This window comes from Moschus berezovskii, chromosome Y, assembly GCF_049115385.1.
Source record: "Moschus berezovskii isolate FMDL1 chromosome Y, NW_MosBer_1.0, whole genome shotgun sequence".
Taxonomy (NCBI): domain Eukaryota; kingdom Metazoa; phylum Chordata; class Mammalia; order Artiodactyla; family Moschidae; genus Moschus; species Moschus berezovskii.
The window spans coordinates 81246055-81534412 of record NC_142489.1 but is presented as its reverse complement, the minus strand read 5'-3'; the positions used below and the strand labels follow the sequence as shown (position 1 = coordinate 81534412).

The 288358-nt window shown below is 43.3% G+C and overlaps 2 protein-coding genes and 2 pseudogenes across 2 annotated transcripts; 1 reads left to right on the top strand and 3 right to left on the bottom strand.

The window, feature by feature from the left end:
- Nucleotides 1-17229: 17229 nt before the first annotated feature.
- Nucleotides 17230-42214, bottom strand: LOC148773181 (RNA-binding motif protein, X chromosome-like). Its single transcript, XM_088834457.1, has 8 exons — nucleotides 42109-42214; nucleotides 41534-41644; nucleotides 39402-39566; nucleotides 23316-23462; nucleotides 21343-21454; nucleotides 20049-20174; nucleotides 19883-19971; nucleotides 17230-19129 (listed from the first exon to the last, which is right to left on the bottom strand). Exons 1-8 carry the CDS (start codon nucleotides 42212-42214, stop codon nucleotides 18825-18827), a joined length of 1161 nt encoding a protein of 386 aa, XP_088690583.1. The 3' UTR covers nucleotides 17230-18824.
- A 16527-nt stretch (nucleotides 42215-58741) lies between these two features.
- On the bottom strand, nucleotides 58742-62026 carry LOC148773180 (testis-specific Y-encoded protein 3-like). Its single transcript, XM_088834537.1, has 6 exons — nucleotides 61523-62026; nucleotides 60809-60886; nucleotides 60550-60661; nucleotides 60305-60450; nucleotides 60099-60185; nucleotides 58742-58840 (listed from the first exon to the last, which is right to left on the bottom strand). Exons 1-6 carry the CDS (start codon nucleotides 62024-62026, stop codon nucleotides 58742-58744), a joined length of 1026 nt encoding a protein of 341 aa, XP_088690663.1.
- A 29399-nt stretch (nucleotides 62027-91425) lies between these two features.
- On the top strand, nucleotides 91426-145808 carry LOC148773179 (MYND-type zinc finger-containing chromatin reader ZMYND8-like; annotated as a pseudogene).
- A 52-nt stretch (nucleotides 145809-145860) lies between these two features.
- Nucleotides 145861-261435, bottom strand: LOC148773178 (MYND-type zinc finger-containing chromatin reader ZMYND8-like; annotated as a pseudogene).
- Between the last annotated feature and the right edge of the window lie 26923 nt (nucleotides 261436-288358).

Sequence of the window (288358 nt, the reverse complement as noted above, 5' to 3'; positions counted from 1 at the left end):
CACATGGTGGCTGGTGCCTGCTTCATCGCATACCTTGGGCTTGAATGGTTTTCAAATGTTCTGCCAGATAGTTAAGTAAGTACAAACCCATTCATAATAACCTGAGTGGAGACCGTTACCTGCTCTTTGTCACTTAAATTTGATAAAAAGCTTTCCAGGGCTGCAACTATTGTGTAAACTGGAGAAGTCTATATTTTGTTTTATTCAGAGCCAGTTTGTGGCAATCACATGATGGCCACAATACCTCCACGGCTTCGTGAATGGCCAAGGTTGCACACTTGTGTCATCTTGCATTTGCCAGGCAGAATCTCAGTGTTGGCACATTTGGGTGCAAAGCTGTGTGCTCAAACATTTACCTACTGGAGCACGTGCTATTGTGAGTATAAATACTTGTGTGTGCTCAGTCGTGTCGAACTCTTTGTGACCCTATAGACCCCAGGCCCCTCTGTCCGTGGGATTCTCCATGCAAGAATACCAGAGCAGGTTACCATGGCCTCCTTCAGGAGAGCTTCCTGACCCGGGGATCGAACCTGTGTCTCTTATGTCTCCTGCATTAGCAGGTGGATTCTTTACCACCACCGCCACCTGATGAACCCTTGTGTATAAATGACTTTGTCTTATTTCTTAAAAGAATTTTTTTTTAATGTGGACCATTTTTTTCTTACTTTTGTTATTTGTATTGTCTTACTCTTATTTTTGCAACATAGTTTTATTTGTTTAATAAGCATTTATTTTAATTGGAGGTAACTACTTTAAATATTGTAGTGGTTTGGCCATACATTGACATGAATCCACCACGGGTGTATATGTGTTCCCCATCCTGAACCCCCCTTCTCCCCTCCCCCATCCCTCCCTATACAAACCCTCTGGGTCACCCCAGTGCACCAGCCCCGAGCACTCTCTCTCATGCATCAAACCTGGAATGGCGATCTGTTTCACATATGCAATATACATGTTTCAACGCTATTCTCTCAAATCATCCCACCCTTGCCCCCTCCACTGAGTCCAAAAGACTGTTCAATACATCTGTGACTCTTCTGCTGTCTCACAGATAAGGTGGTCATTACTCTCTTTCTAAATCCCATATATATGCCTGAGGATAGTGTATTGATGTTTTTCTTTCTGACTTCACTCTGTGTAATTGGCTCCAGTTTCATCCACCTCATTAGAACTGACTCAGAGGGCTGAGTAATATTCCATTGTGCATATGTACCACAGCTTTCTTATCCATTCGTCTGCTGATGGACATCGAGGTTGCTTCCACTTTTGAGCTCTGTATTGCATTTGTTATCATATCGCTTCTGTTTTATGGTATGGTCTTAAGACCTGTGGGATCTTAGCTCCCCGTGGATAGAAGCTGCACCCCCTGCATTTGAAGGTGAAATCTTAACTACTGGACCACCAGGGAGTTCACTCCCTATCTCTGTGTGTTACTAGATGTTGATCTCCAGGACAGTGTTTTTTCTTTTTTCTTTTTCTTTCTGATTTTATGTTTTCCTGGGGCAGGACAGTTTTGTTTTAAGGAGGTTTTGTTATCCATTAGTATATCATTTCAGGAGAGTAAATGATCATTTCAAACCATAAGCTACCCCAGCCTAAGAAACCCCCTTTAACGTGGGAAGGCAAGTGAATAGCAGTGACAGCTCTATGGACTTCTCTGTCATTCTCCAGGTAAGAACGAGAGGGCATGAACGAGGGTCATGGGGTGCCCATGAACGGAGGCCTAAGCAGGTTCTCCATCTAACTTTGATAGAAGCAAAGTTGATTTTGATCGCTGGCACATGCTCGGGGCAGAGGTTCTTCTCAGTTAGATCTGTACTTGGAAAAGGGTCTCTAGACTCCCCCTCCCACCCCAACAGAGGGCTTCAGGTAGGCTCAGCAGAGACCAGCTCTTGACCTGGCACGCCAATTCTGGATTCATGTGATGATTCATGAGGCTCACAAAACTGTTTTGGTCCAATCATGGTGTATCACCCCTATCAGTCAGTTCACTGACTCAGTCGTGTCTGACTCTTTGTGACTCCATGGACTGTAGCATGCCAGGCTTCCCTGTCCATCACCAACTTCCGGAGCTTGCTCAAATGCATGTCCATTGAGTCAGTGATGCTATCCAGCCATCTCAACCTCTGTCGTCCCCCTTCTCCTGCCATCAATCTTTCGCAGCAGCAGAGTCTTTCTAATGTGTCACTTCTTCTCATCAGGCGGCCTGGTTATCGGGGCTTCAGCATCAGTTCTTCCAATGAGTTTCCAGGACTAATTTCCTTTAGATGGGACTAGTTGAATCTCCTTACTGTCCAAGGGACTCTCAAGTGTCTTCTCCAGTCCCACAGTTCAAAAGCACCAATTCTCTGGTGCTCAGCTTTTCCCATGGTCACCCTTATAGCTCTTATTAATATTGTCTCCTCTAAATTGAACGTGTGCCATGCCATGAGGCATGTGGGATCATAGGTCCCCAAGAGGGGTCAAACCTGTGCCCCTGCATTGTGGCCACTGAGCCACAAGTGTTAAGGACAACCAGGTAACAAAGTCCCCCTAAATCAATTCATTTTTAAAGTTACAGGAATCTGCTTTAAAAGGAAGTGCTTGGACTAAAAGTTGAAGTCCCTCCGAAGGCCCCAGGCACCTCCATGACCGCACCGCCCCCACCCTCCCTGCCCTTTGCTTTGTGCATCCCTGAGGGCACTCTGGCTCTTCACAGGAAGCTCTAGCCTTTGGACCTTTGAACTCTTTGCTTCCTCTCCTGAAATTCCCTCCCTCTGATGCTCCCTCGGCTTACTTCTTCTCCTCCCACCTTTGTTCTGCTATCACCTTTGAATCCAGGCAGGCCTTGATCACCACCGATACTCCCAGCCTGCCCAGCCCTAGAGCCTCCTCTGTTCTCCATTCTCCACTTTGCCTTTCTCCAAAGCTCTGGTGGTCAACTGACACGCTTGTTACGCTTAGGTGCTGCCTGCTTGTCCTCAGGCTGTGAGCTGAGTGAGGGGTGAGACGGCCTGTGTGTTCTGCTCCCTGGGCATGCACAGCGATTGTGCAAGAGAGGCCAGCACACAGTAGGTGCTCAGCTAATGGAGCTTACCCTCCGTGTGGAGGGTCGGTGATGAAGCCACGTGTCACAAAGGTAACTCTTTCTTGACAAGAGGGGATAACGCCTTAGAGGAGGAATATGGGGAGCTGGGGGAAGGAAGTGCAGGCAGGCCTGATGGAGCTGGAAGGTGGAAGTGTGAGCTGGAAGGGAATGCTTCCTCCGGAGTGAGGCTGAGGCTGGGAAAGGATGAGTCCAAAGAGCTGGGCAAGGGGCAGAGCCTTCCAGGCCGCCGGGATGAGGTATGCAAAGCTTTCTAAGCTTTTCCTTTCCTGAACCCCTCTCTCAGGACCCTCCTTCTTCTCGTGGGTTTTACCCCTAAACATTTCTGCATTTCCTTAGGATCTGTTTCTGAGGCAGGAAGGGGAAAACCAGGTCCCCTCAATTAAACTCTCTGACATTCCACTTGCCAGGCCTCTGGGTGGGGCGGAGGTGGGGGTGGGGGTCAGGCTCTCTGGGATGGTGTACACAGGTCCAGACCTAGGATTGTACCAGCTCCTTCTTTTCCAAGAACAGAGCTGTGGCCACCATAATCCCCCCTGCAATGAGAAGCCCTTGCATCACAACCCTAAGAGTTGGCCCCTGCTCTCTGCAACTAGAGGAAAAGTCCATGCAGCAACGAAGACCCAAAAGAAATCAACAGAGAAATTATTTATAATAAATTCTGGCATTACAGAGATGTTGCAAAGAGCAAAAGAAGCTATTACTATTAGACAGAAAGCCTTCTTAACAGAGCCTAGCATAGAGGAAACGCTCAATAAACGTTCACTGTTGTCAGAACTGCAACCACAGAAGAGACAGTAAATCTCTCCTGAAGAACTGATGGTCTATCCGCAGAAAGCAGACAACACAGAAGAATCTAAAAGACTTTCAAGCAAAACTGAAAGGAACTAGTGACGAATGCTACTGAGTGCCTACTGCACTCCGGGCACAGAATCTTGCCTTTTGTGTGCATTAACAACAAACCTTTCAGTCACCAAGGAAGCAGAATTACTGTTATCCCCATTTCACAGACTTAGAAACTTAGGCTTGGGGAGTAAGAAAGTGGCGGCGTTGGGACTCGAAGTGGGTTCCGTCCAGCTCAGTTCAGTCAGTCGCTCAGTCGTGTCCGACTCTCCGCGACCCCATGAATCACAGCACGCCAGGCCTCCCTGTCCACCACCAACTCTATTTTCCACCTAGTCAAATGCAGCAATCTTGGAGCCCAAGAAATAGTCAGCGACGGTTTCCAAAATTTCCCCACCTATTTGCCATGAAGTGATGGGACTGGATGCCATGATCTTAATTTTCTGCATGTTGAGCTTTAAGCAAACTTTTCACTCCCCTCTTTCCCTTTCATCAAGAGGCTCTTTAGTTCTTCGCTTTTTTCTATAAGGGTGGTGTCATCTGCATATCTTAGATGACTGATATTTCTTCCGGCAAACTTGATTCCAGCTTGTGCTTCATCCAGCCTGGCGTTTCTCATGATATACTCTGCATATAAATTAAATAAGCTGGGTGACAATGTACAGCCTTGATGTACTCCTTTCCCAATTTGCAACCAGTCTATTGTTCCCTGTGTGGTTCTAACTTTTGCCTCTTGATATGCATACAGCTTTCTCAATGGCAGGTCAGGTGGTCTGGTGTTGCCATATCTTTTAGAATTTTCCACAGTTTGTTGTGATCTACACAATCAAAGTCGTTGGCAGAATCAGTAAAGCAAAAGTAGATGGTTTTCTGGAACGCTCTTGCTTTATCCATGATCCACCAGATTTTGGCAATTTTATCTCTGGTTCCTCTGCCTTTTCTAAATCCAGCGTGAACATCTGGAAGTTCACAGGTCACATACTGCTGAAGCCTGGCTTGGAGAATTTTGAACATTACTTTGCTAGGGTGTGAGAGGAGTGCAATTGTGTGGTACTTTCAGCATTCTTTGCCTTTTCCTTTCTTTGGGGTTGGAATGAAAACTGACCTTTTCCAGTCCTATGGCCACTATGGAGTTTTCCAAATTTGCTGACAAAATGAGTGCAGCACTTTTTCAGCATCATCTTTTAGGATTCGAAATAACTCAACTGGAATTCCATCACCTCCTCCAGCTTTGTTCATATTGATGCTTTCTAAAATCCTTTTGACCTCACATTCCAGGATGTCTGGCTCTAGGAGAATGATCACATCATCTTGGTTACCTCGGTCGTCAAGATCTTTCAAAAAATTCTAATAAGAGGGACTGATATTTAAGAAAGATTATCTGACATCCACAGACTGCTCTTTGAACTAAGTAGTGTGCATATATATTTTGTGGTTACAACAGTGCAGTCCCTTCCATTTGTGAACTTTAAAGACCCAGTCACTGTGAGGCTATGACTCTGCTATGACTCTGAGATTAATGTGAGCATCACTGTGACACTAATTCTTTACTTCGATAGGCTCTCGAGTTTCAATCATTTCTTCTATAGCTACACACTTTCTTTCTGTGACGTATAGATTAAATTTATGTGTTGTGGCTAGACTATGAGCCAGGGCCTGAGTCAAAGCCTTTTGGAGGATTTTAAAAGTGTTTGTGGCCCTGGTGTCCAAAGCAACTGATCAGTACTTGCTTTTTGAGTCTGCCAGTGAAAGTCGCTCGGTCACGTTCAACTCTTTGTGACCCCCGGCCAAAATATTGGAGTGCGTAGCCATTCCCTTCTCCAGGGGATCTTCCCAGCCAGGGATCAAACCTCAGTCTCCTACACTGCTGGCAGATTCTTTGCCAGATGAGCCACAAGGGCAGTCCAAGAATACTGGAGTGGGTCAGTTCAGTTCAGTTCAGTTCAGTCGCTCAGTCGTGTCTAACTCTTTGCAACCCCATGAATCATAGCACCCCAGGCTTCCCTGTCCATCACCAGCTCCCAGAGTTCACTCAAAATCATGTCCATCGAGTCGGTGATGCCATCCAGCCATTTCATTCTCTGTCATCCCCGTCTCCTCCCGCCCCCAATCCCTCCCAGCATCAGTCTTTTCCAGTGAGTCAACTTGTCGCATGAGGTGGCCGTAATATTGGAGTTTCAGCTTTAGCATCAGTCCTTCCAATGAACACCTGGGACTGATCTCCTTTAGAATGGACAGGTTGCATCTCCTTGCAGTCCAAGGGACTCTCAAGAGTCTTCTCCAACACCACAGTTCAAAAGCATCAATACTTCGGCGATCAGCTTTCTTCACAGTCCAACTCTCACATCCATACATGACCACGGGAAAAACCATAGCCTTGACTAGACGGACCTTGGTTGGAAAAGTAAAACCTCTGCTTTTTAATAGGCTATCTAGTTCGGTCATAACTTTCCTTCCAAGGAGCAAGTGTCCTTTACTTTCATGGCTGCAATCAGCATCTGCAGTGATTTTGGAGACCAAAAAATCAAAGTCTGACACTGCTTCCACTGTTTCCCCATGTATTTCCCATGAAGTGATGGGACCAGATGCCATGATCTTTGTTTTCTGAATGTTGAGCTTTAAGCCAAATTTTTCACTCTTCTGTTTCAATTTCCTCAAGAGGCTTTTGAGTTCCTCTTCACTTACTGCCATAAGGGTGGTGTCATCTGCATATCTGAGGTTATTGATATTTCTCGCGGCAATCTTGATTCCAGCTTGTGCTTCTTCCAACTCAGCGTTCCTCATGATGTACTCTGCTCATAAGTTAAATAAGCAGGGTGACAATATACAAACTTGATGTACTCCTTTTCCTATTTGGAACCAGTCTGTTGTTCCATGTCCATTTCTAACTGTTGCTTCCTGACCTGCATACAGGTTTCTCAAGAGGCAGGTCAGATGGTCTGGTATTCCCATCTCTTTCAGAATTTTCCAGTTTATTGTGATCCACAAAGTCAACGGCTTTGGCATAGTCAATGAAGCAAAAATTTATGCTCTTCTGGAACTCTCTTGCTTTCTCCATGATCCAGCAGATGTTGGCAATTGGATCTCTGGTTCCTCTGCCTTTTCTAAAACCTGCTTGAACATCTGGAAGTTCACGGTTCACATATTGCTGAAGCCTGGCTTGGAGAATTTTGAGCATGACTTTACTAGCGTGTGAGATGAGTGCGATTGTGCGGTTGTTTGAGCATTTTTTGGCATTGCCTTTCTTTGGGATTGGAATGAAGACTGACCTTTTCCAGTCCTGTGGCCACTGCGGAATTTTCCAAATTTGCTGGCATATTGGGTGCAGCACTTTCACAGCATCATCTTTCAAGGTTTGAAATAGCTCAATTGGAATTCCATCACTTCCACTAGCTTTGTTCATAGGCCCACTTCACTTCACATTCCAAGATGTCTGGCTCCAGGTGAGTGATCACGCCATCGTGATTATCTTGGTCTTGAAGGTCTTTTTTGTACAGTTCTTCTGTATATTCCTGCCACCTCTTCTTAAAATCTTCTGCTTCTCTTAGGTCCATACCATTTCTCTCCTTTATCGAGCCCTTGTTTGCATAAAATGTTCCGTTGGGCTCTCTAATTTTCTTGAAGAGATGTCTTGTTTTTTCCTATTCTGTTGTTTCCCTCTATTTCTTTGCATTGATCGCTGAGGAACGCTTTCTTATCTCTCCTTGCTATTCTTTGGAACTCTGCATTCAGATGCTTATATCTTTCCTTTTCTCCTTTGCTTTTCGCTTCTCTTCTTTTCACGGCTCTTTGTAAGGCCTCCTCAGACAGCCATTTTGCTTTTATGCATTTCTTTTCCATGGGGATGGTCTTGATCCCTGTCTCCTGTACAATGTCACCAACCTTCATCCATAGTTCATCAGGCACTCTATCTATCAGATCTAGTCCCTTAAATCTATTTCTTACTTCCCCTGTATAATCATAATGGATTTGATTTAGGTCATATCTGAATGGTCTAGTGGTTTTCCCTACTTTCTTCAATTTAAGTCTGAATTTGGCAATAAGGAATGCATGATCTGAGCCACAGTCAGCTCCTGGTCTTGATTTTGCTAACTCTATAGGACTTCTCCATCTTTGGCTGCAAAGAATATAATCAATCTGATTTCAGTGTTGACCATCTAGTGATGTCCATGTGTAGAGTCTTCTCTTGTGTTGTTGCAAGAAGGTGTTTGCTATCACCAGTTTGTTCTCTTGGCAAAACTCCATTAGCCTTTGCCCTGCTTCATTCCGTGCTCCAAGGCCAGATTTGCCTGTTACTCCAGGTGTTTCTTGACTTCCTACTTTTGCATTCCAGTCCCTAGCCTATCTCTACTCCAGGGGATTTTTCCAACCCAGGAATTGAACTCCGGTCTCCTGAATTGCAGGTAAATTCTTCATCATCTTAGCTCTCAAGGAAGCCTAAGACTCATTAAGGAGATGATGTATAAAGCAATTATCCATATCCAGGAATGCAAATCCTACAGTAGCCCATGATTCCTAAAAATCTTATCTCAAAATATCCAGCTTAAGAATTGATCTGACTCTCATATCCCAAGGCTTTGGTGCCCTGGAAGATTATAAGACCCAGATATTGGACCAAAAGCCTGAGGTGTTTGTGCTTTAGTCTTTGACACCTTGTAATTACAGTCTTCTAGGAAATTTAATAGTTGCTCTGTGGCTGAGGAGCCTAATTCCTCAATGGCCATACATAACAAGATATCATTAAAAACTGTAGCCTGTTGATCTGCAAATCTTTTTAAGTCCCAAGACAAAGCCAGTTTGAACAAGTGAGAGCTGTCTCAAAACCCTTTGGGACAAATGCGGTCCTTGAAAACAAACAAAAACTGACTTACCTAGGCTGATGGAATGTTGATAAAGGCATATTTTAAATCTAGAATTGTAAACTATTTGGCATTTTCAGGTACAGTGGAAGGCAAAGTATAAAGATTGGGGACCACAGGGGTGTAAAGGCACAAGTGCCTCATTGACAATTCTCAAATCTTGAACCAGGTGTTACTGACCACTAGGCTTCCTAAGCACTAATATGGAGGAGATTATTAAAAGATACTAATAACCCTTCTAAGTTCTATGATTGGTAACAGTCTTTCCTTAGCCTTTGAACTTAGGAGATATTGCTTTGGATAAGGGAAAGAAGTAGGATCTTTAAGTCTGATAAACTTAGCTCTGCATACTTATTCCAATTTGTCCCCCTCAGCCCATACTTCTGGATCTGCCTGGGGAATGGAGGGGTTCATGTTCAGGTGCACAGAAACTTAAATTATTACCAATATATCTCATCCCAACAAGGTATAAGAGTTCTCAGGCATTATTAAAAAGGCATTTGAGTTTAAAAAGAACCAGAGTCTCAATTACAGCTATGAGGTTGACTAAAATATCACTTTTAAAAAAAAAATTTTATTGGAGGCTATATGCAGATGACACTACCCTTATGGCAGAAAATGAAGAGGAACTCAAAAGTTTCTTGAGGAAAGTGAAAAAGGAGAGTGAAAAGGTTGGCTTGAAGCTCAACATTCAGAAAACAAAGATCATGGCATCTAGTCCCATCACTTCATGGGAAATAGACGGAAAAACAGTGGAAACAGTGTCAGACTTTATATTTTTGGGCTCCAAAATCACTGAAGATGCTGATTGCAGCCATGAAATTAAAAGACGCTAACTCCTTGAAAGGAAACTTATGACCAACCTAGATAATATATTAAAAAGCAGAGACATTACTTTGCCAACAAAGGTCCGTCTAGTCAAGGCTATGGTTTTTCCCGTGGTCATGTATGGATGTGAGAGTTGGACTGTGAAGAAAGCTGATCGCCGAAGAATTGATGCTTTTGAACTGTGGTGCTGGAGAAGACTCTTGAGAGTCCCTTGTACCACAAGGAGATCCAAACAGTCCATTCTAGGAGAGATCGATCCTGGGTGTTCATTGGAAGGACTTATGCTAAAGCTGAAACTGCAATACTTTGGCCACCTCATGCGACGAGTTGACTCATTGGAAAAGACTCTGATGCTGAGAAAGGTTGGGGGCGGGAGGAGAAGGGGACGACCGAGAATGAGATGGCTGGATGGCATCACCGACTCTGTGGACATGAGTTTGAGTGAACTCTGGGAGTTGGTGATGGACAGGGTGGCCTGGCGTGCTGTGACTCATGGGGTCGCGGAGAATCGGACACGACTGAGCGACTGAAATGAACTGAACTGAACTGAATTAGTTTACAATATTATATTGGTTGGTTTTGCGATACAGTGACATGAATCCGCCCCAGGTGTTATTTGGCCAGTCCTCTTATGGCTGCAGATGCAGAGAGCAGACTGGGAGGTCTCAGTGAGAATGGAGAATGTATCCCCAGTACCTAAAAACAAATCAGTAATCCAGCCACCATCAGTTGTACCCTGGACTCCTCAGATGTTATTATAAAGGGGAACTGTGTGGGTATCCCAGGCCTCATCGGTCTTGGTTACTGGGAGGGTCCAATTACTGGGGCCTTTGTCTCTGAGGATTGTTCCTACTCCAGTGTGTTCCTTTACAGACCAGGCCCAGGGCCAGGGGCAGCATAGATGCCTGAAGACATTCTCACATGAAGTCTCTCCTTTCCACACAGGTAATATATTTGCCCCTTACCTGGGACTCCCTGGGCTTGAGGCACCCCTTGAGTCCCTGACTGCCTCATTACAGCCTGTACAGTCATGACTAGGGCCTCAGTTTTTCCTTAGTCCTTGGCTGTTTACATTTCTCTTCCTAGTGTACACCCAAAAGTGGAAATCAGTGCCATTAGACTGTCTCTCCATCTTTAGACACTAGTGCAAAGTAGTGTGCCAAACTTGGTTAAAAATTACAGGTTCTCATTATCCCCATTTTCAGATTTAGTAATTTACTGTAATGGCTTATATAACCCAGAAAAACATTTACTTTATTATAAAGGAAACAAATTGAACAGCGAGAACAGAAGACACAGGTCTGGAAAAATCTCAAGCTTTCCATTGAGTCTGAGTTGTACCTTTCCGGTACATGAATGCATTTTTCCCCACCAATCTGGAATTCAATTACAAACTAGTTTGTTTGGTCTTAAACAGTTCCAATACACATGCATAATTGATGAAGTTAGTCATTAATGATTAACTGAATTCCCAATTCCTCCGACTTCTCAGGAAATCAGGAGTTAAGGGAAACTTCTAAATCTCTAATCTCATGGTGAGTTTCACTGGTAGCTAGTCTCCATTCTAAAGCTATCAAGTGGCAACCCAAAGTCACCTCTTTAGTGTCAACTCACATATTTTTGAAAGAAGCGTATAAATAACAAAATGCAGTCCTGTTACCAAAACCACTCAGGCAATTCCACAGGTTTCAGCAATTCTGTGCCAGAAACTGGGAACAAAACCTAGTACATATCAAATACATAAATACATATTTCATATGTGATTCCTGGATAGCTCCACTGGTATCAGTCTGCAATGTAGGAGACCTTGGTTCAGTTCCTGGTTGGTGAAGTTTCCCTGGAGAAGGGATAGGCTACCCGTTCTAGTATTCCTGGGCTGCTCTGCTGCCTCAGAAGGTAAAGAATCCACTTGCAAGGCAGGCATCCTGGGTTCCATCCCTGGGTTGTAAAGATCCTGTGATGGAGGGCATGGCAACCCGCTCTAATATTCTTACCTGGAGACTCACTATGAACAGAGGAGCCTGGTGGACTATAGGCTATGGGGTCTCAGAGTTGGACACAACTAAGCACAGCACATCACATACATATTTTGTATGTGTGTGTGTGTAGACGTTTTATATATGCATATTATAGATATATAAATTCAATTATATACATACCTATATGTATGTGTGCACATACACAAACATATGTACAGAATGAACCACAAGTCCCTGTGTTGCAGGGAGGGGGACCCCATCCAGGTCCCAAGAGTGGACTCTTAACCTGACACTCAGAAATGAATTGTCTGAGAAAACACTTGTGCTAACAAATTACTTTATTGGGAAAGGGTACCCAAATGGACAGCAGTAGGATAACGGAAGCTAGGACTGCTCTGCCAGGTGGCTGGAAGCCTCAGGTTTTATGGTGATGGGATTAGTTTCCAAGTTGTATTTGGCCAGGCATTTTGATGTAAGATACTTCCTGGTGGTGCAGACATTGTTCAACCAGGAAGAGTGCCAGTGAATATAATTCTGGGAAGTGTTAGAACACATGGCATCTCCTTTTGATCTTGCTGAACTCTTCTGTTGGTGGTGGTTTATTATTTCCATGTTCCTTATCAGGACCTCCTGTCATAAAATAACTCACATAAATGGTTACTATGATGCCTGGATAGGGTGTGCAGTTTCAGTGAATTTCACAGAACATTTCTATAAACACCAGCTCATCAGTGTTTATAGATTAAGGCTGTATCATGGCATTTATAGGGATGCTTTCCACAGATACTTTCATAGGTTTTCCAGTGGTTGGATCATGGTACTTATAGGGACACTTTCCACAGACCAGACAGATAACAATTATATGCATTATATGAAACTGATCTTTAAGGAAATTGTACCTGTTTCCTTTCAGGGGTTTTATGGCTTATACCTAATAATGTAGGCCAACTCACAGCTTCCAAGTCAGTATATTGAAAGGACAAGTTCAGAATACAGTGAGAAATCAAGAAAATTTTATGTTAATAATTATTAATTTCTTAATCCTGACAAGAAATAAAATATATGAGTGGAGAGAAAAATATAAGATTAAATCTTGGGTGGTATCTTTAGAAAATCACATTATGTGTCAACTACAAATTGCCACTTGCCAAGAGCACTGCCAACAGCTGAACAAGAACATTTACTATCTGCCCTATGCTGCGGCGGCTGCCAACTATCAACACCCCTTGAGAGAGTCTAGTGTGCAGTGAGGCATTCTGTGCTCCAGGGAATCTAGACCGACAGGTTTTAGATAGTTGGTGATTTTCAGGAACTGATTTCATGATCCCAATTCCTGCATCTCCTCATGGTTAGAAAAGCACTAAATCCCATCAGCTCCTTGACTACCAGAAAATCTTTGTAAGCTGAATCCTTAATTGTATTGCACTCCCCTTCACCAGGGGCTCCCCTGGTGGCTCAGTTGGTAAAGAACATGCTTGCAATGCAAGAGACTTGGATTTGATCCCTGGGCCAGGAAGATCCCCTGGAGGAGGAAATGGTAAGCCACTCCAGAGAATGCCATGGACAGAGAAACTGCAGGTTACAGTCTATGGAGTCACAGAGTCTGACACACCTGAACAATTAACACTTTCACTTTCCCCGTCACCAAAATATTACATATTGACTTCTCCTGATGCACCTCTTTCGAGTAGTCTGTCAGAGCTATCTGAGGTGCTGCCCCCCACACTGCAGTCCTGATTTTGCCCCAAAGACAACTTGTAAATTTCAAGTTGGGCATCTTTCTTAGTTGACAGAAATTTTCATATTACTTACTCATGAACAAAATTATGTGGTTAAGTGGTATAGCTAAAATTTTGTTTTATGGCATAAATATATTTTTCAGTGACTGACATGTAACTAAATGACAGTAAAACTAAGGCAGTTTTAGTTGTTACAATAGGCAGATAGCTATGAGAAGAGAAATGGAGATAGTGGGCATGTGGCAGGAAATCATTCACCCTGTTAACAGCAGGGGTCCATAGGCAGACAAAAGCAGGAATGTCCAGACTGACAGGAAATCACACATTTTCTATAAGTGTCCCAAAGTCAGCAAAGAAATGTGTGGAATGGAAGGAATCTCCTGTGTTCGCATGTAAACTATTGCTTATTATGCTTTCATTACAAAACAATTAGCCTTGCAAGAAAGAAATACCAGATCATGCATCAACACCATGACACTTCTGATCTAAGGTAAATAAAGACAACAGTCCCTCCTCCCCTCAGGAGACTGGAGCTGGGGTGAAAATCAGGGAATGGACCTCCAAAATCCTTCCCCTGGGAATATTCTACCCCTTCATTTGTATGCCCCTCATAGCTGGCTTACCAAAGAAATGCAGAGTAGCACTTCCTCACCTATCTGCCTGTTCTCCCTCCAAGGACAGACCCTTGCTTAACTAAAACACTCATTTTACTTCTTATTCTTCCTTTCTTATCTTGAAATTCTCTCTGCAATGAGGCAAGAATCTTAAACTCACTGGGAACATGATGACTATTTACTCATGAAGAAGGAACAAATATAGCTTAACAACTAGTAGAAAACTTTTTTTTTTTCCTTTCTCGTTAATAGGAGAGACTGATTTACCTTAGAAGTCACCAAATTGGAGAGTATTTTTAGAGGTAAAAGCAGAAATTACAACAATTCAAAGTTCAATCTGTATGCAGGTTAAGAAAGGACTCGATTAGGAACAGACTGGTTCCAAACTGGGAAAGAAGTAGGTCAAGGCTCTATACTGTCATTCTGCTTATTTAACTCATATACTGAGTACATCATATGAAATGTCAGATAAGCTGGAATCAAAAGATTGCTGAGAGAAGTATCAATAATCTCAGATGACAGCACCCTCATGGCAGAAAGCAAAGAGGAATTCAAGAGCCTCTTAATGAACATGAAAGAGGAGAGTGAAAAAGCTGGCCTAACAGTCAACATTCAAAAAGCAAAGATCATGGCATCTGGTCCCACAGCTTCATGGCAAATAGATGAGGAAAATATGGAAACAGTGACAAGCTTTACTTTCTTGGGCTCCAAAAACAACTGCAGCTGGTGACTGTATCCGTGAAATTAAAAGACAGTTGCTCTTTAGAAGGAAAGATATGATAAACCCAGACAGCATACTAAAAAGAAGGGACATTACCTTGTTGACAAAGGTCCATCCAGTCAAAGTTACTTTTCCACTAGTCATGTATGGATGTGAGAGTAAGACCATAAAGAAGGCTGGGTGCCAAAGAATTCGTCTTTGGAGCTATGGTGTTGTAGAGGACTCTTGAGAGTCCCTTGGATTGCAAGGACATCCAACCAGTCCATCCTAAAACACATCAGTCCTGGGTGTTCATTGGAAGGACTGATTTTGAAGCTGAAACTCCAATACTTTGGCCACCTGATGCGAAGAGCTGACTCATTTGAAAAGACCCTGATGCTGGGAAAGATTTAGGGAAGGAAGGAGAAGGCGATGACAGAGGATAAGATGGTAGGCTGGCATCAGTGACTTGCTGGACGTGAGTCTGAACAAGCTGTGGGAGTGGGTGATAGACAGGGAAGCCTGGTGTGCTGCAGACCATAGGGTTGCAGAGTGGAACATCACTCAGCAACTGAGCTGAACTGAAAGCTTAATTCCTTGGAGTGGTGGAAGAAAACAGGGATACAGACCAAATAACAAAATTGTGTCCTTAAATGATGGCGAGCTTATGCAGGAAACTGAGCAATTAAGAAGTTATTTTTAATAAAATATCACTTGAATAAAACAACTTTTAACAAAAAGAGCATCTATTCGTTAATTACAACATAGATAAAATTTCATTCAAGACCTAAGCATTAAAAATTACTTTAAGAATGTAGCTAACAGGGCTTCTGGGTGGCTCACTCTTAAAGAATCTGCCATCAATGCAGGAGACATGGGTTTACTTCCTGGTACAGGAAGGTCCCACATGCCAAGAGTCAACTAAGCCTGTGAGCCACAACTACTGAACCAGTAATCCAGGAGCCTAAGAACCACTACTACCACATGCCCTAGAGCCTGTGCTGTACAACAAAAGAAGCCACTGCAATGAGAAGCTTGTGTACTGAAATTAGGGAGTAACCACCACCTGCAACAACTAAAGAAAACACCATGCAGCTCCAAAAATCCAGCATAACCAAAAACAAGTAAATAGGAGAATGTCATTAACAAATGAGGTGATAAGGGCCTTTACTGAGAATCTGTCAGGTTCTAAATAGAGTCTGAATATAAGGAAAGATGGGTGGGAAAAGTTTAAAACATTCAAGTCACTTTCACCCTAATTCATTGATAAATGTAAAGCAATGACAGTCAAAGCTTCAGTGTCCTATGGAACTATATAAAGCAAACAGCCAGAAAAATAAAAGATAAAATTGGACAATAACTGAGTTACTTCTGAAGTAATGTGGTACATGGCAATACATACCAGAAATTTTCATTAAGAGAAATGGAATACAGAGCTGAGTGAAGATGTATGTACAGTTTAACTTTTATGCTAGTTTTCACTGGAAAAAATGGTGTTTAACTAAGGAATGAAAATATTTATATCATATATCACAGTAAGAAAAAATAATAGACTAGGTGTAAAAAGTCAAACTAACACTTTTAGAGGAGAAGGCAATGGCAAGCCACTCCAGTACTCTTGCCTGAAAAATCCCATGGACGGAGGAGCCTGGTGGGCTTCAGTCCATGGGGTCGCTAAGAGTCAGACATGACTGAGCGACTTCACTTTCACTTTTCACTTTCACACATTGGAGAAGGAAATGGCAACCCACTCCAGTGTTCTTGCCTGGAGAATCCCAGGGACGGGGGAGCCTGGTGGGCTTCCGTCTATGGGGTCACACAGAGTCGGACACGACTGAAGTGACTTAGCAGCAGCAGCAGCAGCAGCAACACTTTTAGAAAGTTATGTAACTTTTTAATTTCAAGATAAAAATTCTTAGCACAAACTACTAAAAGTTTACAACACATACAGAATTAATGAAAAATCACAAGTGAAAAAAGTTTTCTCTAACAGAAAGAACATCAAATGAAAACAAGCAAGATACAAGAAGATAACCACTTTAAGTCAAGGACTTTTTTCCACTTTACTCTGGCTATATAAATGTAGACGATTTCATAGTTGCTAGACACTAAACAAATTGCACCTTTATATTCAGTATATACAGCAAAGCCTGGGATACAGAGTTCTAGGTAAATGTAGAGAAGAAGAAAACTTCATTGTGTAGGTTTTTTAACACAGTTTCTAAAGCAACTTGATATTCTTTATTACTACACACCAGTTTAATGGCTAGGGTCAACAGAAAGGTACAATATTTCTTACACGATAAGCTTTTTCAACAGGAAATTTTACATTCCTGGGTTAATTGACATTTTCAAATTAAGCCAACTACAGGAACCTGCAGGTCAAACGGATTTTAAAAACAGGAACTCCTTACAAATAAAATGTAGAGAAAACTTATAGTTGAAATTTACTTCTCATTCTCTGTACTACAGACAAATTCATTATATTCTCATGAACGTTTTAACAAGACAGGCTTTTAACTTTGGTTATAATTTTCAGCATTTACTCTTTCACAAGCTCAAAAACAGAATCCTTGTAGCAATGTTGGGGAGAAATTATATTCTAGGCTGCCATTCTCATTTTCTCACAAATGTTGTCACTATGATAACAAGACATCCTGTCAAGGATCTTTCTGTTGCTCAAAGCTTCCAGGGTAGGTAATACAGACACTATTTCCTGTGAATCCGTTATGGTAACTAGAAATTATGCTACAACATTTATACTCTTATTCAGTCCTCACAAACACTACAGCACAACTGAATGAAAATTATGCCTTCATAATGTCTAGTAAAAATGTTACCAAAATATCAAAGGAGCAGTTGCTGACTTTGGTTGGCATTTCAGCAGTTACCAATGCAACTACTCAAAACATATCCTGTTCTTTCTCAGCTTCGTACTAGGATCAGTAACTTACTGCTTATTTTGTACCTGCTTACCTGGACAGTACTGCCTGGTGAACTTCATGTAGAACATGAATGTCACTTTTATGCACTGTCCTTTGTCTTGAAAATGTATTTTAACTATGCCTTTGACGTCTAACATGTGGAACAATCCTAAGAAATTTCTTAATCTGTCTTCTGAGTTTGCCTCAAATGTTATTTTGATTTTATTGTTAATGGAACCTTTAACAAGTAAATTTCTGTTACTTTAAAAGGACACTGCAAATTTCTCCACTAATTTTGCAAATTCCAATTTGTTCTGCAGCGCTTATCCTTGCCTCTTAATAAAAAGTTGATGTATTATTACTGATACCTAGGATTGCCTACAAAACCCCTTAACTTTCCTTATAGATAAGCCTATACTTTGGGGTTATACCAAGTACTCCAAAATGAAGTGAAAATAAGTATTACTTAAAGCATTGCATTTCCAACAAATCTAGAACTGCTTCCTTTCATGAAGATACATACTCAGAATACTTAACTAGTTCAATCCCGACTTAGGTGCAGATTGTTTTCTTTTTAATCGTGGTTGGCACTTTTATCATTTGCCACTTGAATGACTAAGACAATTGATACTTAACTTCAGACTTCTTAAACATTTATTCACACATCTAAATTTTCTTCTGATTTATACTATTGTTTTAAAAAGTTAGACAAAAATTTTAGTAAAGATGCAAACATTTCCTTCAGGTTTTTAGAGCCTTGCCAAACCTTCTATACACTGCTTTCAAAAATAACATGTAATATTGTTAACCTAAATATAAAGCAGGTAAGGCTTGCAATGGAGAAATACCATACTGCTTAATTCTGAATGCATTCGTGTGCAAAGACTACAAATGGAAACTTTAAGCAAACAGCACAATTCACCTTCTAAACAAGAAACAAGTGTTTTTATGCTCGTTTAACCCACCAGTAAAATAAACAATAACACTTTACAAAACATACTCAGAAAATTTAGACATTAAATTTAAAAATTTTAACTTCTATCTTTCAACCAGCAGTAACAAGTATGAAATTACTTTGAATAACTCTATTTTTCAACTTATCTGAATAATTCTATTTTTCAATTTATCTGAAAATTCATGGAGGTGAAAGTTTACAGCTCTTCCCTCCAAAACCAACGGTTTTCTTCAGCAATACTCAAGTACCAGTTAAAACAGAAACTCACAAAAAATTTTCCCATGCCAAGAAAACATTTTTAGTACCTGTTTCTGCCTACTCTTTCAGATCGGCTCCCCCCATGACCTCCCCTGGAAGCCTCACAACCTGAGCTACTGTATGACTCACGAGGAGGAGGGTACACCCTATCCTTGGAGGATGGAAACCCTTGTTCTTGTCTTCCGCCACGGTCACGACCACTTAAGTAGGTATCACTTCGGCTGCTTGAGTAACTTTTCCGACTTCCTCCATATCTGTCTCTTGTACTGCTATAATCATCATAGCGACTGCTTCTGCCATAACTCAGAGGTGGACCTCTTCCTGACGGAGCACCACGGGAGCCCCCTGTGAAATCAGTAATTGATAAAATTATAAAACTTTTCCCGTTACTTCTATAACATGACTGTAAAGTACTAAATCTTTGAAAGGATAGCCTTTATCTGCCTCTGTGGTGAAGATATGAATTAGCAGCAGTGGTGAAGGGGCTTTCACAGTTATTTAAAAGAGCAGTACTTTTTAGTTCCAGTAGTTGAGAAGGCAATGGCAACCCACTCCAGTACTCTTGCTTGGAAAATCCCATGGGTGGCGGAGCCTGGTAGGCTGCAGTCCATGGGGTCACTAAGAGTCGGACACATCTGAGCGACTTCACTTTCATGCACTGGAGAAGGAAATGGCAACCCACTCCAGTGTTCTTGCCTGGAGAATCCGAGGGACCGGGAAGACTGGTGGGCTGCTGTCTATGGAGTTGCACAGAGTCGGACACGACTGAAGTGCCTTAGCAGGAGTTTAAATGTTAATTTTTTGGAAAAGACTAAAATTTTGAACTTCATAATGTTCCTGTGCTTCATACTCTCAACAGCACTTTTGCTTTTAAAAATGTTACAATAATTTTTGTGATTAAAAAATGTGAGCTGCCAAATTATCCTTCATATCATTTGAAATGACAGATCAAAAATAATTCAAAGACCTTCAAACCAATCAATTAGGTAGAAATTACATTTTATTTTCTGAGAAAATAGAAGTAAACTTGAGTAAATGATGTAGATCTAGCATGTCAATTCTAATTTTGTCATTTGTAAGCTGTAACTGTACTCTTACCATAACTCTTGTATGAATCCCTGTAGGAACCTCCACTTCGATGTTCAGAATAATCTCTATCACGGTTTCCACCATAGCCATCACGATCACTACATTTAAGAGAATTAATGTTATAATTAACCATTTCCATAAGTTATTTGATTAAAAACAGAATTGTTTATAGTACCTATGTCCTCTAGAGGAATAATCATCTCGAGAACTTGAATGGCCATAATCACAGTATGCATAGTCTCTAGACGGTGGAGCATAATCCTCGGTGTCTCGCGAACTTGAATAATCTCTGCCTGAGAAACTTAAAACAAACAAACAAAATTAAATGACAAGAATTCAGAAAGAAAGTTTTAAATGTGCAAAGGACTTCAATATACTTTTCCTCAAGGAAGATATATAATTATGAACAAGAATATAAAACACTGCTTAACATAATTGTATTTTAGGGAAATACAGTTTCTCAATCCGAATGAGATATCTACTCTGCACCTAGCAGACAGGCTATATATAGAGAGAGATATTTTTTAATCTAAAATATAAAACATCAAGTGTTTGTGAACATGCAGAGAAACTGAAATCCTGTGTGTGCATGGTAGAAATATAAAGCTGTGTCAGACTCTTAGAGACCTTGTGGACTGTAGCCCACCAGGCCCCTCTATTGATGGGACTTTCCAAGCAAGAATTTGCAGTAAGTTGCTGTTTTCTCATCCAGGCAATCTTCCCCACTTCGGGACTGAACCTGAGTCTCTTGCATTGGCAGCAGTGCAGTTATGGAGATGAACGGTTCCTTAAAATACTGAAGTTACTGTACGACCCAGGAATTCCAATTCAGAGTTTACACCAAGAATTGAAAACAGGCACTCCAATGTTTGTACACATTAACTACAAAGATGGATAAACAAACCATGTTAACTATACATACAATGGTGTTAACCCCCACTCAAAAACTGAAGTACTGACTCATGCTTCAGCAAGGATTATCTTTGAAAACACTCACACTAATGGAAAAGCCACATATTAAAGGTCACATATTGTTAGGGCTTCCCCGGTGGCTCAGTTGGTAAAGAATTCGAGTGCAATGTGGACGACCAGGGTTCAATCCCTCAGGAAGATCCTCTGCAGAAGGGAATGGCTACCCACTACAGTATTCTGGCCTGGAGAATTCCATGGATAGCGGAGCCTGGCAGGCTACAGTGAACGTATGATATATTCAGGATTAGGTAAATTTACAGACACATGATATAGGTGGGTGTTTACTAGGGATACAGGAGGATAAAAATGGGAGCAACTGCTTATGGATTTTGTTTTGGGGTGATTAACTATTTTGGAACTGAACAGAGAGAGTGGTTGTAGAATTCTGAGTATTTTAAATGCTACTGAATTGTTCACTTTTAAAATTTTGTTAGATAAATTTTACCTCAACAAAATGAACTATGACTTAAAAATGCATGTATTTTATTTTTCTTTACCTCTCTTTAGTAGCACAACCATTATCTCTTGATGACACACAGTTATCTCTCCGAGAAGACATTGGCTCTCTATGAGGACCTCCTCTGTAATTTTCTCTCCGCAATACTGGACCTTTAATTTTAAAATGCTTACATAAGTATCTCAGAATTGAGAGTAATAGTTCAAAGAAAAAAAAAAAATCAAAAGACTGGTATCTTTCCTCTCTCCAAAACAATTTAAAAAAACTACTTATAAAATCCCATTAATGCACATTTAGTTTGCTTTATACATGTAATTCCTGAACACTTTATTTTCTGACACCATCTGCTCCCTGTACATTTTGCATAATCCTTAAATTACAAGTAATAGAATCTCTCAAAACTTCAGTAAAATCTAATTAATTTTTGAAAACTATTATCACATATTCAATCACAAAGTAGCTGATTCTCTCCTAATGGTGATAAATTTAACATAAACCGCAACCTGAATTACTGACCTTTCTAAACAATAGTGCTTTTGAGTTCAACTACTTATTAGTAATAAAGGGCGCACTTGAAAAATGCTGCCTCTTCCAAAACAGGAAACTAATTCCCATAAATAATGTTCACTTCTTGTGCTAATTCTTATTAATTCCTGGTGGTCAGACTTCTCTTGTTTTGTTTGCTTACTGGGCTAATAGTCTAATGAAACTTTAGTTTTCTCAACTTCTTTACTATTTTGAAATCAATACCATATTACACTTGGCTTCAATAATAGTCTATACATAAAATGACAATTTGATAGTGATTCAAAATTTTTAACTGTACCAGGAGTCAAACAACAAAGTAAAAATATGTCAAGAATCCAAACTAAAGTTAATATGGCAAATTTCAGTTAATGTTTATAATTACATGAACCAGGTAGCCAATATAACAGAGCTAAACGATTCTACATTCCAAAATGCTGACTCATAGGATATTAGTTTTCATAAAAATACTTGACCTTGAAACTACATGAAAACTCCTACTAAGCAGCAAATGTTAGCAACTTAAAAAAAAAAAAAAATTCTGAGGAATTCTCTAGCAAGCTTCAGTTCAGTTCAGTCGCTCAGTCGTGTCCGACTCTCCGCGACCCCATGAATCACAGCACGCCAGGCCTCCCTGTCCATCTCCAACTCCTAGAGTTCACTCAAACTCATGTCCATCAAGTTGGTGATGCCATCCAGCCATCTCATTCTCTGTTGTCCCCATCTCCTCCCACTCCCAATCCCTCCCAGCATCAGATTCTTTTCCAGTGAGTCAACTCGTCGCATGAGGTGGCCAAAGTATTGCAGTTTCAGCTTTAGTATCAGTCCTTCCAATGAACACCCAGGATTGATCTCCTCCAGAATGGACTGCTTGGATCTCCTTGCAGTCCAAGGGACTCTCAAGAGTCTTCTCCAGCACCACACTTCAAAAGCATCAATTCCTCGGCAATCGGCTTTCTTCACAGTCCAACTCTCACATCCATACATGACCATGGGAAAAACCATAGCCCTGACTAGACAGACCCTGGTTGGCAAAGTAATGTCTCTGCTTTTTAATATGCTATCTAGGCTGGTCATAACTTTCCTTCCAAGGAGTAAGCGTCTTTTAATTTCCTGGCTGCAATCAGAATCTGCAGTGATTTTGGAGCCCCCCAAAATAAAGTCTGACACTGTTTCCACTGTTTCCCCGTCTATTTCCCATGAAGTGATGGGACCAGATGCCATGATCTTCGTTTTCTGAACGTTAAGCTTCAAGCCAACCTTTTCACTCCCCTCTTTCACTTTTAGATTTAAAGGAAATGTCTTCCCCACTTCTATGTTAATCACCTACTACACATCTAAAATTAGATGCTAAAGAATTATTTTCCAGCTGTGAATCAACAAATAAACTAGTGATCAGTAAACATGTGCATCTTAAAGTTAAGCATTCATTTTAAAATTGCTCACTTTTACTAAGAAACAACAGTCCCTATATAATATAGCGTTTACCTTGTCCTTTCATTCCACTACTGGTTCGCCCTTGAGCAGAAGGAGCAGATCTTTTAGGAGAAGGACCTTCACATCTTGAGGATGGTCCTCTTTTAGGTGGATAAGTTTCTCTTGAAGAGCTCATATTGCGACTATATCCATTATCACCTGTATTTCAGTGAAATCTTTTAAGTAGAATAAACATTAAGTTTCGCTTACTGTTTATAGATATTTACTAAAGAACTACCATTGCCTTCAGCATTCGTATTTGCCTAAACCAATAAAACTAATTCCTCAAATGATACATCAGTTAGTACAATTCAGTTTGAAAAATTTACGAAATGAGTCAAGAACCACTGCTGTGATAGTAGTCTGAAGAGAATAAAGGAGGTGGAGAAAAACCAGGATAAAATAAATTTTTAAACACACTTGGAGGAAAATGATAATAATTCATACTATTCTGGTATCAAAAAAGCTTTTTAAAAAAGTAACACAATAGGGCGGCGGTCCTAAGACAGCGAAGGAACAGAAGAGGGAGACCACTTCCTCCACAAATTCATCAAAAGAGCATTTGAACGCTGAGTAAATTCCACAAAACAACTTCTGAATGCCAGCAGAGGATATCAGGCACCCAGAAAATCAGCCCATTGTCTTCGAAAGGATATACAAAAGAGGTAAGGATGGAGATCTGTCCCAGAAAGGGAGTCTAAAAAAAGAAAGAAGGTTCCAAACACCAGGAAACATTCTCACTGGCGAGTCTGTGGCAAGCCTTGGAAACTCAGAGGGCAACATAACTGGGAGGAAAAATAAATAAATAATTTAAACCCACAGATTACATGCCCAATGGTAACTCCCAGTGAAGAAGCAGCACAGACGCCCATATCCGCCACTAGCAAGTGGGGGCTTGGCAGGGAGATGCGGGCTGCATTGCTTAGAGTAAGGACCGGACCTGAAGGCCCCGAGGGCAATCTGAGGGAGCTAACTTGAGATAGCAAAGCAGACTGTGGGATAGATATCCTGCAAAAAGGCAAAAAGCCCAAACCTAAGACACCGCCAGACCTGCTCACAGAACAAAGGACTGAGCAACTTAGCCAGCTGCGGATGGCCAATCCCCCACCAAGACAGGCAGGAGAGGGCAAGCAGAGCTGTTTAAGGGGGCAATCAAGGCCCCACAGAGGCATCATCTACCAAACTGCAAGCAGGCTTCGATGATAACCAAGTTTTCTTGGGATTCTGGACGGTTGACAACAGCCTGAGAGGGTACGCCAGTTGTATACCCAGAAAACCGAGAAGCAGGGCCCAGGGAGGTGATAAGTCACAGCGACTGCGCTAGCCAAACACCTGGCCACCTGAGCTGCTCAGACTGGGGAAGGGCCCAAAACGCAGGCCCAACCAAGTCTGCGCCTTTGAGGAGTACTACCTGAACCTAAGCGGCTTTGACCTGGGAAGTGCATGCTACCCAGGGCCTGCCTCAGACAGTTCCTGGCAGAGCAACCTAGAGCTTGAGCAGTATAGAGAGGGAAAGTACACACGCTGTGAGCGGGGGCAAACCCAGTGTGGCTGAGACACTGCGAGCACTCCCCACAAATGCCAGTGATATCTGTTTGCAGACTTCCTCCTTCCCCACAGCACAACTGAACGTGAGCCTAAAAAAGTGTCCACCACCGCCCCCTTGTGTCAGGGCAGAAGCTAGACACTGAAGAGACCAGCAAACAGAAGAAGCTAAAACAGAGGGAACGGCTTTGGAAGTGACAGATGGAGAAGTCTTGAGGCTACTGCAAGAATAAGACTGAAAACCAGAAGTAGGAGGCTTAAGTCCAAATCCTGAGAACAGCAGAGAACTCCTGACCCCATGGAACATTAAGCGATAGGAGCTCATCAAACACCTCTATACCTAAACTGAAACCAAGCACTACCCAAGGTTCAACAAGTTCCAGAGCAAGCACACAAAGTTCCAGAGCACAGCACACAAATTCTCCAGCCACACAGGAACATAGCCCTTAGCCTCAATATAGAGGCTGCCCAAAGTCACTCCAAACGCACTGACATCTCATAACTCATTACTGGACACTTCATTGCACTCCGGAGAGAAGATATTAAGCCCCACCCACCAGAACACCGGCACAAGCTTCCCTAACCAGAAAACCTTGACAAGCCACACCGTGCAATCCCACCCACAGAGAGGAAACTTCATAATAAAGAGAACTCCACAAACAGACAGAAGACGGAAAGGCCACCCCACCCACAGCAATATAAGCAAGATGAAGCGTCAGAGAAATACCCAGAAAGTAAAGGAACAGGATAAATGCCCACCAACCCAAACAAAAGAGAAAGAGACAGGAATCTACCTGATAAAGAATTCTAAATGATAGTGAAAGTGATCCAAAATCTTGAAAACAAAATGGAGTTACAGATATTTAGCCTGGAGACAAGGATCAAGAAGATGCAAGAAAGGTTTAACAAGGACCTAGAAGAAATAAATAAGAGTCAATATATCATGAATAACACAATAAATGAGACCAAAACACTCTGGAGGGTATCAACAGTAGAATAACGGAGGCAGAAGATAGGATAAGTGAGCTAGAAGACAGAATGGCAGAAATAAATGAAACAGAGAGGAAAAAAAGTAAAACGAATTAAAACAAACGAGGACAATCTCAGAGACCTCTGGGACAATGTCAAATGCACCAAGATTTGAATCACAGGAGTACCAGAAGAAGAAGACAAAAAGACAGACCTGAGAAAATACTTGAGATAATAGTTGAAAACTCCCCTAAAATGGGGAAGGAAATAATCACCCAAGTCCAAGAAACCCAAAGAGTCTCAAACAGGATAAACCCAAGGTGAAACACCCCAAGACCCATATTAATCAAATTAACAAAGATCAAACACAAAGAACAAATATTAAAAGCAGCAAGGGAAAAACAACAAATAACACACAAGGGGATTCCCATAAGGATAACAGCTGATCTCTCAAGAGAAACTCTTCAGGCCAGGACGGAATGGCAGGGCATACTGAATGCGTTGAAAGAAAATAACTTACAGCCCGGATTACCGTACCCAGCAGGGATCTCATTCAAATATGAAGGAGAAATCAAAAGCCTTACAGACAAGCAAAAGCTGAGAGAATTCATCACCATCAAACCAGCTCTCCAACAAATGCTAAAGGACCTTCTCTAGAAAGAACACAGAAAGAGTGTACAAACTCGAACCCAAAACAATAAAGTAAATGGCAACGGGATCATAGGTATCAATAATTCCCCTAAATGTCAATGGGTTGAATGCCCCAACCAAAAGACAAAGACTGGCTGAATGGATACAGAAACAAGACCCCTATAACCCCTATATATGTTGTCTACAAGAGACCCACCTCGAAACGAGGGACACATACAGACGGAAAGTGAAGGGCTGGAAAAAGATACTCCTCGCAGAGACCAAAACAAAGCAGGAGTAGCAATACTCATATCAGATAAAATACACTTTAAAACAAAGGCTGTGAAAAGAGGAAAAGAAGGACACTATATAATTATCAAAGGATCAATCCAAGAAGACATAACAATTATAAATATATATGCACCCAACATAGGAGCACCGCAATGTGTAAGATAATGCTAGCAATTGAGAGGGGAAACTAACAATAACACAATAAGAGTGGGAAACTTTAATACCCCACTCATACCTATGGATAGATCAACTAAACAGAAAATTAACAAGGGAACACAAACGTTAAATGATACATCAGACCAGTTAGACCTAATTGATACCTGTAGGATATTTAACCCCCAAACAATCAATTTCAACTTTTCCTCAAGTGCACACGGAACCTTCTCCAGGATAGATCATATCCTGGGTCATAAATCTAGCCTTGGTAAATTCAAAATAATTGAAATCATTCCAACCATCTTTTCTGACCACCATGCAGTAACATTAGCTCTCAGTTACAGGAGAAAATCTATTAAAAATTCCAACACATGGAGGCTGAAGAACATGCTGCTGAGTAACCAACAAATCGCAGAAGAAATCAAAATATGCACAGAAACGAATGAAAATGAAAACATGACAACCCAAAACCTCTCGGACACTGTAAAAGCAGTGCTAAAGGGAAGGTTCATAGCAATACTGGCATACCTTAAGAAACAAGAAAAAAGTCAGCTAAATAACGTAACTCTACACCTAGAGTAATGAGACAAGGAAGAAATTAACAACCTCCTCAGGGTGAGAGGAAGGAAAGAAATCTTAAAACTCAGGGCAGAAATAAATGCAAAAGAGACCAAAGCAAAAATCAACAAAGTCAAAAGCTGTTTTTTTTTTTTTTTTGAGAGGGTAAATAAAGTTGACAGACCATTAGCCAGACTCATCAAGAAACAAAGGGAGAAAATCCAAATCAATAAAGTTAGAAATGAAAATGGAGAGATCACAACAGAGAACCCAGGAATACAAAGGACCATACGAGACTACTATCAGCAATTACAGGCCAATAAATGGACAACTTGGAAGAAATGGACACATTCTTAGAAAAGTACAACTTTCCAAAACTGAACCAGGAAGAAATAGAAAATCTTTAACAGACCCATCACAAGCACAGAAATGGAAACTGTAATCAGAAATCTTCCAGCAAACAAAAGCCCAGGAATTCTACCAAAATTTTAGAGAAGAGCTAAGGAAGGTTATGACCAACCTGGATAGTGTATTAAAAAGCAGAGACATTACTTTGCCAATAAAGGTACACCTAGTCAAGGCTATGGTTTTTCCCGTGGTCATGTATGGATGTGAGAGTTGGACTGTGAAGAAAGCTGAGCACCAAAGAATTGATGCTTTTGAACTGTGGTGCTGGAGAAGACTCTTGAGAGTCCCTTGGACTGCAAGGAGAGCCAACCAGTCCATTCTAAAGGAGATCAATCCTGGGTGTTCATTGGAAGGACTGATGCTAAAGCTGAAACTCCAATACTCTGGCCACCTCATGCGAGACTTGACTCACTGGAAAAGAGTCTGATGCTGGGAGGGATTGGGGGTGGGAGGAGATGGGGACGACAGAGAATGAGATGGCTGGATGGCATCACCGACTCGGTGGACATGAGTTTGAGTGAACTCTGGGAGTTGGTGAAGGACAGGGAGGCCTGGCGTACTGTGATTCATGGGGTCGCAAAGAGTCGGACACGACTGAGTGACTGAACTGAACTGAACGCCTCTCCTGCTCAAATTCTTCCAGAAAACTGCAGACGAATGTAAACTTCCAAACTCCTTCTATGAGGCCACCATCACCCTAATACCAAAACCTGAAAAAGATACCTCAAAAAAAGAAAACTACAGGTCAATATCACTGATGAACATAGATATAAAAATCCTTAACAAAATTCTAACAATCAGAATCCAACAACACATTAAAAAGATCATACATCATGACCAAGTCGGCTTTATCCCAGGGATGCAAGTATTCTTCAGTATCCGCAAATCAATCAATGTAATACACCACATGAACAAACTGAAAAATAAAAACTGTATGATTATCTCAATAGATGCAGAGAAAACCTTTGACAAAATTCAACATCCATTTATCATACAAACCCTCCAGAAGGTGGGAATAGAAGGAACATTCCTCCACATAATAAAAGCTATATATGACAAACCCACAGCAAACATTATCCTCAATGGTGAACACTTGAAAGCATCTCCCCTAAAGTCAGGAACAAGACAAGGGTGGCCACTCTTACCATTACTGTTCAGCATAGTTTTGGAAGTTTTGGCCACAGCAATCAGAACAGAAAAAGACATCAAAGCATTCCAGATTGGAAAAGAATTAAAACTCTCACTATTTGCAGATGACATGATCCTCTACACAAAAAACCCTAAAGACTCTACCAGAAAACTACTAGAGCTAATCAATGAACATAGTAAAGTTTCAGGATATAAAATCAACACACGGAAATCCCTTGCATTCCTATACACTAATAATGAGAAAATAGAAAAAGAAATTAAGAGAACAATTCCATTCACCGTTCCAACGAAAAGCATAAAATCCTTAGGAATATACCTACCAAAAAAACCAAAAGGCCTTTATATACAAAACTATAAGACACTGGTGAAAGAAATCAAACAGGATACTAATAGATGGAGAAAATACCATGTTGGTGGATTGGAAGAATCAATACTGTGAAAATGACTATACTGCCCAAAGTTATCTACAGAGTCAGTGCAATCCCTATCAAGCTACCAATGTTATTTTTCACAGAGCTAGAACAAATAATTTTACAATTTGTATGGAAGTACAAAAACATCGTACAGCCAAAGCAATCTTGAGAAAGAAGAAAGGGGGGAATCAATCCACCGGACTTTAGGCTGTACTACAAAGCCACAGTCATCAAGACAGTATGGTACTGGCATAAAGACAGAAATATAGAGCCACGGAACAAAATAGAGAGCCCAGAGATAAATCCACACACCGATGGACACCTCATCTTTGACAAAGGAGGCAAAGATATTCAATGGAGAAAAGACAATCTCTGTAACAAGTGGTCCTGGGAAAACTGGTCATCCCCTTGTAAAAGAATGAAACTAGAACACTCCCTAACATCATATACAAAAATAAACTCAAAGTGGGTTAAAGACCTAAGGGGAAGACCAGAAACTATAAACTCCTAGAGGAGAACGTAGGCAAAACACTCTCTGACATAAATCACAGCAGGATCCTCCATGAACCACCTCACAGAATATTGGAAATAAAAGTAAAAATAAACTAAGAGGACCTAATTAAAATTAAAACCTTCTGCACAGCAAAGGAAACGATGAGCAAGGTGAAAATACAGCTTTCAGAATGCGAGAAAATAATAGCAAATGAAGCAACTGACAAATAATTAATCTCCAAAATATACAAGCAACACCTGTAGCTCAAATCCAGAAAAAATAAACGACCCAATCAAAAAATGGGCCAAAGAACTAAACAGACATTTCTCCAAAGAAGACAAACAGAAGGCTAACAAACATATGAAAAGATGCTCAATGTCACTTCTAATCAGAGAACTGCAAATCAAAACCACAATGAGGTGCCATTTCACCCCGGTCAGAATTTCTGGCTGCTATCCAAAATTCTACAAGCAAAAAAGCTGGAGAGGATGTGGAGAAAAGGGAACCCTCCTGCACTGTTGATGGGAATGCAAACTAGTGCAGCCACTATGGAGAAAAGTGGGGGAGATTCCTTAAAAATCTGGAAATAGACCTGCCATACGACCCACCAATCTGACTCCTGGGCATACACACCGAGGAAACAAGAATTGGAAGAAACAAATGTACTCCAATGTTCAATGCAGCACTGTTTTTAACAGCCAGGACATGGAGGCAACCTAGATGTCCATCTGCAGACAAATGGATAATAACGCTGTGGTACATATACACAATGCCGTATTACTCAGCAATTAAAAGAATACACTTTAACCAGTTCTAATAAGGTGGATTAAACTGGAGCCTATTATACAGAGTGAACTGAGCCAGAAATAAAAACACCAACACGGTATACTAACACAAATATATGGAATTGAGAAAGATGGAAACAATAACATGGTATGCGACACAAAAGAGACACAGGCGTATAGAACAGTCTTATGGACTCTGTGGGAGAGGGTGAGGGAGGGATGATTTGGGAGAATGGCAATGAAACATGTATATCATCATATGTGAAATGCATCGCCAGTCCAGCTTCGATCCATGATACAGGATGCTCGGGGCTGATGCACTGGGATGACTCTGAGGAATGATATGGGGAGGGAGGTGGGAGGGGAGTTCAAGATGGGAAACACATGTACAACCGGTGGATTCATGTCAGTGTATGGCAAAACCAATATAGTATTGGAAAGTAATTAGCCTCTTAATTAAAACTGTTTATAACAGATAAAAAAAGGATACATTTGAATCAATTCCAATGAGGTGGATGAAAATGGAGCTATTATACAGAGTGAAGTAAGCCAGAAAGAAAAAAACCAATGCAGTATACGAACACAAATATATAGAATTTAGAAACATGGTAACGATAACCCTGTATGTGAGACAGCAAAAGAAACACAGATATATAGAACAGTCTTTTGGACTCTGTGGGTGAGGGAGAGGGTGCGATGATTTGGGAGAATGGCATTAAAACATGTATATAACCATATGGGAAATGAGTCACCAGTCCAGGTTCAATGCATTATACAGGATGATCGGGGCTGCTGCTCTGAGATCACCCAGATGAATGATGTGGGGAGGGAGGTGGAAGCAGGGTTCATGATAGGGAACACATGTACACCCGGGGAAGATTCATGGCAATGTAAGGCAAAACTAATACAATATTGTAAAGCAATTCAGGTAAAGCAATTAGCGTGCAATTAAAATTAAATACATACATACATACATATATATAAAGAATATATTTGAATCAGTTCTAATGAGGTGGATGAAACTGGAGCCTATTATACAGAGTGAAGTAAGCCAGAAAGACTAACACCAATACAGTATACAACACATATATTGGAATTCAAAATGATGGTAATGAGAACCCTGTATTCGAGACAGCAAAAGAGAAACAGAGATGTAGAACAGTCTTATGAAGTCTGTGGGAGAAGCCAAGGGTTGCATGATTTGGAGAATGGCATTGAGACATGTATGTTATGATATGGGAAAAGAATCACCAGTCCAAGTTCGATCCATGACACAGGATGCTCGGGGCTGGTGCACTGGGATGACCCTGAGGAATGATATGAGGAGGGAGGCGTGAGGGGATTTCAAGATGGGGACACATGTACAACCGGGTGGATTCGTGGCAGTGTATGGAAAAACCAATATAGAGTATTGGAAACTAATTAGCCTCTAATTGAAATTTTTTATAAACGATAAAACATGAATACATTTGAATCAGTTTTAATAAGGTGGATGAAACCTAAGCCTACTATACAGAGTGAAGTAAGCTAGAAAGAAAAACCAACACAGTATACTAACACATTTATATGGAATTTAGAAAGATAGTAACAATATCGCTTTATGTGAGACAGCAATAGAGACATAGATATAGAGAACAGTCTTATGGACTCAGAGGGAGAGACAAGCAAGGGATGATTTAGGAGAATGGCACTGAAACAAGTATGCCGACATACGTGAAATGAATCATCAGTCAGGTTTGATGCATGATACAGGATGCTCGGGGCTCGTGCACTGGGATGACTCAGAGGGATGATATGGGGAGGGAGGTCGGAGGAGGGTTCAAGATGGGGAACACATGTACACCCAGGGCCGATTCATGTCAATGTATGGGAAAACGAATTCAATATTGTAAAGTATCAGCTTATAATTTAAATTTTAAAAAAGAATATATTTGAATCATTTCTAATGAGGCAGATGAAACTGGAGTCTATTATACAGATTAAAGTAAGCCTGAAATGAAAACACCAATACAATATACTAACACACACATATGGAAATTAGTAAGATGGGAACGATTACCCTGTATGTGAGACAGAAAAAGAGACACAGATATATACAACAGTCTATGGACTCTATGGGAGAGGGCGAGGGTGGGATACTTAAGAGAATGGCTCTGAAACATGTATATTATCACATGGGAAATGAATCGTCAGTAGAGGTTCGATGCATCACACAGGATGCTCGGGACTGGTGCACTGGGTTGACCCAGATGGATGATACGGGGAGGGAAGTTCGGCGGGGGGCGGGGGGTTCAAGATGTGGAACACCTGTGCACTCAGGGCAGAATCATGTCAATGTACAGCAACACCAATAAAATATTGTGAAGTAATTCGCCTCCAATAAAAATATTTTTTTAGAAAAAGTATACATTTGCATCAGTGGAGAAGGAAAGGGTAGCCCACTCCAGTATTCTTGCCTGGAGAATCCCATGGACGGAGAAGCCTGGTAGGCTACAGTCCACGGGTCGTAAAAGCGTTGGACACAACTGAGTGACTGAACGGAACGGACGGAATGAGGTGGTTGAAACTGGAGCTTATTATACAGTGAGAAGTAAGCCAGAAAGAAAAACACCAATACGGTATACTAACACATTTATACGGAATTTAGAAAGATGGTAATGATGACCCTGTACGCGAGTCAGCAAGAGTCACAGATATATAGAACAGTCTTATGGAATCTGTGGGAGAAGTCACGGGTGGGATGATTTGGGAGAATGGCACAGAAACATGCATATTATCATATGTGAAACGAATTGCCAGTCCAGGTTCAATGAATGATACAAGATGCTCGGGACTGGTGCACTGGGAAAACCCAGAGGAATGATACTGCGAAGAGGGAGGGGGTTCAAGATGGGGAACACATGTACACTGGGGCATATTCATGTCAATGTATGGCAAAACCACTACAATATTGTAAAATAAATAGCCTCCAGTTAAAATTTAGAAAATGACTACACTGAATCAGTTCTAATGAGGTGGTTGAAACTGGAGCCAATTATAGTGTGAAGTAACCCAGAAAGAAAAACACCAATATAGTTTACTAATCATATATATGGAATTGAGAAAGATGGTAACGATACCCTATATGTAAGACAACAAAAGAGACTCAGATATATACAACAGTCTTATGGACTCTGAGGAAGAGGGCAAGGGAGGGATGATTTGGGAGAATGGCATTGAAACATGTATATTATCACAGGCGAAATGAATCTCCTCCACTCAGGTTTGATGCATGATACAGAGTCCTCAGGGCTGGTGCACTGGGATGATTCAAAGGGATATTATCAGGAGGGAGATGGGTTCAAGATGGGAAATACAGGTACACCCAGGGCAGATACATGGCAAAGTATGGCAAAACCAATACAATATTGTAAAGTAATCAGCCTCCAATTAAAATTTTTTGAAAAGATTAAAAAAAAAAGAATACATTTAAATCACTTCTACTGAGGTGGATGAAACTTCAGCATATTTTACACAGTGAATTAAGCCAGAAAGAAATACACCAAAACAGTACACTAACACATATATATGGAATTTAGAAAGATGGTAACCATAACCCTGTACACGAGACAGTAAAAGAGACACAGATGTATAGAAGAGTCTTATGGACTCTGAAGGAAGGGCAAATTTGGGATGATTTGGGAGAATGGCATTGAAACATGTACATTATCATATGTAAAATAAATCCCCAGCCCAGGTTTGATGAATGAAACAGGATGCCCGGGGCTATCGCACTGCGATGACCCCAAGGGATGATATGGGGAGGGAGGTCGGAGGGGGGTTCAAGATGGGGAACACATGCACATCCGGAGCGGATTCATGTCAATGTAAGACAAATACAACACAATATTGTAGACTAATTAGCCTCCAATTAAAATTTTTCAGAAAGGATAAAAAAAAGTAACACATTTGAATCAGTTCTAATGAGGTGGACGAAACTGGAACCTATTATACATAGTGACGTAAGCCAGAAAGAAATACACCGATACAGTGTATTAAAGCATATATATGGAATTTAGAAAGATAGTAACAATAACCCTGTCTGCGTGACATCAAAAGAGATACAGATATCTGTTACTGTTACTATACAACAGTCTTATGGACTCTGTGGGAGAGGGAAATGGTGGGGTGATTTGGAAGAATGACATAGAAACATGTATATTATCATATGTGAAACGAACTGCCAGTCGAGGTTCGAAACATCTTATAGGAAACTCGGGGTTGGTGCTCTGGAATGACCCAGAGGAATGATATGGGGAGGGAGGCGGGAGGGGGATTCAAGATGGGGAATGCATGTTCAGCCAGGGCAGATTCATGTCAAAGTATGGCAAAACATATACAATATTTTAATTAGCTTCCAAGTAAAGTTTGTTTTTTCTTTTTAAGATTAAAAAAAAGAGAATACATTTGAATCAGTCTAAATGAGGTGGATGAAACTGGGGCCTATTATACAGAGGGAAGTAACCCAGAAAGAAAAACACCAATACAGTATACTAACGCATATCTATGGAATTTAGAAAGATGGTAAAAACAGCCCTGTATGTGTGACATCAAAAGAGACACAGAAATATACAACAATCTTATGGACTCGGTGGGTGAGGGAGAGGGTGGGATGATTTCACAGAATGGTATTGAAACATGTATATTATCATATGAGAAACGAATAGCTAGTCCAGGTTCGATGCATGATACAGGATGCTTGGGGCTGGTCCTCTGGGATGACCCAGAGGAATGACATGTGGATGGAAGTGGGAGAGGGGTTTAAGATGGGATACACAAGTACACCCAGGGAAGATTCATGGCAATGTAAGGCAAAACCAATACAATATTTTAAATAATTAGACTCCAATTAAAATTAAATATAAATATATACATATATATACATATACATATATATATATATATATATATATATAACATTGAATCAGTTCTAATGAGGTGGATGAAACTGGAGCCTATTATACAGAGTGAAGTAAGCCAGAAGGAAAAACACCAACACAGTTTACTAACACATTTATATGGAATTTAAAAAAGATAGTAACAATATCCCTTTATGCGAGATAGCAAAAGAAACACATATATAGAACAGTCTTATGGACTCTGTGGGAGAGGGCGAAGTTGGGATGATATGGATGGATGGCACTGAAACATGTATATTATCATATGTGAAATGAATTTCCAGTCCAGGTTCGATGCATGAAACAGGATTCTCTGGGCTGGGGCACAGGGATGACCCAGAGGGATGATATAAGGATGGAGGAGGGAGGGTGTGTTCAAGATCGGGAAGACATGTATGTCTGGAGCAGATTCATATCAATGAAAGGCAAAACCAATACAATATTGTAAATTAGCCTCCAATTAAATTGTTTTAAAAAATAAAAAAAAAGAAGCAATTTGTAACTGTTCTAAAGACGTTGATGAATATGGAGCATATTATACAGAGTGAAGTAAGCCAGAATGTAAAACACCAGTACAGTATACTAACACATATATATGAAATTTAGAAAGATTTTAATGAAACTCTTGTATGCGAGACAGCAGAAGAGACACAGATATATAGAACAATCTTATGGACTCTGTAGGAAACGGCAAGGGGGGATGATGTAGGAGAATGGCATTGAAACATGTATATTAATATATGTGAAAATGAATCGGCCATCCAGGTTCAATGCATGGTACAGGATGCTCGGGACAGGTGCTCTGGGATAACCCAGAGGGATGATATGGGGACAGAGGTGGAAGGGGTTTCAAGATGGGGAACTTATGTACACCCGGGACAGATGCATGTCAACATATGGCAAAACATATACAATATTCAAAAGTCATTAGCCTCCAGTTAAAACAATATATATATAAGAATACATTTGAATCAGTTCTAATGAGGTGGATGAAACTGGAGCCTATTCCACAGAGTGAAGTAAGCCAGAAAGAAAAACACCAATACAGTATACTAGTTCATATATATGGAATTTAGAAAGATAGTAACAATAATCCTGTATGTGAGACAGCAAAAGAGACACAGATATACAGAACAGTTTTATGGACTCTGAGGGAGAGGGAGAGGGTGGGATGACTTGGGAGAATGGCATTAAAACATGTGTATTATCATATGTGATATGAATCTCCAGTCCAGGTTCGATGCATGATACGGGATGCTCGGAGCTTATGCACTGGGATGACCCAGAGGAATGATATAGGTTGGAGATGGGAGAGGGGTTCAAGTTGGGAAAGACATGAACACCCAGGGCAGATGCATGTCAATGTATAGCAAAACCAATACAATATAGTAAAATAATTAGCCTCCAAATAAATTTTTTTAAAAATATTAAAAAAGGGCAAAAAATTACAATTGAATCAGTTCTATGAGGCGGATGAAACTGGAGCCTAATATACAGAGTGAAGTAAGCCAGAAAGAAAAACTCCAGTACAGTATACCAACACATATATATGCAATGTAGAAAGATGGTAACAATAACCCTGTATACGAGACAGCAAAAGAGACACAGATATATACACCAGTTACGGACCCCGTGGGTGACGGTGGGATACTTGGGAGAACGGCACTGAAACATGTATATCATCATAGGTGAAACTAATCGGCAGTCTAGGTTCCATGCATGATACAGGATATTCGGGGCTGGTGCACTGGGATGCTCCAGAGGAATGATATGCGTAGGGAAGTGGGATGGGGGTTCAAGATGGGGAACACATGTACACCCGGTTAGTTTCATGTCAATGTATGGCAAAACCAAAACAATAGTGTAATTGGCCTCCAATTAAAATTAACATAATAAAAAAAGAATGCATCTGAATCAGTTCTAATCGGTGGATGAAACTGGAGCCTATTATACAGAGTGAAGTAAGCCAGAAAGAAAAACACCAATACAGGATACTAACACATACATAGGGAATTTAGAAAGACAATAACGATAACCCTGTGTGTGAGACAGCAATAGAGACACAGGGCTGGTTGGGATGAATTGGGAGATTGGCACTGAAACATGTATATTATCATATGTAAAATGAATTGCCAGTCTAGGTTCGATGCAAGATACAGGAAGCTCGGGGTTTGTGCTCTGGGATGACCCAGAGGAATGATATGGGGAGGGATGTGGGAGGGGCATTCAAGATTGGGAACACATGTACTCCCAGGGTGGATTCATGCCAAGTATGGGACAACCAATACAATAATGTAAATTAAAAAAAAAAAAAACATGTCACAAAGCTATTTGTACCTCATAGAGAAAGAGAGAATATTTTACATGAAATATACATTGACTTGAATCTATCCAAATATTAAGTCCCAATGTTGCACAAGTGAAACTAATCCATTCTTTTAAATAAACTATACTTCAAATAAATAAAATGTAACAATAATTAAGTCAAAACAATAAAAATATGCACCTAAAAATACAAACAACACCTTTTATAGGAAAATATGCAACTTTTCAAACAACCATGGATACATATATAATTCGATAAAAAAAAAAAATCCTGCTTATAATTGAATTCACACAGATCAATTCTGTTTTGTTCAAGCATAACCTTTAGTGTTAATTTTGAGTAAAAGGCTATGTTCTGTTCAAGTTTAACAGACGTTAAAAATACATGGTATGCAATGAAAAATTATCTTTTTATCTAACTAGAAAAATGTTGACAGATATATTCCAATTACACTTGGCAGAGTATAAGCTAGTAAACTTTTCCCCTCATCTCTTGAGAAAACAACAGGACTGTGTGATCTTATAATGAACACACGCTGTAACTGAACTTAAGATTTTCTAAAAATGGCACATCTGGTTGTCAAAACCAGAAGTGAAATTTTTTAAAGATTTGCTACTGTTAGTAGAAGAGACAAAGTTCGTTAAATACATGGAAGTTTATGAATGGAAAGTGACTCCCTTCTTCTGTCTTACCAAGTAAAAACTTCTTTGAAAATCTCATATTACCATTTTCAATAACTCACTGTTCTCTAACACACACAAACATGTAAATATATATGTTTTGTATGTAAATATACATACAAAACAGATGCTTTTACATCTGCATCAAAGACAACTTTTCCAAAATGCAAATTATACTACAACAGAACCCAGGAACAAAAGCACCGTATCAAAATGACAGTGGATATTTGCATAGATTTGTCTGCACATTTATGCTCAAGACAAACACTATAAGGTCAGTCCAAAAATATGGAATTTTCACCCCTGAACTGTGGTTATCTGTTATGTAATCTTGAAAATTATCCAGTACTTTTTACAATACAGTAGGACTACTCTGAAAGTATATCAACGTAGTTTTAATTCTTTAAATAAAGTTATTTGCTGTAAGCTGGAAAATTCTAATGTATGATCAACAGAAATGAATTCTGTAGAAAAACTCTTAAAGAGGCATCAATAACAATGGTTAAAAAAAACTTAACAAAATTTAAGTGATTTCCCTGTAAGACGATAAACATTTTTTGCACATACGTAATTTTAAAACTACGACAATTCTTTACAACTTAGAAATAATTTTGATTATCAAGAATGGTAATTTCTCACCTAATATATTCTTATCGATTATTCTGCTCATTACCAATGCAATAAAAATTAAGGTTTACTAGATGTTCAAACTTAACAGGTTTTCAGTGCTATGGCATCCTTATATTTTAATACATTACCAAAGTGTCCTCCTTGAGACACACGCCCTCTTGCTCCTCCTCCTTTTTCACATCTCAGATTTTTCGGATGGCCCCTTTTTCTTGCAGGAGGTTGAGATCTCAGTTTGCCACCACTTTCAAATGATGGCTTATTGGCTTGTTCTACTTTGTTTTTCCATCCAAAAACTAAAAGATTAAGTACAGCATCACTAATGTTACATAAAATTTAACTTATTGTTGTAATGAGTTAAATCAGTATTTTTTCCCCAAAAGCAAACATTTTTTTCCTGAAATGACTGTGTCCTTCCACATGATGAACATGACTTAATTGGCAATTGCCTTTCGTAAGTCATCCACCACAAAGCATATGCATTTACTATCAGAATTTCCGGAAAGGTTCTCTGGTATTAAAAGATGTGTATCTCTCCATTACCATGAAAAAGCACACATTTTTATTTTCTGTAACGTGCTTCATTTTAGTAATTTTTCCATTTAAAATTTGTTTCCCAAGGGTATGTAAAAGCATGCATATTACTTACAGTATTTACTCAAAATTATTGTTCCTATCATAATTACATTTTTAGCATTTGTTCTATTAGACACAAACATAAAGAAAATTTCTCAATATAAGTGCTGCTCTGTATTTACTCTAGTTCTATTAATTTTCTTCCTTTTTCTTTTTTAAAACTAGGGTCCTTATTTGGTCTTTAACATTTCTTGCCTTACACAACTGTTTTATTTTGTGTTCCCAAATAGTTACCGTAATGCTACTTCATATTTTTCAGAAATGCTTAAACTTAATTGATCTTCCAATATCTGCCTTAATCTTTTACAGAGACCAAAGGGAGTTTTGAAAACCCAGCAGGAATCATACTATATAGACTCTTGTTATTTCATATTATTTTTGGAAAATAATTTTAAATCCTAAATTCCTACCAGGACTTCTGGCTGAAATGGGCTCTAGCTCAATATAATCAGCCTCAAAAGCCATGTTTTCCCATCTTAGGTCTTATTTTCTATTTTTTGGTTTAAAATATTTTCCACAAATTCATGCACTGCCTCCTTCCCAACGCAGGATTTAGCTTACATTCCTAGATATACCTAAAAATAGTATCCAAAACCCAATAAGCTCTACCAAAATTACTACTTCATTTTCCTTAACATTTCTGCATGTGAAATTAATGTTTCTTCTCGTACATCTTTTCCCTTCACCCTAGAATACCAGTGCTCAAGAAAATAAATACTTTGTCTCATCCATAACCATTAGTCAGCTACTAAATACAATCAATGCCTTACAATATAACACCTATTGAATAAAGAATAATTCAAGTGTTAATTTCAGATTACATGTTCCTGTGGCTAGACAACTAGAACAAATTAAAAAACAGCAATTAGTTACCATCAAGTAGTCTCAAGGAAACTTTATCTCTGTGACCCAAAGCTGGGTCAAACTTAACTTTTAGGTATTACCATATCTGAAAAATGAAAGTACAAGGGTCAGCTTGTGCCACATGCCTGAAATATACTAGAACCATAACTATAGATAATAGGGAATTAATGTAGTCACACTAAGGGAATGTAGAAGTTTTAGAGATAATTTAACAATTAACAGGATATCATGAGTACAAAAGCCCATGACCCACAATACAAAATGGGGGAAATAGACTTTTTTATTTAATATAACAATCCACAGAGGGGGAAATCCTGGAGCAAACACAGTGCTCTGTAACTAGCTAAAGAAATGGGATGCTTATGGCTGATTCATGCTGATAGACTGCAAGAAACCAACACAATATTGTAAAGCAATTCTCCAATGTTTAAAAACAGTTCTGCCTCTAACGGACAAATTTTTATTCGTAACACTGAAACAGTGAAGACTGACTTAAATAGAAAATGCCAAGACTTAAAATACAGAATGGAATACCGGTAGAGTGCTGAAGGTTAAAACCTATTTGTGTTTACACTTGAATGCTAATAGAAGACAGATTTAATCTATTTTGTTACTGCTGGGTATTAACTTCAATCTCTTCCCAACCAGAGGATCCAGTGTTTATGTGACAAAAAGGAGAGTGAAGCCTTACAGAGCATTATACTATTGTAACAATAAAGAAATCTATAAAGAGTACTAGATGAAGAACATTCATTATTAAGACTTACCTTTCCATTCATTCCTTTGGCAGCATCCTTTGCATCTGCCGGGCTCTCAAAAGTAATGAAAGCAAAGCCTCTCGACTTGTTTGTGTTCCGATCCCTTATCAAGAGAACTGTAATATACATAAATCTTTTTAATTTAAAATGTCACATAAAACTGAACTTTATTGTTTTCAAAATAATCACTCCTTTGACGCTTTCTCATAAGACCCCTTTAACATACTTGAATGTTATCAATAGAGTACAAACTTTTGAAAGTTACTTAAAAGCAACAAAAATCTATATATTATTTTATATATGATATAAAAACACCACACAATTTGATTTTTATGTATAACTTCTAGTATTTTAAAAACTAACAGTAAATAATCTCAATAATTCTACAATTACCATATCTTATTCTTTTTCATGTCCCAGGACCATTAGTACATTTTAAAAGCACTCTTTTCTTCCCTTTTCAGTAAGAGGAGACCCTTTCACTGACTGCCAAGTGCTTAATCAATTAAAAAAAAAATCTCAAACTACTCAAAGTATACATATGCTTTAACGACTTAATGTATATTGATTCTACAGTTACCTTCCATAATGTGACCGTATTTCCCAAAATCAGCTTCAAGAGACTTCTCCGTTGTTTCAGCACTGAGGCCTCCTATGAAGAGTTTTCCAGGCTTATCTGCTTCCATCGTTTTACTGTTAGGTGGCAAAAAATATGCCAAAAAACTAATCATGAGCCAAAATGTTCAAGTGTCATTAAAAAAAAACAAAAAAACTTAACTTTAAAAAATGTTTACTAAAAAGACAAGAAAACTTGTAACGCAAAAAGGAAAACAAGCGCTGAACTAACGAATGACGTTTTTTACAGATGACAAAAGCCTGGAAGTTTAAATTACATTAGACGGCTGCTGTAAATCTCTTTTGAGCTGCACTATTTAAAGGTTTCATTCATTAAAACCTAAATACTGTATCTAAGTTTTATAACATGTGCATAAAATATACTAAACAGATTTTCAAATTTCCTCCATTTTCTCACGTTTATATTCATTACCCTACAAATAATCTTTAAAATACACTTACATTCAAAAACTTCTGCAATACTAAGTCATAAAAGCCACAAAAGAATAAAATACTTTGTTGAGGGAAATTTAACCTGTGGGCTTTTGTGGTAGAGTAAGAATCATGGCGCCAAACTGAATAATGTTAACTTTTACGAACATTAAAATTTGACCGTTTTTGTTAAAATAATCAACAGTTCGACATTTGAAAACTTTAAAGTCATGTAAGTAAAATGGTTAGGTATATTGGTTAAGTTTTCCAACTACTGTCACTATCTCGGAGAAAAACTGTTTAAAGAAGTGCACGTGAAACCAAACGGAGCCTCGGCTGTTACATCGCGATGCACAATTTGCACACCCAAGGCAAGGGAGAAAACCTAAGTTATACACCAAAGCAATATCCCACGACTAACAGCCGGAAGCCGAGAGAGAAAAGCTGGATTACGCACCAAAGCAACAGGCCCCACAACTAGCAGCCCCAAGCCAAGGGAGAAAAGACGGTTTGCACACTGAAGCAACAGTCTAGCGCACTAGCCGCCCCAAGCCAACGTGGGTGGGGGGGGGTGCGGGGGCGGACCGAATTACACACCAGTGCAACATTCAGCCCGGAGAAGGAAATGGCAACCCACTCCATTGTTCTTGCCTGGAGAATCTCAGGGATGGCAGAGTCTGGTGGGCTGCCGTCTATGAGTCGTTCAGAGTCGGACACGACTGAAGCGACTTAGCAGCAGCAGCAGCAGCAGCCCCAAGCGGAGGGAGAAAAGTCGCGTTACCCACCAAAGCCGCATTCCACACAACGACCAGCCCCAAGCCAATGTAAAAAAGCCGAATTACACACCAGAGCAACCTTCTGCACGATTAGCAGACCCCAGCGAAGAGAAAAAACACGTATTACACACCAAAGAGGCAATTCGCCCAACAGGCCCAAGGCAACCGAAAAAAAGCCGCATTATTCACCAAAGCAACATTCTGCAAGACTAACGGCCCCAAGTGGAGAGAAAAAAAGCCGCACCAAGGCAATATTTCGCCAGCAACCAAAGCAAACTTCCACATGACTGCTGCTGCTGCTGCTAAGTCAGTTCAGTCGTGTCCAACTCTGTGTGACCCCACAGACGGAAGCCCACCAGGCTCCCCCGTCCCTGGGATTCTCCAGGCAAGAACACTGGAGGGGGTTGCCATTTCCTTCTCCAATGTGTGAAAGTGAAAAGTGAAAGTGAAGTCGCTCAGTCGTGTCCGACCCTTAGCGACCCCACGGACTGCAGCCTACCAGGCTCCTCCATCCATGGGATTTTCTAGGCAAGGGTACTGGAGTGGCTTGCCATTGCCTTCTAGCGAGTTCATTTCTACTTTTCACTTTCACACATTGGAGAAGGAAATGGCAACCCACTCCAGTGTTCTTCCCTGGAGAATCCCAGGGACGGGGGACTTCCCTGGTGGGCTTCCGTCTGTGGGGTCACACAGAGTCGGACACGACCGAAGTGACTTAGCAGCAGCAGCAGCAGTCCCAAACCAACGGAAAAAAGCCGCATCACACACCAAAGAAACACTATGCGAGTAAAAACAAGAGCCGCATTACACACCAAAGGAACACTACGCGAGAAAAAACAAGAACACACCAAAGTAACACTAGGCGAGAAACGAAAGTAATATTCCACGCGCTTAGCAGCCCGAAACCAACGGAAAAAAGCCGATCTGCAAACCAAAGCAACATTGCACGAGAAACCAAAGCAACATTCCACGTGACTAGCAGCCCCAAACCAACGGAAAAAAAACGAATTACACACCAAAAGCAGCCAAGATTCCGCACTAGTAGCCATAAGCGGATGGAGAAAAGCCCAGCGTTATATACCAAATTAAAGAAAGCAAAAGCAGCTTTCTCAGTCCCAGGGAAGGAGTATATGCCCAGTATATCTTCCCACGGCCAACATCCAGACGTTTCAAACCCCCTTCTTTGCCCACCCCCACCCTCCCGTCCATCCCCCAGCCCTCCATTCAGACAAAAGGACTCTCCACCTTCACTGGCTTTCCATGGCTACTTCAGGCACTGATTCTCCAAGGAATAAAAATTAAAGATACTTTTCAAGAATTAAACTGATAAGACTTTTCAGGAGAAGGTACACACACACACACACACACACACACTTCACTCAGTTATTAGTTCTTACAGGAAAAGGCCTGACAGGAAAAAATCAGTCTGAGTTACCATTTTTCTCCAGTAAACACGGACGCTATAACTATAAACATGTTCTCGTAGGGTCTAAATCTGTTTTCCAATCTTAAAATGTGCAACTCCGTACCTTTTTTCGCCTCGTTCTTGCGAACACGCAACAGCAACCTTCCTCAGCTGACCGCTAGCTAAACTACTGTTGAAGGCGGCCGTGCCTCTTCCGTCAAGAGCATAAGGAACCGGATGTATGGCGCCAGGAGACGAGCGTAAGAAACCCGGATGTATAGCGAGCTGAGCCTCAGGGAAAGTAGGACAGGAAGAGAATACAGAGGCGGGGGAGGGGTAAATGGAGACCTTTGAGGGAAAGTCTAAAAAATAATAATAAAAGAAGAAGAGCCAAGTGTTCTACGTTTCTTTTTTAATGAATAGATTTACCACTCGCCTTAACTTAATTACTATAAAATACAGAAGATAACTTTCACCATCACATGTTTTTCATAATTTATTGCCGTCTCAAATGTCGCCAATATGATCACGCTTGCCTGGCATATTCTTTAGTTGCATGTGATTTTCTTTTTTCTTCATACAAAACAAAAGTAATAATAAAATTAAGAAAACATAAGGAAAATACTCAAAACATTTAGGAGTCAAAATCTTAGTGTCTTTGAAGTAAACACATTTGGAATTTTCTCAGTAAGCAAATACAGGTAATGCTTTTCACTGAAAATTCAAAAATTAACAAAATGAAGAGATCCACTAAGGAAAATTTCTGCAATTTCTGTCACCTCAGCTTCTGTGTAATAAATACTCTTTCAGCTAATGCATGTCTATACCCGAAAAAACTGGAAAAATTGTAACCTTTTAAAATTGATAAATTATTTTATAAATTATAAAATTTATAAAATTATAAAGTTTATAAATTGTAAATTATTTTCCCTAATATAAAATTCTTCTCTCTAGGAATTAACATGCAAAATCATATGTAATAGAAGAAAATACACTTAATGCAAGACAGAACTAAAACTTATTTTCCAAGGCTTTCCCTAGAATTTATCCACATAGTTTATATACCCATATATAATATACATACATACACGCTCATAGATACATAAATATTGACATATGTATATATTCATACATATATAAATTGTAATATACTTGTATATTTATATTTGGAAGTATACTAGATTTTACTACTTTTAGAAAAGCAATACTGTAGCTCCATTTTCAGTGTTTATGTCTTATTTTAATACTGATGTCTACTAATCTTTATAATACTTCCCCATTTACAAAAATACTTAGAATTTCTTAGTAAGCTGTTATAAATAAGTAATATAGTGTTGACTGGTTCTCCCCTTTGAGGGCTCTAGCCATGTTCCATTCTCTCTGAGAAATGTGAGGAATCCAGATTTCTGTGTTAGGTGCATGTAAGGCAGAATCTTCCTGACACCAGCATGGACCTTAAACACTTGAGGGTCTGGAAGGACCACTGATTTTTCTCAACTCTTTTCTAGCATTTGCCAGCCCTGGGCAGGCACTGATCTGAATCCCCTTTCTCCCTGTGTCATTCCCCACTCCCTTGTCCCCTTCCTTCCTTCTACCACTCTTGGATGAATGGATATTTGTGATGCTAGCTGTTTCATTTTGTTATTGCTGTTTTCCTGTGAATCACACATATTGCAGCAAATTTTGAAAACTCAGCATTGGCCACAGGATTGAAAGAGGTCCGGTTTTCATTCCAATCCAAAGAAAGGTACACTAGTAAAGTAATGCTCAAAATTCTTCAAGCCAGGCTTCAACAGTACATGAACCATGCATTTCCAGATGTCCAAGCTGGATTTAGAAAAGGCAGTAGAACAGGAGGTCAAATTACGAAAATCATAGAAAAAACAAGAGAGTTCCAGAAAAACATCTAGTTCTGCTTTATTGACTATGCCAAAGCCTTCAACAGTATGGACCACAACAAACTCTGGAAAATTCTAAAAGGGATGGGAATGCCCTAAATTTTGACCTGTTCTCAACTTGTAGCAAGCAGTAACATACTAAGGTAGAACATACTTCCTAACAGCTTATACTGAGAATAAGTTGGCAGAAAGAGAAATTTTCTCTTAGAAAGATGATATTTTACTTCCTGCTCACCCATTTGCTTGTGCCCCCATAAGCTTCTGCCTAGTTTCTCCTAGGCTAGGAAAATCACTCCATAATCATTATGGAATGATTATGCTCATTCCATAGTCTTAAAAAAAAAAAAAAAAACTTACTTTAAGAATTCTTTTTTATTTTAAAATATTTGCAGATTCTGAGATGGAAATGTTCTTCTATTTAATTCTCTTTTTAAATAAACTTCTTACCAGTGTCTCAGTTTGTTTTTCCACTTTTGAGTGCTATGACACAAATGAGTTTTGACATCCTTTGTCCTCTTCCAGTGGACAATGGACAAGAAAGAGTAGGCCATCACATTACTAGAAAACAGACATACGAGTATATTAATAATAATTTCTAAATATCATTAAACATCAAGTGTGTTCAAATTTTCATTCATCAACAGCAAATACAAATCTTTATCCTCCTAGAAATGCTGAGAAAAGCTAAGGGTTCTAACCCAGGATTTGCATCTCTCAATTGAAAGTGTATACATACTACTCTTGAATACAACTCCTTCACCCTACTTGGGGAGTTAAACTGAGGAACTCTCTTCAGTGCCCAAGGGCAGACAGGACTATGAGATCGATAGTTCTTTATAGGCTGTTCCTATTTCCCAGGAACTTGGGCCTGAGCAGACGACATCAGGAGAGATGGTCAGCTTCTACCTAAGATATCAGAACAAGACCCCCAGTCTGAGAAATTCCTTGTCTTTCTGTCCTTGCCATTTATTTGGTCTTTCTTTGCTGAATTTTCATCTCTATCCACTCCACCATCACTTCTGCTGTCCTTAAAACTTTCACCATTACAACAGTAGCTCTCTACTGCAAGCCTTACGTTATATTAGCTGTTTAAAAACTTATTTTTATCGAAGTGTATTTGATAACAATGTTATGTTAACTTCAGGTGTACAGCAATGTGAATCACTTACACATATACACCTATCTGCTCTTCATTAGATCATTTTCCCATATAAGCCATGACAGAGTACTGAACAGAGTTCCTTGTAACAGATACTAGTAAGTCCTTATGAGTTTTATATATATATATATATATATGTATGTATGTGTGTGTGTGTGTATATATATATATATATATATATATATATAGAGAGAGAGAGAGAGAGAGAGTAGTGTTTATATGTCAGTCCCAGTCTCTAAATTTATCCCTCTTCCTTTCTTTCATTCCCTCTTGGTATGTTACCTCTTTGTCTTCCTCTACACATGAACCATTTCCCCTGTAAGAATTCCTCTGTCCCTCCAAGGACAGAGGAATTGTCCAAATGTACCTGACTCCTTCATTTGATTTTTCTATTCACTTTCCTTTGGAAAACTGCAGTTTCTTGAAATTCCTATACTGAATAAAGGGCATCATTTGTCTTGAAACTTAGTATGGGCTAGCTTTAAATTCCTCTCTGGATATCAAAAGGAACCTCCATGAACCTCAGTGATTTTCAGAATGAGTAATGTATACTTCCATTGTAACATAACCAAAAGGTTTTTCAGGCATCTTACTGTTTTCAGTTATACTCAGTTGAGTTCAGTTCAGTCGCTCAGTCGTGTCCGACTCTTTGTGACCCCATGAATCACAGCACGCCAGGCCTCCCAGTCCATCAACAACTCCCGGAGCTCACTCTGCCACAAAACCACATGTTCCTTGTCTTGTTGTGTGAATATAGTATACTGAGATGGTCCTAACTATAATGCAAACTTTACTTGGAACTTCTGATTGTCATGCAGTCAAAAACCTGGGAACTTTCATCTTCCAAAATGGATGGTATACTACTTCCATCACAACAGGTCATATGAACTCTAAAATATGAATCCTTTGGACAACCATTTTAATGAGCCCTAGGTAATTCCTAATGAGTCATATTTATGACAACCATGTATAAGTTTCACTTTAAGCTCAGTTGTTGGTTATATATTACTTTTTGACCTTAAGTAATTGTCATTTTAATTTCATTCCTAAGAAGACTTTTCATCAACAGTTATTAGTCCAAAACATGCTCAACCGATGATACAGCTACTATTTTGAGGACGATAATATGATGATGATTCACATTTTCCTAAAGTGAGTCTAGGAATCTCAGGTTGAATCTGGGTTCATTGCAGTGGGCTCATGGTTTCTTAAATAGGGTTGCCCTAGTAGCTCAGCCGGTAAAGAATTCACTTGCAATGCAGGAAGCCTTGGCTCAATTCCTGGGTTGGGAAAATCCCTTGGAGAAGAGATAGGATACCCACTCTGGCATTCTTTGGCTTTCCTGGAGGCTCAGATTGTAAAGAATCCACCTGCAATGTGGGAGACCGAGTTTGATTCCTGTGTTGTTAAGATCCCCTGGAAGAGGGCATGGCAACACACTGCAGTATTCTTGCCTGGAGAATCTCTATGGACAGAGAAGTCTGGTGGACTACAGTCCATGGGGTCGTGAAGAGTCAGACACAACTGAGCAACTAAGCATGTAGGGCTGAACTGAAGTGGGTTTCAACGAAAGTCAGTTCAGAGTTAAAGGGCTCCACCCACGGCTTCACAGGTAAAGACTTTGCTTGCAATAAAGGAGACATGGGATACAGGTTTGATTCTTGGGTTGGGAAGATCCCCTTGAAGCAGGAAGTGAAAACCCACCCAAATATTCTTCTCTGGGAAATTCCAAGGACAGAGAAGCCTGATGGGCTACAGTTCATGGTATCAAAAAGAGTCAAACACAACTGAGAAACAGAGCACAAAGCACAAGGTTCCTAAATCGGGATGATATCGCCAGAAGTTATATAGGATTCTAGAACTAGTAGACTGTCCAGTGTACCACGAGGTAACTTGGAGGTTACTGGAGAGGTGTTTGATTCCCCTGAAGTGGGTTTATGCTTCTCTGAAGTGGATCTGGAAAATCGTAAATTGCTTCTGGAATCTTCTCACCTGGCCACTGAGGGTCTGAGATCCCTGACGTGTTCCTTGAGATGTCTGGAAATAAACTGGTTCCCTAACACAAGTTCTGGTTCTTAACAGTAGCCCTGTAGACCGCGGATGTGGGCCTAGAATCCCCAGAAGCAGAACATGGGTGTCCTATATGAGGCTCAGTCTTCTACATTTAGTCACAGATCTTCTGAACCGAGTCTGGATCCCATAATGTTGTTTCGGAGTTTAGGGAGGTGGTCTTGAATGCTAAGAGGTGAACAGCGATTCCTAGGAGTGATTTGAGGCACCATGAAAAGAAATGGCTATTCCTTTACCAGCCAGTAGCTGTTAAGAGACATAGTGATAATCAGAAACATCCCCACGTGCCTCGTGGGGTAGAAGCAGCCTCACCTGAAAAGAGGCAAAGGCCTAGAGAATTCCAGAAATAGTGATCAAGGGCCTGGCCATTGGTGAATCAACCCAGCCGCCAGCACCTTCCAGGTTTCTTGCTCAGTGTGATAAACCAATGCTGTCCTGACAATGAAGCTGGTGGCTTTCATGATTTGGCTGCACAGTAGAATCACCCAGGGAACTCAGTAAGTCCCAATGCCAAGCAGCAGCTAAGCCACAAAGAGCAGATCCTCAGGGGACTCCAATACGAGCCAAGCTTGTGAACCAGTGTTTTCAGAAATCACCTGGGAATCTTGTTAAAGACACAGACCTGACTCCATTGCCTTGGCAAGGGCCTGGAGTCCCATTTCTAACAAGCTCCCAGGTGATGCTCATGTGGCTGTACCAGGGAACACAGTCGGAGTAGTCAGGGCTGAAGCCTGTGGTCCTCAAATGTTCAACAAGCATCAGAGTCACCTGGAGGGCCAGTTAAGATGCAGAGGGCCAGGCCCACCCCAGAGCTGTGGATCTGACAGGTCTGAGGTGGGGACCAGAGACTCTGCATTTCTAAAGAGCCTGCAGGTGACCCTGATGTTGGACCACATGTGGAACACCTCGGTGGGGTTGGAGGCATAAATCGTGGATGGGAAAGACAAGTCATCTGTCCCTCAGCTTCCCCAGAACCAAAGTGGAGATGATGAGAGCCTCTCCCAGAGGGTGTCAATGAGGGCGGCACTGAGTGAGCTAGGATTTGTAAGCCTCTTGGAACCTGGCACCGAGCCGCTGGGATATGAGTGACAGCATCCATTCTTGATGACTTTCCCTTGGTCCAGGGTGCGCCTGGAGTCCAGGCAGGCAGACCCTTCAACCACCATGGGTGGCCCTCTCCCCGGCCCACTCACTGCCAACATTGTTCTTGTAGGTGTTGTCATCCCATTCACCCAGTGGTAGCGGAGGGCCAGCTTGCTCATCCAGTCCACAGCCGCTGTGCACACCGAAATCATGGCACAGGCTGGCTCCTGGGGTGGAACTGTGGAAGCCATAGGGGAGAAGTTGTAGGTGCTGGGGAGGAGGAAGATGGCTGCGGGATGGAGAAGAGACTTTCTTACTGTGGGGAGGAGGGCACTTTTCACCAGGAGACCATGGGTGGGATTAGGGCTGTGTTTCACTATGTCTCTGAATGCGTGATGGTGCTGAATCTGCATTCTGGGGGTAGCAGGATCAGGGCTTTCATTCACTTCCTGATCAACGGTGGCTTCCTGTGCTCGTGCCCAGTCAGGCTCCATCCTCTTGCTTCTGGTATCAAAGAACATGTCTAGATTTTTGAGGGGCAGTCATCCTGTTCCCTGCATGCAGTGAGTGGCCAAGCCAAGGGAAGCCTCTCTGCTTCCCACTTTGGACTTTGAAGCTGGAAGGCAATTCCAAAAAGTGGTTGCCTTTGGTTCATCCCAAGAGAAGATTCTGGAAGAAAATACCGTGGGCTTTTGGTACTCTTGCTACTTGGCAAGTAGCCCCTGCTTGCCCCAACGAGAGAAAGTCTGTTCACAGTACTGAAGCAAAAGAATAAATACTACTACTACTAATCAGGCCGAGTCGATTGCATATGTACAGAGTACTTTGCATATATCACCCTCTATCAGCGTGAAGCATGCCCTGGGAACACGTCAGAGTGTCATGGGAAGTTAATGACATGAGCGGCAGCTGGGAACCTGAAGGGGGAATAGTGGGGAATTTGTCATTGATCGCAGCTGGAGCATAAGAATGAAAACCCCAGCTTTCCTGGAACACCATTTTCTCTCCCTCCACCAGAAGCCTGGTATCCGTTCCATTCCGTCGCTCAGTCGTGTCCGACTCTATGCAACCCCGTGGACTGTAGCCTACCAGGCTTCTCTGTCCGTGGGATTCTCCAGGCAAGAATACTGGAGTGGGTTACCATTTCCTTTGCCAGGGGATCTTCCCGACCCAGGGATTGAACCCGGGTCTACCGCAATGGAGGCAGACGCTTTAACCTCTGAGCCACTGGGGAAGCCCCGGGGAAGCCCCTGGTATAGCTCTGCAAAATCACTCGACATCACAAGGAAATGTGTAGACCCAAAACTTCAAAAGTGAAGGTCTTTTCAGAGAGGAAAAGCCTGGGTGGGGAGCAGCTCAGCATGGTACCAGGGCCTCTCAATGGGTGGGTTTGGCTGACATTTCTTCTTTTTCTATTATTTTGTTGTTTCTGGATTTTCTGCGATGAGTTTAAGGGTAGAGATATGATGCACTAGGAATGAAACAACACTTGGAACTGTACCTTCGGTATCCCCAGTTTAACACCAGGGCTGCGACAGAGAAGAGAGAATTTGGAAATGGGAAGCACTGGGTCATTCTCTCCTGTGCTTCAGGCTCCGCTTGAATATCAAACTGGGGACAACAAAATCCCTGCAGGATCCACAGAGATGCCTTGAGTGATGCCTCAAATCCGAAAGCAAATGTCACCACTGGGGCAGGCAGCCCAGAAGGAAACTGACTGGGGTGACTTAATCTGAAAGGGCTCAGCTGCAAATTCTGGCATTCCCTCCAGAGGAGGTTGGATGGACAATCACAGAGACACCAACCAGCTGACAGAAGCTCTTCATCAGATATCTTCAAGCTCTTGCCAATGTGCCCATAAACACACACAACCCCACACACCCACACCCACACCCACAGACACACACCTTCACATGGGTCATTTGTCAGAGACATTTGTGAGTGTGTACAAGATTGGAAGCAAATAAGTCGTAATATCAGCAAGTGGTGAGTTGGAGGTGGTGGGAATGGGGTGATCACAGTCTCTGCTCTGTTCTTTACCAAATGACTCAGATTTAAGAAGATGAGGAATTCCCTGTTAGTCCAGTGGTGGCTAGGAGTCCGTGCTTCCGCTGCTGAGGGTGTGGGTTCAGTCTCTTGGCTGGGAGATTAAGATCCCCTAAGGTGTGCAGCATGACCAAGAAAATGAATAAACACAATAAACATACAGATTGTGAGTAATTAACTTGTTCGCCCACTAGCTTGATATCATGGTATTTAACATCCTAACTTCTGAGATCTTGAGAAGGTTACTAAAAAAATGTTTTCTGGGTGCAGAATAAGATGTGGCTCTTCTAATAACCTGCTTGCATGACTCTGTTCCCAGAGCTGACCACCTGTGTCTCCCAGAGGCACTTAGGCTAACCTGCCCACTGCTGTTCTGTGTGCACAGACTCTCCTCCCCACCACCCCTGCACCACAAGGGAGCCTCCCAGGGGATCTGATGCAGTGGATGCTGGCCAGGAAGACCTGCATATGCTGGGACCATCTCGCCCTGAGTACTGGAAAGTGAAATTATGGAATCCTTCTTCTTTCCCATGAGAGATGCCAGCGGGTTTATTACTCAGAGATATTGCTGTCGCTTTTTCCTCAGCCCCTCCCTTGTGGTGGTGATCGGGGCTAAAGAGAAATAAAATACCCCCAACTAGTGAAAGGGAGCAGACAGCATCTAATCAAAAGGACAGAGAGCCATTTAGTAAGGATTACTCACTGTGCTGGTCACTGAGCATATTCTTAACCTGACCAGAATGGGGCAATGCAGCTTTATCTCATCAGGGCTCCTCTTTTCCAGAACCCATGTTTTTATTTTTTTTCCACCTGAGAATTTTGCTTTATTGGGTGTTTGGATAAATACAAGGTATTTCTTATTTGAGCGACCACCACTATGACTAATGTCAAACGGAAATGATTACATAGCTTGCTGTATGCAAGGCCTCTTACTCTGGGTTTTTTTTTTTTTTTTCTTCATATTTAACTCATTATTTTATCAAGTAACCAAAATTTTAGAGGAGTGGTTTTTTTTTTTTTTTTCAATCAACACAGTAAGGGAAGATATTTTGGATATTTCATGATGCTTTATAAAAAAATAATAGAACACTTTGTCCTGAAATTTAAGTTTTATATCTTGAAGTAGTATTTCAAACCACTGTTATGACTAGCCTATTTCTAGCCTCATTAGGCTAGAATTCTTTTGCATATGTTGCAAAAATTCATATTTCTAATGAAACTCAGTGGATTTTGACAGATTACAATACAATGACCATGTCCCTGGGAAGACAAATTATAAGAGGGAATGTTCATAAGTTTTGCAATGCAAATGTTTTTACTAAGGAGAATCGTATGCCCCAAGAACCGAAGCTGTTTGCCACATGCTCCTTCCTCTCTCCTGTCAAGGTTCTCATCTTGCTAGATGACGTTTTCACTTTAATTTCTATCAACCACTTTTCCGCTTACCTTTAAGTATCTGTGGAAGAGCAGCCTCAGACCACTTCCTATCCAGCGGTCTGAGCACTGAAGTCTCCGGGAGGGAGGCGCTGGGCAGGCACAGAGGGCATCTGTGTGCCTTTAGACCAGGCTGTGACCTTGGTTGAGTGGCAGTGAACTTGGGTGCTGGAGCATCGATTCACCATAACATTCCTCCTTTTCGAAAGTGACTTGTTCTTCATTTTCAAACTCGTCTGGATCTCTGGAGAAGGAGAGATCAGGCACGACCTCCCCACGCACCTGTAGGACTTCCTGATCTACCACATCGGACCCGCTGGGCAAGTTCCCTTGGTATTGCAGGGACGGCACAAAGGAGAGACTGTGCTACACAGAGCAGGGGTGGGCGGGTTTATCCCAGAGCCTCTGGGAGATGAAGGAATCAGCTCTGGGATCAGTAGCCACCTGTAGCCCCTCCCTGGGGAGTGCAGAAAGGCTCGACTATTTATTCTTGAAAAACACTGACTTGAAACTCAGAGGACTGAGTTTCTGGGGCGATGGCTGGATATTCTGCCAAGAGGTGGAGGGCATGCCAGGGCAGGGTGTCCATGAGTCCTGCTCCCACCCAAGAATTAACAACTTTTCTTCTAACAAATTTTCTTGGGTGCAGTATAGAGACTTTCACACCTCTAGCATGAAAATCACTTTATGTAGGAAATAGAAAATTCCATATTTCTTGTAGGAACATTGATGCCAAGTCTTTCAATTGTTAAATATACGGCATTCTGTACTTCGTGAAGGAAAGTCAGCACACAGATTTTCAAATGAGAAATATGAAAAATTCCATATTTCATGTTACCTTGTTTATTCCCAATTCAGTGTGCAATACAAGAATTTCATATTTCATGGGAAAAAGCTCTGTGCCTAGAGTTTCAAATGCCAAAGCGGAGAAATCCGTATTTCATGTAGGAAAATCATGGCTCAGAGTTTCCTAAATGAAATATAAAAAGTTCAGTATCTCATGGAGTAAGTCTCTGCCAAGATTTTCTTATGTGAAATACAGAGAAATCCGTCCTCAACAGAGGAAAATCAGTGCCCCGAATTGCATATATGAAATCATCAAAATTCCACATTTTGTGTATTAAAATCAGTGGCCTGATGTTCATAAGTGAAATAGACAAAACTCCAGATTTCATGTGGAAAACTCAGCACCCAGTTTTTCGTATGTGAAATACGCAGAATTCCAAATTTCACGTAGGAAAATAGTATGTGCGTATATTTTCATATAAAATGTAGAGAATTCCATTTTCATTTTGGAACGTTTGTGGTGAGATTTTCACAGGTGAAATGTAGAGAATTGCATATGTCATTCATGAAAACTTCATGCATGGATTCATATGTGAAATACCGAGTTCCGTGCTGCACGTAGAACACTTTTGCCCACATGTCAAAAAGTGACACAAACATGGAATTCTCTCTGTAGAGAGATTTAGAGATGAAGCATCTCTTAATACAGAGATGCTAAGGACATGACTCACCAGTGCCAGAGGAATTGAAGTCTGAACATTCATTGTACAGAGGTCCTTTCAAACTAGTTCTGTTCTCATCCAGCCTCCAGGTGAGAGAACACACGCCAGCTAACCCCATCAGCCCAGGCCTGTGGGACTGGGAGGGGGTGAGAGGATCATCCTAAGACACCCTTTTATGGAGTGATGTTTCAAACTGGCAAACTATGCACGTAGCAGCTGCTGATGCTACAGTGCCATCCGTCTTGCAAGCCTTACAGAAGAGGGCAAGCTGGGTTCACGTGGCTGGTCATGTCAGGGAAAGAATGCTCCTGCACTTGAGGACAGAAAACCCTCTGTAGCCGCGTGTCCTAGGGGCTGTGTGTAGCCCCTCGTCTGTGCCTGGGAATCTGGCCCATTCTCGTTCTCTGCCCCTTCACATCCTTCCTGACTGCCCCCGGGTGCTTTTTTCCTGTCTCTCCTTTCTGCTCAGGGATCCACGTTTACACTTACATCTTGCTCTGTCGGAGAGATCCCTGGGCTTTTTTCCATCACGTCAGTGCTTCTGATGCCCCAAGGTCTTTGTACCTTACACAAGCTCTTTCACGTTTCCAGTGTCCATTCTTCCATCCCCCAGCCAGGCCAGTTCAGAGAGCTCACACACCCATTTTTGCCAGCGCACATGCGTGTGCACGCACACATACACACACACTCCTAAGTCTGAAAAGAAACTTGCACACATGCGCGACTCTTGGCTTACTTGTGCAGTATAATGGACTTTGGTAAGCACCCCTCTTTTTTAGTCCCAGTTATCTGCTTCACTCTCTAGTTGATCAAGTCAGTGTCCTCGTCTACTTCCACGATATATCCTGGAAGGTGAATGGGATTTGCTCATGAGGGGGACTGACATGCAAAGAGGCTGGCAGGGTTGGAAGTCCTCACTGTGGACAGTCGAGTGACGTGTGCCTGCGTTCCCTAATCCTATCGCCTTGGACCGGCTCACAGTGCCAATCAGGTTGGCGTGATTCCATTCCCTGTGCTTTACTTCCAGAAACAACACAGAAATAGCAACGGGTTTTGAACTGGAAATTGATCATGCACCCCTTTTCCCTGGGTCACTGAGGACAACAATTCTTTAACAACTTTCTCTTTACAGAAAGGCAAGCCCCAATTCTTACCACCTGGGTGATAATTCACTTAAAGTCATGAAGAAATTCTGCATGGGTAATGTCAGTTTCATCATAACTGTAATGGTCAACGCAAGAATACATGGATGGGGGTAAAAGTCAACGTATTTCAATCCTGCATTAGTGTTTTTTAGAACACTTAACCAGTCAACCCTAAATCTTTCCTGACAGAAGCATTCCTGCAACATCTTTGCCCTCTGTGATCCTAACTAATACTCTCACTTCAGCGAGTGATATTCTTGCCCGTTGGGCATAACTCTAAGTGTGTAGGCATTCTTGTTTCCAAATGTGGGTCACTGTTAACTATTCCTGCGATAACGCATTTCTTGTTGAGCAGAGATATCACGGAACTCTTTAAAAAAGTCACAATTCAAGATGCTGGAAGCATTTGATCCAGGAGTGAAAGAAAGGGTCAAATTCACATGCAATCTAACAAGATACACAAATTAAAAAAATAAAAAAAAAGAGGGCATACGAGCAACACAATGCAGGAGTGTTGAACAGGGCAGTGTAAGAACTCAGAGAGCTATGGCAGCAGAGCTGTGCGTAACAGCACAAGCATGGGTGCATCATGAAAGAAGGAGGCAAAGGCAGACCCGCAGGAAGGAACATCAACTCACATTCATGGGCAGACACAATGGAGATGCCCGGTCTTCATTCTAAACAGAGGAAAACATGAACACATCCAGGGAACAGGAAGCAAATGCAGCTCAGGGTGACTGAGACAGAATGCTCATGAATTCATCAGAAACCCGCCAAGTCTCACACACATTGATATTCAGTGGAAGAAAACCTTACACAACACATCCTAGTGTGCAGTCAAATCTAAAAGCACCTAGACCCTAGGGCCTAAGTGAAAGCCCTGAAGAGACTGGGACACAAGTCATGGCAAGTTTCCAGAGACTGACCAGCAAGTCAACCATCCACAGTTCACTTTTACTCACCGACCTGTGACTATCTCTGCACTCTTCACTCCAGCACAAGTTAGAGCTAAAGCCACCCCTGGTACTGAAGCACTGGCAGGAAATATTAGGCACTGGGGGACCCTGTCCTAAACTTTTCTTGTCTGTAAGTTCTTTGCAATGCCTTCTTGCTTCATAGTGAGTTGAATGTTAAGGCTTTTTCCTTGTTCTGTACTCTTAAAATGTCTGATGCTGTGCAACAGAGAAGATACCTGGGGCACCACCTTCCAACAAAATTGCGTTCCAGCTTTTCACTCTCTGGCCCTTGTTCACCTGACCCTGTGCGTGGACATCCACATTTCCCTTGTAAAACTGCCAGACCCACAGTTAATGGGCCCCTCATCTTCTTTCTCCATCCTCCCCAAGCCCCACCCCACAGGAAGAACTGTGTCTCCTGACACAACCCCCACATACGACTTAACCACCTCTACAACTCTCCATGGACTGGTACTTCCCACACGGTAAACTGAGAATTCTATATGCAGCTGAAGTTTTTGTCCTGAGGCCCTCCCCAAACAATACGCAGACGCATACAGTTGACGCTTTTTATTTGTCCTTCGGCATTATTTCAGGTTTACTTGTGTCTCCCTCTCGATCCGTTTCACCACCAGACCACTCTTCACTACTTTCCCGTCCAAGAGAACTCTGATGGCCATTGATCTTCACATGAAGCAGCTTCTTAGGTTTTCTATTTTAGGGAAATGGGGACACTGCCTCATAAACGTCTCAAAGTCGAGCAGGGGCGCGAGCAGGGGCGGTTCCTTTCAAAAAAGACAGAGACACAGATATGAAAACCTACCCTCTCTGAGAACACTAAAGACAACTTTACTCTTTCAAGTCAGTTCCCAGGAGACAGAGTCTGTGAATTTTTACATGTCCTCTAAGCACATACTAAAAGACATGTACCCCATTCTTCCCCGTAGAACTATTACAATACCTAGGACATGGAAGCAACCTATATGTCCCATCGGCAGATGAAGGGATAGGGAAGTTGGGGTACCGATACACAATGGTGTTGTGACTCAGCTCTAAAAAGGAATGCATCAAAGTCAGTTCTAGTGAGATGCAATGCACGTGGAGCCTATTACAGGGAGTGAAGTGGGTCAGAAAGAGAAAAACAAACACTGTATGTTAACACAAATATCTGGAGTTGAGCACCATGTAGGTGATACTGAACATGCAACACGCAGGGCAGCAAATAAGACACAGACATATAAAGAACAGGCATGGGACTCAGTGGGAGAAGGGGACGGTGGGTTAATGTGAGAAAACAGCCCTGAGACATGTACATTACCTTTTGAACAATAGATGACCAGTGTGAGTTTGATGCGTGAAGCAAGGCAACTAAAGTCATGTTGTGGGACAACCCAGAAAGACAGGGAGGGGAGGGCGGTGAGTGGTGGGTTCACCATTCGGGGGACACGTGTATACCTCTGGGTAATTCATGTTGGCCAAGGTACGGCCAAACCGGTCACCACATTATAAAGTAATTATGCTCCAGTTAAAATAAATAAAAAACTATTCTCCATAATCCTTCACAGTGGTCAGTTTCTCATAGTGAGGGTGGCAGGTGAAAAAGATGCAACGGAAAAAAAAAAAAAAAGCGTGATGACCAAAATGGAATCAAGTGATGGGTCAGTGGGGGAACAGCCTTGTACAAAGGAGACTCACAGACCTGGTGGAAAGGGGACTTCACGAGGAATAGTAGGTGGACCCCAATTTAAGAGAAGCCTGAGGCTGGACTTGTTGGCCAAGGAATGACAGTTCAGAGATGTGTGCAGCTGACTCAGATATAAATTGGAGTGACTTTGGCCTGACCAGGCCACTTCATCTACCTCAGGCTTCTCTAGTTAGAACCTGTCTTTCACTACAGTTCTCCACACTTGCTGTCTCTTGCTGATTTCCCCGTGCACGGTGTCACGCTGGATTCCACAGAGTCTCACTTTCTCCACAAGTGAAATAAACGACCCAAGTTCCTGGACAACCCTTATGCCAGTGCTCAGCCCCTGGGCGCCTCACCTCTCGTCCTCCCGCTACCTCTCGCGGTGGAGCCTTCCTCCTCACATAGTACTGCAAAGGATTGGGCCACAGATCCTTTATGATGATCTGCCAGGGAAATGAGCAAGGTCGGCACAGGGCTGGCCAGACACTGAGCCTTCCCGTGCACCGCCAAGAACTCCAACATAAATCACCAATTTCGGCCCACTGGCCACGTGGGACCCAACCTCAGCAATCCGGCCAGATCCTGTGAAGTTGTGGTCAAAGAACCAATTGAAGAAGTTAACGCTGCTGTCGTGGTGCCTGAGGCTGTATGCCTTACGTTCAAACCCCTGGGACCACTGAATCGGAGTGGAATGAGACGCTCGGTATCCTGCAGGAAAAGGAGTATGGGAGAAAGACCTAGCTCACTTTCCCACTCAACCTACACTCTTCTGCCCCCACTCCCCAAATCCAGGGAGCTGCCTCTTACCAGGGACGTTAATGAGATACTCCTTAACAATCACTTCATTCTGGAAATACCTATTCCTCCGAAAGGACAATGTGATCTTGCAGTGATGAGTGGGATGCCTGAATTCCTCCACCTGCCAGGACAAAGTGTTGGGGGTAGGGGGAGTGGGTATGAAACCTCTTTACAGAAGAGCTGTCCTTTCCCGTATTCAGGGATAAACCATGCCCTCTCCCCTCCCCAGTCATCTCCCCTCCACAGTTAGCGGGGTCCCCTGCCTGACCTCCAAGTTGGTCATGTAGTGAAGCATCTCTTCATCCTGGTTGCTCATCATAACTGACATCTGGGGGTGGTTCATAAACTGCTTTAGGTCAAGGAGCCTCTAGATGCTAGAGGTAAATGTGCTGGAAGAACAAAGCTAGCCTAAAGAGTAGAATGGCATTGTCTGACTTCAACGTGCTACTAGTGAACTCGCCACATTTCCGTGGATGCAGACTGTATGAACGCGGAACAAGGCCCAAGGCTGTGCCTATGAGTGCACTACCAGAAGGAGCTTCTGTTCCTAACAGGAAGGCCCTAAGCTCCATCTCAGCCTCCTTCAAGGTAGCTTACTTCTGGAAAACAAGCATTCCTAGCTACAACCAGTATGAGCACTTACACATCCCAAACCCACTCCCAAATTCACTCAACTTTTTGGAGAAGACCTGGATTCCAGACAAGCTTTTTCTCTGAGGAGTCCCTAATGCTAATGACGATTCTGACTGGGACCTCTGCAAGTAAAGCCCAAGTATCAATTTGTGCTAGTCAGGACAGCAAGAACATCACATCTAATATCAGGAACAGATATGCAGGACGGTAACCAATACCCATCATCCAAAAAAAAAAAACAACTTTCTACCAGAACTGCCAGATCTGTAAAACTGCTCCTGCAATATCCCAGGTTTAAAGAAAACAACAAAAGAAAAAAAAAATTCACAACCACCACACCAAGGGATACAACTTCGACCCAGAAGCCACAGATTCCCTGGATGATGGCGCTTCTGTGTTCTAGATGCAGCTTTGGCCTCTGACAGTTCTTATGTTTCAGGCGAGCGTGCGCCCTTTGCGCTCTCTTATTCACCGGCTCCAGCTCCACCTGCAGGTCCGCCAGCGCCTCCAGTGCAGGCTGGTCGCTCGGGCCTCCAGGCCGTGGATGTTTCTGGCCCTGCTCCTCCGAGGACACCTGCTCCTGCTCCTCCATGACGTCTAACACCAGCAGCTGCAACTCCTGCCCGATTCCCGCCAGCTCTCCCTCCTCCAGGACCGCACCTTCCTCCGCTGCCTCCACCCAGAAGAGGGCGGCCTCCTCGCCTGGCGCACCACCTGGGGCCTGCAAGGCCTCTGCCGCCCGCACTGGGCTGACAGGCCCCAGGGCCCCTCCCTCCTGAAGACCCGGACTCACAACCAAGATCCAGGATCCGGGGGTGCTGCCGCCTTCCTCTGGCCCCGTCTCACTCGCCATGGTGTTCTGGCCGGAGCCCGGAGCTGTGAAGAAGGTGGCCACCAGAGCACAGCAGACTCCGGCACAGTGCGCCCACCGGGCAGCCGCACTCAATGCGGTACCACCAACAGGATACTCGTGCGCAGCCAGTGAGCAGGGAAAGGGAGACACGCATGCGCAGAACCGTGAGCCACCACGCACACGTAGTATGGCAGCGGGAAGGGGCTGAACTCTACACCCTGACCTCCAGACCTCACGACAGAACCAATCAAATGGAGTCTAAAGGCGTTGGCTCCAGGGCCACGCCCCTTGGAATTCTGGCCACTCTGGCCCCAGGTGACCCCTGGGCCAAAGTCGGGCCAGCACTCTGTGCACCAGTCCACGCAAGCCTTTTGCCTGCTCAACAGTGCAGATGTGCCTGACCAGAGACTGGGAGAGCCAGGCCAGTTGGAGGCGAAGGAAGGGACCCTGAACCTGACACCGCGACCATCCTCAAGCTTGAAATTGCCTCTGGAGCAGCGGGCGACTCCATATGCTCAGAGATCCACAGAAGTGAGACAGGGTTCCTGGGTACCTCAGGGACAGAGGTGCTCGCCTCGGATCCATACTGCAAGCCATGGCAGGGCGTGGGGTGGGGGCGAGGTGGGGGGCGGGGATGCGGTGGGCTTACACAGACCTCACCTGTGGTGCACCTGCTGCCGAGTCCATCCCTAAACTTGGGTCTTAGGCTTGAGCAGTGTTAGGAATGCAGCCGTCGTCTGAGGAAGAAGCAGAGCACTTTCCTCGGCTCGCTGTTTGGGCCCCACAACGCAGCCCCAGGCCAAACCACCGTGGAGACCCTGGCCTATGGTCTGTCAGCTCTTGCCCTTTCCGCCAGCCCCTGGCTTAAAGCAGGCACCCGGGTGGCTAAGGATGGGCGCCTGCGGATGCACTTCCCAGAGGAACAGAGCTGCTCACGCTCTGTCGCCTAGGATGTCTGCTCTTTCACAGTGAGCACCTACCTTAGGACGCACACACACACAATCAGGTGACCCAAGCACACACATGTACACACACATGTGCAATGCACAGGGACACTAATGCAAACAGGTGTTTCAGAGACTGAAGAACCAGTGGTTCATGTGAAATGCATAGATTTCCTTATTTCTCCCAGGAAAATGTTCATTCTGATCTTCAGATGTGAAATGTAGAGAGGTCCATCTTTCCTGAAACAGAATGAAAGCCTACTTTTTGATACAGGCATTACAGAGAACTCCATACTTCATGGTCGACAGTCATTGTTTTATCTATGAGAAATACAAAGAATTAAGTATTTCACAAAGAAACAGTGGTGCCCAGAATTTCATTCATGAAATAGGGATAATTCCAATTCCATATTGGCTCCCCAGATCTTAATTACATACTTCATGTCAGTAAAAGTTCCTTGAGATTTTCATATAGGAAATGTATACAATTTCACAATTCAAGCAGGGAAGTATATGCTCAACTTTTCATATCTGAAATATATAGAATTCCCCACTCATATAGAAAATGTGTGCACAGATATCTATGTGTGAAACAGACAAGGTTCCATGTATGATGAAGAAAACGATACAAGTAGATTTTCAAACATGAAATACAGATTTCCTATTTCACGTGAAACATCTGCACCCATGTTCTCACATGTGAAATAGAGATAAGTACATATTTCATGCAGAAAAATCATCTTTCGTGTTTTCATCTGCATGCAGCAGGGGATGCAAAGCAAGTACTCTGGAACAACCCAGAAGAATAGCATAGGAGGGCATGTGGGAGCGGCTCCAGGGTGGGTGGGACACCTGTATATTTATGGCTTATTAATGTTGATGCGTGGCAGAAACCATCACAAGATTGTACAGTAATTAACCCCCAGTTAACTTAATTAAAAAAATACTACTATGTTTTGAGAAAAGTAAAAGAACAAGGGGATCCGACTCTGCTCTCTGGTGACCTAAATGGGAAGGAAATCCAAAAATGATGGGATGTATGTACACCTAAAATTGATTCACTTTGACATACATATAGCAGAAGCTAGAGCAACGCTGTAATGCGACAATAGTCCAAAAATAGTTGCTGGAAATATATTACATGCTGGAACTATAACTCCAGCAGTGAATAAATAAATGGTAGCCCCCTTTGCAATATATGTCTTCGGGGTCATTATGCTAAGTTAATTACTTCAGTTAGAAGAAGACGAAAGCTTTTATATCACATGGCATTGTTAAGTTGAAATCCCTATGTTATAGAAACAGAGTAGAATGTGGTCATCGGGCTAGTGGAAATGGCCCATGATGGTCCAAGTTACCAACTTTTGGTCACAGGTTGAATAAGCTTATCAAGGAAGATACTGTAATAGAGGCAGGATGGAAAACGGAGCTGCAGGCCTCAGCCCAAGACCATTAGTGAAGTTAGAAAACCAAACACCACCAACAGAATGCCTCTCAGCATAATGTAGTGAAAGATACATTACAGCCTTCCCACAGGGCCCTCCAGGTCCTTGGGCCTTGGGCTGGGTAATGAACTGTGGAGCTTGGGGACAGGCTGTGTCTTATAGAGTCCCAGGGCCCTTGCTGGAGCCCCTCACTGACCTGGCCCAGGTTTCAAAGCAATGGCCAACGTGTCCCATCCCCACCTCGATGTCCGAATGGTTATGGCAATCTACGTGGGTCACAGTCTACAGGACCCTGCTCCCCATTTGGGTAGACTGAGGAGGCTGAGGGCCAGCTGCATGCTGGGTACCTGGCTCGCTCATTGAAGGTTGCTGGGCAGGGTATGGGGCCTTGGTAAGAGGAGGGCACAGAGAACTGAGAACTGCCTCTTCCAACTGGGACTGGGCACTGCTGGAAGTGCCAAGACTGGGTGCTAGATGAATGCTCCCAGACAGGATAACTGGCCTACACAGGGACCCGGTCCTTGCAATCAGGACCTGGGAAGGTGAAAGTCAAGCTTGGGACCTTTCCTTTCAGGGACTAGGGAATAGTCTTTCTTTCCCTCGATGATTACAAGAACACAGTTAGCTGACCACCACCTTAGCTCAAAAACACGAGATCTGACAGCAAGAAGTTTGCAAGAGCTAATCACACCCCTCCCTCATGTTTCCTATATGTGGCCTTTGCTGAAAGCTTTGAGGGAGTTTGCGATTTTTTTTTTTTCCATCGGCTTAGGCGTTTATTCTTTTTTAATAGAAGCATTTAAAATTATAAGCACTTCTAGACATGCATCTCATGAATTCTGATATGCTGTGTTTTTATTATCACTCAGGTAAAATATTGTCTAATCTTTTAATTTTGTACCTCCTTTTAAAAAATTTTGTTTAAATTGGAGGCTAATTACTTTACAGTATTGTGGTGATTTTTGCCATACATTCACATGAATCAGTCATGGGTGTACATGCGCTCCCCATCCTGACCCTCCCTCCTACCTGTGTCCCCATTCCATCCGACAGGGTCATCCCAGTGCCCCAGCCCTGAGCACCCTGTCTCATGCATGGAATCTGGCCTGGCGATCTGTTTCATATATCATAAGATACATGTATGTATCAAAGTATGGAACCCTTGCCTTCTCCCACAGAGTCCAAAAGTCTGTTCTTTACATCGGTGTCTCTTTTGCTGTCTCGCATACAGGGTCATTGTTACTATCTTTCTAAATTCCATATATATGCGTTAGTTTTTCTTTCTGACTTACTTTCTTTCTGACTTACTTTGCTCAGTATAATAGCCTCCAGTTTCAACCACCTCATTAGAACTGATACAAATGCATTCTTTTTAATAGCTGAGTAATATTCCATTGTGTATATGTACCACAAATTTCTTCTCCATTCATCTGCCGATGGACATCTAGGTTGCTTCCATGTCCTAGCTATTGTAAACAGTGCTGCGATGAACGTTGGGATACACGTGTCTTTTACTACGGGTTTTCTCGGTGTGTATGCCCAGCAGAGGGATTGCTGGGTCGTATGGCAGTCCTATTTCCAGGTTTGTAAGGAATCTTTACGTTGATCTCCATAGTGGCTGTACTAGTTTGCATTCACACTGACTGTGTGAGAGGGTTCCTTTTTCTCCACACCCTCTCCAGCATTTATTGTTTGTAGACTTTTGGATAGCGGCTGTTCTGACCGGCGAGGTGAGGTGGTACCTCGTTTTGGTTTTGATTTGCATTTCTCTGATAATAAGTGATGTTGAGCATCTTTTCATGTGTCTGTTAGCCATTTGTATGTCTTCTTTGGAGAAATGTCTGTTTAGTTCTTTGGCCCATATTATGATTGGTTTACTTGTTTTTCTGGAATTGAGCCGCAGGAGTTGCTTATATATTTTTTAGATAAAGTCTTTGTCAGTTGCTTCATTTGCTATTATGTTCTCCCATTCTGAATGCTGTCTTTTCACCTTGCTGATAGTTTCCTTCATTGTGCAAAAGCTTTTAAGTTTAATTAGGTCCCATTGTGTTTTATTTTTGCTTTTATTCCCATTATTTTGGGAGGTGGGCCATAGAAGATCCTGCTGTGATTTACATCAGAGAATGTTTTGCCTATGTTTTCCTCTAGAAGTGTTATCGTGTGTGGTCTTACGTTTGGAACTTCAATCCATTTTGAGTATTCTTTTGTGTGTGTATGGTGTTAGAAAGTGTTCTAGTGTCATTATTTTATGAGTGGCTTACCAGTTTTCCCAGCACCACTTGTTGAAGAGATTGTCTTTTCTCCATTGTACATTCTTGCCTCCTTTGTCAAAGAAAAGTTGTCCAGAGGTTCGTGGATTTATCTCTGGGCTTTCTGTTTTGTTCCACTGATCTATGTTTCTGTCTTTGTGCCAGGACCATACTGTCTTGATGACTGCTGCTTTGTAGTATAGCCTGACGTGAGGCAGGATGATTTCTCCAGTTCCGTGCTTCTTTCTCAAGATTGCTTTGGCTATTCAAGGTTTTTTCTTGTATTTGCATACTAATGGTGAAATCATTTGTTCTAGTTCTCTGAAAAATACCGTTGGTAGCTTAATAGGGATTGCATTGACTATAGATTACTTTGGGGAGTATACTCATTTTCACTATATTGATCCTTCCGGTCCATGAACACAGTATATTTCTCCATCTCTTTTTGTCATTCATCGGTGTTTGATAATTTTCTATATGTAGGTCTTTTGTTTCTGTAGGTAGATTGCGATTTTTAAAGGCATAAGCCACCCATCTCCTTGCATGGCTCTGCATTAAGCATATCTCTGCTTTAATCTCCAATGTTTCAGTATTGCTTGGCCTAAGGATGTTGTGTAAATGTCTATTTGGTTACAGTAGCACCTTATCTTGCAAGTCTATGGAGGGTAACAGACTCTGAGAGAATGCCTCATTTCAAAGTCACATACACTCAGAAAAGTATGAACAGTTTTTCTTTCTGTGTAAAGCAAATTAGCAACACTGATAGCTCCCCCAATTACCAGGTGGATTTAGGACAAAGTGCAACAAAGTTTGTCATCAGGTTTTACTTGAGGACTACTTAGTATTTTTATAATTTTGTAATGAACTGATTTGCTGGAATACATATATAGAGTATATCTTTTGTCTTGTCAATCTTTTTTAGTAGTTTGCTTATCATGTGCCGTCACATGGCTTACTACTTACTAAAAATTAGAAATGCTTTCCTTCCCTTATGTCTTTGAGGATAGGATTTCTACATAGGTTATAAATTCTGAATATTGTCTTCATCTCTATTACCCCTGGACAATCCATTTTTCTTAAACATTTGTTTTCTGTGTCGTGGTGACCTACTTCGGAGGGTGAATTCTGGCAGACAGATACAGCTGGACCAAGTGGAAAGAAGAAAATCGATATTATGGAATAAACCGTATTCTCTCAACATGTGGATGTTGACACTCTAACTCTCTGTACTTTATATGTAGTCAAACTGCATAAGTTATAATTTCTTTCTGACCCTTTTTGGAAATTGGGCCTCTCTATAGGTGGTACTCTTGCCTAGAAAATCCCATGGTTGGAGGAGCCTGGTAGGCTGCATTCCGTGGGGTCGCTAAGGGTCAGACACAACTGAGCGGCGTCACTTTCACTTTTCACTTTCACACATTGGAGAAGGAAATGGCAACCCATGCCAGTGTTCTTACCTGGAGAATCCCAGGGACGGGGGAGCCTGGTAGGCTTACATCTGTGGGGTCACACAGAGTCGGACACGACTGAAGTGACTTAGCAGCAGCAGCATAGGTAGTTGGGTTAATACGACTGGCACTTTACAGGAACAGGAGATCAGTCACAAACAACACAGACATTACTATGTGAAGATAATGGCAAACAATGGCCAGGCACAATCCAAAAGAGTCATCAGAAGAAGCCAGATCTGCTGACCCTTTGATTATTGACTTGATTCCCAGGAGTTTGAGGAAAAATTTATTGAAGCTACCTGGCATGGGGCACTTTGTAATGGCAACCCTTGCAAACCGGTACACGCCCTTTCTCTTGAAAAGAAGCTGTCAGTTCCAAAAGAGGCGTCCTTTTCTTACATATATTTTCAGGGAATGGAAAATGGCAAAGAGCTGTCTTTCCCATTAACTGATAATCCTCACAGATTGCTAATGCTCCCTAATAGCTTTCACTATCCCTATAGAGATTCAGCTGGGCTAGAACGTAATCCTATTTCACGGGTCAAGTTAACCTCGGAAATATTAGAATGAGCATAATACACAGGAAGTGGTAGAAGAAAAGAAGCACAGGAGGAAGGCAGTCTGACCTCGTGAAAAAGATACAGTCCTCTCCTTTTATCCTTCCCGTACATCGATTTCTAAATACTAGGAGGCAAATGGTAGTGACCAAGGCATTGCTGCCTATCACTTTAGTGAAATCCCAAAGTTGTGATGTCATAGTCCCCATGCCTCCCTAAACCTCTTCTCACCAAGACGCTAGGCTTCAGTAGCCATGAGGCAGCCTGGAGGATCACAAGGCCTCTCAAACCGTTGGGGCCACCTGGGCCTACCCCCCACACAGTTGTCCAGGTGGGCATGTTGGTGTCACCTTCTGCATGTCAAGAGTTTGTTGTCTGTGACCGCCACTCTTGTCTCCAGTCCTCTGGATTCCTGAGACCCCAAAGAGGCCACCGTTCTAGCTTCCTAACTACATATCTGAAAGAAAAAAAGCAAAACAAAACAGGAATACAATACAGTCCAGACTGAAGGGCCCCAACCCATGGAGAGGTACATGGTCCTCAACCCAAGCAAGGGCCAGCAAAACCACAGCTCCAGGGAAGCTCATCATTTACACCTTTAGCCATGCCAGGGACACATCCCCAGTATTGATAGGGAGTATAGACTTCAAGTCCTCTACCAGCTCAAGAAACTGTGCTAGCAAGACCTCTCCGCTGTCCATCTTAGCCATGCCTAGAAGACTCTACTGCGGCATGTCAGACCCAAGGCATGCTCAACTGAGAATGTTTGGAGGTAACAGCGCAGGTACAGTAGGCCTTGGAGAAGATGGGCACCCAAAGTGAAGCCATATAGAAGCCTTTAGTGCCAGTTTGGGAGAGAAAACACTCATCTCCCAGATGATCAGGTCAATAGGATTCAAATCACTAATAACACTTAGCTTAGCTAAAAGGACGTGCAGGTTCCCTCTATGGAACTTAATACATTTCAGTACAGGCCTGTCTTCAGCCTCTCATTTCCCTTCCTCAAGTGTTTCCAGTTAGTCAGCATGCAGCTCAAAGTATGGACAATGGATGGGCACTCATGGAATTCAGTGAAGACTGCAAGAACAGAGAATCTTTCCGGGGCCAGGGACAGAGAATGCTACAGGTTGGTGATATGATGAAGGGAGTCAGAAAGAAGATGAAGGGGAGGTTTCTGAGCTACGATCTGGCTTTCTGAGGTGGTGGGAGCTGCTTCAGACATGCCTGCGGGCCTTGGGGACATATTTCCAAATATAATAAGGAAACGTGGCCGCTGGCCTCCGAGCTTTTACAGTCCTTATGCCTCAGCATACTAGACTAGACCAAGTGCAGTGTCACCACTTCTAAATTCAGGAGATATTTGGGGGATTGTGTGGAACTTGAGGGAGACTTGCTGTGTCAGACTTGTTCTTCGAATATTTCATAGAGCTGGAGCCAGGACTCAGCTGTAGTGGACTGTTCAGTTCAGTTGAGTCCCTCAGTTGGGTCCGACTCTTTGTGACCCCATGGATTACAGCACACCAAGCTTCCCTAATTCATCACCAACTCCCCCTAGCTTGCTCAGACTTGGGTGCATTGAGTCAATGATGCCATCCAACCATCTCATCCTCTGTCATCCCCTTCTCCTCCTGCTTTCAGTCTTTCCCAGGCTTAGCGTCTTTTCCAGTGAGTCCGTTCTTCGCATCAGGTAGCCACACTGTTGGAGCTTCAACATGAGTCCTTCCAACGAATATTCAGGACTGATTTTCTTTAGGATTGACTGGCTGATCTTCTTGCAGTCCAGGGGACTCTCAAGAGTCTTCTCCAACGCCGCAGTTCAAAGGCATCAATTCTTTGGCATTCAGCTTTCTTTGTGGTCCACTTCTCACATCCATCCATGACTACAGGAAAAGCCATAGCTTTGACTGGACAGACCTTTGTCGGTAGATTAATGTCTCTGATTTTTAATATGCTGTCTAGGTTTGTCATAGCTTTTCTTCCAAGAAGCAAGCGTGTTTGAATTCCATGTCTGCATTCAGCATCTGGAGTGATTTTGGAGTTGAGGAAAATGTTTCCACCATTTGCCTTTCTATTCACCATGAAGTGATGGGACCGGATGTCATGATCTCATTTTTTTGAATGTTGAGTTCTAAGCCAGCTTTTTCACTGTCCACTTTCACTTTCATCAGTACAGACTCTTCAGTTCCGCCTTGCTTTCTGACAAAGGGTGGTGTCATCTGCCTATCTGAGGTTATCTGCTGTATCTGAGGTTGATATTTCTCCCGGCTATCTTGATTCCAGGTTGTGCTTCATCGAATCCAGCCTTTCGTATGATATATTCTGCATATAAGTTAATAAGCCAAGTGGCAATATACAGCCTTGACGTACTCCTTTCCCCCAACTTGGGGCCAGTCTGTTGTTCCACGTCTGATTCTAACTGTTGCTTCTTGACCTGCATACAGGATTCTCAGGCAGTAGGTAAGGTGTTCTGGTGTTGGCATTTCCTTAAGAATTTTCCAGTTTGTTGTGATCCACACAGTCCAAGGCTCTAGCATACTCAGTGAAGCAGAAATGCATGTTTTTCTTGAATCATCTTGGTTTTTTCTGTAATCCAGCAGATGTTGGCAATTTGCTCGTTGGTTCTTCTGCCTTTTCTAAATCCCACTTGGGCATCTAGAAGTTCTAGGTTCACTTACTTTTGAAGTCTTGGAGACTTTGAGCATTCCTTTGCCTAGTGTGTGAGATGAGTGCAATTGTTGGTAGTTTGAACATTCTTTGACATGCTGTTTATTTGGGATAGGAATGAAAACTGACCTTTTCCAGTACTGTGGCCACTGCTGAGTTTTCCAAGTTTGCTGGCATATTGAGTACAGCACTTTCACAGCCTCACCATTTAGGATCTGAAATAGTTTGGCCGGAATTCCATCACCTCCATTAGTTTTGTTCATAGTGGTGGTTCCTCAGGCCCAGTTGACTTCTCACTCCAGGAAGTCTGGCTCTAGGTGAGTGAACACACCATCGTGGTCATCTTGGTCTAATGCACAATAGTTCTTCTGTGTATTCTTACTCCCTCTTCTTAATGTCTTCTGCTTCCATTAGGTCCGTACCGTTTCTGTCCTTTATTGTGACCCTCTTTGCATGAAATGTTCCGTTGGTATGTCTAATTTTCTTGAAGAGATCTCTAGTCTTTCTCAGTCTATTGTTTCCCACTATTTCTTTGCATTGAATGCTTAGGAAGGCTATCATCTCTCTCCTTGCTATGCTTCGGAACTCTGCATTCAGGTGGATATATCTTTCCTTTTCTCCATTGCTTTTCACTTCTCTTCTTTACTCAGCTATTTGAAAGGTCTTCTCAGACAACCATTTGCCTTTATGTAGTTCTTCTTGGGGATGGTTTTCATCATGGCTTCCTGTACCATGTTATGAACCTCTGTCCGTAGTTCCAAGCATATTTGGCACCTACTGACCTGGGGAGTTCATCTTTCAGTGTCCTATCTTTTTGCCTTTTCATACTATTCAGGGGGTTCTCAAGGCAAGAATACTGAAGTGGTTTGCCATTCCCTTCTCCAGTGGACCACATTTTGTCAGAACTCTCCACGACGACCAGCCCCTCTTGAATGGTTCTACACGGCCTGGCTCATAGTTTCACTGAGTTAGAAGAGGCTATGTTCCAAGTGCTCAGTATGGTTAGTTTTCTGTAACTGTGGCTTCCATTCCATCTGTTTCCCAGTGGGTAAGGATGAGAGGTTTGTGGGAGCGTCCTTACAGTATTTCATTTACGAGATCATATAACCACATATCTGGAATTTCTCTGTCTTTATCTTTGAGTACATCTCTGCGTACACAAAAGAAAGATAGCACTAACTTGGAAGCCACATTTTTGTCTTAGGACATTTCTCTCACTTCTCCAGTTGTGCCGATTGTGCTGAATGACTTCCTGCCACTAAATATGGCCCATTTTATAGTAACTCCTCATACCATACCAGACGTGCGCAAGTGAATGTAAGGGAGATAAAATGCAGAAGCCCAGACATGCCAAGCTTCTGAGGACTGTTGGAAATAAAGAAAGGCCATGGGAAAGTGGGCTGTGAGTTGGCTGACTGACATAACAGTGTCGGGGAAGCTCTGAGGAGAAATCAGCAACCCTTGTGAGTAGTTCATTTGTCATAGATATCGATAAGTCCCTATTTCTCCCAGGTAGTTCTCATTAAGTCTTTCCCCTCACCACATACACTGCCTGCATATGACGGTCCTGCTTGCTCTTGAAGGTAAACCCCAGATTTCAACTTCTTGCATAGACTCATGACAGGATCACTTATGACCTTACTGGCCATTCCTTTCTGTTTTAGTGTAACAATCAATCAGTCTAACCCATTGCTTCTGACACCTTCAAATATGTCACTGTGGAGCCCATCCTTTTATCTTCCTAACATCATCTTCTGCTGAGCACCCAGCTACCTCCATCAGTACTTCGTATGTGTTTCTCATGGAGACAGTTGTGACCAACCTCATGACCTCTTATCAATCTTATTACAGTATGAAATTGGCAAATATGTGAAAAGCCTGTGAAAACTTCACTAATACCCGAGAACTTCTTCAGAAAATGGACTTTCACGCCTCTTGATACACTCTTGGACAGGGTCTGTTAGCTTGGAGAATTGAATATGTGGGAGATCACATTCTTGCTATGGAAATAATTGTGGAATACAATGGAATCGAAAACTTCTTTGACTTGTAACATAAAATTAGGCATGACAGCATGGCAGACACAGGAAGCAGAGTGACATACACTTGGGAGATGAGTTCTTGTGGCTCTCTAGAGCTTTGAGAAATCTGCTCAAGTTGTAAAGTAGCATGCAGCTCCTAGATAAGGAAGAGATGTATGGGGTTCTCAAGGTTATCATTGCGTCTCAGTCCCAGAGCCTTCCATTGCACTCCCTATTGTTCTAGACAAGGGAAACATTAAATTAGAGGTTATGATTCCCAGATTGGAAAAGAAATATACCAATGGACCAGACCCCCTAAAGCCAAGACAAGATGGAGATCCTTGTTTCAGGTAACAGGAGAGAAATTCCAAAGTATTGATGGAGGAAAGGAAGCAAAGCTCTCTCCACATAGGAGGAAGCTGGATTTTTGTTTTTTTTTTTTTTCTTTCTTGTTAAGGAAAAGAAACAGCCAGCAGTTCATAAAAAAGGCAGAGAGATAATTTAGAATGAAGGCTTCATCCTTCAGTGTGAACTGAATGTAACACTATCAAAAAAAGAGGGAGAACAAATGTGTATCTGAATGTAAGTTAGATGTGTATGTGTGTGTGTGCATGTGTGTGTGTTTGCTCAGTCATGTCTGACTCTGCAGCCCCATGGAATGTAGGCTGCTTGGCTCCTCTGTCCATGCGATTTTCCAGGCAAGAAAACATGAGTGGATTACTATTTCCTACTCCATTAAGTTAGATACTTAGAGCTGAAGAAAACAATTAACCATGTATTATCTTGCATTTCTTTCAAGACTAAGCAACCTGTACAAGCTCTTTGCTCCAGAGAGTCTTTCTGAAATTCCACACGTACACTTGTGAATGAGACAGGTTTGTGATATTGTGGACTGGGTGAGTCAAGGCATAGAGGAACAGATTGAAAAAAAAAAAAAAAAGCTTATACTCTGGAAATCTGGCCTAAATCACAATTCATTGAGTCCCATTTATCTAAACCACAAAAATAAAAATAAAATAAAATAAAAATAAATAAATAATAATAATAAAAAAAACCCAAAGATCCATTCTTTACTGCCATTCAATATCTGAAGCAGGAGAAATAGGCAGATAGATGGAGTAGAGTGCAGAGAAGAAGAATGTGAATCTCTGTGTCCAACATAATTCAACTTTTAGGTTTTCCCGTTTCTTTTTTCTAGACCTCGTCTCCCAGAACTTCCTCATAATGGTAATGATGCTTCAGATCTCGTGTTGCCTTGGGGATGGTTGTAATGGGCCCATGAGCGAGTGGCACTGATCTTCCCTTAGGGCTCCAGGAATAAGTCAATACGTTTAGTGTTTATGTTCTTTGTAAAAGATTCTAGAGCCCAGGTATTGGCAAGTCCCAAGTGGACACAGAACCTGTAGGCATGCAGAACCAATTGCAGATTAAGAAGTTCTTACAATTTATCCCTCCTGGAGATGGTCTGCAACAGTCAATAGGTATGAGGCACAGTGGTCGTCTTTGTACCTACAGTTAAAATAAGAAGTACAGCTTGGTGCTGTGTTGAAGAGATGCTGGTGTGTATCTAGAAGCCCCGGTGCCCATGAGGAAGTCTTACAGGGGCTGGTTGATGTCAAATTCCAGTAATGAAGAGCTGAGGAAAATAAACGGGGTTTTAATCATGCTGCTGGAACTATGCGGAATTATGGCTGCTGATGCTGAATTTCAAGATGGCTGCAACATGTTCCCTCACTAGGTCCTAACACCTATTCCATCTCGTATCCTATCCCTTCAAGAAATGTTCCGGGAGGAGAAAATACCACTAGTTTGCTGCCCTGAAGCTGGAGCTATGGTTATGTCCTGGAGTCGGGACTAGGCCAAACATCAGTCTCTTCCATTCGTACTGCTAAATTCAGGCAAGTTGAAGGTACAGCATTCTGAGACTAAAGGGCAGAAGGTCCTCAAAAGTCTGTTTATTATTATCGATACAGAAGAGACCTCAGAACCTATCACTCCTCCACTTAGGCATATCTGATGAGTTTCACTACCTACATATGATGATGTTTCTTAATCTTTTCTGTCATCTCTGCCCACGGCACATGTCCACACGTAACCTGTCCTTCAGGTGCCCTTAGACTCCATTGTTTATTCGTTCCCTATTGTGTGCCACAAGGAGAAGGCAATGGCAAGCCACTCCAGTACTCTTGCCTAGAAAATCCCATGGATAGAGGAGCCTGGTAGGCTGAGTCCATGGGGTCACTCAGTCGGACACGACTGAGAGACCTCACTTTCACTTTTCACTTTCACGCATTGGAGAAGGAAATGGCAACCCACTCCAGTGTTCTTGCCTGGAGAATCCCAGGGACGGGGGAACCTGGTGGGCTGCCGTCTATGGGGTCGCACAGAGTCGGACACGACTGAAGCGACTTAGCAGCAGCAGCAGCAGCATTGTGTGCCACATCATTGTTCTTCCTTGTGGCTGAATTTCCCTTCCCTTCTTTTCCGGTCTCGGCTACCAAGTCCTGATCATATTTACAGGTCTAAATCACATGTAATTTCATCTTCAGAAGCTTCCAGAAATATCTAGAAGCTTCAACAAAAGTATCAGGACCTGTAGTCTGGCTGGTGTCTGTGCATACATTAATATGTAGTACATATGCTCATTACAATCGGTTTTCACTATCACTTCTATTTAGACTAAGGTGTAAAATAGTGTGAACAGCACTTGAGCACATTTATTCATCAGTTCAGTTCAGTTCAGTCTCTCAGTCATATCCGACTCTTTACAACCCCATGAATCACAACACGCCAGGCCTCCCTGTTCATCACCAACTCCCGGAGTTCACTCAAACTCATGTCCATCGAGTTGGTGATGCCATCCAACCATCTCATTCTCTGTCGTCCCCTTCTCCGCTTGCCCCCAATCCCTCCCAGCATCAGAGTCGTTTCCAGTGTGTCAACCCGCCGCATGAGTTGGCCAAAGTATTGGAGCTTCAGGTTTAGCGTCTGTCTTTCCAATGAACACCCAGGACTGATCTCCTTTCGAATGGACTGTTTGGATCTCCTTGCAGTCCAAGGGACTCTCAAGAATCTTCTCCAACACCACAGTTCAAACGCATGATTCTTCGGTGATCAGCTTTCTTCAGAGTCCAACTCTCACATCCATACTTGGCCAATGGAAAAACCATAGCCTTGACTAGACAGACCTTGGTTGGCAAAGTCATAGCTCTGCTTTTTAATATACTATCAAGGTTGGTCATAACTTTCCTTCCAAGGAGCAAGCGTCTTTTAATTTCATGGCTGCAATCAGCATCTGCAGTGATTTTGGGGCCTCCAAAAATAAAGTCTGACACTGTTTCCACTGTTTTTCCATGTATTTCCCATGAAGTGATGGGACCAGATGCCATGATCTTTGTTTTCTGAATGTTGAGCTTCAAGCCAACATTTTCACTCTCCTCTTTCACTTTCATCAAGAGGCTTTCGAGTTCCTCTTCACTTTCTGCCGTAAGGGTAGTGTCATCTGCGTATCTGAGGTTATTGATATTTCTCCCAGCAATCTTGATTCCAGCTTGTGCTTCTTCCAGCCCAGCGTTCCTCATGAGGTACTCTGCATATAAGTTAAATAAGCAAGGTGACAATATACAACCTTGACATACACCTTTTCCTATTTGGAACCAGTCTGTTGTTCCATATCCAGTTCTAACTGTTACTTCCTGAGCTGCATACAGGTTTCTCAAGAGGCAGGTCAGGTGGTCTGGGATTCCCATCTCTTTCAGAATGTTACACAGTTTATTGTGATCGACACAGTCAAAGGCTTTGGCTTAGTCAATGAAGCAGAAATAGATGTTTTTCTGAAACTCTCTTGCTTTCTCCATGATCCAGCGGATGTTGGCAATTTGATCTCTGGTGCCTCTGCCTTTTCTAAAACCTGCTTGAACATCTGGGAGTTCACGGTTTACATACTGCTGAAGCCTGGCTTGGAGAATTTTGAGCATGACTTTACTAGCGTGTGAGATGAGTGCAATTGTGCGGTAGTTTGAGCATTCTTTGGCATTGCCTTTCTTTGGGATTGGAATGAAGACTGACCTCTTCCAGTCCTGTGGCCACTGCTGAGTTTTCCAAATCTGCTGGCATATTGAGTGCAGCACTTTCACAGCATCATCTTTTAAGAGTTGAAATAGCTCAACTGGAAATCCATCACCTCCACTAGCTTTGTTAGTAGTGATGCTAAGGACCACTTGACTTCACATTCCAAGATGTCTGGCTCGAGGTCAGTGATCACGTTATCGTGACTATCTTGGTCGTGAAGATCTTTTTTGTACAGTTCTTCTGTGTATTCCTGCCACCTCTTCTTACTATCTTCTGCTTCTGTTAGGTCCATACCACTTCTGTCCTTTATCGAGCCCATGTTTGCATGAAATATTCCCTTGGAATCTCTAATTTTCTTGAAGAGATCTCTTGTTTTTCTTAATCAGTTGTTTTCCTCTATTTCTTTGCATTGACACTGAGGAAGTCTTTCTTATCTCTCCTTGCTATTTTTTGGAACTCTGCATTCAGATGCTTATAACTTTCCTTTTCTCCTTTGCTTTTCGCCTCTCTTCTTTTCACAGCTATTTGTAAGGCCTCCTCAGACAGCCGTTTCACTCTTTTGCATTTCTTTTCCATGGGGATGGTCTTGGTCCCTGTCTCCTGTACAATGTCACGAACCTCCGTCCAGAGTTCATCAGGCACTCTATCTATCAGATCTAGTCCCTTAATTTCTCACTTCCACTGTATAATCATAAGGGATTTGATTGAGGTCATATCTGAGTGGTCTAGTGGTTTTCCCTACTTTCTTCAATTTAAGTCTGAATTTGGCAATAAGGAGTTCATGATCTGAGCCACAGTCAGCTCCTGGTCTTGTTTTCGCTAACTGTATACAGCTTCTCCATCTTTGGTTGCAAAGAATATAATCAATCTGATTTCGGTGTTGACCATCTAGTGATGTCCATGTGTAGAGTCTTCTCTTGTGTTGTTGGAAGAGGGTGTTTGCTATGACCAGTGCATTCTCTTGACAAAACTCTATTAGCCTTTGCCCTGCTTCATTCCGTGCTCCAAGGCCAAATTTGCCAGTTACTCCAGGTGTTTCTTGACTTCCTACTTTTGCATTCCAATCCCCTATAATGAAAAGGACATCTTTTTTGGGTGCTAGTTCTAAAAGGTCTTGTAGGTCTTCATAGAACCGTTTAACTTCGGCTTCTTCAGCATTACTGGTTGGGGCATAGGCCTGGATTACTGTAATATTGAATGGTTTGCCTTGGAAACAAACAGAAATCATTCTGTCATTTTTAAGATTGCATCCAAGTACTGCATTTCGGACTCTTTTGTTGACCATGATGGCTACTCCATTTCTTCTAAGGGATTCCTGCCCACAGTAGTAGATATAATGGTCATCGAGTTAAATTCACCCATTCCAGTCCATTTTAATTCACTGATTCCTAGAATGTCGACGTTCACACTTGCCATCTCCTGTTTGACTACTTCCAATTTGCCTTGATTCATGGACCTAACTTTCCAGGTTCCTATGCAATATTGCTCTTTACAGCACCGGACCTTTCTTCTATCACTGGTCACATCCACAACTGGGTATTGGTCTTGCTTTTGCTCCATCCCTTTATTCCTTCTATAGTTATTTCTCCACTGAGCTCCAGTAGCATACTGGGCACCTACCGACCTGGGGAATTCCTCATTCAGTATCCTATCATTTTGCCCTTTGTTACTGTTCATGGGGTTCTCAAGGCAAGTATACTGAAGTGGTTTGCCATTCCCTTCTCCAGTGGACCTCATTCGGCTGTGGTCCATGTGATCAGATCGGCTAGTTTCCCGTGATTATGATTTCAGTGTGTCTGCCCTCTGGTGCCCCCTAGCAATACTTACCATCTTATTTGGGTTTCTCTTACCTTGGTCGTGGAAAATCTCTTCACAGCCGCTCCAGCAAAGTGCAGCCGCTGTACCTTACCTTGGAGGAGGGGTATCTCCTCAAGGCCGCCCCTCCTGACCTTGAACGTGGAGTAGCTCCTCTCAGCCCTCCTGGCCCGCGCAGCCACCGCCTGTTGGACGTGGGGTAGCTCCGCTCGGCCGCCGGCCCTGGCCTCAGGTGTGGGGTAGCTCCTCACGGCCGCACCTCTTTGCGTGGTTTGTTGCGCCGGGGCCCGGCGTCTCTCGCGTCGCGTCTGCGCTGCCGGTGCCGGCGTCTCTATGCGTTAGTATACTGTATTGTTGTTTTTCTTTCTGGCTTACTTCACTCTGTATAATAGGCTCCAGTTTCATTAACCTCATTAGAACTGATTCAAATATATTCTTTTTAATGGCTGAATAATACTCCATTGTATATATCTACCAAAGCTTTCTTATCCATTCGTCGGCAGATGGACATCTAGGTTGCTTCCATTTCCTTGCTAATCTAAACAGTGCTGCAATGAACATTGGAGTACATGTGTCTCTTTCAATTCTGGTTTCCCCGGTGTGTATGCCCAGGAGTGCGATTGCTGGATCATATGGCTGTACTATCTCCAGTTTTTCAAGGAATCTCCACACTGTTCTCCATAGTGGCTGTACTAGTTTGCATTCCCACCAACAGTGTAAGAGGGTTCCCTTTCCTCCACACCCTCTCCAGCATTTATTGCGTGTAGACTGTTGGATAGCAGCCATTCTGACTGGTGTGAAATGGTATCTCATTGTGGTTTTGGTTTGCATTTCTCTGATTATGAGGGATGTTGAGCATTTTTTCCTGTGTTTGTTAGCCATCTGTAGGTCTTCTTTGGAGAAATGTCTGTTTATCTTTGGCCCATTTTTTGATTGCATCGTTTATTTTTGTGGAATTGAGCTGTAGGAGCTGCTTGTATATTTTGGAGTTTCTTTCTTTGTCAGTTTCTTCATTTGCTATTATTTTCTCCCATTCTGCAGGCTGTCTTTTCACCTTGCTTATAGTTTCCTTTGCTGTGCAGAAGCTTTTATTTTTAATTACGTCCCATTTTTTTTTTAAATTTCTGCTTTTATTTCCAGTATAATGCGAGGTGGGTCATGGAGGATCCTGATGTGATTTATGTCAGAGAGTGTTGTGCCTATGTTCTCCTGTAGGAGTTTTATAGTTTCTGGTCTTCCATTTAGCTCTCTAATCCATTTTGAGTTTATTTTTGTGTATGGTGTTAGGAAGTGATCTATTTTCATTCTTTTACAAGTGACTGACCAGTTTTCCCAGCACCACTTTTTAAAGAGACTGTCTTTTCTCCATTTTATATTTTTGCCTCCTTTGTCGAAGATAAGGTGTCCATAGGTGCGTGAATTTATCTCTGGGCTTTCTATTTTGCTCCATTGATCTATATTTCTGTCTTTATGCCAGTACCATACCGTCTTGATGACTGTGGCTTTGTAGTAGAGCCTGACGTCTGAAGGGTTGATTCCCCCAGTTCCATTCTTCTTCCTCAAGATGGCTTTGGCTATTCGAGGTTTTTTGTATTTCCATACAAATTGTGAGATTATTTGTTCTAGCTCTGTGAAAATGCCATTGGTAGCTTGATAGGGATTGCATTCAATGTATAAATTACTTTGGGTAGTATACTCATTTTCACAATATTTATCCTTCCAATCCACGAACATGGTATATTTCTCCATCTATCAGTGTCCTCTTTGACTACTTTCAGCAGTGTTTTATAGTTTTCTATGTACAGGTCTTTTGTTTCCTTAGGTAGATATATTCCTAAGTATTTAATTCTTTTCATTGCAACAGTGAATGGTATCATTTCCTTAATTTCTCTATTTTCTCATTATTAGTGTGTAGGAATGCAAGGGATTTCTGTGTGTTGATTTTATATCCTGCTACTTTACTCTGTTCATTGATTAGCTCTAGTAGTTTTCTGGTATAGTCTTTAGGGTTTTCTGTGTATAGGATCATGTCATCAGTGAACAGTGAAAGTTGTACTTCTTCTTCTCCAATATGGATTCTTTTATGTCTTTTTCTGCTCTGATTGCTGTGGCCAAAACTTCCAGAACTATGCTGAACAGTAGTGGTGAGAGTGGGCACCCTTGTCTTGTTCCTGACTTTAGGGGAAATGCTTTCAGTTTTTCACCATTGACGATAATGTTTGCTGTGGATTTGTCATATATAGCTTTTATTATGTTGAGGTTTGTCCCTTCTATTCCCATCTTCTGGAGGGTTTTATAATAAATGGATGTTGGATTTTGTTGAAGGCTTTCTCTTCATCTATTGAGATAATCATATAATTTTTATTTATCAGTTTGTTAATATGGTGTATTACATTGATTGATTTGCAGATATTGAAGAATCCTTGCATTCCTGGGCTAAAGCCCACTTGGTCATGATGTGTGATCTTCTTAATGTGTTGTTGGATTGTGATTGCTAGAGTTTTGTTAAGGATTTTTGTATCTATGTTCATCATTGATACTGGCCTGTAGTTTTCTTTTTTTTGTGGTATCTTCACCAGGTTTTGGGATTAGGGTGATGGTGGCCTCATAGAATGAGTTTGGAAGTTTCCCTTCCTCAGAAATTTTCTGGAAGAGTTTGAGTAGAGTAGGTGTTAGTTCTTCTCTAAATTTTTGGAAGAATTCAGCTGTGATGCCGTCTGGTCCTGGGCTTTTGTTTGCTGGAAGACTTCTGATTACAGTTTCAATTTCCATGCTTGTGATGGGTCTGTTAAAATTTTCTATTCTTCCAAGTTATCCATTTTATTGCCATATAATTGCTGATAGTATTCTCTAATAATCCTTTGTATTTCTGTGTTGTCGGTTGTGATCTCTCTATTATCATTTCTAATTTTATTGATTTGTTTTTTCTCCCTTTGTTTCTTGAAGAGTCTGACTAGTGTTTTGTCAGTCTTATTTACCTCCTCAAAGAACCAGCTTTTGGCTTTGTTGATTTTTGCTCTGGTCTCTTTTGTTTCTTTTGCATTTATTTCTGCCCTAATTTTTAAGATTTCTTTCCTTCTACTTACCGTGGGGTTCTTCATTTCTTCCTTTTCTATTTTTTTTTAGATGTAGAGTTAGGTTAATTAATTGACTTTTTTCTTGTTTGTTGAGGTGTGCCTGTATTGCCATGAACCTTCCCCTTAGCACTGCTTTTACAGTGTCCCAGAGGTTTTGGGTTGTTGTGTTTTCATTTTCATTCATTTCTATGCCTATTTTTATTTCTCTTTTGATTTCTTCTATGATTTGTTGGTTATTCAGCAGTGTGTTGTTCAGCCTCCATATGTTGACATTTTTAATAGTTTTTCTCCTGTAATTGAGATCTAATCTTACTGCATTGTGGTCAGAAAAGATGCTTGGAATGATTTCAATTTTTTTTTTGAATTTACCAAGGCTAGATTTATGGCCCAGGATGTGATCTATCCTGGAAAAGGTTCTGCGTGCGCTTGAGAAAACGATGAAATTCATTGTTTTTGGCTGAAATGTCCTATAGAGATCTATTAGGTCTAGCTGGTCTATTGTATCTATTAAAGTTTGTGTTTCCTTGTTAATTTTCTGTTTAGTTGATCTATTCATAGGTGTGAGTGGGGTATTGAAGTCTCCCACTAGTATTCTGTTGTTGTTAATTTCCCCTTTCATACTTGTTAGTAATTGTCTTACATATTGCGGTGCTCCTATGTTGGGTGCATGAATATTTAGAATTGTTATATCTTCTTCCTGCATTGAGCCTTTGATCATTGTGTAGTTTCCATCTTTGTCTCTTTCCACAGCCTTTGTTTTAAAATCTATTTTATCTGATATGAGTATTGCTACTCCTGCTTTCTTTTGGTCTCTATTTGCGTGGAATGCCTTTTTCCAGTCCTTCACTTTCAGCCTGTATGTGTCCCTCGTTTTGAGGTGGGTCTCCTGTAGACAACATATTTGGGGGTCTTGTTTTTTTATCCATTCAGCCAGCCTTTGTCTTTTGGTTGGGGCATTCAACACATTTACATTTAAGGTGATTATTGATAAGTATGATCCTGTAGCCATTTTCTTTATTGCTCTGTGTTCGAGTTTATACACCCTTTCTGTGTTTCCTGTCTAGAGACGATCCTTTAGTATTTGTTGGAGAACTGGTTTGTTGATGCTGAATTCTCTCAGCTTTTGCTTGGCTGTAAAGCTTTTGACTTCTCCTTCATATTTGAACGAGATCTTTGCTGGGTATAATAATCTGGGCTGTAGGTTACTTTCTCTCATCACTTTAAGTATGTCCTGCCATTCCCTCCTGGCCTGAAGGGTTTCTGTTGAAAGATCAGCTGTTATCCTTATGGGAATCCCCTTGTGTGTTATTTGTTGCTTTTCCCTTGCTGCTTTTAATATTTGTTGTTTGTGTTTGATCTTTGTTAATTTGATTACTATGTGCCTTGGAGTATTTCGCCTTGGGTTTATCCTGTTAGGGACTCTCTGTGTTTCTTGGACTTGGGTGAATATTTCCTTCCCCATTTTAGGGAAGTTTTCAACTATTATCTCCTCAAGTATTCTCTCATGGACCTTCTTTTTGTTTTCTTCTTCTGGGACTCCTATGATTCGAATGTTGGGGCGTTTAACATTGTCCCAGAGGTCTCTAATATTGTCCTCATGTCTTTTAATTCGTTTTTCTTTTTCCCCTCTCTGTTTTATTAATTTCTACAATTCTGTCTTCTAGCTCACTTATCGTGTCTTCTGCCTCCATTTTTCTACTGTTTGTTCCCTCCAGAGTGTTTCTGATCTCATCTATTGCATTATTCATTTTATACTGACTCTTTTTTATTTCCTCTAAATCCTTATTAAAACTTTCTCGCATCTTCTCAATCCTTTTCTCCAAGTTATTAATCTGTATCTCCGTTTTGCTTTCCAGATTTTGAATCATTTTCACTATTAAAATTCGAAATTCTTTATCAGGTAGGTTCCCTATATCTTCCTCTTTTGTTTGTGTTGGTGGGCATTTATCCTGTTCCTTTACTTGCTGGGTATTATTCTGCCACTTCATCTTACTTATCCTGCTGTGCTTGGGGTGGCCTTTCCGTCTTCTGACAGTTTGTGGAGTTTTCTTAATTATGTAGTCTCCTCTCTGTGTGTGGGGTTGGATTTCTTCTCTCTGTTCAGTCGTGCTGTGGGGAGTGAGGGACGCTGCTAGCAAATATCCCTGACGTCTGTGGGGAGTTCGTGCAGTGTCTCGGCTACACTGGGATTGCCCCCGCTGGTGACATGTGTGCTTTCCCTGTTTATGCTGCTCAGGCTCTAGGTTGCTCTGTCGGGCACTGTCTGTGGCTGGCGCTGGTGTATGCACCTCCCAGGTTTGAGCGGCTCAGGTTCAGGTCCTCAGGAACTCCACAAAGGCGCGACTTGGCTGGGCTTGCATTTTGTACCTTCCCCGGTCCGAGCAGCTCAGGTGACCAGGCGTTTGCCAAGCGCAGTCACTGCGACTTATTGCCTCCCTGCTCCCTGCCACTCGGTTTTCTGGGTGTCCAACGGGTGCACCTTCTCAGTCGGATATCAACCAGCCCGAAACCAAGAAGTCTCGGTCAGCGACGAAGCCTGCCTGCCACTTGGTATTGGAGGCCTCACTGGGGTCGCATTTGCCCCTTCTGGCGCTGGCTGCATTTCCTGCCTGTGTCGGCGGGGGATGGGGGATGGGTCAGCCACAGCTGGCTCACTCTGCTCAGTCCTTTGTTCTGTGAGCGGGGCTGGCAGAGTCTTAGGTTGGGACTTTTCGCCTTTTCACAGGCTTTTCACCTTTTCACAGGCTTTTCGCCTTTCTGCAGGGTCACTATCCCTCAGTCTGCTTAGCTATCTCCCCATTAATGCCCTCAGATTGCCCTCGGGGCGTTTAGGTTCGGTCCTCTCTCTAAGCGCTGCCTTCTGCCCAGCCCCCGCTTGCTAGTGGGAGTTGCGGGGCAGGTGCGCCGCTTCTCCGCTGAGAGTTTCCTCTGGGCATTTAGTCTGTGGGTTTTAATTTTTTATTTTTTTTTCTCCTGGTTATGTGGCCCTCTGAGGTTCCAAGGCTCGCCACAGACTCGCCCATGAGTGTTTCCAGGTGTTTGGAAACTTCTCTGCCTCTCTCTCTCTCTTTTTTTTTTTTTTTTTTAGCCTCCCTTCCTGGAATGGAGTTCCATCCCTCCCTCTTTTGACTCTCTTTATTTCTTTTATACTCTTTCCTACCTCCTTTAGAAGACAATGGGCTGCTTTTCTGGGTGCCTGATGTCTTCTGCGGACATTCAGAAGTTGTTTTGTGGGATTTACTCAGCGTTCGAATGTTCTTTCGCTGAATTTGTGGGGGAGAAAGTGGTCGCCCCCATCCTATTCCTCCGCCATCTTCTATCCTCCCAAAGGTGTTGGTTTTAACTTGTAAACAATATACTTCTTTTTTGGAGGGATAGGATCTCAATAATCTGTCTTTGAGTCCAGAGTTTATTAAGTTTATTAAGATTAGTAAGTTTAAAAAAACCATGTTTCTTATCGATTCCATTATTTAGGTTATATGTTTCAAAAACAGGCCTCTACTCCAGAAGAGAATCGAATAAAATCCCAAGCGAAATAGACTTGGGAGATGACCGTCTGTTCCAGTCAGCGAAGACTATCAAAGCACATCGAACAGGTCAATCTGAAGTAGTGATCTATTTAACAATCTGTAAAGTCAGAAACAGCTGCGTGAGGAATTTAAAATAAGGTCTCATAGGCATTAACAAAAAGGAAAAAGCAATGGATGCAGAAGGAATGGCATAGGCACAGACGGTGAGACCGAGGAGAACCGTGCACAGACTGAAAGTTCAGTGTGATTGAGGAATAGAGTTAAAGGAACAATGTGAAGATCGAGAATAAGTTAGAATCCAGAGTCCTCGTAGGCTCTTCTCAAGATCTTGCTTCCTGTCACATGGCTTAGCTGGTGAGTGACAATTTTCTCTGATTGTAGCAAGGTAGACAGTGTCCGATTGAAATATGTGCATGCTAGAGGATGGATAGGAGACTACTGAGTCATCTGAAGTTGAGAAATCCCACATTTGGTGCCAGGTGGGTGGCAAAAAAGACAGTGATATGTGGCTGAATCTAAAGCATGATAAGGAGTGAAATTAGCATAACTGAGATATGGATAGGGTGAAGTGCGTTAGGAAAGGAAGTAGTCAAGAGTGAATCACAGAAGGAGAGAATTTGTGTTGTTGTTCAGTCAGTAAGCCATACCCAACTCTTTGGAACCCCATGGACTCTAGCCTGCCAGACTTCCCTTCCCTGTCTCCCAGAATTTGTTCAGATTCATGTCCTTGGGTTTGGTGATGTTACTGAACCATCTCATCATCTGCTGACCACTTCTCCTTTTACCGTCAATCTTTCCCAGCATCAGGGCATTTCCTAATGAGTCAGCTCTTTGCATCAGGGGGCAAAAGGAAGAAAGAACACTGAAAGATAACTAAGTTTTCCAAGGAGAGCTCTTGAAACTATTTAGGATAAAAACGCAAACACTTCTGACAGAATCCAACACCCATTTATGATGGGTGTACGGGAAAACCTGTTCAGGCAGTGGGATCAGAGGGAATCTTCTTCATGCTAATAACGGCTACCACATATGGATAAATCCACTGCAAACATGATCCCCAATGGTAAAAGCATGTCCCCTAAGGTTTAGAATAAGACAAAGATGCCCACTCTCACCATTGTTATTCAGTATAGTCTTGCGACTCCAAGTGACAGCAATCAGAGGAAAAGAAGAAAACCATTTTCAAACAAACTGAAAAAGAGGTGAAACTGACACTGTTTGCCCATGATGTGATACCATGCCCAGAGAAACCAAAGATGCCACCAGGAAATGACTAGAACTAATTAAGGACTTTAGGGAAGTTGCTGGATACAAAATTAACACACGGAAAACTCTTGCTTTCCTATACAATAACAACAAAACATCAAAAATAGAAACTAAGGAAGCAATCCCATTCACCATGGCCACAAGAAGAGTAAAATTCCTGGGAATAAACCTGCCTAGGCTGGGAAGAGACTGGTGCACAGAAAATAATAAGGCATGGATGAAACAAAGGTGACACAAAGATATGGAGAGATATACCATTCTCGTGTACTGGAAGAATCAATATTATGAAAAGGGCTACACCGCAAAATGCAGTTTACAGATTCAGTGCCATTCCTATGAAATTACCAATGGCATTTTTCACAGATAATAGAAAAAAATTTTTTTCAAACTTGTATGGAAATAGAGAAGCCCTTAAAGAACCATGCTGTCTTGAGAGAGAAAAAGAAGAGCTGTAGGATTCAGACTCCGTGACTTCAGCCTTTACTACAAAAGGAGATCAATCCTGGGTGTTCATTGGAAGGACTGATGCTAAAGCTGAAACTGCAGTACTTTGGCCGCCTCATGTGACAGGTTGACTCACTGGAAAAGACTCAGGCTGGGAAAGGGTGGGAGCGGAAGGAAAAGCGGACGACAGAGAATGGGATAGCTGGATGGCATCACCGACTCTGTGGACGTGAGTTTGAGTGAACTCCGGGAGTTGGTGATGGACAGGGAGGCCTGGCCTGCTGTGATTCATGGAGTCGCGGAGAGTCGGACACGACTGAGCGACTGAACTGAACTGAACTGATAGTAATCAGTGCGGCATGGAACTGAGACAGAAACAGGAATATAGGCCAATGGAACACGATAGAAAACCCGGAGATAAACTCATGCCCAAATGGTCCCCTAATCTACAACAAAGGAGGCAGCAATATGCAAGGGAGAAAAGATCATTTCTTTTAAAAGTGATACTGGAAAATATTGACAGCTAAAAGTAAAAGAATGAAATTAGGACACACCCTTGTGGTGGCTCAGTGGCCAAGATGTGTCTGACACTTTGTGAAGCTGTGGATGGCAGCACGCCAGGTCTCCCTCTTTCACCATCTCCCGGAGTTTGTCCAGGTTCATATCCACTGCATCGGTGATGCCACCCAACCATCTCATCCTTGTCTCCGGCTTCACCTTCTGCCTTCAGTCTTTCCCAGCATCAGGGTCTTTTCCAGTGAGTTGGCTCTTCACATCGGGTGGCCAAAGTATTAGAGCTTCAGCTTCAGCAGCAGTCCTTCCGATGAGTATTTAGGGTTGATTTCCTTGAACATTGACTGGCTTGGTCTCCTTGCTGTCCAAGGGACTGTCAGGAGTTCTCCAGGCCCACAGTTCAGAAAGCATCAGTTCTTTGGTGTTCTGCCTCCTTTTTGGTCCATCTCTGAAAACCATATGTGACTACTAGGAAGACCATAGCCTCGACTCTTTGGACCTTTGTCAGAAAAGTGATAGCTTTGCCTTTTTACACACTGTCTAGGTTTGTCATAGCTTTCCTGCCAATACGTGTTTTCTAATTTGATGGCTTCCGTCACCATCTGCAGTGATTTTAGAGCTCAAGAAGAGGAAATCTGGCACAGCTTTCCCCTTTCTCCCTTCTATTTGCCATGAAGTGATGGAATCGGATACTGTGATCTGGGTTTTTATAATGAGTTTTATGCCTGCGTTTGAACTGTCCTCCTTCACCCCCATGAAGAGGTTCTTTAGTCCCTGTTCGTTTTCTGTCATTAGAGGGGTATTCATATGCATATCTTAGGTAGTTGACATTTCTCCCAGCAATCATGATTTGGGGTTGCAACTCATCCAGCCTGGCATTTCTCATGAAGTGCTATGCATGAACTTAAGTTCAATAAGCAAGGTGACAATCAACAGCCTTGTCATCCTTTCTCAATCCTGAACCAAGCAATTGTTCCATACCTGGTTCTAACTGTTGCTTCCTGACCTGCCTACAGGTCTCTCAGGATCCAGGTAAAGATGGTCCTGTATTGCCACCTCTTTAAGAGTTTTCCACAATCTGTTATGATCAACACAACCAAAGACTTTATAGAGTGGTCAGTGAAAAAGAGGTAGAGGTTTCTCTGGAGTTAACTTGCTATTTCTGTGATCCAGCCAATGGTGACAACTTGAGATCTGGTTCCTCTGATGTTCCTAAGCCCACCTTGAACATCTGGAATTTCTCAGTTCATGTAATGCTGAAGCCTAGCATGAAGGATTTTGAGCATAACTTTATTAGCGTGGGAGATGAGCACAATTGTGCCGTGGTTTGAACGTTCTTTCGTCCTACCCTTCTTGGAAATTGGGAAAAGGATTGACCTTTTCCAGGCCCGTGGCTGTTATTAGGTTTTCCAGATTTGCTGACGTCTTGAGTGCAGCACCTTGATACCATTGTCTTTTAGGATTTTAAGTAGCTCTGCTGGAATTCCATCATCTTACTTGATTTCACACTCCTGAATGTCTGGCTCTGGGAAGGTGAAGGGTGCTTATCTGGGTCGTTTAGGCCTTTTTTTTCTACACCTCTATATATTCTTTCCATCGCATCTTGATCTCTTCTGCTTCTTTTCGGCCTTTACGGTTTCTGTCCTTTTTTGTGCCTATCTTTGGATGAAATGTTCTTTGGATATTTCCAGTTTTCTTGAAGAGAGCTCTAGTCTTTCCCCTTCTGTTGTTTTCTTCTATTCCTTTGCATTGTTTATTGAAGAAGCCCTGCTTGTCTCTCCTTGCTGTTCTCTGGAACTCTGCACTTAGTTGGGGTACCTTTGCGTTTTCGTCAAGCTTTTTGCTTCTCTCCTTTCCACAGCTATGTGTAAACCCTCCTCAGACAATCACTTTGCCTTCGTGCTTTTATTTTTCTTTGGGATGGATTTGTTCGCTGTACAATATTTTGGGTCTCCTTCCACAGTACTTGAGGCACTCTGTTTACTAGATCTAAACCCTTGAAACGATTTGTCACCTCCACCGCATATTCAGAGGGGATTTGATTCAAGTTGTACCTGGCTGGCCTAGTGGTTCTGCCCTCTACCCACACCCCACTCTGCCCCGTTTAGTTTAAGCCTGCATTTTTTCCATGAGAAGCTGATGATCTGATGATGATCCACAGTCAACTCCGGGTCTTGTTTTTGCAGACCGTATACAGCTTCTCCCCCTTGATTGCTCCCAAGAATATTATCAATCTGACATCAGCATAGACCATTTGGTGACATCCTCCTGTAAAGTCGTCTCTCGTGCTGTTGTAAAAGGATATTTGGTATGACCAGTGCATTCTCTTGGCAGAATTTGATTAGTCTGGGCCCTGCTTCATTTTGTACTCCAAGGTCCAACTTGCCTGTCACTCCAGGTACCTCTTGACTTCCTGCTTTTGCATTCCAGTCCCCTGAGATGATAAGGACATCTTTCATTTGGTGTTAATTCTACAAGGTTGTGTAGGTCTTCATAGAACTGATTAATTTCAGCTTCTTCAGCATCAGCATTTGGGGCAGAGACTTCAGTAAAGTGAATGGTTTGCCTTGGAAATGAACTGAGCTCATTCTGTCATTTTGGAGGTTGCACCCAAGTACTGCATTTCGGACTCTTTAGTGGATTACGAGGGCTCCTCCATTTCTCCTATGGGATTCTTGCCCACTGTAGTAGATATAATGACCATCCCAGTTAAATTTGCTCATCCCACTCCATTTTAGTTCCCTGAATCCTAAGACACTGAGGTTTACTCTTGCTCTGTCCTGCTTGACCCCATCCAACTTACCTTGATTCACGGACATAACATTCCAGGTTCCTATGCAGTGACATTCTTTACAGCATCAGATCTTTACTTTCATCTCCAGACACATCCCTAGCTGAACTTCATTTCTGTTTTCGTCCAGCCACTTTATGATTGCTGGAGTCATTGTTGCAGCTTGGTTAGGAAGCTGTTGCTACAGCCTGCTCCTCTGGAGCAGGCCCTGCAGCAGAGATTTGCTGGGTCTTGCCTGGGTTGACAGGTTTGGATACAGCAGGAGAAACAAGAGCCACTGGGTTCAGGTCTCAATTTCGCAAGTTTGAGATGCCTGCTAGATTCCTAGGTGGAGAGAACATGAGGGTAGTTGGAGGCTTGAATCAGGCCAGGTCAGGGCAGAACGTGCAATTCTGAGAATAAAGATGTATTCATGGGTTTGGATTCAAAGCAGTAGGTCTCATAAGTTAGGCGAAGTGGGGAACGAGGGAAGCTGCTGGCAAGTGATTGCTGACCAGGGATGCTGCTAAATCTTCTGCAGTGCACAGAACAATCCCCACGACAGAGAATTATGCAGCCGCGATGGCAGTAGTGCGAACGTTCAGAGACCATGGCCAGGAGCATAAAGAAAGAGTGAGAGGCCTGATCCACTTGCCCGTGTTGTTGTTGCTTAGTCCTGTCTGACTCTTTGCAACCCCATGGACTGTAGCCCCCAGGCTCCTGTGTCCATGGGACTTTCCAGGCAAGAATACTGGAGTGGATTGCCATTTCCTTCTCCAGGTGACCTTCCCAACCCAGGGATCGAACCTGTGTCTCTTGCTTTGGCAGGCGGGTTCTTTGCCATCAGGGAAGCCCACTGTGCATGTAGGCATTAGGAAAAGTGAGCAGAGGAGTCTGAGAAAGGAGCAAGAGACAAGCAGAGAAGAAATACTTGGGGTGTGCTATCCGGAGCCCTTTGAATATACCAGGTTTTATGGAGGGACAGGAAGCCACTAGTGTGGAGTGATCTTCCAGCCTGAAGACACAGACTCTGGTGGTCAGTGCCCTCTGGGCTCATCTTGTCCTGTGATGCCATTTTCAGAGGGAGGAACTGAGAACTGGAGAGGGGGCCCCAGGGATGGGATTGTAGAGACAGAGGTGGTGGAGTTGGAGTGAGTCTCTGTCCCCACTGAGGCTGAGGCCTTGTTTATCACAGTCACCTGGTCTTGCAACCCAGAAGTGATGGGACAGTGGCTTGAGGGGCTCCAGCTCAGGTTGGCTGGTGGGAGCTCCTTATTTGAACATGCAAGGACCAGTCTGGGCCCCTCAGGTTCACTCCTAGTTCTCAGCAGTGTGGTTTGCTTTCTCACACTCTCCTCCCGCCTCCACACCCTCAAAAAGAAAGCTGTACAGAAGCATTCTCACGGTCACCCTTCCTCTTTGCCAGTCATGTGTGGCAGTTCTGCATTCTATTTGTTTTGTCCTGGTGTTTACTTGCATCTGCACAGGTGTTAAGATTCCTGGATTCTCCAAAAAGTGAACTTTACTCTCTGTATGGGAAAACTATTAAAAAAAAATATACAGTAACCTTCAAGGTAAGGTAATAGCCCCATTGCACAGAGAAATAAAGTTACCTACCCAGGATCACACATGGCTTGTGGTTGAGTTTTGCCTTCAGATTTGGGTCTGTCTGCCATGTAGCTTTTTAACCAAGACAAATGATCTGCAATGCTGCAGGACAGGGCATCTTTTCACTTTCACGAGCTCTCACCACTTGCTGCTGTAGGGTTCGTTGGCCCAGCTGTAGGAATCAAGGGTCAGATAAGGATTTGGATGGCAATGGAATGAAGCACAAAGTACTTTTTTTTTCAAGGAGGCAGCTCCCACCCATTGAATTTGTGCTGTCCAACCCTGAATTTTCAAGAAAAACAGAAATCCTCAGACCTGAAAACTTTCTTCTTGTTTATTCTTCCACTGTCAATGTCACCAGCCTCCTTGCTTTTCTCTGCAGAAAGCAAGACTTTGGAAGCCAGGCATTCTTTGAGGTCTTGGATGCAGGTCTGGGTACCCCAGTTTTCCAGTTGTTGTCTTGATTTTTCTTTTTTTTCTTAGAGTGAATGAGGTGAGAAAGATATCTGCTTTACTGACTGACAAGAGCATCTTCCAGGGTGTCTTGTCTAAAGATATTATTCGTTTGAAGGAGCCAGTAACTTGTGCCTCAGGCAAGACCATTCTTTATAGTCTGCCTGTGTCTTTTGAATAAAGGAGTTTTTTTTTTTTTTTTCTTTTAACTTATAAAGGAGTGTTTATATTTTTGTTTTAAAACTTTTTGGAGGTGGGATGTGACTCATGGCATCTTAGCTCCCTGACCAGAGATGGAACCCGTGCCCCCTGTAGTGAAAGCGTGGTCTTAATCAATGACCACATAGGAAGTGCCCTTAAAACATTTTGCTTTGATGGCTGTTTCTTTTATGGCTGGAGCCTTAGGTAGTGGGATTTTAGTCCATCATACATCAAAGCTGGCTTGGCTGTTCGTTAGTGTGTTCTGATTTTTGAGGAATCACACAATTGAAGAAAAAAATGTTTTTCTATGTAATGAATGCACAGGGAACAAGAAGTCAAGGTAGGATCCCATGGTCTGTAGCCTGCCAGGCTCTTCTGTCCAGGGAATTCTTAAGAGAAGAATACTGGCATAGATTGCCATCCCCTTCTCCAAGTCAAAGTACCGAAAGATGATTAATGAAAAGCCAGTCTATACCTGTAACCTCTGATCACCTGTTCCTCTTTATCACTCCCCACCTGTGAAAATAATAGTGTGACCAGTGTTGGCGCCTTTTATTTTTTTGGTCCATCCTCTTTCCTTGTTGGCTCTATTTAGTCTCCTTGGAAAGCTCTTTTCGACCTCAGTCTGGGTGATCTGGGCCCCACTTAACAATGTCTAGATTATGACCAACCTTGATAGTATATTAAAAAGCAGAGACATTACTTTGCCAACCAAGGTCTGTCTAGTCAAGGCAATGGTTTTTCCCGTGGTCATGTATGGAGGTGAGAGTTGGACTGTGAAGAAGTCTGATCGCCGAAGGATCGATGCTTTTGAACTGTGGTGTTGGAGAAGACTCTTGAGAGTCCTTTATACTGCAAGGAGATCCAACCAGTCCATTCTAAGGGAGATCAATCCTGGATGTTCATTGGAGGGACTGATGCTAAAGCTGAAACTGCAATACTTTGGCCACCTCATGCAACGACTTGACTCACTGGAGAAGACTCTGATGCTGGGAAAGGTTTGGGGCGGGAGGAGAAGGGGACGACCGAGAATGAGATGGCTGGATGGCATCACTGACTCTGTGGACATGGGTTTGAGTGTACTCCGGGAGTTGGTGATGGACAGGGAGGCCTGGCGTGCTGTGATTCATGGGGTCGCGGAGAGTCGGACACGACTGAGCGACTGAACTGAACTGAGACAGTTTTAACTCTGTGCGACCCCATTAGATGGCGGCCCACCAGGATCCCCCATCCCTGGGATTCTCCAGACACTTTTGAACAGGGAGTCCAGGGGAGGGCTGCACCGTGTGTCTCATGTGGGATCTTAATTCCCAGGGATCAAACCTGTGCTTCCTCAGTTGGAAGATGGAGTCTTAACCACTGAACCACCAGGGAATCCCCTGGACCCTTTATTGTCCCAGGGATGTGAGTGCTACTGCCATCTAGTGGGTGGAGGTCATGATTGCTGTCAAACATTTTGCAGTGCCAGAACTGCTCCTGGCCATTTACTCCCACCTGCAAGGCACTAATGTCCACACTGAGAAGCCCAAGAACACATATATTAGTATCTGCATTTCCTTTCCTCCTTTTCTCCCCTACACCAGCGCTAATGTCCTTTACTATTTTCCTTTTCATTAAACAGATGGGCTTTCCATTTCACTGCACACAGAGCTATCACGCTGTTATTTTAGTGGCTGTATTTTCTTCCCTTTAAAGGTGAATGGTAACTTATTCATCCAGGCACTTTACGTATTGAGTAGTTCTCTATTTTTGCTGTTGGAAACAGCTGCGATGAAGACCCTTCTGCCCAGGTGGGAGTGAATCCACAGGATATGGTCCTAGAAGTGGAGCCGTGGGCCACAGGCTCTGTGCTGCTGATATTTGGAGAGATATTGCCAGATTGCCCTCTGAAGGGTGGTTCTGATTTATGTTCCCATCGGCAAGGTAAGGTTGGTGCCTCATTTCTCCAAAGTGGGTGTGTTTCTTTCTTTCCTTCTTTCTTTTAGTCCCTGGTTTGCATTTATAGCCTAAGCTGTCTTCCTATCATCTGAGAAGTTTAAATGTTGACAGCCAGGTTGGATTCTGCAGATATTCCCGATATAGAAGGGCAGAAGGAGTCCTGATAATCTCAGTTCAGTTCAGTTCAGTTGCTCAGTCGTGTCTGACTCTTTGCGACCCCATGAATCACAGCACGCCAGGCTTCCCTGTCCAGCACCAACTCCCGGAGTTCACGCAAACTCATGTCCATAGAGTCGGTGATGCCATGCAGCCATCTCATTCTCTGTCATCCCTTTCTCCTCCCGCTCCCAATCCTTCCCACCATCAGAGTCTTTTCCAGTGAGTCAACTCGTCGCATGAGGTGGCCAAAGTATTGCTGTTTCAGCTTTAGCATCAGTCCCTCCAATGAACACCCAGGATTGATCTCCTCTAGAATGGACTGATTGGATCTCTTACAGTCCAAGGGACTCTCAAGAGTCTTCTCCAGCACCACAGTTTAAAAGCATCAATTCTTCGGCGATCAGCCTTCTTCATAGTCCAACTCTCACGTCCATACATGGCCACGGGAAAAAACCGTAGCCTTGACCAGACGGACCTTTGTTGGCAAAGTAATGTCTCTGCTTTTTAATATACTATCTAGGTTGGTCATGACTTTCCTTCCAAGGAGTAAGCGTCTTTTAATTTCATGGCTGCAATCAGCATCTGCAGTGATTTTGGAGCCCCCAAAAAATAAAGTCTGACACTGTCTGCACAAGCTGCTAGGAGCCAAATGAGAAAGAGAAGCTCATCTTTTTCTCTCTGGGGAGGACAGTTGAGTCCATACACTGTTGAAAGTTTGTGACACTCAACTCCTAAAGGTCCATTCCCAGGGACCCTAGAGCAATCCCCTCCCTGACTTTTGGTGGTTTCTCATTAGAATAAACATTACAATAGCACGTTGACCCCATATTTTGTGAAAAGAAGTGCTTTATTTTTCATTCCTCTTGATTATGAATATTCAGTTTTTAGGCTAAAATTAAGACATTGCACTTACTGTAGACACACATGGGTAGGCCACATGCACTCTAGGCTTTCCAGGTGGCTTCGTGATAAAGACTCCGCCTGCCAATGCCAGAGACGTGGGTTAGATTCCTGGGTCAAGAAGATCCCCCTGGAGAAGGAAATGGCAATCCATTCCAATATTCCAGCCTGGGAGGTCTCATGGACAGAGAAGCCTGGCGGGATGCACTCCATGTGGTTGCAAAGAATCAGACATGACTGAGCACACATGCAAGAACAAAAGCAAAACCAAACAAACAAAAGATGCAGTGTAGACACACACAGGTACACACGCATGCTCATACTTGATTATTTTGGTGATGTGTAGATCTGTTTGTATGAACCCCAAGGTTTCATACAAGGTGCACAAGGGTTAAGACAAATCATGAGGCATTTTCTTTACTCACAGACAACATCTGTGTAATACAGGGCTTACAGCCTTACTGGCCAATTGGAAACACCCGAGGAACCTTTTTAAGGCCACCACTCAGGCCTTCCCTCATGCCTGTGAAGTCAGTCTCTGGAGGTGGGGCCAAGTAGTCAGGGTTATTTTTCTAAACCTCTGGACTGGACAGGGAGCGATTTCAATGTTAAGGCATGGTTAGCAGTCAGGGGCTGGCACACATTCCAACCTGTGGACCAAATCTGGCCCCCAACTTGTTTTTGTAAATAAAGTTTTATTGGAATGCAGTATTTCATGCATTATGTTATGGCACTTTTGGAGTAGAGGCTATACTCCTGCAAAGGTTCATTTACTCTGTGGCTCTTTATGGAAAAAATTGGTTGAACCCTACCTGATATGGTCAGTTGTGTTTTTCGGTAACAGAAGTGTGGAATCTGTTAACCACATAGGAATGTTGTAGAGAACAGGATGTCCTGCTGTAACACGGGCAACACCACCATCTCCTGCTACTCCACTTCATGGGAAGTATTTTTGTGTGATAACTTCTTTTCTAACTTTATGCATGAAAAGGCTGCCTGTGTTTTCCCTTTGGAATGCAGTGGTTCCTCATTTCTGAGAGCAGAAATGATGAGATGGGCCTCCTGTCTTTCTCCTTTTACTGTCATGTTCTCATTTCAGCTGCTGTTTAGTTTGATCTTCCTCTTTTCTATGTTCCTCAGTCCTCCTCCTCCTAGTTTTTTTTTTTTTTTTTTTTTTTTGCTCTTTGATCCCTCTTTCGTGGTGTCTGTTCACTTCGAAAAATGCCTCTCCCGTAAAATTGAATGAATATTCTTCCCCCTCTAAAGGAGTTGAGCATTCAGCCATTCTCCTTGCAAGCATCTTCATTCCTAGTCCTGAGAGGCTCTCTGAAGGGCCCCAGATCAATATGTGCACACACACCAGACAAAGACATGCATGCACGTGTGCACACTCGGGTCAGTTTTCGTACAGCGATTTCTTTAATGACAGGATGTTTTCCCAGTGTGCTGTGAAAACTCCCTTTTGGAATATCCCTGGTGGCCAACCCCAAGTGTGCCCTTGGGACAGAGCCATTCCTAATCTTCCCTCATTATGGTGATAAATGAAGTTTGAGCGATTTGTGGCTCCAGTCTTCTATGAGTGGGTTGGATGGGGCTTTGGGGTGACTACGTGTGGCCCCTTAAAAGAGTAAATCTCTGGTGTGTGGTATTAGGAGCAGCCCCCCTTCTTGGGTGCTGGGCGGAATGCAATGGTCATGTTAAGTGGGAGAATGAAGGCTTTGGAGGAGCCCTGCGGTCCAGCACTCGGTCTGTATCTTGGTCTTTGTACCAGGTTGGTGTTTGGAGGTGACATTCTGGGTGGGGGTAGCAAAGAGATGGGAGAAGTCGGATAGTGAGCTGATAGCCAGTGGAACCAGCTCAGAGGAGGCTAATCTTTATTCTTGATGGATCCTTGAGGGATCCTACATCCTTTCTGACCTGCTTTCGGGGATCAGTCAGGGGAACTTGGCACCCCTTATCAGACCCCAAGCGCGTTCGGGTCTATTGGAGGTGATGTCAGGATGAAAGACCGTGCTTCCTGCCTGCAGAGTCTCTCACTGTTTTCTGGGCCTTTGCTACTTCCACCATTTTGTTCCCTTGTTATGTTCTGGGGGTCTCCATCCTGGGTGTTCATTGGAAGGACTGATGCTATAACTGAAACTCCAATACTTTGGCCACCTCATGGGACGAGTTGACTCACTGGAAAAGAGTCTGATGCTGGGAGGGATTGGGGGCAGGAGGAGACGGGGATGACAGAGAATGAGATGGCTGGGTGGCATTGCCGACTCGATGGACATGAGTTTGAATGAACTCTGGGAGCTGGTGCTGGACAGGGAGGCCTGGCGTGCTGTGATTCATGGGGTCGCAAAGAGTCAGACACGACTGAGCGACTGAACTGAACTGAACTGAGAGGTGGCAGCAGAGAAGGTGGGGAAGGAATTCAAGAAATGCATGCTCATGGAGCCTTGGGAATCTGGGCCAACTTGGTCAAACAAAGACCCCGCAGACATGGGGGTTGGGGTGGTGGTAGGGGCAGGCAGGACCTTCGGACCTGAGTCATTAAGCAGAGGTCTTTGCCCGCAGTTGGTGTGAGGAGGAGTTGACATCTTACCTGAGCAAGAAGACACAGGTTCCTGTCCAAGACTAATCGGTCCCCATTCCTCAGATAGATACCAGGAGCCAAAGGGAGGTACAGCACACCAGCTGGAGTGTCTGCCTGTCTTGTTTTCCCTTTCTTTAAATATTTATTTGGTTAGGCGGGGTCTTATTTGTGAGACGCGCGACCTTTGACCTTCATTGGTGGCATGTGAACTATTAGCCGGGGCAAGTGGAATCTAGTTCCCTGCGTAGAAATCCAACCTGGGCCCCCTGCATTGGGAGTATGGAGTTTAACCTCTGTACCACCAGGGAAGTTCCTATTTTCCCTTTCTTTAATTTGACCTCCAGACAAGGTTGACGAAGAATGAATTCTCTAGGTAAATGAGGAGTTGGGGTCCCCATCTTTATCAGTGAGGCTTTATCTCTGCGAGGCTCAGCACCTCTCTAGGCTACAAGCCCATGCTGATCTGAGCCTGAAGTTCAAAGCAAAGTGGCCAGACTCAGTGTGTCATTTTTCTGCTATTGTTGAAGTTGAACGTAGTGTAATCTTTGGCTATGGAGGATCCACAGTGATGCTGAGCTTCATGGAAACCAACCATCTGGCTGGGGTTGTGCATTTTCCATATTGAAAGTGACCCAGGCGATAGTTCAGTAGAAACCCGCCAAATGTTCTCTCAGCCTCTTATGTCCAAGTTAGCCCAGGCTGTCGAGTAGGTAATATTGTTGGGGTAAACGATAGAGATATTTAAGGGTTTCTCCTCCTGGGCTCAAAAGGTGTTTTCTAGAAGAAGCCAAGTGATGAGCGTTATTCGCTATTTCCCTCCAGTGCCTGATCTCACGAGGGGGTGGTGGTGTCTTCAAGATTGAAGCAAAGCCGAGATGGACCTGATGGATCTGGCTGAGTCTGTCCAGCTGCAGTCTGCTCCTGTCTCTCTCCTCTCCCCCAAGGGGCAGATTCACAGCAGATTCCAGCTAAATCTTGGCAAGACGATAGAGAGTTGCAAAGCACAAAGAGGTGTGTGTCTTGGTTCGTTTATATGATTATCACCATCATTACTGTCTTTAGGGGTACCACCTGGTGGAAATGAAAGCCCAATCCCAGCTCCTTTTTTAGCAGCAGTTTTACCTTTGGCGCATTTGGTCAACCAAAAAATATTTCTCCTGGCAGAATATTTCAGACTTGCTAGTTAACTGTTCAGAGGGTATTTTGAGTTTGTCAGAGTACGATCTTTGAGAGTGGCAGCCTGCTGACTCGAGGTGCCAGTTATAAGAAAATTTGGAAGCAGAAAGAGCCTCCTGAGTTTTACAGTGTGCTTTTCTGCACACGGCAGTGTCTTCATTTCAGGGTCACATGTATCCCACAGTTGTCCAATGTGTCCAACACAAACCTTTCCCCTCCATGCTGGGCCACGCCCCTGCCCCACTCCTTCCCCTGGCAAATACATCCTGCTTCTGTATCTGTTGCCTCCTTTCCTCGCCCCCATGCTGCCTGCCGTTTTACATTGCCTACCCGAAACCTATCCTTAAGGCTGAGCTTGGGCATCACCTCCTCCAGGAAGTCTTTCTTGACTGCCCTCCCTGTCTGCCCACCTCCTGGGGGTACTTCATGGTTCCAAAACATCTGTGGTCCCTTTGTGTGTGTGGGTATCCCTCCCAATCTAGACTGGAAGCTCCATGAGGGCAGAGAGGTTTGTCTTATAAAGATCTTATAAAGACTTGCCCTCTCCAAGATACTTGGTCTTATACACTTAGTAATGCTCTAGAATGTTTGTTGACGAGGTAAATAAAGTCAGGAGGGCATTTGTAAGGAAATAGGAGCTGGCTGGGTCTCAGTAGAGAAAGCCAGTCCAAGGTGAGGTTTCTTTGTCATTGGGTGCTCTGGGAGTCACCCAGGCTGTCTAACAAAAGCATTCCTTCCTGGGTCGCCCATTTGGTTAGGACATTGAGTGACGTGGATGAAATTTTGCAGTTCGTAGTCTTCTTGGGTTCTTGCAGGCAGCTGGTCTAGGTCCTCGGTTTGTTATTGTTAATAAGGATTTACGGAGGACTTCGTATGCCCCTTGCACTGTGCGTAGATGGTCCTGGAAGGTTGATACTGTTATCGAACCCATTGTCCAGGGGAAGAAACGGAGGCTCAGAGAGGTAGCTCCCTCGTAGTGGGTCACACAACTAATAGAAGCAGAGGAGCAGGATCCGAATTCACCTCCTTTGGGCTCCAGTATCCACGCGTGTGTGGCCATGCTTGTCATTCTGTTGTCCAACCTTTAATTACCAACTGCACAAGCCCTGACATCCAGAAATTAAACCAGATTTGGTTTTTAGATTCTTCCAATTTGAGCCCTGGAGGAGGTGGATGTAGTTCACTCCTGATCCTGCTGGGCTGTTTGTGGGTAACCTTTTACGATTTTCTCTTCCATGATCCCGTCATGGCAACCATTGCTCTAGAAGGAAGATGATACAGAGTTGATGGGGATTTCCTCTTTTCGAAAGTGTAGGGTATCGGATTATTGACCAGCAGATGGATGACACTCACTACAGGGAGCAGAAAACATAAATGGTTAAATGAAATTATTGTTAGAAATAGACTTTTGCCCATTTTTGCTTGTATATGGAGGACACGCCTGGTGTTTTACCATTTTTCCTTTTGCTTGAGACATGGAAATGGGTGACTTTCCTCTGGACTCAAATACAAGTAGAAAAACAGTAGAAGCACAGCAGCGGTTGACTCTGCTTCAGGGCAGAGAGCCAGATGGGGGCTGGGCAGCTGGGCCACCTGGAGACAGTGCTCCCCCAACTGAAAGGGGCCAGTATTTCTCAGCCCAAGCCAGTCTTGCAGGCAAGTGACCCAGAATGGCCAGGTCTTCTTCCCTTTCAGACAAGCCTAACATCTTATTTTCTGTGTGAACCTTCCCGATTTGTGAATTGGCCAGCATATGCTAAGTTTAAAACAACAAATTACAAAATACTGGAGCACATTGGGTCAAAACATTGCTTCCTAAATAACACGCCTGCTTGCCCCATGTGGCTCATGTGCTGTGAGTTTGCATCACCTGCTTTAAAGCTTGGCTTGTTTCTTTGATAAAAAAAAACTTAACGCTTTGGGAATTTGTGGGAAGAGCCCGTGTCTCTGGCCTTGTCTCTCTGTCTCGGTTTTCTTTGTGTCCCAGGACAAGTGATTTCTCAGGGCCTCTTTCCCCCTCCCCCAATCTGTAAAATAGAAGCACAAGCTGGAATCAAGATTGCTGGGAGAAATATCAATAACCTCATATATGCAGATGACACTACTCTTACGGCAGAAAGTGAAGAGGATCTAAAGAGCCTCTTGATGAAAGTGAAAGAGGAGAGTGAAAAAGTTGCTCAACATTTGGAAAACTAAGATCATGGCATCCGGTCCCATTACTTCATGGCAAATAGATGGGGAAACAGTGGAAACAGTGGCTGACTTTATTTTGGGGGGCTCCAAAATCACTGCAGATGGTGACTGCAGCCATGAAATTCAAAGACACTTACTCCTTGGAAGGGAAGTTATGACCAACCTAGACAGCATATTAAAAAGCAGAGACATTACTTTGACCACAAAGGTCCAACTAGTCAAGGCTATGGTTTTTCCCAGTGATCATGTATGCACGTGAGAGTTGGACTATAAAGAAAGCTGAGCACCAAAGAATTGATGCTTTTGAACTGTGGTGTTGGAGAAGACTCTTGAGAGTCCCTTGGACTGCAGGGAGATCCAACCAGTCCATCCTCAAGGAGATCAGTCCTGGGTGTTCATTGGAAGGACTGATGTTGAAGCTGAAACTCCAGTTCTTTGGCCACCTGATGCGAAGAGCTGACTCATTTGAAAAGACCCTGATGCTGGGAAAGATTGACGGCAGGAGGAGAAAGGGACAACAGAGGATGAAATGGTTGGATGGCACCACCCAACTCAATGGACATGGGTTGGGGTGAACTCTGGGGGTGGTGATAGACAGGGAGGCTGGGCATGCTGCGGTTCATGGGGTCACAAAGAGTCGGACATGACTGAGCGACTGAAGTGAAGTGAACTGAACTGAACTGAAAATGGATCAGTTTTACCAACTCCTGTGTAGCATTCACTTCCATTCCTCCCATTCTCTGTGTCCCAGTGTGCTATGTGTGCGGCCAAGATTTAGCTCTGGATAAATTAGGAATTCATGTGGTTTGGCCCCATGTCATCTTTGAATGTCAGTAACTGAAACCCTCTCCAGGAAAGTTCCATTTGTCACGTGTAGTCAGATGCAACTTAAGTCTACTGCTAACCCCACCAGGCCAGTGTGATGTGATGTGTGGTTTGTTTGTTTGTTTGTTTTTTAATTCTAGCAGTGAGCATGGAAAATATTTGTGGGTTTTTGGTCCTGCTCTTTATTCTGTGACTACGCCACATGCTGGGTTTTTTTTTTTTTTTTTTTTTGGATGGTTGGTTTAATTTGGGCATGCTTGAATTCTCAGAATATGTTTATATGGCTGTCAAGCACAGTGATTCAGGGGAGTATGAGAAGTCAGATAGTAGCAGAAGTGACTCTATCAGTGATGAGAAGCAGAGGTCCGAGAATGAGCCAGAAGGTGCTGAAGACAAAGAGGGGGCTCAGATGGGCAAAAAGCCATCTGCTGTCAATAGAAAAGCCCAAACTGCTGAAGCCAGTGGAGATGGAAGAGGAGCTGAAAGCATGTCACCAGCCAGTGAGAAAGTGGACCCAAGATCAGTCTAGGAGAAGACGAGCCCCCAGCTTGAGAAGGACTTTTCAGACAATGCAAAACCCTTGCCTCATCCCACAAAGGATAAGCTGAAGGGAAAGAATTGACGGAATCCTCAACAGTACATTTGGACCTGGACTCCAACACAAAGAGCGGACTTGACATAAATTTAGGAAAAGACCATTCTGCATAGGAGGGTCAAAAACCTAGGAAGGAAGCCAAAGAACTGTCTCCCAAGCAGGAGGATGAGTGGCTGTACCAGTTTCTAGTTTCTTGATTTGGTTTTAGAATGTCATCTTGCCATTTGTAGTATCACGTGTCATGTCACTTTCTGACATCATGAAGTGTGGCACAACAAAGCTTGGATTAGCTCCTGGTCACCTAGCTAGTTACTGAGCAGGAGAAGGAATTAAGCTGTGCCTGCCCACCTTTTACCTTGTTGATACCCAAAGTGATTGATTTTGAGCACAGGGAAAGAAGTCTCTTAGAAAGTAATAGTTGCTTCTAGCAGTCAAGTCATTTTGAACCTAAGCAGTTTCTTTTCCAATATGCCTAAAGTGTTTGTCAATGTGAAGACATTGGACAGGGCTGAAACTGATAAAAGTGTTCGATTCAAAGACCTTGATGAGTTTATTCCCCCTTACCTCCCCTCACGCTGCCCATGCATCTCAAAATACATTTTCTTACTAGAATATAAGACCTTTTGGGTCGGTGGCACCAGGCTGCTGAGTTCCTTAGGCCTCTAGACATCCAAGGGGCAGTGTATGATGTGCACCTGAGCCCGTACTCTGTCATATTTGCATTTAAGTGACATAGGCTTGAGGTGTCTCAACCTTGGCGCTATTGACTTTTTATGCTGGATAATTCTTTGTCCTGGGTATTGAAGGATGTTTATAAAGACCAGTATCCCTGGCCTCTACCAACTGGATGTCAGCAGCATCTACCCAGTGGCAGCCTTCAAAAGTGTCTTGACAAAGCTAAATCTCCCCTAGTTGTGAACTTCTGCCTGAGTCTTAGTAGTTCCCCCTTTGCTGCTATTAGGGACTGAACCAGCAGTGGCTGCTTTCAAACCTGCCACACCCCAGGCATGTTGGCAGACCCCCCAGTGGAATGTAGGAGTGATTTGAAGGATATTCAGCCCATTGACGAAACAGTCAGCGAATTTCTCAGCTGGCTTGGCAAGTGGGTGATGATATGCCCAAGAAAGATAAGCATTAATTAAGGGCCCAGCAGAGACATGGCCTAAGGACAAATCGGAGATTGTAGCCTTAAAACCTCTTGGACTTTCTGAGCTACATAGAGGAATAGCCAGGTTTAATTATGTGGCTCAGTGGTAAAGGATCCACCTGCCGATGCAAGACACAAGAATTTGATCCTTGGATTGGGAAGATCTCCTGTTGAATGAAATGGCAACCTACTCCTGTAGTCTTGCCTGGAGAATTCCATGGACAGAGGAGTCTGGTGGGCTATATAGTCCATGGGGTCACAAAAGAGTTGGACACAACTTAGTGACTAAACAGACAACACACACAGCTTCTGACAGGAGCTATCTTCTCAGTTCTGTGTCCCCTGGGGTTTACTTAGTCTGGCTGCTTAAAGCAGGAGAGGGGGATGGATTTTGAGCATTTTTCCTCTGCGTTTGTATCATTGTGAACTGTTGCAGAACCTCAGTTCCTGCAGTTAATTGAAAGAGGATGGAATATCTCAGTGACACAGGGCAGGAAGAGAGAGAGGCAGTTGAGTCAGTCAGGAAGGAGGGATCACCACCCCATCCCTTAAAATTGTGAATGGCATCTGAAACACGCAATTCTGTGTGGGTTGTGGTTTGAGGGACCACTCCTGATGCTGTAGAAAGCAACAGGAGTAGCATTTATTCCATGAAGTTTGTGGAATTGTTGGGTCCCAGATGGCAGTGTTCCTATGAATGACACATTTATACTATCCCGCTCTTTCTGAAATAGATCTTTTGTTTGGTTGTGGGTTTTATCACCCCTTCCAGAAAGAATCTGTGATATACTGATAAAATGGAAATGATGACAGTGAGAAAGCTGAAAATAGAATAGTGAGAGATCTGGGGGAAAGTTTGTATACAAAAATAACTATTTCAACCTTCAGAATTAGCAAAGTCAGGCTTCAGTTTTGGCTCCGAGTTTCCTGGCAGTCGAAATGAAAAGGGAAAAACATATGAGTGCTTTAAAAGAACTCGTGTTTCCCCCCTAAATGGAAAAGCATTCCAGTTGATAACATGAAGCTGAGCTTTTCTCACTGGTATCTGAAGGAAGTTTCTCTAGGATCCTCTGAGTGTGTGGGGCTTTCGCAGAGGCTGAAATCCAGAGCCACCTGAGGGTGATTTCGGTCTTGAAGAATCGACTTCACGTCAGACTGCAGTGGAGCATCTTTTCAAAGGTGTGGTTTCACTCATGAGTTTATTAAGTGATGGGTATTTTGGAGAGTGCTTGGTGACCTCCAGCTGATGTTCAGTTACGAGTGCAGCTTATACACAGAATCTGAATCCTCAAACAGAAAGCTGTTTTTTCTAGCTAGAGATCCCAGAGTAGAGGCTAAGGGAACTCACTTCCGGACCTTGGCTACACTTAACCTGTGTCACATCAGTCATTTCCAGCCTTCTCTTAAAAAGTCCTTTTTTAATGTACAAGACAGTAACCTCAGTCGGATATAAGTAGGCTAGTTGGGTGGGGTCGCTTTTGGAGTGTTGACCTGTAAGAAAGTCACTTCTTTTTGAGACTGCAGGTGATTATATCCTTCCAAATTTTTAGGACAAATGAAATTTCCCATGGCCTTTACTCCCCCTTGCCCCAAGTAAACCATCAGTATCCTTTAGAAATTAGAATGTTGTCGTGTCTAAATTAAAAGCCCCCAAGAGTGTGTCAAGCCTGGAATGTTTTCAGATTGCATACTTCTGTTCTTGTTGTTGTTGTTTGTTTGTCTGTTTGATTTAATTTGGAAAAGAGCTCCGGTGGGACTCTATCAGAGCAGCAACAAGCTACAAAGCCAGCTATCTGCTCTTGCAAGATGAGAGAGAGAAAGGACCTTTTTGTGGTTGTCCTTTGCCCAAGGAGGTATCAGACTAGCTAATCAACAAGAAAAGTACACTTTTTAATCACATGTCAGAAAAGTGAGGCACTAAAGTTGCTTTTTCAGGTGAGAAGCCTTGCCTGTGGCATCTCTGCCTTTTAGAAAGGCCAAGCTCAAAGCCACTTCTGCCCCCTCAAGGGGAAGGGGCAGTGGCTGTGACCGATATCTGGAAGGTTGTCCTAGGCAAGGATAGGGGTGTCCTCACTCTAGGTAGAGATCTTCTCCCAGCCCCACCCTGTGTTCTTGCCCAGGACTTTGGCTGAATTCTTCCCCAGAGGAGCAAGAGGGCCAGACAGTTGTGTAACCGCCAAGACAGCCCCACCCCCAGGAAGAAAAGTCAGCCTGTCAGCACTCTTTCCCTTTCACATTCCTTGGTTTTCCCAGACCGACAGTTAACTGAAAATTTCCCCTAGAATAATCAAGAACTCCTGTCTTTTCTGGGTGATAGAAATCTAAAAATGATAGGCATGGAGTCATGCAGCAGAAGCATGCTGGGCCCCTACAAAAGGTGTTGTCATTAAGGGCTTCCTTGGTGGCTCAGATAGTAAAGAATCTGCGTGCAATCCTGGGGGCCCAGATTTCTTTCGCTGGGTCGGGAAGATCCCCTGGGGAAGCAAATGGCAACCCACTCCAGCATTCTTGCCTGGGAAATCCCATGGACAGAGGAGCCTGGCGGGCTACAGTCTATGAGGTTGCAAAAGAGTTGGACACGACTGAGCGACTTCACTTTCAGTCCTTATTAAAAAGAGTTAGATGTCCAGGCACGTTGTTTGAGATCAAGGATGCTGACTGGCACCAGTGTTTTTTTGTGTGAACCCGAGGGGGTCCTCTCTGGGGGTGCATGTTCATCTCTCCTGTGCCTGGGGCCCCTGCAGTCACAGCTGACTCCCTTCCCCTCACAGATGAAAACTCATGTGGTCACCCCTTCTCCGCTGTTCAGTGCTTCTGGCTCTAACCTGCCTTCCGGCCAGCCCTTCTCACTGCCTGTCCTCACGCACCAAAATTCTGTCTATTCCTGGGCATGTCTTGGCTAAAACTGTTCTCCTCCAAATTTTCCCTGCTGCCTGTTGAAATCCTGCCCTCCACCCTCATAACTCAGTTCCTCCCAGTAGATACACTCCGAACGGCAGCGTTTTTCAAACTCTAGTCACTTGTATTCATTATTTTTGTCATTCCCAAGACCTGCTTGTACAATTACTGCCTTAATATATTTTTTATCTGGAGCAGCAGCTCTTAAATTGAACTCAATTTTGGACGTAAACTTGACTACAAGGCAGTAGGTAAACAGTATTTTGTGCTCTACATAAAAGATGCACTATGGATAACTGCAGTCAAAATAAAAGCAGGGCTTCTAAATTCTCCATAAATACCATTATCCTGGCGATGAGTCTGCCCTTGGTGTGGAGTTCCCTTGAGCGTTAGGTGTCAAGGTACCGAGACCACACTGAGACTATTCTGAAAGGAATTAGAAGAGATGGAAGAAAATACTCTTTTTTTTTTTTTTTTCTGGGTGATTCATTGTTGTTCAGTGCTTTGGCCTTTGGGAGGCTGTCTGATTCCTTGGGATATGTGCTCTGTAGGTGTCCTGGCCAAGGAAAGGGTTCCTGTTAATGTCCAGATGGACTTTGGCTAAGTCTTTCTCAAAGTGCTGACTGAACTCTAACTTTGTAAAACAAGGTACTTGCAATGATTCTGTTCATCCACTGGGTCATGGACTAGCAGGTGGGCAACTCCAGGCCAGGGGCTGGGTCATGTTGACCTCAGTCCCCCAGAGGCCTTGGCAAGTATCTCAAATGTGAGCAAGCACCTAACCCAAGGAGACTGATGTTTTAAGCTAGAATATGCTGCAGAAGTGGCCTAAGCATATAAAGTGAGAATGTGCTAATTCACGGGGAGGTCCTTGGCATGGTAGCCTGGGATGGTCACCTAGAACTCACTGGCCTAGAGACCCTGCAGGTCAGCCTGAGTCCCGTCTACTTTCTGTTTCGTTTTTTCATGTGTTGGCTTCCATTGTAGGTAAAGCTCCACCATCCACAACAGCAGGCAGCCAGTCTCCGCCGGAAATGCCGGTCCTCACCTGCTCATCCTCCCAAACTCGCACGGCTGGTGTCATGGCCCCCACCAGCACCACCTGCACGGTCACGGCCCGACCGCTGCTGCTGCCGCAGCCTCCGCCACCACTACCACCAGCACCACGGGTAACCCGGTGAAAAAGCAGAGGCCGATTTTACCAAAGGAGACTGCCCCAGCCGTGCAGCAGCTTCTGTGGAACTCATCAAGTAAGTTTCAAACGTCCTCCCAAAAGTGGCACATGCAGAAGATGCAGCGCCAGCAGCAGCAGCAAAGCCAGCAACAGCAGCCTCAGTCTTCCCAGGGGACGAGATATCAGAAGAGACAGGCTGTGAAAGGTACCGTGCCTCCCCGCTCTGCTGTCCATGGCACCCGCTCCTTTTTTGCCGCATGGACTGGGGAAAAATAGTCCTTGTTTTATTTATTTAGTTACCCTTGGTTGCCTGGCCACTGTATTCTGGAGGTCTGATACATTCCATTTGGCATTATTCTGAAAAATTATTTTGCAGCTTGTTTTTGTACTTTTCTTTTTCATTTTTCATTTTATAAACGCTATACACAGGTCTTCTTAGAAGGGGGTGAAATGGATGCCTGAATGCACAAACATCTACTGTATTTTTTGACTTTCTATTTCATTCTTCACCCTTTCTCAGAGGTATTGTTAACCATAAGATGTTTTTCTAATTCATGTATGCATATATATTTATGTATGTGTATATACACATTGGACTGCAAGGGGATACAACCAGTCCATTCTAAAAAAGAACAGTCCTGGGTGTTCATTGGAAAGCCTGATGCTAAAGCTGAAGCTCCAATACTTTGGCCACCTCATGCAAAGAGTTGACTCACTGGAAAATACTCTGATGCTGGCAGGGATTGGGGGCGGGAGGAGAAGGGGACAACAGAGAATGAGGTGGCTGGATGGCATCACCGACTTGATGGACCTGAGTTTGAGTGAATTCCAGGAGTTGGTGATGGACAGGAGGCCTGGCGTGCTGTGATTCATGGGGTCGCAAAGAGTCAGACACGACTGAGCGACTGAACTGAACTGAAGTATAATGATCCTTCCAGGGGAACTTGGGAGTTGGCAAGAAGGAACTCATTGATGGTATGGTTCCTAATTCCCAGATTGTCCTGTTAAAGATAAATAAAACTGGCCTTTAGATGAAGTAGTTAGGATAGATTTTAATCTGCTGTTTACTGTTGCCATAGGGCAAAATGTCCAGCATGAACTGAAGTCAACTCCAGTGTGTACACAGGGCACTGGAGTTTTAAAGGGAGCATTTGGGAATAGGGAGTGGGAATCATGGGGACTCTATAGAGTCAGAAAATGAAAGTTTTACAAAAAGTGGGAAGAGGGTGTTGGTCCATGTGAAATATCTGGGTTTGCTAACTCTGTTCCCTCTTAAAGGTAGGCTTCTGCCCTCCCATAGAGACTGGGCAGTGGGCCCTATCGTTAGGTGTTGACTGGATCAAGCAGGCCATTCTATTGGCAGCCTTGAGTTTTCTTCAGTTCACTTCAGTTGCTCAGTCGTATCCGACTCTTTGCAACCCCATGAATCACAGCACGCCAGGCCTCCCTGTCCAGCACCAACACCCGGAGTTCATTCAAACTCATGTCCATCGAGTCGGTGATGCCATCCAGCCATCTCATTCTCTGTCGTCCCCGTCTCCTCCCGCCCGCAATCCTTCCCAGCATCGGAGTCTTTTCCAGTGAGTCAACTTGTCGCATGAGGTGGCCAAAGTGTTGCAGTTTCAGCTTTAGAATCAGTCCTTCCAATGGACACCCTGGATTGATCTCCTTTAGAATGGACTGGTTGGATCTCCTTGCAGTACAAGGAACAGGGTCTTCTCCAGTACCACAGTTCAAAAGCATCAATTCTTCGGCGATCAGCTTTCTTCACAGTCCAAGTCTCACATCCATACATGACCACAGGAAAAACCATAGCCTTGACTAGACGGACCTTGGTTGGCAAAGTAATGTCTCTGCTTTTTAATATACTATCTGGTTTGGTTATAACTTTCCTTCCAAGGAGTAAGCGTCTTTTAATTTCCTGGCTGCAGTCAGCATCCGCAGTGATTTTGGAGTCCCAAAAAATAAAGTCTGACACTGTTTCCACTGATTCCCCATCTATTTCCCATGAAGTGATGGGACCAGATGCCATGATGATTGCTTTCTGAATGTTGAGTTTCAAGCCAACCTTTTCACTCTCCTCTTTCACTTTCATGAAGAGGCTTTTGAGTTCCTCTTCACTTTCTGCCATAAGGGTGATGTCATCTGAATATCTGAGGATATTGATATTTCTCCCAGCAATCTTGATTCCAGCTTGTGCTTCCTCCAGCCCAGCGTTCCTCATGATGTACTCTACATATAAGTTAAATAAGCAGGGTGACAGTATACAACATTATACTGTATACTCCTTTTCCTATTTGGAACCAGTCTGTTGTTCCATGTCCAGTTCTGACTGTTGCTTCTTGACCTGCATACAGGTTTCTCAAGAGGCAGGTCAGGTGGTCTGGTATTCCCGTCTCTTTCAGAAGTTTCCACAGTTTATTGTGATCCACACAGTCAAAGGCTTTGGCATAGTCAATGAAGCAGAAATAGATGTTTTACTGGAAATCTCTTGCTTTCTCCATGATCCAGCGGATGTTGGCAAGTTGATCTCTGGTGCCTCTGCCTTTTCTAAAACATCTGGGAGTTCACGGTTCACATATTGCTGAAGCCTGGCTTGGAGAATTTTGAGCATGACTTTACTAGCATGTGAGATAAGTCCAATTGTGCAGTAGTTTGAGCATTCTTTGGCCTTGCCTTTCTTTGGGATTGGAATGAAGACTGACCTTTTCCGGTCCTGTGGCCACTGCTGAGTTTTCCAAATTTGCTGGCATGTTGAGTGCAGCACTTTCACAGCATCATCTTTCAAGTTTTGAAATAGCTCAATTGGAATTCCATCACCTCCACTAGCTTTGTTCGTAGTGATGCTTTCTAAGGCCCGCTTGACTTCACATTCCAAGATGTCTGGCTCTAGGTCAGTGATCACGTTATCGTGATTATCGTGAGTTTTCTTAGGTGGGGACTTTAAAGGGGTGGGGTTCATCCTAGGGATGCAGCCTTGAGCTGTTGGAAACTGTGTTACTCCTTAAAGACCCAGGTGTAGGCCTTGCTGAGAAAGGACTCCATGGAGCCTTGCTCAAGTTTGGCCAATGGGAGAATCTTTGTCCCTTGAAAGCAGAGAAACTCAAAGAGTGTGGATTGGGCCCTGCTCCCACCACATCTTCGAGCGGGGACCGCCTTCCCCAGGCAGTGGGGTGACCAAGAACTTTTGCTTTCCCTGCTGTCCAGCAGAAAGTGATCACACAGAACCCATCCACCTCCACCATCACCCCGGTGACCAGCACCTTGTTGTCTCCCCTGGTCACCAGCTCAGGTTCCACAAGCACCCTTGCATCCTCCGTCAGGGCAGCCCATCACCACCGCTTCAGCTGATGACGATGCAGAGACCACCAAGTACACTAGCCACGTGAGTGCCAGTTGCGTGATAGGGGAGGACCAGCCTTGGATATTTGCAGGAATTAAAGGGGACCAGGAAGTGGTGGAGTCCCTCCTCAACTCGCCTGTCCTCTTGGCATGTTCCTTGTTAGGGATGTGGTGGGCAGGCTTGCCTGCTGTGTGTTCACTTGTGGGCACACTCTCCATTTAGGTTCTGTCTTCTGTCTTTTAAAATTTATTATATTGAAGTATAGGTGGTGTACAATGTTCTGTTAATTTCTACTCTATAAGAAAATGATTCAGTTATATTCACATATACTTTTTCACATCCCTTTCCATTATGGTTTATCTCAGGATATTGATTGTAGTTCCCTGTGCTATCAGGAGGACCTTATTGTTTATTCTATGTGTAATAGTTTGCATCTGCTAATCCCAGATTCCCAATGTATCCCATCCACCACCCCAGCCCTCCTCTCTACTTCTCTCTTAATTTGCCAAGTGCTTTTATGCTCACTGTTGAATTTGGGCAAGTAAGTTTCAGAAAAACATCTATTTCTGCTTCATTGACTATGCCAAAGCCTTTGACTGTGTGGATCACAATAAACTGTGGAAAATTCTGAAAGAGATGGGAATCCCAGACCACCTGACCTGCCTCTTGAGAAACCTGTATGCAGGTCAGGAAGCAACAGTTAGAACCGGTCATGGAACAACAGACTGGTTCCAAATAGGAAAAGGAGTGCGTCAAGGTTGTATATTGTCACCTTGCTTATTTAACTTATATGCAGAGTACATCATGAGGAACGCTGGGCTGGAAGAAGCACAAGCTGGAATCAAGATTGCTGGGAGAAATATCAATAACCTCAGATATGCAGATGACACTACCCTTATGGCAGAAAGTGAAGAGGAACTCAAAAGCCTCTTGATGAAAGTGAAAGAGGAGAGTGAAAAGGTTGGCTTGAAGCTCAACATTCAGAAAACAAAGATCATGGCATCTGGTCCCATCACTTCATGGGAAATAGATGGAAAAACAGTGGAAACAGTGTCAGACTTTGTTTTTTTGGGCTCCAAAATCACTGCAGATGCTGATTGCAGCCATGAAATTAAAAGACGCTTGCTCCTTGGAAGGAAAGTTATGACCAACCTTGATAGTATATTAAAAAGCAGAGACATTACTTTGCCGACCAAGGTCCGTCTAGTCAAGGCAATGGTTTTTCCCGTGGTCATGTATGGATGTGAGAGTTGGACTGTGAAGAAAGCTGATCGCCGAAGAATCGATGCTTTTGAACTGTGGTGTTGGAGAAGACTCTTGAGAGTCCCTTATACTGCAAGGAGATCCAACCAGTCCATTCTAAAGGAGATCAATCCTGGATGTTCATTGGAGGGACTGATGCTAAAGCTGAAACTCCAATACTTTGGCCACCTCATGAGACGAGTTGACTCACTGGAAAAGACTCTGATGCTGGGAAAGGTTGGGGGCGGGAGGAGAAGGGGACGACGGAGAATGAGATGGCTGGATGGCATCACCGACTCTGTGGACATGAGTTTGAGTGTACTCCGGGAGTTGGTGATGGACAGGGAGGCCTGGCGTGCTGTGATTCATGGGGTCGCGGAGAGTCGGACACGACTGAGCGACTGAACTGAACTGAACTGAACTGAAACCTTGCAGATATCCTTGCTGTCGGATGAGAGCGCTCTCGAGTGATGTTCAGGTTCATGTCTTTGGAACCCAGGGAGTGAAAATCACCACCAGAATTGCAGCTCTCTGGGGAGTCCCTTCTGCTCCCTGCTGGTGCCTTGAACAGCAATTGATACATAGTTATGTTCTATGTATACATAGAATGAAAGCAGGTTGCTGCCTAACTTCTCACTGGGCTTCTTATTAATAATATATTTTCTTTAAGTGTGAACATTTTTTAAAGTCTTTACTGAATTTGTTGTAATATTGCTTTATTGTCCTTCTTTTAAAACCTTTTGGTGTTTTGACTACAAGTCATGTGGAACCTTATCTCCCTGACTAGGGAATCAAACCTGTACTGCCGCCAACATTGGAAGGCAAAGTCTTAACCACTGGTCTTCCAGGGATGTCCTCACACGCATTTTATAGATGAGCATACTGAGATCTGGCCAGGTCACACAGCTTGTCCAGGGTTGCGTAATCCGTGAATGTCTAATTGGCATTTGAATGGTAACAGCCAGCATCTAGAATATCCTCTTGACCTGGCTTTGAGCTGACTTGTGAATTCACACCAGGCCTGCTGACCACAGCTGTCCGGTGTCTACAAACTGATTGTTGTTACATGTGGCTTTTTAAAGCAACCAACCCCGCTTAAGAGTCAGTGTGGCTAAAGAGATAAAATCCAAGTCTTGGGGTTACGTCTCTTATTTAGTATTTCTGTCCCCCCGTTTTGAACACAACAAGAATTTTTATCAAATCCCTGAGTTTCAGAACAAGAAGTGTTCAACTATTAGGTGTAGTGGCAGCCTCAAGGTTTTTTACTTACCTGTTCATCACCTTGAACTAGGATTGACTTCATATTTTTATTTCTAGTGACTTAACAGAAATAAAATTAAGTCTAAACTCACCAGATCCTATTCTTCAAGGCTTGAAGCCTAAGTCCATCTTCATTCTGTTAAAAACCAGTGATTAGCATGCAAGTGTTAAAGAATTAATACAAGCTTTCCTGGTGGCTTGTCGGTAAAGAATCCTCCAGCCACTGCAGGAGATATGGGGTCCGTCCCTCATTGGGGAAGATCCCTCATGCCCTGGAACAAGTAAACCCACGCACCACAACTACTGAGCCTGTGCTCTAGAGCTTGGGAACTGCAACTACTGAAGCCTGTGACTAGAGCCCATGCTCTACAACAAGGGAAACCACCACACTGAGAAGCCCGTAAACTGCAACTAGAGAGTAACCCCAATTCACTGCAACTAGATGAAACCTTGCAAAGCAGCAAAGACCCAGCACAGCCAAAAATAAATGCATAAATAAAATTTATTAAAGAATTAATGGTACCACTTGGAGCCTTTCTTCCTAACAAGAGCTGCTGTAGAATGACAAGAGAATTGAAAGAGGGTAATTTTTAAAATTAACTGATTTAAGATGTCCGGTATTGCCCAAATGGCTTTCATTTTTTAATTGCTTATCTGTTTGGCTGACCCAGGTCTTTAGTTGTTGTGTGCAAATTCTTAGTTCACACGTGGGATCTAGTTCTCTGACCAGGAATCAAATCCAGGCCCTCTGCATTGGAGGTGCAGAATCTTAGCCACTGGACCATGAGGGGAGTCCCCCCAGATGGCTTCTTGTTTGCTTGCCATTGGTTGGACTTCTTGTATCGCCTCCCATTGATTTGGTCCAAGTCATCTATTGACAGATGAGAAAACTGAGGCTGCCACGCAGCTCTGGCTAGTGTTCACGCCAAGCCAGTGTTCTCCTCTCCTGTAGCCATTTTTATTCCATCTCCTATAGCCCTCCGCTTTACTTGTGGAACAAAATTGAGGAATGAGCTTTTGGATAGGCATTTTCATCGCTGTTAGGAAAATGAATACAGAGACATAGTTTTGGACCTGGGCAACTTGCTTGTGTCTGAGGTGACCCAGAGTTGTGTGTTTTGGCAGAAGGGCTCTTTTTTATTAATGTTGAGTTCTTTGCTGCATTTGGAAGTGAGAATGAAGGTCAGATCAAAAATCCATGATTTCTTTAAAATGAAATGTAACTATGGCATTAGTAAAGTATTGACTTTCATCCACTTTCTAGAGTTTTCTCATTTTGTTTGAATATTTTAAATGGGCCTGAGCAGGGAGATCCCTGCAGTATGACGGACCGTAAAGCACAAAGTGTTTTTGCTGGCAGCCTCCCCCTGTGGTCTCTGCAACAAAGGGTAGGAGCAACATTTCAACAGATACTTTCTTTATTCATTTTCTGCCTATTTTGGGGGTTCTTTGGAGGTTACTGTTTTGGGGGTTGGCAGCAACTTTGCGATTACATGTTTATGAGAATTAATTCCTTTGTGAAAATAAGAAAACAGGTATTTCTTTATGAACTCCTCAGCAGGTTGTGAACCACGGTCTCCTCTTTTTCTCCCTTAATCCTTGTGCACACCCTACAAGGGGGCACTGTTATTATTCTTGCTTTATGAATGGGGCTCAGAGAGAACTGTGGATGATAAGATACAATTGCAGGAACAAACTCGGGCATCAGATACAAGGGTGCCCCTTATCCTATTTTCTTGCTGAATTGGAGCAAACTGCATAGCACAGCGATGTCTTGGCAGTGGCTGGGCCAGATCTGAGACCTGGTTTGTTCTCCCATCCCCTTCTGTCCCTCCTGTGATGTGGGAGGGGGTGGCAGGTATGTGCCCATTTAGGTCACCGGAGAGCATTGATTAGAGTTCCCTGTGCTGGACAGTAGGTTCTCATAAGTTATCTCTTGTATACATAGTAGTGTATATGTACAGTATGTGCATATGTCAGTCGCAGTCTCCCAAGCTGAATCTCCCCAATCCCCATTCCCCTACTTTGGTAGCCGTAACTTTGTTCGCTACATCTGTGACTCTGTTTCTGTGACTCTCATCTCTGCCATCTTTTTGGATTCCACATATAAGCGACATTGGACAATATGGTTTCTCTTCCTATCTTACTTCACTCTGTTTGACAGTCTCTAGGTTCACCCACGGAGAAAGCAATGGCACCCCACTCCAGTACTCTTGCCTGGAAAATTCCATGGGCGGAGGAGCCTGGTAGGCTGCAGTCCATGGGGTCTCAAAGAGTCAGACACGACCGAACGACTTCAGTTTCACTTTTCACTTTCATGCATTGAGAAGGAAATGGCAACCCACTCCATTGTTCTTGCCTAGAGAATCCCAGGGACGGAGGTGCCTGGTGGGCTGCTGTCTATGGTGGGGCACAGAGTCAGACATGACTGAAGCGGCATAGCAGCAGCAGCAGATTCACCCACATCTCTGCACACGGCACTGTTTCATGCCTTGTAATGGGTGAGCAATACGTTGTTGCATATATGTACATCTTCTATATACATTCCTCTGTCAATTTACATTTTTGGTTTTGTCCCTGCCCTGGTTATTGTAAATAGTGCTACAGTGAACACTGGGGTGCGTGCATCCCTTTGAATTATGGTTTTCTCCAGATACAGGCCTAGGAGTAGGATTGCTGGGTCACATGGTAGCTTATTTTCAGTTTTTAAGAAGCATCCATATAGTTCTCCTTAGTGGCTATACCAGTTTACATTCGCACCAACTACTTAGGAGGGTTCCCTTTTCTTCATACTGTTTCCAGCGTTTATAGTTTCAGATTTTTTGATGACGGCCATTCTGATTGGTGTCAGGTTGACTCCTCACGGTAGTTTTGATTTGCATTTGTCTAATAATTAGTTTCGTTAAGCACCTTTTCATGTGTTTGTGGGCCATCTGTATGTCTTCTTTGGAGAAATGTCTATTGAGACCTCCGCCCGCCCCCGCCCATTTTTTGATTGGGTTATTTGGTTTTTGTTTGTTGTTGTTGTTTGTTTTTATATATTGAGCTTCAGTTCAGTTCAGTTCAGTTCAGCTCAGTCGCTCAGTCGTGTCTGACTCTCCGCGACCCCATGAATCACAGCACGCCAGGCCTCCCTGTCCATCATCAAATCCCGGAGTTCACTCAAACTCATGTCCACAGAGTCGGTGATGCCATCCAGCCATCTCACTCTCGGTCGTCCCCTTCTCCTCCCGCCCCCAACCTTTCCCAGCATCAGGGTCTCTTCCAGTGAGTCAACTCGTCGCATGAGGTGGCCAAAGTATTGCAGCTTCAGCTTTAGCATCAGTCCTTCCAATGAACACCCAGGATCGATCTCCCTTAGAATGGACTGGTTGGATCTCCTGGCGGTACAAGGGACTCTCAAGAGTCGTCTCCACACCACAGTTCAAAAGCATCAATTCTTCGGCGATCAGTTTTCTTCACAGTCCAACTCTCACATCCATACATGACCACAGGAAAAACCATAGCCTTGACAAGACGGACCTTGGTTGGCAAAGTAATGTCTCTGCTTTTCAATATATTATCAAGGTTGGTCATAATTTTCTTCCAAGGAGTAAGCGTCTTTTAATTTCCTGGCTGCAATCAGCATCTGCAGTGATTTTGGAGCCCAAAAAAATAAAGTCTGACACTGTTTCCACTGTCTTTCCATCTATTTCCCATGAAGTGATGGGACCAGATGCCATGATCCTTGTTTTCTGAATGGTGAGCTTCAAGCCAACCTTTTCACTTTCCTCTTTCACTTTCAACAAGAGGCTTTTGAGTTCCTCTTCACTTTCTGACATGAGGGTAGTGTCATCTGCATATCTGAGGTTATTGATATTTCTCCCAGCAATCTTGATTCCAGCTTGTGCTTCTTCCAGCCAGGCGTTCCTCATGATGTACTCTGTATATAAGTTAAATAAGCAAGGTGACAATATACAGCCTTGACGCACTCCTTTTCCTATTTGGAACCAGTCTATTGTTCCATGTACAGTTCTGACTGTTGCTTCCTGAGCTGCATACAGGTTTCTCAAGAGGCAGGTCAGGTGGTCTGGGATTCCCATCTCTTTCAGAATGTTCCACAGTTTATTGTGATCCACACAGTCAAAGGCTTTGGCATAGTCAATGAAGCAGAAATAGATTTTTTTCTTGAACTCTCTTGCTTTCTCCATGATCCAGCGGATGTTGGCAATTTGATCTCTGGTGATTCTGCCTTTTCTAAAACCTGCTTGAACATCTGGGAGTTCACGGTTCACATATTGCTGAAGCCTGGCTTGGAGAATTTTGAGCATGACTTTACTCGCGTTTGAGATGAGTGCAATTGTGCGGTAGTTTGAGCATTCTTTGGCATTGCCTTTCTTTGGGATTAGAATGAAGACTGACCTTTTCCAGTCCTGTGGCCACTGCTGAGTTTTCCACATTTGCTGGCATATTGAGTGCAGCACTTTCACAGCATCATCTTTCAAGTTTTGACATAGCTCAATTGGAATTCCATCACCTCCACTAGCTTGGTTCGTAGTGATGCTTTCTAAGGCCCACTTGACTTCACATTCCAAGATGTCTGGCTCTAGGTCAGTTATCACGTTATCGTGACTATCTTGGTCGTGAAGATATTTTCTGTACAGTTCTTCTGTGTATTCTTGCCACCTCTTCTTAATATCTTCTGCTTCTGTTAGGTCCATACCATTTCTGTCCTTTATCGAGCCCATCTTTGCATGAAATGTTCCCTTGGAATCTCTAATTTTCTTCAAGACATCTCTTGTTTTTCCTATTCTGTTATTTTCCTCTATTTCTTTGCATTGATCACTGAGGAAGGCTCTCTTATCTCTCTTTGCTATTCTTTGGAACTCTGCATTCAGATGCTTATATCTTACCTTTTCTCCTTTGCTTTTCGCTTCACTTCTTTTCACAGCTATTTGTAAGGCTTCCTCAGACAGCCATTTTGCTTTTTTGCATTTCTTTTCCATGGGGATGATCTTGGTCCCTGTCTCCTGTACAATGTCACGAACGTCCGTCCAGAGTTCATCAGGCACTCTATCTATCAGATCTAGTCCCTTAAATCTATTTCTCACTTCCACTGTATAATCATAAGGGATTTGATTTAGGTCATATCTGAATGGTCTAGTGGTTTTCCCTACTTTCTTCAATTTAAGTCTGAATTTGGCAATAAGGAGTTCATGATCTGAGCCACAGTCAGCTCTTGGTCTTGTTTTTGCTAACTGTATACAGCTTCTCCATCTTTGGCTGCAAAGAATATAATCAATCTGATTTCGGTGTTGACCATCTGGTGATGTCCATGAGCTTATAATTCCTTTTGGAGATTAATTCCTTGTGAGTTGTTTCATTTGCAAATTTTTCTCCCATTGTGAAGGTTGTCTTTTTGTTTTGTTTATGGTTTTCTTTGCTGTATACAGAAAGATTTAGATATATGTCACCTAGCAAAAGCCTCAGGGAAGTTGATAACACGAATTGTTTATCTCTCAGATGATGGATGCAATAAAATGCATGATGATGGAATTATATAACAATCGTAAGTGTTCTAAGAACACTACTGGTAGCACAATAGCTGAAGTCAGAGATGACACTTGTCATTCTTGTTTTGTGGTTGTTTTGAGTGTTTCACTTTTTTTTTTTTTAAGTTTTTAAATATTGGAGTAAAATTGCTTTACCATGTTGTGTTAGTTTCCGCTGTACAACAGTGTCAACCAGCTGTATGTAAATATGTGTCTCCTCTCTCTTAAGCTTCCTTCCCATTCTTCATTCCCTGTTTGCTAAGGGTGTTTTCTCTGGGCTGCTGTGGAGGCCCCTGAAGAAGTTCTCCGGAGACCGCTGTCAGGTTCTGGCTCCAGTTACCAGGCTCACTCTGCCTTGATGGTGGTAGTTGAGGGTATTTCTTCACTTGGGTAGGAAACTGCTGCTGTGGAGACACACCCTGCCCTGTGTGATCACCTCACTTCTTTTTTTTTATTTTAACAGTTAGAAGATAACAATGTTTATTTAATCTAATTTCTCTCTCAGCCTTTCTTTTTTTTTTTCCTTTCTTTTTTATTTATTTATTTATTTATTTTTTTTTTTAGAGGCTAATTACAATATTATATTTGTTTTGCCATACATTGACATGAATCCACCCCGGGTGTTCATGTGCTCTCTCTTGAACTTCTAATCAAACGGCTGAAGCCAGAGCCTGAGTGGTTGACCCACTGGCGAAACCAAGAAACCAGTTATTTGGGTCCCATGTAAAACTGGCTGCTTTGTCATCTCCTGAAGTTTGGACTTTTTTATTCGAGTGCTCTTGGTGTTCAAGAGGTAGTATCCCAAGCTTCCTGAATTTAGGTGATTACATAGAGAAAAGAGTGGTTAAAAGATTGAAATGTCCAGTTCTGAAGCGACCCCCTTATTTTTTTTCAAAGCCTCGTTGAATTTTCTTCCTAGGATAATATCAGTGCAAGCCAGTTTCAAATGGGTCTCTAGGGGAAATGACAAGTCGCAGGACTTGTTGAGAGCACTGAACGCCGTGATGGAGAAGTGAGGGGAACCCCAAGTGGAACCATTGATGTGAGAAGACAGTCAGAGTGAGGCTGGCACCCAGAAAAAAGAGGGGAACGTCTCCAGGAAGATGTTCTGAGGGGCCTTAACCGACGAACCGTGTGCTTCAGCTTTTTTTTTTTTTTTTTTGGCCACACTGAGCAGCATATGGTATCCTAGTGCCCTGACCAGCGACTGAACCTGTGTCCTCTGCATTGGGAGCATGGAGGCTTAACCACTGGACCTCCAGGGAAGTCCCAAGAGAGTCCCAAGTGTGAATGCAAATATTTCAGGGAGGTACCGACAGAAATCAATGAATCTCTTTAGATATTTTTGCTATGTGACCATCTTCATGATTATGCGGAGATGTCAAACAACAAGGCCAAGTGCTGTTTTTAGAAAAACCTCCTCTCCCTCACCCTGACCTGTCGCCATGCTTCATTCTTTTTGTTTATTTAATTGATGTGGAGTTACCTGAAACCTTGCAACTATCACGTGTCAGAATATTCCAGATTTTAACGAGGTAAAGTGTAACTCCCTTCCACAATTAGATACAACATTTCTTCATTAATACAGTACAGTTGTTCCTGTTGTGTTTGATAAATGAGGATTTCTCAGCCTTGAAGCTACTGACATTGGTGTCATATGTTTTGCTGTGGTGACAGCTGTCCTGTCCGTCTGGGATGTTGAGCCGAATTCCTGGTCTTCTACCCTCTGAATGTGAGAAACAACCCAAAATGTCTCCAGGCACTGTTGTGTCATTGACAAAGGAAGGGGGCAAAAATCATACCTGTTTATAGCCATGGTGATGATTGAACACTGTCAGCACACTTTCATCACTTCAGCTTGGATTTATATTTTCTTCTTTCCAAATGAATTTGGCCCCAAATATACACTTCCTCCCCTTCACCCAAAATACCCTATGGTTTCCAGAATGGTTAGGCTTTGGGATGCCAGGTGAGTGATTATGGCCCACACCCAAAACTTCAGGTCAGAGATAAAATAAAGCTGCTTTTAGGATGTTTTACTTTTATTTTTTGGGCCAAAATCCTGCTCAAAACTTTTACATACAGTATGGGAGAAAGTGAAGAAGAACTGGAAAGTGAAAAGGTTGGCTTAAAGCTCAACATTCAGAAAACTAAGATCATGGCATCCGGTCCCATCAGTTCATGGCAAATAGAAGGGGAAACAGTGGCTAACTTTTTGGGTAGGCTTAAAATCACTGCGGATGCTGATTGCAGCCATGAAATTAAAAGACTCTTACTCCTGGGAGTAAGGAAAGTGATGACCAATCTAGACAGCGTATTAAAAAACAGAGACATTATTTTGCCAACAAAGGTCCATCTAGCCAAGGCTATGGTTTTTCCAGTGGTCATGTATGGATGTGAGAGTTGGACTGTAAAGAAAGCTGAGCAGCGAAGAATTGATGCTTTTGAACTCTCGTGTTAGGGAAGACTCTTGAGAGTCCCTTGGACTGCAAGGCGAGCCAACCAATCCATCCTAAAGGTCATCAGGAGAGGTGGCCCTAAGATAGCAGGGGAATAGGATGGGGAGATCACTTTCTCCCCCAGAAATTCATTTTCAAAACAACAACAACAAAACATTTAAACGCTGAGCAAATTCCACAAAACAACCTCTGAATGCTGGCAGAGGACATCAGGACCGAGTAAAGTAGCCCATTGTGTTCGAAAGGAGGTAGGACAAAATATAAAAGATAAAAAGAGAGAAAAAAGAGGTAGGGATGGAGATCCATCCCGGGAAGGGAGTCTTAAAAGAGGAGAAATTTCCAAACACCAGGAAACACTCTCACTAGAGGGTGTGTGGGGAGTTTTGGAATCTCAGAGGGCAGCATAAATAGGAGAAAAAATAAATAAATAAAACCTACAGATTGTGCCGTGCCTAACGGCAACTCCTGGCACACGCAGCCACCACCAGCAAATGGGGGCTGAACAGGGATGCGCGGGCTGTATTGCTTAGGGTAAGGATCAGGCCTGAATGCCCTGAGGGCAATCTGATGGAACTAACATGAGATAGCCACCCAAACTGTGGGATAGCCAGAGAGAGAGAGGGAAAAAAACAAAACAAGACAAAACAGAGAATTATCCCGTGAAAGCCCTAACCTCAGTCTCTGCCAGGCCTTCACACAGAACAAAGGACTGAGTGAATGCCAGAGGAGAGCTAGCAGGCTTCAGACCAGCCCATCCCCTGTCAGAAGACAGGCAGGCAGGGGTCATCCAGAGCCAGAAAGGGGAAATCTTGACCCCAGAGAGGCATCCTGTACCAAACTGCAAATAGGTTCCGTTGCTAACCAAGACTTCTTGGGATTCTGGACGGTTGACATCTGCTGGGAGGGTTGCGGCCAGAGATCAGCTCCCCAGAAGAGACACAGTGCACACCTGAGAGGGATGTGCCCACAGCAACCCAGAAACCCAAGCAGCTCGGATGGGGGAGGCGATAAGACACACACACACACACACAGAGATGGGGGAGGTGATAAGACACACACACACACCTGTGGGAGACTGTGCTCACCAAGAACCTGGTCGCCACAGTTGCTGGGACCTGGGAAGGGCCCAACCTAGTCTGAACCTTTGTGGAGTACCTGAGAACCTGAACCTGAGCAGGTTAGACCTGGGAAGTGCACGCAACCCAGGGCCCGCCCCAGACAGTTCCTGGCAGAGCAACCTAGAGACTAAAAAGGGTAGACCGTGAAAGCACACATACCATGAGCACAAACCCAGTGCGGCTGAAACACTGCGAGCACTCCCCACACACACCAGTGATACTTGTTTGCAGTGTTACTCCCTCCCCACAGCAGGACTGAACAAATGAACCTAAAAAAGTGACCACTTTTGCCCCTTTGTGTCAGGGTGGATGTTAGACACTGAAGAGACCAGCAAAGAGAAGCTACAATAAACAAGGAACTACTTTCGAAGTGGCAGGTGCAACAGATCAAAACCCTGCAGTTAGCACCGACTACGTGGGAAGGGGCCTATAGATCTTGAGAATTATAAGACGGATCAAGGAACTATCTGAAACTGAACAGACCCCACACTGTCTGCAACAGCTCCAGAGAAGTTCCTAGATAATAAATTTATGTTTATCATTTTAAAAACTTTTATAAGTCCTCTATTACTCCTTTAATTTTCATTTTTAAACCTACTTGTACCTTGCCAAAAGAAGACCCTACTTTATTTCAATTTTTATTTTTATTTTTTTTGCATTTTTGAAGTTGGATTAATATCTTTAAAAAAATATTTATTTTAATTGGAGGCTAATTACTTTACAATATTGTATTGGTTTTGCCATACATTGACATGAATCCGCCACGGGTGTACATGTGTTCCCCATCTTGAACCTCTCTCCCACATCCCTCCCAATACCATGACACCATTCTGTATCATGCATTGAACCTGGACTGGCGATTCGTTTCTCATATGATAATATACATATTTCAATGTCATTCTCCCAAATCATCCCACCTTCGCACACTCAGACAGAGACCAAAAGACTGTTCTGTACATCTGTGTCTCTTTTGCTGTTCCGTGTACAGGGTTATTATTATCATCTTTCTAAATTCCACATAGATGCGATAGTATAATGTATTGGTATTTCTCTTTCTGGCTTAATTCACTCTGTACAATAGGCTCCAGTTTCATCCACCTCATTAGAACTGATTCAAATGTATCCTTTTTAACTGAGAGTAATAACCATTGTGTATATGTACCAAAGCTTTCTTATCCATTCGTCTGCAGATGGACATCTAGGTTGCTTCCAATTCCTTGCTAAAATAATCAGTGCTGCGATGAACATTGGAGTACATGTGTCTCTTTCAATACTGGTTTCCTCGGTGTGTATGCCCAGGAGTGCGATTGCTGGATCCTATGGCAGTACTATTTACAGATTTTTAAGGAATCTACGCACTGTTCTCCATAGTGGTTGTACTAGTCTGCATTCCCACCAACAGTGTAAGAGGGTTCCCTTTTCTCCACACCCTCTCCAGCATTTATTGCATGTAGACTTTTGGATAGCAGCCATTCTGACTGGTGTGAAATGGTATCTCATTGTGGTTTTGGTTTGCATTTCTCTGGTTATGAGGGATGTTGAGCATTTTTCACGTGTTTGTTAGATATCTGGATGTCTTCTTTGGAGAAATGTCTGTTTAGTTCTTTGGCCCATTTTTTGATTGGGTCGTTCATTTTTCTGGAGTTGAGCTGCAGGAACTGCTTGTATATTTTAGAGATTGATTATTTGTCAGTTGTTTCATTTGCTATTATTTTCTCCCATTCTGAAGGCTGTCCTTTCACGGTATTTATAGTTTCCTTTGGTGTGCAGGGCTTTTCATTTTAATTAGGTCCAATTATTTTATTTTTGCTTTTATTTCCAATATGCTGGGAGGTGGGTCATGGAGGATCCTGCTGTGATTTATGTCAGAGAGTGTTTTGCCTATGTTCTCCTCTAAGAGTTTAATACAACAGACTGGTTCCAAATAGGAAAAGGAGTACGTCAAGGCTGTATATTGTCACCTTGCTTATTTAAATTATATGCAGAGTACATCCTGAGGAACGCTGGGCTGGAAGAAGCACAAGCCGGAATCAAGATTGCTGGGAGAAATATCAATAACCTCAGATATGCAGATGACACTACCCTTATAGCAGAAAGAGAGGAGGAACTAAAAATCCTCTTGATGAAACTGAAAGAGGAGAGTGAAAAGGTTGGCTTGAAGCTCAACATTCAAAAAGCAAACATCATGCATCTGGTCCCATCACTTCATGGGAAATAGATGGAAAAACAGTGGAAACAGTGTCAGACTTTATTTTTGGGGGCTCCAAAATCACTGCAGATGCTGATTGCAGCCAGGAAATTAAAAGACGCTTACTCCTTGGAAGGAAAGTCATGACCAACCTAGATAGTATGTTAAAAAGCAGAGACATTACTTTGCCAACAAAGGTCCGTCTAGTCAAGGCTATGGTTTTTCCCCTGGTCATGTATGGATGCGAGAGTTGGACTGTGAAGAAAGCTGATGACCGAAGAATTGATGCTTTTGAACTGTGGTGTTGGAGAAGACTCTTGAGAGTCCCTTGTATTGCAAGGAGGTCCAACCAGTCCATTTTAAAGGAGATCAATCCTGGGTGTTCATTGGAAGGACTGACGCTAAAGCTGAAACTGCAATACTTTGGCCACCTCATGTGATGAGTTGACTCCCTGGAAAAGATTCTGATGCTGGGAAAGGTTGGGGGCGGGAGGAGAATGGGACGACGGAGAATGAGATGGCTGGATGGCATCACCGACTCTGTGGACATGAGTTTGAGTGAACTCCGGGAGTTGGTGGTGGACAGGGAGGCCTGGCATGCTTGATTCATGGGGTGGTGGAGAGTCGGACATGACTGAGCGACTGAACTGAACTGAACTGAACTGAATACAATATGAGATCAAAAACACTCTGGAGGGAACCAACAGTAGAAAAAAGACGCAAATGATAGGACAAGTGAGTTAGAAGATAGATTGGTAGAAAGAAATGAAACAGAGAGGAAAAAAGAAGAACCAAGTAAAAGAAATGAGGACAATCTCAGAGACCTCTGGTACCATGTTAAACGCCCCAACATTCGCATCATAGGAGTCCCAGAAGAAGACAAAAAGAAAGACCATGAGAAAATACTTGAGGAAATAATAATTGAAAACTTCCGTAAAATGGGGAAGGAAATAATCTCTCAAGTCCAAGAATTCCAGAGAGTCCCATCCAGGGTAAACCCAAGGTGAAATACCCCAAGACACACATTAACCAAATTAACAAAGATCAAACACAAAGAACAAATGTTAAAAGCAACAAGGGAAAAGCAACAAACAACACATAAGGGGATCCCCATAAGGATAACCGATGATCTTTCAATAGAAACTCTTCAGGCAAGGAGGGAATGGCAGGGCATACTAAAGTGCTGAAAGAAAATAACCTACAGCCCAGATGACTGTATTCAGCAAGGATCTCAATCAAATATGAAGGAGAAATCAAAAGCTTTACAGACAAGCAAAAGCTGAGAGAATTCAGCATCACCAAACCAGCTCTCCAACAAATGCTAAAGGACCTTCTCTAGACAGGAAACACAGAAACAGTGTATCACCTCGAGCCCAAAACAATAAAGTAAATGGCAATGGGATCATACGTATCAATAATCACCTTAAAAGTAAATGGGTTGAATGCCCCAACCTAAAGACAAAGACTAGCTGAAAGGATACCAAAACAAGACCAATATATATGTTGCCTACAAGAGACCCACCCCAAAACGAGGGACACATGCAGACTGAAAGTGAAGAACTGGAAAAAGATATTCCACACTATTAGAGACCAAAAGAAAGCAGGAGTCACAATGCTCATATCAGATAAGATAGACTTTAAAACAAAGGCTGTGAAAAGAGACAAAGAAGGACACCATATAATGATCAAAGGATCAATCCAAGAAGAACATATAACAATTATAAACATATATGCACCCAACATAGGAGCACCGCATTATGTAAGACAAATGCTAACAAGTATGAAAGAGGAAATTAACAATAACACAATAATACTGGGAGAATTTAATACCCCACTCACAACTATGGATAGATCGGTTAAACAAAAAATTAACAAGGAAACACAAACGTTAAATCATCCAATAGACCAACTAGAACTAATTGATATCGATAGGACATTTCACCCCAGAACAGTGAATTTCACCTTCTTCTCAAGATCACACGGAACCTTCTCCAGATTAGATCATATCCTGGGCCATAAATCTAGCCTTGGTAAATTCAAAAAAACTTGAAATCATTCCAAGCATCTTTTCTGACCACAATGCAGTAAGATTAGATCTCAATTACAGGAGAAAATCTATTAAAAATGCCAACATAGGGAGGATGAACAACACATTGCTTAATAACTAACGAATCATACAAGAAATCAAAATATACATAGAAACGAATGAAAATGAAAATGCAACAACCCAAAACCTGGGGGGGGGGGCGCTGTAAAAGCAGTGCTAAGGGGAAGGTTCATAGCAAAACAGGCATACCTCAATAAACAAGAAAAAAGTCAACTAAATAACCTAATTCTACACCTAAAGCAACTAGAAAAGGAAGAAATGAAGAGTCCGAGGGTGAGTATAAGGAAAGACATCTTAAAAATTAGGGCAGAAATAAATGCAAAAGAAGCAAAAGAGACCAGGGCAAAAATCAACAAAACCAAAAGCTGGTTCTTTGAGAGGGTGAATAAAACTGACAAATCACTAGCCAGACTCATCGGGAAACAAAGGAAGAAAAACCAAATCAATAAAAGTAGAAATGAAAATGGAGAGATCACAGCAGACAACACAGAAACACAAAGGATAATAAGAGACTACTACCAGGAATTATATTCCAATAAAATGGACAACTTGGAAGAAATGGCCAAATTCTTAGAAAAGTACAACTTTCCAAAACTGAACCAGGAAGAAATAGAAAATCTGAACAGACCCACCACAAGCATGGAAATTGAATCTCTAATGAGAAATCTTCCAGCAAAATAAAGCCCAGGTCCAGATGGCTTCATAGCTGAATTCTACCAGAAACTTAGAGAAGAGCTAACACCTCTCATGCTCAAACTCTTCGAGAAAATTGCTGAGGAAGGGAAACTTCCAAACTCATTCTATGAGGCCACCATCACCCTAATCCCAAAACCTGGTAAAGATCCCACAAAAAAAAAAAAGAAAACTATAGGCCAATATCACTGATGAACATAGATGCAAAAATCCTTAACAAAATTCTAGAAATCAGAATCCAACAACACATTAAGAAGATCATACATCATGACCAAGTGGGCTTTATCCCAGGGATGCAAGAATTCTTCAATATCCACAAATCAATTAAGGTAATACACCACATTAACAAACTGAAAAATAAAAATCATATGATTATCTCAATAGATGCAGAGAAAGCCTTCGACAAAATTCAACATCCATTTATGTTAAAAACCCTCCAGAAGGCAGGAATAGAAGGATCATATCTCAACATAATAAAAGCTATATATGACAAACCCACAGAAAACATTATCCTCAATGCTGAAAATCTGAAAGCATTTCCCCTAAATTCAGGAACAAGACAAGGGTGCCCACTCTCACCGATACTGTTCAACATAGTTCTGGAAGTTTAGGCCACAGCAATCAGAGCAGAAAAAGACATAAAAGCAAACCAAACTGGAAAAGAAGAAGTAAAACTTTCACTGTTCGCTGATGATATGATGCTATACACAGAAAACCCTAAAGTCTCTACCAAAAAAATACTAGAGTTAATCAATGAATACAGCAAAGGTGCAGGATATAAAATCAACACACCGAAATCCCTTGCATTCCTACACACTAATAATGAGAAAATAGAAAGAGAAATTAAGGAAACTATTCCATTCACTGTTGCAAAGAAAAGAATAAAATACTTAGTAATGTATCTATCTAAAGATACAAAAGACCTGTACAGAGAAAACTATAAAACACTGGTGAAAGAAATCAGAGACAACAATAATAGATGGAGAAATATACCGTGTCCGTGGATTGGAAGAATAAGTATTGTGAAAATGAGTATACTACCCAAAGTAATTTATAAGTTCAATGCAATCCCTATCAAGCTACCAACAGTGTTTTTCACAGAGCTAGAACAAATAATTTCACAATTTGTATGGAAATACAAAACACATCAAATAGGCAAAGCAATCTTGAGGAAGAAGAATGGAACTAGGTTAATCAACCTCCTGGACTTCAGGGTCTACAAACAAAACCACAGTCGACAAGACAGTACAGTACTGGCATAAAGACAGAAATATAGATCAGTGGAACAAAATAGAAAACCAGAGATAAATCCACGGACCTATGGACAACTTATCTTTGACAAGGGAGACAAGAATATTCAGTGGAGAAAAGACAATCTCTTTAACAAGTGGTGCTGGGAAAACTGGTCAACCACTTGTAAAAGAATTAAATTAGAACACTCCCTAACACCATACACAAAATTAAACTCAAAATGGATTAAGGATCTAAATGTAAGACCAGAAGCTATAAAACTCCTAGAGGAGAACATAGGCAAAACACTCTCCGATATAAATCACAGCAGGATCCTCCATGATCCACCTCCCAGATTATTGGAAATAAAAGAAAACTAAACAAATGGGACCTAATTAAAATTAAAAGCTTCTGCGCAGCAAAGGAAACTATAAGCAAGGTGAAAAGACAGCCTTCAGAATGGGAGAAAATAATAGCAAATGAAACAACTGACAAGAAATTAATCTCCAAAATATACAAGCAGCTCCTCCAGCTCAATTCCAGAAAAATAAAAGACCCAATCAAAAAATGGGCCAAAGAACTAAACAGACGTTTCTCCTAAGAAGACATACAGATGGCCAGCAAACACATGAAGAAATGCTCAATATCCCTCATTATCAGAGAAATGCAAATCAAAATCACAATGAGATACCATTTCGCAACAGTCAGAATGGCTGCTATCCAACAGTCTACATGCAATAAATGCTGGAGAGGGTGTGGAGAAAAGGGAACCCTCTTACACTGTTGGTGGGAATGCAGACTAGTACAGCCACTATGGAGAACAGTGTGGATACTCCTTAAAAAACTGGAAACAGAACTGCCATATGATCTAGCAATCGCACTCCTGGGCATACACACCGAGGAAACCAGTATTGAAAGAGACACATGTACTCCAATGTTCATCGCAGCACTGTTTATAATAGCCAGGACATGGAAGCAACCTAGATGTCCATCTGCATACGAATGGATAAGAAAGCTTTTTTACGTATACACAATGGAGTATTACTCAGCCATTAAAAAGAATACATTTGAATCAGTTCTAACGAGGTGGATGAAAATGGAGCCTATTTTACAGAGTGAAGTAAGCCAGAAAGAAAAACACCAATACAGTATACTAATGTGTATATATGGAATTTAGAAAGATGCTAAGGATAACCCTGTATAGGAGACAACAAAAGAGACACAGGTGTACAGAACAGTCTTTGGGACTCTGTGAGATAGGGTGAGGGTGGGATGATTTGGGAGAATGACATTGAAACATGTGTATTATCATATGTGAAATGAATCACCAGTCCAGGTTCGAAGCATGATACATGATGCTCGGGGCTGGTGCACGGGGATGACCCAGAGGGAGGATAAGGCTAGGAGGAAGGTGGGAGGGGGGTTCGAGAAGGGGAACACATGTACACCCGTGGTAGATTCATGTCAATGTATGGCGAAACCAACCAATATAATATTGTAAAGTAATTAGCCTCCAATAAAAAATAAAAATTAAAAAATAAAATAAAGGTATTAAGAATGTTATCTTACGTTGATCAGAATAGCTATCGTTCCCTTCCCCCCACCCTCCACCCCACCCCCAAAAATTAACCCAGAAAGTAACACGTGTTGGCACAAAGATGTGGCTCTTGTGTACTGCAGGAGGGAGAATAAAATGGTGCAGCCACTATGGAATATAATACAATGGCTCCTCAACAATAAAAATAGATTTACCATACAAATAAAGGAATATAGATACCTAAAGAAACCAAAGACCTGTATATAGAAAACTATAAAACACTGGTGAAAGAAATCAGAGAGGACACTAGTAGATGGAGAAATATACCGTGTCCGTGGATTGGAAGAATAAGTATTGTGAAAATGAGTATATTATGCAAAGTAATTTATAAGTTCAATGCAAACCCTATCAAGCTACCAACGGTGTTTTTCACAGAGCTAGAACAAATAATCTCACAATTTGTATGGAAATATAAAAAACCTCGAATAGCCAAAGCAATCTTGAGGAAGAAGAATGGAACTGTGGGAATCAAGCTGCCGGACTTCAGGCTCTACTACAAAGCCACAGTCATCAAGACAGTATGGGACTGGCATAAAGACAGAAATATAGATCAATGGAACAAAATAGAAAGCCAGAGATAAATCCACGCACCTATGGACACCTTATCTTTGACAAGGGATGCAAGAATATTCAATGGAAAAAAGACAATCTCTTTAACAAGTGGTGCTGGGAAAACTGGTCAACCACTTATAAAAGAATTAAACTAGAACACTCCCTAACACCACACACAAAAATAAACTCAAAATGGATTAAAGATCTAAATGTAAGACCAGAAACTATAAAACTCCTAGAGGAGAACATAGGCAAAACACTCTCCGACATAAATCACAGCAGGATCCTCCATGACCCACCTCCCAGAATATTGGAAATAAAAGCAAAACTAAACAAATGGGGCCTAATTAAAGTTAAAAGCTTCTGCACAGCAAAGGAAACTATAAGCAAGGTGTAAAGACAACCTTCAGAATGGGATAAAATAATAGCAAATGAAACAACTGACAAAGAATTCATCTCCAAAATATACAAGCAGCTCCTCCAGCTCAATTCCACAAAAATAAAAGACCCAATCCAAAAATGGGCCAAGGAACTAAACAGACATTTCTCCAAAGAAGACATACAGATGGCTAATAAACACATGAAAAAATGCTCAGCATCCCTCATTATCCTAGAAATGCAAATCAAAATCACAATGAGATACCATTACACACGAGTCGGAATGGCTGCTATCCAAAAGTCTACATGCAATAAATGCTGGAGAGGGTGTGGAGAAAAGGCAACCCTGTTACACTGTTGGTGGGAATGCAGACTAGTACAGCAACTTTGGAGAACAGTGAGGAGACTCCTTAGAAAACTGGAAATAGAACTGCCATACGACACAGCAATCGCACTCCTGGCCATACACAGTGAAGAAACCAGATTTGAAAGAATCACATATACTCCAATGTTCATCGCAGCACTGTTTATAATAGCCAGGAAATGGAAGCAACCTAGATGTCCATCTGCAGACGAATGGATAATAAAGCTTTGGTACATATACACATGGATTATTAATCAGCCATTAAAGAGAATACTTTTGAATCATTTCTAATGATGTGGATGAAACTGGAGCCTATTATACAGAGTGAAGTAAGCCAGAAAGAAAAACACCTGTACAGTATACTAACGCATATATATACAATTTAGAAAGATGATAACGATAACCCTGTATACAAGACAGTAAAAGAGACACAGGTGTGTAGAACAGTCTTTTGGACTCTGTGGGAGAGGGCGAGGGTGGGATGATTTGGGAGAATGACATTGAAACATGTATATTATCATATGTGAAATGCATCGCTAGTCCAGTTTCGATGCATGAGACAGGATGCTCGGGGCTGGTGCATGGGGATGACCCAGAGGGATGGGATGGGGAGTGAGGTGGGAGGGGTTTCAAGATGGGGAAGACATGTACACCCGGGGTGGATTCATGTCAATTTATGGCAAAACCAACTAATATAATATTGTAAAGTAAGTAGCCTCCAATAAAAAAAAAATAAATAAATATAAAAAAAGAAAGCAACCCTTCCTTCACTTATCAGTTACAGTGGTAACTCTGATAACTGCTTTTCTTGAAAGTTGTGTCGTAAAGTTGGTTATTGTAATGAGAACAAAATTTGCATTAGGAACGGTGTTATAAGCACGGGTCATGTCTTTGGCCAAGGTCCTACTTTCTGATATACCATGTATCGAATCAATTTTTCTTTGTGCCTCTCATCACTCTTTAAATAAACTTTATTTAGTGTCTGCTGCTGCTGCTGCTAAGTCGCTTCAGTTATGTCCGACTCTGTGTGACCCCACAGATGGCAGCCCACCATGCTCCACTGTCCCTGGGATTCTCCAGGCAAGAACAATGGAGTGGGTTGCCATTTCCTTCCCCAATGCATGAAAGTGAAAAGTGAAAGTAAAGTTGCTCAGTTGTGTCCGACTCTTCGTGACCCCATGGACTGCAGCCTACCAAGCTCCTCTGTCCATGGGATTTCCCAGGCAAGAGTACTGGAGTGCGGTGCCATTGACTTCTCTGTATTTAGTGTCTAATACAAGAAAAAGACTGGAGTAGGAATTTGAAAAAAAAAAAAATCCTGATGGATAAACTGTCCATTTTTATCTCCCTGTCTTTTCTTGCTGGAACGTAGTTTCACATTTGTCTGTTTTGTTACATTCTACTTATCCTTCAAGGCCTAAACAACCCTTCTGTCTCAGGCTGCCCTTTTGGATTAAAGTCAAACAAATTCTGTCAATATTAATCCCACTCTTCTCTTTGCTGCCAGGCATGGGGCATTGTGACAGCATTTATCACCTCTTATTTTGGTGAGTGATGTGTTTAGCCTCCACCCTCTGTGTTCAGAGTTGATTTGGGGTAGGGACTGTCTCGTCCGGACTGGTTGCTGCCAGCATCTAGAAGGTAGTTAACATGTAATACCTGTTTAGAAGAGTTATGAATCTTTAGGTTGTTTGATACAGTCTTTAGTTGGTGTATCTGACTGGCTAAGGCAAAGAGAAAATTCGGCTTCAAGTATCTTCAAACTTCCAAGGCAGTTTAACTTGAAAAATGGTACTTGTGAACCTGTGTGCAGGTTGGAAATAGAGACGTGGACGCAGAGAACGGATATGTGGACCCCACGGAGAAGGAGAGGGTGGAATGCACTGAAAGAATAGTACTGACCTATATACACTGACTTGTGTAGCGTGGACAGCTGGTAGGGAAATGCCGTCTAGTGCAGGAAGCTCAGCTCGGTGCTCTGAGATGACCCAGAGGGGTGGCTTGTGGGGAGGAGAGGAAGGCTTAACAGGGAGGGGTCATATGTATGCATTTGGCAGATTCCCTTGTAGCTCAGCTGGTAAAGAATCAGCCTGCAATGTGGGAGACCTCGGTTTGATCCCTTGGTTGGGAAGATCCCCTGGAGAAGGGAAAAGGCTACCCACTCCAGGATTCTGGCCCCAGGATTCTGGACTATACAGCTCGTGGGGTTGCAGAATCGGATATCACTGAGCAACTTTTCACTTTTGAGAAGGAAATGGCAACCCACTCCTGTCCTCTTGCCTGGAAAATCCCATGGACGGGGGAGCCTGATGGGCTAGAGTACATGGGGTCGCAACAAGTCAGACACAACTGAAGCGACTTAGCTGCAGCAGCCAGTATGAGAGTCTTGTCTTGCAGCAAACCATTAAGCACGGGAGTTCTCAAGACAGACTCAGAGGTGTTCTTTCATCCTGTGGAGGAAGGGGGCTCAGGACATGATTTAGGGCAAGTCACTGCCTGAGTACAGGGAGGAAGGCCTTCCCGCTCACGGGCACAGTTGAGAAGGAGAGGACAGCGTGCTGAGGTAGAAGAGCCACCTGCTCTTCCCGGTTCTGCATGCAAGTTGGGAGGGGGTTTGCAGACAATGCAGACCACGTCCGTTTCCCCATATTCAGTCTTGGGACCTGGGACACCCTCCTACTGTGTAGGGTGTACAACCTTCCAGCGTCAATCTTCTGCTTTTGATCAGTCTATGATGGAGATTGGACATCAAAACTATCATCAGGAAGAGACAGACAGCTCCCAGGTGAGTCAAGGCTGAAGACCACTGTTCCAGGCAGGGGAATCTAAGATGTAGACAAGGATGAGGACGAATGATCTTTGAGAAGTTCTCATTGTGGCCACCCGGGTGGTGGTGATGGTGGTGGTGGTTCAGGCACTCAGTCGTGTCTGACTCTTTTGAGATCCCTCTGGACTGTAGCCCACTAGGATCATCTGTTCATGGGATTCTCCAGGCAAGAATACTGGCGTGGGTTGCCATTCCCTTCCCGACCCAAGGATAGAGCCCCAGTCTCCTGTATTGGATTGACAGTCAAATTCTTTGCTGCTGAGCCACCAGGGGAGCTGGGTCAAAAGGTTACCAGAACCATAATGCAGGTTTGGGAGAGGGAGGTGCCTAAATAGAAAGTCAGGGCTAAATAAGCCTCAGCTTCATCATCAGGCTTCCCTGGTGGCCCAGTTGGTAAAGACTCCACCCACAATGCAGGAGACCTGGATTCCATTCCTGGGTAGGGAAGATCCTCTGGAGAAGGGAAACAGCTACCCACTCCATTATTCTGGCCTGGAAGTCCCATGGACTATAGTCCATGAGGTCGCGAAGAATCAGGCATGACTGAGAGACTTTCACTGTCACTTTTCATCATTAAGAGATAGAAAAGATTCTGCACAGCTTCTTGACAACAGTCCTAGAAATGCTGGGAGAATAAGGCCAGCCAGAGGAGAGTGGGACTTACCAGCAGTCCCCAACCTTTTTGAAATCAGGAAGTGGTTTGTGGAAGTCAATTTTTCCATGGGCTGGGGGTGCAAGTGGATGCTTTCCAGTTGATTCAAGCACATTCCATTTAATGTTCATTTTATTTTATTTTTATTATGACAACAGCTCCACCTCAGATCATCAGGCATTAGTCTCCAGAGGTTGGGGACCCCTGACTTAGATTGTTGTGCTTCGTCACTCAGTTGTGTCTGATTCTTTGCAACTCCCCAGACTGCAACCCACCAGGCTCCTCTATTCAAGGGATTCTAATATTGGAGTGGGTTGCCATGCCCTTCTCCAGGGCATCTTTCCTACCCAAGGATTGAACCCACATCTCCCGCATTACAGGCGCCTTCTTTACTGTCTGAGCCACCAGGGAAGCCCCAGAATACTGGGAGTGGGTAGCCTATCCCTTTTCTAGGGGATCTTCCCCACCCAGGAATCGAGCCGGGGTCTCCTGCATTGGAGGCAGATTCTTTGCCAGCTGAGCTACCAGGAAAGCTGTTTACTCTGTAGAGAACTGATGAATTAAGTTCTGCTCTGCATAAAAGTCAAGTGGCTGTGGAGTATGTTACTTGTTTAGAATGATTCTATGTTTATTCTTACCTAAAATGGTCACTGAGTTTCTAAATAGCCATGACTTTGTTGAGTCTACTGTTTGAACCATGTTTTTATTTTTATTTATTTATTTTGTCATTTTGTGATTAGTTTATTTCACTTAGCATGTGCCTTAAAGGTGTTATTATACCCATGTAAACGACAGAATGATTTCTGTTTGTTTCCAAGGCAAATCGATCAGTATTATATTAAGCCAAGTCTGTGCGCCAACCAGAAGCCGAAGTTGAATGATTTTATGAAAACCTACAAGAAGTTTTAGAACTAATACCCGAAAAAGAAGTCTTTTTCATTACAGAGGACTGGAGTGCAAAAGTAGGAAGTCAAGAAACACCTGGAGTAACAGGCAAATTTGGCCTTGGAGCATGAAATGAAGCAGGGCAAAGGCTAATAGACATTTGCCAAGAGAACGCATAGCAAACACCCTCTTCCAACAACACAAGAGAAGACTATACACAAGGACATCACCAGATGGTCAACAGTGAAATCAGACTGATTATATTATTTGCAGCCAAAGATGGAGAAGCTCTATACAGTCAGCAAAAACAAGACCAGGAGCTGACTGTGGCTCAGATCATGAACTCCTTATTGTCAAATTCAGACTGAATTTGAAGAAAGTAGGGGAAACCACTGGACATTCAGATATGACCTAAATCAAATCTCTTATGATTATACAGTTGAAGTAAGAAACAGATTTAAGGGACTAGATCTGATAGATAGAGTGCCTGATGAACTATGGATGGAGGTTCGTGACATTGTACAGGAGACAGGAAGCAAGACCATTCCCATGGAAAAGAAATACAAAAAAGCAAAATGGCTGTCTGAGGAGGCCTTACAAATAGCTGTGAAAAGAAGGGAAGCGAAAAGCAATGGAGTAAAGGAAAGATATAAGCATCTGAATGCAGAGTTCCAAAGAATGGCAAGGAGAGATAAGAAAGCCATCCTCAGCGATCAGTGCAAAGAAATACAGGGAAACAGCAGAATAGGAAAAACAAGAGATCTCTTCAAGAAAATTAGAGATATCAAGGGAATATTTCATGCAAAGATGGGCTCAATAAAGGACAGAAATGATATGGACCTAACAGAAGCAGAAGATATTAAGAAGAGTTAGCAAGAATACACAGAAGAACTGTACAAAAAAGATCTTCACAGCCAAGATAATCACGATGGCATGATCACTCACCTGGAGCCAGATATCTTGGAATATGAAGTCAAGTGGGCCTTAGAGAGCATCACTATGAACAAAGCTAGTGGAGGTGATAGAATTCCAATTGAGCTATTTCATATCCTGAAAAATGATGTTGTGAAAGTGCTGCACTCAATATGCCAGCAAATTTGGAAAACTCAGCAGTGGCCACAGGACTGGAAAATGTCAGTCTTCATTCCAATCCCAAAGAAAGGCAAGGCCAAAGAATGCTCAAACTACTGCACAATTGGACTTATCTCACACGCTAGTAAAGTCATGCTCAAAATTCTCCAAGCCAGGCTTCAGCAATATGTGAACGGTGAAATCCAGATGTTCAAGCAGGTTTTAGAAAAGGCAGAGGAACCAGAGATCAAATAGCCAACATCCGCTGGATCATGGAGAAAGCAAGAGAGCTCCAGAAAAACATCTATTTCTGCCTCATTGACTATGCCAAAGCCTTTGACTGTGTGGATCACAATAAACTGTGGAACATTCTGAAAGAGATGGGAATCCCAGACCACCTGACCTGTCTCTTGAGAAACCTGTATGCAGATCAGGAAGCAACAGTCAGAACTGTACATGGAACAACAGACTGGTTCCAAATAGGAAAAGGAGTACGTCAAGGTTGTATATTGTCACCCGTCTTATTTAACTTCTATGCAGGGTACATCATGAGGAACGCTGGGCTGGAAGAAGCACAAGCTGGAATCAAGATTGCTGGGAGAAATATCAATAACCTCAGATATTCAGATGATATCACCCTTATGGCAGCAAGTGAAGAGGAACTAAAAAGCCTCTTGATGAATGTGAAAGAGGAGAGTGAAAATGTTGGCTTGAAGCTCAACATTCAGAAAATAAAAATCATGGCATCTGGTCCAATCACTTCATGGTAAATAGATGGGGAATCAGTGGAAACTGTCAGACTTTATTTTTTGGGGCTCCAAAATCACTGCAGATGCTGATTGCAGCCAGGAAATTAAAAGACACTCCTTGGAAGGAAAGTTATGACCAACCTAGATAGCATATTAAAAAGCAGAGACATTACTTTGCCAACCAAGGTCCGTCTAGTGAAGTCTATGGTTTTTCCCGTAGTCATGTATGGATGTGAGAGTTGGACTGTGAAGCAAACTGATCACGAAGAATTGATGCGTTTGAACTGTGGTGCTGTAGAAGACGCTTGAGAGTCCCTTGGACTGCAAGGAGATCCAACCAATCCATTGTAGAAGAGATCAATCCTGGGTGTTCATTGGAAGGACTGATGCTAAAACTGAAACTCCAATACTTTGGCCACCTCATTGGACGATTTGACTCAGGGAGGGATTGGGGGTGGGAGGAGACGGGGACGACAGAGAATTATATGGCTGGATGGCATCACCAGCTCGATGGACATGAGTTTGAGTGAACTCCGGGAGTCGGTGATGGACAGGGAAGCCTGGCGTGCTGGGATTCATGGGGTCGCAAAGAGTCAGACATGACTGAGCGACTGAACTGAACTGAACTTTACTAGCATCAGTACATCCACACTGTGACATATGTCAAAATTTCTTTCCTTTTTAAGTGAATAATGTTCAATTATCTGCAAATATCATGGCATCTAGTCCCACCTCTTCATGGGAAATAGATGGGGAAATAGTGGAAACAGTGTCAGACTTTATTTTGGGGGGCTCCAAAATCACTGTGGATGCTGATTGCAGGCAGGAAATTAAAAAACGCTTACTCCTTGAAAGAAAAGTTATGACCAACCTAGATAGCATATTAAAAAGCAGAAACATTACTTTGTCAACAAAGGTCCATCTAGTCAAGGCTATGATTTTTCCCGTGGTTATGTATGGATGTGAGAGTTGGACTGTGAAGAAAGCTGATCGCCGAAGAATCGATGCTTTTGAACTGTGGTGCTGGAGAAGACTCTTGAGAGTCACTTGTACTACCAGGAGATCCAACAAGTCCATTCTAAAGGAGATAAATCCTGGGTGTTCATTGAAAGGACTGATGCTAAAGCTGAAACTCCAGTACTTTGGCCACCTCATGCGACGAGTTGACTCCCTCGAAAAGACTCTGATACTAGGAGGGATTGTGGGTGGGAGGAGACGGGGACGACAGAGAATGAGATGGCTGGATGGCATCACCAACTCAATGGACATGAGTTTGAGTGAACTCCGGGAGTTGGTGATGGACAGGGAGGCCTGGCAGGCTGTGGTCCATGGGGTCACAAAGTGTCTGACACGACTGAGCGACTGAACTGAACTGATCTGCAAATAGCACACTTTGTTTTTCCATTCATCCGTCAATAGATCCTTGGGGAGCTTCCACTTTTTTAGCTGTTGTGAAAAATGGTATTATATACATGCGTGTACAAATATCTTTTCAAGACTCTGCTTTCAATTCCTTTGAGTATATACATGTAAGTGGAATTGTTGGATCATGTGTGTGCGTTCAGTCACTGTCTTGTCCAACTCTTTGTTACCCCACGGTCTGCAGCACACCAGGCTTCCCTGTCCTTCAGCATCTCCCAGGGTTTGCTCAAAGTCATGTCCACTGAGTCAGTGATGCTATCTAACCCGCTTATCTTCTAGCGCCCTCTCTTATGCCTTCAGTCCTTCCCAGCGTCAGGGTCTCTTCCAATGTGTAGCTGAATTTAATTTTCTAAGTCATAGGTACCTGGAGCCATTTGTTGACAGTGATTGGTAGTAAGAGACAGAGAATCTTTATGAATAAAAGGTGTTTTCTTTTTTCTTTACATCCTAACTCCTTTATAGTTCCAATAAACAGTCTTGAGATGGCACATACCTACAGCTGAGGAAGGGGTCTTCAGGCCTCCTAAATTGCAGTTTTTGGAATGAACCATGTTTTTAGTGAAGAAAACTCCATTTTTAAAGTAAATATAACTTATATATTAATGAGTAGATGTTCTCTATTAATGAGTTCTCATAATTAGAGCTATTGCTAATGTAACAGAGGAGCCTGGTGAGCTAGAGTCCAGGGGGTTTACAAAGAGCCAAACACAGCTGAGTGACTAAATAACAGCGGGAAACTTGTAGGTCATGAAAGTAGGCTTTTGAATTTCGTTTGTGGATGGACAAACTCACACTCAAGTTCAGTGCAGTTGCTCAGTCATGTCCAACTCTTTGCGACCCCATGTACTTCAGCATGCCAGGTGTCCCTATCCATCACCAATTTCCATAACTTTCTCAAACTCACACCTATTGAGTTGGTAATGCCATCCAACCATCTCTTCGTCTGTTGTCCCCTTCTCCTGCCCTCAATCTTTCCCAGCATCAGGGTCTTTTCCAGTGAGTCAGTTCTTCGCATCAGGTGGCCAAAATATTGGAGCTTCAGCTTTAGCATCAGTTCTTCCAATGAATATTCAGGAGTGATTTCCTTTAGGATGGTCTCGTTTGATATCCTTGCAGTCCAAAGGACTCTCAAGAGTCTTCTCCAACACCACAGTTCAAAAGCATCAATTCTTTGGTGCTCAGCTTTCTCAAAACGGCATCATTATTTCATAGAAGAAGTGTAAGTTATTTGTACTCCTGTACGAGTTTACATTTTAAGAAATAACATTTTTCTTATTTCTAAAGAAACACATTCTTCCTAGAGTATTTAGAGAATACAGACACAAATTTAGAGAAACAAAAATTGACTACCCATGTAAAAATTAATATATGTGATATATATACCATACACTCATAGGTAAATGGAATGTATAATTTACTGTATAAAAATTTCTATCTCAAACTTGGTACAAAACATTATATAAAAAGCCATCAAATGAGATCATCTAACCTAATAACTTCCCGGTGGCTCAGTGGTAAAGGATCAGCCTGTTAATGCAGGAGACATAGATTCAATTGCTGGGTCAGGAAGATCCCCTGGAGAAGGAAATGCAACACACTCCAGTATTCTTGGCTGGAGAATCCCCTGGACAGATGGAGAAGTCTAGTAGGGTACAGTTCATGGGGTCTCAAAGAATGGATACAAGTGAGTGACTAACACTTTCAACCTAATAGCTGCCAGTAACTTGATGGATTATACAGTCAATGGCCTAACATTAAGTGTATATATTACTCCCTTTTGCATATCTCACTTCCAGACATCTTATCAATAATCTAGACTTGTGAACATCATATCAACTTCTGGTAGTGTCCACTTGTGAATGATGTGAAGAGGGGAAAGATTATGTTAGATATGGAGGTTTAATGATTTGCTTAGGCTTTTCACCACTTAAATGGGGTCTTCCTACTGGCTTTTACAACCATGCTATCTGAATTTGTGTTTTAGTAAACTTATAATTTATGACTTTCCATGGGTGTCAGTGCTAGAAGTATTAAATACACGAAGATCTAGGCTGTCTATTAAGTAATATGATAAAGTTTTTTAACATACCCATCAGAGCTGATACTTTCAAGTAAGTGTTTTATTCAACACAGTCCTGTTAAGAACTGATTAACCGTCTCCTTCATCTATGAATATATTTATTCAGCAATGTCGCCTGTGAGTGCTCTGTGTTTGACATTTTTCATGGCTCATGGGTGTAATAATGAATGAGGCAGGTAGGCTAAAGTCTCATGAGAAAGAAAGATGGCGCCCAGCCATTGCAAGACAGGGGTGTAATCCTTCAGTTGGCACTGATGATGTGAAACCCTACCCAACCTAGTCCCTGGAGTCAGGTCACTTGTTAAAACAACATGACTCCTCGGAGAAGGAGATGGCAACCCATTCCAGTATTCTTGCCTGGAAAAGTCCATGGACAGAGGAGCCTGGTGGGCTACACTCCATGCGGTTACATGCATGAGAGTGGAGGGAGATGGGTTGGTAGCAATAAACTGGTAGAACTAAAAAAAAAAAAAAAAGACTCCTAAGGTGAATCCTGGCCATTGGAATTCCAGATTATGAGTAAAGGGTTTAAAAGTTCATTCATTATCAATAGTTCCATTTGCAACAGCGTGGGTAGACCTAGAGATTGTCATACTGAGTGAAGTCAGTCAGACAGAAAAAGAGAAATAGCCTGTGATACATATCATATTGCTTATACGTGGAATCTAAAAAGGAATCATACAGATGAACTTACTTACAAAACATAAACAGACTCACTTAGAGAATGAACGTATGGTTATGTGTGTGCAGTGGGGGCTTGGCGGGAAGGGTGGGGGGAGGGATAGTTAGGGAGTTTTGGATGCACATGCACACACTGCTGTATCTAACATAGAGAACCAGCAAGAACCTGCTTGACAGCACAGGGAACTCTGCCCAATATTATTAACAGCCTAAATGGGAAAAGAATTTGAAACACAATAGATACATGTGTATGCAGAACTGAATCCGTTTGCTGTACGCCTAAAACTAACACACCATTGTTAATCACCTATGTGGTTATTTCATGACGTGTGAGTCAAATTGTTACATTCTCCATTTCAAACTTACACAGTGCTGTATTCTAAATTACATCTCAAAAAGTACGTTATCGTAACTGTATCATAGTCACTGTAAAAGCGGGATGCTCTTGGAATTCTCTTCAAAAGTTTAGGGTATTTTATTGACTGTTCCTTAGAGGGACAAATGATAAACATTTCATGTAAATTGGATTCTTTTCATATGAGTATTGCTAGTTGAGAACAGTGTTAGAGTCATACTTAAACATTTTGTTTTGTCATTTTATTTATTGTTTTTGGCTGTGCTGGGCCATGGCTGGCTTTTGAGTGGACTTTCTTTGGTTGTGGTTATCAGGGGCTCCTCTTCATTTGCAGGCTTCTCATTGCAGTGACTTTAGGCACACAGGTTTCAGTAGTTGTGATTCATGGGCTTAGCTGCTCTGTGGCATGTGGAATCTTCCCAGACCAGGAATCAAACCTTGGTTCAACTCTGCATTGGTAGGCAGAGTCCCAATCACTGGATCACCAGGGAAGTCCCCATGCTTAACCTTTTAAAAGTTCTGGCATTTGGTAAAGGGAACGGCATACAGTAGGCCCTTAGTGACTATTTGCTGCTAATTGCGTGAGAGGTCTGACAAAATGATTGACGTACACCTGGAAAGTTCTGTTGCTGGCCTAAAAGCAGACAGGCCTGTGCTGACCCAGCTTTACTAGTGGCATTTTTCATTCATTGTGTCATTTCCAGAGACTCTTAAGAGATGATAGACTCCCTTGGACAAGAGAGGCAGGCTGCCAAAGCCCACTGAACGTGCTTCTGATACTCAGTGTGAGTACTCAGCAAGGACCATACATATTCGTATTTTAAAATTCCAGTGCATTTAAATCACATCAGTGTGATTTACAGCAACTCAGTTCGCATGTACATTGATAGCTTTACACACAGACACCCACTCACAGAGTGAAAGTTTAATGGGTCTGGCTTAAGGTAAGTCAGCATTTTGCTTTTCCTCATTCATGCAGACTGTTTGGTTCAAATTCAGGAAGTGCCACATATAGCTGTGTGACCTTGGGAAGGTTACTTAACCTCTCTGTTTTTCAGTTCCTTACATTATATATTATGGATAACACAATGTAATTAACACCTAAATTATAGAATGTGTGTGAGGCTAAGTGAGTTAATGTGTATAAGGAGCCTAGAATTCTGTTTGTCACATGGTAAGAACTGTTTCACTATTGCATTGTTATTATTTTCCACCATAACAATATTAACATTGGAAATATTTAATTTACCAGATAATCACTAAATTGTTAATACGTATAAGAAAATATTATTATGCTTAAAATTTTAAATATTTCTGAATCCAGATAAGTTAATATATAGAGTGTAGAATACCTTTTGTCACATAGTAACTATTTTATTTTTGTTATCCTTAACTTAATAGTGTTATATGTAATAATATTAACATTAAAAACACTTAGATTACTGGATCCAACTACCATTTTAATGGTTTTGATTATTTTTAATATTTCAGTATGTAGAAAAACCTGAATTATCAAAATGAGAATGAAATTAAATGGTTACTTTGGAAATGCAGTAATTTAGAATACCTTTCCTCTCTAGATGAAACGTGTCCTCAAGAAATCCAGTTCCTTGCAATTGACTATATTTTAAAATTCTAACTCATTTTCCTTGCCATTTATAGATTGAGTGTTATTAAAATATTCATATCTTTCAGCTAATGTGGCATAACAAATTTAATTTGCACAACAAAGATGACATGACTAGAACATGATCTATAATCACTTTTTTTAAGCCTCACGCTGTAGGCATTTCATCAGAAAGAGAGACAAGTCAGACATATTTTGTAACTCTATAAAACCTTCCAAATAAACTCTTAGAAAGTTATGCAGTAATACAGTTTGGAAAAAAGCATTTTGTAAGGTTTTCACGGCATCTCAGTTGAGTAAGGTACCACTGTGCCATTCTTGACAGAGTTGTTTGACACATATGGGGGTGTTTCGTGTTATTTTTCATTGAGGAGTCTCTACTCAGCAATAGAATCTGATATTGTGAAGGAGGGATGGGGGAGAAATGGAGGGGGAAAACCACAGGCTACAACACTGGTCCGGAGGCAGCTACGGGGCAGACATGACCAGACGCTTGTACTGATAAGTCTGGTCTCCCTCTGGCTGGGGCCTTCCCTCAAAGAGTGGGGCCTCTCGAAGCCTGGGAGCAGATCCCAGGGGATGTCGCTGGAGGCCCGTCACCCGGTGTCCTCCTCCCTGCACGGGACAGAACATGGGCTCTTCCTCAAAGGCAGATGTGAGCTGCGCATCTCTGAGGCCGCTCTCCCCGGTTTCTGAATCCAGCTGAGCATCTGTCTAGAGACTGATCTTTTGCTCTTTGTACCAGAGACGTTCAGGGTTCAACACGGACACACGTCTGGGGTGTCCGGTTTCACCGAGCGTCTTCTCTGAGGATGAGTCACGTTGCCTTCTGGTTCTTTGGGAGCGTGTGTGAGAGGCCGGTAAAGATTAGCTCCGGGGGTTTCACGATGATTAACCTTGTCTCTCTGAAGGGCTCTGCCTTTGGCACTGAATGTTATTATTATTTCTGGTGGGGAAGGAGGGGGAGGGAGCAGGAGGAGGGGGAATTATAGCAGTAAAAGCAGGTGGGGAAGGGAGTAACAGAAGGAGTAAGAGTAGCAGCAGCAACAATAATCACATTGTTACTATTTTTGGGACCTGCTGCTGAGATGTGGCATGTGAAATGTTATGCAATACTTACACCGCTGCTGCAGAGCAAGTGTCGGTGTTAACTTTAATTTTAGACCTGATACATGCAGAGGTTATGTAACTTGCCCCAGCTCATCAAGCCAGTGAATGACAGATGTGAAAGCCAGACCCACGTGGCAGGGATCCCCAGGCGTGTGCTCCTAACCCATACCATTTGTAATCAAGACATGGGCGAGATTACTCCATAGGCTCTTTGTGTTAGATGCCTTGTGCCAGTGTGCATCATCTCTGACATCTCAATATCTTCACCCGTCGAAAGTCAGTAATCATAATAACCAACCTGACTTTCTCATAGAGTTTATGCAACGTTAATGCAAAGAAAAAAAGATAATGTTGAAAACGTGTTTTTGTAAAGGGGAAATGTCTTGGTAAAGTGTAAACTCTTCGTAAATATATGTTGGTTATTATTATCCTCTTGGTTATTATTGTACTAGTGTGAAATTTTTTGCGTTCTAGAAAGGAGAGTAGTTTGCAGTTGACCATAGGAAGGGTGAGAGCTTCATGCTCAGAAATTAGGGTCCCAAAGTTTTGAGAGCTGGAAGGTCTTCGGAGGGTGTCCAGGTCAGTGGTTCTCTGTCCTTTGCCTATTTATATCGCCTGGGGGACCTGTTAAAAATCTATGCTCAAGATTCATTCCATTTTCAGAAATCTCATTTAACTGGTCTGGAGTAGAGATGAGACATCTCAGTATACACAAACGCATATGTGTGTGTACATGTAAATGTGTGTATGCTGATGTAATATAGGTTTATGCTTGTGTTTGTTCACCCATGATGATTCTAGTGTGTAGTTGGGGGCAAGAATGGCTGAACAGATCTCACAACCTTCTTTCTAATAATCATGCTTCAGTTCAGTCGCTCAGTTGTGTCCAACTCTTTGTGACCCCATGGACTGCAGCACGCCAGGCCTCCCTGTCCATCAGCTACTCCCAGAATTTACTCAGACTCATGTCCACTGGGGAGAAGGCAATGGTACCCCACTCCAGTACTCTTGCCTGGAAAATTCCATGGGTGGAGTAGCCTGGTAGGCTGCAGTCCATGGGGTCGCAAAGAGCTGGACATGACTGAGCGACTTCACTTTCACTTTTCACTTTCATGCATTGGAGAAGGAAATGGTAACCCACTCCAGTGTTCTTGCCTGGAGAATCCCAGGGACAGGAGCCTGGTGGGCTGCTATCTGTGCTGTTGCATCGAGTCGGACACGACTGAAGTGACTTAGCAGCAGCAGCAGCAGCAGCATGTCCTTTGAGGCAGTGATGCCATCCAACCATCTCATCAATAATCATGGCAGCCTCTTGTTTACCCAGAATGGTTACAGCCAACACCCCTTGCTCAGGTCCCAGGTGATAAGCCCACCCCCTTCTCCTCTCAGGTGTCCTGGTTTGGGTGATAAATTGTGCCGTCCTCTGGTGGCTCAGATGGTAAAGAATCTGCATGCCAATACAGGAGATGTAGGTTCAGTCTCTGGGTCGGGAAGAGCCTCTGGAGAAGGGAATGGCAACTCACTCCAGTGTTCTTGTCGGGAGAATTCCATGGACAGAGGAGCCTAGTGGGCTCAGTCTGTGGGGTCGCAAAGTGTCAGAAGTGACTGAGCAGCTGAACACAGTGCTGATGAGGAATTGAAACTTTCGGGGGGCTACTTTCCTTCCAAAGGAAACTGAGTAGAATGCCCTCCTTGGGCTTTCAAGGGTTACTTTGCAGTCATGTTCAACACCATATGAGTAAGCATGATTCTTCTTGAGAGTCTTAGGATGAGAGAATTTCTCTCTTGTCAAAGTTTTCTTTTAAAATTTATTTTATTTTTTGGCTCCACCTTGCAGGTCATGTGGGACCTTAGTTCCCTGACCAGGGATTGAACCCATATCCCCTGTATTGAGAACCTTATCCACTGGAACCCTAGGTAGGTCCCCAAACTGAGAGAATTCCTTACTTTTGCTGTGACAGTAAAAATTCTTTAAAATAGAACTACACTGTGTTTCCATGTGGACAACCTAAGTTTTCCAGTACTGAAGTCTCTCATCTCCTCTGCTTCATGTATGCAGGGAACATGTCATCACTGTTTCAGATCCTGAAACTGCCTTCTCATGAATGCTAGTAATTGTTACTTAGCGAATTAAATTTTGAAAACAGGTCAACAGCTTCACCAACTTTCTCCATTCTACTTCTCTGAGTATCATGCAGGACGGTGTGGACCCTGCTGGGTATGACATGCCTGATGACAACATTTATGAGACCTTTGTCCAAAAGAAAATTTGATGTTGACCAAGAAATCGGAGCACTGAAGATTTGATGCTTTTGAACTGTGGTGTTGGAGAAGACTCTTGAGAGTCCCTTGGACAGCAAGGAGATCAAACCAGTCAATCCTAAAGGAAATCAGTCCTGAATATTTATTAAAAGGACTGATGCTGAAACTGAAGTTCCAGTACTTTGGCTGCCTGATGTGAACAGTTGACTCATGGGAAAAGACCCTGATGCTGGGAAAGATTGAAGGCGGGAGGGGAAAAGGATGACAGAGGATGAGATGGTTGGATGGTGTCACTGACTCAATGGACATGAGTTTGGGTAATGGTTCAGAGGTTAAATAGTCTGCCTCCAATGCTGGAGACCCAGGTTCGATCCCTGGGTTGGGAAGATCCCCTGGAGAAGGAAATGGCAACCCACTCCAGTATTCTTGTCTGGAGAATCCAGGATTCATTCTGGAGAATCCCATGGATGGAGGAGCCTGGTAGGCTACAGTCCATGGGGTCACAAAGAATCGGACATAACAGCTATTGAACAACAAAAAAATATGACCTGCAGTTGAGTCTGACAGGTCTTGATGGTATCTTCTTGGTTGAGACTTTCTCAGCCAATGTCACATCTGATTTTGTCATTAAGGTCTGCGGAGCCCAGACTCTACACACCCCAGAATAAATCAGATACTTCTCAGCCAGTAGGCTTGCTTTTAGGGGATACACAGGAAGTCTGTGTTCAATACAACTGTGAGTCCATGGATGCGGGCACTTTTTTTGTTTTTGTTTTTTTTGGCTGTACTGGGTCTTATTTACCACACGTGGGATATAACTTTTTAGTTGCTGCACATGAAATTTTAGTTGTGGTGTGTGTGGGACCTGGTTTTCTGACCAGGGTTTAGCCACTGGACCACCAGGGAAGTTCTAGCACACTTCTTCAATAATAGTAATCAAGCATTTCTCCTTACACTTGGGTATATCGTCCTGGAATGAGCCAGTCACTAGCGCAGCTCTTGGAAAGTGAAATGTTTCTCTTGAAATTGGTCAGAGTGAAATCAAAGACGAAAGATGTTCCCGTCAACTAACATTAACGACTTTGGCTCCTTGAGCTTACAGCCAACACCTGCTTGGAATGCTCATCTGTGACAGCTGAGTCACAAGATAAGAGAATTCTGAGCCTTCCTGAGTTTGTTAGATTTTCAGTGTGTCCTTCCTATATAAAGATATCCATTTCTAATCATTACATCACCTACATGGTCAAAAAAAAAAAAAAAAAAAAAAGAGTTGTGTATTGAATTGGAGTCCCAAGCAGGTGGTGCTTTTCGTAACACCAAAATCAGCTCCTGATTTACCTGTGTGCGTTCAAGGGAACCGTGAAACATCTGCCTGAGTTGAGTTGTGCCTATCCATAGCACCGGGCGGCCCTAGTTCACCAGCTCTGCTTGCTAATCAAAAGCTATATTGACGTGCTGGCTTAACGCAGAGATCCTTGATAAAGGTATGCAGTTGCCGTGGGAATAGGCAAGTTTTTTATCCATGCCAGCTGCTATGCTTCTGCAATTCGTTATCTTTGCAGACGACTTTGGGGACTTTTTCTCCAAGGATAAATCACTGCCTTTAATATCGTTACCATCTATATCACTGAGGTGGTTTTCTCTGTTTACAAGATGAATGACACTTTTCATTTGGAACTCAAAAGTGGCAGATGATTCAATACCCACCTGGCAACTTTCGACTTTAGGAAACCCCTCCCCACACACAAACCCAACATGCACCTAGCTCCCTGACTTCCAAACCATCAACATTAAAAAAAGAAAAAAAAAAAAAGACTAACAGGGATTTGCAATCCCCTAGCCAGACTGTAGAGGGAGCTCTCCCTGGAATTAGCCCTGTGCACTACCTACAGCAGGGTTGACCACCTCATCTAGCCTTTTTTTTTTTTTTTTTTTTCCCAGAATACTTTTCTCTGTTTTTCTGCTTAAAGGAGGGGACTTCATATCCACTGTCCTCCCCTGTCCCCTGTAAAGGAAATATTGCAAATAACCCGTCCAATATTTTACCAAAAGCAGTGACTTTTTCATCTGACTTGCATCATGATGGTTATGTATTTCTGGTTTTTGAAAAACAGGAGAAACTTGAACACGTTAATAATGTTGGGCAAGCAGTATGAGTTTTTAACAAGAATATATTGTGCATAAGTTGCAATGAAAGAATTGTTAATTGTCTAGTACGTTTTATCTGAATATTGTTTGTTGCGTTCAGTTCAGTTGCTCAGTCGTGTCAGACTCTTTACGACCCCATGGACTGCAGCACACCAGGCCTCCCTGTCCATCGCCATCTCCCGGAGTTTACTCAGACTCACGTCCATCGAGTTGGTGATGCCATCCAACCATCTGCTCTGTAGTCCGCTTCTCCTCCTGCCTTCAATCTTTCCCGGAATCAGGATATTTTCCAATGAGTCAGTTCTTCATATCAGTTGCATTATTTCTATATTTTGGTTCTTCTTTATAATTTTTAATCTTAAAAAAAACAAAAAACAAAAAAGATGTTTTCTTGCAGTAGGTGGTTCTGACTGTTGCCTGCAAGGCTTTTCTGTCCATGGGATTATCCAGGCAAGAATACTGGACTGGGTTGCCATTCCCTTCTCTAGGGGATCTTTCCAAACCAGGGATTGAACTCAGGTCTCCCGCACTGCAGACTCTTTACCATCTGAACCACCAGGGAATTCCAAATGACAACAAAAAAAAGATGTCTTTTGGGAGGAGGTGGTTCTGTTGGCCTGTTCTAATCTACCCAGGGGATCAGTTGTGGCATGTGAGGAGGGACTGAACCTGGGCCACCTGCAGTGGGAGTGCAGAGTCTTAGCCACTGACCTCAGGGAACTCCTGTGTTTATTCTTATTTCTTCTCTTTGCTTCTTTCCATACCACTACCCCCTCATTTTCTTCTTTCTACTGCTCGTCTTTTTCTTGTGGTGCCTGCTCATGACCTGTGCTCACCTGGACATGAGGTTTTTGCCCTATCGTTCATTAACAACAGTTCAGTTCAGTTCAGTCACTCAGTTGTGTCCGACTCTTTGTGACTCCGTGAATCACAACACGCCAGGACTCCCTGTCCATCACCAACTCACGGAGTTCACTCAAACTCATGTCCACAGAGTCGGTGATGCCATCCAGCCATCTCATTCTCTGTCGTCCCCATCGCCTCCCGTCCCCAATCCTTCCGAGCATCAGAGTCTTTTCCAGTGAGTCAACTCGTCCCATGAGGTGGCCAAAGTATTGGAGTTTCAGCTTTAGCATCAGTCCTTCCAATGAACATCCAAGATTGATCTTCTCTAGAATGGACTGGTTGGATCTCTTTGCAATCCAAGGGATTCTCAAGAGTCTTCTCCAGTACCACAGTTCAAAAGCATCAATCCTTTGGTGATCAGCTTTCTTCACAGTCCAACTCTCACATCCATACATGACCACGGGAAAAACCATAGCCTTGACTAGACGGACCTTAGTTGGCAAAGTAATGTCTCTGCTTTTTAATATGCTATCTAGGTTGGTCATGACTTTCCTCCCAAGGGGTAACGTCTTTTAATTTCATGGCTGCAACCAGTATCGGCAGTGCTTTTGGAGCCCCCCAAAATAGTCTGACACTGTTTCCACTGTTTCCCCATCTATTTCTCATTGAGTGATGGGACCAGAGGCCATGATCTTTGTTTTCTGAAAGTTTAGCTTCAAGCCAACTTTTTCACTCTCCTCTTTCACTTTTATCAAGAGGCTTTTGAGTTCCTCTTCACTTTCTGCCATAAGGGTGGTGTCATCTGCATATCTGAGGTTATTAATATTTCTCCTGTCAATCTTGATTCCAGCTTTTGATTCTTCCAGCCCAGCGTTCCTCATGATGTAATCTGCATATAAGTTAAATAAGCAAGTTGACAATATACAACCTTGACGTACTCCTTTTTCTATTTGGAACCAGTCTGCTGTTTCATGTCTGGTTCTAACTGTTGCTTCCTGACCTGCATACTGATCCACACGGTCAAAGGCTTTGGCATAGTCAACGAAGCAGAAATAGATGTTTTTTTGAAACTCTCTTGCTTTCTCCATGATCCAGCGGATGTTGGCAATTTGATCTCTGGTGCCTCTGCCTTTTCTAAAACCTGCTTGAATATCTGGAAGTTCAGTTCAGTTCAGTCGTTCAGTCATGTCCGACTCTTTGCGACCCCATGAATCACAGCACGCCAGGCCTCCCTATCCATCACCAACTCCCGGAGTTCACTCAAACTCATGTCCACAGAGTTGGTGATGCCATCCAGCCACCTCCTTCTCTGTCGTCCCCTTCTCCTCCTGCCCCCAGTCCTTCCCAGCATCAGAGTCTTTTCCAGTGAGTCAACTCGTCGCATGAGATGGCCAAAATATTGGAGTTTCAACTTTAGCATCAGTCCTTCCAATGAACACCCAGGATTGATCTCCTTTAGAATGGACTGGTTGGATCTCCTTGCAGTCCAAGGGACTCTCAAGAGTCTTCTCTAGCACCACAGTTCAAAAGCATCAATTCTACAGCGATCAGCTTTCTTCACAGTCCAAATCTCACATCCATACATGACCACTGGAAAAACCATAGCCTTGCCTAGACGGACCTTGGTTGGCAAAGTAATGTCTCTGCTTTTTAATATACTATGTAGGAAGTTCACGGTTCACATATTACTGAAGCCTGGCTTGGAGAATTTTGAGCATGACTTTATTAACGTGTGAGATGAGTACAATTGTGCGGTCGTTTGCACATTCTTTGGCGTTGCCTTTCTTTGGGATTGGAATAAAGACTGACCATTTCCAGTCCTGTGGCCACTGCTGAGTTTTCCAAATTTTCTGGCATATTGAGTGAAACACTTTCACAGCATCATCTTTCAGGATTTGAAATAGCTCAATTGGAATTCCATCACCTCCACTCCTTTTTTTCATAGTGATGCTCTCCAAGGCCCACATGCTCCCTAGAATAGGGGACTTTAGGAACTGTAGTTGAATACCTTTTTCTTTGGGCACTAGTAGTATAGAACCCACCTGCCAATGCAGCAGAGTTAATAAACGCGGGTTCGATCCCTGAGTCAGGAAGGTCCCCTGAAGAAGGGAATGGCAATGCACTCCAGTATTCTTTTCTGGAGAATCCCATGGACAGAGAAGCCTGGTGGGCTACAGTCCACAGGGTCACAAAGAGTTGGACGCGACTGAAGCAACTTAGCGCGCAAGTGCCTTTTTCTTGATAGAAGCAAACTCAGAGGTAAAAGGAGAGGCCACTCCTGTTTGCAGAGCACCTTCCCATCTCAGAGAGTGCCCCAGATGCTTTGTGCTCAGTAGGGCACTGGGTCTCCTCTCAGCCCTTCAAGTGGACAGAGCGGGCCTCCCTTTGCAGGGAGGAATGTTCTCAGCACACCACGCTATGCTCATCAGACGTGAAACCTGTGCACGAGACTTGAATGTGCGCCTAAGATATAGTTGTCTATTTAATAGAAACTGGGAGAGTAGTCTGGGGGTCTGGTTGAAGAAATGGAAGCCAAACGTAATCTTCATGGGTGGACATCTCCCCCCAAATCTTTACGTGGGATTCCTACCAACATGTGACCCACTTCGCCCCTGACTCTATTGTGAACTGTTGTGTGCTCAGTTATGTCCAGTTCTTTGAAAGCCCATGGATTATAGCCTGCCAGGCTCTTCTGTCCAAGGGATCTTCCCAGCAAGGAAACTGGAGTGGGTTGCTGCCACATCCTTTTTCGGGGGGATCTTCGTGATCCAGGGTCAAACCCTCACCTCTGTATTAGCAGGTGGATTCTTTACCAATGGCACCACCTGGGATCAGGTCATTTATTCTGCCTCCTTATCCTGTTACTGTTGACACACTGAGTACTTAATACAAATAACAACAACAAAAAAGCCTTCAGAGAGAAAATTACTGCTGGCAGCTGGACAGCCTTACTCACCTTCATTTCTGTTAGCTTTGGAACTGACATTTCTGTTTGAAATACTCTTTTGTCTCAAAACTGAATACCTCTGTTTCATTTCCTTCTCAAGACTATGAATTCTTTCCAAGGAAATGCTGTTTTCCATGGGGCCTTATTTCCACGTTGCCTGCTGCTTTGTAATGTGCTTACGGTTCTCTTGTGGGATGAGAACACAGGTCTGCCGTGTGTCTCCAACTTTGTTCTTCCTGTAACTGGCTTCTCCTCCCCACCCCCCACCTGGTTTAATTTATCTGCAACCAGCGTACTGTATAAGTTTTCTCATGCCTTTCACGTTTCTCCAATTCCCCGCATGAACTTTGGCCATTGTGACACGAGCATTTCTAAATCTGCTTCTCACATGATGCGTGGACAGGCACGTGGGGATTCTGTGGGATGTCTGACACCGGTGAACTTGGCTGACACCTCAACACTGGTTTTCATGTTTTTCCTGAGTGTTGCTGAAAGCTCATAAAAAACCACCATGCATATAGCATTGTTTGTTTTTATGTTTCTCCTTAGGAAGATTTTCTTTCTTTCATAGAACACGTGTCCTGGTGAGGCAACATTTTTGTTTAGGTGTTTCCTTACATTTGCTTTGAAAATCGATGGACTTTTAAAGATGTTTAGTTGGAAAATAAAGCCCTTCTTTTCACAGTCATTTTCCCAAAGCAGGGGCATTTGAAATGCTGACAGCTGGCTGCAAAGAACAGTAGTTCTGGAGTTCACCAGTGACTTATTTTTTTTTTTTTTTCAGATTTCAAACCATATCTTCTAATCTAATCCTTTTCTAAGGACACAATCATATAGACACCTTTTTTTTTTTTTAATGTGCCGGGTGCATTCTTTATTATTTATATATTGGAGTGTAATTGCTTTACAATATTGTGTTAGGTTCCACTGTACAACACACTGAATGAGCTGTCTGTATACAGTACCCCCTCCTTGATGGGCCTCCCAACACCCTGAATCAGCTGTCTGAATACAATACCCCCTCCCTGATGGGCCTCCCACCCACCTCTCCGTCCTACACTCTGATCTGGTCTCCCTGTATTTTATAGTAGGTTCCAACTAGCTGGCTATTTGACACATTTCTTGTTTTTCATTCACTTGGTCGTGTCCGACTGCAGCACACCAGACTTCCCTGTCCTTCACCATCTCCCAGAGTTTGTGCAAACTCATGTCCTTTGAGGACAGGGGAGGGACTTCCCGGCTGGTCCACTAGTAAAGACTTTGCCTTTCAATGAGGGAGATGCAGCTTCCATCCTTAATGAGGGAGCTAGGACCAAAGATCCAAACCAGAACACAGAAGCAGTATTGTAACATATTCACAAACACTTTAAAAGTGGTCCACGTCAAAAAAAAAAAAAAAAAAAATCTGTAAAAATCTGTAAAAATCTGTAAAAAATCTGTCGGTTTTATTGGGATTGCAGTAGTTGTCAGTCACCAGAACCATGGATTTGTGGAGACTGCACTCACCAGAAGATCTCTAGTGCACCTTTAGCTATGAGGGTGAGAGAAAGAGGGGAGGGGACCTCCTACCTGGAAGGGGAGACAGGGGCGGAGGGACCCCCCACCCAGATGGGGAGAGAGAGGTGGGAATGGGACGTTCATCCAGAGGGGGAGAAACAGAGGGGCGAGGGGACCCCTACCGGTAGCTCCCACAGTTCCCAGAACATGTGTGGGAAGAAGAATTGCATAGCAAAGGGGAGAGCCCCATTGAGAAAGTGCTCTGTTTTCTCAGAGGGTGTTACAGCATTGGAAATGAGGACTCCGTGGCCAAGATGACAGAGTCTCCCCTAACTTATTCAGAGAGAGATCCCCTGTCAGGTCCAGGTGCATTAGACCATCCTACAATGTAGGAGACGCAGGTTCGATCCCTGGGTCGGGAAGATCCCCTGGAGGAGTGCATGTCAACCCACTCTGGCATTCTTGCCTGGAGACTCCCCTGGACAGAGGAAACTGGCGGGCTCTGGCTCATGGGTTTGCAGAGTCACACACGACGGAGGGACTCACACTTTCCTGGCTTTGCAGAGCTTTCCTGTGGGTTGGGGCCTTTCTGGGAAGCTTTCAGGAGGTGGCCTACAGCAAGTTTCCAAGGGAACACACAGAGACTTGGGGGACCTCTTATTCTCAGCAGTCTCCTCTCTCTATCGGACTTCTAGTGCTGCCCGCCAGGTGTCTGCCCTGGACACCTGCAAGGCTTCCTGTTTCTTAGCTGGGACAGAGCTATAGAGAACAGGCCACATTCACTTCTCTTCTGCTCTGAGTTACCTGGGGTGCTGGTCGTTGTTTAGTTGCTAAGTCGTGTCCAACTGTTTTGCAACCCCACAGACTATAGGCCTCCGGGAGCCTTAGCCTATGGGAGTTCCCCCAGACAAGAGCACTACAGTAGGTTGCCGTTCCCTCTTCCAGGGGATCTTCCAGACCCAGGGATCGAACCCACATCTCTTGAACTGGCGGGTGGATTCTTTACAATTGAGCCACCTGGGAAGCCCTACTCATTTAAATGCACATTATTTAATATTTTTCTCCCCCAAACCTTGACTGGAAGAGATGTTTTAGGGGGAAGAAAATGAAGTTGATGTGGCTGCCTCTTAAATAAAAAAGTCTGTTTTTAAAGACAGTATTCTGGGCTTGCTACTCATTGTTCACAGCCAAGGAAAAAGCAACTTGTGTTCAATTTTTCATTCCCAGTTACCAACTCACTTGTTACAAGTTTTGAAATCATTCCTGGGTAGACTTCCCTGATAGCCCAGGTGGTAAAGAATCTGCCTGCAATGTAGGAGACCTGGGTTCGATCCCTGGGTCAAAATGATCCCCTGGAGAAGGGAATGGCAACCCACTCCAGTACTCTTGCTTGGAAAATCCCATAGACAGTGTAGCCCGGTTGGCTATGGTCCATGGGGTAACAAAGAGTCGGACACGAGTGAGTGACTAACAGTTTCACTTTTACCTATAAGTAACACCCTTAGACTTTTCAAAAACTGTTCTAGAGCTAACAAAGCTCTGAGCTGGTGGAAACCATCTGTAACTGAGAAGAGATGAACCACACTTGCCTGAATCTTTGGGGACTTGCAGCTTATGAACCATTGATTAGAAGCTCTATTAAGAGATAGACACACACATACACACAAAGAGAGTGAGAGGAAGAGAGATGGCTACATGCAAGGACTTTTTGCAAACATCCTTTCAAATATACAGCATGTAGATGCTCCACTGGGGAGGTGACAAATAGACTCACATTATACTGAAGTGAGATAACTGAGTATATGAAATTGGCCGTGGCAAGGATTTAATAGGTAAAATGTTCCTTCCAGGGTTCTTCTTAACCTCTTCTATTATGTTCAAGCTTTTTGTAACTTAAGATCAGGAGGAAAAAGATCCCAGGCCATCGAACCCATCTTTCTCTTTGCCCCACCAGGCACAGTCTCTACCATACCCTCTCAAAGTCTTGGTGCCCCAGAGAATCTTCATTAAAAGGGTGGTCTGCTACCTCTGACCTTCGCTTGGGACTCTTCCCTGAAAGCGGTGGTTGACAGTGACCTAGTGACAGGGATACAGAACTGGAAAAGGATGTTTGGAGCTTGGAACGCCTTCTCTGCAACGCAGGTTACTTTTCTTCCTGTAATAGAAACTTTCTCTGTGCATCAGCAGAATGACTTCAGGATCTGAGACGTCACGGATACCAAGCCTAGCTTCTCAAGTCATGTCTTAAATCATGAAACGCCTCTCTCAGCAGAGCGAGCTTTGGCAAACAAGGGAACACTCAAGAGTCAGTAACTGTTCAAGTGCCTTCTCCTGACTCCGGAGACTCTCAGATCCTGGCGTTAGTGGGAAACCACTCTGTCTCTCTCTCTCTTGCCCTAATACCGTGTATGTTTTTTCATGTGGTCTTTCTGTCTCACTCTCTCGCTCTCCTATTGTTTGTAGATTTGCAAAGTTCTCTAAAGCCAGGAAATCCTATTTCATTAATCGTATTTCCGTCAGTCCAACAGAGTAAAGCATGCAAAAGCATCTCACTTCCTTTGAGGTTAGAGACAGTCCAGAGAGGTTTCAGAGTGAGAGTGTGGTAATTTGGGGAGGGCATGATGGAACACACCTGGGGTTGATGTCAGCCTTCTACAGGACGATCCTGCTGTTCCCACTGTCGAAAACACAGCAAGACAAGGGGAGGGCCATAAGAAGTTCAGCGTACTATGTATAAAATAAGCCACAAAGAGATCCTGTGCAGCACAAGAAACATAGCTAGTATTTTTTTAATAGCTATAAATGGAGTATGTGCTTCCATGGTGGCTCAGATGGTAAAGAATCTGCCTGCAACACAGGAGACCTAGGTTTGATCGCTAGGTAGGGACCATCTCCTGAAGGGAAAGTTATCACTACCCACTCCAGTATTCTTGCCTGGAAAATCCCATGGACAGAGAGCATGGCAGGCTACAACCCATGGGGTCACAAAGAATGGAGCACGACAGAAGTGACTTAGCACACACATAGCCCTGACATGGCACATGAAGGCTACAAAATCAAATTTTCTGTATTTTTCATCACACAAGTGCCTAAATGCAATGTGAATGGTTATTAGAGTTTTTAAACCAAATTTTAATGGGGGAAAATCTTTGGGGCAAACACTTCACTCATGAGAAAGGAATAAATAACAGCTTTGGGAATTGACTGATCCAGTCAAAAAGCATAGAAGAGTTGGAGAAAGGCAACATTCTATTGAAAGTCATAAGGAGAAGTGTAATAGCAACAAGATTATTGTTAGTCTGAGTCTTTTTTTTTTTCTTTTTAAAGTAGGCCAGCTCTGCACAGAGGTTTCCTTTCTTAGTGTTATCATGTGATGCCCATAAACCCTGTGTAAAGTATAATTACATAAAATAATTATATTCACGCTAGAGCTGACAAAGTGTCCCTGAGGGTGCAGCTTTGCATCAAGCCATGTCACTAGTAAGTAGTCAGCGCCCAGGCTTTTAACCCAGACATAATGCGTGTTCTACTTCACCCTGGCTACCAAGTTCTAAATCCATGGAGATCTTCCCAAATCTATGCATGGCCTTTAGGGAGGTCGTAAACATCTGCAAACCGCATGTGGCTGTCCCATAGCTGCATTTTTCTCAGGGAAGACATCTCAATATTTCAAATTTCTCGAACGTTTTATAAGCCATACGAGCCACCTAAGATAAGAAGCAGAGGAAATGGAAAACTTGTAAAACTTAGCAGAAAGGCAGTTTCCCGTCTTTCCCGTTTAAAAAAAAAAATATATGTTCTCAGAGGCTGACCCTCAGAAAACTGCTTTTTTTTTTTTTTTTTCACTTTAGTAGCCTATTGATTTATTATCTTTAATGATGGCTGGGGAGATAACAGTAATTAAATGTGGTGGTGTTTCTTTATCATATGAATGATTTATTTATCTTGTGCAGTCATGTGAGTGATTTATAAGTTGTATAGCATTTCCAGCAGTTGAATATTAGATAGCAGTTTGTCCTGATGGAGATCACTGGTGATGTTCCTTTCTTTCTCTCCAACGCCAACCCTGAATACTAAAGGGCGTCTCTGAGCCTCTGTGATGGACTTAGCACGTGAGCACGGGTCTGACTTTCTGTAACCCCTGTGACTGTAGCCCACGAGGCTCCTCTGTCCATGGGAGTCTCCAGGCAAGGATACTGGAGTGGTTTGCAACTGAGCTCCTCCGGGGGATCTTCCCCATTCAGGGATCGAACCTGGGTCTCATGTCTCCTGCATTAGCAGGCCGGTTCTTCACTACTAGTGGCCCCGGGAAGCCCGTGACGGACTTGGAGATGTTTTTATTAGGGAGAGATGCTACTGGGCTGTGTTCTGAAAAAACGTCACCAATGGCTCACATAGATAATCCTTTACAGAGTGTGCCTCCTGGTGCTGGGCACCAAGGAAGTGCACGTCTTTCTGCCATGGCCCCGTAACTATGAGCATAAATGGAGCATGGTGTCAGGGCCAGAATCGAAGAATAGACAGACTCGGGAATAAGAAACTAAAGCCTGGCCCCGCATCAGATGGGAGCTGGACGATACACCAGTGTCACAGAAGAAGATAAATTAATGACTGGGAATTTAAGGACCACTGAAGCTGGGAAGATGGGCTACTGTCCTTCAGGGTATGGGTGTCATTCAGTTGTTCAGTGGTGTCTGACTCTTTGTGACCCCATGGACTGCAGCACAGCAAGCCTCCCTGTCCATCACCATCTCCCAGAGTTCACTGAAACTCAGGTCCATCGAGTCAGTGATGCCATCCCACCATCTCATCCTCTGTCACCCCCTTCTCCTCCTGCCTTCAATCTTTCCCTGCATCAGGGTCTTTTCCAATGAATCAGGTCTTCACATCAGGTGGCCAGAGTATTGCAGCTTCAGCACAAGTCCTTTCAGTGAATATTCAGGGTTGATTTCCTTTAGTAAATCAGGATGTGGTAGACAGGGTCAGAGATTGAATGTGGGACCATGTGTCTGAGGAGCCGGTTACCTGATCTGCTCAGTGAATCAGAGATGAGGTGTTGAGGCGAGGAATCTGACTTTACTCAGAGAGCAGACTGACCAGGGAGATGGCAGGGTAGTGTCTCAGAGTAACCATCTTATCAGGGTTCTGGGTGCCAGGTTGTTTCATGGATGAGAAGAAAGGGGGAGGTGAGAAAACCAAGGAAAAAGGCCCCATTGATCTTGCAACTGTTCCCTGTAGTGGTAAACCTCTGGCAGGTGGCTGTGTTAATTCCTTCCTTCCTGCCATCCCCAGGTGAACAGGGCTTTGAAAAAAGGCGCTTGCTTTAGCTTAAGGGCCAGGCAGAGGGGCAGGATGCTCTGATGCAGGCCATTTATGTACAATTATAATAACAAAAAGCAACATAAAGCAAGTCAAGGATACAGTTCCAACAGGGACTCAGAACTCGTCTTTTCCTGCAGCAAGATGACCTGGGTCCCTAAAGCCCGACTCAAGGTGGGAGGTCTTGTTGCAGAAAGTGGGACCCCCCCGCCCCCCAGGACCCCCAAGGGTGGGCTCTTGTCTAACCCTCGGAAATGAATTGTCCGAGGAGACACATACATGCTGACAATCCTTGTTTAACGATGTAGGCAATAAAGCCCACCGGCCCAAGGAATGGACTTGGGAGACACAAGGTACAGCGAGAAGTGAGGTTTTCAGGATGGTCTTTGCAAGATCAGCTGCCTGGTGGGAGGCTCACCCAGAGTCAATACAGTGGGGGTTTTTATCCACTTGGCATGCAAGTCCCTCCCGAATTTTTTCATTGGGATGCCACAGTAAGCAATCTTCCCGAGAGGGTCACCTGGGTTTTTTTTCTTAACTCTCCTTGAGCCCTTCTTCTCATATTTTTATGTTTTGAATTTACCAACAGAATGAAAATCCTTGGCATTTCACTCTTTCCCTTTGTCTGGCTTTTCCTGTGCAAGGATCCTAAAAGGCTGTTCCATCAGCAGGCTGTCCCTCTTGGCTGGTTGTCCCTGAAAATGGATCCCTTGGTGTTTTTTGGTTTCACTTGATAACGGTGGCTGGCATGGCGTTCTCCAAGGAAGAGGTGCCTCGAGGCTGTACGCACAAGAGTGTAGCGTTCTGGGCTCTGGCCTCAGTGAGGAGGCATGCGTGGCTCCATCAGGGAAGCCAACTGGCCAGCAGAGGTGACCCCTGAGGTTCAGAGGTCAGATGCGGGGGGTAGGAAGGGTGGGGGGTGTCTAGCGTGAGATGTACTGCTGGAAGCGGAGGTTTCTTCTCCTGACTTAGTGCTGAATTCCCCTCCTGGAGCATAAGCCAGGTTCTAGAAGAGATGGACACAATCCCTAAACAGGGACGGAGAACAGAGGTGGACTGGGCTGCCCCTTCCGGGTGCCCAGCATGGGTGGTTGCCTTTGTGGGGCATGGTTAGTGTAAGGTATAGTTCGGTCCGAGGCAGAAAAAAAGGAGAAATGACCTCAATGCAGGTAGGCAAGGAAGGGTGACAGTCAGCATGATGCAGGCTGAGCATTAGAGGGATCAAGTGGACTTTATGTTTAAAGGGAGGTTTGTGGAAGCGATAAGGGAAATGGTAGTCAGGCAGGATGTTTGGGGTAATCTTTAGTTAAGATGGCATTTGTCATTGAACAGGGGGTGGAGGTTTCTGGGCAGGGGGTGATAAGTCCCAAGTAGATGCCTCAGGGCAGGACTGAAAGTTGGGTTTGGTTTTCCCCAAAGTGAGATGACTCAGCAAGGGCCTTTGAGACTCTTGTTTTCTTCTCTAGGCCCAAGGACTTCATCAGTTAGGTGTTGCTTCAGCTCAGGGTGTCCCTCTACCCAAGGCTTTGTCTCTGCTGGGGTGACCCGCATCTAAAGAGCGCTTGAAGAGGGGGGAGGCACAGCCCTGCCAGCTAGCATGACTCTCAAAGGCTTCCTGCTCCCAACTTCTTTCTGCGATTCCCTCGGGCTGGGCCAGAGCTCAGTCTGTTCAGCCTTCCCCATTGAACATCCTTTCTGGGTCTTCTCCCTCCCTTCCACCCGTGTTGATAGGAGAAGTCTTTCGGATGCTCATCTATTTTTTTTTTTTTAATTGTCTATTGGATAGACAAAATATCTATGTTTACATTTAATATCTTGACATCTTAATGCTTAATTTCTTATCCCCCTTCCTTTCGGAATTGAACCATGCTTACTCAGAATACGCTAGATTTGTGGAATTATTTTATGCACCATAAATAGAATGTTGGGATAAACCTGAAACTTTAGATAAACCGATATCCTGGTGGCTCAGATACTTAAGAATCTGCCTGCAAACCAGGGTGCGATCTCTGGGTTGGGAAGATCCCCTGGAGGAGGAAATGGCAACTCACTCGAGTATTCTTGCCTGGAGACTCCCATGGACAGAGGAGACTGGTGGACTGCAGTCCGAAGGGTCGCAAACAGTGGGATATGACTAAGCGACTAACACTTTCACTTTCTTTTCAAACTGACATTTTTTAAAGCAAAAGCAAATATGCAGAAACACGCTATGATGAATACACTATGATGTCTTTTAATTTATTCTCTGACTGTGGGATTCATCACTGCAAAATGAAGAAACGTGGCATGTAGTAGTTTGTATTTTTTATTTCTTTAAAAGAGATTAATATCTGTTTATTACATATGGTTGACAGACAGGTTCCCTTTGAAGAAAATTTTTTTTTTTTTTATCATGTGGTTTAATATTTTCTTCTGGAGAAAAAACTAAAGATTTATTTTTGCCCATTGTTTGTAATCTGAATGAATGCTCCAAACAAAGTGTGATTTCACAATGAAATATCCTAGCCGACTTTTACCTGTCTGTTACTTTATTAAGTAACCAAATGTGACACGGAGAATTGAGCTGGTTGAAAATGCTGCCTCTGAAATAGAGGACAGTACTTGTTCCTGCAGGGGGCGCTGTGGTACAGTATAAAAGACCCATCTCTGCTTGGATAGCTAGGCTTTGCCCTGCCCTCTGGTTTTAAGTTTAACACCAGGCTTCTTAACTTAATTAAAAAATATTATTTTCCCTACTGTGGCAACAGGCACGTTTGTTTGTGGAAGTTACACTAGCAGCTGATCTCAGTTATTCATTACAAATGGATACATGTATATGTATGGCTGAGTCCCTTCTCTATATTCACCTTGAAACACTCACAAAATTGTTAATTGGCTATATACCCCAATGCAAAAGAAAAAAATTATAATAAAAGTAAAAATCAAGTTTCTCTGGGGGGAAAAAAAAGGAATAGCATGATTGTCACAAATGTGATGGTTAGATGGAGTTTTGATTTTCTATAATGTTGCTTGTCTCCATTTACTAACTGTCGCAATTTAGTTCAGTGGCTCAGTCGTGTCCGACCTTTTGTGACCCCCTGGACTGCAGCATGCCAGGCTTCCCTGTCCATCTTTGACTTGCGGAGTTTACTCAAACTCCTGTCCATCAAGTCTGTGATAACATCCTACCATCTCATCCTCTGTCCTCCCCTTCTCCTCCTGCCTTCAATATTTCCCAGCATCAGGCTCTTTTCAAATTAATTGTTTATACTTTGAAAAAAAAAAAAATATATATATATATAGTTTGACCTTAGAACATTGGTTTCTTAGTTTTAGTGTACATTTTTTTTTTTTAAAGGCATCCAGATGGTAAAGTACTGTTTCAGCTTTCTGAGATTTATTATAATTGTTACAAAATTGACAAGTCAAAAGTGTTAGTGAGTCATACTCAATGTCGGTTAAATTGCTGATCTCTGGAGGAAGATGCTGGAGAGGGTGCCTTGGTGCTCCTGTGGTTCTCAGGGAGTTGCTCCAGTCCCCCTGTGTGTCAGGCATTAGGGCTTTTCTCCAGTCCACTGGAAGACTCATCCTCTTGGCAAGTGGTTTGCTCTGTAGCACCTCACAGGACTGAGGAACTTAATCCTAGGCCTGAAGCCTTGGAGTCTGTCCCTTTGGCAAGACTGAAATGGGAATATTGTTACCGGCTTGAATTTCCACTTCAAGAGAAAAAAGCATGCTTTGAATCTCAGCATGGGAAGCTGAGATTCAAATGCAGATCTGACTTGGCCTGTCTGACCACAGTGGAGGGAGCTGAGGTTCCAAGAACTGGGTGGAGGCCCTCATTTTATCTCCTTTTCTCTTTCACTTTTTTTTTTTTTTCAATTTAATCTCCTTCTCGCTCTCTCTCTCTCTCTCTCTCTTTTTTTTTTTTTTTCCAGACCTGCCTCAATATATAGAACTTATCGTTCCCTGGTGGCTCAGCAGCAAAAGAATCAATCAATGCAGGAGACCTGGGTTTCAATCCCCGGGTCAGGAAAATCCCCTGGAGGAGGGCATGGCAATACACTCCAGTATTATTGCCTGGAGAATCCCTTGGACAGAGGAGCCTGGTGGTGTTACAGTCCATGGGGTCACAAAGAGCCAGTAAAGAACTGTCTGTGCAAGGATATCTCACGGACACCCTCTGCAAACCAGCCTGGGAGTCAGGCATGGTGTTGGCTTTGCAATAAGGATGGACTGACTTCTCACCTCTGTATAAAGCCTCCATCTTCCTCCTTGTCCCTGTCGTAAGCACCTCAGTCTCTGTGCTGTGCTGTCATCTCTGTTTTGCAACTCCTCCTGGGGATAACCTCCATCGGGACACATCATCCTGAGGCTTCATGTGTCCAGGCTGTGTTTGGGTTGTACCGTCTCTCCTCAACTCACCCTCTTCTACTGGGTCATCTGGAGGCACAGACTAAATTTAGCATAAGGCGTGTCCAGTATTTTTGCCCGGGGAATCCCATGGGCAAAGGAGCTGGGAGTGCTGCAGTCCACGGGGTCCGACACGACTGAGCAATTTAACACAACATGAGACAAGTATCCACTGAGCCTTGTTAGGGCTGGATCTTTTTTGTTTGTTTTTACTTATTTACTGTTTTATTTTTGGCTGGGTCTTGGGTGGCCTGCACAGGCTTCCTCTAGTTTCAACAAGTAGGGGCTATCCTCCGGTTGTGGTGATCAGGCTTCTGATAGCAGAGGCTTCTCTTCTCGTGGAGCACAGGTTTCCACGGTTGTGTTTCTCAGGCCCTAGAGTGTGGGTCTCAGTTGTTGTGGCTCAGCATGGCCTTAGTAGCCCCGAGGCATGTGGGATCTTCCCAGACAAGGGATGGAACCAGTGACCCCTGCATTACAAGGCAGACTGCTAACCACTGGACCAGCAGGGAAGCCTGCTTTGACATTCCTAATCTGGCACAGTAGACGTTTACAAGCCAGTCATTGCGTGGAGTGCCCCACAATTTACCTGGGATTTCCTTGTGAACCTGTGTGAGCTGCCCATCTTTGCTGGAAGGGCAGCACAGAAGTAACGCTCTGTTCTTTTCATTGCATTCGGTTGTAGACCAGAGTGTTTTGAGCGTTCCCATAGCTGCTGATGATTTGACTAAAGTGAAGTTAAAGTGAAAGTCCTTCAGTCATGTTTCACTCCTTGCATACAGTCCATGGAATTCTCCAGGCCAGAATACTGGAGTGGGTAGCCTTTCCTTTCTCCAGGGGATCTTCCCAAACCCAGAGATTGAACCCAGGTCTCCTTCATTGCAGGCGGATTCTTTCCCAGCTGAGCCACCAGGGAAGCCCAAGAACACTGGAGTGGGTAGTCTATCCCTTCTCCAGCGGATCTTCTCGACCCAGCGATGGAAACGAGGTCTCCTGCTTTGGAGGTGTTTTCTTTACCAACTCAGCTAAGGTGGTCCTCAGTTTTAACACTTTAATTTTTAAAGAAGGTGCGCTCTTTCCTTAATGCTAGCTCAGTCGGCAGCCAGAATTAGAGTCTGTCATGACATCATGCTGTGAGAGTTGTGGAGATGAGAAACAGCAGTTCCTTCCTTTGACAAGGACCCTATTATCTAGAAGGCAGAATGAGTGCTTACTGGTTTGTCACCTACGCTTCACCTTTAATCCTGTCCATGTGGCTTATTAAAAGAAGCTGAACAGAAGTTGAATGTTTCTGATTTTATTTCACTGAAGGTTTGAACTTTTTTTTTTTTTTTTCTGGAAAATTCATCAAACTGAGATGTTTTTGGATTAAGAACTTCCTAAGCGCTCCTTTAGGAAAATAAGAAATCATGATTTGGAAAGGGGGATTTGAAGAATTTTACTTCCCAGAAGACTATTTCCTATCCCATGTCTAGTTCCCTTGCATTTCTGTACAGAAGCTCAGAATACATAATATTTAATATAAAGAATATATTTTCTCATGTTTTAGACCTTATTTATCGAGAAAGGATAAATGATGAAAGTAAACCGTGGTTTCTCACTTTTAGCATGATGGTCATTTGGGCTATATAATTATGTTTTTTAATTTATTATTTTATTGGATTTTAGTTTACAATGTTCTGTTAGTTTCTGCCGTGCAACAGAGTGAATCAGCTATATGTACACACATATCCGCTCTCTTTTTTGGATTTCCTTCCCCTTGAGGTCACCCCAAGGCACTGAATAGAGGTCCCCGAGCTACACAGTGGGTTCTCATCAGTTACCTATTTTATGTCTGTGTGTCTGAGTCTGCAACCCCATGGACTGCAGCCCACAAGGCTCCTCGGTACATGGATTTCCCAGGCAGGAATATGAAGGCAATTGTCATTTCCTCCTCCAGGGGATCTTCCTGGACTGGGGCTCTATTTTACACATAGCATCAATAGTGTGTGTACGTCAGTCCCATCTCCCATTTCACCCTATTAGCAGCTCTCCCCACGATGGTATCCATATGTTTGTTCACTGCAATCTGTGTCTCTATTTCTTTGGCTGTGTGTCTGTAGTGAGTCCGGTCTGTGAATTACAGGCCATTTAGCCCCTGGACCCTGCCCACCAAATCCAGAGGTTCCTTCCAGTTTTGACAACCAGAAATATCTCCAAATACTGCAACTGTCCCTTTCTGGGTAACAGAAGCATGGACGGACAAATTTGTCTCTGCTTGAGAACTCCTGAAGCAGATCATAGAATTGTTGTGTAATTTTTAAACTTTGTCATATAGAAACTATGGGTGGAATTATAGACTTATAATTCAGATTTTTATTCAAGTAGAATTTTATTCAAGTAAAATTTTCATTATTAAGTGTAGGGAATTTTAAGTATAAGTTTAAAGAAGAAAGTAGACCAGATAAGGTTGAATTTTAAGTATTTGTAGAGATATATCTTTGCAATGTAATATCAATATATATTAACTATAATATCAATATATAAAATATTAAAATGAATATATATTTGAAACGAATCACTAGTTCAGGGTCGATGCATGTTATAGGATGCTCAGGGCTGGCATGCGGGGATGACCCAGAGGGAGGATAAAGGGAGGAGGGAGGTGGGAGGGGGGTTCAGGAGGGGGAACTTATGTAAACCCGGGGCAAATTCATATCAATGTATGGCAAAACCAACCAATATAATATTGTAAAATAATTTGCCTCCAATAAAAAATAAATTAACTACAAAAAAAATAAAATTAAATAAAATTAATGTGTGTTATCAACGTGGGCTCAGTTGCTCAGTTGTGTCTGACTCTCTGTGATCCCTTGAACTGTAGCCCATTAGGCTCCTCTCTCTATGGGATTCTTCAGGCAAGAATACTGGAGTGGGTTGACATGACCTCCTCCAGGGGATCTTCCTGATGCAGGGATTGAACTCATGTCTGCCTGCATTTTCCATATTGTAGGCAGATTCCCTACCCACTGAGCCACAGCAAGGTCTGCAGCATTAAAATTAATATATGTTAAAGTATCAACATATATTAAAACATTACAATTTTAAGTATTCCTGGAGATACGTTTTTGCCCCATAATATATATTAAAATAGGTGCTGTGGAGATGACATTTATTTTTTGCTAAATTATACCAGTTGTGGTTTCCCTGACGAGACATTGATAGAATTTCTTGTCGCACAGAAGGATGAATTATCTGATACCGCGTTCACTGGACTGACTCTGTGCTGGTGGTGACCGTCGTGGAAGCACAGTGCCCATTCCTGATGAGAGAACTTCAGTGGGAATGTTTGTTCCCGGGGTGCTTCACCGTCAAATCGAGACCTGCTGTAATTGGTTTTCAGTGGTGCCTAGTTTTAGTTCTTTTTCCGTCCTTTTCTGTCAGATTGCCACTGGGAGGACTGAATTGCAAGGTACTGCACATAATTTGAACTGGGTGTGTATTCGCTACAAAAATCTTGGCAGATGAAATATTTTTTACTACCTTCACTGTGTGTGGTAGGAAGGAATGAACAAATACTACCCCATAGTATCTCCTAAGTCCTTGGATAGGTCAGGAATGAAGCTTGAGTAACCACAGGTGTTCAGAAAAGGAATGCAAAAATATTTCTGATGTGTTGTTCAACCATTATGCAACTATTTGATTTATTACAGCTATTGAAATACCTTCACAAATATTTTCTGGCACAGCAAGCATTTATTTTGGAAACATTTACTTGACTTCGAAGGTTGCTCTTACTCAATTGTTTGCTCAAAAGAAGGGGGAAAAGTGGGAAGTGCTTTTCAAGTTAGTTGTCACCTATAGGTCCTTTAGTCCCCACATGAAGAAATCTTTGGGGTTCAGTTCAGTCGCTCAGTCGTTTCCAACTCTCCACGACCCCATGAATCACAGCACGCCAGGCCTCCCTGTCCAAGACGAACTCCTGGAGTTCACTCAAACTCATGTCCACAGAGTCGGTGATGCCATCCAGCCATCTCATTCTCCGTCGTCCCCTTCTCCTCCCACCCCCAACCTTTCCCAGCATCAGAGTCTTTTCCAGTGAGTCAACTCGTCGCATGAGGTGGCCAAAGTATTGCAGTTTCAGCTTTAGCATCAGTCCTTCCAATGAACACCCAGGATTGATCTCCCTTAGAATGGACTGGTTGGATCTCCTTGCGGTACAAGGGACTCTCAAGAGTCTTCTCCAGCACCACAGTTCAAAAGCATCAATTCTTCGGTGATCAGCATTCTTCACAGTCCAACTCTCACCTCCATACATGACCACGGGAAAAACCATAGCCTTGACTAGACGGACCTTGGTTGGCAAAGTAATGTCTCTGCTTTTTAATATACTATCAAGGTTGGTCATAACTTTCCTTCCAAGGAGTAAGCATCTTTTAATTTCATGGCTGCAATCAGCATCTGCAGTGATTTTGGAGCCCCAAAAAATAAAGTCTGACACTGTTTCCACTGTTTTTCCATCTATTTCCCAGGAAGTGATGGGACCAGATGCCATGATCTTTGTTTTCTGAATTTTGAGCTTCAAGCCAACCTTTTCACTCTCCTCTTTCACTTTCAGTTCAGTTCAGTTCAGTCGCTCAGTCGTGTGCGACTCTTCGCAACCCAATGAATCACAGCATGCCAGGCCTCCCTATCCATCACCAACTCCCGGAGTACACTCAAACTCAAGTCCACAGAGTCAGTGATGCCATCCAGCCATCTCATTTTCTGTCGTCCCCTTCTCCTCCTGCCCCCAACCTTTCCCAGCATCAGAGTCTTTTCCAGTGAGTCAACTCTTCGCATGAGGTGGCCAAAGTATTGCAGTTTCAGCTTTAGCATCAGTCCTTCCAATGAACACCCAGGATCGATCTCCCTTAGAATGGACTGGTTGGATCTCTTTGCGGTACAAGGGACTCTCAAGAGTCTTCTCCAGCAACACAGTTCAAAAGCATCGATTCTTCGGCAATCAGCCTTCTTCACAGTCCAAATCTCACATCCATACATGACCACGGGAAGAACCATTGCCTTGACTAGATGGACCTTGGTTGGCAAAGTAATGTCTCTGCTTTTTAATATACTATCAAGGTTGGTCATAACTTTCCTTCCAAGGAGCAAGCGTCTTTTAATTTCATGGCTGCAGTCAGCATCTGCAGTGATTTTGGAGCCCAAAAAAACAAAGTCTGACACGGTTTCCACCGTTTTTCCATCTATTTCCCATGAAGTGATGGGACCAGATGCCATGATCTTTGTTTTCTGAATTTTGAGCTTCAAGCCAACCTTTTCACTCTCCTCTTTCACTTTCATCAAGAGGCTTTTGAGTTCCTCTTCACTTTCTGCCATAAGGGTAGTGTCATCTGCATATCTGAGGTTATTGATATTTCTTTCAGCAAGAGGCTTTTGAGTTCCTCTTCACTTTCTGCCATAATTAGTGTTAAAATTTTTCAGGAATTATAGAAATACATGAGGGAGTGAACAAAAGCCCATTTGATGGCTACAGGAAGATGACAACTTGGTAGAGACTTCAGAATTGAAACACACACACACACACACACACACACACGATCCCTGAAGATAAAAAAGGGAGAAAAAGCACATGTAGATATGACAGTGATGGAAATTAGCGACAGAAGGAGCTTCACGGGGACAACGAATTTCACTTTGTTCTAAGGTTCCTTATGTTCATGGTTCCTTCCTCGGGTGTCAGAGGTGATCATGGAAATTGAGTAGGTAAAGAGTATGAGGCAGGCTTTGGGTGGATTGACTGTAACTTTCTGCAAGTGGATTTATGAATGAAGGAGAATACATGTGTCGATGAGAAAAAAAAGCACAACTGAGAGTTGTGAGTTAAGTTTTACTGGAGGCAAAATGAGTACTGTGGCCTGGTATACAGCCTGTCAGTTAGCTCTTAGGAGCTGCTCCCGAGAGGGCAGACAGAGGTCACTGTGTATCTTGGCAAAACGTGGTTTTGGTGAAGGGGGATTTATGCAATGAAGCACACACGTTTAGCAGAAGGTGGTGGCCGGTCACAGAGGGTTGCTGGTAGTCAAATGGAGCTGCTAACTCCATCAGTGATTTTAGGGCCTTTCTAGAGCTGAGACAATGTGAGAAACTGGGCACGTTAAGCCTTTTCCTTCGGACTTCCCTTGTGGCACAGTGGTTCAGACTCTGAACTTCCACAGCAGGGGATATGTGTTCTGTCCCTGGTTGGGAAACTAAAGTCCCATATGCCACATGGCCCAAAGAAATAAATCAATAAATATTAGAAATAAAGCTTCATTATAGAAACTAGGTAGCCACTGAAAAATCTGTTCACCGAGTGACAGTGGAGACGCAGACATAGAAAACAGACTTATGGACAAAGAGGTGGGTAAAGGAAAACTGTTAGTCACTCAGTTGTATCCGACTCTTTGCAACCCCGTGGACTGTAGCCCTCCAGGCTCCTCTGTCTGTGGGATTCTGCAGGCAAGAATCCTGGAGTAGGTTGCCACTTCCTAAAGAGGGAAAGGGTGAGATAAATAGAATAGAATGGATGCATATGCACTAAGGTATGTAAATAGAGAGCCAATGGGAGTTTGCTCTCTGACTCAGGAACTCAAACTGGGGCTCTGTAATAATTCTAATTAGGATTCTAATTCTCTGTGAATCCTAATTCACTTCAGCAATGTCTGACTCTTTGCGACCGCATGGACTGTAGCCCTTCAGTCTCCTCTGTCCCTGGGATTCTCCAGTCAGGAATACTGGAGTGGGTTGCCCTTTCCTTCTCCACGAATTCTTTGCAATTATCTGTAATAATTCCCACCCTAGAGGAGTGGGAATAGGCGGGAGGTAGGAGGGAGATTCAAGAGGGAGTGGACATATGTACACCTCTGGTTAATTCATGTTGATGTATGACCAAAATCAAACCAATATTGTAAAGCAATCATCAATCAATGAAAAATAAATGCATTTTTAAAATATTAATAAAAACAAATACTTAACAGGACAAAAGTTAAAAAAAAAGGAAAGAAAAGAAACTAAGTAGCCCAGCCCAGTCCCCAACATGTTGAAATAAAAAAAAAAAAAAAAAAGCAATATTTTCCTGAAAATATCTAACTGTCTGCAGACCTGGTCTGCCCGTCTCTCCAAAGCACAGATGGCTCAATTCCTCACCTCCACCCTGAACTCCTTTCAGGGGAGCCTGGAGGGTCAGTGACTGCACTGGTCAAGGACAATAAGGGCAATTTTCAGTTGGCAGTCCTAAAAACGAGCACAATCAGTTTGTTTGTTTGTTTTTAACCTGGGTCTCCTGCATTGCAGGCAGACCCTTTACCATCTGAGCTACCAGGGAAGCTAGAATTTATTTATTTGGCTGTGCGACGTCTTTGCTGTAACGTGCAGGGTATTTAGTTGCAACACATGGGGACTAGTTCCCTGACCAGGGATCAAACCCAGGCCACCTACATTGGGAGCTAGGGGTGGTAGCCACTAGACTGCCAGGGAGGTCCCCCACATCAGTTTGACCATGGGATCCCATGGGATGTCTTGAGTAAAGGAAAAGAAATGGTGATTCAGCTGATTCTATCAGTGTTGGTGAGCTGAGGTGAGCCAACTCACCTCAGAAAAGACCCTGATGCTGGGAAAGATTGAAGGCAGGAGGAGAAGGGGATGACAGAGAATGAGATGGTTGGATGGCATCACCGACTCGATGGACATGAGTTTGAGCAAACTCTGGGAGTTGGTGAAGGACACGGAAGCCTGGTGTACTAAAGTCCACGCGGTCGCAGGGAGTTGGGACACTACTGAGCCACTGAATAATAGTGACCAGCTCATGCTGGAAAGGACTCTTATTTCTTTGATCCCGAGGAGGGAAAATCCTTTGATGGGTAATAACCAAATAGCACCTCATAAACAACAATGGGCATTATCCTTTTATGTCTACTTGTGCATTTCTGGGAACTTTGTGCATGGGAAGTACTCAATAAACGTACACCGAAATGAACTGATTTACGTTGAAATTGCTGTCTCTAAAGCTAACGGTAGAGTGACAGTTTGGGCTATGAGAGCCCCAGGCGGCATCTGTCATCATGCAGATAAGCATTCCTAATAAAGTTAAAACGGTGGAGGCATTTTCCTTCATTCCAAGGCTTCTGTGAGGACTAATTTGAGGGTCCGGAGAAGCTGAGAAGTCTTGTCAACACCACATCAGTGGAGACACACATGAGTTCCTCCGCCCTGAAATGTTATCTGTGGTCATGACCACCCCTTAATAGGAGCTTTTGAAACCCAGGCTTCAAGCTACCCAGTACAGCATCGATACCATCAGAGCTTATTATCGAATTTTCATCCCCCCAGAACTGACACCCCCAGGTCAGCCATAGCAGCAGCAGCCTGTTTTTTGGATGAATGAGAACATGTTCATTCGTTGGAGGTGCTGAGTGCCTTCTGTAAGGAGAACATGAAATTCCAATGCTTTCAAATGCATTTAACTTCTCTCAGATCACTTCATGGGAAATGGAGAAACAGTGGAAACAGTAACAGACTTTATTTTTTTGGGGGGCTCCAAAATCACTACGGATGCTGATTGCAGCCATGAAATTAAAAGACGCTTACTCCTTGGAAGGAAAGTTATGACCAACCTAGATAGCATATTAAAAAGCAGAGACATTACTTTGCCAACCAAGGTCCGTCTAGTCAAGGCTACGGTTTTTCCAGTAGTCATGTATGTTGTGAGAGTTGGACTGTGAAGAAAGCTGATCGCCGAAGAATTGATGCTTTTGAACTGTGGTGTTGGAGAAGACTCTTGAGAGTCCCTTGGACTTCAAGGAGATCCAACCAGTCCATTCTAGAGATCAATCCTGGGTGTTCATTGGAAGGATTGATGCTAAAGCTGAAACTGCAATACTTTGGCCACCTCATGCGACGAGTTGACTTACTGGAAAAGACTCTGATGCTAGGAAAGTTTGGGGGCAGGAGGAGAAGGGGACGACAGAGAATGAGATGGCTGAATGACATCACCGACTCGAGGGACATGAGTTTGATTGAACTCCGGGAGTTGGTGATGGACAGGGAGGCCTGGCATGCTGTGATTCATGGGGTCGCTCAGAATCAGACACGACTGAGCGACTGAACTGAACTGAACTGAACCGAACCTCCATTGGCATTCACTGAGTAGGGAAAGGTGTTTCAGAGACAACAGGGCAGCTGACAACTTGTGCAGGAGCGGTTCAGTAAAGAGTGTGGATGCTGAGGGGTCTGCTTACTAAGGAAAGAGTAGAGCGAGGCGAGGCTTAGATGTGGCTGAATTACACCTCCCGCTTCTGCCCAGCAGTCACTCTCCTCTCCTATGGGTCTTGCAGCTTCTTACCCAGGAATATGAACTTCAAATGTGCAGGCTTCCAAAAGCCGCTTAATGTAAGTGGTTCCTCCGCACCACCAGTGAATTTCCTCTGAACTTTTCTCCACCACATCTTGACCCCCTAGCCCCCAAACTGCCTGCTTTGTTTGCACCCAAGTTGAGTCTTCAGATGTCGAATTTTTGCAGGCCCGTTACTCTATTCTCAATCCGGTTTTCCCCTGAGGTTCTTACTGCTGCTGCTGCTGCTGCTAAGTCACTTCAGTCGTGTCTGACTCTGTGCGACCCCATAGACAGAAGCCCACCAGGCTCCCCCGTCCCTGAGATTCTCCTGGCAAGAACACTGAAGTGGGTTGCCATTTCCTTCTCCAATGTGTGAAAGTGAAAAGTGAAGTTGCTCAGTCGTGTCCGACCCTTAGTGACCCCACAGACTGCAGCCTCCCAGGCTCCTCCATCCATGGGATTTTCTAGGCAAGAGTACTGGAGTGGCTTGCCAATTTGGGTTCAACTCCCTGTGGTTCTCTGTGACCTGAAACGGTATTTATTTCTACTGAAACATCTGAGATCTGATCTGTTTCAAGGGAGCAATGTTTCCAAGGAACAGACTGTGACTTTCGATATACAGATGCTGATATGTAAGTGCAAGAATAGTAGTATATAAGAAAAAGGAATTTTATTAGTAGTGATGAGTTAAAAATCTATTATTTCATGCAAATGTAAGGTAGAAAGCAAGTGGCGGGGGTGGTTTCTTCATTCAGTCATGTCCGACTATTGTGACCCCATGGACTGTAACCCGCCAGGTTCCTCTGTTCATGGAACTCTCCAGGCAAGAATACTGGAGTGAGTTGCCATTTAAACATAATACATCAGGTTGCATCAAGGAAAAAGAGCTGAGGTTGCCTGAAAATGGGAAAAACTAATATATTTTTTAAAAAATTCTACTTACTGAGAGATATGTAAATGAATTTGCTTGTTGTTTTAAAACTTGATCGCAGATAAGCCCCACTTTAGAGAAACCTATTGGTCAGAATCTCACTCACTGTCACAGTTAGGAGTGATCCTAAAATTATATGGCCCCACGTGGTTCCCTTTTTATTTTTTTTAATTTTTTTTTAAATTAAAAAACCTCTTTAAAGTCATCATTGGTTTAAATTTGTAAACAAAGCAGTAGGAATGGGCTTCAAGCAGCAGTTATCGGAACACCATGAAGATGAAAGGGAACACTTGCACACCTTTGTTTTGAGATGGTAACTTAACCTTTTGATTCTGACTTGGCCAAGATCAGTAAAGAGTTACGAGGCCTCCTAGGTGGCCCAGTGGCTAAGATGCTGTGCTCCTAATGCAGGGCACCCAGGTTTGATCCCTGCTCAGGGAACTAGACCCCACGTGCCCCAGCTAGGACCCTGCATTTCGTAACTGAAGCTCCCAGAGCCTGCCACCAGGATCACAGGTCCTGCCTGCTGCAACTAAGACCCAGTGCACCCAAATAAATAAATAAACACTTCAAATAGGTAGCTGTACAAGTGCTGTTAAAAATTAAAGCGAAGTCTATCTTTATTCCGAATTTTCGTTTTCGTAAAGTTGAGAGAGAAGAGAGCTTCTCTGTATCACTGAACACAAAAAATTTTCCCCCATAGCGCCAAAGATCAGTGACCTATAACCTATAGTCTAGAATATGTTTCTTGTCAACAGACACTTGTCAGATTATTGTTTGCCTAAGTTTTCAAAAGATGTTTGGTAAAAGAGGCTGGCCACTAGTTTTGGAGATGGTCTTTCTTGATGACCTCACTCACTGATGTAGTTAAACTTAAGATAAACAATTTTTTAAAAAATGTTTTCCGTATAGTTTTATTGAAAGTTTTATAAGGCAACTTGCACATAGTGTCAAATGAAGAATCTCACTTTTAATGTTAAGTCCCAGTAACACATGTTCAGTCACAAAGTTGTGTCTGGCTCATTGTGACCCCATAGACTGTAATTGCCAGGCTCCTCTGTCCATGGCATTCTGCAGGCAAGGATACTGGAGTGAGTTGCCAAGCCCTCCTCCAGGGGATATTCCCAACCCAGGGATCGAACCCGTGTCTCTTATGTCTCCTGCATGGGCAGGCGGGATCTTTACCATTAGGGCCAACTGGAAAGCCCAGTCTTCATGGTAAAGTCTTCTTTTAAGATTAAAAATATATATGATTGTAATGCATTGCTCTTCCTTTTCAAGCCACCGGTAGAGTTATGGGATGCCCTATGTCTCCCAAGCACAATAGCAAATAAATCCTAGAAGCAGAGTCATTCAGTTATTTAAGACATAATCAAAAATTTGGTTTTCAGAGATAAGCTTTCAGGGGTTTGGGAAAATGTCTTGTTGAGTAGTGTCAGTTCTCAGACTGGCATGTAGGAAACGCCATTTCCTATTTTTTGATAGGGATTTGTGGAGATGCCTGTGGTGAGTTATAAACTTATTCAAACCATGATTTGGGGAAACTCTTTTGATTGCTGTCAAGTGTTATTTTGATAAAATATTTTGTGTTTATATATATGATGTCTCTAATAATATATTATTATCTTATTATATAATATAATATAGATAATTATACATTAGTGTCATACATATATATGTAATATATAGTGTAATATATATAATATAATATATATTTCATGTTTATACATATAATTATATATATAATTATATATATATATAAAATTGAATTAACAGACATTACTTCACCACATCTGCCAGACTCTCTGTGCCCAGAATGGTTTTTGGCTGCATATCATAAAATAAAATCCATCATAAAAGTTCATGCCACTGATAATATTCTAAAAATCTTCTCTATACGGACACGATAAAAGAGGAGAAAATCCAAAAATGAGGGAGGGGACATGTGGTTAGCTAAGTGACGTGTTAAAGAGGAGTGCTCCCGAGGATATGGGTGAATTTGGTGTCAGTTCAGTGTGTTTGCCAAAAAACCGCTGGCTTGGAGGCACACCCTGCAAGTGGTTTACTATCCTGGATCTTCCTCATGCAGTCCTGAGGTCCTCAGGCTCAACATTTCAAGGCAGAAGTGCTATTGGATGTTTTACTAGATTGCAGTCTCCCCATCCTGGTCTTGGGTGCCGACCCAGTTCTCTGCACGAGCACCCATTTTACTCCATGCTATCCTATGTCGTTGCCAGGTGGGAAGACCCTTCAATGCGTGCTTGAAGGAAACACGCAAGCATTTGTTAGCTTGGAGAAGTGTCTATTTAAATAATTTTCAGGTAAGCTAACTTTGGAACATTCTAACTGGGCGATGTAGAGATTCCCTACCTCAGCATAATACACATAAAAATTACGGTGTGTTTCATATGGTGCCTTTCAGTCAGGTGTTTAGAACTTGCATTTGACGTCATGAAATTTGGACTTTTTAATGATCATTGTTACAGTAGGAAATTTCAAGGAAATCATTTTACGATATGTGTTTTACTTCTTACAACTTGGTAGCTAAACCTGTAACGACCACTTAACGTTTAACCCTGTGAGTTAAGTTCAAATATTTTCAAAACTCTCTTTGTACTGTAATTGTTTTTGCCTTCCACCACTTGCAACAAAGCCAAGTAGAATAGAAAAAGGAGTCTCAAAGAAAAATCAGAAAATACTCGATTAGCCAAATGGTTTCTGCTTAGTTTAGCTGAGAAATACTCTTATGTTTTACCAAAAGTTGACACAGAATTCCGTTGGCCTTTAATACATCACTTTTTGGTCACTTGATTAAATGTTAAGCATTCTTCCTATGTATTAGAAGAGAGGGAAGTGTTTCCATGAGAAAAGCAGGGATCCGTGCCCAGTTTCCATATTTTCAGAGAGCTATAGCAACAAATTCTAGAGAAAGGGCATGGCAACCCAATCCAGTATTCTTGCTTGGGAAATCCTCTGGACAAGGGAGCCTGGCAGGCTACAGTCCATGAGGTTGCAAAGAGTCTGGCATGACTGAGCAACAAAGCCACCACAGCCGCCAGCACCGCAGCAACAAATTCTAGAATGATCTAAGGAGGAAATTCATAGATTCCCCTGGCTCATGAAGCCCTGGTGCTCATTTTCACAGACTTCAATGAGAGAGTAGGCAGAAGAGAGAAGGAGAATAGCAAGTAGATGTAATTTTTAATTTCTGGAAATCTGTATCCCATAGGAGTAGAGATGAAAGAATGTTGTATTTGGAAGGAATTTCATTTTTCCAATCGCGTTGTTTACAGAATTCATAGATCCTCTTATCAAAAACCCGCGAGAGCCCTTCATTAAAGATAAAGGAACTCATTGCCTTCTGAGACAGTCCCTTCTACTTTTGCACAGATTGAAAGTTCCTGCTTGTTCTGAAACAAAAGATCTCTCTGAAGTGTCTCTGCCTGATTTCTCAGGGAGTCTTTGCCAGCAATGCCGAACAGCTTTTAATGAAGCAACTTGTGTGATTTGGGGTCTTCCCGGGTGGCTAAAGAATCTGCCTGCAAAACAGGAGACTCGAGTTCAATCCCTGGGTTGGGGAGATCCCCTGGAAGAGGGCATGGCTACCCACTACAGTGTTCTTGCCTGGAGAATCCCTTGGACAGAAGAGTATAGCAGACTACAGCCCATGGGTCACAGTGAGTCCGACATGGCTGAGCAAGTAACACAACCCCACAACAATGTGATTCAAGGATTGTTTGTGTGTCTCTCCACTCCAGGTCTGGGTTCCATGTTTCCAAGCTCTCTTTTCAAATGGAGGACTTTCTGTACTCCAGATGTGAAGGTCACCCTTTCCAACATCTGTCCACATTCTTAATAACTGTGTTGAATGTGTCAGATGGCTCAGAACTGAGAACAGTACCTTCGGGGTAGTCTAAATGTGAGGAATGGAGCTATTCCTTATTTATTGTCCTCGTGTTCATGGATTCGTTAATGAAGTCAGAATTGCACTAGTGTTTCATAGATTTACACTGTTGATTTATACTGAACTCATTGTGAAGTAACTTTTAAAAATAATTTTTATATCCTACTCTCCCACATATAATATTTATGGATTTGTTTTTCTTTTTTTAATCATGAATTTGAGGCTTTATATATTTCATCATTCAGTTCAGTTCAGTTCAGTCGCTCAGTCGTGTCCGACTCTCCGCGACCCCATGAATCACAGCACGCCAGGCCTCCCTGTCCATCACCAACTCCCGGAGTACACTCAAACTCATGTCCACAGAATCGGTGACGCCATCCAGCCATCTCATTCTCCGTCGTCCCCTTCTCCTCCCGCCCCCAACCTTTCCCAGCATCAGAGTCTTTTCCAGTGAGTCAACTCGTCGCATGAGGTGGCCAAAGTATTGCAGTTTCAGCTTTAGCATCAGTCCCTCCAAAGAACATCCAGGATTGATCTCCTTTAGAATGGACTGGTTGGATCTCCTTGCAGTATAAGGGACTCTCAAGAGTCTTCTCCAACACCACAGTTCAAAAGCATCGATTCTTCGGCGATCAGGTGAAAGTAATATCCATGAGTAAAATAATGTTTAGGAAAACCGAGGCAAAAATATATACAAGGGTGCAGGAATGATGGTAGATTATTTTTTTTATCTTTGTTGTTATTTTTTAAACTAATTAATTTTAATTGGAGAATAATTACAGTATTGTGACTTTTTTTTCTTTTTCTTTTTTTTTTGCCGTGAAGTGAAGTCGCTCAGTCATGTCCGATTTTTTGCGACCCCATGGACTGTAGTCTACCAAGCTCCTTTTTCCTGGGAATTCTCCAGGCAAGAATACTGTAGTGGGTTGCTGTTTCCTTCTCCAGGAGATCTTCCCAACCCAGGGATCAAACTCAGGTCTCCCACATTGGAGGCAGACGCTTTACCATCTGAGCCACCAAGGAAGCTCTCTCTCTCTGTTTTTTTTTTTTTTTTTTGCCATCAGTTCAGTTGAGTTCAGTTCAGTTGCTCAGTCGTACCCGACTCTCCGCGACCCCAGGAATCACAGCACGCCAGGACTCCCTGTCCATCACCAACTCCTGGAGTTCACTCAAACTCACGTCCATTAAGTCGGTGATGCCATCCAGCCATCTCATTCTCTGTCGTCCCCTTCTCCTCCTGCCCCAATCCCTCCCAGCATCAGAGTCTTCTCCAGAGAGTCAACTAACACTTAGCATGAGGTGGCCAAAGTATTGGAGCTTCAGCTTTAGCATCAGTCCTTCAAATAAACACCCAGGACTGATCTCCTTTAGAATGGACTGGTTGGATCTCCTTGCAGTCTATGGGACTCTCAAGAGTCTTCTCCAACACCACAGTTCAAAAGCATCAATTCTTCAGTTCAGTTCAGTTCAGTCGCTCAGTCGTGTCTGACTCTCCGTGACCCCATGAATCACAGCATGCCAGGACTCCCTGTCCATCACCAACTCCTGGAGTTCACTCAAACTCACGTCCATTAAGTCGGTGATGCCATCCAGCCATCTCATTCTCTGTCGTCCCCTTCTCCTCCTGCCCCAATCCCTCCCAGCATCAGAGTCTTCTCCAGAGAGTCAACTAACACTTAGCATGAGGTGGCCAAAGTATTGGAGCTTCAGCTTTAGCATCAGTCCTTCAAATAAACACCCAGGACTGATCTCCTTTAGAATGGACTGGTTGGATCTCCTTGCAGTCTATGGGACTCTCAAGAGTCTTCTCCAACACCACAGTTCAAAAGCATCAATTCTTCAGTTCAGTTCAGTTCAGTCGCTCAGTCGTGTCTGACTCTCCGTGACCCCATGAATCACAGCATGCCAGGCCTCCCTATCCATCACCAACTCCCTGAGTTCAATCAAACTCATGTCCATAGAGTCGGTGATACCATCCAGCCATCTCATTCTCGGTCGTCCCATTCTTCTCCCGCCCCCAACCTTTCCCAGCATCAGAGTCTTTTCCAGTGAGTCAACTCGTCTCATGAGGTGGCCAAAGTATTGCAGTTTCAGCTTTAGCATCAGTCCTTCCAATGAACACCCAGGCTCGATCTCCCTTAAAATGGACTGGTTGGATCTCCGTGCAGTACAAGGGACTCTCAAGAGTCTTCTCCAACACCACAGTTCAAAAGCATCAATTCTTCAGCGATCAGCTTTCTTCACAGTCCAACTCTCACATGCATACATGACCACGGGAAAGACCATAGCCTTGACTAGACGGACCATTGTTGGCAAAGTAATGTCTCTGCTTTTTAATATGCTATCTAGGTTGATCATAACTTTCCTTCCAAGGACTGTCTTTTAATTTCATGGCTGCAATCAGCATCGGCAGTGATTTTGGAGCCCCCAAAAATAAAGTCTGACACTGTTTCCACTGTTTTTCCATCTATTTTCCACGAAGTGATGGGACCAGATGCCATGATCTTTGTTCTCTGAATGTTGAGCTTCAAGCCAACCTTTTCACTATCCTCTTTACTTTCATCAAGAGGCTTTTGAGTTCCTTTTCACTTTCTGCCATAAGGGTAGTGTCATCTGCAGAGCTGAGATTATTGATATTTCTCCCAGCAACCTTGATTCCAGCTTGTGCTTCTTCCAGCCCAGCATTCCTCATGATGTACTCTGTATATAAGTTAAATAAGCAAGGTGACAATATACAACCTTGACGCACTTCTTTTCCTATATGGAACTAGTCGGTTGTTCCATGTACAGTTCTGGCTGTTGCTTCCTGACCTGCATACAGGCTTCTCAAGAGGCAGATAAGGTGGTCTGTTATTCCCATCTCTTTCAGAATGTTCCACAGTTTATTGTGATCCACACAGTCAAAGGCTTTGGCATAGTCAATGAAGCAGAAATAGATGTTTTTCTGGAACTCTCCTGCTTTCTCCATGATCCAGCGGATGTTGGCAATTTGATCTCTGGTGCCTCTGCCATTTCTAAAATCTGCTTGAACATCTGGGAGTTCACGGTTCACGTATTGCTGAAGCCTGGCTTGGAGAATTTTGGACATGACTTTACTAGCGTGTGAGATGAGTGCAATTGTGCAGTAGTTTGAGCATTCTTTGGCATTGCCTTTCTTTGCATTTGGAATGAAGATTGACCTTTTCCAGTCCTGTGGCCACTGCTGAGTTTTCCACATTTGCTGGCATATTGAGTGTAGCACTTTCACAGCATCATTTTTCAAGATTTGAAATAGCTCAACTGGAATTCTATCACCACCACTAGCTTTGTTCGTAGTGATGCTTAGAAGGCCCACTTGACTTCACATTCCAAGATGTCTGGCTCTAGGTCAGTGATCACGTTATCATGACTATCTTGGTTGTGAAGATCTTTTTTGTACAGTTCTTCGATGTATTCTTGCCACCTCTTCTTAATATCTTCTGCTTCTGTTAGGTCCATACCATTTCTGTCCTTTATCGAGCCCATCTTTGCATGAAATGTTCCCTTGGAATCTCTAATTTTCTTGAAAAGATCTCTTGTTTTTCCTATTCTGTTGTTTTCCTCTATTTCTTTGCATTGATCATTGAGGAAGGCTTTCTTATCTCTCCTTGCTATTCTTTGGAACTCTGCATTCAGATGCTTATAACTTTCCTTTTCTCCTTTGCTTTTCACTTCTCTTCTTTTCACAGCTTTTGGAAGACTTCCTCAGAAGCCATTTTGCTTTTTTGCATTTCTTTTTCCATGGGGATGGTCTTGGTCCCTGTCTCCTGTACAATGTCACGAACGACCGTCCAGAGTTCATCAGGCACTCTATCTATCAGATCTAGTCCCTTAAAACTATTCCTCACTTCCACTGTATAATCATAAGGGATTTGATTTAGGTCATACCTGAATGGTCTCGGGGTTTTCCCTACTTTCTTCAAGTCTGAATTTGGCAATAAGGAGTTCATGATCTGAGCCATAGTCAGCTCCTGGTCTTTTTTTCGCTAACAGTATACAGCTTCTCCATCTTTGGTTGCAAAGAATTTAATCAATCTGATTTCGGTGTTGACCATCTGGTGATGTCCACGTGTAGAGTCTTCTCTTGTGTTGTTGGAAGTGAGTGTTTGCTATGACCAGTGCGTTCTCTTGACAAAACTCTATTAGCCTTTGCCCTGCTTCATTCCGTGCCCCAAGGCCAAATTTGCCTGTTAGTCCAGGTGTTTCTTGACTTCCTACTTCTGCATTCCAGTCCCCTATAATGAAAAGGATATCTTTTTTGGATGTTAGTTCTAAAAGGTCTTGTAGGTCTTCATAGAACCATTCAACTTCGGCTTCTTCAGCATTACTGGTTGGGGCATAGGCTTGGATTACTGTAATATTGAATGGTTTGCCTTGGAAACGAACAGAAATCATTCTGTCGTTTTTAAGATTGCATCCAAGTACTGCATTTCGGACTCTTTTGTTGACCATGATGGCTACTCCATTTCTTCTAAGGGATTCCTGCCCACAGTAGTAGATATAATGGTCATCCGAGTTAAATTCACCCATTCCAGTCCATTTTAATTCACTGATTCCTAGAATGTCGACGTTCACTCTTGCCATCTCCTGTTTGACCACTTCCAATTTGCCTTGATTCATGGACCTAACATTCCAGGTTCCTATAAAATATTGCTGTTACAGCATGGAACCTTGCATCTATCACTAGTCACATCCACAACTGGGTATTGGTTTTGGTTTGGCTCCATCCCTTCAGTCTTTCTGGATTTATTTTCCACTGATCTCCAGTAACATAGGTCAGGCATTTACCGACCTGGGGAGTTCCTCATTCAGAATCATATCATTTTGCCTTTTCATACTGTTCATGGGGTTTGCAAGGCAAGTATACTGAAGTGGTTTGCCTTTCCCTTTTCCAGTGGACCACATTCTGTCAAACCTCTCTATCATGACCAACCTGTCTTGGGTGGACCCATACGGCATGGCTTAGTTTCAATGAGTTAGACAAGACTGTGCTCCGTTTGATCAGATTGACTAGTTTTCTCTGTTAAGATTCACTGTATCTGCCCTCTGATGCTGTCTTGCAATACCTACCGTCTTACTTGGGTTTCTCTTACCTTGGTCGTGGGGTATCTCTTCACAGCTGCTCCAGCAAAAAGCAGCCACTGCTTCTTACCTTGGACCAGGGGTGTCTCCTCACGGCTGCCCCTAAGGCTGTATTTCTGTTCTTGAGTGCTGGGTACATTGGAAGAACTTGCTTTGTATTCACAGCATCCTTTGCCTGGATATTTTTTTCTTGTTGAGTTAGGTCTGGGAAGACAATGGCTAGTATAATGGAGGGGTGTGGGTGGTGATGATGAATTTTCTACTTAATAAAACAACAGGTGATTGAAATATATTTGAATTCACTTGGAAGAATCAATGAGATCTGGAAAGCTGTTATTATTCACACCTGGACCAGAAAGTCAGGCAATGAGAATCTTCTTCCTTCTAGATTTGGCTGCAAGGGTAGAGCAGGGTAGATGGGGTGTGTAAAGATTTAAGATAAGAATACACTCTGGGATCATGCTAAGTTGCCCAATCACTGCAACTATGGCCATATAAAATGGCAGGAATCAAGGCCATAGGGTAGTTCAGCTAGCTGTCTGTGTGGGGCCATTTGGGTGAAAGGCTGAGGGACTGATTGTGGTTATACAGGAGCAGTGAATAATCATCACCCAGGAGAGTGAGTCTGTGAAGCCAGTGGGTGATGGGATCAGGCAGATTGCTGACATCCATCAAGTGAGGCTGGGCAATACCAAAAAAAAAAAAAAAAAAATCCATAGTGAAAACCACGTAATGTGTCTGCAGTATTTCATTATGATACATGCTCTAAGGTGAAAGTGATCTAAGATGTTGAGAAGACACATATGTAATGTTAAGTAAAGGAGATAATGCTTTAGGGAGAGTATAAAGCATGACCAAATTTATGTTCACAGTTCATGAAAAAACAAGCACTAGAAATACTGTTTTTCCCCCCAGATTCTGGTGAATATCTTTTTAAAAATAATTGAATAATTGTTAAGAAAAGCTGTGAGAAGACTTCTGCTGCTGCTGCTGCTAAGTCGCTTCAGTCGTGTTCGACTCTGTGCAGCCCCATAGACGTCAGCCCACCAGGCTCATCTGTCCTTGGGATTCTCCGGGCAAGAACACTGGAGTTGGTTGCCATTTCCTTCTCCAATGCAGGAAAGTGAAAAGTGAAAGTGAAGTCACTCAGTCATGTCTGACTCTTCAAGACCCCATGGACTTCACCCTACCAGGCTCCTCCATCCTTGGGATTTTCCAGGCAAGAGTACTGGAGTTGGGGTGACAAGTCTAAACAGCATATTAAAAAGCAGAGATATCCCTTTGCTGACAGAGGTCCATCTAGTCAAAGCTAGGGTTTTGCCAGTAGTCATGTACACATGTGAGAGCTGGACTATAAAGAAGGCTGAGTGCCAAAGAATTGATGCTTTCACATTATGCTGCTAGAGAGTCCCTTGTACCGCAAGGAGATCAAACCGGTCCATCCTAAAGGAAATCAGTCCAGAGTATTCACTGGAAGGACTGATGCTGAAGCTGAAGCTCCAATACTTTGGCCACCTGATTCGAAGAGTTGACTCATTGGAAAATACCCTGATGCTGGGAAAGATTGAAGGCGGGTGGAGAAGGGGACAACAGAGGATGAGATGGTTGGATGGCATCACCAACTCAATGTTCATGAGTCCGAGCAAGCTCCGGGAGTTGGTAATGGACAGGGAGGCCTGGTGTGCTGCAGTCCATGGATTGGCCAAGAATCGGAGACAACTTAGCGACTGACAACAACAGCTAAACTTTAAAGCAACCAAAGGAGTAGCCATCTAGTGATCATTAAATTTTCCCCATTGATTTTAAACATTCAAGTATATGTAAAGTATATGTGGAAAAAAAAAAAAAAAAGCATTGAGCATACTACCACTCAGTGTGGGCTTCCTCATGCACATCACCATGACAAATGGTGTGGCTCATCCAGTTCTCCATCTTGTAGTAATGATCCCTTTAAATGTCTGGCCTTGTTCCTTAGGGTAATGAATTGAGATCCGTTGAAAATGTAGATCTCACGTACTTAGCACTTGCCCTCTTCACTTTATTGTTTAAAACAATAAAAGCTTCGCAAATGCACAGGTTTTTTCCCTTCTCATTCCACACGGTTTATTCAGCTGACCTGGCTACTCTTTGTCTTCGTGACTTGACTTCATTGCACTTTCTGAAAGTGTTTTTGGCTCCTAGCATTGGTTCCCACCCGTGTTCAGGTGAAAATATGATCTGTTAGTGAGTTTCATCAGTCAGCAATCTCTTATTGTACACCTATACTAGTTTGTTTCATTTCAACATTAGGCCCTCTAAGTCACCAGTCCCCAAGCTTCTTGGCACCACGGTCCAGTTTCGTCTTGGGTATAAACGAAGTCATGAGACCCTGAAAGGCTTAAAGCCCGTAACCCCCTTGCTTGTAACAAAGAGACGTATGGATTTGAACCTTATATATATATATTTTTTTTTGAGGCATCATTGAATTGTATACTGTGAGTTTTTTGTCTTAACCTTGTTTGTGGTCCAACTCGTACATGTGTATGTGACTCCCGGACAAACCATAGCTTTGGCTATACAGACCTTTGTCGGCAAAGTGATGTCTCTTTTTAATATGCTCTCTAGGTTTGTCATAGCTTTCCTCCCAAGGAGCAAGCGTCTCTTAATTTCATGGCTGAAGTCACCCTCTGCAGTGATTGTGGAGCCCAAGAAAATAAAGTCTGTAACTGTTTCCACTTTCCCCTCTTCTTTTTAGCCATGAAGTTACAGGACCGGATGCCATGTTCTTGGTGTTTTTTGTTATTTGATGTTGAATTTCAAGTCACCATCTCCACTCTCCTGAACAGGGAGTACATTGGCCAGTCACAGTGCTGGACACTTACCCATTATCTCTTAAGTGTATTTATTGGAGAGAAGCTCGATACACATATAGAGAATAGAACAGACTGCCAGTTTGTCCTATGTTTTTCATGACTGTTGAAACATCTTTGGTTTTGGATAAGTAATTTATATTTACATGTGGAGTCAAAATATGTTAATTTTTTACAGTGGAGCATTGAAAGAATAAGCAAAAAAAAATGCAAATGAAAGTTCTAAACAATAGCACAACATTAAGGGGAAACATTTATCATTGTGTCAGGAAGAGAAAGCTTTGGGTAAACAAGGAGTAAGTCACTTCATCTGTGCAAATGATACTCCATGACAAACATTTTAAGTGTGGGAGAAGCAAACAAAATTAATTTAGAACCTCATTGTACGAGCATATACAGAGGTTCGCCAAGCTGCCATTTCACCCGAGTCAGCCTCAGTTACTGTCCACCTGGATGATATATTTATGTGTCCTGCCTCGCCACGGGGTGATTTATGTGGCTACGTCATCCCTACCCTCTCTTGCCATCATCCTGCCTCAGATTAAAAGATAAACACTGCCTCGTGCCTGCCCTCTGGTTTTGAAGCATCATTAACTTTGTCTGAGGAAGCATTTGGTTATGAGCTAGTAAAATCCTTACGCATGACATTTAGACAAGATGGCAGTGAAGTATGACGTTCAGTTCACTCCCTTTTATCTCACTCGCAAGTTAGACAAGCTGAGCTCTAATGAGAGTTGGGGGCTTGGTCAGATCAAAGCTCGGTCTCCTATAAATTAAAAGGGTGTGTCTCTTCCCTGCATCCTTCCGTTTAAGTGGGAACCTTAAGCTTGTTCTTTCAGTCTGTGAATCTGTTTCTGAATTTGTTTGTACATAAGTTCATTTGTACCATTGCTTTTTAGATTATGCTTATAAGGGATGACATACTATAGTTAGGGAGTTTGGGATGGACAAGGATACACTGCTGTATTCAACATGAAGAACCAACAAAGACCTGCTGGACAACACAGGGAACTCTGCTCAGTGTCATGTGGCAGCCTGGATGTCTGGGGAGTTTGGGGGAGAATGGGTACATCTGTATGCATGACTGGGCCCCTTTGTTGTTTGTCTGAAATTATCACAATATTTTTAATCAGCCATACCTCTATACAAAATAAAATGTTAACATGGGGGGAAATAGAGGAATATTTCGGGAGGCAATAAAGAAAGAAAGAAAAGGTGTGTCTCTACTCTAACCACTTGCATCTCAGCAGCTCACCTCTTTTTTCAAAGCTGCCTCTTCTCCACTGCTCCCTTTAAGCTCTGTGAGTCTTACAGTGGCCACCTGGCTGTTCAGTGTCTCCCCAGAAATCTACTTCCTTTTTTTTTTCCAGTTTGAATTGCTTACTTTTCCACTGGCCCACTTCAAAACCTCAGAACTATATCCACTCTCCTCTCCCATTTCTTAGGGTCAGGTATGAACCGCTCCTGGTTGGTTCACCATGTCCTAGCTCAGACTTACAACCTCTCTCCAGAAGAGCCACACTGACTTTCTGACAGCTGTCTCTGCCTCCAGTCTCTCCTAATGAAATCCTTCCTCAATAGGCCAGAAGATTTACCTTTGTAGTTCTTCTTAGTTGCTTCAGTCGTGCCTGACTCTTTGTGACCTCATGAACTGTAGCTCGCCAGGATCCTCTGTCCATGGGATTCTCCAGGCAAGAATATTGGAGTGGGTTGCCATTTCCTTCTCCGGGGATCTTTCCAAACCAAGGACCCAACCTGTGTCTCCTGCATTGAACTGACAGGTAGATTCTTTACTGCTGAGCTATCATTTAAGCCCTGTGTGTGTGTGTGTGTATGTGTGTGTGTGTGTGCGTGTTTATAGATGGCATCTTAAAAGAGTATAATCAAATTAACTGAATATTTAAGACTTAATGAAAAAGAGATAGAAAAAAACTTATGGAATGACAAAAAATTACTCTCCAAATTCATGCTAACTCAAACTACCACTAACGTGGTCCTTCCATGATATTTTTGTTGTTGTTGTTGTTAGAGTTAAGAAGGGTTGATTATTCATCATTAGATACAGACATTTCACAGGAATGCACCACATTAATGTAAATGAATCCAGTAAGGCGTTTTTTGTTTGTTTGTTTGTTTTGTTTCTTTTCAAGTTCACTGCATCCAGGCATAACAAATCCATGGAAAATTCTTAGAATAGCTCTCTTTAGTCTGATACTCCATTTATGGGTAGAGGATTTTAGATGAGATTCAAACGTGGATGGAAATGTGAGATCATGTATATATGTTTGCCATGTTTTATAAAATGTACATTATCAAACAGAAATAGCAAAGCTTTATGTGTCTTTGCTGTGGTCAGAAATGAACCCGTTACCTCCGGGGCTGTTTGTACACCATTTCAACATGTCAAGAGTTTCTCAGGCATAGATTTTTCCCAGTCAGAAACCATTGCTCACACCTTTCCCGTCATCCACGTCTTACTCATATGATTCTCTCCCGATTGCCTTTTCTCCTCCAGCTGCTTTTCTTTGTTTTTCTCATGGACACGTCTTCCATCTTCACCCTGAAGATTCATCCCCGAGACAGTTCTCTGACCCCTCATTGTGCTGGAAAACCCCAGGTTCGTGTTCTGGCCTCTATGCTGTGGAGTGTCAAATCCGATGTCCAAATCCTCACAGCTACCCCTTTTGGTCATGTGTGACTCTTTGTGACCCCATGGACTGTAACCCACCAGGCTCCTCTGTCCATGGGATTCTCCAGGCAAGAATACTGGAGTGGGTGGCCATGCCCTCCCCCAGGAAATCTTCCCAACTTAGGGATCGAACCCAGCTCTCCCACATTGCAGGCAGTTTCTGTACCATCTGAGCCACCAGGGAAACCCGCACAGAGAGGATGTAATAATAATGGAAATAAAGAAATAAATGTAATATGCTTGATTCATCCTCAAACCATCCCCCTAACAACTGCCCCCAGTCTGTGGGAAAGTTATCTTTCGTGACACCCATCCCAGATGCCAAAAATATTGGGGACCCCTGCTGTAGAATGTGGGCTTCCCAGATGGCGCTAGTGGTAAAGAACCCACCTGCCAATGCAGGAGATATAAGAGATGCAGGTTCGATCCCTGGGTTGGGAAGATCCCCTGGGGAAGGAGGGCATGGCAACCCAGTCCAGTATTCTTGCCTGGAGAATCCCCATGGACAGAGGAGCCTGGTCGGCTACAGTCCATAGGGTTGCAAAAGAGTCAGACATAACCAAAGGGGTTTAGCCCTCATCCACACTTGTAGAAGGCAGAATAAAAAGCCTACCCCTCAAAGATGTCTCCATTGTAATTCCTGGAGTCTTTGAACTTGTGGCTTTCCATGGCAATGTTGCAGATGGAATTAAGACTCCCCATCTGCTGACACAAAGTAGATTATTCAGATGGGTCCAGTGTAATCCCAGGGGTCCTGACAGGTGGAGGAGGCAGGCAGGGATGTAGTGTGAGAAGCACTGGACGAGCCCAGGCTGGCTTTGAAGGTGGCGGAAAGGGCTGGGAGTCAAGGGCTGTGGGCTCCTCAAGGATTCTTACCTGAGCTTCCGGAAGGTACTGGATTCTTGCAGACATCTACATACTGGCCTTGTGAAAGCCATCTTGGACTTCAGAACTGTAAGATAATGAATTTGACTTGTGTGAAGCCACTGAGTCTGTGATGACTTTCCGGCCACAGCCCTGGAGATGAGTGCGTAGGTGAGCTTCCTGATGAATATGAGTTTACTTGAATACATTTCAGACTTCCAGATGAATTCTCCGGGTCCCTGAATCAAAGGCAGCCCAATGCCTTCTGTGCCTAATTAGGAAATAATGGCTCTTTTCCTGTCCTTTGAACCCAGTCGTTTATTCCAGATCTGCATCAGGATCAGTTTCCTCCTGGCACTGCTTCCCCTCAAGCCTTTGTCATTTCTCATGTGCACGAGGCTATTTTTGTAGTAACTGCTGTCACTGAATATACTTTCTTCTTCGTCTTCTTCTAAAGTTGCTCAGTCGTGTCTGACTCTATGTGACCCCATGGACTATACAGTCCATGGAATTCTCTAAGCCAGAATACTGCTTTGGGTAGCCTTTCCCTTCTCCAGGGGATCTTCCCAACCCAGGGAGCTAACCCATGTCTCCCACATTGCAGGCAGATTCTTTACCAGCTAAGCCACCAGGGAAGACCAAGAAGACTGGAGTGGATAGCCTACCCCCTCTCCAGGGGAACTTCCTGACCCAGGAATCAAAGTGGGGTCTCCTGCATTGCAGGCAGATTCTTTATCAACTGTGCTATCAGGAAAGCCTAGTACATACTTTGGACATCCCTTTGGACATCCCTAAACCCATGTTCTACTTGTGCGTAGTCGTTGGTGGCTTAGTTGCTCAGTTGTGTCAGACTCTGTGATCTTGTAGACTGTAAAGCCTGCTAGGCTTCTCTGTTCATGGGCTTTTCCAGGCAAGAATACTGGAGTGCCTTGCCATTTTCTTTTCCAGGGGGTCTTCCTGACCCAGGAATTGAACCTGTATCTTCTGTATTGGAGGCAGTTTCTTTACCACTGAGTCAACCTTTATGTTTTCATTATTATTTTTTTTTAGAGGTTAGAATAAATTTTATTATTCATTTCACTATTAATTTGCATTAAAATAAATGAAAGTCAATAATATTCTAAAAATCTTTTAGACTGACTACATCAAAAATCTTGGTTTTCCTATTTGATCGTGTAAAATGTTGTGAGGCAGTTTAGTTTTTTAGTATTTTTTTAGTGCTATGATTATTTTCAGGTTAGTTCTTTTTGTCACAGTAAACTAGTGTGTTTCAACTACTGACATACTTTAATACCAGAATCGGGAATTGTGTATTTTAAAATAGTATCCAAGTATTTAGGGGTTCCCAGGTGGCTCAATGGTAAAGAATCTGCCTGCCAATACAGCAAGCATGGGTTCAGTCACCGGGTTGGGAAGATCCCCTGGAGAAGGAAATAGCAAGCCACTCCAGTATTCTTGCCTGGGAAATCTCATGGACAGAGGAGCCTGGCGGGCTACAGTCCATGGGGCCACAAAAGTGTCGGGGACGAGTGAGTGACTGAGCGTCCTTGCACTCATTCATACGTTTATATACAAAAATACTCCATAAAATTTTTTGCCAGAACTATAACTGTTTTTATGACCCAAATTTATAAATCTTGGAAGAACTAAATGCTTGAAATAAACACAAGTCAAATATTGGCCCATTAAAATATTTTTTAAATAAAACATTTATTCCTGCAAAGTATAAGTGAACCATAATTCACTGTTGGTAATATACTGCTTTTATCCTTAAGGCTGTCACAATACATTGGTGGGATTAATATATATTGTACACCTAAAATATATATACATGCCGCCATAATTCACAGAAGTGCATGTTCACACAGATTTTACAGACATTGAATTATACATTTGTACATATAACATCTAATTTGGAAACAATGTGCTCAGACGTAAACAGCTTTGCCTACTTTAGTTTTCAATATTCCTGTCAGTTCTATGGATTTTATTTAAAGCCTACTGGAAGGACTGAAGCTGAAGCTGAATCTCCAATACGTCAGCCACCTGATGTGAAGAACTGACTCATTTGAAAAGACCCTGATGATGGGAAAGATTGAAGGCGGGAGAAGGAGGGGACGACAGAGGATGAGACAGTTGGATTGCATCACTGACTCGATGGACATGACCTGAGTAAGCTCCGGGAGTTGGTGATGGACAGGGAGGCCTGGCGTGCTGCAGTCCATGGGGTTGCAGAGCAGCTGAACTGGGTTGACTGAAAGCATTTAATTTTCAGCTGAATATTTATTTAACAGAGCCAAATTAATATTAGTGCAAAATAGTCATTTTTCTTTTAGAACAGGCTCTAAACCTTTGACTTTAGACTTCAGTTCAGTTCAGTCGGTGTCAGACTCTTTGCAACCCCATGAATCACAGCACGCCAGGCCTCCCTGTCCATCACCAACTCCTGGAGTTCACGCAAACTCATGTCCATCCAGTCGGTGATGCCATCCACCCATCTTATTCTCTGTCATCCCCTTCTCCTCCCGCCCCCAGTCCTTCCCAGCATCAGACTCTTTTCCAGTGAGTCAACTTGTCACATGAGGTAGCCAAAGTATTGGAGTTTCAGCTTCAGCATCAGTCCTTCCAATGAACACCCAGGATTGATTTCCTTTAGAATGGACTGGCTGGATCTCCTTGCAGTCCAAGGGACTCTCAAGAGTCTTCTCCAGCACCACAGTCAAAAGCATCAATTCTTCGGCTATCAGCTTTCGTCACAGTCCAACTCTCACATCCATACATGACCACTGGAAAAACCATAGCCTTGGCTAGACTTAGAAGCAACAAACAAATGAAAGAGCAGAGGGGGAGAGGAGTAAAAACTTTTTTTAAATTAATTTATTTTGATTGAAGGCTAATTATTTTACAGTATTGTACCTTTCAACTTGTAGATGTACAGAAAAGTATCATGAAAAATACTTCAGATGTGGCCTGTTTATTAGCATGAAAAACTTCTTGCTGCTTGTCTGGGAACAGAAACATCCACTTTACAAAGATAACAGCTTCCCAGTCTTGCAACCATGGGGAGAAACGCCTCTCCTTTCCTGTCCAGGTTTATGAACCATTTGTTAACAGCTGTTCTCAGGACCTTCACCCCATTCTCACGTTTGACATTTTCTAATTCAAAGATGATGGTAGTTGTGTCTTTCTTTTTTTTAATGTATTTATTTCTAATTGGAGGATCATTGCGTTACAATATTGTGTTGGTTTCTGCCATACATTGACATGAATCAGCCACAGGTTTACATGTGTCTCCTCTGTCTTGAACCTCCCTTCCACCTCCCAGCCCATCCCACCCTGTAGGTTGTCACAGAGTTCCCTGTGCCGTCCTTCAAATTTCCACTGGCTATCTTACCTCCCTGGCTCAGATGATCAAGAATCTGCCGCAGTGTGGGAAACCGGGTTCAGTTGCTGGGTGGGGAAGATCCCCTGGATAAGGGAACAATGGCTACTTAATCCAGGATTCTTGCCTGGACAATCACATGGGCAGAGAAGCCTGGCGGGCTACGTCCATGGAGTCGCAGAGTTGGACATGAGTGAGCAACTGGGCACACATCTGTTTTACATATAGTAATGCGTGAGTTTTAATGCTACTGTCTCCGTTTGTTCCACCCTCTCCTTCCTGCTCTGTGTCCACAACGGCCTGTTCTGGAAGAAATCCTTTTCTTGGCTTTCAAGCATCCATCAGCACACATGTAAACCTCACTTTGATCTTTACTGTAGAGAAAAGGAGTCTGAGGCTTGATAGTTCAGACTGTGTCTCATACACACACACACAATTAGTGTCTTTTCTGGCGGAGATTCACTTAAGTCAACTTTTAAGCAAATGGAAAGGATAGCTAGTGAATGCATCCTAGTAATTTCCAGAGCAAATAAAGTGAACAAACACACCCAGCCAGCCTTGTAATCGGATGGATCCGATGGTTCCTGTGTCTTGAGGGCATACAAGCTTGTCAGCTGGACGTGTGCTTCTTTCCTTTTTCCTTCAGGAGTGTCAGTTCCCTTCATGCACAGGGATCTCTTGCTGTCTGCCATCCCCACGGTGTGGATCACTGATGTGGAAAGCGTTGGAAAAGCAAACCTCTTCCGGGGTGACTTCACCTAGGTCGGGGGTCCCCAGCCTATAGGATCTTCAGCTAGACTGGGGGTCTCCAGCCTCCAGGATTTAACACCTGATGACCTAAGGTAGACCTCATGTCATAATAAGATAAATAAAGTGAAGTCTCTCAGTCGTGTCTGATTCTTTCTGACCCCATGGACTGTAGAGTTCCAGGCAAGAATACTGGTGTGGGTTACCATTTCCTCCTCCAAGGGATCTTCATGACCCAGGGACTGATAAATGCAATATGCTCGAATCATCCAAAACCCATCCACAGACCCCAGTTAGAGGAAAAACTGTCTTCCGTGAAACCGGTGTCTGGTGCCCAGAACATTGGAAAACGCTGCCCTTGATGACCTCCTGATGCCTTAGAACAGGAGTGACCGTGACCGCCCTTAGTTATGAATGTGTCTCAGAATGAAAACTATCACTCCAAGTTCTCATGAATGAGGGAGTATTGTGTGAGAACAGATGTTCCTTTTAGTCTGGTCATGAGTGCAGCGATGAGCAGCTCTGAACCTGTGCCTGATTCATTGGTCCACCCTCTTCACACTGGAGTGTCAATGTTCCTGTTATTAGTCAGTCTCTAAGTCGTGTCAGACTTTATTTTTGGGGGCTCCAAAATCACTGCAGATGCTGATTGCAGACAGGAAATTAAAAGACGCTTACTCCTTGGAAAGAAAGTTATGACCAACCTAGATAGCATATTAAAAAGCAGAGACAGTTCTGGAAGTTTTGGCTATAGCAATCAGAGCAGAAAAAGAAAAAGACATAAAAAGAATACAAATTGGAAAAGAAGAAGTAAAACTTTCACTGTTCGCTGATGACATGATCCTCTACACAGAAAACCCTAAAGACTCTACCAGAAAACTACTAGAGCTAACAATGAATACAGTAAAGTCGCAGGATATAAAATCAACACACAGAAATCCCTTGCATTCCTATACACTAATAATGAGAAAATAGAGAAATTAAGGAAACTATTCCATTCACTGTTGCAACAAAAAGAATCAAATACTTAGAAATATATTTGCCTAAGGAAACAAAAGACTTGTACATAGAAAACTATAAAACACTAGTGAATGTAATCAAAGAGGACACTAATAGATGGAGAAATATACCGTGTTCGTGGATTGGGAGAACAAATATTGTGAAAATGAGTATACTACCCAAAGTAATTTATACATTCAATGCAATCCTTATCAAGCTACCAACGATATTTTTCACAGAACTAGAACAAAAAATCTCACAATTTGTATGGAAATACAAAAACCTCAAATAGCCAAAGCAATCTTGAGGAAGAAGAATGGAACTGGAGGAATTAGTCCTCCAGACTTCAGGCTCTACTACAAAGTCACAGTCATCAAGACAGTATGGTACTGGCATAAAGACAGAAATACAGATCAATGGAACAAAATAGAAAGCCCAGAGATAAATCCACGCACCTATGGACACCTTATCTTCGACAAAGGAGGCAAGAATATAAAATAGACAAAAGACAGTATCTTTAACAAGTGGTGCTGAAAAAACTGGTCAGCCACTTGTAAAAGAATGAAACTAGAACACTCCCTAACACCATACACCAAAATAAACTCAAAATGGATTAGAGAGCTAAATGTAAGAACAGATTCTATAAAACTCCTAGAGGAGAACGTAGGCAAAACCGTCTCCGACATAAATCACAGCAGGATCCTCCAAGACCCACCTACCAGAATATTGGAAATAAAAGCAAAACTAAACAAATGGGACCTAATTAAAATCAAAAGCTTCTGCACAGCAAAGGAAACTATAAGCAAGGTGAAAAGACAGCCTTCAGAATGGGAGAAAATAATAGCAAATGAAGCAACTGATAAAGGATTATTCTGCAAAATATACAAGCAGCTCTTGCAGCTAAATTTCAGAAAAATAAGTGACCCAATCAGAAAATGGGCCAAAGAACTAAACAGACATTTCTCCAAAGAAGACATGCAGATGGTTAACAAACACATGAAAAAGTGGTCAACATCCCTCATAATCAGAGAAATGCAAATCAAAACCACAATGAGATACCATTTCACACCAGTCAGAATGGCTGTTATCCAAATGTCTACATGCAATAAATGCTGGAGAGAGTGTGGAGAAAAGGGAACCCTCTTACACTGTTGGTGGGAATGCAAACTAGTACAGCCACTATGGAGAACAGTGTGGAGATTCCTCAAAAAACTGTAAATAGAACTGCCATATGATCCAGCAATCGCACTCCTGGGCATACACACCAAGGAAACCAGAATTGAAAGAGACACACGTACTCCAATGTTCATTGCAGCACTGTTTATAACAGCCAGGACATGGAAGCAACCTAGATGTCCATCTGCAGACGAATGGATAAGAAAGCTTTAGAACATATACACAATGGAGTATTTTTCAGCCATCAAAAAGGATGCATTTGAATCATTTTTAATGAGGTGGATGAAATTGGAGCCTATTATACAGCGTGAAGTAAGCCAGAAAGAAAAACATCAATACAGTATACTAACGCATATATATGGAATTTAGAAAGATGGTGAACTTAACCCTGTATACGAGACTGCAAAAGAGACATAGGTATATAGAAGAGTTGTGGGGACTCTGTGGGAGAGGATGCCATCCAGCCATCTCATTCTCGGTTGTCCCCTTTTCCTCCCGCCCCCAACCTTTCCTAGCATCAGAGTCTTTTCCAGTGAGTCAACTCATTGCATGAAATGGCCAAAGTATTGGAGTTTCAGCTTTAGCATCAGTCCTTCCAATGAACACCCAGGATTGATCTCCTTTAGAATGGACTGGTTGCATATCCTTGCAGTCCAAGGGACTCTCCAGAGTCTTCTCCAACACCACAGTTCAAAATCATCAATTCTTCAGCGATCAGCTTTCTTCACAGTTCAACTCTCACATCCATACAGAGTAAGCGTCTTTTAATTTCATGGCTGCAATCAGCATCCGCAGTGATTTTGGAGCCCAAAAAAATAAAGTCTGACACTGTTTCCACTGTTTTTCCATCTATTTCCCATGAAATGATGGGACCAGATGCCATGATCTTTGTTTTCTGAATGCTGAGATTCAAGCCAACCTTTTCACTCTCTTCTTTCACTTTCATTAAAAGGCTTTTAGATTCCCTATATCTTCCTCTTTTGTTTGTGTTGATGGGCATTTATCCTGTTCCTTTACTTGCTGGGTATTTCTCTGCCTCTTCATCTTACTTATATTGCTGTGCTTGGGGTGGCCTTTCCTCTTCTGACAGCTCGTGGAGTTCTCTTAATTATGTAGTTTCCTCACTGTGTGTGGGGTTGGACAGGTGGCTTGTCAAGGTTCCCTGGTTAGGGAAGCTTGTGTTAGTGTTCTGGTGGGTGGAGCTGGATTTATTCTCTCTTGGGTGCAATAAAGTGTCTAGTAATGAGTTTGAGATGTCAGTGGGTTGGAGTGGCTTTGGCTAGCCTGCATATTGAAGTTCAGGGCTATTCTACTGTGTTGCTGGCAAATCTGCCTGGTATGTCTTTCACTGAAACTTGTTGACCCTTGGGTGGTGCCTGGTTTCAGTGTATGTATGGAGGCATTTGATGAGTACCTATCAATTTATGTTCCCTGGAACAGGAGATCTCTGGTGTTCTCAGGATTTCGACTTAAGCCTCTGCCTCTGGTTTTTGGTCTTATTCTTGCAGTAGCCCCAAGACTTCTCCATCTGTCACTTCCAAGACATTTCCTTCTTTTAAAGGTCTTCTGTTTGCTAGTCTCTTCCATGTCTAAGTCCCATCCTGGTATACAGGGGGCAGTGGTGGACATAATAGGTTCACCTGTTCAGACGTGCTGTGGGGAAGGAGGGACGCTGCTAAAAAAAATCCCTGGCATCATTGGGGAGTGCACGCAGTGTCTCAGCTACACTGGGATTGCCCCTGCTTGTGGCGTGTGTGTTTTCCCTGTTTATGCTGCTCAGGCTCTAGGTTGCTCTGTTGGGAACTGTCCACGGCCGGCGCTGGGTTGCATGCATTTCCCAGGTCTGAGTGGCTCAGATTCTCATGTACTCCACAAAGGCGCAGACTTTGTCAGACCTGCATTTTGTGCCTTCCACGTCTGAGCAGGTGAACTACATCTCAGGTGACCAGGTGTTTGGCGAGCGCGGTTGCTGCGACTTATCGCCTCCCCGGTCCCTGCTGCTCGGTTTTCTGGATGTCCAAGCAGCGCAAATTCTTGGGAGGATATTGACTGGCCCGAACCCAAGAAGTCTTGGTTAGCAATGAAGCTTGCCTGCAGCTTGGTATGGGAAGCCTCTCTGGGGCCGTGGTTGCCCCTTCCAGCGCTGGCCGCCCTCTCTGCCTGTGTTGGTGAGGGATGGGGGATGGGCCACCCACAGTCGACTCACTCTGCTCAGTCCTTTGTTCTGTGAGCGGGGTTGGTGGAGTCTTACGTTGGGACTTTTCACCTTTTTTCAGGCTTTTTGCCTTTCCGCGGGGTCGCTATCCCTCCTTCTGCTTAGCTATCTCCCGTTAACACCTTTCTGCTTAGCTATCTCTGGTTAATGCCCTCAGACTGCCCTCGGGGCATTCAGGCCCTGTCCTTTCTCTAAGCGCTGCCGCTGCACCTCCCTGCCCAGCCCCTGCTTGCTAGTGGGGGGTGCAGACGGTTGCGCCACTTCTCTGCTGAGAGTTTCCTCTGAGCACTTAGTCTGTGGGTTTTAATTATTTATTGCTTTTCTCTCCTGGTTATGTGGCCCTCTGAGGTTCCAAGGTTGGCCACAGATCCGCCAGTGACTCTTTCCAGGTGTTTGGAAACTTCTCTCTCTCTCTCTCTTTTTTTTTTTTTTTTCAACCTCCCTTCCTGGGATGGAGCTCCGTCCCTCCTTATTTTGTCTCTCTTTTTATCTTTTATACTCTTTCCTACCTTCTTTCAAAGACAATGGGCTGCTTTTCTGGGTGCCTGATGTCCTCTGCTGGCATTCAGAAGTTGTTTTATGGAATTTACTCAGCGTTCAAATGTTCTTTTGCTGAATTTGTGGGGGAGAAAGTGGTCGCTCCGTCCTATTCCTCCGCCATCTTCTATCCTCCCCGCAAGGGTTCAGGATTGCTTTAATTAATTGCTATTCTTGTTTTTTTTTTTTTTCCTTTTCCAGATGCAAGCATGTTTCCTACACGTTATAAATAAAAATTCATGCATCCCATTTATTAAACCCTTTTACTATTTTCGGAGGCTTCCCTGATGGCTCAGACAGTAAAGAAATCACTCGTAATGCAGGAGACGTGGGTTCGATCCCTGGGTTGTGATGATCCCCTGGAGCAGGAAACAGCAACCTACTCCTGTATTCTTGCCTGGAGAATCCCATGAACAGAGGAGCCTGGTGGGCTACATAGCATGGGGTCACAAAGAGTTAGACGTGACTGAGTGATTAACACTTGGGTCACTTTACCATTTTTTAGTAAAATTATAAATAACTAAATGTGAAGATCATATACAAATTCTGACCAAGGAAAGGACTGAAGGGATAACAAGGTTCTGATACTCCTAATGGCCGAAAAGCACAATGTTGGACAGATAATGAGAAACACACATATTTAAATATCTCATTATGGAGATTATTTCTCATTTTGACCCAGTGTAGTGAAGTAGGGTCTGTGTACAGGCTTTGGAATTAGGGAGACTGGGGCTGATAATCTCTGCCTCTGTGTGGATGTGGGAAAACCATTTTAGCTCTAAATTCTCCTTTATCCTACATAACCACTTGTCATCACTGCTGTAAAAGTTACAAGAGACCGTGGGTACAAAGGACTGACATGGGATGGGCAGTCAAAAGGTATGATAATTATTAATAATAGAATTCCAGTAAATAGGAGTACAGGCTAAAACGAATTCTTAATTCACTTTAAGAATTCAGAATTCTTATTTTCTCCGTTTGAAATGAGGTGATTAGATAAGTGAATGTTTTGGCAATTATGGTATTTCATTCAATAACAGTGTCAGTAATGATCAGATCCTGCAATTGAAATTAAAACAGAGTGATATTTTGGTGAATCTGATGAAGCAGAAGTCACCAAAGATGACATTCTGTGTATTACTCAGCAACCTCACTTTTCTGACACTGATATAATTTCCCCAATAATTCCCTCCACTGGAAGATAATTACATGCAGGATAACAAGAAGGCCTATTTGCAAAGATTCGTACAAATTGTGGATCACAGTCAGGTCAAGGGCAGTGTTGTTTAGCAACAACAACAATTTTTTAAAAATTAAAAAAAAAAAAAAAACGGGACAGAGAATACAGATTTTTTTTATTGGGCTTTTAAAAATATCTAGGATTCTGTCCTGCATTTGGTATCCCTTTCCCACCATCAACCCCAAGCACCAACACCTAACTACCAAAGATCTAAACTACTTTGGTATAAAAGATATTTTTAAGTATGAGAATTTTGAAAGCTTATCTGGTCCATCTCACACTTATGCAGAGTATCAGCTGCAAGCAGTATAAGCAATAATAGAAATACCTGGGGAAAAAATCTTTCCATTTTGATTTCTCAGTTCAGTGCATATTATATTTGGAAACCTTCACCTGTCAAATTTAAAAAAAAGTTTATACATAAAGGTTACATTTAAAAAATGCTTCTCTAATAGAAAAAAAGCTTGATATTTAATTTCTACGCTATGTTAGGGTCTGTACTGTATATTTTCAAATGTATCCAATGACAAGTAATTGACACTTCTTAACGAGTTTCAGAAAAACATCTATTTCTGCTTAATTGACGATGCCAAAGCCTTTGACTATGTCGATCACAATAAACTGTGGAACATTCTGAAAGAGATGGGAATCCCAGACCACCTGACCTGCCTCTTGAGAAACATGTATGCAGTTCAGGAAGCAACTGAACTGTACATGGAACAACAGACTGGTTCCAAATAGGAAAAGGTGTACGTCAAGGTTGTATATTGTCACCTGGCTTATTTAACTTATATGCAGAGTACATCATGAGGAACGCTGGGCTGGAAGAAGCACAAGCTGGAATCAAGATTGCTGGGAGAAATATCAATAACCTCAGATATGCAGATGACACTACCCTTATGGCAGAAAGGGGAGAGGAACTCAAAAGTCTCTTGTTGAAAGTGAAAGAGGAGAGTGAAAAGGTTGGCTTGAAGCTCAACATTCAGAAAACAAAGATCATGGCATCTGGTCCCATCACTTCATGGGAAATAGATGGAAAAACAGTGGAAACAGTGTCAGACTTTATTTTGGGGGGCTCCAAAATCACTGCAGATGCTGATTGCAGCCATGAAATTAAAAGACGCTTGCTCCTTGGAAGGAAAGTTATGACCAAACTTGATAGTATATTAAAAAGCAGAGACATTACTTTGCCAACCAAGGTCCGTTTAGCCAAGGCTATGGTTTTTCCCGTGGTCATGTATGGATGTGAGAGTTGGACTGTGAAGAAAGCTGATCGCCTAAGAATTGATGCTTTTGAACTGTGGTGTTGGAGAAGACTCTTGAGAGTCCATTGTACCGCCAGGAGATCCAACCAGTCCATTCTAAGGGAGATCGATCCTGGGTGTTCATTGGAAGGACTGATGCTAAAGCTGAAACTGCAATACTTTGGCCACCTCATGTGACGAGTTCACTCACTGGAAAAATATCTTATGCTGGGAAAGGTTGAGGGCGGGAGGAGAAGGGGAAGACAGAGAATGAGATGGCTGGCTGGCATCACCGACTCTGTGGACATGAGTTTGAGTGAGCTCCGGGAGTTGGTGATGGACAGGGAGGCCTGGCGTGCTGTGATTCATGGGGTCGCGGAGAATCGGACACGACTGAGCGACTGAACTGAACTGAACTGAACTGAACGACCCCTAGTTTTAAGCTACACATATATACATACACATACACATTAAATACATACATTTGCATATATGCGTGCATGTCTGCATGCCGCGTCGTTTCAGTTGTATCCCACTCTGTGACCCTATGGACCTTAGCCCATAAGGCTCCTCTGCTCACGAAGATTCTCCAGACCAGAATACTGGAGTTGGTTGCCATGCCCTCCTCCAGGAGATCTTCCTGACCCAGGAATCAAACCTGCATCTCTTGCCTCTCTTGCATTGGCAAGCAAATTCTTTACCATTCTTCACCACTAGCTCCACCTGGGAAGCCTATTTACATATATATATGTAAATATATATATATTATATATGGAATTCATATACAGTTTGAAGACAAATATTTCCATTTAAAATAGAGTCACTGAGTTTTACCTCAAGTGGTCAGTTCTTCTAGCACATTTCTAACAGACAGAAAACAGGTGCAAGTGAAAAGGCACTTATGAAGAACTGTTCTGCTTGCACGATTTAGAAATTCAGTTTCAACTCATTTAAGAAAACAAAGAGAAAAAGTTGGGTGTGGTATGGGAAGATCACAGTTGCCTCCCCAGGCCCAACAAATGCCATCACACCTCCTAGGCCAACTTCTCTGTCTTTATCTCTCAGCGTGGTGCTGTGCTGTGCTTAGTCACTCAGTCATGTCTGACTCTGTGACTCTGTAGCCCACCAGGTTCCTCTGTCCATGGGATTCTCCAGGCCAGAATTCTGGTGTGGGTAGCCTTTCCCTTCTCCAGGAGATCTTCCCCAACACCAGGATCAAACCCAGGTCTCCGCATTGCAGGTGAATTCTTTACCAATGAACCAGGGAAGACCTGGCTCTGCGCTAACTCCCTCTAAACAGCCTTTATTCCCTCTCTGTGGTGTCATTCACCAATAGCTGCCTGCCCTTCCTCCTGAGCGACAATAACCCGTGGGAAGAAACTTCTCTGTGGGTGCCCAGGGGATGCTCTACTCCAGGACTGCAGAAGTGTCTCCTCAGAACTCTATGGTGGTCTCGACACACAAGGAATGATTTCACCAGGCCATGGCGGCCTGCGGTACCACCTTCATGCCTCTGGGGCAAGGGCGTGGCTGTGTGAGCCAATGCTCTGGCCACAACCCCTGAAATTGAAACCTGTGCATTTCTTCTTTCAACTTCATCAGGCTCAGCATGCAGAGTTTTGGGAGGAGGTGACAGGGGTGAGGAGCTGCCACACGGAGGGACCATAAAAGTGTCACATGGAATGATGGCATGCCTCACAGACCTGTTCACCTGTGCTAGGATGCCAAGGTTGGAACAGAAATCCCACCACGTGGACAACAGACTGGAACAGGAGAGACTCTGGCCCTGTCCTTAGGGCAGAGGTGTGGCAATCATCCCTTGCCTGCATCTTTCTCCTTCTTGATGAAAACACTTGATCAAATTTTGTAGAAGGAAGTTGAGGACGGGCTTCCCTGATAGTTCAGTTGGTAAAAAATTGGCCTGCAATGCAGAAGATCCCAGTTTGACTCCTGTGTCGGGAAGATCCCCTGGAGAAGGGATAGGCTACCCACGCCACTATCCTTGGGCTTCCCTCTTGACTCAGATGGCAAAGAATCTGCCTGCAATGTGTGAGACCTGGGTTCAATCCCTGGGTTGGGAAGACCCCCTGGAGAAGGGAAAGACTACCCACTCCAGGATTCTGGCCTGGAAAATTCCATGGACTCTATAGTCCATGGGGTTGCAAAGAGTCAGACACACTGATCGACTGTCATTCAAGTTGAAGACAGGGAAAGCCTTGGGCACTTTGCTTCTGGGGAAGAGGGCGGGGCAGGTGAGCCTCAGGTTCTGGCCAACCCACGTGTCTCCAGGGGAGAGTGGGTGTAGGTAAGAGGCGTCCTTATTCCTGCCACACCCAGACCTTGGGGATGGGAGGCTGGGCACTGGGCCTGTGACCGCCGAGCTGGCTGCTTGGAGGCTGAGCACCTAAACATTTCTCCCTCCTCCATCCTTAAGAAATTAAAGCCAAACCAGGGCTCGGCTTCAGCAGTTGAAGACACAAGCTTCAGGGCCTTCAGTTCAGTTCACTCAGTTGTGTCCGACTCTTTGCGACCCCATAGACTGCAGCACGCCAGGCCTCCCTGTCCATCACCAACTCCTGGAGCTTGCGCAAACTCATGTCCATTGAGTCAGTGATGCTATCCACCCATCTTATCCTCTCTCATCCCCTTCTCCTCCTGCCTTCAATCTTTCCCAGCATCAGGGTCTTTTCAAATGAGTCTGTTCTTCACATCAGGTGGCCGAAGTATTACAGCTTCAGCATCAGTCCTTCCAGTGAACACCCAGGACTGATCTCCTTTAGGACAGACTGGTTGTATCTCCTTGCATCCAAGGGATTCTCAAGAGTCTTCCCCAACACCACAGTTCAAAAGCATCAATTCTTGACATCACGTGGCTGAAGTATTGGAGTTTCAGCTTCAGCATCAGTCTTTCCACTGAATATTCAGGACTGATTTCCTTTAGGATGGATCAGGGCCTTAGGTTACTAAATTCCAGGCCCAGGCCAAGTATCTAATCTGAAGGTACCGAAATCTGGGTTGACGCCCCTTTCCCCTTCACTCGGAATGTCCAAGTGAAGAGCACTGCAAGGGTGAATGTTTTATACACATGGTGAACTTGTGACCCCAGAGGTTTTAGGGGAAAATAAATATTTTACAGTTAAATTTGTTGCAAATATCACGTGGTGCAGGTGACACTTCTTTGGGCCTTCAATTGCCCGTGCCAAATCTCAGTTTGTCTTGACAAACTTCCCTATGAAATACATTAAATTGTTGAATAATTCAGTATTGCATTATGGAATAATTGTGAGCATCAGTGTAAAAACAAAAGCAAAACCTAAAACAAAGGAATACTCACAAGGGAAACACAAGGTAGCCAAGCTGTCTATTTTAAATTTACCTATGCCACTTGCTGAGAGCAAGTGTGTCTTTAATCTGTAATTTGCTACAATCTATATTGATGTTACTGATGTTACCAGTCACCCAGACCCCCAAATGTTTCAAAAGGTTAAGAAAAAAGTCCAAATGCCTTGCCAGTTGAAATTAACCCATTTGCTTTTGCCAAGTAATTAGAAAGTAGGTTGCATAGTCTATGTACTGAGCAAATATAAACTGTTAATTTATTAAAATTAATATGTTTACATTGGGTCAAGGTGAGTGAGGGGAAAGAAATTATTTCCGTGAAAGACTGAATGTTCAGTTAGACTTTGACTGAAAATATACTTAGACCAGAAAATTATATGTGTGTAGATATATATACATACTCTTTGCGACCCCACGGACTATATATACTGTCCATTAAATTATCCAGGTAAGGATACTGGAGTGGGTAGCCTTTCCCTTCTCCAGGGGATCCTCTCAACCCAGGGATCGAACGAACCCAGGTCTCCTGCATTGCAGACGGATTCTTTACCAGCTGAGCCACAAGGGAAGTCCAAGAACACTGGAGTGGGTGGCCTATCCCTTCTCCAGCGAGTGGATGTTTCCAACCCAGGAATCGAATCAGGGTCTCCCACATTGCAGGTGGATTCTTTACCCACTGAGCTATCTGGGAAGCCCATATACCTATGTCTTAGCATGTGTATATATACGTATACATATATATGCATATAATTAAACATACATAATTGTATTTATAGCATTACTTCTAAGAAGCGATGACTAGCATCCGTGTGGAACAAACTATACCACCTAATGGGCATTTCTTTCTTGGGTTTTGTTTCCCCAGTTTCGCAGCTAGCGTGAAGCACATCAACTTGTTTGCAGCGTGTGGGTTTCTGGGCATTTACCACTTGGGGGCAGCATCAACTCTTTGCAAACACAGCAGAAAGCTGCTGAAGGGTGTCAAGGCCTTTGCCGGGGCTTCTTCAGTATCCTTGGTTGCTTCGGTCCTCCTCACAGCGCCACAGAAAATAGAGGTAATTAAGTAGTAACTAGGCTGTGTTGCTAGTCAATAAATTAAGAACAAACAGCGAAGATTATTGGTTAACCCTATTAAGTTAACTTCATAGAAGTCCTCCTTTGCCTGGGAAACAGAACAGGTTAAGACTTCTTTTAAAATGTCACCCTTAGAGAGATGTGCTCTCCATTGGGAAAAGAAGATTATTTGGGCGGGGGGGGCAATGACAATAAGACAAGGAAATAAAATGCCTTATTTTGCTCATGAGTGTTTCTTTAGTCTTAAGATTCCAGCTTTGTTTCTTTCAAGCCAAGGTTACTTGTGAGAACACAGGACCTGTTTTCAAGGCCTGGAACATGTGGCTGATAAAGTCTTTGCTTGCTTCTACTGACAGACAGGCCTATAAACTAAAACATGACCCTGTAATTTAAGTGGAATGATAATGGAATTTAATGTCTTTTTCATTCCTACAGTAAGAAGCACTGAATTTCAAGCAGTGTATCTAGAAGTAATAAGTTTTCATCAAGTATTTAATTTAATACAGTCTATATTTCTAAGGCTTCCATGGTGGCTCAGTAGTAAAGAACCTGCCTGATGTACAGTAGACTCGGGTTGAATCCCTGGGTCCAGAAAATCCCCTGGAGAAAGAAATGGCAACCCACTTGAGTATTCTTGTCTGGAGAATCCCATGGACAGAAGAGCCTGGTAGGCTATAGCCCATGGCGTCGAAAAAGACTTAGACACAGCGACTAAACAACAACAGTGTTATTTAAAATCTGTTTTCTTCTTCTAGACAGTCTACTAAAGAACAGCAACAACAGTGTTTTTAAAATCAAGTTTCTGCTTCTAGACGGTCGTGATGTACTCTCTGACTTTGAGAACTGGCCTCAGCGGGTGGAAAATATTCTATTAATTACGTGCATTCTGTTAACAACTTGGAATAGTCATCATATAATGATTAACACTTCCATGCCCAAGGATGAATTCAAGTTCACACTTGAGTGTTCAGAACCACAACATTTTAAACACAAGAGACTTTATTGGGAAGGGGCACCTGGGGGGAGAAAAGTAGGTAAGGGAACCCAGGAGGACTACTCTGCCACTGACTTGAAGTCTGTGGTGTTAGGGTGATGGGATTTGTCTCCAGCAATCAGTCTGACTCCCAGTCCTTCTTGTTTGTGCAGGCATTGCTCAGGCAAGGTGGATGCCAACAAGAAGGATTCTGGGAGGTGGAATGACACGGGGTATCCTCCTTTTGACCTTTCCCAAACTCCTCCAAGTCGGTGGTGGCTTGTTAGTTTGGATGTTCCTTACCAGGAACCTCCTGTCATAAAATAACTCACATAAATGGTTACTAATGGGCCTAGTTAGGATGGGCGGTTTCGGGCATTTCTCCCCTGACACAGGGGCTCTGTGTATCTCTTGAATCCCAGTGCCTAGCCCAAAGCCTGATGTCAGTAGGTTAATGGATGGATGAACTAAAAAAATGAAAGATGGATCTGGATTCAAATCCTGGCTATGACACTCATTCTTGGTGACATAGTAGGAAAGATGCTTAACCCTACAAACTTCAGTTTTCCTGTCTGTCCTATGTGGTGATTAGATCCACCTTGTATTCTTTTTTTTTTTTTTTTTAACTTTTACTTACTTCTTACTTACTTCAGTCACTCAGTCATGTCCGATTCTTTGCGACCCCATGAATCACAGCACACCAGGCCTCCTTGTCCATCACCAACTCCTGGAGTTCACTCAAACTCATGTCCCTCGAGTCGGTGATGCCATCCAGCCATCTCATTCTCTGTCGTCCCCTTCTCCTCCCGCCCTCAATCCTTCCCAGCATCAGAGTCTTTTCCAGTGAGTCAACTCGTCGCATGAGGTGGCTAATTACAATATTGTATTGGTTGCTGCCATACAGCCGCATGGATCAGATAGGTGTACATATATCCCCTTCCTTTGAAAACTCACTCCCACCTCCCATCCCAAAGTTTATTTTTCTTATTTCTTGTTAGTGAAGTATAGCGACTTAGCAGCAGCAGCAGCTGATTTACAGTTGTCATCCGTTTCTGTTATACAACAAAGTGACTTAGTTATATATATATATATATATATATATATATATATATTAATTTTTAATATTCTATTATGGTTTGTCATAGGATATTTTTTTCCATTGGAGTATTGTTGCTTGCCAGGCTTCCCTGGTGGCTCAGATGGTAAAGAATCGCCTGCAATGCAGGAGACCTGGGTTCTATCCCTGGTTTGGGAAGAGACCCTGGAGGAGGGCAAAGCAACCCGCTCCAGTATTCTGGCCTGGAGAATCTCATGGACAGAGGAAGCTGGCAGGCTGCAGTCCATTGGGTCCCAAAGAGTCAGACATGACTGAGCGACTAAGCACAACACATAGCTGCTTTCCAATGTTCTGTTAGTTTTTGCTTTACAACATGAATCATTTATAAATGTAGCCTCCCTCTTGAACGCCCCTCCAAACTCCCTTGCCATTCCACCCCTGCAGGTTGGCACAGAGCCCCTGTCTGAGTTCCCTGAGTCACACAGCAAATTCCCACTGGCTGTCTGTTTTACTTACGTTAACATACCTTGCATTCAGCATGTGCCAATAGAGGATCCAGAATTGGCCTGCCTGTTAGACCCCACTTAGGGAGCAGGGAGTCTTTTATTGAACACCTTTGCCCCAGACTAACCTCCAGACACTGTGATCTGCTCTTTGCAGACGACAGTCATTACAACTCCTTTCTCTGTTGTCAGCGTTGGTGTTAATTGGCAGCGTTGTTACAGAGCTGCAATTGAAATGTTTCTGAGGCCACAGAATTGCCGTGGGTGAGAGGAGTTGCCTTAGAGAGGTCTGCAGAAAAAAAAAAAAAAAAAGTGCTCAATTAGCATTGGAATCCAGCCTTCAAGGATTTTCCAAAGGTGATTTAAAAAAAAAAAAGATTGTATTTAGGAAAATACATAGCTTGTGTGGGGACCAGGAGTGGTGGGTGAGGATCAGGCCCAGAAGGGATTCTAGCCTGTGAAGCACCCAACATCTGGGGTTAGCTTTGTAGGGTCCAGATATTTTGTTTGGCAGACTTCCCTGGTGGCTCAGATGGTAAAGAATTTGCCTGCAATGTCAGAGACCCGGATTCCATCCCTGGGTTGGCAAGATGGCATTCTTGCCTGGAGGAAGGCATGGCATTCTTGCCTGGAGAATCCCATGGACAGAGGAGTCTGGCGGGCTACAGTCCAAGGAGTCTCAAAGATTCAGACAGGAGTGAGCAACTATCACCTACTTATGTAATTACCTTGTGTGGTGGGTACAGAGTTCTGGGACCACAATGACTTTTTCTGACAAAACGTAAGGTCACCTGTTACTTTTATTTTTCAGGACTGTAACAACTTTACCTATGATTTTGCCAAAGAAATCCGAAGGCAGTCTTTTGGGGCACTAACACCTGGCTATGATTTCATGGCCCGATTGAGTTACATGTATATATCAGTTATATCAGTTATATATGATATATATATATCATTTCAATTCAGTTGTGTCCGACTACTTGTGACCCCATGGAGTGCAGCACACGAGACGTCCCAGTCAATCGCCAACTCCTGGGGCATACTCAAATTCATGTACATCTTGTCAATGATGCCATCCAACCATCTCATCCTCTGTCGTCCCCATCTCTTCCCACCTTCAATCTTTCTCAGCATCAGGGTCTTTTCTAGTGAGTCAGTTCCTAGCACCAGGTGGCCAAAGTATTGGAGTTTCAGCTTCAGCATCCGTCCTTCCAATGAGTATCCAGGACTGATCTCCTTTAGGATGGACTTCTTGGATCACTTGCAGTCCCAGAGACTCTCACGAGTCTTCTCCAACACCACAGTTCAAAAGCATCAATTATTTGGTGCTCAGTTTTCTTTATAGTCCAACTCTCACATCCAAACTTGACTACCGGAAAGAAAAACCACAGCTTTGACTAGACAGACCTTTGTTGGCAAAGTAATGTCTCTGTTTTTTAATATGCTGTTTAGATTGGTCATAACTTTCCTTCCAAGGAGCAAGCATCTTTTAATTTCCTGGCTGCAATCACAATCTGCAGTGATTTTGGAGACCAGAAAAATAAAGTCTGCCACTCTTTCCCCATCTATTTGCCCTAAAGTGATGGGACCAGATGCCATGATCTTAGTTTTCTGAATGTTGAGCTTTAAGCCAACTTTTTCACTCTCCTCTTTCACTTTCATCAAGAGGCTCTCTAGTTCCTCTTCACTTTCTGCCATAAGGGTGGTGTCATCTGCGTATCTGAGGTTATTTACTTCTCCCGGCAATGGTGATTCCAGGTGGGAATATATATATTCCCAGGTGACACAGTGCAAATAATCCATCTTCCAATGCAGGACAGACAGGAGACTCTGGTTGGATTCAGAAAGATTTCCGTGGAGGAGGGCATGGGCACCCACTCCAGTATTCTTGCCTGGGGAATCCCATGGACAGAGGAGACAGGCAGGCTACAGTTCATGGGGTCCCAAAGAGTTGGACACGACTAAGCAGGATGCTGTGGATGAACCGTAACAAGCTCAGTCAGCACTGTCGCTCCTTGGATGTTTATGAGGCGGCCACTAATCAAAGGGAACCGTGCAGTGGACGGTCAGGCCGCTCAAGATTGAAGTTTTCCTGCTCTCTGTACATCCCTCAGCCAGACCAGTCCTGGCTACACAGGAACCCAGTGTTGTCTCCTCGCTTGTCTCTACTACGCGATCTTCCTCATCTAAAGGCCAGAGGGGCTCCACCTGGCTAGTTTCATGAAGCGGAATGGCTGCCCTCCAGTATGCTTGTTAACCTGCAAACTTATGAACTTCTGGTTTCCGTGCTATAACCAGGGAGCCCACCTGACCCCAATGCCAACCTACTCTACCCACCGATCTTGGCTGCCTTTTCCTGTCCACCGCACACAGGAGGGGTGTTTCTCCACTGCTTTTATTTTTTTTGGCTTCTGATATGTGAGATTCCGCAGCTGCTAAGCCTCTGGCGGCCCTGTCACTGTCTGGACTCTCTCATGGGTTTTGGGTGGGGGCAGCTAGGAGGCTCCCAGGCCCAAGGGGGTGCAGTCCTGCAGGCCGCTCCCTTTCTCTCCTCCAGTAACAGAGTGGAGTCCATCCTCCCCGCCAATGCTCCCGAGCTGGCCCAGGGCAGCCTGCACATCTCCATCACCAACACCAGGACCAGGCAGAACTACCTGGTCTCCAGCTTTCCCTCTGAGAGGGTAACAGGCAGGAAGGCCAGGGGTCTCCAAGCAGAGGAAGTAGCCTGCAACTGTCAGACAGTCTCTTAAGCGGCAGGAGGAAACAAACTAGCAATAATTTTTTCTTTAAACAAATTTAAAAGGAAGTTTCTCTCAAAATACTGTTGCCATAATGACACCTGGTTTCACTTGAAGTTAACTATTCTTAAATCTTGAGTTAACCAATGCATTTTTCTTATGGAAATGTTGATCTTAAGCTATGTTAATGTACTACGCATTTGCCCCAGACTCTATCTTTAGGTTCCACCTAATGGCTCAGAATCTACTTGCCAAACCTGTATGTTATACTCATATATTGTTCCCCTAATCTATGTAAAACAAAACTATTTGTATGGTAATCTGCCCTTCTACAAGATTCAAGTTAATCATGACCCAGGAAGAATCGTCTGATGTCAAAATTATCCCCAAATGCATCTTATGGGTGAGGGGCCTTGTGCCATTCTGAGCCTTAAGACATCCCTTTCTTTCATTAACAGACTGCTAGTGACTATATAACATCCAGCTGAAGACTAGCAGGGGGGTACTTTTTCTGCCCCCTTCTGATGTCTATGTCAGAAGCTTTCTCTATCTCCTTTATACATTAATAAAACTTTATTACACAAAAGCTCTGAGCGATCAAGCCTCGTCTCTGGCCCCTGATTGAATTCTTCTCCTCTGGAGGCCAAGATCCCGGTGTCTGTGTCATTCCGCAACAACCTTTCATCTCCAGGGAGGACCTCATTGAGGTAAAGGTGGCTGCGCCCCTCGGTGCAGGAAGCCAGCAAGCGCCCGGGTGCATGTTGGTCACAGTGAGCATGCAGGGTCTTTAAATCAGCGGACCCCAACGTTTTGGGGGCCAGGGACTGCTTTCATGGTACACTTTTTTTTTTTTTGGCTGTTCCTTGAAACTGCAATACTTTGGCCACCTCATGAGACGAGTTGACTCACTGGAAAAGACTCTGATGCTGGGATGGAGTGGGGGCGGGAGGAGAAGGGGACGACAGAGAATGAGATGGCTGGATGGCATCACCGACTCTGTGGACATGAGTTTGAGTGAACTCCGGGAGTTGGTGATGGACAGGGAGGCCTGGCGTGCTGTGATTCATGGGGTCGCGGAGAATTGGACACGACTGAGCGACTGAACTGAACTGAACTGAAAGACTTTTTATTTTGTATTGGGGTATAGCTAATTAATCAACAATGTTGGGATAGTTGAGGGTGGATGGCAAAGGGACTCAGCCACAGATAAAAATGTATCTTTGTGGCTCAGCTGGTAAAGAATCTGCCTGCAATGCCAGAGACCTGGGTTCGAACCCTGGGTTGAGAAGATGCCCTGGAGGAGGGCATGACAACCCACTCCAGTATCCTTGCCTGGAGAATCCCATGGATAGAGGAGCCTGGTGGACTACAGTCCATGGGGTCAGAGAGTCGGACATGACTGAGCTACTAAGCACAGCACATTCTTCCCCAAACTCCCCTCTCATCCAGGCTGCCACAGGACACGGGGCAGAGGTCCCTGTGCTGTACAGCAGGTCCTTGTTGGTTCTCCACGTTAAATACAGCACTGTGACCATGTCCATCCCAAACTCCCTGACTATCCCTTTCCCCATACTTCCCCCTGGGAACCATAATGTTATTACAGAGGAGTGAGCAGAGTTCCCTGCGCTGGACAGCAAGTCCTTGTTGGTTCTCCATGTTAAATGCAGCACTGTGTCCATGTCCATCCCAGACTCCACAACTGTCCATCCCCCAATCCTTTACCCCCACCGCCTTAGCCAACCATAAGTTTGTCCTCTGCAAGTCTGTGAGTCTCTTTCTGTTCTGCAAGTTCATTTGTACCACTGAAGACAATTTTTCCATGGACTGGGGAAAAATGAGGGCAGATGTTTTGGGGATGATTCAAGCACATTACATTTATTGCCCGCTGTATTTCTATTATCATTGCATCAGTTCCGCCTCACGTCCTCAGGCATTAGATCCCGGAATATGGAAAACCCTGCTCTAAATCCAGCTTTGCCTCTCGAGTCTCCTAGATAATGGGTGCTTCATAAGACAATCACGATAATGTGATCACTGATCTAGAGCCAGACATCATGGAATGTGAAGTCAAGTGGCCCTTAGAAAGCATCACTGCGAACAAAGCTAGGGGAGGTGATCGAATTCCAATTGAGCTATTTCAAATCTTGAAAGATGATGCTGTCGAAGTGCTGCACTCAATATGCCAACAAATTTGGAAAACTCAACAGTGGCCACAGGACTGGAAAAGGCCAGTCTTCATTCCAATTGCAAAGAAAGGCAATGCCAAAGAATGCTCAAAGGACCACACAATTGCACTCATCACACACTCTAGTAAAGTCATGCTCAAAATTCTCCAAGCCAGGCTTCAGCAATATGTGAACCGTGAACTCCCAGTTGTTCAAGCAGGTTTTAGAAAAGGCAGAGGCACCAGAGATCAAATTGCCAACATCCGCTGGATCATGGAGAAAGCAAGAGAGTTAGCCTTTGATTGTGTTGATCACAATAAACTGTGGAACATTCTGAAAGAGGTGGGAATACCAGACCACCTGACCTGCCTCTTGAGAAACTTGTATGCAGGTCAGGAAGCAACAGTCAGAACTGTACATGGAACAACAGACTGGTTCCAAATATGAAAAGGAGTACATCAAGGCTGTATATTGTCACCATGCTTATTCAACTTATATGCAGAGTACATCATGAGGAACGCTGGGCTGGAATAAGCACAAGCTGGAATCAAGATTGACAGGAGAAATATCAATAACCTCAGATATGCAGATGACACTACCCTTATGGCAGAAAGTGAAGAGGAAATCAAAAGCCTCTTGATGAAAGTGAAAGAGGAGAGTGGAAACGTTGGCTTGAAGCTCAACATTCAGAAAATAAACATCATGCATCTGGTCCCATCACTTCATGGGAAATAGATGGAAAAACAGTGGAAACAGTGTCAGACTTTACTTCTTTGGGCTCCAAAATCACTGCGGATGCTGACTGCAGCCGTGAAAGTGAAAGACGCTTGCTCCTTGGAAGGAAAGTTATGACCAACCTAGATAGTATATTAAAAGCAGAGACATTACTTTGCCAACAAAGGTCTGTCTAGCCAAGGCTATGGTTTTTCCCGTGGTCATGTATGGATGTGAGAGTTGGACTGTGAAGAAAGCTGATCGCCGAAGAATTGATGCTTTTGAACTGTGGTGCTGGAGAAGACTCTTGAGAGTCCCAAGAGTCTCTGCAAGGAGCTCCAATCAGTCCATTCAAGAGGAGATCAGTCCTGGGTGTTCATTGGAAGGACTGATGCTAAAGCTGAAACTCCAGTACTTTGGCCACCTCATGCGACGAGTTGACTCACTGGAAAAGACTCTGATTCTGGGAGGGAGTGGGGGCGGGAGGAGAAGGGGACGACAGGGAATGAGATGGCTGGATGGCATCACCGACTCTGTGCACATGAGTTTGAGTGTACTCCGGGAGTTGGTGATGGACAGGGAGGCCTGGCGTGCTGTGATTTATGGGGTCGCAAAGAGTCGGACACGACTGAGCGACTGAACTAAACTGAACTGATAAACCTGCGTCTGATGGATGGATCTCAGTGCTCCTGAGGTCACAGCATAGCAGATGACTTCCAGAGGCCTGTGGATGAGCCCTCTGTGTTTTCTTGTGATGGACAGCGTGGCCACATTTACTCTGTGAATGAACTTGAGTACCAATAACTGTTCTTTACATTGTTTTACGTTAATGCTCTGCAATTCACGTAAGACTGTGCATAGACTACCGTATTCAGTCCTTCCACACGCCTTCTGTACATCAGGCAGGACAGGCGTGTTTATGCATTCTCTGTTGCTTTTTTAATAGAAGAAAGGGGCAGAAAGATTTTACATGCCATGACCCAGTGTGTACTGATTGCCAGTGGAAATCCGGGTCTCTTAACCTTTTCAACAGAATGTTCCCTTTCGTTTCTTCTGTTTGGCATTGACGCCTTTCTGTCCACACACACGTAGAAGCTGGTTGAGAATTTATTATCTCTGGGAGCTATTTCAGCCGACTTGCAAATAGCAATGCATTGGTAAGGGGATACACAAAATATTTTAAATTGGTAAGGACACACTAGGGCTTTCCTAGTAGCTCAGACTGCTCAGTTGGTAAAGAATCCACCTGCCATGCAGAAGACCTGTGTTCGGTCCCTGGGTCAGGAAGACGCCCTGGAGAAGGAAATGGCAACCCGCTCCAGTATTCTTGCCTGGAGGATCCCATGGACAGAGGAACCAGGCGGGCTACAATCCATGGGGTTGCAGAGTCAGAACGACTGTGTGGCTAACGTGCAAGATGCACTGCTCTTAGAAATGCCAGCCGATTTTTATTTACCTTCTGTGGGTACTGTGGGTCTTCCTCACGGTACAAATGGTAAAGAATCTGCCTGCAATGAGGGAGATTTGGGTTTGATCCCTGGGTCAGGTAGATCTCTTCAAGAAGGGCATGGCTACCCACTCCAGTATTCTTGAGTGGAGAATCCCCACGGGCAGAGGAGCCTGGTGGGCAGCAGTCCATGAGGTCTGCAAAGAGTCGGATATGACTGAGGGACTCACAATTTATCTCTCTGTGGGAAAAATAGCAAGCCTCGGGTGATAGAGAACATGTGTGTGCAAACAGGAGCAGGTGACGGATAGAGTGTGAGAGCTAAAAGTTCCACCTGAATTAAATGAAAAATGCATACACTGATATTCAATCCCTCCTAAGAAAATATTTTTCTATAATGTAAAGCAGAGACATTCAGTTCAGTTCAGTTCAGTCGCTCAGTCGTGTCCGACTCTCCGCGACCCCATGAATCACAGCACGCCAGGCCTCCCTGTCCATCACCAACTCCCGGAGTACACTCAAACTCATGTCCACAGAGTCGGTGATGCCATCCAGCCATCTCATTCTCCGTCGTCCCCTTCTCCTCCCGCCCCCAACCTTTCCCAGCATCAGAGTCTTTTCCAGTGAGTCAACTCGTCTCATGAGGTGGCCAAAGTATTGCAGTTTCAGCTTTAGCATCAGTCCCTCCAATGAACATCCAGGATTGATCTCCTTTAGAATGGACTGGTTGGATCTCCTTGCAGTATAAGGGACTCTCAAGAGTCTTCTCCAACACCACAGTTCAAAAGCATCGATTCTTCGGTGATCAGCTTTCTTCACAGTCCAACTCTCACATCCATACATGACCACGGGAAAAACCATTGCCTTGACTAGACGGACCTTGGTCGGCAAAGTAATGTCTCTGCTTTTTAATATACTATCAAGGTTGGTCATAACTTTCCTTCCAAGGAGCAAGCGTCTTTTAATTTCATGGCTGCAATCAGCATCTGCAGTGATTTTGGAGCCCAAAAAAACAAAGTCTGACACTGTTTCCATTGTTTTTCCATCTATTTCCCATGAAGTGATGGGACCAGATGCCATGATCTTTGTTTTCTGAATGTTGAGCTTCAAGCCAACCTTTTCACTCTCCTCTTTCACTTTCATCAAGAGGCTTTTGAGTTCCTCTTCACTTTCTGCCATAAGGGTAGTGTCATCTGCATATCTAAGGTTATTGATATTTCTCCCAGCAATCTTGATTCCAGCTTGTGCTTACTTTGCCAACAAAGGTCCATCTAGTCAAGGCTATGGTTTTTCCCGTGGTCATGTATGGATGTGAGAGTTGGACTGTGAAGAAAGCTGATCGCCGAAGAATTGATGCTTTTGAACTGTGGTGCTGGAGAAGACTCTTGAGAGTCCCTTGGACTGCAAGGAGATCCAACCAGTCCATTCTAGAGGATACCATCCCTGGGTGTTCATTGGAAGGACTGATGCTAAAGCTCAAATTGCAATACTTTGGCCACCTCATGCGATGGGTTGACTCACTGGAAAAGACTCTGGTGCTGGGAAAGGTTGGAGGCTGGAGAAGAAGGGGACGACCGAGAATGAGATGGCTGGTTGGCATTACCGACTCTGTGGACATGAGTGTGAGTGAACTCCGGGAGTTGGTGATGGACAGGGAGTCCTGGCGTGCTGTGATTCATGGGGTCGCGGAGAGTCGGACACAACTGAGCGACTGAACTGAACTGAACTGAACTGAACTGAACTGAACTGAAGCTTGTGTAGACTTATAGACTAGAAAGGGGGAAGCTGGTAAATCCATGCCTGAGTTGTCACAAATCATCAGCACCAACACAGAGATATCAGGCTGGCAGTGGGTCAGAACACCTCTTCTTGTTCGTAAGGGGACAAGTTTGTCAACAAAGGACTGTTGTCCCATCATAAAACAGGAGGGGAGGGACTTCCCTGGTGGTCCAGCAGTTAAGACTCCATATTTCCACTGTAGGGGGCCAAGGTTCTATCCCTTGGTGGAGAATTAAGTCCCGCATGTTGTACACTGGGGCCACCAATATATATACATATCCACCCCCCCCAAGGTTGGTAACATTTTACTTTATTTTATTTATTTCAATTGGAGGCTAATTACTTTACATTATTGTATTCGTTTTGCCATGCATTGACAAGAATCTGTCCCAGGTGTACATATGTTCCCCATCTTGAATCCCCCTCCCACCTCCCTCCCCATCCCATCACTCTGGTTCATCCCAGTACACTAGCCCCGAGCATCCTGTATCATGCATTGAACTTGGACTGGCTATTCCTTTAACATATGATAATATACATATTTCAATGGCATTCTCCCAAGTCATCCCACCCTCGCCCTCTCCCATAGAGTCCAAAAGACTGTTCTATACATCTGGGTCTTTTTGCTGTCTCGTATACAGGGTTATCATTCGCATCTTTCTAAATTCCATATATTTGCCTTAGTATACTGTATTGGTGTTTTTCTTTCTGGCTTACTTCACTCTATATAATAGGCTCCAGTTTCATCCACCTCATTAGAACTGATTCAAATGTATTCTTTTTAACTGCTGAGTAATAATCCATTGCGTATATGTACCACAGCTTTCTTACCCATTCGTCTGCAGATGGACATCTAGGTAGTTGCCATGTCCTGGCTATTATAAACAGTGCTGCGATGAACATTGGAGTATATGTGTCTCTTTCAATTCTGGTTTCCTCGGTGTGTATGCCCAGGAGTGTGATTGCTGGGTAATATGGCAGTTCTTTTTCCAGGTTTTTAAGGAATCTCCACACTTTTCTCCATAGTGATTGCACTAGTTTACATTCCCTTTTCTCCACACCCTCTCCAGCATTTTTAGCTTGTAGACGTTTGGATGGCAGCCATTCTGACTGGCGTGAAATGGTACCTCATAGTGGTTTTGATTTGCATTTCTCTGATTATGAGTGATGGTGAGCGTCTTTTCATGTGTTTGTTAGCAATCTGTATGTCTTCTTGGAGAAATGTCTGGTTAGTTATTCGGTCCATTTTTTTATTGGGTGGTTTATTTTTCTGGAATTGAGCTGCCGGAGTGGCTTGTATATTTTTGAGATTAATCCTTTGTCAGTCAAATAGCTTCATTTGCTATTATTTTATCCCATTCTAAAGGCTGTCCTTTCACCTTGCTTATAGTTTCCTTTGCTGTGCAGAAGTTTTTAATTTTAATTAGGTCCCATTTGTTTAGTTTTGCTTTTATTTCCAATATTCTGGGAGGTGGGTCATGGAGGATCCTGCTGTGATTTATGTCGGAGAGTGTTTTGCCTATGTTCTCCTCTAGGAGTTTTATAGTTTCTGGTCTTACATTTAGATCCTTAATCTATTTTGAGTTTATTTTTGTGTATGGTGTTAGGGAGTGTTCTAGTTTAATTCTTTTACAAGTGGTTGACCAGTTTTCCCAGCACCACTTGTTAAAGAGATTGTCTTTTTTCCATTGAATTTTCTTGCCACCCTTGTCAAAGATAAGGTGTCCATAGGTGCGTGGATTTATCTCTGGCTTTCTATTTTGTTCCATTGATCTATATTTCTGTCTTTATGCCAGTCCCATACTGTCTTGATGACTGTGTCTTTGTAGTAGAGCCTGAAGTCCGGCAGCTTGATTCCCACAGTTCCATTCTTCTTCCTCAAGATTGCTTTGGCTATTCGAGGTTTTTTATATTTCAATACAAATTGTGAAATTATTTGTTCTAGCTCTGTGAAAAACACCGTTGGTAGCTTGATAGGGATTGCATTCAACTTATAAATTACTTTGCATAATATACTCATTTTCACAATACTTATTCTTCCAATCCACGGACACGGTATATTTCTCCATCTACTAGTGTCCTCTCTGATTTCTTTCACCAGTGTTTTATAGTTTTCTATATACAGGTCTTTGGTTTCTTTAGGTATCTATATTCCTTTTTTTGTTTCTTTCGGTATCTATAATCCTTTTTTTGTATGGTAAATCTATTTTTATTGTTGAGGAGCCATTGTATTATATTCCATAGTGGCTGCACCATTTTATTCTCCCTCCTGCAGTACACAAGAGCAACATCTTTGTGCCAACACGTGTTACTTTCTGGGTTAATTTTTGGGGGTGGGGTGGAGGGTGGGGGGAAGGGAACGATAGCTATTCTGATCAACGTAAGATAACATTCTTAATACCTTTATTTTATTTTTTAATTTTTATTTTTTATTGGAGGCTAATTACTTTACAATATTATATTGGTTGGTTTCGCCATACATTGACATGAATCTCCCACGGGTGTACATGTGTTCCCCTTCTCAAACCCCCCTCCCACCTTCCTCCTAGCCTTATCCTCCCTCTGGGTCATCCCCGTGCACCAGCCCCGAGCATCATGTATCATGCTTTGAACATGGACTGGTGATTCATTTCACATATGATAATACACATGTTTCAATGCCATTCTCCCAAATCCTCCCACCCTCACCCTATCTCACAGAGTCCCAAAGACTGTTCTGTACACCTGTGTCTCTTTTGTTGAGTTGGACTGTGAAGAAGGCTGATCGCCGAAGAATCGATGCTTTTGAACTGTAGTGTTGGAGAAGATTCTTGAGAGTCCCTTATACTGCAAGGAGATCCAACCAGTCCATTCTAAAGGAGATCAATCCTGGATGTTCATTGGAGGGAATGATGCTAAAGCTGAAATTGCAATACTTTGGCCACCTCATGCGACGAGTTGACTCACTGGAAAAGACTCTGATGCTGGGAAAGGTTGGGGTCGGGAGGAGAAGGGGACGACAGAGAATGAGTTGGCTGTATGGCATCACCGACTCTGTGGACATGAGTTTGAGTGTACTCCGGGAGTTGGTGATGGACAGGGAGGCCTGGCGTGCTGTGATTCATGGGGTCGCGGAGAGTCGGACACGACTGAGCGACTGAACTGAACTGAACTAAACTGATACAGGGTTATCCTTACCATCTTTCTAAATTCCATATATACGCATTAGTATACTCTATTGGTGTTTTTCTTTCTGGCTTACTTCACTCTGTAAAATAGGCTCCATTTTCATCCACCTCGTTAGAACTGATTCAAATGTATTCTTTTTAATAGCTGAGTAATACTCCATTGTGTATACGTACCAAAGCTTTCTTATCCATTCGTATGTAGATGGACATCTAGGTTGCTTCCATGTCCTGGCTATTATAAACAGTGTTGCGATGAACATTGGAGTACATGTGTCTCTTTCAATACTGGTTTCCTCGGTGTGTATGCCCAGGAGTGCGATTGCTAGATCATATGGCAGTTCTGTTTCCAGTTTTTTAAGGAGTCTCCACACTGTTCTCCATAGTGGCTGTACTAGTCTGCATTCCCACCAACAGTGTAACAGGGTTCCCTTTTCTCCACACCCTCTCCAGCATTTATTGCATGTAGACTGTTGGATAGCAGCCATTCTGACTGGTGCGAAATGGTATCTCATTGTGATTTTGATTTGCATTTCTCTGATAATGAGGGATATTGAGCATTTCTTCATGTGTTCGCTGGCCATCTGTATGTCTTCTTAGGAGAAATGTCTGTTTAGTTCTTTGGCCCATTTTTTGAATGGGTCTTTTATTTTTCTGGAATTGAGCTGGAGGAGCTGCTTGTATATTTTGGAGATTCATTTCTTGTCAGTTGTTTCATTTGCTATTATTTTCTCCCATTCTGAAGGCTGTCTCTTCACCTTGCTTATAGTTTCCTTTGCTGCACAGAAGCTTTTAATTTTAATTAGGTCGCATTTGTTTAGTTTTGCTTTTATTTCCAATATTCTGGGAGGTGGATCATGGAGGATCCTGCTGTGATTTATATCGGAGAGTGTTTTGCCTATGTTCTCCTCTAGGAGTTTTATAGCTTCTGGTCTTACATTTAGATCCTTAATCCATTTTGAGTTTATTTTTGTGTATGGTGTTAGGGAGTGTTCTAATTTAATTCTTTTACAAGTGGTTGACCAGTTTTCCCAGCACCACTTGTTAAAGAGATTGTCTTTTCTCCACTGAATATTCTTGTCTCCCTTGTCAAAGATAAGGTGTCCATAGGTCCGTGGATTTATCTCTGGTTTTCTATTTTGTTCCACTGATCTATATTTCTGTCTTTATGCCAGTACTGTACTGTCTTGTCGACTGTGGTTTTGTTGTAGACCCTGAAGTCCAGGAGGTTTATTAACCTAGTTCCATTCTTCTTCCTCAAGATTGCTTTCCCTATTTGATGTATTTTGTATTTCCATACAAATTGTGAGATTATTTGTTCTAGCTCTGTGAAAAACACCGTTGGTAGCTTGATAGGGATTGCATTGAACTTACAAATAACTTTGGGTAGTATACTCATTTTCACAATACTTATTCTTCCAATCCACGGACATGGTATATTTCTCCATCTATAATTGTTGTCTCTGATTTCTTTCACCAGTGTTTTATAGTTTTCTCTGTACAGGTCTTTTGTATCTTTAGATAGATACATTACTAAGTATTTTATTCTTTTCTTTGCAACAGTGAATGGAATAGTTTCCTTAATTTCTCTTTCTATTTTCTCATTATTAGTGTGTAGGAATGCAAGGGATTTCGGTGTGTTGATTTTATATCCTGCACCTTTGCTGTATTCATTGATTAACTCTAGTATTTTTCTGGTAGAGACTTTAGGATTTTCTGTGTATAGCATCATATCATCAGCGAACAGTGAAAGTTTTACTTCTTCTTTTCCAGTTTGGTTTGCTTTTATGTCTTTTTCTGCTCTGATTGCTGTGGCCTAAACTTCCAGAACTATGTTGAACAGTATCGGTGAGAGTGGGCACCCTTGTCTTGTTCCTGAATTTAGGGGAAATGCTTTCAGATTTTCAGCATTGAGGATAATGTTTTCTGTGGGTTTGTCATATATAGCTTTTATTATGTTGAGATATGATCCTTCTATTCCTGCCTTCTGGAGGGTTTTTAACATAAATGGATGTTGAATTTTGTCGAAGGCTTTCTCTGCATCTATTGAGATAATCATATGATTTTTATTTTTCAGTTTGTTAATGTGGTGTATTACCTTAATTGATTTGTGGATATTGAAGAATTCTTGCATCCCTGGGATAAAGCCCACTTGGTCATGGTGTATGATCTTCTTAATGTGTTGTTGGATTCTGATTTCTAGAATTTTGTTAAGGATTTTTGCATCTATGTTCATCAGTGAAATTGGCCTATAGTTTTCTTTCTTTTTTTTTTTTTTTGTGGGATCTTTACCAGGTTTTGGGATTAGGGTGATGGTGGCCTCATAGAATGAGTTTGGAAGTTTCCCTTCCTCAGCAATTTTCTCGAAGAGTTTGAGCATGAGAGGTGTTAGCTCTTCTCTAAGTTTCTGGTAGAATTCAGCTATGAAGCCATCTGGACCTGGGCTTTATTTTGCTGGAAGATTTCTCATTAGAGATTCAATTTCCATGCTTGTGGTGGGTCTGTTCAGATTTTCTATTTCTTCCTGGTTCAGTTTTGGAAAGTTGTACTTTTCTAAGAATTTGGCCATTTCTTCCAAGTTGTCCATTTTATTGGAATATAATTCCTGGTAGTAGTCTCTTATTATCCTTTGTGTTTCTGTGTTGTCTGCTGTGATCTCTCCATTTTCATTTCTACTTTTATTGATTTGGTTTTTCTTCCTTTGTTTCCCGATGAGTCTGGCTAGTGATTTGTCAGTTTTATTCACCCTCTCAAAGAACCAGCTTTTGGTTTTGTTGATTTTTGCCCTGGTCTCTTTTGCTTCTTTTGCATTTATTTCTGCCCTAATTTTTAAGATGTCTTTCCTTATACTCACCCTCGGACTCTTCATTTCTTCCTTTTCTAGTTGCTTTAGGTGTAGAATTAGGTTATTTAGTTGACTTTTTTCTTGTTTATTGAGGTATGCCTGTTTTGCTATGAACCTTCCCCTTAGCACTGCTTTTACAGCGCCCCCCCCCCCCAGGTTTTGGGTTGTTGCATTTTCATTTTCATTCGTTTCTATGTATATTTTGATTTCTTGTATGATTCGTTAGTTATTAAGCAATGTGTTGTTCATCCTCCCTATGTTGGCATTTTTAATAGATTTTCTCCTGTAATTGAGATCTAATCTTACTGCATTGTGGTCAGAAAAGATGCTTGGAATGATTTCAAGTTTTTTTGAATTTACCAAGGCTAGATTTATGGCCCAGGATATGATCTAATCTGGAGAAGGTTCCGTGTGATCTTGAGAAGAAGGTGAAATTCACTGTTCTGGGGTGAAATGTCCTATCGATATCAATTAGTTCTAGTTGGTCTATTGGATGATTTAACGTTTGTGTTTCCTTGTTAATTTTTTGTTTAACCGATCTATCCATAGTTGTGAGTGGGGTATTAAATTCTCCCAGTATTATTGTGTTATTGTTAATTTCCTCTTTCATACTTGTTAGCATTTGTCTTACATAATGCGGTGCTCCTATGTTGGGTGCATATATGTTTATAATTGTTATATGTTCTTCTTGGATTGATCCTTTGATCATTATATGGTGTCCTTCTTTGTCTCTTTTCACAGCCTTTGTTTTAAAGTCTATCTTATCTGATATGAGCATTGTGACTCCTGCTTTCTTTTGGTCTCTAATAGTGTGGAATATCTTTTTCCAGTTCTTCACTTTCAGTCTGCATGTGTCCCTCGTTTTGGGGTGGGTCTCTTGTAGGCAACATATATATTGGTCTTGTTTTGGTATCCTTTCAGCTAGTCTTTGTCTTTAGGTTGGGGCATTCAACCCATTTACTTTTAAGGTGATTATTGATACGTATGATCCCATTGCCATTTACTTTATTGTTTTGGGCTCGAGGTGATACACTGTTTCTGTGTTTCCTGTCTAGAGAAGGTCCTTTAGCATTTGTTGGAGAGCTGGTTTGGTGATGCTGAATTCTCTCAGCTTTTGCTTGTCTGTAAAGCTTTTGATTTCTCCTTCATATTTGATTGAGATCCTTGCTGAATACAGTCATCTGGGCTGTAGGTTATTTTCTTTCAGCACTTTAGTATGCCCTGCCATTCCCTCCTTGCCTGAAGAGTTTCTATTGAAAGATCATCGGTTATCCTTATGGGGATCCCCTTATGTGTTGTTTGTTGCTTTTCCCTTGTTGCTTTTAACATTTGTTCTTTGTGTTTGATCTTTGTTAATTTGGTTAATGTGTGTCTTGGGGTATTTCACCTTGGGTTTACCCTGGATGGGACTCTCTGGAATTCTTGGACTTGAGAGATTATTTCCTTCCCCATTTTACGGAAGTTTTCAATTATTATTTCCTCAAGTATTTTCTCATGGTCTTTCTTTTTGTCTTCTTCTGGGACTCCTATGATGCGAATGTTGGGGCGTTTAACATGGTACCAGAGGTCTCTGAGATTGTCCTCATTTCTTTTACTTGGTTCTTCTTTTTTCCTCTCTGTTTCATTTCTTTCTACCAATCTATCTTCTAACTCACTTGTCCTATCATTTGCGTCTTTTTTCTACTGTTGGTTCCCTCCAGAGTGTTTTTGATCTCATATTGTATTCAGTTCAGTTCAGTTCAGTTCAGTCGCTCAGTCATGTCCGACTCTCCACCACCCCATGAATCAAGCATGCCAGGCCTCCCTGTCCACCACCAACTCCCGGAGTTCACTCAAACTCATGTCCACAGAGTCGGTGATGCCATCCAGCCATCTCATTCTCCGTCGTCCCATTCTCCTCCCGCCCCCAACCTTTCCCAGCATCAGAATCTTTTCCAGGGAGTCAACTCATCACATGAGGTGGCCAAAGTATTGCAGTTTCAGCTTTAGCGTCAGTCCTTCCAATGAACACCCAGGATTGATCTCCTTTAAAATGGACTGGTTGGACCTCCTTGCAATACAAGGGACTCTCAAGAGTCTTCTCCAACACCACAGTTCAAAAGCATCAATTCTTCGGTCATCAGCTTTCTTCACAGTCCAACTCTCGCATCCATACATGACCAGGGGAAAAACCATAGCCTTGACTAGACGGACCTTTGTTGGCAAAGTAATGTCTCTGCTTTTTAACATACTATCTAGGTTGGTCATGACTTTCCTTCCAAGGAGTAAGCGTCTTTTAATTTCCTGGCTGCAATCAGCATCTGCAGTGATTTTGGAGCCCCCAAAAATAAAGTCTGACACTGTTTCCACTGTTTTTCCATCTATTTCCCATGAAGTGATGGGACCAGATGCATGATGTTTGCTTTTTGAATGTTGAGCTTCAAGCCAACCTTTTCACTCTCCTCTTTCAGTTTCATCAAGAGGATTTTTAGTTCCTCCTCTCTTTCTGCTATAAGGGTAGTGTCATCTGCATATCTGAGGTTATTGATATTTCTCCCAGCAATCTTGATTCCGGCTTGTGCTTCTTCCAGCCCAGCGTTCCTCAGGATGTACTCTGCATATAATTTAAATAAGCAAGGTGACAATATACAGCCTTGACGTACTCCTTTTCCTATTTGGAACCAGTCTGTTGTATTAAACTCTTAGAGGAGAACATAGGCAAAACACTCTCTGACATAAATCACAGCAGGATCCTCCATGACCCACCTCCCAGCATATTGGAAATAAAAGCAAAAATAAAATAATTGGACCTAATTAAAATGAAAAGCCCTGCACACCAAAGGAAACTATAAATACCGTGAAAGGACAGCCTTCAGAATGGGAGAAAATAATAGCAAATGAAACAACTGACAAATAATCAATCTCTAAAATATACAAGCAGTTCCTGCAGCTCAACTCCAGAAAAATGAACGACCCAATCAAAAAATGGGCCAAAGAACTAAACAGACATTTCTCCAAAGAAGACATCCAGATATCTAACAAACACGTGAAAAATGCTCAACATCCCTCATAACCAGAGAAATGCAAACCAAAACCACAATGAGATACCATTTCACACCAGTCAGAATGGCTGCTATCCAAAAGTCTACATGCAATAAATGCTGGAGAGGGTGTGGAGAAAAGGGAACCCTCTTACACTGTTGGTGGGAATGCAGACTAGTACAACCACTATGGAGAACAGTGCGTAGATTCCTTAAAAATCTGTAAATAGTACTGCCATAGGATCCAGCAATCGCACTCCTGGGCATACACACCGAGGAAACCAGTATTGAAAGAGACACATGTACTCCAATGTTCATCGCAGCACTGATTATTTTAGCAAGGAATTGGAAGCAACCTAGATGTCCATCTGCAGACGAATGGATAAGAAAGCTTTGGTACATATACACAATGGTTATTACTCTCAGTTAAAAAGGATACATTTGAATCAGTTCTAATGAGGTGGATGAAACTGGAGCCTATTGTACAGAGTGAATTAAGCCAGAAAGAGAAATACCAATACATTATACTATCGCATCTATGTGGAATTTAGAAAGATGATAATAATAACCCTGTACACGGAACAGCAAAAGAGACACAGATGTACAGAACAGTCTTTTGGTCTCTGTCTGAGTGTGCGAAGGTGGGATGATTTGGGAGAATGACATTGAAATATGTATATTATCATATGAGAAACGAATCGCCAGTCCAGGTTCAATGCATGATACAGAATGGTGTCATGGTATTGGGAGGGATGTGGGAGAGAGGTTCAAGATGGGGAACACATGTACACCCGTGGCGGATTCATGTCAATGTATGGCAAAACCAATACAATATTGTAAAGTAATTAGCCTCCAATTAAAATAAATATTTTTTTAAAGATATTAATCCAACTTCAAAAATGCAAAAAAAATAAAAATAAAAATTGAAATAAAGTAGGGTCTTCTTTTGGCAAGGTACAAGTAGGTTTAAAAATGAAAATTAAAGGAGTAATAGAGGACTTATAAAAGTTTTTAAAATGATAAACATAAATTTATTATCTAGGAACTTCTCTGGAGCTGTTGCAGACAGTGTGGGGTCTGTTCAGTTTCAGATAGTTCCTTGATCCGTCTTATAATTCTCAAGATCTATAGGCCCCTTCCCACGTAGTCGGTGCTAACTGCAGGGTTTTGATCTGTTGCACCTGCCACTTCGAAAGTAGTTCCTTGTTTATTGTAGCTTCTCTTTGCTGGTCTCTTCAGTGTCTAACATCCACCCTGACACAAAGGGGCAAAAGTGGTCACTTTTTTAGGTTCATTTGTTCAGTCCTGCTGTGGGGAGGGAGTAACACTGCAAACAAGTATCACTGGTGTGTGTGGGGAGTGCTCGCAGTGTTTCAGCCGCACTGGGTTTGTGCTCATGGTATGTGTGCTTTCACGGTCTACCCTTTTTAGTCTCTAGGTTGCTCTGCCAGGAACTGTCTGGGGCGGGCCCTGGGTTGCGTGCACTTCCCAGGTCTAACCTGCTCAGGTTCAGGTTCTCAGGTACTCCACAAAGGTTCAGACTAGGTTGGGCCCTTCCCAGGTCCCAGCAACTGTGGCGACCAGGTTCTTGGTGAGCACAGTCTCCCGCAGGTGTGTGTGTGTGTCTTATCACCTCCCCCATCTCTGTGTGTGTGTGTGTGTGTCTTATCGCCTCCCCCATCCGAGCTGCTTGGGTTTCTGGGTTGCTGTGGGCACATCCCTCTCAGGTGTGCACTGTGTCTCTTCTGGGGAGCTGATCTCTGGCCGCAACCCTCCCAGCAGATGTCAACCGTCCAGAATCCCAAGAAGTCTTGGTTAGCAACGGAACCTATTTGCAGTTTGGTACAGGATGCCTCTCTGGGGTCAAGATTTCCCCTTTCTGGCTCTGGATGACCCCTGCCTGCCTGTCTTCTGACAGGGGATGGGCTGGTCTGAAGCCTGCTAGCTCTCCTCTGGCATTCACTCAGTCCTTTGTTCTGTGTGAAGGCCTGGCAGAGACTGAGGTTAGGGCTTTCACGGGATAATTCTCTGTTTTGTCTTGTTTTGTTTTTTTCCCTCTCTCTCTCTGGCTATCCCACAGTTTGGGTGGCTATCTCATGTTAGTTCCATCAGATTGCCCTCAGGGCATTCAGGCCTGATCCTTACCCTAAGCAATACAGCCCGCGCATCCCTGTTCAGCCCCCATTTGCTGGTGGTGGCTGCGTGTGCCAGGAGTTGCCGTTAGGCACGGCACAATCTGTAGGTTTTATTTATTTATTTTTTCTCCTATTTATGCTGCCCTCTGAGATTCCAAAACTCCCCACACACCCTCTAGTGAGAGTGTTTCCTGGTGTTTGGAAATTTCTCCTCTTTTAAGACTCCCTTCCCGGGATGGATCTCCATCCCTACCTCTTTTTTCTCTCTTTTTATCTTTTATATTTTGTCCTACCTCCTTTCGAACACAATGGGCTACTTTACTCGGTCCTGATGTCCTCTGCCAGCATTCAGAGGTTGTTTTGTGGAATTTGCTCAGCGTTTAAATGTTTTGTTGTTGTTGTTTTGAAAATGAATTTCTGGGGGAGAAAGTGATCTCCCCATCCTATTCCCCTGCTATCTTAGGGCCACCTCTCCTGATGACCTTTAGGATGGATTGGTTGGCTCGCCTTGCAGTCCAAGGGACTCTCAAGAGTCTTCCCTAACACGAGAGTTCAAAAGCATCAATTCTTCGCTGCTCAGCTTTCTTTACAGTCCAACTCTCACATCCATACATGACCACTGGAAAAACCATAGCCTTGGCTAGATGGACCTTTGTTGGCAAAATAATGTCTCTGTTTTTTAATACGCTGTCTAGATTGGTCATCACTTTCCTTACTCCCAGGAGTAAGAGTCTTTTAATTTCATGGCTGCAATCAGCATCCGCAGTGATTTTAAGCCTACCCAAAAAGTTAGCCACTGTTTCCCCTTCTATTTGCCATGAACTGATGGGACCGGATGCCATGATCTTAGTTTTCTGAATGTTGAGCTTTAAGCCAACCTTTTCACTTTCCAGTTCTTCTTCACTTTCTCCCATACTGTATGTAAAAGTTTTGAGCAGGATTTTGGCCCAAAAAATAAAAGTAAAACATCCTAAAAGCAGCTTTATTTTATCTCTGACCTGAAGTTTTGGGTGTGGGCCATAATCACTCACCTGGCATCCCAAAGCCTAACCATTCTGGAAACCATAGGGTATTTTGGGTGAAGGGGAGGAAGTGTATATTTGGGGCCAAATTCATTTGGAAAGAAGAAAATATAAATCCAAGCTGAAGTGATGAAAGTGTGCTGACAGTGTTCAATCATCACCATGGCTATAAACAGGTATGATTTTTGCCCCCTTCCTTTGTCAATGACACAACAGTGCCTGGAGACATTTTGGGTTGTTTCTCACATTCAGAGGGTAGAAGACCAGGAATTCGGCTCAACATCCCAGACGGACAGGACAGCTGTCACCACAGCAAAACATATGGCACCAATGTCAGTAGCTTCAAGGCTGAGAAATCCTCATTTATCAAACACAACAGGAACAACTGTACTGTATTAATGAAGAAATGTTGTATCTAATTGTGGAAGGGAGTTACACTTTACCTCGTTAAAATCTGGAATATTCTGACACGTGATAGTTGCAAGGTTTCAGGTAACTCCACATCAATTAAATAAACAAAAAGAATGAAGCATGGCGACAGGTCAGGGTGAGGGAGAGGAGGTTTTTCTAAAAACAGCACTTGGCCTTGTTGTTTGACATCTCCGCATAATCATGAAGATGGTCACATAGCAAAAATATCTAAAGAGATTCATTGATTTCTGTCGGTACCTCCCTGAAATATTTGCATTCACACTTGGGACTCTCTTGGGACTTCCCTGGAGGTCCAGTGGTTAAGCCTCCATGCTCCCAATGCAGAGGACACAGGTTCAGTCGCTGGTCAGGGCACTAGGATACCATATGCTGCTCAGTGTGGCCAAAAAAAAAAAAAGCTGAAGCACACGGTTCGTCGGTTAAGGCCCCTCAGAACATCTTCCTGGAGACGTTCCCCTCTTTTTTCTGGGTGCCAGCCTCACTCTGACTGTCTTCTCACATCAATGGTTCCACTTGGGGTTCCCCTCACTTCTCCATCACGGCGTTCAGTGCTCTCAACAAGTCCTGCGACTTGTCATTTCCCCTAGAGACCCATTTGAAACTGGCTTGCACTGATATTATCCTAGGAAGAAAATTCAACGAGGCTTTGAAAAAAAATAAGGGGGTCGCTTCAGAACTGGACATTTCAATCTTTTAACCACTCTTTTCTCTATGTAATCACCTAAATTCAGGAAGCTTGGGATACTACCTCTTGAACACCAAGAGCACTCGAATAAAAAAGTCCAAACTTCAGGAGATGACAAAGCAGCCAGTTTTACATGGGACCCAAATAACTGGTTTCTTGGTTTCGCCAGTGGGTCAACCACTCAGGCTCTGGCTTCAGCCGTTTGATTAGAAGTTCAAGAGAGAGCACATGAACACCCGGGGTGGATTCATGTCAATGTATGGCAAAACAAATATAATATTGTAATTAGCCTCTAAAAAAAAAAATAAATAAATAAATAAATAAAAAAGAAAGGAAAAAAAAAAAGAAAGGCTGAGAGAGAAATTAGATTAAATAAACATTGTTATCTTCTAACTGTTAAAATAAAAAAAAAGAAGTGAGGTGATCACACAGGGCAGGGTGTGTCTCCACAGCAGCAGTTTCCTACCCAAGTGAAGAAATACCCTCAACTACCACCATCAAGGCAGAGTGAGCCTGGTAACTGGAGCCAGAACCTGACAGCGGTCTCCGGAGAACTTCTTCAGGGGCCTCCACAGCAGCCCAGAGAAAACACCCTTAGCAAACAGGGAATGAAGAATGGGAAGGAAGCTTAAGAGAGAGGAGACACATATTTACATACAGCTGGTTGACACTGTTGTACAGCGGAAACTAACACAACATGGTAAAGCAATTTTACTCCAATATTTAAAAACTTAAAAAAAAAAAAAGTGAAACACTCAAAACAACCACAAAACAAGAATGACAAGTGTCATCTCTGACTTCAGCTATTGTGCTACCAGTAGTGTTCTTAGAACACTTACGATTGTTATATAATTCCATCATCATGCATTTTATTGCATCCATCATCTGAGAGATAAACAATTCGTGTTATCAACTTCCCTGAGGCTTTTGCTAGGTGACATATATCTAAATCTTTCTGTATACAGCAAAGAAAACCATAAACAAAACAAAAAGACAACCTTCACAATGGGAGAAAAATTTGCAAATGAAACAACTCACAAGGAATTAATCTCCAAAAGGAATTATAAGCTCATGGACATCACCAGATGGTCAACACCGAAATCAGATTGATTATATTCTTTGCAGCCAAAGATGGAGAAGCTGTATACAGTTAGCAAAAACAAGACCAAGAGCTGACTGTGGCTCAGATCATGAACTCCTTATTGCCAAATTCAGACTTAAATTGAAGAAAGTAGGGAAAACCACTAGACCATTCAGATATGACCTAAATCAAATCCCTTATGATTATACAGTGGAAGTGAGAAATAGATTTAAGGGACTAGATCTGATAGATAGAGTGCCTGATGAACTCTGGACGGACGTTCGTGACATTGTACAGGAGACAGGGACCAAGATCATCCCCATGGAAAAGAAATGCAAAAAAGCAAAATGGCTGTCTGAGGAAGCCTTACAAATAGCTGTGAAAAGAAGTGAAGCGAAAAGCAAAGGAGAAAAGGTAAGATATAAGCATCTGAATGCAGAGTTCCAAAGAATAGCAAAGAGAGATAAGAGAGCCTTCCTCAGTGATCAATGCAAAGAAATAGAGGAAAATAACAGAATAGGAAAAACAAGAGATGTCTTGAAGAAAATTAGAGATTCCAAGGGAACATTTCATGCAAAGATGGGCTCGATAAAGGACAGAAATGGTATGGACCTAACAGAAGCAGAAGATATTAAGAAGAGGTGGCAAGAATACACAGAAGAACTGTACAGAAAATATCTTCACGACCAAGATAGTCACGATAACGTGATAACTGACCTAGAGCCAGACATCTTGGAATGTGAAGTCAAGTGGGCCTTAGAAAGCATCACTACGAACCAAGCTAGTGGAGGTGATGGAATTCCAATTGAGCTATGTCAAAACTTGAAAGATGATGCTGTGAAAGTGCTGCACTCAATATGCCAGCAAATGTGGAAAACTCAGCAGTGGCCACAGGACTGGAAAAGGTCAGTCTTCATTCTAATCCCAAAGAAAGGCAATGCCAAAGAATGCTCAAACTACCGCACAATTGCACTCATCTCAAACGCGAGTAAAGTCATGCTCAAAATTCTCCAAGCCAGGCTTCAGCAATATGTGAACCGTGAACTCCCAGATGTTCAAGCAGGTTTTAGAAAAGGCAGAATCACCAGAGATCAAATTGCCAACATCCGCTGGATCATGGAGAAAGCAAGAGAGTTCAAGAAAAAAATCTATTTCTGCTTCATTGACTATGCCAAAGCCTTTGACTGTGTGGATCACAATAAACTGTGGAACATTCTGAAAGAGATGGGAATCCCAGACCACCTGACCTGCCTCTTGAGAAACCTGTATGCAGCTCAGGAAGCAACAGTCAGAACTGTACATGGAACAATAGACTGGTTCCAAATAGGAAAAGGAGTGCGTCAAGGCTGTATATTGTCACCTTGCTTATTTAACTTATATACAGAGTACATCATGAGGAACGCCTGGCTGGAAGAAGCACAAGCTGGAATCAAGATTGCTGGGAGAAATATCAATAACCTCAGATATGCAGATGACACTACCCTCATGTCAGAAAGTGAAGAGGAACTCAAAAGCCTCTTGTTGAAAGTGAAAGAGGAAAGTGAAAAGGTTGGCTTGAAGCTCACCATTCAGAAAACAAGGATCATGGCATCTGGTCCCATCACTTCATGGGAAATAGATGGAAAGACAGTGGAAACAGTGTCAGACTTTATTTTTTTGGGCTCCAAAATCACTGCAGATGCTGATTGCAGCCAGGAAATTAAAAGACGCTTACTCCTTGGAAGAAAATTATGACCAACCTTGATAATATATTGAAAAGCAGAGACATTACTTTGCCAACCAAGGTCCGTCTTGTCAAGGCTATGGTTTTTCCTGTGGTCATGTATGGATGTGAGAGTTGGACTGTGAAGAAAACTGATCGCCGAAGAATTGATGCTTTTGAACTGTGGTGTGGAGACGACTCTTGAGAGTCCCTTGTACCGCCAGGAGATCCAACCAGTCCATTCTAAGGGAGATCGATCCTGGGTGTTCATTGGAAGGACTGATGCTAAAGCTGAAGCTGCAATACTTTGGCCACCTCATGCGACGAGTTGACTCACTGGAAGAGACCCTGATGCTGGGAAAGGTTGGGGGCGGGAGGAGAAGGGGACGACCGAGAGTGAGATGGCTGGATGGCATCACCGACTCTGTGGACATGAGTTTGAGTGAACTCCGGGATTTGATGATGGACAGGGAGGCCTGGCGTGCTGTGATTCATGGGGTCGCGGAGAGTCAGACACGACTGAGCGACTGAGCTGAACTGAACTGAACTGAACTGAAGCTCAATATATAAAAACAAACAACAACAACAAACAAAAACCAAATAACCCAATCAAAAAATGGGCGGGGGCGGGCGGAGGTCTCAATAGACATTTCTCCAAAGAAGACATACAGATGGCCCACAAACACATGAAAAGGTGCTTAACGAAACTAATTATTAGACAAATGCAAATCAAAACTACCGTGAGGAGTCAACCTGACACCAATCAGAATGGCCGTCATCAAAAAATCTGAAACTATAAACGCTGGAAACAGTATGAAGAAAAGGGAACCCTCCTAAGTAGTTGGTGCGAATGTAAACTGGTATAGCCACTAAGGAGAACTATATGGATGCTTCTTAAAAACTGAAAATAAGCTACCATGTGACCCAGCAATCCTACTCCTAGGCCTGTATCTGGAGAAAACCATAATTCAAAGGGATGCACGCACCCCAGTGTTCACTGTAGCACTATTTACAATAACCAGGGCAGGGACAAAACCAAAAATGTAAATTGACAGAGGAATGTATATAGAAGATGTACATATATGCAACAACGTATTGCTCACCCATTACAAGGCATGAAACAGTGCCGTGTGCAGAGATGTGGGTGAATCTGCTGCTGCTGCTATGCCGCTTCAGTCATGTCTGACTCTGTGCCCCACCATAGACAGCAGCCCACCAGGCACCTCCGTCCCTGGGATTCTCTAGGCAAGAACAATGGAGTGGGTTGCCATTTCCTTCTCAATGCATGAAAGTGAAAAGTGAAACTGAAGTCGTTCGGTCGTGTCTGACTCTTTGAGACCCCATGGACTGCAGCCTACCAGGCTCCTCCGCCCATGGAATTTTCCAGGCAAGAGTACTGGAGTGGGGTGCCATTGCTTTCTCCGTGGGTGAACCTAGAGACTGTCAAACAGAGTGAAGTAAGATAGGAAGAGAAACCATATTGTCCAATGTCGCTTATATGTGGAATCCAAAAAGATGGCAGAGATGAGAGTCACAGAAACAGAGTCACAGATGTAGCGAACAAAGTTACGGCTACCAAAGTAGGGGAATGGGGATTGGGGAGATTCAGCTTGGGAGACTGCGACTGACATATGCACATACTGTACATATACACTACTATGTATACAAGAGATAACTTATGAGAACCTACTGTCCAGCACAGGGAACTCTAATCAATGCTCTCCGGTGACCTAAATGGGCACATACCTGCCACCCCCTCCCACATCACAGGAGGGACAGAAGGGGATGGGAGAACAAACCAGGTCTCAGATCTGGCCCAGCCACTGCCAAGACATCGCTGTGCTATGCAGTTTGCTCCAATTCAGCAAGAAAATAGGATAAGGGGCACCCTTGTATCTGATGCCCGAGTTTGTTCCTGCAATTGTATCTTATCATCCACAGTTCTCTCTGAGCCCCATTCATAAAGCAAGAATAATAACAGTGCCCCCTTGTAGGGTGTGCACAAGGATTAAGGGAGAAAAAGAGGAGACCGTGGTTCACAACCTGCTGAGGAGTTCATAAAGAAATACCTGTTTTCTTATTTTCACAAAGGAATTAATTCTCATAAACATGTAATCGCAAAGTTGCTGCCAACCCCCAAAACAGTAACCTCCAAAGAACCCCCAAAATAGGCAGAAAATGAATAAAGAAAGTATCTGTTGAAATGTTGCTCCTACCCTTTGTTGCAGAGACCACAGGGGGAGGCTGCCAGCAAAAACACTTTGTGCTTTACGGTCCGTCATACTGCAGGGATCTCCCTGCTCAGGCCCATTTAAAATATTCAAACAAAATGAGAAAACTCTAGAAAGTGGATGAAAGTCAATACTTTACTAATGCCATAGTTACATTTCATTTTAAAGAAATCATGGATTTTTGATCTGACCTTCATTCTCACTTCCAAATGCAGCAAAGAACTCAACATTAATAAAAAAGAGCCCTTCTGCCAAAACACACAACTCTGGGTCACCTCAGACACAAGCAAGTTGCCCAGGTCCAAAACTATGTCTCTGTATTCATTTTCCTAACAGCGATGAAAATGCCTATCCAAAAGCTCATTCCTCAATTTTGTTCCACAAGTAAAGCGGAGGGCTATAGGAGATGGAATAAAAATGGCTACAGGAGAGGAGAACACTGGCTTGGCGTGAACACTAGCCAGAGCTGCGTGGCAGCCTCAGTTTTCTCATCTGTCAATAGATGACTTGGACCAAATCAATGGGAGGCGATACAAGAAGTCCAACCAATGGCAAGCAAACAAGAAGCCATCTGGGGGGACTCCCCTCATGGTCCAGTGGCTAAGATTCTGCACCTCCAATGCAGAGGGCCTGGATTTGATTCCTGGTCAGAGAACTAGATCCCACGTGTGAACTAAGAATTTGCACACAACAACTAAAGACCTGGGTCAGCCAAACAGATAAGCAATTAAAAAATGAAAGCCATTTGGGCAATACCGGACATCTTAAATCAGTTAATTTTAAAAATTACCCTCTTTCAATTCTCTTGTCATTCTACAGCAGCTCTTGTTAGGAAGAAAGGCTCCAAGTGGTACCATTAATTCTTTAATAAATTTTATTTATGCATTTATTTTTGGCTGTGCTGGGTCTTTGCTGCTTTGCAAGGTTTCATCTAGTTGCAGTGAATTGGGGTTACTCTCTAGTTGCAGTTTACGGGCTTCTCAGTGTGGTGGTTTCCCTTGTTGTAGAGCATGGGCTCTAGTCACAGGCTTCAGTAGTTGCAGTTCCCAAGCTCTAGAGCACAGGCTCAGTAGTTGTGGTGCGTGGGTTTACTTGTTCCAGGGCATGAGGGATCTTCCCCAATGAGGGACGGACCCCATATCTCCTGCAGTGGCTGGAGGATTCTTTACCGACAAGCCACCAGGAAAGCTTGTATTAATTCTTTAACACTTGCATGCTAATCACTGGTTTTTAACAGAATGAAGATGGACTTAGGCTTCAAGCCTTGAAGAATAGGATCTGGTGAGTTTAGACTTAATTTTATTTCTGTTAAGTCACTAGAAATAAAAATATGAAGTCAATCCTAGTTCAAGGTGATGAACAGGTAAGTAAAAAACCTTGAGGCTGCCACTACACCTAATAGTTGAACACTTCTTGTTCTGAAACTCAGGGATTTGATAAAAATTCTTGTTGTGTTCAAAACGGGGGGACAGAAATACTAAATAAGAGACGTAACCCCAAGACTTGGATTTTATCTCTTTAGCCACACTGACTCTTAAGCGGGGTTGGTTGCTTTAAAAAGCCACATGTAACAACAATCAGTTTGTAGACACCGGACAGCTGTGGTCAGCAGGCCTGGTGTGAATTCACAAGTCAGCTCAAAGCCAGGTCAAGAGGATATTCTAGATGCTGGCTGTTACCATTCAAATGCCAATTAGACATTCACGGATTACGCAACCCTGGACAAGCTGTGTGACCTGGCCAGATCTCAGTATGCTCATCTATAAAATGCGTGTGAGGACATCCCTGGAAGACCAGTGGTTAAGACTTTGCCTTCCAATGTTGGCGGCAGTACAGGTTTGATTCCCTAGTCAGGGAGATAAGGTTCCACATGACTTGTAGTCAAAACACCAAAAGGTTTTAAAAGAAGGACAATAAAGCAATATTACAACAAATTCAGTAAAGACTTTAAAAAATGTTCACACTTAAAGAAAATATATTATTAATAAGAAGCCCAGTGAGAAGTTAGGCAGCAACCTGCTTTCATTCTATGTATACATAGAACATAACTATGTATCAATTGCTGTTCAAGGCACCAGCAGGGAGCAGAAGGGACTCCCCAGAGAGCTGCAATTCTGGTGGTGATTTTCACTCCCTGGGTTCCAAAGACATGAACCTGAACATCACTCGAGAGCGCTCTCATCCGACAGCAAGGATATCTGCAAGGTTTCAGTTCAGTTCAGTTCAGTTCAGTCGCTCAGTCGTGTCCGACTCTCCGCGACCCCATGAATCACAGCACGCCAGGCCTCCCTGTCCATCACCAACTCCCGGAGTACACTCAAACTCATGTCCACAGAGTCGGTGATGCCATCCAGCCATCTCATTCTCCGTCGTCCCCTTCTCCTCCCGCCCCCAACCTTTCCCAGCATCAGAGTCTTTTCCAGTGAGTCAACTCGTCTCATGAGGTGGCCAAAGTATTGGAGTTTCAGCTTTAGCATCAGTCCCTCCAATGAACATCCAGGATTGATCTCCTTTAGAATGGACTGGTTGGATCTCCTTGCAGTATAAGGGACTCTCAAGAGTCTTCTCCAACACCACAGTTCAAAAGCATCGATTCTTCGGCGATCAGCTTTCTTCACAGTCCAACTCTCACATCCATACATGACCACGGGAAAAACCATTGCCTTGACTAGACGGACCTTGGTCGGCAAAGTAATGTCTCTGCTTTTTAATATACTATCAAGGTTGGTCATAACTTTCCTTCCAAGGAGCAAGCGTCTTTTAATTTCATGGCTGCAATCAGCATCTGCAGTGATTTTGGAGCCCAAAAAAACAAAGTCTGACACTGTTTCCACTGTTTTTCCATCTATTTCCCATGAAGTGATGGGACCAGATGCCATGATCTTTGTTTTCTGAATGTTGAGCTTCAAGCCAACCTTTTCACTCTCCTCTTTCACTTTCATCAAGAGGCTTTTGAGTTCCTCTTCACTTTCTGCCATAAGGGTAGTGTCATCTGCATATCTGAGGTTATTGATATTTCTCCCAGCAATCTTGATTCCAGCTTGTGCTTCTTCCAGCCCAGCGTTCCTCATGATGTACTCTGCATATAAGTTAAATAAGCAAGGTGACAATATACAACCTTGACGCACTCCTTTTCCTATTTGGAACCAGTCTGTTGTTCCATGACCGGTTCTAACTGTTGCTTCCTGACCTGCATACAGGTTTCTCAAGAGGCAGGTCAGGTGGTCTGGGATTCCCATCTCTTTCAGAATTTTCCACAGTTTATTGTGATCCACACAGTCAAAGGCTTTGGCATAGTCAATGAAGCAGAAATAGATGTTTTTCTGAAACTTACTTGCCCAAATTCAACAGTGAGCATAAAAGCACTTGGCAAATTAAGAGAGAAGTAGAGAGGAGGGCTGGGGTGGTGGATGGGATACATTGGGAATCTGGGATTAGCAGATGCAAACTATTACACATAGAATAAACAATAAGGTCCTCCTGATAGCACAGGGAACTACAATCAATATCCTGAGATAAACCATAATGGAAAGGGATGTGAAAAAGTATATGTGAATATAACTGAATCATTTTCTTATAGAGTAGAAATTAACAGAACATTGTACACCACCTATACTTCAATATAATAAATTTTAAAAGACAGAAGACAGAACCTAAATGGAGAGTGTGCCCACAAGTGAACACACAGCAGGCAAGCCTGCCCACCACATCCCTAACAAGGAACATGCCAAGAGGACAGGCGAGTTGAGGAGGGACTCCACCACTTCCTGGTCCCCTTTAATTCCTGCAAATATCCAAGGCTGGTCCTCCCCTATCACGCAACTGGCACTCACGTGGCTAGTGTACTTGGTGGTCTCTGCATCGTCATCAGCTGAAGCGGTGGTGATGGGCTGCCCTGACGGAGGATGCAAGGGTGCTTGTGGAACCTGAGCTGGTGACCAGGGGAGACAACAAGGTGCTGGTCACCGGGGTGATGGTGGAGGTGGATGGGTTCTGTGTGATCACTTTCTGCTGGACAGCAGGGAAAGCAAAAGTTCTTGGTCACCCCACTGCCTGGGGAAGGCGGTCCCCGCTCGAAGATGTGGTGGGAGCAGGGCCCAATCCACACTCTTTGAGTTTCTCTGCTTTCAAGGGACAAAGATTCTCCCATTGGCCAAACTTGAGCAAGGCTCCATGGAGTCCTTTCTCAGCAAGGCCTACACCTGGGTCTTTAAGGAGTAACACAGTTTCCAACAGCTCAAGGCTGCATCCCTAGGATGAACCCCACCCCTTTAAAGTCCCCACCTAAGAAAACTCACGATAATCACGATAACGTGATCACTGACCTAGAGCCAGACATCTTGGAATGTGAAGTCAAGCGGGCCTTAGAAAGCATCACTACGAACAAAGCTAGTGGAGGTGATGGAATTCCAATTGAGCTATTTCAAAACTTGAAAGATGATGCTGTGAAAGTGCTGCACTCAACATGCCAGCAAATTTGGAAAACTCAGCAGTGGCCACAGGACCGGAAAAGGTCAGTCTTCATTCCAATCCCAAAGAAAGGCAAGGCCAAAGAATGCTCAAACTACTGCACAATTGGACTTATCTCACATGCTAGTAAAGTCATGCTCAAAATTCTCCAAGCCAGGCTTCAGCAATATGTGAACCGTGAACTCCCAGATGTTTTAGAAAAGGCAGAGGCACCAGAGATCAACTTGCCAACATCCGCTGGATCATGGAGAAAGCAAGAGATTTCCAGTAAAACATCTATTTCTGCTTCATTGACTATGCCAAAGCCTTTGACTGTGTGGATCACAATAAACTGTGGAAACTTCTGAAAGAGACGGGAATACCAGACCACCTGACCTGCCTCTTGAGAAACCTGTATGCAGGTCAAGAAGCAACAGTCAGAACTGGACATGGAACAACAGACTGGTTCCAAATAGGAAAAGGAGTATACAGTATAATGTTGTATACTGTCACCCTGCTTATTTAACTTATATGTAGAGTACATCATGAGGAACGCTGGGCTGGAGGAAGCACAAGCTGGAATCAAGATTGCTGGGAGAAATATCAATATCCTCAGATATTCAGATGACATCACCCTTATGGCAGAAAGTGAAGAGGAACTCAAAAGCCTCTTCATGAAAGTGAAAGAGGAGAGTGAAAAGGTTGGCTTGAAACTCAACATTCAGAAAGCAATCATCATGGCATCTGGTCCCATCACTTCATGGGAAATAGATGGGGAATCAGTGGAAACAGTGTCAGACTTTATTTTTTGGGACTCCAAAATCACTGCGGATGCTGACTGCAGCCAGGAAATTAAAAGACGCTTACTCCTTGGAAGGAAAGTTATAACCAAACCAGATAGTATATTAAAAAGCAGAGACATTACTTTGCCAACCAAGGTCCGTCTAGTCAAGGCTATGGTTTTTCCTGTGGTCATGTATGGATGTGAGACTTGGACTGTGAAGAAAGCTGATCGCCGAAGAATTGATGCTTTTGAACTGTGGTACTGGAGAAGACCCTGTTCCTTGTACTGCAAGGAGATCCAACCAGTCCATTCTAAAGGAGATCAATCCAGGGTGTCCATTGGAAGGACTGATTCTAAAGCTGAAACTGCAACACTTTGGCCACCTCATGCGACAAGTTGACTCACTGGAAAAGACTCCGATGCTGGGAAGGATTGCGGGCGGGAGGAGACGGGGACGACAGAGAATGAGATGGCTGGATGGCATCACCGACTCGATGGACATGAGTTTGAATGAACTCCGGGTGTTGGTGCTGGACAGGGAGGCCTGGCGTGCTGTGATTCATGGGGTTGCAAAGAGTCGGATACGACTGAGCAACTGAAGTGAACTGAAGAAAACTCAAGGCTGCCAATAGAATGGCCTGCTTGATCCAGTCAACACCTAACGATAGGGCCCACTGCCCAGTCTCTATGGGAGGGCAGAAGCCTACCTTTAAGAGGGAACAGAGTTAGCAAACCCAGATATTTCACATGGACCAACACCCTCTTCCCACTTTTTGTAAAACTTTCATTTTCTGACTCTATAGAGTCCCCATGATTCCCACTCCCTATTCCCAAATGCTCCCTTTAAAACTCCAGTGCCCTGTGTACACACTGGAGTTGACTTCAGTTCATGCTGGACATTTTGCCCTATGGCAACAGTAAACAGCAGATTAAAATCTATCCTAACTACTTCATCTAAAGGCCAGTTTTATTTATCTTTAACAGGACAATCTGGGAATTAGGAACCATACCATCAATGAGTTCCTTCTTGCCAACTCCCAAGTTCCCCTGGAAGGATCATTATACTTCAGTTCAGTTCAGTCGCTCAGTCGTGTCTGACTCTTTGCGACCCCATGAATCACAGCACGCCAGGCCTCCTGTCCATCACCAACTCCTGGAATTCACTCAAACTCAGGTCCATCAAGTCGGTGATGCCATCCAGCCACCTCATTCTCTGTTGTCCCCTTCTCCTCCCGCCCCCAATCCCTGCCAGCATCAGAGTATTTTCCAGTGAGTCAACTCTTTGCATGAGGTGGCCAAAGTATTGGAGCTTCAGCTTTAGCATCAGGCTTTCCAATGAACACCCAGGACTGTTCTTTTTTAGAATGGACTGGTTGTATCCCCTTGCAGTCCAATGTGTATATACACATACATAAATATATATGCATACATGAATTAGAAAAACATCTTATGGTTAACAATACCTCTGAGAAAGGGTGAAGAATGAAATAGAAAGTCAAAAAATACAGTAGATGTTTGTGCATTCAGGCATCCATTTCACCCCCTTCTAAGAAGACCTGTGTATAGCGTTTATAAAATGAAAAATGAAAAAGAAAAGTACAAAAACAAGCTGCAAAATAATTTTTCAGAATAATGCCAAATGGAATGTATCAGACCTCCAGAATACAGTGGCCAGGCAACCAAGGGTAACTAAATAAATAAAACAAGGACTATTTTTCCCCAGTCCATGCGGCAAAAAAGGAGCGGGTGCCATGGACAGCAGAGCGGGGAGGCACGGTACCTTTCACAGCCTGTCTCTTCTGATATCTCGTCCCCTGGGAAGACTGAGGCTGCTGTTGCTGGCTTTGCTGCTGCTGCTGGCGCTGCATCTTCTGCATGTGCCACTTTTGGGAGGACGTTTGAAACTTACTTGATGAGTTCCACAGAAGCTGCTGCACGGCTGGGGCAGTCTCCTTTGGTAAAATCGGCCTCTGCTTTTTCACCGGGTTACCCGTGGTGCTGGTGGTAGTGGTGGCGGAGGCTGCGGCAGCAGCAGCGGTCGGGCCGTGACCGTGCAGGTGGTGCTGGTGGGGGCCATGACACCAGCCGTGCGAGTTTGGGAGGATGAGCAGGTGAGGACCGGCATTTCCGGCGGAGACTGGCTGCCTGCTGTTGTGGATGGTGGAGCTTTACCTACAATGGAAGCCAACACATGAAAAAACGAAACAGAAAGTAGACGGGACTCAGGCTGACCTGCAGGGTCTCTAGGCCAGTGAGTTCTAGGTGACCATCCCAGGCTACCATGCCAAGGACCTCCCCGTGAATTAGCACATTCTCACTTTATATGCTTAGGCCACTTCTGCAGCATATTCTAGCTTAAAACATCAGTCTCCTTGGGTTAGGTGCTTGCTCACATTTGAGATACTTGCCAAGGCCTCTGGGGGACTGAGGTCAACATGACCCAGCCCCTGGCCTGGAGTTGCCCACCTGCTAGTCCATGACCCAGTGGATGAACAGAATCATTGCAAGTACCTTGTTTTACAAAGTTAGAGTTCAGTCAGCACTTTGAGAAAGACTTAGCCAAAGTCCATCTGGACATTAACAGGAACCCTTTCCTTGGCCAGGACACCTACAGAGCACATATCCCAAGGAATCAGACAGCCTCCCAAAGGCCAAAGCACTGAACAACAATGAATCACCAGAAAAAAAAAAAAAGAGTATTTTCTTCCATCTCTTCTAATTCCTTTCAGAATAGTCTCAGTGTGGTCTCGGAACCTTGATACCTAACGCTCAAGGGAACTCCACACCAAGGGCAGACTCATCGCCAGGATAATGGTATTTATGGAGAATTTAGAAGCCCTGCTTTTATTTTGACTGCAGTTATCCATAGTGCATCTTTTATGTAGAGCACAAAATACTGTTTACCTACTGCCTTGTAGTCAAGTTTACGTCCAAAATTGAGTTCAATTTAAGAGCTGCTGCTCCAGATAAAAAATATATTAAGGCAGTAATTGTACAAGCAGGTCTTGGGAATGACAAAAATAATGAATACAAGTGACTAGAGTTTGAAAAACGCTGCCGTTCGGAGTGTATCTACTGGGAGGAACTGAGTTATGAGGGTGGAGGGCAGGATTTCAACAGGCAGCAGGGAAAATTTGGAGGAGAACAGTTTTAGCCAAGACATGCCCAGGAATAGACAGAATTTTGGTGCGTGAGGACAGGCAGTGAGAAGGGCTGGCCGGAAGGCAGGTTAGAGCCAGAAGCACTGAACAGCGGAGAAGGGGTGACCACATGAGTATTCATCTGTGAGGGGAAGGGAGTCAGCTGTGACTGCAGGGGCCCCAGGCACAGGAGAGATGAACATGCACCCCCAGAGAGGACCCCCTCGGGTTCACACAAAAAACACTGGTGCCAGTCAGCATCCTTGATCTCAAACAACGTGCCTGGACATCTAACTCTTTTTAATAAGGACTGAAAGTGAAGTCGCTCAGTCGTGTCCAACTCTTTTGCAACCTCATAGACTGTAGCCCGCCAGGCTCCTCTGTCCATGGGATTTCCCAGGCAAGAATGCTGGAGTGGGTTGCCATTTGCTTCCCCAGGGGATCTTCCCGACCCAGCGAAAGAAATCTGGGCCCCCAGGATTGCACGCAGATTCTTTACTATCTGAGCCACCAAGGAAGCCCTTAATGACAACACCTTTTGTAGGGGCCCAGCATGCTTCTGCTGCATGACTCCATGCCTATCATTTTTAGATTTCTATCACCCAGAAAAGACAGGAGTTCTTGATTATTCTAGGGGAAATTTTCAGTTAACTGTCGGTCTGGGAAAACCAAGGAATGTGAAAGGGAAAGAGTGCTGACAGGCTGACTTTTCTTCCTGGGGGTGGGGCTGTCTTGGCGGTTACACAACTGTCTGGCCCTCTTGCTCCTCTGGGGAAGAATTCAGCCAAAGTCCTGGGCAAGAACACAGGGTGGGGCTGGGAGAAGATCTCTACCTAGAGTGAGGACACCCCTATCCTTGCCTAGGACAACCTTCCAGATATCGGTCACAGCCACTGCCCCTTCCCCTTGAGGGGGCAGAAGTGGCTTTGAGCTTGGCCTTTCTAAAAGGCAGAGATGCCACAGGCAAGGCTTCTCACCTGAAAAAGCAACTTTAGTGCCTCACTTTTCTGACATGTGATTAAAAAGTGTACTTTTCTTGTTGATTAGCTAGTCTGATACCTCCTTGGGCAAAGGACAACCACAAAAAGGTCCTTTCTCTCTCTCATCTTGCAAGAGCAGATAGCTGGCTTTGTAGCTTGTTGCTGCTCTGATAGAGTCCCACCGGAGCTCTTTTCCAAATTAAATCAAACAGACAAACAAACAACAACAACAAGAACAGAAGTATGCAATCTGAAAACATTCCAGGCTTGACACACTCTTGGGGGCTTTTAATTTAGACACGACAACATTCTAATTTCTAAAGGATACTGATGGTTTACTTGGGGCAAGGGGGAGTAAAGGCCATGGGAAATTTCATTTGTCCTAAAAATTTGGAAGGATATAATCACCTGCAGTCTCAAAAAGAAGTGACTTTCTTACAGGTCAACACTCCAAAAGCGACCCCACCCAACTAGCCTACTTATATCCGACTGAGGTTACTGTCTTGTACATTAAAAAAGGACTTTTTAAGAGAAGGCTGGAAATGACTGATGTGACACAGGTTAAGTGTAGCCAAGGTCCGGAAGTGAGTTCCCTTAGCCTCTACTCTGGGATCTCTAGCTAGAAAAAACAGCTTTCTGTTTGAGGATTCAGATTCTGTGTATAAGCTGCACTCGTAACTGAACATCAGCTGGAGGTCACCAAGCACTCTCCAAAATACCCATCACTTAATAAACTCATGAGTGAAACCACACCTTTGAAAAGATGCTCCACTGCAGTCTGACGTGAAGTCGATTCTTCAAGACCGAAATCACCCTCAGGTGGCTCTGGATTTCAGCCTCTGCGAAAGCCCCACACACTCAGAGGATCCTAGAGAAACTTCCTTCAGATACCAGTGAGAAAAGCTCAGCTTCATGTTATCAACTGGAATGCTTTTCCATTTAGGGGGGAAACACGAGTTCTTTTAAAGCACTCATATGTTTTTCCCTTTTCATTTCGACTGCCAGGAAACTCGGAGCCAAAACTGAAGCCTGACTTTGCTAATTCTGAAGGTTGAAATAGTTATTTTTGTATACAAACTTTCCCCCAGATCTCTCACTATTCTATTTTCAGCTTTCTCACTGTCATCATTTCCATTTTATCAGTATATCACAGATTCTTTCTGGAAGGGGTGATAAAACCCACAACCAAACAAAAGATCTATTTCAGAAAGAGCGGGATAGTATAAATGTGTCATTCATAGGAACACTGCCATCTGGGACCCAACAATTCCACAAACTTCATGGAATAAATGCTACTCCTGTTGCTTTCTACAGCATCAGGAGTGGTCCCTCAAACCACAACCCACACAGAATTGCGTGTTTCAGATGCCATTCACAATTTTAAGGGATGGGGTGGTGATCCCTCCTTCCTGACTGACTCAACTGCCTCTCTCTCTTCCTGCCCTGTGTCACTGAGATATTCCATCCTCTTTCAATTAACTGCAGGAACTGAGGTTCTGCAACAGTTCACAATGATACAAACGCAGAGGAAAAATGCTCAAAATCCATCCCCCTCTCCTGCTTTAAGCAGCCAGACTAAGTAAACCCCAGGGGACACAGAACTGAGAAGATAGCTCCTGTCAGAAGCTGTGTGTGTTGTCTGTTTAGTCACTAAGTTGTGTCCAACTCTTTTGTGACCCCATGGACTATATAGCCCACCAGACTCCTCTGTCCATGGAATTCTCCAGGCAAGACTACAGGAGTAGGTTGCCATTTCATTCAACAGGAGATCTTCCCAATCCAAGGATCAAATTCTTGTGTCTTGCATCGGCAGGTGGATCCTTTACCACTGAGCCACATAATTAAACCTGGCTATTCCTCTATGTAGCTCAGAAAGTCCAAGAGGTTTTAAGGCTACAATCTCCGATTTGTCCTTAGGCCATGTCTCTGCTGGGCCCTTAATTAATGCTTATCTTTCTTGGGCATATCATCACCCACTTGCCAAGCCAGCTGAGAAATTCGCTGACTGTTTCGTCAATGGGCTGAATATCCTTCAAATCACTCCTACATTCCACTGGGGGGTCTGCCAACATGCCTGGGGTGTGGCAGGTTTGAAAGCAGCCACTGCTGGTTCAGTCCCTAATAGCAGCAAAGGGGGAACTACTAAGACTCAGGCAGAAGTTCACAACTAGGGGAGATTTAGCTTTGTCAAGACACTTTTGAAGGCTGCCACTGGGTAGATGCTGCTGACATCCAGTTGGTAGAGGCCAGGGATACTGGTCTTTATAAACATCCTTCAATACCCAGGACAAAGAATTATCCAGCATAAAAAGTCAATAGCGCCAAGGTTGAGACACCTCAAGCCTATGTCACTTAAATGCAAATATGACAGAGTACGGGCTCAGGTGCACATCATACACTGCCCCTTGGATGTCTAGAGGCCTAAGGAACTCAGCAGCCTGGTGCCACCGACCCAAAAGGTCTTATATTCTAGTAAGAAAATGTATTTTGAGATGCATGGGCAGCGTGAGGGGAGGTAAGGGGGAATAAACTCATCAAGGTCTTTGAATCGAACACTTTTATCAGTTTCAGCCCTGTCCAATGTCTTCACATTGACAAACACTTTAGGCATATTGGAAAAGAAACTGCTTAGGTTCAAAATGACTTGACTGCTAGAAGCAACTATTACTTTCTAAGAGACTTCTTTCCCTGTGCTCAAAATCAATCACTTTGGGTATCAACAAGGTAAAAGGTGGGCAGGCACAGCTTAATTCCTTCTCCTGCTCAGTAACTAGCTAGGTGACCAGGAGCTAATCCAAGCTTTGTTGTGCCACACTTCATGATGTCAGAAAGTGACATGACACGTGATACTACAAATGGCAAGATGACATTCTAAAACCAAATCAAGAAACTAGAAACTGGTACAGCCACTCATCCTCCTGCTTGGGAGACAGTTCTTTGGCTTCCTTCCTAGGTTTTTGACCCTCCTATGCAGAATGGTCTTTTCCTAAATTTATGTCAAGTCCGCTCTTTGTGTTGGAGTCCAGGTCCAAATGTACTGTTGAGGATTCCGTCAATTCTTTCCCTTCAGCTTATCCTTTGTGGGATGAGGCAAGGGTTTTGCATTGTCTGAAAAGTCCTTCTCAAGCTGGGGGCTCGTCTTCTCCTAGACTGATCTTGGGTCCACTTTCTCACTGGCTGGTGACATGCTTTCAGCTCCTCTTCCATCTCCACTGGCTTCAGCAGTTTGGGCTTTTCTATTGACAGCAGATGGCTTTTTGCCCATCTGAGCCCCCTCTTTGTCTTCAGCACCTTCTGGCTCATTCTCGGACCTCTGCTTCTCATCACTGATAGAGTCACTTCTGCTACTATCTGACTTCTCATACTCCCCTGAATCACTGTGCTTGACAGCCATATAAACATATTCTGAGAATTCAAGCATGCCCAAATTAAACCAACCATCCAAAAAAAAAAAAAAAAAAAAACCCAGCATGTGGCGTAGTCACAGAATAAAGAGCAGGACCAAAAACCCACAAATATTTTCCATGCTCACTGCTAGAATTAAAAAACAAACAAACAAACAAACCACACATCACATCACACTGGCCTGGTGGGGTTAGCAGTAGACTTAAGTTGCATCTGACTACACGTGACAAATGGAACTTTCCTGGAGAGGGTTTCAGTTACTGACATTCAAAGATGACATGGGGCCAAACCACATGAATTCCTAATTTATCCAGAGCTAAATCTTGGCCGCACACATAGCACACTGGGACACAGAGAATGGGAGGAATGGAAGTGAATGCTACACAGGAGTTGGTAAAACTGATCCATTTTCAGTTCAGTTCAGTTCACTTCACTTCAGTCGCTCAGTCATGTCCGACTCTTTGTGACCCCATGAACCGCAGCATGCCCAGCCTCCCTGTCTATCACCACCCCCAGAGTTCACCCCAACCCATGTCCATTGAGTTGGGTGGTGCCATCCAACCATTTCATCCTCTGTTGTCCCTTTCTCCTCCTGCCGTCAATCTTTCCCAGCATCAGGGTCTTTTCAAATGAGTCAGCTCTTCGCATCAGGTGGCCAAAGAACTGGAGTTTCAGCTTCAACATCAGTCCTTCCAATGAACACCCAGGACTGATCTCCTTGAGGATGGACTGGTTGGATCTCCCTGCAGTCCAAGGGACTCTCAAGAGTCTTCTCCAACACCACAGTTCAAAAGCATCAATTCTTTGGTGCTCAGCTTTCTTTATAGTCCAACTCTCACGTGCATACATGATCACTGGGAAAAACCATAGCCTTGACTAGTTGGACCTTTGTGGTCAAAGTAATGTCTCTGCTTTTTAATATGCTGTCTAGGTTGGTCATAACTTCCCTTCCAAGGAGTAAGTGTCTTTGAATTTCATGGCTGCAGTCACCATCTGCAGTGATTTTGGAGCCCCCCAAAATAAAGTCAGCCACTGTTTCCACTGTTTCCCCATCTATTTGCCATGAAGTAATGGGACCGGATGCCATGATCTTAGTTTTCCAAATGTTGAGCAACTTTTTCACTCTCCTCTTTCACTTTCATCAAGAGGCTCTTTAGATCCTCTTCACTTTCTGCCGTAAGAGTAGTGTCATCTGCATATATGAGGTTATTGATATTTCTCCCAGCAATCTTGATTCCAGCTTGTGCTTCTATTTTACAGATTGGGGGAGGGGGAAAGAGGCCCTGAGAAATCACTTGTCCTGGGACACAAAGAAAACCGAGACAGAGAGACAAGGCCAGAGACACGGGCTCTTCCCACAAATTCCCAAAGCGTTAAGTTTTTTTTTATCAAAGAAACAAGCCAAGCTTTAAAGCAGGTGATGCAAACTCACAGCACATGAGCCACATGGGGCAAGCAGGCGTGTTATTTAGGAAGCAATGTTTTGACCCAATGTGCTCCAGTATTTTGTAATTTGTTGTTTTAAACTTAGCATATGCTGGCCAATTCACAAATCGGGAAGGTTCACACAGAAAATAAGATGTTAGGCTTGTCTGAAAGGGAAGAAGACCTGGCCATTCTGGGTCACTTGCCTGCAAGACTGGCTTGGGCTGAGAAATACTGGCCCCTTTCAGTTGGGGGAGCACTGTCTCCAGGTGGCCCAGCTGCCCAGCCCCCATCTGGCTCTCTGCCCTGAAGCAGAGTCAACCGCTGCTGTGCTTCTACTGTTTTTCTACTTGTATTTGAGTCCAGAGGAAAGTCACCCATTTCCATGTCTCAAGCAAAAGGAAAAATGGTAAAACACCAGGCGTGTCCTCCATATACAAGCAAAAATGGGCAAAAGTCTATTTCTAACAATAATTTCATTTAACCATTTATGTTTTCTGCTCCCTGTAGTGAGTGTCATCCATCTGCTGGTCAATAATCCGATACCCTACACTTTCGAAAAGAGGAAATCCCCATCAACTCTGTATCATCTTCCTTCTAGAGCAATGGTTGCCATGACGGGATCATGGAAGAGAAAATCGTAAAAGGTTACCCACAAACAGCCCAGCAGGATCAGGAGTGAACTACATCCACCTCCTCCAGGGCTCAAATTGGAAGAATCTAAAAACCAAATCTGGTTTAATTTCTGGATGTCAGGGCTTGTGCAGTTGGTAATTAAAGGTTGGACAACAGAATGACAAGCATGGCCACACACGCGTGGATACTGGAGCCCAAAGGAGGTGAATTCGGATCCTGCTCCTCTGCTTCTATTAGTTGTGTGACCCACTACGAGGGAGCTACCTCTCTGAGCCTCCGTTTCTTCCCCTGGACAATGGGTTCGATAACAGTATCAACCTTCCAGGACCATCTACGCACAGTGCAAGGGGCATACGAAGTCCTCCGTAAATCCTTATTAACAATAACAAACCGAGGACCTAGACCAGCTGCCTGCAAGAACCCAAGAAGACTACGAACTGCAAAATTTCATCCACGTCATTCAATGTCCTAACCAAATGGGCAACCCAGGAAGGAATGCTTTTGTTAGACAGCCTGGGTGACTCCCAGAGCACCCAATGACAAAGAAACCTCACCTTGGACTGGCTTTCTCTACTGAGACCCAGCCAGCTCCTATTTCCTTACAAATGCCCTCCTGACTTTATTTACCTCGTCAACAAACATTCTAGAGCATTACTAAGTGTATAAGACCAAGTATCTTGGAGAGGGCAAGTCTTTATAAGATCTTTATAAGACAAACCTCTCTGCCCTCATGGAGCTTCCAGTCTAGATTGGGAGGGATACCCACACACACAAAGGGACCACAGATGTTTTGGAACCATGAAGTACCCCCAGGAGGTGGGCAGACAGGGAGGGCAGTCAAGAAAGACTTCCTGGAGGAGGTGATGCCCAAGCTCAGCCTTAAGGATAGGTTTCGGGTAGGCAATGTAAAACGGCAGGCAGCATGGGGGCGAGGAAAGGAGGCAACAGATACAGAAGCAGGATGTATTTGCCAGGGGAAGGAGTGGGGCAGGGGCGTGGCCCAGCATGGAGGGGAAAGGTTTGTGTTGGACACATTGGACAACTGTGGGATACATGTGACCCTGAAATGAAGACACTGCCGTGTGCAGAAAAGCACACTGTAAAACTCAGGAGGCTCTTTCTGCTTCCAAATTTTCTTATAACTGGCACCTCGAGTCAGCAGGCTGCCACTCTCAAAGATCGTACTCTGACAAACTCAAAATACCCTCTGAACAGTTAACTAGCAAGTCTGAAATATTCTGCCAGGAGAAATATTTTTTGGTTGACCAAATGCGCCAAAGGTAAAACTGCTGCTAAAAAAGGAGCTGGGATTGGGCTTTCATTTCCACCAGGTGGTACCCCTAAAGACAGTAATGATGGTGATAATCATATAAACGAACCAAGACACACACCTCTTTGTGCTTTGCAACTCTCTATCGTCTTGCCAAGATTTAGCTGGAATCTGCTGTGAATCTGCCCCTTGGGGGAGAGGAGAGAGACAGGAGCAGACTGCAGCTGGACAGACTCAGCCAGATCCATCAGGTCCATCTCGGCCTTGCTTCAATCTTGAAGACACCACCACCCCCTCGTGAGATCAGGCACTGGAGGGAAATAGCGAATAACGCTCATCACTTGGCTTCTTCTAGAAAACACCTTTTGAGCCCAGGAGGAGAAACCCTTAAATATCTCTATCGTTTACCCCAACAATATTACCTACTCGACAGCCTGGGCTAACTTGGACATAAGAGGCTGAGAGAACATTTGGCGGGTTTCTACTGAACTATCGCCTGGGTCACTTTCAATATGGAAAATGCACAACCCCAGCCAGATGGTTGGTTTCCATGAAGCTCAGCATCACTGTGGATCCTCCATAGCCAAAGATTACACTACGTTCAACTTCAACAATAGCAGAAAAATGACACACTGAGTCTGGCCACTTTGCTTTGAACTTCAGGCTCAGATCAGCATGGGCTTGTAGCCTAGAGAGGTGCTGAGCCTCGCAGAGATAAAGCCTCACTGATAAAGATGGGGACCCCAACTCCTCATTTACCTAGAGAATTCATTCTTCGTCAACCTTGTCTGGAGGTCAAATTAAAGAAAGGGAAAATAGGAACTTCCCTGGTGGTACAGAGGTTAAACTCCATACTCCCAATGCAGGGGGCCCAGGTTGGATTTCTACGCAGGGAACTAGATTCCACTTGCCCCGGCTAATAGTTCACATGCCACCAATGAAGGTCAAAGGTCGCGCGTCTCACAAATAAGACCCCGCCTAACCAAATAAATATTTAAAGAAAGGGAAAACAAGACAGGCAGACACTCCAGCTGGTGTGCTGTACCTCCCTTTGGCTCCTGGTATCTATCTGAGGAATGGGGACCGATTAGTCTTGGACAGGAACCTGTGTCTTCTTGCTCAGGTAAGATGTCAACTCCTCCTCACACCAACTGCGGGCAAAGACCTCTGCTTAATGACTCAGGTCCGAAGGTCCTGCCTGCCCCTACCACCACCCCAACCCCCATGTCTGCGGGGTCTTTGTTTGACCAAGTTGGCCCAGATTCCCAAGGCTCCATGAGCATGCATTTCTTGAATTCCTTCCCCACCTTCTCTGCTGCCACCTCTCAGTTCAGTTCAGTTCAGTCGCTCAGTCGTGTCTGACTCTTTGCGACCCCATGAATCACAGCACGCCAGGCCTCCCTGTCCAGCACCAGCTCCCAGAGTTCACTCAAACTCATGTCCATCGAGTCGGCAATGCCACCCAGCCATCTCATTCTCTGTCATCCCCGTCTCCTCCTGCCCCCAATCCCTCCCAGCATCAGACTCTTTTCCAGTGAGTCAACTCGTCCCATGAGGTGGCCAAAGTATTGGAGTTTCAGTTATAGCATCAGTCCTTCCAATGAACACCCAGGATGGAGACCCCCAGAACATAACAAGGGAACAAAATGGTGGAAGTAGCAAAGGCCCAGAAAACAGTGAGAGACTCTGCAGGCAGGAAGCACGGTCTTTCATCCTGACATCACCTCCAATAGACCCGAACGCGCTTGGGGTCTGATAAGGGGTGCCAAGTTCCCCTGACTGATCCCCGAAAGCAGGTCAGAAAGGATGTAGGATCCCTCAAGGATCCATCAAGAATAAAGATTAGCCTCCTCTGAGCTGGTTCCACTGGCTATCAGCTCACTATCCGACTTCTCCCATCTCTTTGCTACCCCCACCCAGAATGTCACCTCCAAACACCAACCTGGTACAAAGACCAAGATACAGACCGAGTGCTGGACCGCAGGGCTCCTCCAAAGCCTTCATTCTCCCACTTAACGTGACCATTGCATTCCGCCCAGCACCCAAGAAGGGGGGCTGCTCCTAATACCACACACCAGAGATTTACTCTTTTAAGGGGCCACACGTAGTCACCCCAAAGCCCCATCCAACCCACTCATAGAAGACTGGAGCCACAAATCGCTCAAACTTCATTTATCACCATAATGAGGGAAGATTAGGAATGGCTCTGTCCCAAGGGCACACTTGGGGTTGGCCACCAGGGATATTCCAAAAGGGAGTTTTCACAGCACACTGGGAAAACATCCTGTCATTAAAGAAATCGCTGTACGAAAACTGACCCGAGTGTGCACACGTGCATGCATGTCTTTGTCTGGTGTGTGTGCACATATTGATCTGGGGCCCTTCAGAGAGCCTCTCAGGACTAGGAATGAAGATGCTTGCAAGGAGAATGGCTGAATGCTCAACTCCTTTAGAGGGGGAAGAATATTCATTCAATTTTACGGGAGAGGCATTTTTCGAAGTGAACAGACACCACGAAAGAGGGATCAAAGAGCAAAAAAAAAAAAAAAAAAAAAAAACTAGGAGGAGGAGGACTGAGGAACATAGAAAAGAGGAAGATCAAACTAAACAGCAGCTGAAATGAGAACATGACAGTAAAAGGAGAAAGACAGGAGGCCCATCTCATCATTTCTGCTCTCAGAAATGAGGAACCACTGCATTCCAAAGGGAAAACACAGGCAGCCTTTTCATGCATAAAGTTAGAAAAGAAGTTATCACACAAAAATACTTCCCATGAAGTGGAGTAGCAGGAGATGGTGGTGTTGCCCGTGTTACAGCAGGACATCCTGTTCTCTACAACATTCCTATGTGGTTAACAGATTCCACACTTCTGTTACCGAAAAACACAACTGACCATATCAGGTAGGGTTCAACCAATTTTTTCCATAAAGAGCCACAGAGTAAATGAACCTTTGCAGGAGTATAGCCTCTACTCCAAAAGTGCCATAACATAATGCGTGAAATACTGCATTCCAATAAAACTTTATTTACAAAAACAAGTTGGGGGCCAGATTTGGTCCACAGGTTGGAATGTGTGCCAGCCCCTGACTGCTAACCATGCCTTAACATTGAAATCGCTCCCTGTCCAGTCCAGAGGTTTAGAAAAATAACCCTGACTACTTGGCCCCACCTCCAGAGACTGACTTCACAGGCATGAGGGAAGGCCTGAGTGGTGGCCTTAAAAAGGTTCCTCGGGTGTTTCCAATTGGCCAGTAAGGCTGTAAGCCCTGTATTACACAGATGTTGTCTGTGAGTAAAGAAAATGCCTCATGATTTGTCTTAACCCTTGTGCACCTTGTATGAAACCTTGGGGTTCATACAAACAGATCTACACATCACCAAAATAATCAAGTATGAGCATGCGTGTGTACCTGTGTGTGTCTACACTGCATCTTTTGTTTGTTTGGTTTTGCTTTTGTTCTTGCATGTGTGCTCAGTCATGTCTGATTCTTTGCAACCACATGGAGTGCATCCCGCCAGGCTTCTCTGTCCATGAGACCTCCCAGGCTGGAATATTGGAATGGATTGCCATTTCCTTCTCCAGGGGGATCTTCTTGACCCAGGAATCTAACCCACGTCTCTGGCATTGGCAGGCGGAGTCTTTATCACGAAGCCACCTGGAAAGCCTAGAGTGCATGTGGCCTACCCATGTGTGTCTACAGTAAGTGCAATGTCTTAATTTTAGCCTAAAAACTGAATATTCATAATCAAGAGGAATGAAAAATAAAGCACTTCTTTTCACAAAATATGGGGTCAACGTGCTATTGTAATGTTTATTCTAATGAGAAACCACCAAAAGTCAGGGAGGGGATTGCTCTAGGGTCCCTGGGAATGGACCTTTAGGAGTTGAGTGTCACAAACTTTCAACAGTGTATGGACTCAACTGTCCTCCCCAGAGAGAAAAAGATGAGCTTCTCTTTCTCATTTGGCTCCTAGCAGCTTGTGCAGACAGTGTCAGACTTTATTTTTTGGGGGCTCCAAAATCACTGCAGATGCTGATTGCAGCCATGAAATTAAAAGACGCTTACTCCTTGGAAGGAAAGTCATGACCAACCTAGATAGTATATTAAAAAGCAGAGACATTACTTTGCCAACAAAGGTCCGTCTGGTCAAGGCTACGGTTTTTTCCCGTGGCCATGTATGGACGTGAGAGTTGGACTATGAAGAAGGCTGATCGCCGAAGAATTGATGCTTTTAAACTGTGGTGCTGGAGAAGACTCTTGAGAGTCCCTTGGACTGTAAGAGATCCAATCAGTCCATTCTAGAGGAGATCAATCCTGGGTGTTCATTGGAGGGACTGATGCTAAAGCTGAAACAGCAATACTTTGGCCACCTCATGCGACGAGTTGACTCACTGGAAAAGACTCTGATGGTGGGAAGGATTGGGAGCGGGAGGAGAAAGGGATGACAGAGAATGAGATGGCTGCATGGCATCACCGACTCTATGGACATGAGTTTGCGTGAACTCCGGGAGTTGGTGCTGGACAGGGAAGCCTGGCGTGCTGTGATTCATGGGGTCGCAAAGAGTCAGACACGACTGAGCAACTGAACTGAACTGAACTGAGATTATCAGGACTCCTTCTGCCCTTCTATATCGGGAATATCTGCAGAATCCAACCTGGCTGTCAACATTTAAACTTCTCAGATGATAGGAAGACAGCTTAGGCTATAAATGCAAACCAGGGACTAAAAGAAAGAAGGAAAGAAAGAAACACACCCACTTTGGAGAAATGAGGCACCAACCTTACCTTGCCGATGGGAACATAAATCAGAACCACCCTTCAGAGGGCAATCTGGCAATATCTCTCCAAATATCAGCAGCACAGAGCCTGTGGCCCACGGCTCCACTTCTAGGACCATATCCTGTGGATTCACTCCCACCTGGGCAGAAGGGTCTTCATCGCAGCTGTTTCCAACAGCAAAAATAGAGAACTACTCAATACGTAAAGTGCCTGGATGAATAAGTTACCATTCACCTTTAAAGGGAAGAAAATACAGCCACTAAAATAACAGCGTGATAGCTCTGTGTGCAGTGAAATGGAAAGCCCATCTGTTTAATGAAAAGGAAAATAGTAAAGGACATTAGCGCTGGTGTAGGGGAGAAAAGGAGGAAAGGAAATGCAGATACTAATATATGTGTTCTTGGGCTTCTCAGTGTGGACATTAGTGCCTTGCAGGTGGGAGTAAATGGCCAGGAGCAGTTCTGGCACTGCAAAATGTTTGACAGCAATCATGACCTCCACCCACTAGATGGCAGTAGCACTCACATCCCTGGGACAATAAAGGGTCCAGGGGATTCCCTGGTGGTTCAGTGGTTAAGACTCCATCTTCCAACTGAGGAAGCACAGGTTTGATCCCTGGGAATTAAGATCCCACATGAGACACACGGTGCAGCCCTCCCCTGGACTCCCTGTTCAAAAGTGTCTGGAGAATCCCAGGGATGGGGGATCCTGGTGGGCCGCCATCTAATGGGGTCGCACAGAGTTAAAACTGTCTCAGTTCAGTTCAGTCGCTCAGTCGTGTCCGACTCTCCGCGACCCCATGAATCACAGCACGCCAGGCCTCCCTGTCCATCACCAACTCCCGGAGTACACTCAAACCCATGTCCACAGAGTCAGTGATGCCATCCAGCCATCTCATTCTCGGTCGTCCCCTTCTCCTCCCGCCCCAAACCTTTCCCAGCATCAGAGTCTTCTCCAGTGAGTCAAGTCGTTGCATGAGGTGGCCAAAGTATTGCAGTTTCAGCTTTAGCATCAGTCCCTCCAATGAACATCCAGGATTGATCTCCCTTAGAATGGACTGGTTGGATCTCCTTGCAGTATAAAGGACTCTCAAGAGTCTTCTCCAACACCACAGTTCAAAAGCATCGATCCTTCGGCGATCAGACTTCTTCACAGTCCAACTCTCACCTCCATACATGACCACGGGAAAAACCATTGCCTTGACTAGACAGACCTTGGTTGGCAAAGTAATGTCTCTGCTTTTTAATATACTATCAAGGTTGGTCATAATCTAGACATTGTTAAGTGGGGCCCAGATCACCCAGACTGAGGTCGAAAAGAGCTTTCCAAGGAGACTAAATAGAGCCAACAAGGAAAGAGGATGGACCAAAAAAATAAAAGGCGCCAACACTGGTCACACTATTATTTTCACAGGTGGGGAGTGATAAAGAGGAACAGGTGATCAGAGGTTACAGGTATAGACTGGCTTTTCATTAATCATCTTTCGGTACTTTGACTTGGAGAAGGGGATGGCAATCTATGCCAGTATTCTTCTCTTAAGAATTCCCTGGACAGAAGAGCCTGGCAGGCTACAGACCATGGGATCCTACCTTGACTTCTTGTTCCCTGTGCATTCATTACATAGAAAAACATTTTTTTCTTCAATTGTGTGATTCCTCAAAAATCAGAACACACTAACGAACAGCCAAGCCAGCTTTGATGTATGATGGACTAAAATCCCACTACCTAAGGCTCCAGCCATAAAAGAAACAGCCATCAAAGCAAAATGTTTTAAGGGCACTTCCTATGTGGTCATTGATTAAGACCACGCTTTCACTACAGGGGGCACGGGTTCCATCTCTGGTCAGGGAGCTAAGATGCCATGAGTCACATCCCACCTCCAAAAAGTTTTAAAACAAAAATATAAACACTCCTTTATAAGTTAAAAGAAAAAAAAAAAAAACTCCTTTATTCAAAAGACACAGGCAGACTATAAAGAATGGTCTTGCCTGAGGCACAAGTTACTGGCTCCTTCAAACGAATAATATCTTTAGACAAGACACCCTGGAAGATGCTCTTGTCAGTCAGTAAAGCAGATATCTTTCTCACCTCATTCACTCTAAGAAAAAAAAGAAAAATCAAGACAACAACTGGAAAACTGGGGTACCCAGACCTGCATCCAAGACCTCAAAGAATGCCTGGCTTCCAAAGTCTTGCTTTCTGCAGAGAAAAGCAAGGAGGCTGGTGACATTGACAGTGGAAGAATAAACAAGAAGAAAGTTTTCAGGTCTGAGGATTTCTGTTTTTCTTGAAAATTCAGGGTTGGACAGCACAAATTCAATGGGTGGGAGCTGCCTCCTTGAAAAAAAAAGTACTTTGTGCTTCATTCCATTGCCATCCAAATCCTTATCTGACCCTTGATTCCTACAGCTGGGCCAACGAACCCTACAGCAGCAAGTGGTGAGAGCTCGTGAAAGTGAAAAGATGCCCTGTCCTGCAGCATTGCAGATCATTTGTCTTGGTTAAAAAGCTACATGGCAGACAGACCCAAATCTGAAGGCAAAACTCAACCACAAGCCATGTGTGATCCTGGGTAGGTAACTTTATTTCTCTGTGCAATGGGGCTATTACCTTACCTTGAAGGTTACTGTATATTTTTTTTTAATAGTTTTCCCATACAGAGAGTAAAGTTCACTTTTTGGAGAATCCAGGAATCTTAACACCTGTGCAGATGCAAGTAAACACCAGGACAAAACAAATAGAATGCAGAACTGCCACACATGACTGGCAAAGAGGAAGGGTGACCGTGAGAATGCTTCTGTACAGCTTTCTTTTTGAGGGTGTGGAGGCGGGAGGAGAGTGTGAGAAAGCAAACCACACTGCTGAGAACTAGGAGTGAACCTGAGGGGCCCAGACTGGTCCTTGCATGTTCAAATAAGGAGCTCCCACCAGCCAACCTGAGCTGGAGCCCCTCAAGCCACTGTCCCATCACTTCTGGGTTGCAAGACCAGGTGACTGTGATAAACAAGGCCTCAGCCTCAGTGGGGACAGAGACTCACTCCAACTCCACCACCTCTGTCTCTACAATCCCATCCCTGGGGCCCCCTCTCCAGTTCTCAGTTCCTCCCTCTGAAAATGGCATCACAGGACAAGATGAGCCCAGAGGGCACTGACCACCAGAGTCTGTGTCTTCAGGCTGGAAGATCACTCCACACTAGTGGCTTCCTGTCCCTCCATAAAACCTGGTATATTCAAAGGGCTCCGGATAGCACACCCCAAGTATTTCTTCTCTGCTTGTCTCTTGCTCCTTTCTCAGACTCCTCTGCTCACTTTTCCTAATGCCTACATGCACAGTGGGCTTCCCTGATGGCAAAGAACCCGCCTGCCAAAGCAAGAGACACAGGTTCGATCCCTGGGTTGGGAAGGTCACCTGGAGAAGGAAATGGCAATCCACTCCAGTATTCTTGCCTGGAAAGTCCCATGGACACAGGAGCCTGGGGGCTACAGTCCATGGGGTTGCAAAGAGTCAGACAGGACTAAGCAACAACAACACGGGCAAGTGGATCAGGCCTCTCACTCTTTCTTTATGCTCCTGGCCATGGTCTCTGAACGTTCGCACTACTGCCATCGCGGCTGCATAATTCTCTGTCGTGGGGATTGTTCTGTGCACTGCAGAAGATTTAGCAGCATCCCTGGTCAGCAATCACTTGCCAGCAGCTTCCCTCGTTCCCCACTTCGCCTAACTTATGAGACCTACTGCTTTGAATCCAAACCCATGAATACATCTTTATTCTCAGAATTGCACGTTCTGCCCTGACCTGGCCTGATTCAAGCCTCCAACTACCCTCATGTTCTCTCCACCTAGGAATCTAGCAGGCATCTCAAACTTGCGAAATTGAGACCTGAACCCAGTGGCTCTTGTTTCTCCTGCTGTATCCAAACCTGTCAACCCAGGCAAGACCCAGCAAATCTCTGCTGCAGGGCCTGCTCCAGAGGAGCAGGCTGTAGCAACAGCTTCCTAACCAAGCTGCAACAATGACTCCAGCAATCATAAAGTGGCTGGACGAAAACAGAAATGAAGTTCAGCTAGGGATGTGTCTGGAGATGAAAGTAAAGATCTGATGCTGTAAAGAATGTCACTGCATAGGAACCTGGAATGTTATGTCCGTGAATCAAGGTAAGTTGGATGGGGTCAAGCAGGACAGAGCAAGAGTAAACCTCAGTGTCTTAGGATTCAGGGAACTAAAATGGAGTGGGATGAGCAAATTTAACTGGGATGGTCATTATATCTACTACAGTGGGCAAGAATCCCATAGGAGAAATGGAGGAGCCCTCGTAATCCACTAAAGAGTCCGAAATGCAGTACTTGGGTGCAACCTCCAAAATGACAGAATGAGCTCAGTTCATTTCCAAGGCAAACCATTCACTTTACTGAAGTCTCTGCCCCAAATGCTGATGCTGAAGAAGCTGAAATTAATCAGTTCTATGAAGACCTACACAACCTTGTAGAATTAACACCAAATGAAAGATGTCCTTATCATCTCAGGGGACTGGAATGCAAAAGCAGGAAGTCAAGAGGTACCTGGAGTGACAGGCAAGTTGGACCTTGGAGTACAAAATGAAGCAGGGCCCAGACTAATCAAATTCTGCCAAGAGAATGCACTGGTCATACCAAATATCCTTTTACAACAGCACGAGAGACGACTTTACAGGAGGATGTCACCAAATGGTCTATGCTGATGTCAGATTGATAATATTCTTGGGAGCAATCAAGGGGGAGAAGCTGTATACGGTCTGCAAAAACAAGACCCGGAGTTGACTGTGGATCATCATCAGATCATCAGCTTCTCATGGAAAAAATGCAGGCTTAAACTAAACGGGGCAGAGTGGGGTGTGGGTAGAGGGCAGAACCACTAGGCCAGCCAGGTACAACTTGAATCAAATCCCCTCTGAATATGCGGTGGAGGTGACAAATCGTTTCAAGGGTTTAGATCTAGTAAACAGAGTGCCTCAAGTACTGTGGAAGGAGACCCAAAATATTGTACAGCGAACAAATCCATCCCAAAGAAAAATAAAAGCACGAAGGCAAAGTGATTGTCTGAGGAGGGTTTACACATAGCTGTGGAAAGGAGAGAAGCAAAAAGCTTGACGAAAACGCAAAGGTACCCCAACTAAGTGCAGAGTTCCAGAGAACAGCAAGGAGAGACAAGCAGGGCTTCTTCAATAAACAATGCAAAGGAATAGAAGAAAACAACAGAAGGGGAAAGACTAGAGCTCTCTTCAAGAAAACTGGAAATATCCAAAGAACATTTCATCCAAAGATAGGCACAAAAAAGGACAGAAACCGTAAAGGCCGAAAAGAAGCAGAAGAGATCAAGATGCGATGGAAAGAATATATAGAGGTGTAGAAAAAAAAGGCCTAAACGACCCAGATAAGCACCCTTCACCTTCCCAGAGCCAGACATTCAGGAGTGTGAAATCAAGTAAGATGATGGAATTCCAGCAGAGCTACTTAAAATCCTAAAAGACAATGGTATCAAGGTGCTGCACTCAAGACGTCAGCAAATCTGGAAAACCTAATAACAGCCACGGGCCTGGAAAAGGTCAATCCTTTTCCCAATTTCCAAGAAGGGTAGGACGAAAGAACGTTCAAACCACGGCACAATTGTGCTCATCTCCCACGCTAATAAAGTTATGCTCAAAATCCTTCATGCTAGGCTTCAGCATTACATGAACTGAGAAATTCCAGATGTTCAAGGTGGGCTTAGGAACATCAGAGGAACCAGATCTCAAGTTGTCACCATTGGCTGGATCACAGAAATAGCAAGTTAACTCCAGAGAAACCTCTACCTCTTTTTCACTGACCACTCTATAAAGTCTTTGGTTGTGTTGATCATAACAGATTGTGGAAAACTCTTAAAGAGGTGGCAATACAGGACCATCTTTACCTGGATCCTGAGAGACCTGTAGGCAGGTCAGGAAGCAACAGTTAGAACCAGGTATGGAACAATTGCTTGGTTCAGGATTGAGAAAGGATGACAAGGCTGTTGATTGTCACCTTGCTTATTGAACTTAAGTTCATGCATAGCACTTCATGAGAAATGCCAGGCTGGATGAGTTGCAACCCCAAATCATGATTGCTGGGAGAAATGTCAACTACCTAAGATATGCATATGAATACCCCTCTAATGACAGAAAACGAACAGGGACTAAAGAACCTCTTCATGGGGGTGAAGGAGGACAGTTCAAACGCAGGCATAAAACTCATTATAAAAACCCAGATCACAGTATCCGATTCCATCACTTCATGGCAAATAGAAGGGAGAAAGGGGAAAGCTGTGCCAGATTTCCTCTTCTTGAGCTCTAAAATCACTGCAGATGGTGACGGAAGCCATCAAATTAGAAAACACGTATTGGCAGGAAAGCTATGACAAACCTAGACAGTGTGTAAAAAGGCAAAGCTATCACTTTTCTGACAAAGGTCCAAAGAGTCGAGGCTATGGTCTTCCTAGTAGTCACATATGGTTTTCAGAGATGGACCAAAAAGGAGGCAGAACACCAAAGAACTGATGCTTTCTGAACTGTGGGCCTGGAGAACTCCTGACAGTCCCTTGGACAGCAAGGAGACCAAGCCAGTCAATGTTCAAGGAAATCAACCCTAAATACTCATCGGAAGGACTGCTGCTGAAGCTGAAGCTCTAATACTTTGGCCACCCGATGTGAAGAGCCAACTCACTGGAAAAGACCCTGATGTTGGGAAAGACTGAAGGCAGAAGGTGAAGCCGGAGACAAGGATGAGATGGTTGGGTGGCATCACCGATGCAGTGGATATGAACCTGGACAAACTCCGGGAGATGGTGGAAGACAGGGAGACCTGGCGTGCTGCCATCCACAGCTTCACAAAGTGTCAGACACATCTTGGCCACTGAGCCACCACAAGGGTGTGTCCTAATTTCATTCTTTTACTTTTAGCTGTCAATATTTTCCAGTATCACTTTTAAAAGAAATGATCTTTTCTCCCTTGCATATTGCTGCCTCCTTTGTTGTAGATTAGGGGACCATTTGGGCATGAGTTTATCTCCGGGTTTTCTATCGTGTTCCATTGGCCTATATTCCTGTTTCTGTCTCAGTTCCATGCCGCACTGATTACTATCAGTTCAGTTCAGTTCAGTCGCTCAGTCGTGTCCGACTCTCCGCGACTCCATGAATCACAGCAGGCCAGGCCTCCCTGTCCATCACCAACTCCCGGAGTTCACTCAAACTCACGTCCACAGAGTCGGTGATGCCATCCAGCTATCCCATTCTCTGTCGTCCGCTTTTCCTTCCGCTCCCACCCTTTCCCAGCCTGAGTCTTTTCCAGTGAGTCAACCTGTCACATGAGGCGGCCAAAGTACTGCAGTTTCAGCTTTAGCATCAGTCCTTCCAATGAACACCCAGGATTGATCTCCTTTTGTAGTAAAGGCTGAAGTCACGGAGTCTGAATCCTACAGCTCTTCTTTTTCTCTCTCAAGACAGCATGGTTCTTTAAGGGCTTCTCTATTTCCATACAAGTTTGAAAAAAATTTTTTTCTATTATCTGTGAAAAATGCCATTGGTAATTTCATAGGAATGGCACTGAATCTGTAAACTGCATTTTGCGGTGTAGCCCTTTTCATAATATTGATTCTTCCAGTACACGAGAATGGTATATCTCTCCATATCTTTGTGTCACCTTTGTTTCATCCATGCCTTATTATTTTCTGTGCACCAGTCTCTTCCCAGCCTAGGCAGGTTTATTCCCAGGAATTTTACTCTTCTTGTGGCCATGGTGAATGGGATTGCTTCCTTAGTTTCTATTTTTGATGTTTTGTTGTTATTGTATAGGAAAGCAAGAGTTTTCCGTGTGTTAATTTTGTATCCAGCAACTTCCCTAAAGTCCTTAATTAGTTCTAGTCATTTCCTGGTGGCATCTTTGGTTTCTCTGGGCATGGTATCACATCATGGGCAAACAGTGTCAGTTTCACCTCTTTTTCAGTTTGTTTGAAAATGGTTTTCTTCTTTTCCTCTGATTGCTGTCACTTGGAGTCGCAAGACTATACTGAATAACAATGGTGAGAGTGGGCATCTTTGTCTTATTCTAAACCTTAGGGGACATGCTTTTACCATTGGGGATCATGTTTGCAGTGGATTTATCCATATGTGGTAGCCGTTATTAGCATGAAGAAGATTCCCTCTGATCCCACTGCCTGAACAGGTTTTCCCGTACACCCATCATAAATGGGTGTTGGATTCTGTCAGAAGTGTTTGCGTTTTTATCCTAAATAGTTTCAAGAGCTCTCCTTGGAAAACTTAGTTATCTTTCAGTGTTCTTTCTTCCTTTTGCCCCCTGATGCAAAGAGCTGACTCATTAGGAAATGCCCTGATGCTGGGAAAGATTGACGGTAAAAGGAGAAGTGGTCAGCAGATGATGAGATGGTTCAGTAACATCACCAAACCCAAGGACATGAATCTGAACAAATTCTGGGAGACAGGGAAGGGAAGTCTGGCAGGCTAGAGTCCATGGGGTTCCAAAGAGTTGGGTATGGCTTACTGACTGAACAACAACACAAATTCTCTCCTTCTGTGATTCACTCTTGACTACTTCCTTTCCTAACGCACTTCACCCTATCCATATCTCAGTTATGCTAATTTCACTCCTTATCATGCTTTAGATTCAGCCACATATCACTGTCTTTTTTGCCACCCACCTGGCACCAAATGTGGGATTTCTCAACTTCAGATGACTCAGTAGTCTCCTATCCATCCTCTAGCATGCACATATTTCAATCGGACACTGTCTACCTTGCTACAATCAGAGAAAATTGTCACTCACCAGCTAAGCCATGTGACAGGAAGCAAGATCTTGAGAAGAGCCTACGAGGACTCTGGATTCTAACTTATTCTCGATCTTCACGTTGTTCCTTTAACTCTATTCCTCAATCACACTGAACTTTCAGTCTGTGCACGGTTCTCCTCGGTCTCACCGTCTGTGCCTATGCCATTCCTTCTGCATCCATTGCTTTTTCCTTTTTGTTAATGCCTATGAGACCTTATTTTAAATTCCTCACGCAGCTGTTTCTGACTTTACAGATTGTTAAATAGATCACTACTTCAGATTGACCTGTTCGATGTGCTTTGATAGTCTTCGCTGACTGGAACAGACGGTCATCTCCCAAGTCTATTTCGCTTGGGATTTTATTCGATTCTCTTCTGGAGTAGAGGCCTGTTTTTGAAACATATAACCTAAATAATGGAATCGATAAGAAACATGGTTTTTTTAAACTTACTAATCTTAATAAACTTAATAAACTCTGGACTCAAAGACAGATTATTGAGATCCTATCCCTCCAAAAAAGAAGTATATTGTTTACAAGTTAAAACCAACACCTTTGGGAGGATAGAAGATGGCGGAGGAATAGGATGGGGGCGACCACTTTCTCCCCCACAAATTCAGCGAAAGAACATTCGAACGCTGAGTAAATCCCACAAAACAACTTCTGAATGTCCGCAGAAGACATCAGGCACCCAGAAAAGCAGCCCATTGTCTTCTAAAGGAGGTAGGAAAGAGTATAAAAGAAATAAAGAGAGTCAAAAGAGGGAGGGATGGAACTCCATTCCAGGAAGGGAGGCTAAAAAAAAAAAAAAAAAAGAGAGAGAGAGAGGCAGAGAAGTTTCCAAACACCTGGAAACACTCATGGGCGAGTCTGTGGCGAGCCTTGGAACCTCAGAGGGCCACATAACCAGGAGAAAAAAAAATAAAAAATTAAAACCCACAGACTAAATGCCCAGAGGAAACTCTCAGCGGAGAAGCGGCGCACCTGCCCCGCAACTCCCACTAGCAAGCGGGGGCTGGGCAGAAGGCAGCGCTTAGAGAGAGGACCGAACCTAAACGCCCCGAGGGCAATCTGAGGGCATTAATGGGGAGATAGCTAAGCAGACTGAGGGATAGTGACCCTGCGGAAAGGCGAAAAGCCTGTGAAAAGGCGAAAAGTCCCAACCTAAGACTCTGCCAGCCCCGCTCACAGAACAAAGGACTGAGCAGAGTGAGCCAGCTGCGGCTGACCCATCCCCCATCCCCCGCCGACACAGGCAGGAAATGCAGCCAGCGCCAGAAGGGGCAAATGCGACCCCAGTGAGGCCTCCAATACCAAGTGGCAGGCAGGCTTCGTCGCTGACCGAGACTTCTTGGTTTCGGGCTGGTTGATATCCGACTGAGAAGGTGCACCCGTTGGACACCCAGAAAACCGAGTGGCAGGGAGCAGGGAGGCAATAAGTCGCAGTGACTGCGCTTGGCAAACGCCTGGTCACCTGAGCTGCTCGGACCGGGGAAGGTACAAAATGCAAGCCCAGCCAAGTCGCGCCTTTGTGGAGTTCCTGAGGACCTGAACCTGAGCCGCTCAAACCTGGGAGGTGCATACACCAGCGCCAGCCACAGACAGTGCCCGACAGAGCAACCTAGAGCCTGAGCAGCATAAACAGGGAAAGCACACATGTCACCAGCGGGGGCAATCCCAGTGTAGCCGAGACACTGCACGAACTCCCCACAGACGTCAGGGATATTTGCTAGCAGCGTCCCTCACTCCCCACAGCACGACTGAACAGAGAGAAGAAATCCAACCCCACACACAGAGAGGAGACTACATAATTAAGAAAACTCCACAAACTGTCAGAAGACGGAAAGGCCACCCCAAGCACAGCAGGATAAGTAAGATGAAGTGGCAGAATAATACCCAGCAAGTAAAGGAACAGGATAAATGCCCACCAACACAAACAAAAGAGGAAGATATAGGGAACCTACCTGATAAAGAATTTCGAATTTTAATAGTGAAAATGATTCAAAATCTGGAAAGCAAAACGGAGATACAGATTAATAACTTGGAGAAAAGGATTGAGAAGATGCGAGAAAGTTTTAATAAGGATTTAGAGGAAATAAAAAAGAGTCAGTATAAAATGAATAATGCAATAGATGAGATCAGAAACACTCTGGAGGGAACAAACAGTAGAAAAATGGAGGCAGAAGACACGATAAGTGAGCTAGAAGACAGAATTGTAGAAATTAATAAAACAGAGAGGGGAAAAAGAAAAACGAATTAAAAGACATGAGGACAATATTAGAGACCTCTGGGACAATGTTAAACGCCCCAACATTCGAATCATAGGAGTCCCAGAAGAAGAAAACAAAAAGAAGGTCCATGAGAGAATACTTGAGGAGATAATAGTTGAAAACTTCCCTAAAATGGGGAAGGAAATATTCACCCAAGTCCAAGAAACACAGAGAGTCCCTAACAGGATAAACCCAAGGCGAAATACTCCAAGGCACATAGTAATCAAATTAACAAAGATCAAACACAAACAACAAATATTAAAAGCAGCAAGGGAAAAGCAACAAATAACACACAAGGGGATTCCCATAAGGATAACAGCTGATCTTTCAACAGAAACCCTTCAGGCCAGGAGGGAATGGCAGGACATACTTAAAGTGATGAGAGAAAGTAACCTACAGCCCAGATTATTATACCCAGCAAAGATCTCGTTCAAATATGAAGGAGAAGTCAAAAGCTTTACAGCCAAGCAAAAGCTGAGAGAATTCAGCATCAACAAACCAGTTCTCCAACAAATACTAAAGGATCGTCTCTAGACAGGAAACACAGAAAGGGTGTATAAACTCGAACACAGAGCAATAAAGAAAATGGCTACAGGATCATACTTATCAATAATCACCTTAAATGTAAATGTGTTGAATGCCCCAACCAAAAGACAAAGGCTGGCTGAATGGATAAAAAAACAAGACCCCCAAATATGTTGTCTACAGGAGACCCACCTCAAAACGAGGGACACATACAGGCTGAAAGTGAAGGACTGGAAAAAGGCATTCCACGCAAATAGAGACCAAAAGAAAGCAGGAGTAGCAATACTCATATCAGATAAAATAGATTTTAAAACAAAGGCTGTGGAAAGAGACAAAGATGGAAACTACACAATGATCAAAGGCTCAATGCAGGAAGAAGATATAACAATTCTAAATATTCATGCACCCAACATAGGAGCACCGCAATATGTAAGACAATTACTAACAAGTATGAAAGGGGAAATTAACAACAACACAATACTAGTGGGAGACTTCAATACCCCACTCACACCTATGAATAGATCAACTAAACAGAAAATTAACAAGGAAACACAAACTTTAATAGATACAATAGACCAGCTAGACCTAATAGATCTCTATAGGACATTTCAGCCAAAAACAATGAATTTCATCGTTTTCTCAAGCGCACGCAGAACCTTTTCCAGGATAGATCACATCCTGGGCCATAAATCTAGCCTTGGTAAATTCAAAAAAAAAATTGAAATCATTCCAAGCATCTTTTCTGACCACAATGCAGTAAGATTAGATCTCAATTACAGGAGAAAAACTATTAAAAATGTCAACATATGGAGGCTGAACAACACACTGCTGAATAACCAACAAATCATAGAAGAAATCAAAAGAGAAATAAAAATAGGCATAGAAATGAATGAAAATGAAAACACAACAACCCAAAACCTCTGGGACACTGTAAAAGCAGTGCTAAGGGGAAGGTTCATGGCAATACAGGCACACCTCAACAAACAAGAAAAAAGTCAATTAATTAACCTAACTCTACATCTAAAAAAAAATAGAAAAGGAAGAAATGAAGAACCCCACGGTAAGTAGAAGGAAAGAAATCTTAAAAATTAGGGCAGAAATAAATGCAAAAGAAACAAAAGAGACCAGAGCAAAAATCAACAAAGCCAAAAGCTGGTTCTTTGAGGAGGTAAATAAGACTGACAAAACACTAGTCAGACTCTTCAAGAAACAAAGGGAGAAAAAACAAATCAATAAAATTAGAAATGATAATAGAGAGATCACAACCGACAACACAGAAATACAAAGGATTATTAGAGAATACTATCAGCAATTATATGGCAATAAAATGGATAACTTGGAAGAATAGAAAATTTTAACAGACCCATCACAAGCATGGAAATTGAAACTGTAATCAGAAGTCTTCCAGCAAACAAAAGCCCAGGACCAGACGGCATCACAGCTGAATTCTTCCAAAAATTTAGAGAAGAACTAACACCTACTCTACTCAAACTCTTCCAGAAAATTTCTGAGGAAGGGAAACTTCCAAACTCATTCTATGAGGCCACCATCACCCTAATCCCAAAACCTGGTGAAGATACCACAAAAAAAGAAAACTACAGGCCAGTATCAATGATGAACATAGATACAAAAATCCTTAACAAAACTCTAGCAATCACAATCCAACAACACATTAAGAAGATCACACATCATGACCAAGTGGGCTTTAGCCCAGGAATGCAAGGATTCTTCAATATCTGCAAATCAATCAATGTAATACACCATATTAACAAACTGATAAATAAAAATTATATGATTATCTCAATAGATGAAGAGAAAGCCTTCAACAAAATCCAACATCCATTTATTATAAAACCCTCCAGAAGATGGGAATAGAAGGGACAAACCTCAACATAATAAAAGCTATATATGACAAATCCACAGCAAACATTATCGTCAATGGTGAAAAACTGAAAGCATTTCCCCTAAAGTCAGGAACAAGACAAGGGTGCCCACTCTCACCACTACTGTTCAGCATAGTTCTGGAAGTTTTGGCCACAGCAATCAGAGCAGAAAAAGACATAAAAGAATCCATATTGGAGAAGAAGAAGTACAACTTTCACTGTTCACTGATGACATGATCCTATACACAGAAAACCCTAAAGACTATACCAGAAAACTACTAGAGCTAATCAATGAACAGAGTAAAGTAGCAGGATATAAAATCAACACACAGAAATCCCTTGCATTCCTACACACTAATAATGAGAAAATAGAGAAATTAAGGAAATGATACCATTCACTGTTGCAATGAAAAGAATTAAATACTTAGGAATATATCTACCTAAGGAAACAAAAGACCTGTACATAGAAAACTATAAAACACTGCTGAAAGTAGTCAAAGAGGACACTGATAGATGGAGAAATATACCATGTTCGTGGATTGGAAGGATAAATATTGTGAAAATGAGTATACTACCCAAAGTAATTTATACATTGAATGCAATCCCTATCAAGCTACCAATGGCATTTTCACAGAGCTAGAACAAATAATCTCACAATTTGTATGGAAATACAAAAAACCTCGAATAGCCAAAGCCATCTTGAGGAAGAAGAATGGAACTGGGGGAATCAACCCTTCAGACGTCAGGCTCTACTACAAAGCCACAGTCATCAAGACGGTATGGTACTGGCATAAAGACAGAAATATAGATCAATGGAGCAAAATAGAAAGCCCAGAGATAAATTCACGCACCTATGGACACCTTATCTTCGACAAAGGAGGCAAAAATATAAAATGGAGAAAAGACAGTCTCTTTAAAAAGTGGTGCTGGGAAAACTGGTCAGTCACTTGTAAAAGAATGAAAATAGATCACTTCCTAACACCATACACAAAAATAAACTCAAAATGGATTAGAGAGCTAAATGGAAGACCAGAAACTATAAAACTCCTACAGGAGAACATAGGCACAACACTCTCTGACATAAATCACATCAGGATCCTCCATGACCCACCTCGCATTATACTGGAAATAAAAGCAGAAATTTAAAAAAAAAATGGGACGTAATTAAAAATAAAAGCTTCTGCACAGCAAAGGAAACTATAAGCAAGGTGAAAAGACAGCCTGCAGAATGGGAGAAAATAATAGCAAATGAAGAAACTGACAAAGAAAGAAACTCCAAAATATACAAGCAGCTCCTACAGCTCAATTCCACAAAAATAAACGATGCAATCAAAAAATGGGCCAAAGATAAACAGACATTTCTCCAAAGAAGACCTACAGATGGCTAACAAACACAGGAAAAAATGCTCAACATCCCTCATAATCAGAGAAATGCAAACCAAAACCACAATGAGATACCATTTCACACCAGTCAGAATGGCTGCTATCCAACAGTCTACACGCAATAAATGCTGGAGAGGGTGTGGAGGAAAGGGAACCCTCTTACACTGTTGGTGGGAATGCAAACTAGTACAGCCACTATGGAGAACAGTGTGGAGATTCCTTGAAAAACTGGAGATAGTACAGCCATATGATCCAGCAATCGCACTCCTGGGCATACACACCGGGGAAACCAGAATTGAAAGAGACACATGTACTCCAATGTTCATTGCAGCACTGTTTAGATTAGCAAGGAAATGGAAGCAACCTAGATGTCCATCTGCCGACGAATGGATAAGAAAGCTTTGGTAGATATATACAATGGAGTATTATTCAGCCATTAAAAAGAATATATTTGAATCAGTTCTAATGAGGTTAATGAAACTGGAGCCTATTATACAGAGTGAAGTAAGCCAGAAAGAAAAACAACAATACAGTATACTAACGCATAGAGACGCCGGCACCGGCAGCGCAGACGCGACGCGAGAGACGCCGGGCCCCGGCGCAACAAACCACGCAAAGAGGTGCGGCCGTGAGGAGCTACCCCACACCTGAGGCCAGGGCCGGCGGCCGAGCGGAGCTACCCCACGTCCAACAGGCGGTGGCTGCGCGGGCCAGGAGGGCTGAGAGGAGCTACTCCACGTTCAAGGTCAGGAGGGGCGGCCTTGAGGAGATACCCCTCCTCCAAGGTAAGGTACAGCGGCTGCACTTTGCTGGAGCGGCTGTGAAGAGATTTTCCACGACCAAGGTAAGAGAAACCCAAATAAGATGGTAAGTATTGCTAGGGGGCACCAGAGGGCAGACACACTGAAATCATAATCACGGGAAACTAGCCGATCTGATCACATGGACCACAGCCGAATGAGGTCCACTGGAGAAGGGAATGGCAAACCACTTCAGTATACTTGCCTTGAGAACCCCATGAACAGTAACAAAGGGCAAAATGATAGGATACTGAATGAGGAATTCCCCAGGTCGGTAGGTGCCCAGTATGCTACTGGAGCTCAGTGGAGAAATAACTATAGAAGGAATAAAGGGATGGAGTAAAAGCAAGACCAATACCCAGTTGTGGATGTGACCAGTGATAGAAGAAAGGTCCGGTGCTGTAAAGAGCAATATTGCATAGGAACCTGGAAAGTTAGGTCCATGAATCAAGGCAAATTGGAAGTAGTCAAACAGGAGATGGCAAGTGTGAACGTCGACATTCTAGGAATCAGTGAATTAAAATGGACTGGAATGGGTGAATTTAACTCGATGACCATTATATCTACTACTGTGGGCAGGAATCCCTTAGAAGAAATGGAGTAGCCATCATGGTCAACAAAAGAGTCCGAAATGCAGTACTTGGATGCAATCTTAAAAATGACAGAATGATTTCTGTTTGTTTCCAAGGCAAACCATTCAATATTACAGTAATCCAGGCCTATGCCCCAACCAGTAATGCTGAAGAAGCCGAAGTTAATCGGTTCTATGAAGACCTACAAGACCTTTTAGAACTAGCACCCAAAAAAGATGTCCTTTTCATTATAGGGGATTGGAATGCAAAAGTAGGAAGTCAAGAAACACCTGGAGTAACTGGCAAATTTGGCCTTGGAGCACGGAATGAAGCAGGGCAAAGGCTAATAGAGTTTTGTCAAGAGAATGCACTGGTCATAGCAAACACCCTCTTCCAACAACACAAGAGAAGACTCTACACATGGACATCACTAGATGGTCAACACCGAAATCAGATTGATTATATTCTTTGCAACCAAAGATGGAGAAGCTGTATACAGTTAGCGAAAACAAGACCAGGAGCTGACTGTGGCTCAGATCATGAACTCCTTATTGCCAAATTCAGACTTAAATTGAAGAAAGTAGGGAAAACCACTAGACCACTCAGATATGACCTCAATCAAATCCCTTATGATTATACAGTGGAAGTGAGAAATTAAGGGACTAGATCTGATAGATAGAGTGCCTGATGAACTCTGGACGGAGGTTCGTGACATTGTACAGGAGACAGGGACCAAGACCATCCCCATGGAAAAGAAATGCAAAAGAGTGAAACGGCTGTCTGAGGAGGCCTTACAAATAGCTGTGAAAAGAAGAGAGGCGAAAAGCAAAGGAGAAAAGGAAAGTTATAAGCATCTGAATGCAGAGTTCCAAAAAATAGCAAGGAGAGATAAGAAAGACTTCCTCAGTGTCAATGCAAAGAAATAGAGGAAAACAACTGATTAAGAAAAACAAGAGATCTCTTCAAGAAAATTAGAGATTCCAAGGGAATATTTCATGCAAACATGGGCTCGATAAAGGACAGAAGTGGTATGGACCTAACAGAAGCAGAAGATAGTAAGAAGAGGTGGCAGGAATACACAGAAGAACTGTACAAAAAAGATCTTCACGACCAAGATAGTCACGATAACGTGATCACTGACCTCGAGCCAGACATCTTGGAATGTGAAGTCAAGTGGTCCTTAGCATCACTACTAACAAAGCTAGTGGAGGTGATGGATTTCCAGTTGAGCTATTTCAACTCTTAAAAGATGATGCTGTGAAAGTGCTGCACTCAATATGCCAGCAGATTTGGAAAACTCAGCAGTGGCCACAGGACTGGAAGAGGTCAGTCTTCATTCCAATCCCAAAGAAAGGCAATGCCAAAGAATGCTCAAACTACCGCACAATTGCACTCATCTCACACGCTAGTAAAGTCATGCTCAAAATTCTCCAAGCCAGGCTTCAGCAGTATGTAAACCGTGAACTCCCAGATGTTCAAGCAGGTTTTAGAAAAGGCAGAGGCACCAGAGATCAAATTGCCAACATCCGCTGGATCATGGAGAAAGCAAGAGAGTTTCAGAAAAACATCTATTTCTGCTTCATTGACTAAGCCAAAGCCTTTGACTGTGTCGATCACAATAAACTGTGTAACATTCTGAAAGAGATGGGAATCCCAGACCACCTGACCTGCCTCTTGAGAAACCTGTATGCAGCTCAGGAAGTAACAGTTAGAACTGGATATGGAACAACAGACTGGTTCCAAATAGGAAAAGGTGTATGTCAAGGTTGTATATTGTCACCTTGCTTATTTAACTTATATGCAGAGTACCTCATGAGGAACGCTGGGCTGGAAGAAGCACAAGCTGGAATCAAGATTGCTGGGAGAAATATCAATAACCTCAGATACGCAGATGACACTACCCTTACGGCAGAAAGTGAAGAGGAACTCGAAAGCCTCTTGATGAAAGTGAAAGAGGAGAGTGAAAATGTTGGCTTGAAGCTCAACATTCAGAAAACAAAGATCATGGCATCTGGTCCCATCACTTCATGGGAAATACATGGAAAAACAGTGGAAACAGTGTCAGACTTTATTTTTGGAGGCCCCAAAATCACTGCAGATGCTGATTGCAGCCATGAAATTAAAAGACGCTTGCTCCTTGGAAGGAAAGTTATGACCAACCTTGATAGTATATTAAAAAGCAGAGCTATGACTTTGCCAACCAAGGTCTGTCTAGTCAAGGCTATGGTTTTTCCATTGGCCAAGTATGGATGTGAGAGTTGGACTCTGAAGAAAGCTGATCACCGAAGAATCATGCGTTTGAACTGTGGTGTTGGAGAAGATTCTTGAGAGTCCCTTGGACTGCAAGGAGATCCAAACAGTCCATTCGAAAGGAGATCAGTCCTGGGTGTTCATTGGAAAGACAGACGCTAAACCTGAAGCTCCAATACTTTGGCCAACTCATGCGGCGGGTTGACACACTGGAAACGACTCTGATGCTGGGAGGGATTGGGGGCAAGCGGAGAAGGGGACGACAGAGAATGAGATGGTTGGATGGCATCACCAACTCGATGGACATGAGTTTGAGTGAACTCCGGGAGTTGGTGATGAACAGGGAGGCCTGGCGTGTTGTGATTCATGGGGTTGTAAAGAGTCGGATATGACTGAGAGACTGAACTGAACTGAACTGATGAATAAATGTGCTCAAGTGCTGTTCACACTATTTTACACCTTAGTCTAAATAGAAGTGATAGTGAAAACCGATTGTAATGAGCATATGTACTACATATTAATGTATGCACAGACACCAGCCAGACTACAGGTCCTGATACTTTTGTTGAAGCTTCTAGATGTTTCTGGAAGCTTCTGAAGATGAAATTACATGTGATTTAGACCTGTAAATATGATCAGGACTTGGTAGCCGAGACCGGAAAAGAAGGGAAGGGAAATTCAGCCACAAGGAAGAACAATGATGTGGCACACAATGCTGCTGCTGCTGCTGCTAAGTCGCTTCAGTCGTGTCCGACTCTGTGCGACCCCATAGACGGCAGCCCACCAGGTTCCCCCGTCCCTGGGATTCTCCAGGCAAGAACACTGGAGTGGGTTGCCATTTCCTTCTCCAATGCGTGAAAGTGAAAAGTGAAAGTGAGGTCTCTCAGTCGTGTCCGACTGAGTGACCCCATGGACTCAGCCTACCAGGCTCCTCTATCCATGGGATTTTCTAGGCAAGAGTACTGGAGTGGCTTGCCATTGCCTTCTCCTTGTGGCACACAATAGGGAACGAATAAACAATGGAGTCTAAGGGCACCTGAAGGACAGGTTACGTGTGGACATGTGCCGTGGGCAGAGATGACAGAAAAGATTAAGAAACATCATCATATGTAGGTAGTGAAACTCATCAGATATGCCTAAGTGGAGGAGTGATAGGTTCTGAGGTCTCTTCTGTATCGATAATAATAAACAGACTTTTGAGGACCTTCTGCCCTTTAGTCTCAGAATGCTGTACCTTCAACTTGCCTGAATTTAGCAGTACGAATGGAAGAGACTGATGTTTGGCCTAGTCCCGACTCCAGGACATAACCATAGCTCCAGCTTCAGGGCAGCAAACTAGTGGTATTTTCTCCTCCCGGAACATTTCTTGAAGGGATAGGATACGAGATGGAATAGGTGTTAGGACCTAGTGAGGGAACATGTTGCAGCCATCTTGAAATTCAGCATCAGCAGCCATAATTCCGCATAGTTCCAGCAGCATGATTAAAACCCCGTTTATTTTCCTCAGCTCTTCATTACTGGAATTTGACATCAACCAGCCCCTGTAAGACTTCCTCATGGGCACCGGGGCTTCTAGATACACACCAGCATCTCTTCAACACAGCACCAAGCTGTACTTCTTATTTTAACTGTAGGTACAAAGACGACCACTGTGCCTCATACCTATTGACTGTTGCAGACCATCTCCAGGAGGGATAAATTGTAAGAACTTCTTAATCTGCAATTGGTTCTGCATGCCTACAGGTTCTGTGTCCACTTGGGACTTGCCAATACCTGGGCTCTAGAATCTTTTACAAAGAACATAAACACTAAACGTATTGACTTATTCCTGGAGCCCTAAGGGAAGATCAGTGCCACTCGCTCATGGGCCCATTACAACCATCCCCAAGGCAACACGAGATCTGAAGCATCATTACCATTATGAGGAAGTTCTGGGAGACGAGGTCTAGAAAAAAGAAACGGGAAAACCTAAAAGTTGAATTATGTTGGACACAGAGATTCACATTCTTCTTCTCTGCACTCTACTCCATCTATCTGCCTATTTCTCCTGCTTCAGATATTGAATGGCAGTAAAGAATGGATCTTTGGGTTTTTTTTATTATTATTATTTATTTATTTTTATTTTATTTTATTTTTATTTTTGTGGTTTAGATAAATGGGACTCAATGAATTGTGATTTAGGCCAGATTTCCAGAGTATAAGCTTTTTTTTTTTTTTTTTTCAATCTGTTCCTCTATGCCTTGACTCACCCAGTCCACAATATCACAAACCTGTCTCATTCACAAGTGTACGTGTGGAATTTCAGAAAGACTCTCTGGAGCAAAGAGCTTGTACAGGTTGCTTAGTCTTGAAAGAAATGCAAGATAATACATGGTTAATTGTTTTCTTCAGCTCTAAGTATCTAACTTAATGGAGTAGGAAATAGTAATCCACTCATGTTTTCTTGCCTGGAAAATCGCATGGACAGAGGAGCCAAGCAGCCTACATTCCATGGGGCTGCAGAGTCAGACATGACTGAGCAAACACACACACATGCACACACACACATACACATCTAACTTACATTCAGATACACATTTGTTCTCCCTCTTTTTTTGATAGTGTTACATTCAGTTCACACTGAAGGATGAAGCCTTCATTCTAAATTATCTCTCTGCCTTTTTTATGAACTGCTGGCTGTTTCTTTTCCTTAACAAGAAAGAAAAAAAAAAAAAACAAAAATCCAGCTTCCTCCTATGTGGAGAGAGCTTTGCTTCCTTTCCTCCATCAATACTTTGGAATTTCTCTCCTGTTACCTGAAACAAGGATCTCCATCTTGTCTTGGCTTTAGGGGGTCTGGTCCATTGGTATATTTCTTTTCCAATCTGGGAATCATAACCTCTAATTTAATGTTTCCCTTGTCTAGAACAATAGGGAGTGCAATGGAAGGCTCTGGGACTGAGACGCAATGATAACCTTGAGAACCCCATACATCTCTTCCTTATCTAGGAGCTGCATGCTACTTTACAACTTGAGCAGATTTCTCAAAGCTCTAGAGAGCCACAAGAACTCATCTCCCAAGTGTATGTCACTCTGCTTCCTGTGTCTGCCATGCTGTCATGCCTAATTTTATGTTACAAGTCAAAGAAGTTTTCGATTCCATTGTATTCCACAATTATTTCCATAGCAAGAATGTGATCTCCCACATATTCAATTCTCCAAGCTAACAGACCCTGTCCAAGAGTGTATCAAGAGGCGTGAAAGTCCATTTTCTGAAGAAGTTCTCGGGTATTAGTGAAGTTTTCACAGGCTTTTCACATATTTGCCAATTTCATACTGTAATAAGATTGATAAGAGGTCATGAGGTTGGTCACAACTGTCTCCATGAGAAACACATACGAAGTACTGATGGAGGTAGCTGGGTGCTCAGCAGAAGATGATGTTAGGAAGATAAAAGGATGGGCTCCACAGTGACATATTTGAAGGTGTCAGAAGCAATGGGTTAGACTGATTGATTGTTACACTAAAACAGAAAGGAATGGCCAGTAAGGTCATAAGTGATCCTGTCATGAGTCTATGCAAGAAGTTGAAATCTGGGGTTTACCTTCAAGAGCAAGCAGGACCGTCATATGCAGGCAGTGTATGTGGTGAGGGGAAAGACTTAATGAGAACTACCTGGGAGAAATAGGGACTTATCGATATCTATGACAAATGAACTACTCACAAGGGTTGCTGATTTCTCCTCAGAGCTTCCCCGACACTGTTATGTCAGTCAGCCAACTCACAGCCCACTTTCCCATGGCCTTTCTTTATTTCCAACAGTCCTCAGAAGCTTGGCATGTCTGGGCTTCTGCATTTTATCTCCCTTACATTCACTTGCGCACGTCTGGTATGGTATGAGGAGTTACTATAAAATGGGCCATATTTAGTGGCAGGAAGTCATTCAGCACAATCGGCACAACTGGAGAAGTGAGAGAAATGTCCTAAGACAAAAATGTGGCTTCCAAGTTAGTGCTATCTTTCTTTTGTGTACGCAGAGATGTACTCAAAGATAAAGACAGAGAAATTCCAGATATGTGGTTATATGATCTCGTAAATGAAATACTGTAAGGACGCTCCCACAAACCTCTCATCCTTACCCACTGGGAAACAGATGGAATGGAAGCCACAGTTACAGAAAACTAACCATACTGAGCACTTGGAACATAGCCTCTTCTAACTCAGTGAAACTATGAGCCAGGCCGTGTAGAACCATTCAAGAGGGGCTGGTCGTCGTGGAGAGTTCTGACAAAATGTGGTCCACTGGAGAAGGGAATGGCAAACCACTTCAGTATTCTTGCCTTGAGAACCCCCTGAATAGTATGAAAAGGCAAAAAGATAGGACACTGAAAGATGAACTCCCCAGGTCAGTAGGTGCCAAATATGCTTGGAACTACGGACAGAGGTTCATAACATGGTACAGGAAGCCATGATGAAAACCATCCCCAAGAAGAACTACATAAAGGCAAATGGTTGTCTGAGAAGACCTTTCAAATAGCTGAGTAAAGAAGAGAAGTGAAAAGCAATGGAGAAAAGGAAAGATATATCCACCTGAATGCAGAGTTCCGAAGCATAGCAAGGAGAGAGATGATAGCCTTCCTAAGCATTCAATGCAAAGAAATAGTGGGAAACAATAGACTGAGAAAGACTAGAGATCTCTTCAAGAAAATTAGACATACCAACGGAACATTTCATGCAAAGAGGGTCACAATAAAGGACAGAAACGGTACGGACCTAATGGAAGCAGAAGACATTAAGAAGAGGGAGTAAGAATACACAGAAGAACTATTGTGCATTAGACCAAGATGACCACGATGGTGTGTTCACTCACCTAGAGCCAGACTTCCTGGAGTGAGAAGTCAACTGGGCCTGAGGAACCACCACTATGAACAAAACTAATGGAGGTGATGGAATTCCGGCCAAACTATTTCAGATCCTAAATGGTGAGGCTATGAAAGTGCTGTACTCAATATGCCAGCAAACTTGGAAAACTCAGCAGTGGCCACAGTACTGGAAAAGGTCAGTTTTCATTCCTATCCCAAATAAACAGCATGTCAAAGAATGTTCAAACTACCAACAATTGCACTCATCTCACACACTAGGCAAAGGAATGCTCAAAGTCTCCAAGACTTCAAAAGTAAGTGAACCTAGAACTTCTAGATGCCCAAGTGGGATTTAGAAAAGGCAGAAGAACCAACGAGCAAATTGCCAACATCTGCTGGATTACAGAAAAAACCAAGATGATTCAAGAAAAACATGCATTTCTGCTTCACTGAGTATGCTAGAGCCTTGGACTGTGTGGATCACAACAAACTGGAAAATTCTTAAGGAAATGCCAACACCAGAACACCTTACCTACTGCCTGAGAATCCTGTATGCAGGTCAAGAAGCAACAGTTAGAATCAGACGTGGAACAACAGACTGGCCCCAAGTTGGGGGAAAGGAGTACGTCAAGGCTGTATATTGCCACTTGGCTTATTAACTTATATGCAGAATATATCATACGAAAGGCTGGATTCGATGAAGCACAACCTGGAATCAAGATAGCCGGGAGAAATATCAACCTCAGATACAGCAGATAACCTCAGATAGGCAGATGACACCACCCTTTGTCAGAAAGCAAGGCGGAACTGAAGAGTCTGTACTGATGAAAGTGAAAGTGGACAGTGAAAAAGCTGGCTTAGAACTCAACATTCAAAAAAATGAGATCATGACATCCGGTCCCATCACTTCATGGTGAATAGAAAGGCAAATGGTGGAAACATTTTCCTCAACTCCAAAATCACTCCAGATGCTGAATGCAGACATGGAATTCAAACACGCTTGCTTCTTGGAAGAAAAGCTATGACAAACCTAGACAGCATATTAAAAATCAGAGACATTAATCTACCGACAAAGGTCTGTCCAGTCAAAGCTATGGCTTTTCCTGTAGTCATGGATGGATGTGAGAAGTGGACCACAAAGAAAGCTGAATGCCAAAGAATTGATGCCTTTGAACTGCGGTGTTGGAGAAGACTCTTGAGAGTCCCCTGGACTGCAAGAAGATCAGCCAGTCAATCCTAAAGAAAATCAGTCCTGAATATTCGTTGGAAGGACTCATGTTGAAGCTCCAACAGTGTGGCTACCTGATGCGAAGAACGGACTCACTGGAAAAGACGCTAAGCCTGGGAAAGACTGAAAGCAGGAGGAGAAGGGGATGACAGAGGATGAGATGGTTGGATGGCATCATTGACTCAATGCACCCAAGTCTGAGCAAGCTAGGGGGAGTTGGTGATGAATTAGGGAAGCTTGGTGTGCTGTAATCCATGGGGTCACAAAGAGTCGGACCCAACTGAGGGACTCAACTGAACTGAACAGTCCACTACAGCTGAGTCCTGGCTCCAGCTCTATGAAATATTCGAAGAACAAGTCTGACACAGCAAGTCTCCCTCAAGTTCCACACAATCCCCCAAATATCTCCTGAATTTAGAAGTGGTGACACTGCACTTGGTCTAGTCTAGTATGCTGAGGCATAAGGACTGTAAAAGCTCGGAGGCCAGCGGCCACGTTTCCTTATTATATTTGGAAATATGTCCCCAAGGCCCGCAGGCATGTCTGAAGCAGCTCCCACCACCTCAGAAAGCCAGATCGTAGCTCAGAAACCTCCCCTTCATCTTCTTTCTGACTCCCTTCATCATATCACCAACCTGTAGCATTCTCTGTCCCTGGCCCCGGAAAGATTCTCTGTTCTTGCAGTCTTCACTGAATTCCATGAGTGCCCATCCATTGTCCATACTTTGAGCTGCATGCTGACTAACTGGAAACACTTGAGGAAGGGAAATGAGAGGCTGAAGACAGGCCTGTACTGAAATGTATTAAGTTCCATAGAGGGAACCTGCACGTCCTTTTAGCTAAGCTAAGTGTTATTAGTGATTTGAATCCTATTGACCTGATCATCTGGGAGATGAGTGTTTTCTCTCCCAAACTGGCACTAAAGGCTTCTATATGGCTTCACTTTGGGTGCCCATCTTCTCCAAGGCCTACTGTACCTGCGCTGTTACCTCCAAACATTCTCAGTTGAGCATGCCTTGGGTCTGACATGCCGCAGTAGAGTCTTCTAGGCATGGCTAAGATGGACAGCGGAGAGGTCTTGCTAGCACAGTTTCTTGAGCTGGTAGAGGACTTGAAGTCTATACTCCCTATCAATACTGGGGATGTGTCCCTGGCATGGCTAAAGGTGTAAATGATGAGCTTCCCTGGAGCTGTGGTTTTGCTGGCCCTTGCTTGGGTTGAGGACCATGTACCTCTCCATGGGTTGGGGCCCTTCAGTCTGGACTGTATTGTATTCCTGTTTTGTTTTGCTTTTTTTCTTTCAGATATGTAGTTAGGAAGCTAGAACGGTGGCCTCTTTGGGGTCTCAGGAATCCAGAGGACTGGAGACAAGAGTGGCGGTCACAGACAACAAACTCTTGACATGCAGAAGGTGACACCAACATGCCCACCTGGACAACTGTGTGGGGGGTAGGCCCAGGTGGCCCCAACGGTTTGAGAGGCCTTGTGATCCTCCAGGCTGCCTCATGGCTACTGAAGCCTAGCGTCTTGGTGAGAAGAGGTTTAGGGAGGCATGGGGACTATGACATCACAACTTTGGGATTTCACTAAAGTGATAGGCAGCAATGCCTTGGTCACTACCATTTGCCTCCTAGTATTTAGAAATCGATGTACGGGAAGGATAAAAGGAGAGGACTGTATCTTTTTCACGAGGTCAGACTGCCTTCCTCCTGTGCTTCTTTTCTTCTACCACTTCCTGTGTATTATGCTCATTCTAATATTTCCGAGGTTAACTTGACCCGTGAAATAGGATTACGTTCTAGCCCAGCTGAATCTCTATAGGGATAGTGAAAGCTATTAGGGAGCATTAGCAATCTGTGAGGATTATCAGTTAATGGGAAAGACAGCTCTTTGCCATTTTCCATTCCCTGAAAATATATGTAAGAAAAGGACGCCTCTTTTGGAACTGACAGCTTCTTTTCAAGAGAAAGGGCGTGTACCGGTTTGCAAGGGTTGCCATTACAAAGTGCCCCATGCCAGGTAGCTTCAATAAATTTTTCCTCAAACTCCTGGGAATCAAGTCAATAATCAAAGGGTCAGCAGATCTGGCTTCTTCTGATGACTCTTTTGGATTGTGCCTGGCCATTGTTTGCCATTATCTTCACATAGTAATGTCTGTGTTGTTTGTGACTGATCTCCTGTTCCTGTAAAGTGCCAGTCGTATTAACCCAACTACCTATGCTGCTGCTGCTAAGTCACTTCAGTCGTGTCCGACTCTGTGTGACCCCACAGATGTAAGCCTACCAGGCTCCCCCGTCCCTGGGATTCTCCAGGTAAGAACACTGGCATGGGTTGCCATTTCCTTCTCCAATGTGTGAAAGTGAAAAGTGAAAGTGACGCCGCTCAGTTGTGTCTGACCCTTAGCGACCCCACGGAATGCAGCCTACCAGGCTCCTCCAACCATGGGATTTTCTAGGCAAGAGTACCACCTATAGAGAGGCCCAATTTCCAAAAAGGGTCAGAAAGAAATTATAACTTATGCAGTTTGACTACATATAAAGTACAGAGAGTTAGAGTGTCAACATCCACATGTTGAGAGAATACGGTTTATTCCATAATATCGATTTTCTTCTTTCCACTTGGTCCAGCTGTATCTGTCTGCCAGAATTCACCCTCCGAAGTAGGTCACCACGACACAGAAAACAAATGTTTAAGAAAAATGGATTGTCCAGGGGTAATAGAGATGAAGACAATATTCAGAATTTATAACCTATGTAGAAATCCTATCCTCAAAGACATAAGGGAAGGAAAGCATTTCTAATTTTTAGTAAGTAGTAAGCCATGTGACGGCACATGATAAGCAAACTACTAAAAAAGATTGACAAGACAAAAGATATACTCTATATATGTATTCCAGCAAATCAGTTCATTACAAAATTATAAAAATACTAAGTAGTCCTCAAGTAAAACCTGATGACAAACTTTGTTGCACTTTGTCCTAAATCCACCTGGTAATTGGGGGAGCTATCAGTGTTGCTAATTTGCTTTACACAGAAAGAAAAACTGTTCATACTTTTCTGAGTGTATGTGACTTTGAAATGAGGCATTCTCTCAGAGTCTGTTACCCTCCATAGACTTGCAAGATAAGGTGCTACTGTAACCAAATAGACATTTACACAACATCCTTAGGCCAAGCAATACTGAAACATTGGAGATTAAAGCAGAGATATGCTTAATGCAGAGCCATGCAAGGAGATGGGTGGCTTATGCCTTTAAAAATCGCAATCTACCTACAGAAACAAAAGACCTACATATAGAAAATTATCAAACACCGATGAATGACAAAAAGAGATGGAGAAATATACTGTGTTCATGGACCGGAAGGATCAATATAGTGAAAATGAGTATACTCCCCAAAGTAATCTATAGTCAATGCAATCCCTATTAAGCTACCAACGGTATTTTTCAGAGAACTAGAACAAATGATTTCACCATTAGTATGCAAATACAAGAAAAAACCTTGAATAGCCAAAGCAATCTTGAGAAAGAAGCACGGAACTGGAGAAATCATCCTGCCTCACGTCAGGCTATACTACAAAGCAGCAGTCATCAAGACAGTATGGTCCTGGCACAAAGACAGAAACATAGATCAGTGGAACAAAACAGAAAGCCCAGAGATAAATCCACGAACCTCTGGACAACTTTTCTTTGACAAAGGAGGCAAGAATGTACAATGGAGAAAAGACAATCTCTTCAACAAGTGGTGCTGGGAAAACTGGTAAGCCACTCATAAAAGAATGACACTAGAACACTTTCTAACACCATACACACACAAAAGAATACTCAAAATGGATTGAAGTTCCAAACGTAAGACCACACACGATAACACTTCTAGAGGAAAACATAGGCAAAACATTCTCTGATGTAAATCACAGCAGGATCTTCTATGGCCCACCTCCCAAAATAATGGGAATAAAAGCAAAAATAAAGCACAATGGGACCTAATTAAACTTAAAAGCTTTTGCACAATGAAGGAAACTATCAGCAAGGTGAAAAGACAGCATTCAGAATGGGAGAACATAATAGCAAATGAAGCAACTGACAAAGACTTTATCTCCAAAATATATAAGCAACTCCTGCGGCTCAATTCCAGAAAAACAAGTAAACCAATCATAATATGGGCCAAAGAACTAAACAGACATTTCTCCAAAGAAGACATACAAATGGCTAACAGACACATGAAAAGATGCTCAACATCACTTATTATCAGAGAAATGCAAATCAAAACCAAAACGAGGTACCACCTCACCTCGCCGGTCAGAACAGCCGCTATCCAAAAGTCTACAAACAATAAATGCTGGAGAGGGTGTGGAGAAAAAGGAACCCTCTCACACAGTCAGTGTGAATGCAAACTAGTACAGCCACTATGGAGATCAACGTAAAGATTCCTTACAAACCTGGAAATAGGACTGCCATACGACCCAGCAATCCCTCTGCTGGGCATACACACCGAGAAAACCCGTAGTAAAAGACACGTGTATCCCAACGTTCATCGCAGCACTGTTTACAATAGCTAGGACATGGAAGCAACCTAGATGTCCATCGGCAGATGAATGGAGAAGAAATTTGTGGTACATATACACAATGGAATATTACTCAGCTATTAAAAAGAATGCATTTGTATCAGTTCTAATGAGGTGGTTGAAACTGGAGGCTATTATACTGAGCAAAGTAAGTCAGAAAGAAAGTAAGTCAGAAAGAAAAACTAACGCATATATATGGAATTTAGAAAGATAGTAACAATGACCCTGTATGCGAGACAGCAAAAGAGACACCGATGTAAAGAACAGACTTTTGGACTCTGTGGGAGAAGGCAAGGGTTCCATACTTTGATACATACATGTATCTTATGATATATGAAACAGATCGCCAGTCCAGATTCCATGCATGAGACAGGGTGCTCAGGGCTGGGGCACTGGGATGACCCTGTCGGATGGAATGGGGACGGAGGTAGGAGGGAGGGTCAGGATGGGGAGCGCATGTACACCCATGACTGATTCATGTGAATGTATGGCAAAAATCACCACAATACTGTAAAGTAATTAGCCTCCAATTTAAACAAAATTTTTTAAAAGGAGGTACAAAATTAAAAGATTAGACAATATTTTACCTGAGTGATAATAAAAACACAGCATATCAGAATTCATGAGATGCATGTCTAGAAGTGCTTATAATTTTAAATGCTTCTATTAAAAAAGAATAAACGCCTAAGCCGATGGAAAAAAAAAAAATCGCAAACTCCCTCAAAGCTTTCAGCAAAGGCCACATATAGGAAACATGAGGGAGGGGTGTGATTAGCTCTTGCAAACTTCTTGCTGTCAGATCTCGTGTTTTTGAGCTAAGGTGGTGGTCAGCTAACTGTGTTCTTGTAATCATCGAGGGAAAGAAAGACTATTCCCTAGTCCCTGAAAGGAAAGGTCCCAAGCTTGACTTTCACCTTCCCAGGTCCTGATTGCAAGGACCGGGTCCCTGTGTAGGCCAGTTATCCTGTCTGGGAGCATTCATCTAGCACCCAGTCTTGGCACTTCCAGCAGTGCCCAGTCCCAGTTGGAAGAGGCAGTTCTCAGTTCTCTGTGCCCTCCTCTTACCAAGGCCCCATACCCTGCCCAGCAACCTTCAATGAGCGAGCCAGGTACCCAGCATGCAGCTGGCCCTCAGCCTCCTCAGTCTACCCAAATGGGGAGCAGGGTCCTGTAGACTGTGACCCACGTAGATTGCCATAACCATTCGGACATCGAGGTGGGGATGGGACACGTTGGCCATTGCTTTGAAACCTGGGCCAGGTCAGTGAGGGGCTCCAGCAAGGGCCCTGGGACTCTATAAGACACAGCCTGTCCCCAAGCTCCACAGTTCATTACCCAGCCCAAGGCCCAAGGACCTGGAGGGCCCTGTGGGAAGGCTGTAATGT

Excerpts from the sequence above, each read along its gene's own strand:
- LOC148773181 (XM_088834457.1), bottom strand. The coding sequence starts at position 42,214 with ATGGAAGCAGATAAGCCTGGAAAACTCTTCATAGGAGGCCTCAGTGCT. Across the intron at positions 23,463-39,401 it reads GTCTCAAGGAGGACACTTTG|GTGATAATGGATATAGTCGC; the intron begins GTAATGTATTAA and ends ACTGAAATACAG. Across the intron at positions 19,130-19,882 it reads GGATTCATACAAGAGTTATG|GGGGCTCCCGTGGTGCTCCG; the intron begins GTAAGAGTACAG and ends CTGATTTCACAG.
- LOC148773180 (XM_088834537.1), bottom strand. The coding sequence starts at position 62,026 with ATGGCGAGTGAGACGGGGCCAGAGGAAGGCGGCAGCACCCCCGGATCC. Across the intron at positions 60,186-60,304 it reads GATCTGGCCGGATTGCTGAG|ATCATCATAAAGGATCTGTG; the intron begins GTTGGGTCCCAC and ends TTTCCCTGGCAG. Across the intron at positions 58,841-60,098 it reads AGGTAGCGGGAGGACGAGAG|GAACCGCCCCTGCTCGCGCC; the intron begins GTGAGGCGCCCA and ends CTTTTTTGAAAG.